Source organism: Haliotis rufescens, unplaced genomic scaffold, assembly GCF_023055435.1.
Source record: "Haliotis rufescens isolate VD_foot unplaced genomic scaffold, xgHalRufe1.0.p SCAF_2, whole genome shotgun sequence".
In the NCBI taxonomy this organism is placed as follows: Eukaryota; Metazoa; Mollusca; class Gastropoda; order Lepetellida; family Haliotidae; genus Haliotis; species Haliotis rufescens.
Window position 1 is genome coordinate 13,257,620 of NW_025963890.1, and position 234,164 is coordinate 13,491,783.

At 40.4% G+C, this 234,164-nt stretch overlaps 10 protein-coding genes across 19 annotated transcripts; 7 read left to right on the plus strand and 3 right to left on the minus strand.

Moving 5' to 3' along the window:
- The first annotated feature begins 1,910 nt into the window (after positions 1-1,910).
- Positions 1,911-21,035, plus strand: LOC124119881. Its single transcript, XM_046482544.2, has 28 exons — positions 1,911-2,067; positions 3,329-3,385; positions 3,521-3,681; positions 3,800-4,048; positions 4,157-4,508; positions 4,647-4,902; positions 5,039-5,204; positions 5,300-5,629; positions 5,742-6,263; positions 6,387-6,730; positions 6,837-7,019; positions 7,553-7,814; positions 8,004-8,151; positions 8,260-8,517; positions 8,631-8,903; positions 9,224-9,464; positions 9,594-9,807; positions 9,965-16,987; positions 17,138-17,476; positions 17,689-17,848; positions 17,965-18,149; positions 18,268-18,539; positions 18,720-18,867; positions 19,060-19,180; positions 19,465-19,691; positions 19,832-20,131; positions 20,333-20,395; positions 20,651-21,035. The coding sequence occupies exons 1-28, from the start codon at positions 2,013-2,015 to the stop codon at positions 20,708-20,710; spliced, it is 12,969 nt and encodes a 4,322-aa protein (XP_046338500.2). The 5' UTR covers positions 1,911-2,012; the 3' UTR covers positions 20,711-21,035.
- Positions 21,036-26,682: 5,647 nt separating this feature from the next.
- LOC125381872 (apolipophorins-like) lies at positions 26,683-35,584 on the plus strand. Its single transcript, XM_048399206.1, has 19 exons — positions 26,683-26,902; positions 27,830-27,886; positions 28,022-28,182; positions 28,309-28,557; positions 28,666-29,017; positions 29,156-29,411; positions 29,548-29,713; positions 29,809-30,138; positions 30,251-30,772; positions 30,906-31,249; positions 31,356-31,538; positions 32,075-32,336; positions 32,526-32,673; positions 32,782-33,039; positions 33,153-33,425; positions 33,746-33,986; positions 34,115-34,328; positions 34,486-35,523; positions 35,576-35,584. The coding sequence occupies exons 1-19, from the start codon at positions 26,848-26,850 to the stop codon at positions 35,582-35,584; spliced, it is 5,118 nt and encodes a 1,705-aa protein (XP_048255163.1). The 5' UTR covers positions 26,683-26,847.
- A 4-nt stretch (positions 35,585-35,588) lies between these two features.
- LOC125382030 lies at positions 35,589-45,558 on the plus strand. Of its 2 annotated transcripts, none has more exons than XM_048399649.1 (11): positions 35,589-41,508; positions 41,659-41,997; positions 42,210-42,369; positions 42,487-42,671; positions 42,790-43,061; positions 43,242-43,389; positions 43,582-43,702; positions 43,987-44,213; positions 44,354-44,653; positions 44,855-44,917; positions 45,174-45,558. In XM_048399649.1, the coding sequence occupies exons 1-11, from the start codon at positions 35,599-35,601 to the stop codon at positions 45,231-45,233; spliced, it is 7,785 nt and encodes a 2,594-aa protein (XP_048255606.1). In that variant the 5' UTR covers positions 35,589-35,598; the 3' UTR covers positions 45,234-45,558. The 2 variants fall into 2 exon arrangements, with proteins under 2 accessions (XP_048255606.1, XP_048255607.1); XM_048399650.1 differs by having other exon boundaries at positions 44,855-44,983; positions 45,082-45,260.
- A 5,132-nt stretch (positions 45,559-50,690) lies between these two features.
- Positions 50,691-69,812, plus strand: LOC124119882. The gene is made up of 28 exons (XM_048399648.1): positions 50,691-50,821; positions 52,094-52,150; positions 52,286-52,446; positions 52,573-52,821; positions 52,931-53,282; positions 53,422-53,677; positions 53,814-53,979; positions 54,075-54,404; positions 54,517-55,038; positions 55,172-55,515; positions 55,622-55,804; positions 56,328-56,589; positions 56,780-56,927; positions 57,036-57,293; positions 57,407-57,679; positions 58,000-58,240; positions 58,370-58,583; positions 58,741-65,763; positions 65,914-66,252; positions 66,461-66,620; positions 66,738-66,922; positions 67,043-67,314; positions 67,495-67,642; positions 67,837-67,957; positions 68,243-68,469; positions 68,609-68,908; positions 69,109-69,171; positions 69,428-69,812. The coding sequence occupies exons 1-28, from the start codon at positions 50,767-50,769 to the stop codon at positions 69,485-69,487; spliced, it is 12,969 nt and encodes a 4,322-aa protein (XP_048255605.1). The 5' UTR covers positions 50,691-50,766; the 3' UTR covers positions 69,488-69,812.
- A 4,155-nt stretch (positions 69,813-73,967) lies between these two features.
- On the minus strand, positions 73,968-81,000 carry LOC124119892 (DNA repair protein RAD51 homolog 3-like). Of its 4 annotated transcripts, none has more exons than XM_048399231.1 (4): positions 80,630-81,000; positions 76,487-76,666; positions 74,958-75,066; positions 73,968-74,817 (listed from the first exon to the last, which is right to left on the minus strand). In XM_048399231.1, the coding sequence occupies exons 1-4, from the start codon at positions 80,895-80,897 to the stop codon at positions 74,601-74,603; spliced, it is 774 nt and encodes a 257-aa protein (XP_048255188.1). In that variant the 5' UTR covers positions 80,898-81,000; the 3' UTR covers positions 73,968-74,600. The 4 variants fall into 4 exon arrangements, with proteins under 4 accessions (XP_048255188.1, XP_048255187.1, XP_046338517.2 ...); XM_048399230.1 differs by having other exon boundaries at positions 73,968-74,829; XM_046482561.2 differs by having other exon boundaries at positions 73,968-74,833; positions 74,955-75,066.
- A 9,533-nt stretch (positions 81,001-90,533) lies between these two features.
- On the minus strand, positions 90,534-107,544 carry LOC124119901 (guanine nucleotide exchange factor C9orf72-like). Of its 3 annotated transcripts, none has more exons than XM_046482570.2 (9): positions 107,410-107,544; positions 104,951-106,148; positions 104,316-104,417; positions 101,601-101,729; positions 100,841-100,957; positions 100,482-100,681; positions 100,042-100,096; positions 99,603-99,712; positions 90,534-97,005 (listed from the first exon to the last, which is right to left on the minus strand). In XM_046482570.2, exons 2-9 carry the CDS (start codon positions 105,500-105,502, stop codon positions 96,819-96,821), a joined length of 1,452 nt encoding a protein of 483 aa, XP_046338526.1. In that variant the 5' UTR covers positions 105,503-106,148; positions 107,410-107,544; the 3' UTR covers positions 90,534-96,818. The 3 variants fall into 3 exon arrangements, with proteins under 3 accessions (XP_046338526.1, XP_046338525.1, XP_046338527.1); XM_046482569.2 differs by having other exon boundaries at positions 107,403-107,544; XM_046482571.2 differs by lacking the exon at positions 107,410-107,544 and adding an exon at positions 107,060-107,382.
- A 648-nt stretch (positions 107,545-108,192) lies between these two features.
- On the plus strand, positions 108,193-128,061 carry LOC124119886 (E3 SUMO-protein ligase ZNF451-like). The gene is made up of 10 exons (XM_046482552.2): positions 108,193-108,261; positions 108,560-108,633; positions 109,011-109,136; positions 114,065-114,191; positions 114,648-114,961; positions 118,804-118,978; positions 120,972-121,189; positions 121,389-122,785; positions 124,798-124,897; positions 126,747-128,061. Exons 2-10 carry the CDS (start codon positions 108,580-108,582, stop codon positions 126,936-126,938), a joined length of 2,703 nt encoding a protein of 900 aa, XP_046338508.1. The 5' UTR covers positions 108,193-108,261; positions 108,560-108,579; the 3' UTR covers positions 126,939-128,061.
- Positions 128,062-133,168: 5,107 nt separating this feature from the next.
- LOC124119880 (glycine dehydrogenase (decarboxylating), mitochondrial-like) lies at positions 133,169-189,013 on the plus strand. 4 transcript variants are annotated; one of them, XM_048399652.1, is made up of 26 exons: positions 133,169-133,512; positions 156,156-156,234; positions 158,899-159,034; positions 162,546-162,630; positions 162,727-162,806; positions 163,827-163,904; positions 164,858-165,005; positions 165,465-165,661; positions 168,095-168,191; positions 168,583-168,688; positions 170,388-170,527; positions 171,905-171,985; positions 172,968-173,068; positions 175,299-175,425; positions 176,387-176,529; positions 177,460-177,535; positions 178,475-178,600; positions 179,756-179,835; positions 181,899-181,968; positions 182,992-183,104; positions 183,727-183,986; positions 185,224-185,319; positions 185,797-185,904; positions 186,877-186,941; positions 187,659-187,739; positions 188,335-189,013. In XM_048399652.1, exons 1-26 carry the CDS (start codon positions 133,294-133,296, stop codon positions 188,485-188,487), a joined length of 3,045 nt encoding a protein of 1,014 aa, XP_048255609.1. In that variant the 5' UTR covers positions 133,169-133,293; the 3' UTR covers positions 188,488-189,013. The 4 variants fall into 4 exon arrangements, with proteins under 4 accessions (XP_048255609.1, XP_048255608.1, XP_048255610.1 ...); XM_048399651.1 differs by lacking the exon at positions 162,727-162,806 and having other exon boundaries at positions 162,546-162,710; XM_048399653.1 differs by lacking the exons at positions 133,169-133,512; positions 156,156-156,234; positions 158,899-159,034; positions 162,546-162,630; positions 162,727-162,806 and adding an exon at positions 162,813-162,902.
- Positions 189,014-195,439: 6,426 nt separating this feature from the next.
- On the plus strand, positions 195,440-208,143 carry LOC124113733 (sialin-like). The gene is made up of 9 exons (XM_046474241.2): positions 195,440-195,586; positions 198,773-199,018; positions 200,087-200,246; positions 200,660-200,772; positions 202,776-202,910; positions 203,701-203,905; positions 204,548-204,692; positions 205,283-205,397; positions 207,173-208,143. Exons 2-9 carry the CDS (start codon positions 198,842-198,844, stop codon positions 207,326-207,328), a joined length of 1,206 nt encoding a protein of 401 aa, XP_046330197.1. The 5' UTR covers positions 195,440-195,586; positions 198,773-198,841; the 3' UTR covers positions 207,329-208,143.
- An 8,344-nt stretch (positions 208,144-216,487) lies between these two features.
- LOC124113732 (5'-AMP-activated protein kinase catalytic subunit alpha-2-like) lies at positions 216,488-232,782 on the minus strand. Its single transcript, XM_046474240.2, has 16 exons — positions 232,662-232,782; positions 230,043-230,184; positions 229,597-229,690; positions 228,850-228,994; positions 228,477-228,564; positions 227,526-227,595; positions 227,168-227,216; positions 225,711-225,816; positions 224,688-224,793; positions 224,179-224,293; positions 223,824-223,885; positions 223,274-223,313; positions 223,046-223,144; positions 221,693-221,763; positions 220,610-220,675; positions 216,488-220,256 (listed from the first exon to the last, which is right to left on the minus strand). The coding sequence occupies exons 1-16, from the start codon at positions 232,744-232,746 to the stop codon at positions 220,041-220,043; spliced, it is 1,554 nt and encodes a 517-aa protein (XP_046330196.1). The 5' UTR covers positions 232,747-232,782; the 3' UTR covers positions 216,488-220,040.
- Positions 232,783-234,164: the final 1,382 nt, after the last annotated feature.

Genomic DNA, 234,164 nt, shown 5'->3' on the forward strand with positions numbered 1-234,164 from the left:
TTATAGGTAAAGAGAAAGAGATGACTTAATTCCATAACAGTACTCAATAGAACACAGACAGAACAGATGGCTCATTTCATCAACAAAGATATGTGTCAACGCACCCTGAACGTCACAATCATATACACTGCTTACAACCGAATAGTATGCACACATTCCAACAAGCAGTAGAAAATTCTGTTTCTCGGCGTCTAATAATCGATACTGGACTAGACAAACCAGTTATTAATAGCATGAGCAAAGTCCCACACTGGGTACAATGACACCCAATGAAGCTAGTCATCGAGCTTGATCACCCAATCCATTTAGACGCCTCTTTACGACATCAACAGGTTACTATGAGCCGTTATAAACCGAATCCCTTTCGGGGATTGTGTAGAATATTACCAAATGGGATTAATTCCATACACATGAATAACATATATTAAATCAACGTTTAAAACAAATAGAAGACAATTATTATAGCCTCAAACAGCAACCCTCGCACATGACCAGATACATTAGGTATAAGCATGATATCTACATTCCGTATCTTATTATAGCGCTGACAAGGCTTAGTTGCAAAAGTTCAAAAGATACCAACACAGGTCTGTCAGGACGGTCACGTTTCAATCAATTACATTGTAAACTGTAAAACGTTTACGTGACTTAATTAAGACTTACTTAAGACCACTTTCACCTTTTATCAACATTTCAGTTGTTGAATTAAGTAACAGTGCCATTAGGCATGGTATCTAGATGCCTATTTTTTCATATTTAAATTAAAGCGACAATTAAAACCCTTTCAACAATCAAACAGAAATATCTGCTAAAAGTAGAGCCAGTGTATGATTCCGACTATTTCATAAGCATGTGTTTATGAATCACAATAAAATGGTGATGATAACAGGTTCAAAATATGTTTCATTACTTTCTAACTTCTGAACATCAAATATTCCGATAGTAGCAAATGCAATTAAATGAGATTTCATAAAGATTGTATCACGTTAGTTTCAATGAGATACACGATTACACAAATCAAATTGATGATACAAAATCCCGAAACCATCAGGCACCTAATTGGTCAGTGAGTGAGGTTTTATGCCGATTTTATCAATATTCCTGTACAATCACTGCTGGGGAAACTGGAAATGGACTTAACACATTGTACCCATGTTGGGACTCGACCTAGGGATTTCGGCGTGACAACGGAAAGATTTTACCACTAGGCAACCACAACGCCGAGACAAAAAATGAACTACACGATGGTCATTTTTGGGGGGTTTTTTTAAAGTAGTAGTAGTAGTAGTAGTAGTAGTAGTAGTAGTAGTAGTAGTAGTAGTAGTTACAGATTAAAATTAATAAAATATGCAGCAAAGAGAGTTTGGGTGACGCTGGTGCAGCCAGTGAGTCAAGTTTAGTGCAACTCAATATACAGTTTGCACACACAATTATGTTATATAGTCATGTATTTATATAATCAAGGGCATGCAGACGTAGTTCTCGAATGCATTATACAAACATGTCTTCTCTTCCATCCAGAGTAGATGCATCATTGCTGTTGAACTAATTGACTTTGCTACTGGTTCAATCTATCATGATAACATACTTCACCTTCTGGTGCAATCAACAAAGATAACATACACCAAAGTCCAGACCCCTTGCGCTGCGTATTAAATGCTAATTAATATCAGGGCCATGCTTTCGTGAACACATGCCCCAAACCTGTATTACAATAAGATGATATATGCGATGTTCATTTAGTAGAACGATGTATATGGGTGGCTGTATCGGCAATCTGTCAAGTTCAATATGGACAAAAGTCACTGATAACTCTGACCGACACCTGCAATAGATGTCACCTTTGCCCACCCCACTTCTGATACCTGTATATAAAACTCAACAGTGGGCATTGGCTTCAGAAACCACGACGAACGCTGTGACACACGTTCCATTACACTTCACGGTGTCAAGCAAGCAGCCAACATATAGACACACGACTGCGGGAAGGGTCTCCCCAAGAACCCAACACAATGTATTCAACAACAGCCTTTACGCTGTTAGCTCTGCTAGCAAGTGCACTGGCAGGTAAGTCTTCAGACTTTGAATGTGTACCTGCACTAGTGGAATGATATATTTCAGGTTTGGTTTTTTTTGACGGACCAGGTCGGATTAGGTCCCTTTTGGGGCCACATGATCTGCTTGATTTAAGAATTAAGAAAACTATTAGAGTTGTTATGAAAGTTATCAGGTGTGTTAATATATGCATTAGACTTTCTTCATTACATGTTTAGGAATTGTGACAACACTAGATGTACCAGGCCGATATTAGAGATGTTCAGGAAGCGTGTTTCTAATATTTGACCAAAGAGCAAATCTTTGATCCAAACTTTTTTTTATTGAATATATAGTTGGTTGGTTGCTTGGTTGTTTTACGCCGCCCTCAGCACTATTCTAGCTATATGACGGCGGTCTGTAAATAATCGAGTCTGGACCAGACAATCCAGTGATCCAGTGAGCATCAACCAAGTCAGCGAGCCTGACCACCCGATCCCGTTAGTCGCCTCTTACGACAAGCATAGTCGCCTTCTACGGCAAGCATGGGTTGCTGAAGACCTAGTCTAACCCCGGATCTTCACGGGTCTGGATAAATATACAGTGCACATACGTGCTACATAATTCATCTAAGGTCATAGTCTTAGTTAAACTTAGATCTACATTTTAAAACACAGTCCTTTTTCGCTTTTTTAGCCACACTTCTGTATTTGATCATGTGCGAAGTTCAAAATATGCACCGGTAACGATGAACAATAGCTATCTGTAAGCCAATTGAACTTTCTGATATTTTCACATCATTGATTCAAAGGTATCTGCAACATCAAAATTTGACATTTCCAGAGGACAAAAAACTCATCATTCTTGCTTATCCTTTTGAATGGTTACATGTTCGCTTTCCTCATCACCTATTTGTCGATTGGTATAAGCCTTAACGTGAGCTATAAATGTTGAAATTGATCACCTTAGATATTCAGTTATAGGCTACCTTTTTATATACCTTTAGTTCATTGTTAAATTCAAACAACGTTATGAGGTAACACTTAAAATATCGAGCTCTTAGGTTATTGGTGTTGTAGTTTCAAATGTTCCACGTGTGTGAGGTCATAGTACAACATGACACCACTTTGCAAATGTGACACACTGGAGGAAGGTGTTACAGTCTAACTCTTCATCAAAAGAATTTCTTTCCACCATACCAATCCTAACAAGGATTTCATAGTTTCACATAGCTAATTTTCGATACCATTCATTTCTCTATATATTGTTGATTAAACATGATATTTTATACTAGGGCCAATCACCTACCAGTCACGCGATGAAACGACATCCTGCGCCAGACGATGCCGAGGTAAGTAAAATAGCTTAGTTTGTAATGACTGCTGATCTTGTCTTAATCTACATATCTATAATAAAAACTGTTTGAAAAATACATATCGATGTTTGTGGACAGAACTGATATCAGTTGTTTTCATTTTTGTGTCAGACATGAACAAGTTCAACTACCTCCCAGGAACAACCTATGAATTCGATTATAATGTTCAGACACATACATCTATGGAAGGAGCTTCTGGTGATCAAGCGACTCTTGGTATCCGGGCAACTGCTGACATTGAGGTGCTGTCTAAGTGCGACATGGCTCTTAGGGTAGGTGCAAGTACACACATTCATTAGAGCAATGTCCAATACACCATAACATTGTGAGAAATATGCGCGATGTGTAAAAAAGGGCATCTCTCTTCTATTGTACAAACATGTGTTTCAGCTGCGAGATGTGAAGGTATATCAGTCTGATCCATCAACCTCTACACCAATGAAATACGCTGATGAGTCAGGCGAGTTCAGAAGGAATCTAGAGCGATTCCCCCTCCGCTTTTCCTTCCAAGATGGCATAGTAGAAGAACTGTGTCCAGCTGAGGGTGAAACCACATGGGCTCTCAACATCAAGAGAGGTCTTCTCACTGCTGTTCAGAACAGTATGGATAACCTGGAAAAGAACCAGATAGTACAAGAGGTAAAACAAACATGTTTTTCTTGTGTTTTAAAACTGTATTATGTATAATTTGTATAACATGCATGTATTGGGATACATATGCAAAAGTTCTATCCTTGATGTCCCCAGAGTGACGTCACAGGCGAGTGCAACACCAACTACACGGTGGCATCACATGGCTGGTACTCTACAACAATTAAGAAGACCAAGGATCTCCTAGGTTGCACTGATCGTAATGGTTATCACAGTTCCGTCCATGGCATGCAGTACAGAGTTCCTTCAGAGATCCAGTCTCTGCCCCTCATGAAGAGTACACACGAATGTGAACAAGAACTGGACAAGAATGGACTCCTCAAGAGTGCGCTCATCCGGGAGACCCACACATTCAGACCTTTCTCCAGGGCCACCAGCGGTGCCACCACCAAAATCCTTCAGAGACTCAACTACAAGACTCAGAGATCTGGTGTTACCACAAGACAAGGTGATCAGTCTATACATCTCATTGTGCTAGTTTCGCCGATGACACAATACTTAAAGATCATTAAATACATATAATCATCACCTTTAATAAATGTTCCTCAGGATCGTACATACTTAATTTATTATTTACACGTTCTAGATTACATTCGGAATCGGGTAGGAGTTGTGTTTGAACATGCCTATGGACCAGGAAACAAAGACCAACCAATGAGAGATGCTGAGAGTAAACTGCGAGAGATCTGTCAGAATACACGCGAGGATATCCGCCCCGACACTCCACGCTTGTTCTCTGAGCTTGTGTACATCATCAAAAATCTGGATGTTGATAACCTTAGAAGTGTCTACCAGCAAGTAAAGTCTGGAGCTACCTGCACTGACAACAGCGAGAGAGTCAAGTTAGTATAAACACTTGAAGTGACACAAACATATTGCATATCATATATACCATTCCTGAAAATCCTTTCAACAACAATCCTTGATAAACATCTGTACATCCTTTTTTATTAATCCTTCAATTTTGGTTGCTTCTAGGAAGTTTTTCCTGGACACTATCCCGATGGCCAGTACACGTGCATCTGTTACGTTCTTGAAAGAAATTCTGCTAAAAAGAGAAGTCACTGGTGCACAGGCAACCATGTGGATCACTTCCCTGTCTCTCATCCACTACCCAACACTGGAGATGTTGCAGGAAGTAAAGGTGAGCTGTTATTCACATCGCAGAAAAATCCCTAAAAGCAGTCAAAGAGACCTTCTTCCAAATCTAATATTCTCTCTGAATCTATTTATTTGTAGGCGCTTCTTGACACCCCACAGTACAGCAAGGCGGCCATGCTTCCGATCTCCACTATGGTCAACAACTATTGCAACCATCATGAAGCTTGTTCTGAGGAATCCACTATCACACGTATCATCTCTACCATGGAGAAGACCATTGGTTATGGCTGCTACATCAGAGATTCTAATCTGGAGACTAGTCTTGTTGCACTTCGTGCTCTCGGAAATGCAGGCCATGTGGACAGACTGACCACTACGCTTAGCAGCTGCTTCAACAAACAAGCCAACCCAATGGAGGTCCGAGTAGCTGCAATCCAGGCCTACAGAAGACTACCATGTACTGCCGATGTAAGTTATGGAACTGTATACGAAACTCACTCAGACATATGATATTTGCTACATTTAAATGTCAATAATTATTTAATAAAACCATAATGTCACAATATGTGTTTCATTCCAGAGAAGTGAAGTAATGACCATCTACCAAGATTCTGATGAGGACTCTGAGTTGAGAATTGCTGCCTACTTGGCTGTGATGCAGTGCCCATCTGAAGACGTCTTGAGTACAATCCAAGGAACTCTCGAATCTGAGAAAGCTAATCAAGTTGGAGCCTTTGTCTGGTCTCATCTTACCAACCTGATGGAAACATCCAGTCCACAGAAACAGACCATCAGACGAATCCTGGAGGACAAAACCCTCGGAAGGAATTTCGACCTCTCAACACTCAAGTATTCACGCAACTATGAAGGCTCTCTATTTCTGGAGAAGTTCAACACTGGTGCCATGCTGGAGAGTAATGTCATCTTTTCAGATAAATCCTTCATTCCTCGTTCTGCTATGCTCAACATGACAGTTGATCTCTTTGGGAACTCTCTCAATCTCTTTGAGCTGGGTGGACGCATGGAAGGAGTGGAGTATCTCATTGAGAACTACCTTGGCCCATACAGCTACTTTGGAGGAAAGGCAGCCAAGAAACCAAAGGTGCTTTTCTTATATATCCATCATTTAATTTCTCTTAAGTCTAAGAGCACACACAATACTTTTGCCATTCAAACATTTAGTACAGAACAATATACATGTATTTCAAATTGCTATTGGTTTCAGAGCAATGTCAACCTTGATCACCTCAGAGGAGACTTGTACATGAGGATCTTTGGCAATGAAATGTACTATGATCATTTCAAAGGCGTAGATCCATTGGCATCTATCAAGAACTTCAACTTTCTTGACTTCCTCATCAAGATGTCCAAGAAACAAGACTACTCTTTCACTCAGAGTATGATGATCCTGGACAGCAGCATGATCATCCCCACCAGCTCCGGTCTTCCCCTCAATCTCACCGTCAACGGAACAGCAACCATCGACCTTCAGGCCTCTGGTCAAGTCGATCTCCGAAAAATGACAACTTCACCAAGCAGTCTCCTCATTGAGGGACACATCAAGCCAAGGTTAATTTTAAGTTTTCAGTCCTTTTTAAGAAAATATTAAGTTTATCACATTTGCCATGCAACTGTCCATAAAATATAAGTCTGAAACCATTGCCTTCTTTTTTAGTGGAGCTATCAAGATTGTTGGCACGATGAGCATGGATGCCTTCGTCACCAAAACAGGTCTTAGAGTTGTCAACACCTGGCATTCCAGCACTGCCTTGAAAGGGCGTGTAGAACTCAGCCGAGGAAAGATTCTTAGTGCAGACATTGACTTTCCTCAACAGAAGATGGAAATCCTAGATGTCAAGTAAGCATTTCTAATATTCAGGCGCTTCTATATACAAAGAATTCCCTTTTTATACACAAGCAAATATTTTAAGATAACTGTTATGCCTTTGCTTAGGAAACAACACTTCATAATCAATCCACTACATTAAGTGATAGAAACTAAGAAATATTAATAATGATAATACGTCCACTTGTAACACGCTCAAACTCCTCAACAACGTGCTTGTGGGCATCTACACAAAACGGAAAGAGATTATGGGATGTTAGAATAAAGTTTGAAAATATATATCTTAGCTTTGAAATGTACCAAAGAGTCAGCATATCTCAAGAAGTCAAGCAGATTATTCAAGTTATAAGCAGCTGCTACTCCGAAAGAGTGATATCAAAATGTTTTTAAGTTTATAAGCGGGGATATGAATGAGTGAGCGGACAAGAGTAGTTGCTGCTTCCTCCGTGATCAGTGAGTGAATAGTGCCAAAATTGTTAATACAATCAATTAAAACATGATATTCAACATTTTTATGGACTAATATTTCCTTCCATATTCTACAGCACAGAGTTCTTCAGCATTCATGGTGATCAGGAGAAGAAACAAGACTTGGTCTCAGGCAACAGAAAGAAGCTGGAACTGTGCACAGGTGCCAGACTTGCCACCATTACCGGCCTTGAGCTCTGTAATGAGTTCCAGTGGCCTAATGCTTCTATGGTGGATAATGCTCCATACTTCCCCTTCACAGGGCCCTTCTCCCAAAGCCTAGTTCTTTACAAGAGGGACACACACACTGGCTACAAGCTCATGGCTAAACAATCAGTGGTGAGTTTGTAAATGAGTTCTTCTTTCAAAACAGTCACACGTTTCGGTGGTATGTGAATTTGTTACAGAAGAGACATTATGACATACATTTGTATGAAATAAGAAGTTCTCTGCTGAGAAATCATCTTTACTTAATTGAGCAACTAAGTTTTATTTTAATGGTAAAAAAGGTATATTTTTCTTTTTCAGAATCAGTATTCCTCTGTAGCTCAGATAGCTGTGAACACACCTGGATCCAGAACTGACCGATCTTTGGCTTTCGACTTTCTTCTAAATAAAAAAGATAAAGACCTTGAAATCAACCTAGCATCCCCATGGAAGAAGGCAGCATTCAAAGGTGTGTTGTTTGAATTGAGCCTCATTTACTGTCACATTTGAAGAAACATATAACTTTGTGATTTATTATGCTTAGATTGAAAGTAATACTATTCATGTCATACTACAGGGTCCATGGCATATGAAAGTAACAAGATAGGCACAAGGGGCAATCTGATTGTCGATGAATCTTCAGAATATGGTATCATCAGTGAAGTGGGTATCAAGAAAGTAAAGACATTTGTTACCTACATCCCCCGAGTGGAGATCAGACGTCCTGGAGCCAAAGTCATCCTACTCAGTGGCACAGTTGAGGCTGAAGCACTCAAGAGAGCCAGTGTTGAGTTAACCCTTGCTGGGGTAACACCAAATGCAATCAGCTTTAGATGTAAGTTCACTTTTCAAAACTAACAATTATTCAATAAAATCATAGCACGTCAACATAAAAACACAACTAAACACCATTTTTCATGTTTCTTTTATCTTACATTACTTTTGCAGCTGCCTTACTAAACTCTAAAATTGAGAAGAGTGTGATGGGTACCTTCAATCTTGCTCCAAAGCAGGACTACGTTCTCGAGGCTGGTTTGGTGTACCAGAACAGTGGCAGGAAGAAGTCCATCATCAAGGTCATCCCAACATTGACGGTGAAGACCCCAAAAGTTGAGGTCGTCTCACTCTCTGGTTCAGGAGACTACAAAGAGGGCAAATCACTCAAGGGCAGTCTGTCTCTAGATGTCCACAAGGTCTTGACCAAACCAATCACTCTCAAATGTAAGTGTTATGGAACGGAACATGCCTCAAAGAAACTAACTTAAGGAATATTTAGGGATGCAGACATATAGTTCACAATCACAATTTAGTATCAGATATTCACAAACCTGTGGATATTGATATTTAGTAATCTAATATTAATGAGTGGAGAAACATGTATATGTTAGTACTTAACTCCGTTAACCAGGTAAACTGAAATTTTCAATGGTTGATTACTTTGCTGTTGCAAATGATGATGAATAATTCCAAATAACAAACATTTAACCACAGTATCTAGTGAAGATTATGATTATTAATTTATGCATATATGTCCAAATCAGGTAACATCAAGAAGACAGGTGGTACCAAAAGCAAGTACACTGGAAGTGTAACGGTGTCCTCCCATTTTCTGGTCACCAAGGTTAGTGGCAACGTGCAGACCAAGATGAACACAGTCAGCTCCTTTATAACTCTCGACTACAACCTGCCTAAGATCCGAAGTATCAAGAAGGACAAGATCACATTCAGCTCTAAATACACTGATCGTAGCACCAAGTCCCTCTGGAACTACCAGCTCAACACGTAAGTTACATTTGTAAACATTGACATATCAACCTCTTATACATCAGGACAGTGTCACAACCTTAGTAATAGCAAAGTTGAATTGCAAACGTATGCATCATGTGTGTAGACATTATGATTTTTTTCCAGAAACTTCGAAGACAAGAGATTCCCTCAGGTGAACTTCTTCACAGATATGGACTTCTCTCACAACAAGAAACACACAGAAGCTGGTGCAGCTTTCAGATATGGACCCAAATCCAAGGACTCCTCCCGCCAGATCACAGGTTATGCTCTAGTCAACCATGACATGGGCTCCAAAGCCAAAGTTGACTACACAATGAAAACTACTCTGGGACCACTGGTAAGTCATTTGATTGTACATAGCATAACAATAAGGCCAAATATACAGCTAAAAATCAACTAAACATAATAAATAATAATATTATAGTTATATACCAAAGAAATTTATCATCTGTATAGCAGTTGTTACTAAATGGTTGCTTTGATTTTCATTTCAGGATGTAAAATTGAGCCTGAAAGGAAAGCACGCCCAAGACAGTCGCAATCTGAATTCCTCCATGACATTTGCCTATGGCAAAGGAAATACAATTGATGCTGCTCTCAATCTTAGAAACAGTGGAAAAAGGACACTTTATCTCTTGGGTGAAGCTAGCCTCTCCTATCCAGGCAAAGAACTACGCCTGAATACCGATCTAATCCAGTCAAAGAAAGACTACACACACTCCATGACCTTCTACATGGATAAAGAAAAGTCTACCATGGTAACAACCTACAAAAGACAGAAGGATACAGCCCACCAGGTGAAATCTAACATCAACCTACATAACATCCAGCCAATCCAACTCACTGCTTCCACTAACCTGGATAACAAAGACCTCAAGGTTTCTGCTCAGGCTGATTATGCTGGCGAGGTTTACGGAATCAACACAGGCTATAAATACTCCAAGACATCATCTGCCAAGTGGAGCATGGACATGACATACCCCACAAGACATGTCATTCTTCAGGTCGAAGGGGGAAAGCGAGGTGTCACATATGAGGGCTCTGCTGATGTTAAGTGGGATGCTGATAAGGACATTTCCAGGAGATTCCTCCTCACAGGAAAACTCAACCTCAAGTCACTTGGCAATTTCGCTTCCACTGTTGCAATGAAATACCCAACCAGAGATGTGGAGTTCAATATCAAACATGCTAGTGGTGAACAGTATACAACCCGTGCTGATTTCTCTTGGGACACTGACAAGAAGGTCAAAGTAGACACATCTTTCAAAAGGGTCCCAAGACGAAATGGGCAGTCACTTGATGGCTCTGTGAGAGTGAAGACACCATTTGAAGGATTTGAGGAACTAATGGCCCAGGCCAGCAGTGACAACGATGACAAAAAATATGGCTCTACCATGCAATTCTCCTGGGGTGGAAAGAAGAATCAGATCTCTTCTGCTGTCAGCATGAAGAAACCCTTCTCTGTAAGAAACATAGACCTCACTATCACAGGAACATCCCCTTTCAAGGGATACAGAAGGTTCAGCACCGAAGTAGCTCACAGAATGACAACTTCACTCACCACTATCATGAAGGGAAGCTTAGAGGGAAAGAATGCCAAGCTCATTATGACTGGAGAGAACCGATGCACTGACCAGAAAAGGGACATTGAGGGTACTGTGACTTTTAAGTCCAACTTCAAGGGAATGCGAGCTGTTAATCTCCGTCTTTCTCACAATGATGATTTAAGAAAGTTTGTGAGTGACATTGCACTGGATGTCAATGGTGATCAATACATCTATGACTTGGATATGAACCACGCAAGATCTGGATGGCAGTTCCAAAACACTGGCAAGCTCACACTCTCTTCTCCAAGCTACCAATTCACCAACAACTGGCAACACAGAAATACTCACAATGATGTGAAGAGTACAATGACAACAGAATGGGGCAGAGACAAACGTATATTTGTCAACATATTTGGAAACCATGCTTCAGCCACCAGAACAAAGGCCTTAGGAGGAGTGACAATTGAAACACCATGGGAACCAATCCGCAATATTGACATCAACCTTGACCATGAACATGGAAGAGGTTTTATCCGACACTCGTCTAACATGAAGCAGGGAGAGAATATGATTGGATCAGCGGGTATCAACTACATTAGATCCAATGGGCAAACAGAGTCTGATTTTACACTGGCATCACCCATGACCAACCTTAAAGGGAAGATAAATGCTCGCTATGTAACTTATCCACTCTCGGGTCATGCTGAATTAGAATGGTCTCCATATAACAAATTATCGCTCGATGGTTCCTTTGCTGCTCCATCTACCCAGGATATTGAAACAAGTCTGAGGATGACAAGTCCTTTTGAAAACTTCAGAGATATTGTCGTGAAGGCATCCCACAAGAAGGAAGGCTCTGATTTGATATCCAGAGGAAGCTTCAGCTATGACATAAGAAAGTCCTTTGAGTTTGAAGCACACATCACACCTGATAGTCTCAACAATTACCGGGCAACACTGAAGACTCCATTTGATGACTACAAATCTTTGGAAGCAGGACTTTCATTCAATGGTGACCATAGAAACTTCATGAGCAAAGCTAACTTTGCTATCACCCCAGTCCTGGGCAACTTTGCTGGAGTCTTAAACTGGAACCTAGATGATATGAATGGAAAAATGAGGATAGATACTCCCTTCCACGAGTATCAGTACTTGCAGGTGTTTGCCAGCAGTGAGAATACAAGCAAGGGAAGACGTTCACACATTGAAACTGAATACTACCCAAGGAAAACTATTAGCCTCGATGCTGTCTATGCCATTGGAACCCCCATTATTATTGACGTCACCATCAAGACTCCATTTGAAAGAATGGAACACATGAGTGCATCCCTGAAGCATGCACTGAGAAGACGTTCATTACAAACACATGCTGATCTTTCGTTTGCTTCAGACAACAACCTGGCTGGTGATCTGAAACTGAACTGGGCAAAGGGATATGATGGCAGTCTGGTTATCACCACACCTTTCTCTGGTTATGAAATGAACAAGCTATCGTTAAGACATGAGGGCAACTGGGATGACGTGAAGAGCCATGGAGAAATAGAAATGGCAAAGAAAACTGGGGAAGTGGACCTAGATTTTCATAATGGTTTTAGATCAACTGGGGTGTTCACACTGAAGACACCATTCAGTGGCATGACAGAAACTAAAGTTTCATTCAACAAGCGTGGCTCTTTGGATAACATACGAGGAGGTATAATTATCACCTATGGACAAGATCAAACCATTGACATCTCTGGCCAGAACAGATTTTCCAACGGACGCCTGGACACAACACTTCTTCTCAAATCCCCCTTTTCTGATAACATCAAGTTTGTCATTGATCATGATGGTCAATTAAGAAGTTTCTCCACTAAGGTATCTGGAGCAGTTGGTTCACGGCACTCCTTCAACTCAGAGTCAGCATTCACTTTCAGATATCCATTGATAGATCTATCTACCAACTTTGGCTACACAAAAGATTGGAGGGGCAGAAACATTGGACTCAAGCTTCACAAAGAAGGTTACATTAGTGACATGAACGCCAAAGCCAGTGGAATTCTGGACAATGAACAAGTTGATATTTCCCTTATGCTAAAGACAGATGGCAAAATTGAAGGATCTCTTACCATGCAAACACCATTTGACGACTACAAAGATGTTGGACTTTCTCTTCAACATTCTGGTAACATGCAGAGGTTTTCAAGTCAAGGCACTATCAGGTACATGGATGGCAAGTCTCTGGAAGGCACACTTACTTTGTGGCAATCTGGACTGGCTCATATTGATACCAAAGCAGAAATCAAGACTCCCTTCCTTGGATATGAATCTTCACTTCTCAAATACCGCCATTCTATCGATGACACCCAAATGACATCAAATGCTCTCATTCTCTATGGACGTGGACAACGAATTACATCTGATCTCAGTATCGAAACATCACCTAAGATCAGTTTTGATCTTACCATTCAAACACCCTTCAACAGATTCCAAAACAATAAACTTGTGTTTAGTCATTCCGGACCACTTATCAGCTGCACAAGTCATGCACAAATGGAAATCCTGGAGAAATCAATCTCTGCTGATTCATCATTTGATCACGGAACTACTACCGTGGCTAGTCTCTCCATCATCTCTAATATCGAGGGTATGGAAATGGTCAAAGCATCTTTCAACAAGGAGGGAAGCAGCGACAACTTTAGAGGTACTGCCTCAGCCTCCCTTAAGGATTCCACCATTGAAGCCGATATCACAGGTAAAATTGCTCAAGACATCAGAGGAACCTTTTCTCTTAGAACACCTTTCAGAGACTTTAGAGACACAGCCATTGTCATTGAACACACAGGCAACTGGAATGACTTTAATAGCGAAGGACTGCTCCGTTACATGGATGGCAAAACAATTGAGGGCAAAGTTAAGTTCTCCCATAATGGATACAGGCAGATGAAAACAAGTGCCGAGCTGAAGACACCCTTCACTGCATTTGAAATGATGACAGTTGAATATGGACATGATTCCAGGAGCAATTACTTTAAATCTAACTCAGCAGTCACCTATGGCAACGGACAGAGAATTACATCTGACATCTCTGCAGATACATCCAGAGATATCAATGTAAATGTTGTGCTCAAAACTCCTTTCAGGAACTTTGAACTTAGCAGAGCAATGTTTACTTCTACTGGTCCTCTCAGAAATCTGAAAAGCAATGCAGAACTTGAGTTTGCCAAGACCAGACTTACTGCACAGACCAACTTTGCAAACATGGAATCAACAAAAGGCAACCTCATTATCACAACAAACATTCCTTGTTATGAAAGCATGAAGGGTTCCATTGGTGTGGAGGGTGATCTCACTGACCTGAAAAGCACAGCCCTTCTTAACATTAAGGATTCTACACTAGAGGTAGATCTTAGTGCCAGTTTAAAGAACAGCATCATGGCATCTTTGACGATCAGGAGTCCTTTCCAGAACTTCAGAAATGTTGGAGGGTTTATCCAGCACTCAGGATCCCTATCCCGCTTCAATACTGAAGGAAATCTTCGCTACATGGATGGAAAGGTTGTTGAAGGCAAGGTCGTCTTCTTAACATCTGGACTGACACACATTCAAGCCAGCACTGAGATAAAAACACCTTTCCAAGGATATGAAAGCCAATCTGGGGAATACAAACATTCAGTAAAGAATGGCCGTCTTAGCTCCAACATGGATGTTACCTATGGTCAAGATCAAAAAGTACTTATGACTGTAAATGGCATGATGTCACCAGCAATTGACATAAGCGCTACACTCAAAACTCCTTTCACAAACTTTGACAACAGCAGAATCATCTTCACTCATGAGGGATCCATTGGCAACTGCAAGAGTCATCTGGAAGTACAAGCCATTGGAAAGTCATTCACTGCAGAGTCTGATGTCCAGACTGGAAGTTCTATGAGAGGTAACCTGAATATTGTCAGCAACATTCAAGGCCTGGAAAGCATGAGGGTATCTTACAGTAAAGAAGGGGATATCAATAATCTCAAAGCTAAAGGATCCATTGGAATCAGAGATGAAACATTAGAAGCATCTGTCAACAACGTCTTTAGTTCAAGACGACTCTTGACTGACTTATCCATCAGAAACCCATACACAGAAGATATTGATGTGCATCTAGATTTCAACGGGAGACCAACCAACTTCAAAAATCAGATGTCTGCCAGCATAGGCACTGGTGGTTCCATCTCAACTGACTCATCCTTCCGGGTTAGAAATGGTGATATTGACATCAGCTCAGGATTTACCTTCAATCTGGCAGGACTTGGGCAGACAGGAAACATCAAATTCCACAAAGAAGGGGAGCTGAGGAATATGAAGATGAGTATCAATGGTGACTACAACCAGAGGAAAGCAAGTATGAAGGCCGAATTCAGAGCAATGGATGATGTTCATGGTGAGGTCAAAATCTTAACACCATTCAGACCATACAGAAACATTGGCTTCTCTTTTGATCACTCTGGTACATGGAATCGTTTTACTTCTCAAAGTATGGTCAAATTCATGGACAGGAGACAGATCACCGCGAAAATCAACCATTTCAACCATGAGCTTGATCGTCTAGAAAGTAGCTTAGAAATCAATACACCTTTCCAAGGCTATGAATTCACCAAGGCTGAGATCGATCACACTGCAACAACTAATGGAATCAACTGTAATGCTGCTGTACAGTATGCACAAGGGCAGAAACTTACAGGAGAACTCCATGCAACAACCTCACCAAAGTATGACGTGGAAGTCAAACTGACTACACCGTTTAGAAAATATGAGGTTCTCTCTGCATCCACATCATTTGAGTATGGTATTGAAAGATACAATCTAGAGAGCAAACTGAATGCTGGAAACGGCAATCGCTTTGGTCTTGAGTCAACTATTGACATGTCTACCACGCCCTACACTGCTGTTGCACGAATCTCAACACCATTTGAAAACTTGGATTCTGCTGAGATCTCTTTAACACATGCTGGTGAACTGAGGAAGTTTAGGTCCACAGGCACCATACAAACTCCAATGACTGGTATTCTCACAGGTGAAGCATCTCTCGGCTACTCATCTCCATTAGAAATGGAAGGTTTAATATCTCTTTCCAATGATATCAAACTGGCTCTTCACAACACCATCAGAAACAAGAAATACCAATCTCACATTGAGGCGTCATGGAGCCCCAGGGACCAAATAGCTTTTGATGGATCCTACCAATTCCTTGAAATATACAATGAGAAACAACTGACAACAGATTTCACCCTTGTTACGCCATTTGAAACTGCAAAGGTGACTGCTCTTAGGTTTGAACATCATCAAGGATCAGACAAATATACAGAGAAGCTGGAAGCCGATTACAATGGTGACACTGTTCTGGATATGGACATGGAGATCTCCCGAGGCTCAAGGGAGCAGGGAACATTCACAATGAGGACACCAAGACCAATGCAGCTGACTCTTTCAGGGGAAATAGCTGATAAGAACATCGATGGAGAGATGTTTGTCAACTGGGACAGAGATGAACCCGAGAGCAACATCCGAATCCAGACCACACTGACAGATAGGAGCAGACAGTCTCTTTTGAACAAAGACCTGACACTAAAGTTTATCCATCCATCCCGCACTGTTGGTATCATTGGAAATGTCCTCACTTCACAGCTCCAGACAAAGAGTCGTGGAGAATTCATCTGGAATGAAGATGCAGGTCACAAACTATTCTATGATGTGGATGTAAAGGATCGTAGCCGTCGCTACAGCAAGATGTTTGATGGCTCCTTCAAAGTGGGATCCCCTCTGAGAAGTCTCCAAATGGATGGGTCTTACAGTCAGACAGGTGCAAGCCAAACTGTGGATGGAGCCTTCTCCTGGGATGCAGACAGAGATGACACAAAGAAGATTGGCATGAAAGCAGTCCTCACACCTGGTGACAAAAACAAGCAGGCAGACCTCTCTCTCAGACTTCCTTCTATTGGCAAGGTAGGAACACAACACATTACTTACACTGGACTTTTAATTTCAAATTGATGCTTTGATCTTATCATAGGAAAATGTCATGATGAATAGTAAACCTTAATGATATGTTACCATATTTAGAACACATTCGTATCTGTTGCAAATATTCTTCAGAACATCCAGATCGACACAGAAATGCTGCTGAATGATGGCAGGACTGTCTTCAATGGAAAAACACAAGTGTCCTACTCCAGTGACTCCCGAAAAACCCTCACCCTTACATCTCGAATGGATGACATTTCCTATGGCTATGGTAACACCAACTACAGCTTTGTGGTTGGCATTAGCCACCCATATACAGATGTGGACGTCAAACTAACATCCCATATTGGTAGCTCCAGTGAGAAAGTATCTGCTGGAACTGGAATGACCTACCTGACAGCCAGGAGGGAAAGAAAGAACTTTGCCCTCAGAGGAGAGATCAACAAACTAAGAAAGCAGATACAACTGCAGGTGACAATGACTATACTATAAAAACAAAAGTTAAAGTTATAATTAGAATCTTGAGATGAAAATGGTGTCTAAACATATTTGTGAATATATAATATTTATGTTTATCTTCATAACTTTAAAAGTTATTGTAAAGTTATAATTCAAGTCTCATGACAAAAATAGTGTCTAAGTATTGACGTGAACATAAGTAACATAGCTCCCGCTTTTTACAGATGGAGACCCCAATCAAGAACATGGAACTTTCTGGTGAGATGGAGGAGACCCCTTTCAAGCTGAAGATCAGGAATATGTATGGGGAAAAGATTGTCCAAGCCCACCTTACTGTTGATGCTGAAAGGAGAATGGTGGACTTCCAAACTAACTACGATCTGGGTAGGTTCTAAAATATTCATGTTCCCTTCATGTTTGATCCCGTTTCATCAAACGTATGGATTTATTTAGACCAAGCATTCAAACTATGACTGAATAACACACATTTTCTTTTACAGACAACCCTGGAAAAACACTGAACATGAATGCCAGATATGTCAACTCAAGTGCCATGCAGGCTGAGGTTTATCATCAGGAGAATTCCCGTCGAGTGTCTGATAGTCTAGTTGCACTCAGACTCAACACATCCCGTCTGCTCCATACCAGGATATCCTGGAGGCCACAAATGATCGCCGATGTTCAGGTAGTAAATGCTATTATATGTAATTGCTACACATGAAATTATGAAAATCTAAACATGCCATAAACATTCCAATATGTGAGGGTTGTTTTTATAAATGAGTACCCTTGCATTTTTAAAGGAATACTTGACCAAGAAGGTGGAGACATATGGGCAAAATACAAAGACCGCTTTCCACTCTGTGTACGAGTCTGTGGGACAGGAGTTGTCAGGCAAGTACCACCGGATTGCACAAGCCACCAAGGAGGAACTGTCTCCTTACCTAACCATGTTGGAATCAGAAATGGCTACCATAGAGAAACAGCTGGACTCTATCAGGAGGGATGTCAAGCGCATGTACGACCGTAATGACTTCTACATGGCAGCCATGGGAGATCACTTCAACCAGGCATTGTAAGTATATCAGTGATTTCATTGATGTAAAGTTGGGTATAAATTTATGGTAATAATAATAATAAGTATAACCTTGTCAGACACTACACAGGACACTGCACAGGATACACAGGATAACACATACCCACTGAAATAACTCGGAAACAAGTTGATAACCGAGTGGAAACTTCTTTGTTTCAGCCAAGCCTACAAGGATCTTGTGACTTCGACAAAGGAAGTGTTTGCTTCCACTAATCAGAAACTAGCTGAATATATGGAGGAGATGACAAACGTCCCCATTGGACAGAAATATCAGGCTATCGTTGCTGAAACACTCGTCAACTTTAAGGTTTGTTACCCTTCCATGCTTACCCTTTTCGCGAACACCTGGTGTCACCATTGTTTTCAGCGATCCACGTTATGATTTTCACCCTTATTTTGCCTTTTACGCCCAGTTGAATCTGTTTTGGTGGACAGCAAGTTATTCTCTGGTGTTGATATTATATATGTGATGTAGTTCTCCATTCATTTCTCAATGCAGCGTGGTGTGGACGAGCTTGTCATAAACACTGTTGAAATGATATCGGGGCTTGATGAACAGCTGCAGAGTTTGAGGAACACTTATCATCATCATTACAATAACCTGCGGACTTCTATTACAGGTAATTCTTTGGTACTTATTATTAGTGTGTGCTTTTGCTTCGAGGGGTGGTTGGGTAGCCAAGTAGTTAAAGCGCCTGCTGGTCACGCTGAATGCCCGGATTCGATTCCCCACTTGGGTACAATGTGTGAAGCCCATTTCTGGTGTCCCCCGCCTTGATATTGTTCGAATATTGCAAAAAGGGGTTTACAAACATACTCAATTACTCACTTTCCTTCGGCGATCAATGTAAAATTACCATTATCGTGAAAGTTCATTTTTACATTAGATTGCACCTTTTCTTAGACCTGAAGAACCATCCTCGATTGGCGACCATCAGGCTTCAGTTTGCTGACAACTACCAGAAATACCTCAACACCATCACCAACAAAGTACAGGATCTTAACATCCCTAGCAGATACAACACAATTGTAGAACACACACAGAAGATGCTGACCTCCCGCCTGGGAGACATCATGAAGAGGGACGACCTCCAGCATCTGCTTTCTCTTACTAATGATGCTTACCAAGAGGTCAGTCCTAACGTTGTCTGCTTGATGTAAAACTGTTATTGTGTTCGTATATTATAAGCCAATTTATCTTTTCAAGTTCTAAGTATGTTGGCGCAGACTGAAAGAAACTGTAACTTTAATGGCTTGTCAATGATTAACAGGGTGTGTGGGCATTTAACTACTGGCAAGTAGAGGAAAACCTCAAGCAGCACCTGCAGAGCATCTATGACATCCTCAAGGAGATGGTTGAGGAGGAGGTTCAGAAGTACAGGGAACAATTGGTGTTTCTGGAAAAGTCCAAGGTCACAGTTTGGGATCCTCAACATGGTGAAATTCAGATAGAATTATACTTGCCCATCCCAGTTCAATCTCTGGACACACTTCCAGAAATCCAGACGTATGTTCAAAAGGCAAAGACTGCAATCAGCACCTACATCCCAGACAGGGCAACATACCAGAGAGTAAGTAACTTAACGTAGATTACCACAGTGTGAAACAAGTCGAGCGGCTACCAGATTTGCAGAGTCAAGAGTTTTACTTATGTATTATTTATCATATACATCCCCGAGGATATACCTATGCCATTGACGTTTAAATTGATCTTGAACCTATTTATTATTTGAATATCCTGTTTTAACAAGAGTATTTTGTTCAATTTTCAGTACATTCCAAAGTCATTGTGGCAGACACCTAATGCTACAACCAGAATGAATGGTGAAATAAAAGTAAGTAGGACATGAGGTTTTTAGGGCACCGTGTACTTAACATCTCTTTTTAATATCTTAATTTACATTTGCAGTTAACCAAGTCATTTTGCTCATAATTGATATGCTCGTTCCTGATATGAGACAATGAACAATAAAAAACAATCATTCTGAAGTACGCATACGGTGGTAGAAATCAATTCATTCAAAGAATCGGATAGATCAACTTAAAATGAAACAGCTTACATATTTACATAACTTTTCACTCTTTTGCAGACCTTGCCAAACGCTTCTCAGAGACGTCCCTTGAGAAGGTACAACGCCATCCGTCTCTAGGACTACGACGTTCCAACGCCAACTTACCCCCTCACGGAAAAATGATCTAGGCATATTTATTGACTATTTATAATACCTAACGTTTTGTGTAAAGTGAATGTTACTTGTAAACTATACTGAACAGTTGATACCAACAGAATATCTGGTTGTCATACCAATCTTCAGAATGACAATAATAAAAACATATTATATTTGCTGGTTTATAAACAATTCCTTAACGTGGAATGTGCTATTAGTCCATTGTTCAGTAAAGGTTACAGTTAGTGTGACATAGCAGCATGTATTAATTCCCTTCCAAGTCCTAAAATAAATATTTGCATTCAAAGTGTGTCTCCGTATATTCTGTGGTGTTACATCTTTACTTTCTATCATGGAATAACCGGATTATTCAAGTATTTGCCATACTCATCACATACTATGTAATGGCATTGGTAAAGTATCTTCTTGTCATCTGTCATTGACATGACAGTTCAAACTGTATGGTGTCATTACAAATAACACTTTCTACTTTCAAGAGATGTCATAGTAGTTCAGTGTTGCAAGAGACATAAGAACACACTGTCTCACAAGAACACACTGTCTCACGAGACACAAGAACACACTGTCTCACAAGACACAAGAACACACTGTCTCACAAGACACGAGAACACAATGTCTCACAAGACACAAGAACACAATGTCTCACAAGACACAAGAACACAATGTCTCACGAGACACAAGAACACATTGTTTCACGAGACACAAGAACACACTGTCTCACAAGACACAAGAACACACTGTCTCACAAGACACAAGAACACACTGTCTCACGAGACACAAGAACACAATGTCTCACGAGACACAAGAACACACCGTCTCACAAGACACAAGAACACACAGTCTCACAAAACACAAGAACACTGGTCCAAATGTGGTTTCCATCATGTTGTACTGCTGTTCTCACCCTGAACTATGTATGTCTGTCATGGGGTAAATAAAACCTGAACCAGTGATGTTTAAATATGTTACACAATATTTAATTATTTTGGTAGTCTCGAATAGTATTTCTCCTCTGTCCCATCTATGGATTTCAATACCTCTACAGATGTAGTGTATAAATAATGGTTTTAGTCTGAAGACAATTGCTTCTGGTATTTAGCTAAAGAAAAGAGGTGAATTGGATGCTCTTTCGGAATGTTTAAGGTGATCGAACTTATTAATATATCGAAATTATGGGCAGAAGTCTTTGTGAGTTAATACGAACGACAAAACCCTTTCCATATTGGTGAGAAATCTTTGTAAAAACAGAGTCCATTGTACGATTCCGATTAAATCAGAAGCGTGTGTTTATGAATCACTATCAAATAGTGACGATGCTATGTATTCGCGAAACGTTCGCCAACAGTAGCACCCGTCACAAACACATGCAAAGGCAAAGTAATAGTTTGCCTGAAAATACACGGGAATATAAAAATTATGTTACAAGTCAAAATAGGGAATTGCATCGGATATCATTTTTTGTCACTGATGCGTCAAATTTGGAAATGTCCTCCTCATGTCTACAATAAAACTTTTTGAAAGCTTTATTCAGGCATTGACTGTTATGACCTTGATGAAACAGCTTTTGAGCAAGAATCGTATGAGGCTCTTGGAAATCTTGGTATAAAGAGCATGTTCGATTGTACCTCAAAAGTTGTGAAAAATAGACACCAATTGCAATGCTGGAGCTGTTGCAATATTGCTCGACAAAAATAGAAACTTGACCAGAAAGTTGAAGTTATCCCTTTTGTCATACAGCCTTGTGGGTAGCTTTTTGTCACTCTGAATCTTTATGCATAAGTTTAGATAAGAAACAGGTGAGACGGTCTCACTGGTTTTCTTTTATGTCGACTTCAGGTGGGTAAATCAGAGAAGAGAATGGGATATTTCACTTCTTTGGAACTATATCAGATCATCGATACACCTGAGCTAAAAGGGCAATTGGATTTTGCAGATTTAAATACTTTAGGGCATACTTAATCACAAATGCTGGACCAAAAGGAAATTAGAAAAAGCGAAATAGCGTAATACAGACGTAATACGTCAAAAAGACCACCCCTTACTGTGGCGGCCGGTGGTTTACTTGGGGTCTTCCTCACTTGTTACGGGCACAACTTCACATGATCGTGGTAAGACAATTGGGGATTAAGGGGAGCAACTCACATATGACACAACTAATTGGTGAACTATATTTACATAAACAATACTGAGTGAAAAAGTTTATATGGCCGCGCCCAGTCAACACGACCTGATCGATATTCGAGATCTATATTGTGATAAAACAGGTCTTACATCGCGAAGTGCATCAAATCACGTGAGCACCTTGATTAAAAACACGAAAAGATTAGGAAAATAGCACAAGTAAGAAGTCTCCGTAGTCTCTCTAGTTTTTGATAATCCACATGGTATTAATTCCACTTGTCTCAACACTTCGTATTTCTTTATTTGTATTAAGGATTAATTATTCTTTTAGTCAGGGATTTGGTGGTACATTTCTTGGACCCAGCAAATATATCTCTCTTTGTACGGACTTTTATGGAGCTTTAAAATCCAGTACACAAGATGAAAGGACATTTTTACAGCTTTCAGAACCAAGTGAAAAGTTGATAGTACTCGCCCAGGGTGTTGACATATTTCTTCCTCATTTGACCGCCTCCGTGGTCTTGTGGTAGAGCGTCCGCCCGGAGAGCGGAAGGTCCAGGGTTCGATCCCGGGCCGCGTCATACAAAAAGACGTTAAAAGATTGTACTTGTTGTTACCCTGTCTGGCGCTCGGCATTAAGGGGCTAAAACAAGGACTGGTCGGCTCGGAGTCAGTATACTGTGTCTGAGTGGGGTATTCATGTTAAACTGCGGCATGGTATCTCAGTGAGCTAGCACTATAAATCGGCATCAGTCCGGACTAGTACAAGCAGCCACACACACACATACACGTGCATGCACGTCGCTATATAAGTGCAATAATCTTGGACGCGACGTTAAACTCAATTTCACCTCACCTCTTCCTCATTTTACATACACTGGCCTTATATGTGGCATTATTTGAAATGAGAACACTTTTTATTGTATACTTAAGTGTGAAAGACTGAGTTTTCCGAAGTTGAGAAAAGTGATATTTTCATTGTAGTGAACATAATATTTGATATTTCACTGCACTGAACATGACAGTTGATATTTCACTGCAGTGAACTTGATATTTCACTGCTGTCTGTGAGCATATCACTAGTCATACAAGAGTGACCTCCCCTCAAAGTGTCTGGCACGTTCATAAACTGCTGACTTCCTTTTCACGTTAGTTCCACATTGACAGATGGTCATTTATGTAGTTAATATCGCTTTGTGGTGTTTGTTATGCTCTTGAAAATGGTCCGTTATAAACTGTAAATGTCTCACTTAACTTGTCAATCGAGACAAATCGCAATGCGCCATTTTTGTTACTTGACCAGAGTGTATTCTTTTGCTTCCAACAGAATATTTTCTTGTAAAAGTGGATTTTCTTTTATAATCATATCTACTGAATTTTCGCGACCCTAAATAATTTTTGTTACTTTTGTTTATATTTTATATGATTTTGTAATCACGCGGAAAAGGCGACACATGCAATATCTTCTATATGTTAACGACGGTAGGCAAAAACAAAGAACATATCAAGACATTCTGCCAAGTGAGGTGTTACACCCATCTCACAAATATTATACGTCATTTTAATCTCACGTTAATATGCTATGACATTCCATCTACGTCTCCATTTACTACAAATAGATTAATAAATGAGTCACCTTTAGATACCGTGTAAATACAAGTGTATTTCAATACGTTTTGAAATTGACCAGATGGTTGCCAAATTGAAAGAAGGAAATAACTCTAACTCCATGCTCTTATTCATGGAATGTGGACCATCCGTATTGTACCGAGTGACAGTGTAAGTCAAACCCATGCGATGTAAGATGTCTACGGTCAATAGCATTATTAGCAACATTAATCTAATGTATATAACACAGTACATTTTATCTGTGACTAAAGGCATGACAACATGTTTTGTTGTAGACATCAATATGTTCACGGGAAACTCGCCACTATCACCCCGCACAATATCAACAGGACTTGATAGTTTAACACCAATAAAATAGTTGCATGCCGACATTTGTATGTTTTCAATGTCTAAGTTTATATCACAATAGTTACCCGATGAAACGCACTCATTTGCCATATTCTTTTCAAATTTAGAAAGAACATCACGTTTATAAAATCAAGTTTTGATTTGTCTAAATTAACTATCAAATCAGATTTGAGTATACGAAAAAACGCTCGGTTCTTAAAAACGAAAATACGCTCAGTGAATGAAAAATGCGAACGTGTTATTTCTGGATGAAACTCTAAACTTGCGTGCGTGCGTGCGTGCGTGCGTGCGTGCGTGCGTGCGTGCGTGCGTGTGTGTGTGTGTTTCTGTGTGTTTCAACATCAACAAGTACCGCGCGTAATATCAAACATATGATGTGTTTGTAGTATTATTAATTTGAAGGAACTATTCATATATATTGTTAGACCATCCCCATGGTGTAAAGGATAGAGCGCTTGTCCGTTAGGGGTTCGATCCCATGGCCACGTCAAACCAAAAGACGTTAAAAGAGTATGCTAGCTGTTACCCACTCTGGCGTTCGGCCTCAAGGGGATAAAACAGGGACTGGTCGTCGACTCGTGGTCCGTGTACTGTGTCTGAGTGGGGTATTCATGCGGCATGATGCGATGTGCTGAGAAGAAACATGCCTATCCTGACGAGTGATAAGGTAGATCATTGTCACCCCTCAACGTTATGTACAGTGGGAAATGCAAGACTGACAGCAGACTGCTCGACACTCATCAACATTTGTTCAAGTCTCTCATTTCCTGCAAATGTTTGGCTACCAAACCATATTTTCGAACCATTATTTAAGAAAATATGTTTGTTTTAATTTATCTTATAAAACAAACTCTGAATAGAATAGAAGTTTATTTAGATGACAATATAGTTATTTTTTCCTTATAAGTATAACAACTGTGCTCTTTCATATAGACCTTAATTCATTCGTAGTGCATCTGTATCACTGATTACAGTATCTAACTGTAACAAAGATCATCTACAGATTAATAGAAGGTTAACCACAACAAATTCCGAAACGATAAGAAACGTTGGATAGTTTAATCTAACATCAGAATACACCAACTTCTTTGATTTTACCAATTCATACATTGAACATGAATTAGAAAGAATTGTATTATTTTCAACATTAATAGCGATTTAAAAGAGCTATGTAAAAGGAATGTTATGATACGTGTGCCTGGTGTATGAATATCCTGTTATCAGCTTTGACTCGTACATACCTTGACGGATTACATTGAAATGCTTGTTGTTGCGATTAAATGCACCAAGTGGGGTCAGGATCGGTGATATGGTTCATGGCATGTCAGTGTATCCGAACGGCACTGCAGATTGGCTTCCCAAGCACAGAACAGATTCTTTATTGACCACTGTCCCATAGCTGTAATACTTTTGAGTGCTGCAGTGTATCTGAACTCAAATGCCTTCAGCATGCAGACTTACTTTCCAAAAAGTATACAGATGCTTCCATGTTTACACCATTCTACTAAATTTAATCTTTGACAAAAATACAAACTGGCACCTCAACACTTTACCTGTAATGAAACGTAGTTCACAGTTTATAACATTGAAATACGGTCACAGAACAAAGTCTAAATCTAACTAACCTTTGCTACTCGTGACGTTGATACACATACATAATACTTCAGCATATGCTGATTGACATGCCCCAACTCAAGACGTGTAATCAGGAGTTAATCGCAATGCCCGTTGATCTACAATATTTATATATAGATTACTGTATCTCCATCTGACTACGCCGTGGTCAAAAGTCACTGATACAGCAAGTCAGCATGTGCAATAGGTGTCACCTTTGGCCACCCCACTTCTGATACCTGTATATAAAACTCAACAGTGGGCATTGGCTTCAGAAACCACGACGAACGCTGTGACACACGTTCCATTACACTTCACGGTGTCAAGCAAGCAGCCAACATATAGACACACGACTGCGGGAAGGGTCTCCCCAAGAACCCAACACAATGTATTCAACAACAGCCTTTACGCTGTTAGCTCTGCTAGCAAGTGCACTGGCAGGTAAGTCTTTAGACTTTGAATTTGTACCCGCACTAGTGGAATGATATATTTCAGGTTGTTGTTTTTTTGACGGACCAGGTCGAATAAGGTCCCTTTTGGGACCACATGATCTGCTTGATTTAAGAATTGAGAAAACTATTAGAGTTGTTATGAAAGTTATCAGGTGTGTTAATATATACATTAGACTTTCTTCATTACATTTTTGGGAATTGTGACAACACTAGATGAACCAGGTCCATTTTAGAGATGTTCAGGAAGCGTGTTTCTAATATTTGACCAAAGAGCAAATCTTTAATCCAAGCTTATTTTCATTGGATATATAGTTTGTTGGTTGGTTTGTTGTTTTATGCCGCACTCAGCAATATCAAGCTATTCTGTATTTGATCATGTGCGAAGTTCAAAACATGCACCGGTAAGGATGAACAATAGCTATCGGTAAGCCATTTGAACTTTCTGATATTTTCACATCAGTGATTCAAAGGTATCTGCAACATCATTTGACATTTCCAGAGGAGAAAAAACTCATCATTCTTGCTCATCATTTTGAATGGTTACATGTTCGCGTTCTTCATTACCTATTTGTCGATTGGTATAAGCCTTAACGTGAGCTATTAATGTTGAAATTTATCACCTAAGGTATTCAGTTATAGGCTCCCTTTTCATATACTTTTAGTTCATTGTTTAGTTCAAACAACGTTACAAGTTGACCCTTGAAATATCGAGCTCTTAGGTTATTGGTAACTAAGTGTTGTAGGTTCAAACGTTCCATGTGTGTGAGGTCATAGTACAACGTGTTACAACTCTTCATCAAAAGAATTTCTTTCCACCATACCAATCCTGACAAGGATTTCATAGTTTCGCATAACTACTTTTCTATACCATTCATTTCTCTATATATTGTTGATTAAACATGATATTTTATACTAGGGCCAATCACCTACCAGTCACGCGACGAAACGACATCCTGCGCCAGACGATGCCGAGGTAAGTAAAATAGCTTAGTTTCTAATGACTGATAATCTTGTCTTAATCTACATATCTATAATCAAAACTGTTTGAAAAAAACATATCGATGTTTGTGGATAGAACTAATATCAGTTGTTTTCATTTTTGTGTCAGACATGAACAAGTTCAACTACCTCCCAGGAACAACCTATGAATTCGACTATAATGTTCAGACACATACATCTATGGAAGGAGCTTCTGGTGATCAAGCGACTCTTGGTATCCGGGCAACTGCTGACATTGAGGTGCTGTCAAAGTGCGACATGGCTCTTAGGGTAGGTGGAAGTACAAACATTCATTAGAGCAATGTCCAATACACCATAACATTGTGAGAAATATGTGGGATGTGTAAAAAAAGGCATCTTTCTTTTATTGTAACATTTTACAAACATGTGTTTCAGCTGCGAGATGTGAAGGTATATCAGTCTGATCCATCAACCTCTACACCAATGAAATACGCTGATGGGTCAGGCGAGTTCAGAAGGAATCTAGAGCGATTCCCCCTCCGCTTTTCCTTCCAAGATGGCATAGTAGAAGAACTGTGTCCAGCTGAGGGTGAAACCACATGGGCTCTCAACATCAAGAGAGGTCTTCTCACTGCTGTCCAGAACAGTATGGATAACCTGGAAAAGAACCAGATAGTACAAGAGGTAAAACAAACATGTTTTTCTTGTGTTTTAAAACTGTATTATGTATAATTTGTATAACATGCATGTATTGGGATACATATGCATAAGTTCTATCCTTGATGTCCCCAGAGTGACGTCACAGGCGAGTGCAACACCAACTACACAGTGGCATCACATGGCTGGTACTCTACAACAATTAAGAAGACCAAGGATCTCCTAGGTTGCACTGATCGTAATGGTTATCACAGTTCCGTCCATGGCATGCAGTACAGAGTTCCTTCAGAGATCCAGTCTCTGCCCCTCATGAAGAGTACACACGAATGTGAACAAGAACTGGACAAGAATGGACTCCTCAAGAGTGCGCTCATCCGGGAGACTCACACATTCAGACCTTTCTCCAGGGCCACCAGCGGTGCCACCACCAAAATCCTTCAGAGACTCAACTACAAGACTCAGAGATCTGGTGTTACCACAAGACAAGGTGATCAGTCTATACATCTCATTGTGCTAGTTTCGCCGATGACACAATACTTAAAGAACATTAAATACATATAATCATCATCTTTAATAAATGTTCCTCATGGTCGTACATACTTAATTTATTATTTACACGTTCTAGATTACATTCGGAATCGGGTAGGAGTTGTGTTTGAACATGCCTATGGACCAGGAAACAAAGACCAACCAATGAGAGATGCTGAGAGTAAACTGCGAGAGATCTGTCAGAATACACGCGAGGATATCCGCCCCGACACTCCACGCTTGTTCTCTGAGCTTGTCTACATCATCAAAAATCTGGATGTTGATACTCTTAGAAGTGTCTACCAGCAAGTAAAGTCTGGAGCTATCTGCACTGACAACAGCGAGAGAGTCAAGTTAGTATAAACACTTGAAGTGACACAAACATATTGCATATCATATATACCATTCCTGAAAATCCTTTCAACAACAATCCTTGATAAACATCTGTACATCCTTTTTTATTAATCCTTCAATTTTGGTTGCTTCTAGGAAGTTTTTCCTGGACACTATCCCGATGGCCAGTACACGTGCATCTGTTACGTTCTTGAAAGAAATTCTGCTAAAACGAGAAGTCACTGGTGCACAGGCAACCATGTGGATCACTTCCCTGTCTCTCATCCACTACCCAACACTGGAGATGTTGCAGGAAGTAAAGGTGAGCTGTTATTCACATCTCAGAAAAATCCCTAAAAGCAGTCAAAGAGACCTTCTTCCAAATCTAATATTCTCTCTGAATCTATTTATTTGTAGGCGCTTCTTGACACCCCACAGTACAGCAAGGTGGCCATGCTTCCGATCTCCACTATGGTCAACAACTATTGCAACCATCATGAAGCTTGTTCTGAGGAATCCACTATCACACGTATCATCTCTACCATGGAGAAGACCATTGGTTATGGCTGCTACATCAGAGGTTCTAATCTGGAGACTAGTCTTGTTGCACTTCGTGCTCTCGGAAATGCAGGCCATGTGGACAGACTGACCACTACGCTTAGCAGCTGCTTCAACAAACAAGCAAACCCCATGGAGGTCCGAGTAGCTGCCATCCAGGCCTACAGAAGACTACAATGTACTGCTGATGTAAGTTATGGAACTGTATACGAAACTCACCAAGACATATGATATTTGCTACATTTAAATGTCAATAATTATTTAATAAAACCATAATGTCACAACATGTGTTTCATTCTAGAGAAGTGAAGTAATGACCATCTACCAAGATTCTGATGAGGACTCTGAGTTGAGAATTGCTGCCTACTTGGCTGTGATGCAGTGCCCATCTGAAGACATCTTGAGTACAATCCAAGGAACTCTCGAATCTGAGAAAGCTAATCAAGTTGGAGCCTTTGTCTGGTCTCATCTTACCAACCTGATGGAAACATCCAGTCCACAGAAACAGACCATCAGACGAATCCTGGAGGACAAAACCCTCGGAAGGAATTTCGACCTCTCAACACTCAAGTATTCACGCAACTATGAAGGCTCTCTATTTCTGGAGAAGTTCAACACTGGTGCCATGCTGGAAAGTAATGTCATCTTTTCAGATAAATCCTTCGTTCCTCGTTCTGCTATGCTCAACATGACAGTTGATCTCTTTGGGAATTCTCTCAATCTGTTTGAGCTGGGTGGACGCATGGAAGGAGTGGAGTATCTCATTGAGAACTACCTTGGCCCATACAGCTACTTTGGAGGAAAGGCAGCCAAGAAACCAAAGGTGCTTTTCTTATATATCCATCATTTAATTCTCTCTTAAGTCTAAGGGCACACACAATACTTTTGTGTTAAGAGCCATTCAAACATTTAGTACAGAACAATATACATGTATTTCAAATTGCTATTGGTTTCAGAGCAATGTCAACCTTGATCACCTCAGAGGAGACTTGTACATGAGGATCTTTGGCAACGAAATGTACTATGATCATTTCAAAGGCGTAGATCCATTGGCATCTATCAAGAACTTCAACTTTCTTGACTTCCTCATCAAGATGTCCAAGAAACAAGACTACTCTTTCACTCAGAGTATGATGATCCTTGACAGCAGCATGATCATCCCCACAAGCTCCGGTCTTCCCCTCAATCTCACCGTCAACGGAACAGCAACCATCGACCTTCAGGCCTCTGGTCAAGTCGACCTCCGAAAAATGACAACTTCACCAAGCAGTCTCCTCATTGATGGACACATCAAGCCAAGGTTAATTTTAAGTATTCAGTCCTTTTTAAGAAAATATTGATGTTATCACATTTGCCATGCAACTGTCCTTAAAATATAAGTCTGAAACCATTGCCCTCTTTTTCAGTGGAGCTATCAAGATTGTTGGCACGATGAGCATGGATGCCTTCGTTACCAAAACAGGTCTTAGAGTTGTCAACACCTGGCATTCCAGCACTGCCTTGAAAGCGCGTGTAGAACTCAGCCGAGGAAAGATTCTTAGTGCAGACATTGACTTTCCTCAACAGAAGATGGAAATCCTAGATGTCAAGTAAGCATTTCTAATATTCAGGCTCTTCTATATATAAAAAATTCCCTTTTTATACACAAGCAAATATATTAAGATAACTGTTATGCCTTTGCTTAGGAAACAACACTTCATAATCAATCTACTACTACATTAAGTGATAGAAACTAAGAAATATTAATAATGATAATACGTCCACTTGTAACACGCTCAAACTCCGCAACAACGTACTCATGGGCATCTACACAAAACGGAAAGAGATTATGGGATGTTAGAATAAAGTTTGAAAATATATATCTTAGCTCTGAATTGTACCAAAGAGTCAGCATATCTCAAGAAGTCAGGCATATTATGCAAGTTATAAGCAGCTGCTACTCCAAAAGAGTGATATCCAAATGTTTTAAAGTTTATAAGCGGGGATAGGAATGAGTGAGCGGACAAGAGTAGTTGCTGCTTCCTCCATGATCAGTGAGTGAATAGTGCCAAAATTATTAATACAATCAATCAAAACATGATATTCAACATTTTTATGGTCTAATATTTCCTTCCATATTCTACAGCACAGAGTTCTTCAGCATTCATGGTGATCAGGAGAAGAAACAAGACTTGGTCTCAGGCAACAGAAAGAAGCTGGAACTGTGCACAGGAGCCAGGCTTGCCACAATTACCGGCCTTGAGCTCTGTAATGAGTTCCAGTGGCCTAATGCTTCTATGGTGGATAATGCTCCATACTTCCCCTTCACAGGGCCCTTCTCCCAAAGCCTAGTTCTTTACAAGAGGGACACACACACTGGCTACAAGCTCATGGCTAAACAATCAGTGGTGAGTTTGTAAATGAGTTCTTCTTTCAAAACAGTCACACGTTTCGGTGGTATGTGAATTTGTTACAGAAGAGACATTATGACATACATTTGTATGAACTAAGAAGTTCTCTGCTGAGAAAGCATCTTTACCTAACTGAGCAACTAAGTTTTATTTTAATGGTAAAAAATGTATATTTTTCTTTTTCAGAATCAGTATTCCTCTGTAGCTCAGATAGCTGTGAACACACCTGGATCCAGAACTGACCGATCTTTGGCTTTCGACTTTCTTCTAAATAAAAAAGATAAAGACCTTGAAATCAACCTAGCATCCCCATGGAAGAAGGCAGCATTCAAAGGTGTGTTGTTTGAATTGAGCCTCATTTGCTGTCACATTTGAAGAAACATATAACTTTGTGATTTATTATGCTTAGATTGATAGTAATACTTTTCATGTCATACTACAGGGTCCATGGCATATGAAAGTAACAAGATAGGCACAAGGGGCAATCTGATTGTCGATGAATCTTCAGAATATGGTATCATCAGTGAAGTGGGTATCAAGAAAGTAAAGACATTTGTGACCTACATCCCCCGACTGGAGATCAGACGTCCTGGAGCCAAAGTCATCCTACTCAGTGGCACAGTTGAGGCTGAAGCACTCAAGAGAGCCAGTGTTGAGTTAACCCTTGCTGGGGTAACACCAAATGCAATCAGCTTTAGATGTAAGTTCACTTTTCAAAACTAACAATTATTCAATAAAACCATAGCACGTCAACATAAAAACACAACTAAACACCATTTTTCATGTTTCTTTTATCTTACTTTACTTTTGCAGCTGCCTTACTAAACTCTAAAATTGAGAAGAGTGTGATGGGTACCTTCAATCTTGCTCCAAAGCAGGACTACGTTCTCGAGGCTGGTTTGGTGTACCAGAACAGTGGCAGGAAGAAGTCCATCATCAAGGTCATCCCAACATTGACGGTGAAGACCCCAAAAGTTGAGGTCGTCTCACTCTCTGGTTCAGGAGACTACAAAGAGGGCAAATCACTCAAGGGCAGTCTGTCTCTAGATGTCCACAAGGTCTTGACCAAACCAATCACTCTCAAATGTAAGTGTTATGGAACGGAACATGCCTCAAAGAAACTAACTTAAGGAATATTTAGGGATGCAGACATATAGTTCACAATCACAATTTAGTATCAGATATTCACAAACCTGTGGATATTGATATTTAGTAATCTAATATTAATGAGTGGAGAAACATGTATATGTTAGTACTTAACTCCGTTAACCAGGTAAACTGAAATTTTCAATGGTTGATTACTTTGCTGTTGCAAATGATGATGAATAATTCCAAATAACAAACATTTAACCACAGTATCTAGTGAAGATTATGATTATTAATTTATGCATATATGTCCAAATCAGGTAACATCAAGAAGACAGGTGGTACCAAAAGCAAGTACACTGGAAGTGTAACGGTGTCCTCCCATTTTCTGGTCACCAAGGTTAGTGGCAACGTGCAGACCAAGATGAACACAGTCAGCTCCTTTATAACTCTCGACTACAACCTGCCTAAGATCCGAAGTATCAAGAAGGACAAGATCACATTCAGCTCTAAATACACTGATCGTAGCACCAAGTCCCTCTGGAACTACCAGCTCAACACGTAAGTTACATTTGTAAACATTGACATATCAACCTCTTATACACGAGGACAGTGTCACAACCTTAGTAATTGCAAAGTTGAATTGCAAACGTATGCATCATGTGTGTAGACATTATGATTTTTTCCAGAAACTTCGAAGACAAGAGATTCCCTCAGGTGAACTTCTTCACAGATATGGACTTCTCTCACAACAAGAAACACACAGAAGCTGGTGCAACCTTCAGATATGGACCCAAATCCAAGGACTCCTCCCGCCAGATCACAGGTTATGCTCTAGTCAACCATGACATGGGCTCCAAAGCCAAAGTTGACTACACAATGAAAACTACTCTGGGACCACTGGTAAGTCATTTGATTGTACATAGCATAACAATAAGGCCAAATATACAGCTAAAAATCAACTAAACATAATAAATAATAATATTATAGTTATATACCAAAGAAATTTATCATCTGTATAGCAGTTGTTACTAAATGGTTGCTTTGATTTTCATTTCAGGATGTAAAATTGAGCCTGAAAGGAAAGCACGCCCAAGACAGTCGCAATCTGAATTCCTCCATGACATTTGCCTATGGCAAAGGAAATACAATTGATGCTGCTCTCAATCTTAGAAACAGTGGAAAAAGGACACTTTATCTCTTGGGTGAAGCTAGCCTCTCCTATCCAGGCAAAGAACTACGTCTGAATACCGATCTAATCCAGTCAAAGAAAGACTACACACACTCCATGACCTTCTACATGGATAAAGAAAAGTCTACCATGGTAACAACCTACAAAAGACAGAAGGATGCAGCCCACCAGGTGAAATCTAACATCAACCTACATAACATCCAGCCAATCCAACTCACTGCTTCCACTAACCTGGATAACAAAGACCTCAAGGTTTCTGCTCAGGCTGATTATGCTGGCGAGGTTTACGGAATCAACACAGGCTATAAATACTCCAAGACATCATCTGCCAAGTGGAGCATGGACATGACATACCCCACAAGACATGTCATTCTTCAGGTCGAAGGGGGAAAGCGAGGTGTCACATATGAGGGCTCTGCTGATGTTAAGTGGGATGCTGATAAGGACATTTCCAGGAGATTCCTCCTCACAGGAAAACTCAACCTCAAGTCACTTGGCAATTTCGCTTCCACTGTTGCAATGAAATACCCAACCAGAGATGTGGAGTTCAATATCAAACATGCTAGTGGTGAACAGTATACAACCCGTGCTGATTTCTCTTGGGACACTGACAAGAAGGTCAAAGTGGACACATCTTTCAAAAGGGTCCCAAGACGAAATGGGCAGTCACTTGATGGCTCTGTGAGAGTGAAGACACCATTTGAAGGATTTGAGGAACTAATGGCCCAGGCCAGCAGTGACAACGATGACAAAAAATATGGCTCTTACATGCAATTCTCCTGGGGTGGAAAGAAGAATCAGATCTCTTCTGCTGTCAGCATGAAGAAACCCTTCTCTGTAAGAAACATAGACCTCACTATCACAGGAACATCCCCTTTCAAGGGATACAGAAGGTTCAGCACCGAAGTGGCTCACAGAATGACAACTTCACTCACCACTATCATGAAGGGAAGCTTAGAGGGAATGAATGCCAAGCTCATTATGACTGGAGAGAACCGATGCACTGACCAGAAAAGGGACATTGAGGGTACTGTGACTTTTAAGTCCAACTTCAAGGGAATGCGAGCTGTTAATCTCCGTCTTTCTCACAATGATGATTTAAGAAAGTTTGTGACTGACATTGCACTGGATGTCAATGGTGATCAATACATCTATGACTTGGATATGAACCTAGGAAGATCTGGATGGCAGTTCCAAAACACTGGCAAGCTCACACTCTCTTCTCCAAGCTACCAATTCACCAACAACTGGGAACACAGAAATACTCACAATGATGTGAAGAGTACAATGACAACAGAATGGGGCAGAGACAAACGTATATTTGTCAACATATTTGGAAACCATGCTTCAGCCACCAGAACAAAGGCCTTAGGGGGAGTGACAATTGAAACACCATGGGAACCAATCCGCAATATTGACATCAACCTTGACCATGAACATGGAAGAGGTTTTATCCGACACTCGTCTAACATGAAGCAGGGAGAGAATATGATTGGATCAGCGGGTATCAACTACATTAGATCCAATGGGCAAACAGAGTCTGATTTTACACTGGCATCACCCATGACCAACCTTAAAGGGAAGATAAATGCTCGCCATGTAACTTATCCACTCTCGGGTCATGCTGAATTAGAATGGTCTCCATATAACAAATTATCGCTCGATGGTTCCTTTGCTGCTCCATCTACCCAGGATATTGAAACAAGTCTGAGGATGACAAGTCCTTTTGAAAACTTCAGAGATATTGTCGTGAAGGCATCCCACAAGAAGGAAGGCTCTGATTTGATATCCAGAGGAAGCTTCAGCTATGACATAAGAAAGTCCTTTGAGTTTGAAGCACACATCACACCTGATAGTCTCAACAATTACCGGGCAACACTGAAGACTCCATTTGATGACTACAAATCTTTGGAAGCAGGACTTTCATTCAATGGTGACCATAGAAACTTCATGAGCAAAGCTAACTTTGCTATCACTCCAGTCCTGGGCAACTTTGCTGGAGTCTTAAACTGGAACCTAGATGATATGAATGGAAAAATGAGGATAGATACTCCCTTCCACGAGTATCAGTACTTGCAGGTGTTTGCCAGCAGTGAAAATACAGGCAAGGGAAGACGTTCACACATTGAAACTGAATACTACCCAAGGAAAACTATTAGCCTCGATGCTGTCTATGCCATTGGAACCCCCATTATTATTGACGTCACCATGAAGACTCCATTTGAAAGAATGGAACACATGAGTGCATCCCTGAAGCATGCACTGAGAAGACGTTCATTACAAACACATGTTGATGTTTCGTTTGCTTCAGACAACAACCTGGCTGGTGATCTGAAACTGAACTGGGCAAAGGGATATGATGGCAGTCTGGTTATCACCACACCTTTCTCTGGTTATGAAATGAACAAGCTATCGTTAAGACATGAGGGCAACTGGGATGCCGTGAAGAGCCATGGAGAAATAGAAATGGCAAAGAAAACTGGGGAAGTGGACCTAGATTTTCATAATGGTTTTAGATCAACTGGGGTGTTCACACTGAAGACACCATTCAGTGGCATGACAGAAACTAAAGTTTCATTCAACAAGCGTGGCTCTTTGGATAACATACGAGGAGGTATAATTATCACCTATGGACAAGATCAAACCATTGACATCTCTGGCCAGAACAGATTTTCCAACGGACGCCTGGACACAACACTTCTTCTCAAATCCCCCTTTTCTGATAACATCAAGTTTGTCATTGATCATGATGGTCAATTAAGAAGTTTCTCCACTAAGGTATCTGGAGCAGTTGGTTCACGGCACTCCTTCAACTCAGAGTCAGCATTCACTTTCAGATATCCATTGATAGATCTATCTACCAACTTTGGCTACACAAAAGATTGGAGGGGCAGAAACATTGGACTCAAGCTTCACAAAGAAGGCTACATTAGTGACATGAACGCCAAAGCCAGTGGAATTCTGGAAAATGAACAAGTTGATATTTCCCTTATGCTAAAGACAGATGGCAAAATTGAAGGATCTCTTACCATGCAAACACCATTTGAAGACTACAAAGATGTTGGACTTTCTCTTCAACATTCTGGTAACATGCAGAGGTTTTCAAGTCAAGGCACTATCAGGTACATGGATGGCAAGTCTCTGGAAGGCACACTTACTTTGTGGCAATCTGGACTGGCTCATATTGATACCAAAGCAGAAATCAAGACTCCCTTCCTTGGATATGAATCTTCACTTCTCAAATACCGCCATTCTATCGATGACACCCAAATGACATCAAATGCTCTCATTCTCTATGGACGTGGACAACGAATTACATCTGATCTCAGTATCGAAACATCACCTAAGATCAGTTTTGATCTTACCATTCAAACACCCTTCAACAGATTCCAAAACAATAAACTTGTGTTTAGACATTCCGGACCGCTTATCAGCTGCACAAGTCATGCACAAATGGAAATCCTAGAGAAATCAATCACTGCTGATTCATCATTTGAACACGGAACTACTACCATGGCTAGTCTCTCCATCATCTCTAATATCGAGGGTATGGAAATGGTCAAAGCATCTTTCAACAAGGAGGGAAGCAGCGACAACTTTAGAGGTACTGCCTCAGCCTCCCTTAAGGATTCCACCATTGAAGCCGATATCACAGGTAGAATTGCTCAAGACATCAGAGGAACCTTTTCTCTAAGAACACCTTTCAGAGACTTTAGAGACACAGCCATTGTCATTGAACACACAGGCAACTGGAATGACTTTAATAGCGAAGGACTGCTCCGTTACATGGATGGCAAAACAATTGAGGGCAAAGTTAAGTTCTCCCATAATGGATACAGGCAGATGAAAACAAGTGCCGAGCTGAAGACACCCTTCACTGCATTTGAAATGATGACAGCTGAATATGGACATGATTCCAGGAGCAATAACTTTAAATCTAACTCAGCAGTCACCTATGGCAACGGACAGAGAATTACATCAGACATCTCTGCAGATACATCCAGAGATATCAATGTAAATGTTGTGCTCAAAACTCCTTTCAGGAACTTTGAACTTAGCAGAGCAATGTTTACTTCTACTGGTCCTCTCAGAAATCTGAAAAGCAATGCAGAACTTGAGTTTGCCAAGACCATACTTACTGCACAGACCAACTTTGCAAACATGGAATCAACAAAAGGCAACCTCATTATCACAACAAACATTCCTGGTTATGAAAGCATGAAGGGTTCCATTGGTGTGGAGGGTGATCTCACTGACCTGAAAAGCACAGCCCTTCTTAACATTAAGGATTCTACACTAGAGGTAGATCTTAGTGCCAGTTTAAAGAACAGCATCATGGCATCTTTGACGATCAGGAGTCCTTTCCAGAACTTCAGAAATGTTGGAGGGTTTATCCAGCACTCAGGATCCCTATCCCGCTTCAATACTGAAGGAAATCTTCGCTACATGGATGGAAAGGTTGTTGAAAGCAAGGTCGTCTTCTTAACATCTGGACTGACACACATTCAAGCCAGCACTGAGCTAAAAACACCTTTCCAAGGATATGAAAGCCAATCTGGGGAATACAAACATTCAGTAAAGAATGGCCGTCTTAGCTCCAACATGGATATTACCTATGGTCAAGATCAAAAAGTACTTATGACTGTAAATGGCATGATGTCACCAGCAATTGACATAAGCGCTACACTCAAAACTCCTTTCACAAACTTTGACAACAGCAGAATCATCTTCACTCATGAGGGATCCATTGGCAACTGCAAGAGTCATCTGGAAGTACAAGCCATTGGAAAGTCATTTACTGCAGAGTCTGATGTCCAGACTGGAAGTTCTATGAGAGGTAACCTGAATATTGTCAGCAACATTCAAGGCCTGGAAAGCATGAGGGTATCTTACAGTAAAGAAGGGGATATCAATAATCTCAAAGCTAAAGGATCCATTGGAATCAGAGATGAAACATTAGAAGCATCTGTCAACAACGTCTTTAGTTCAAGACGACTCTTGACTGACTTATCCATCAGAAACCCATACACAGAAGATATTGATGTGCATCTAGATTTCAACGGGAGACCAACCAACTTCAAAAATCAGATGTCTGCCAGCATAGGCACTGGTGGTTCCATCTCAACTGGCTCATCCTTCCGGGTTAGAAATGGTGATATTGACATCAGCTCAGGATTTACCTTCAATCTGGCAGGACTTGGGCAGACAGGAAACATCAAATTCCACAAAGAAGGGGAGCTGAGGAATATGAAGATGAGTATCAATGGTGACTACAACCAGAGGAAAGCAAGTATGAAGGCCGAATTCAGAGCAATGGATGATGTTCATGGTGAGGTCCAAATCTTAACACCATTCAGACCATACAGAAACATTGGCTTCTCTTTTGATCACTCTGGTACATGGAATCGTTTTACTTCTCAAAGTATGGTCAAATTCATGGACAGGAGACAGATCACCGCGAAAATCAACCATTTCAACCATGACCTTGATCGTCTAGAAAGTAGCTTAGAAATCAATACACCTTTCCAAGGCTATGAATTCACCAAGGCTGAGATCGATCACACTGCAACAACTAATGGAATCAACTGTAATGCTGCTGTACAGTATGCACAAGGGCAGAAACTTACAGGAGAACTCCATGCAACAACCTCACCAAAGTATGACGTGGAAATCAAACTGACTACACCGTTTAGAAAATATGAGGTTCTCTCTGCATCCACATCATTTGAGCATGGTATTGAAAGATACAATCTAGAGAGCAAACTGAATGCTGGAAACGGCAATCGCTTTGGTCTTGAGTCAACTATTGACATGTCTACCACGCCCTACACTGCTGTTGCACGAATCTCAACACCATTTGAAAACTTGGATTCTGCTGAGATCTCTTTAACACATGCTGGTGAACTAAGGAAGTTTAGGTCCACAGGCACCATACAAACTCCAATGACTGGTATTCTCACAGGTGAAGCATCTCTCGGCTACTCATCTCCATTAGAAATGGAAGGTTTAATATCTCTTTCCAATGATATCAAACTGGCTCTTCACAACACCATCAGAAACAAGAAATACCAATCTCACATTGAGGCGTCATGGAGCCCCAGGGACCAAATAGCTTTTGATGGATCCTACCAATTCCTTGAAATATACAATGAGAAACAACTGACAACAGATTTCACCCTTGTTACGCCATTTGAAACTGCAAAGGTGACTGCTCTTAGGTTTGAACATCATCAAGGATCAGACAAATATACAGAGAAGCTGGAAGCCGATTACAATGGTGACACTGTTCTGGATATGGACATGGAGATCTCCCGAGGCTCAAGGGAGCAGGGAACATTCACAATGAGGACACCAAGACCAATGCAGCTGACTCTTTCAGGGGAAATAGCTGATAAGAACATCGATGGAGAGATGTTTGTCAACTGGGACAGAGATGAACCCGAGAGCAACATCCGAATCCAGACCACACTGACAGATAGGAGCAGACAGTCTCTTTTGAACAAAGACCTGACACTAAAGTTTATCCATCCATCCCGCACTGTTGGTATCATTGGAAATGTCCTCACTTCACAGCTCCAGACAAAGAGTCATGGCGAATTCATCTGGAATGAAGATGCAGGTCACAAACTGTTCTATGATGTGGATGTAAAGGATCGTAGCCGTCGCTACAGCAAGATGTTTGATGGCTCCTTCAAAGTGGGATCCCCTCTGAGAAGTCTCCAAATGGATGGGTCTTACAGTCAGACAGGTGCAAGCCAAACTGTGGATGGAGCCTTCTCCTGGGATGCAGACAGAGATGACACAAAGAAGATTGGCATGAAAGCAGTCCTCGCACCTGGTGACAAAAACAAGCAGGCAGACCTCTCTCTCAGACTTCCTTCTATTGGCAAGGTAGGAACACAACACATTACTTACACTGGACTTTTAATTTCAAATTGATGCTTTGATCTTATCATAGGAAAATGTCATGATGAATAGTAAACCTTAATGATATGTTACCATATTTAGAACACATTCGTATCTGTTGCAAATATTCTTCAGAACATCCAGATCGACACAGAAATGCTGCTGAATGATGGCAGGACTGTCTTCAATGGAAAAACACAAGTGTCCTACTCCAGTGACTCCCGAAAAACCCTCACCCTTACATCTCGAATGGATGACATTTCCTATGGCTATGGTAACACCAACTACAGCTTTGTGGTTGGCATTAGCCACCCATATACAGATGTGGACGTCAAACTAACATCCCATGTTGGTAGCTCCAGTGAGAAAGTATCTGCTGGAACTGGAATGACCTACCTGACAGCCAGGAGGGAAAGAAAGAACTTTGCCCTCAGAGGAGAGATCAACAAACTAAGAAAGCAGATACAACTGCAGGTGACAATGACTATACTATAAAAACAAAAGTTAAAGTTATAATTAGAATCTTGAGATGAAAATGGTGTCTAAACATATTTGTGAATATATAATATTTATGTTTATCTTCATAACTTTAAAAGTTATTGTAAAGTTATAATTCAAGTCTCATGACAAAAATAGTGTCTAAGTATTGACGTGAACATAAGCAACATAGCTCCCGCTTATTACAGATGGAGACCCCAATCAAAAACATGGAACTTTCTGGTGAGATGGAGGAGACCCCTTTCAAGCTGAAGATCAGGAATATGTATGGGGACAAGATTGTCCAAGCCCACCTTACTGTTGATGCTGAAAGGAGAATGGTGGACTTCCAAACTAACTACGATCTGGGTAGGTTCTAAAATATTCATGTTCCCTTCATGTTTGATCCACATTTCATCAAACGTATGGAATTTTTGAGACCAAGCATTCAAACTATGACTGAATAACACACATTTTCTTTTACAGACAACCCTGGAAAAACACAGAACATGAATGCCAGATATGTCAACTCAAGTGCCATGCAGGCTGAGGTTTATCATCAGGAGAATTCCCGTCGAGTGTCTGATAGTCTAGTTGCACTCAGACTCAACACATCCCGTCTGCTCCATACCAGGATATCCTGGAGGCCACAAATGATCGCCGATGTTCAGGTAGTAAATGCTATTATATGTAATTGCTACACATGAAATTATGAAAATCTAAACATGCCATAAACATTCCAATATGTGAGGGTTGTTTTTATAAATGAGTACCCTTGCATTTTTAAAGGGATACTTGACGAAGAAGGTGGAGACATATGGACAAAATACAAAAAGCGCTTTCCACTCTGTGTACGAGTCTGTGGGACAGGAGTTGTCAGGCAAGTACCACCGGATTGCACAAGCCACCAAGGAAGAACTGTCTCCTTACCTAACCATGTTGGAATCAGAAATGGCTACCATAGAGAAACAGCTGGACTCTATCAGGAGGGATGTCAAGCGCATGTACGACCGTAATGACTTCTACATGGCAGCCATGGGAGATCACTTCAACCAGGCATTGTAAGTATATCAGTGATTTCATTCATGTAAAGTTGGGTATAAATTTATGGTAATAATAATAATAAGTATAACCTTGTCAGACACTACACAGGACACTACACAGGATACACAGGATAACAGATACTCACTGAAATAACTCGGAAACAAGTTGATAACCGAGTGGAAACTTCTTTGTTTCAGCCAAGCCTACAAGGACCTTGTGACTTCGACAAAGGAAGTGTTTGCTTCCACTAATCAGAAATTAGCTGAATATATGGAGGAGATGACAAACTTCCCCATTGGACAGAAATATCAGGCTATCGTTGCTGAAACACTCGTCAACTTTAAGGTTTGTTACCCTTCCATGCTTACCCTTTTCGCGAACACCTGGTGTCACCATTGTTTTCAGCGATCCATGCTATGATTTTCACCCTTATTTTGCCTTTTACGCCCAGTTGAATCTGTTTTGGTGGACAGCTAGTTATTCTCTGGTGTTGATATTATATATGTGATGTAGTTCTCCATTCATTTCTCAATGCAGCGTGGTGTGGACGAGCTTGTCATAAACACTGTTGAAATGATATCGGGGCTTGATGAACAGCTGCAGAGTTTGAGGAACACTTATCATCATCATTACAATAACCTGCGGACTTCTATTACAGGTAATTCTTTGGTACTTATTATTAGTGTGTGCTTTTGCTTCGAGGGGTGGTTGGGTAGCCAAGCAGTTAAAGCGTCTGCTGGTCACGCTGAATGCCCGGATTCGATTCCCCACTTGGGTACAATGTGTGAAGCCCATTTCTGGTGTCCCCCGCCTTGATATTGTTGGAATATTGCAAAAAGGGGTTTACAAACATACTCAATTACTCACTTTCCTTCGGCGATCAATGTAAAATTACCATTATCGTGAAAGTTCATTTTTACATTAGATTGCACCTTTTCTTAGACCTGAAGAACCATCCTCGATTGGCGACCATCAGGCTTCAGTTTGCTGACAACTACCAGCAATACCTCAACACCATCACCAACAAAGTACAGGATCTTAACATCCCTAGCAGATACAACACAATTGTAGAACACACACAGAAGATGCTGACCTCCCGCCTAGGAGACATCATGAAGAGGGACGACCTCCAGCATCTGCTTTCTCTTACTAATGATGCTTACCAAGAGGTCAGTCCTAACGTTGTCTGCTTGATGTAAATCTGGAATTGTGTTCGTATATTATAAGCCAATTTATCTTTTCAAGTTCTAAGTATGTTGGCGCAGACTGAAAGAAACTGTAACTTTAATGGCTTGTCAATGATTAACAGGGTGTGTGGGCATTTAACTACTGGCAAGTAGAGGAAAACCTCAAGCAGCACCTGCAGAGCATCTATGACATCCTCAAGGAGATGGTTGAGGAGGAGGTTCAGAAGTATAGGGAACAATTGGTGTTTCTGGAAAAGTCCAAGGTCACAGTTTGGGATCCTCAACATGGTGAAATTCAGATAGAATTATACTTGCCCATCCCAGTTCAATCTCTGGACACACTTCCAGAAATCCAGACGTATGTTCAAAAGGCAAAGACTGCAATCAGCACCTACATCCCAGACAGGGCAACATACCAGAGAGTAAGTAACTTAACGTAGATTACCACAGTGTGAAACAAGTCGAGCGGCTACCAGATTTGCAGAGTCAAGAGTTTTACTTATGTATTATTTATCATATACATCCCCGAGGATATACCTATGCCATTGACGTTTAAATTGATCTTGAACCTATTTATTATTTGAATATCCTGTTTTAACAAGAGTATTTTGTCCAATTTTCAGTACATTCCAAAGTCATTGTGGCAGACACATAATGCTACAACCAGAATGAATGGTGAAATAAAAGTAAGTAGGACACGAGGTTTTTAGGGCACCGTGTACTTTACATCTCTTTTTAATATCTTAATTTACATTTGCAGTTAACCAAGTCATTTTGCTCATAATTGATATGCTCGTACCTGATATCAGACAATGAACAATAAAAACCAATCATTCTGAAGTACGCATACGGTGGTAGAAATCAATTCATTCAAAGAATACAAATAGATCAACTTAAAATGAAACAGCTTACATATTTACATAACTTTTCACTCTTTTGCAGACCTTGCCAAACGCTTCTCAGAGACGTCCCTTGAGAAGGTACAACGCCATCCGTCTCTAGGACTACGACGTTCCAACGCCAACTTACCCACACACGGAAAAATGATCTAGGCATATTTATTGACTATTTATAATACCTAACGTTTTGTGTAAAGTGAATGTTACTTGTAAACTATACTGAACAGTTGATACCAACAGAATATCTGGTTGTCATACCAATCTTCAGAATGACAATAACTAAAACATATTATATTTGCTGGTTTAATAACAATTCCTTAACGTGGAATGTGTTATTAGTCTATTGTTCAGTAAAGGTTACAGTTAGTGTGACATAGTAGCATGTATTAATTCCCTTCCCAGTCCTAAAATAAATATTTGCATTCAAAGTGTGTCTCCGTATATTCTGTGGTGTTACATCTTTACTTTCTATCATGGAATAACCGGATTGTTCAAGTATTTGCCATACTCATCACATACTATGTAATGGCATTAGTAAAGTATCTTCTTGTCATCTGTCATTGACATGACAGTTCAAACTGTATGGTGTCATTACAAATAACACTTTCTACTTTCAAGAGATGTCATAGTAGTTCAGTGTTGCAAGAGACATAAGAACACACTGTCTCACAAGAACACACTGTTTCACGAGACACAAGAACACACTGTCTCACAAGACACAAGAACACACTGTCTCACAAGACACGAGAACACAATGTTTCACGAGACACAAGAACACACTGTCTCACAAGACACAAGAACACAATGTCTCACAAGACACAAGAACACAATGTCTCACGAGACACAAGAACACAATGTCTCACGAGACACAAGAACACACCGTCTCACAAGACACAAGAACACACAGTCTCACAAAACACAAGAACACTGGTCCAAATGTTGTTTCCATCATGTTGTACTGCTGTTCTCACCCTGAACTATGTATGTCTGTCAAGGGGTAAATAAAACCTGAACCAGTGATGTTTAAATATGTTACACAATATTTAATTATTATGGTAGTCTCGAATAGTATTTCTCCTCTGTCCCATCTATGGATTTCAATACCTCTACAGATGTAGTGTCTAAATAATGGTTTTAGTCTGAAGACAATTGCTTCTGGTATTTAGCTAAAGAAAAGAGGTGAATTGGATGCTCTTTCGGAATTTTTAAGGTGATCGAACCAATTAATATATCGAAATTATGGGCAGAAGTCTTTGTGAGTTAATACGAACGACAAAACCCTTTCCATATTGGTGAGAAATCTTTGTAAAAACAGAGTCCATTGTACGATTCCGACTAAATCAGAAGCGTGTGTTTATGAATCACTATCAAATGTATTCGCGAAACGTTCGCCAACAGTAGCACCCGTCACAAACACATGCAAAGGCAAAGTAATAGTTTGCCTGAAAAAACACGGGAATATAAAAATTATGTTACAAGTCAAAATAGGGAATTGCATCGGATATCATTTTTTGTCACTGATGCGTCAAATTTGGAAATGTCCTCCTCATGTCTACAATACAACTTTTTGAAAGCTTTACTCAGGCATTGACTGTTATGACCTTGATGAAACAGCTTTTGAGCAAGAATCGTATGAGGCTCTTGGAAATCTTGGTATAAAGAGCATGTTCGATTGTACCTCAAAAGTTGTGAAAAATAGACACCAATTGCAATGCTGGAGCTGTTGCAATATTGCTCGACAAAAATAGAAACTTCACCAGAAAGTTGAAGTTATCCCTTTTGTCATACAGCCTTGTGGGTAGCTTTTTGTCACTCTGAATCTTTATGCATAAGTTTAGATAAGAAACAGGTGAGACGGTCTCACTGGTCTCCTTTATTTCGACTTCAGGTGGGTAAATCAGAGAAGAGAATGGGATATTTCACTGCTTTGGAACGATATCAGATCATCGATACGCCTGAGCTAAAAGGGCAATTGGATTTTGCAGATTTAAATACTTTAGGGCATACTCAATCACAAATGCTGGACCAAAAGGAAATTAGAAAAAGCGAAATAGCGTAATACAGACGTAATACGTCAAAAAGACCACCCCTTACTGTGGCGGCCGGTGGTTTACTTGGGGTCTTCCTCACTTGTTACGGGCACAACTTCACATGATCGTGGTAAGACAATTGGGGATTAAAGGGAGCAACTCACATATGACACAACTAATTGGTGAACTATATTTACATAAACAATACTGAGTGAAAAAGTTTATATGGCCGCGCCCAGTCAACACGACCTGATCGATATTCGAGATCTATATTGTGATAAAACAGGTCTTACATCGCGAAGTGCATCAAATCACGTGAGCACCTTGATTAAAAACACGAAAAGATTAGGAAAATAGCACAAGTAAGAAGTCTCCGTAGTCTCTCTAGTTTTTGATAATCCACATGGTATTAATTCCACTTGTCTCAACACTTCGTATTTCTTTATTTGTATTAAGGATTAATTATTCTTTTAGTCAGGGATTTGGTGGTACATTTCTTGGACCCAGCAAATATATCTCTCTTTGTACGGACTTTTATGGAGCTTTAAAATCCAGCACGCAAGATAAAAGGACATTTTTACAGCTTTCAACCAAGTCAAAAGTTGATAGTACTCGCCCAGGGTGTTGACATATTTCTTCCTCATTTTACATACACTGGCCTTATATGTGGCATTATTTGAAATGAGAACACGTTTTATTATATACTTAAGTGTGAAAGACTGAGTTTTCCGAAGTTGAGAAAAGTGATATTTTCATTGCAGTGAACATAATATTTGATATTTCACTGCACTGAACATGACAGTTGATATTTCACTGCAGTGAACATAACACTTGATATTTCACTGCTGTCTGTGAGCATAACACTAGTCACACAAGAGTGACCTCCCCTCAAAGTGTCTGGCACGTTCACAAACTGCTGACTTCCTTTTCACGTTAGTTCCACATTGACAGATGGTCATTTATGTAGTTAATATCGCTTTGTGGTGTTTGTTATGCTCTTGAAAATGGTCCGTTATAAACTGTAAATGTCTCACTTAACTTGTCAATCGAGACAAATCGCAATGCGCCATTTTTGTTACTTGACCAGAGTGTATTCTTTCGCTTCCAACAGCGGTTTCGAAGTTTCCAAGAATATTTTCTTGTAAAAGTGGAATTTCTTTTATAATCATATCTATCTGTTTGATACTGAATCTTCGCGACCCTAAATATTTTTGTGTTACTTTTGTTTATATTTTATATGATTTTGTAAACACGGGGAAAAGGCGATACATGCAATATCTTCTATATGTTAACGACGGTAGGCAAAAACAAAGAACATATCAAGACATTCTGCAAAGTGAGGTGTTACACCCATCTCACAAATATTATACGTCATTTTAATCTCACGTTAATATGCTATGACATTCCATCTACGTCTCTATTTACTACAAATAGATTAATAAATGAGTCACCTTTAGATACCGTGTAAATACAAGTGTATTTCAATACGTTTTGAAACTGACAAGATGGTTGCCAAATTGAAAGAAGGAAATAACTCTAACTCCATGCTCTTATTCATGGAATGTGGACCATCCATATTGTACCGAGTGACAGTGTAAGTCAAACCCATGCGATGTAAGATGTCTACAGTCAATAGCAATATTAGCAACATTAATCTAATGTATATAACACAGTACATTTTATCTGTGACTAAAGGCATGACAACATACGCTCAGTTAATGAAAAATGCGAACGTGTTATTTCTGGATGAAACTCTAAACTCGTAACGTGTTTGTGTGTGTGTGTGTGTGTGAGTTTTGTGTGTGTGTGAGTTTTGTGTGTGTGTGTGTGTGTGTGTGTGTGTGTGTGTGTGTGTGTGTGTGTGTGTGTGTGTGTGTGTGTGTGTGTGTGTGTGTGTGTGTGTGTCTGTGTGTGTCTGTGTCTGTGTGTGTCTGTGTGTGTCTGTGTCTGTGTGTTTTTCAACATCAACAAGTACCGCGCGTAAGATCAAACATATGATGTGTTTGTAGTATTATTAATTTGAAGAAAATATTCATATATATTATTAGACCATCAACATGGTGTAAAGGATAGAGCGCTTGTCCGTTAGAGGTTCGATCCCATGGCCACGTCAAACCAAAAGACGTTAAAAGATTATGCTAGCTGTTACCAACTCTGGCGTTCGGCCTCAAGGGGATAAAACAGGGACTGGTCGTCGACTCGTGGTCCGTGTACTGTGTCTGAGTGGGGTATTCATGCGGCATGATGCGATGTGCTGAGAAGAAACATGACGAGTGATAAGGTAGATCATTGTCACCCCTCAACGTTATGTACAGTGGGAAATGCAAGACTGACAGCGGACTGCTCAACACTCATTCAAGTCTCTCATTTCCTGCAAATATTTGGCTACCAAACCATATTTTCGAACCATTATTTAAGAAAATATGTTTGTTTTAATTTATCTTATAAAACAAACTCTGAATAGAATAGAAGTTTATTTAGATGACAATATAGTTATTTTTTCCTTAAAAGTATAACAACTGTGCTCTTTCATATAGACCTTAATTCATTCGTAGTGCATCTGTATCACTGATTACAGTATCTAACTGTAACAAAGATCATCTACAGATTAATAGAAGGTTAACCACAACAAATTCCGAAATGATAAGAAACGATGGATAGTTTAATCTTACATCAGAATACACCAACTTCTTTGATTTTACCAATTCATACTTTGAACATGAATTAGAAAGAATTGTATTATTTTCAACATTAATAGCGATTTAAAAGAGCTATGTAAACGGAATGTTATGATACGTGTGCCTGGTGTATGAATATCCTGTTATCAGCTTTGACTAGTACATACCTTGACGGATTACATTGAACTGCTTGTTGTTGCGATTAAATGCACCAAGTGGGGTCAGGATCGGGGTGATTTGGTTCATGGCATGTCAGTGTATCCGAACGACACTGCAGACTGGCTTCCCAAGCACAGAACAGATTCTTTATTGACCACTGTCCCATAGCTGTAATACTTTTGAGTGCTGCAGTGTATCTGAACTCAAATGCCTTCAGCATGCAGACTTACATTCCAAAAAGTATACAGATGCTTCCATGATTACACCATTCTACTAAATTTAATCTTTGACAAAAATATAAACTGGCACCTCAACACTTTACCTGTAATGAAACGTAGTTCACAGTTTATAATATTGAAATACGGTCACGGAACAAAGTCTAAATCTAACTAACCTTTGCTACTCGTGACGTTGATACACATACATAATACTTCAGCAGATGCTGATTGACATGCCCCAACTCAAGACGTGTAATCAGGAGTTAATCGCAATGCCCGTTGATCTACAATATTTATATATAGATTACTGTATCTCCATCTGACTACGCCGTGGTCAAAAGTCACTGTTACAGCAAGTCAGCATGTGCAATAGGTGTCACCTTTGGCCACCCCACTTCTGATACCTGTATATAAAACTCAACACTGGGCATTGGCTTCAGAAACCACGACGAACGCTGTGACACACGTTCCATTACACTTCACAGTGTCAAGCAAGCAGCCAACATATAGACACACGACTGCGGGAAGGGTCTCCCCAAGAACCCAACACAATGTATTCAACAACAGCCTTTACGCTGTTAGCTCTGCTAGCAAGTGCTCTGGCAGGTAAGTCTTCAGACTTTGAATTTGTACCCGCACTAGTGGAATGATATATTTCAGGTTATTTGCTTTTGACGGACCAGGTCGGATAAGGTCCCTTTTGGGGCCACATGATCTGCTTGATTTAAGAATTGAGAAAACTATTAGAGTTGTTATGAACGTTATCAGGTGTGTTAATATATACATTAGACTTTCTTCATTACATTTTTGGGAATTGTGACAACACTAGATGAACCAGGCCGATTTTAGAGATGTTCAGGAAGCGAGTTTCTAATATTTGACCAAAGAGCAAATCTTTGATCCAAGCTTATTTTCATTGGATATATAGTTGGTTGGTTGGTTTGTTGTTTTATGCCGCACTCAGCAATATTCCAGCTATATGACGGCGGTCTGTAAATAATCGAGTCTGGACCAGACAGTCCAGTGATTAATATCATGAGCATCGATCCACGCAATTGGGATCGATGACATGCTTCAACCAAGTCAGCGAGCCTGACCACCCGATCCCGTTAGTCGCCTCTTACGATAAGTATAGTCGCATTTTACGGAAAGCATGGGTTGCTGAAGACCTATCCTAACCCCGGATCTTCACGGGTCTGGATATATAGATAACAACAGTACACATACGTGCTACATAATTCATCTACATTTTCAAAACAGGCCTTTTTCGCTTTTTTAGCCACACTTCTGTATTTGATCAGGTGCGAAGTTCAAAACATGCACCGGTAAGGATGAACAATAGCTATCTGTAAGCCTTTTGAACTTTCTGATAATTTCACATCAGTGATTCAAAGGTATCTGCAACATCATTTGACATTTCCAGAGGAGAAAAAACTCATCATTCTTGCTCATCATTTTGAATGGTTACATGTTCGCTTTCTTCATCACCTATTTGTTGATTGGTATAAGCCTTAACGTGAGCTATAAATGTTGAAATTTATCACCTTAGGTATTCAGTTATAGGCTCCCTTTTCATATACTTTTAGTTCATTGTTTAGTTCAAACAACGTTACGAGTTGACCCTTGACATATCGAGCTCTTAGGTTATTGGTAAACTAAGTGTTGTAGGTTCAAACGTTCCATGTGTGTGAGGTCATAGTACAACATGACACCACTTTGCAAATGTGACACACTGGAGGAAGGTGTTACAACTCTTCATCAAAAGAATTTCTTTCCACCATACCAATCCTAACAAGGATTTCATAGTTTCGCATAACTACTTTTCTATACCATTCATTTCTCTATATATTGTTGATTAAACATGATATTTTATACTAGGGCCAATCACCTACCAGTCACGCGACGAAACGACATCCTGCGCCAGACGATGCCGAGGTAAGTCAAATAGCTTAGTTTGTAATGACTGATAATCTTGTCTTAATCTACATATCTATAATCAAAACTGTTTGCAAAATACATATCGATGTTTGTGGATAGAACTGATATCAGTTGTTTTCATTTTTGTGTCAGACATGAACAAGTTCAACTACCTCCCAGGAACAACCTATGAATTCGACTATAATGTTCAGACACATACATCTATGGAAGGAGCTTCTGGTGATCAAGCGACTCTTGGTATCCGGGCAACTGCTGACATTGAGGTGCTGTCAAAGTGCGACATGGCTCTTAGGGTAGGTGGAAGTACACACATTCATTAGAGCAATGTCCACTACACAATAACATTGTGAGAAATATGCGGGATGTGTAAAAAAGGGCATCTTTCTTCTATTGTAACATTTTACAAACATGTGTTTCAGCTGCGAGATGTGAAGGTATATCAGTCTGATCCATCAACCTCTACACCAATGAAATACGCTGATGAGTCAGGCGAGTTCAGAAGGAATCTAGAGCGATTCCCCCTCCGCTTTTCCTTCCAAGATGGCATAGTAGAAGAACTGTGTCCAGCTGAGGGTGAAACCACATGGGCTCTCAACATCAAGAGAGGTCTTCTCACTGCTGTCCAGAACAGTATGGATAACCTGGAAAAGAACCAGATAGTACAAGAGGTAAAACAAACATGTTTTTCTTGTGTTTTAATAACTTTATTATGTATAATTTGTATAACATGCATGTATTGGGATACATATGCATAAGTTCTATCCTTGATGTCCCCAGAGTGACGTCACAGGCGAGTGCAACACCAACTACACGGTGGCATCACATGGCTGGTACTCTACAACAATTAAGAAGACCAAGGATCTCCTAGGTTGCACTGATCGTAATGGTTATCACAGTTCAGTCCATGGCATGCAGTACAGAGTTCCTTCAGAGATCCAGTCTCTGCCCCTCATGAAGAGTACACACGAATGTGAACAAGAACTGGACAAGAATGGACTCCTCAAGAGTGCGCTCATCCGGGAGACCCACACATTCAGACCTTTCTCCAGGGCCACCAGCGGTGCCACCACCAAAATCCTTCAGAGACTCAACTACAAGACTCAGAGATCTGGTGTTACCACAAGACAAGGTGATCAGTCTATGCATCTCATGGTGCTAGTTTCGCCGATGACACAATACTTAAAGATCATTTAAATACATATAATCATCATCTTTAATAAATGTTCCTCATGGTCGTACATACTTAATTTATTATTTACACGTTCTAGATTACATTCGGAATCGGGCAGGAGTTGTGTTTGAACATGCCTATGGACCAGGAAACAAAGACCAACCGATGAGAGATGCTGAGAGTAAACTGCGAGAGATCTGTCAGAATACACGCGAGGATATCCGCCCCGACACTCCACGCTTGTTCTCTGAGCTTGTCTACATCATCAAAAATCTGGATTTTGATAACCTTAGAAGTATCTACCAGCAAGTAAAGTCTGGAGCTACCTGCACTGACAACAGCGAGAGAGTCAAGTTAGTATAAACACTTGAAGTGACACAAACATATTGCATATCATATATACCATTCCTGAAAATCCTTTCAACAACAATCTTTGATAAACATCTGTACATCCTTTTTTATTAATCCTTCAATTTTGGTTGCTTCTAGGAAGTTTTTCCTGGACACTATCCCGATGGCCAGTACACGTGCATCTGTTACGTTCTTGAAAGAAATTCTGCTAAAAAGAGAAGTCACTGGTGCACAGGCAACCATGTGGATCACTTCCCTGTCTCTCATCCACTACCCAACACTGGAGATGTTGCAGGAAGTAAAGGTGAGCTGTTATTCACATCGCAGAAAAATCCTTAAAAGCAGTCAAAGAGACCTTCTTCCAAATCTAATATTCTCTCTGAATCTATTTATTTGTAGGCGCTTCTTGACACCCCACAGTACAGCAAGGCGGCCATGCTTCCGATCTCCACTATGGTCAACAATTATTGCAACCATCATGAAGCTTGTTCTGAGGAATCCACTATAACACGTATCATCTCTACCATGGATAAGACCATTGGTTATGGCTGCTACATCAGAGATTCTAATCTGGAGACTAGTCTTGTGGCACTTCGTGCTCTCGGAAATGCAGGCCATGTGGACAGACTGACCACTACGCTTAGCAGCTGCTTCAACAAACAAGCCAACCCCATGGAGGTCCGAGTAGCTGCCATCCAGGCCTACAGAAGACTACAATGTACTGCTGATGTAAGTTATGGAACTGTATACGAAACTCACTCAGACATATGATATTTGCTACATTTTAATGTCAATAATTATTTAATAAAACCATAATGTCACAACATGTGTTTCATTCTAGAGAAGTGAAGTAATGACCATCTACCAAGATTCTGATGAGGACTCTGAGTTGAGAATTGCTGCCTACTTGGCTGTGATGCAGTGCCCATCTGAAGACGTCTTCAGTACAATCCAAGGAACTCTCGAATCTGAGAAAGCTAATCAAGTTGGAGCCTTTGTCTGGTCTCATCTTACCAACCTGATGGAAACATCCAGTCCACAGAAACAGACCATCAGACGAATCCTGGAGGACAAAACCCTCGGAAGGAATTTCGACCTCTCAACACTCAAGTATTCACGCAACTATGAAGGCTCTCTTTTTCTGGAGAAGTTCAACACTGGTGCCATGCTGGAGAGTAATGTCATCTTTTCAGATAAATCCTTTGTTCCTCGTTCTGCTATGCTCAACATGACAGTTGATCTCTTTGGGAATTCTCTTAATCTCTTTGAGCTGGGTGGACGCGTGGAAGGAGTGGAGTATCTCATTGAGAACTACCTTGGCCCATACAGCTACTTTGGAGGAAAGGCAGCTAAGAAACCAAAGGTGCTCTACTTTTGTATCCATCATTTAATTCTCTCTTAAGTCTAAGGGCACACACAATACTTTTGTGTTAAGGGCCATTCAAACATTTAGTACAGAACAATATACATGTATTTCAAATTGCTATTGGTTTCAGAGCAATGTCAACCTTGATCACCTCAGAGGAGACTTGTACATGAGGATCTTTGGCAATGAAATGTACTATGATCATTTCAAAGGCGTAGATCCATTGGCATCTATCAAGAACTTCAACTTTCTTGACTTCCTCATCAAGATGTCCAAGAAACAAGACTACTCTTTCACGCAGAGTATGATGATCCTGGACAGCAGCATGATCATCCCCACCAGCTCCGGTCTCCCCCTCAATCTCACCGTCAACGGAACAGCAACCATCGACCTTCAGGCCTCTGGTCAAGTCGACCTCCGAAAAATGACAACTTCACCAAGCAGTCTCCTCATTGATGGACACATCAAGCCAAGGTAAATTTTAAGTATTCAGTCCTTTTTAAGAAAATATTAATGTGATCACATTTGCCATGCAACTGTCCATAAAATATAAGTCTGAAACCATTACCTTCTTTTTCAGTGGAGCTATCAAGATTGTTGGCACGATGAGCATGGATGCCTTCGTCACCAAAACAGGTCTTAGAGTTGTCAACACCTGGCATTCCAGCACTGCCTTGAAAGGGCGTGTAGAGCTCAGCCGAGAAAAGATTATTAGTGCAGACATTGACTTTCCTCAACAGAAGATGGAAATCCTAGATGTCAAGTAAGCATTTCTAATTTTCAGGCTCTTCTATATACATAGAATTCCCTTTTTTATACACAAGCAAATATTTTAAAATTACTGTTATGCCTTTGCTTAAGAAACAATACTTCAAAATCAATCTACTACATTAAGTGATAGAAACTAAGAAATATTAATAATGATAATACGTCCACTTGTAACACGCTCAAACTCCGCAACAACGTGCTCATGGGAATCTACTCAAAACGGAAAGAGATTATGGGATGTTAGAATAAAGTTTGAAAATATATATCTTAGCTTTGAAATGTACCAAAGAGTCAGGAAGTCAGGCAGATTATGCAAGTTATAAGCAGTTGCTACTCCAAAAGAGTGATATCCAAATGTTTTAAGTTTATAAGCAGGGATAGGAATGAGTGAGCGGACAAGAGTAGTTGTTGCTTCCTCCGTGATCAGTGAGTGAATAGTGCCAATATTATTAATGCAATCAATCAAAACATGATATTCAACGTTTTTATGGACTAATATTTCCTTCCATTTTCTACAGCACAGAGTTCTTCAGCATTCATGGTGATCAGGAGAAGAAACAAGACTTGGTCTCAGGCAACAGGAAGAAGCTGGAACTGTGCACAGGTGCCAGACTTGCCACCATTACCGGCCTTGAGCTCTGTAATGAGTTCCAGTGGCCTAATGCTTCCATGGTGGATGATGCTCCATACTTCCCCTTCACAGGGCCCTTCTCTCAAAGCCTCGTTCTTTACAAAAGGGACACACACACTGGCTACAAGCTCATGGCTAAACAATCAGTGGTGAGTTTGTAAATGAGTTCTTCTTTCAAAACGATCACACGTTTCGGTGGTATGTGAATTTGTAAGAGAGGAACCATCATGACATACATTTGTATGAAATAAGAAGTTCTCTGCTGAGAAAGCATCTTTACTTAATTGAGCAACTAAGTTATATTTCAATGGTAAAAAATGTATATTTTTCTTTTTTCAGAATCAGTATTCCACTGTAGCTCAGATAGCTGTGAACACACCTGGATCTAGAACTGACCGATCTTTGGCTTTCGACTTTCTTCTAAATAAAAAAGATAAAGACCTTGAAATCAACCTAGCATCCCCATGGAAGAAGGCAGCATTCAAAGGTGTGTTGTTTGGATTGAGCCTTATTTGCTGTCACATTTGAAGAAACATATAACTTTGTGATTTATTATGCTTAGATTGAAAGTAATACTATTCATGTCATTCTACAGGGTCCATGGCATATGAAAGTAACAAGATAGGCACAAGGGGCAATCTGATTGTCGATGAATCTTCAGAATATGGTATTATCAGTGAAGTGGGTATCAAGAAAGTAAAGACATTTGTGACCTACATCCCCCGACTGGAGATCAGACGTCCTGGAGCCAAAGTCATCCTACTCAGTGGCACAGTTGAGGCTGAAGCACTCAAGAGAGCCAGTGTTGAGTTAACCCTTGCTGGGGTAACACCAAATGCAATCAGTTTTAGATGTAAGTTCACTTTTCAAAACTAACAATTATTCAATACAATCATAGCATGTCAACATAAAAACACAACTAAACACCATTGTTCATGTTTCTTTTATCTTACATTACTTTTGCAGCTGCCTTACTAAACTCTAAAATTGAGAAGAGTGTGATGGGTACCTTCAATCTTGCTCCAAAGCAGGACTACGTTCTCGAGGCTGGTTTGGTGTACCAGAACAGTGGCAGGAAGAAGTCCATCATCAAGGTCATCCCAACATTGACGGTGAAGACCCCAAAAGTTGAGGTCGTCTCACTCTCTGGTTCAGGAGACTACAAAGAGGGCAAATCACTCAAGGGCAGTCTGTCTCTGGATGTCCACAAGGTCTTGACCAAACCAATCACTCTCAAATGTAAGTGTTTTGGAACGGAACATGCCTCAAAGAAACTAACTTAAGGAATATTTAGGAATGCAGACATATAGTTCACAATCACAATTTAGTATCAGATATTCAGAAACTTGTGGATATTGATATTTAGTAATCTAATATTAATGAGTGGAGAAACACGTATATGTTAGTACTTAACTCCGTTAACCAGGTAAACTGAAATGTTCAATGGTTGGTTACTTTGCTGTTGCAAATGATGATGAATAATTCCAAATAACAAACATTTAACCACAGTAACTAGTGAAGATTATGATTATTAATTTATGCATACATGTCCAAATCAGGTAACATTAAGAAGACAGGTGGTACCAAAAGCAAGTACACTGGAAGTGTAACGGTGTCCTCCCATTTTCTGGTCACCAAGGTTAGTGGCAACGTGCAGACCAAGATGAACACAGTCAGCTCCTTTATAACTCTCGACTACAACCTGCCTAAGATCCGAAGTATCAAGAAGGACAAGATCACATTCAGCTCTAAATACACTGATCGTAGCACCAAGTCCCTCTGGAACTACCAGCTCAACACGTAAGTTACATTTGTAAACATTGACATATCAACCTCTTATACATGAGGACAGTGTCACAACCTTAGTAATAGCACAGTTGATTTGCAAACGTATGCATCATGTGTGTAGACATTATGATTTTTTTCCAGAAACTTCGAAGACAAGAGATTCCCTCAGGTGAACTTCTTCACAGATATGGACTTCTCTCACAACAAGAAACACACAGAAGCTGGTGCAACATTCAGATATGGACCCAAATCCAAGGACTCTTCCCGCCAGATCACAGGTTATGCTCTAGTCAACCATGACATGGGCTCCAAAGCCAAAGTTGACTACACAATGAAAACTACTCTGGGACCACTGGTAAGTCATATGATTGTACATAGCATAACAATAAGGCCAAATATACAGCTAATAATCAACTAAACATAATAAATAATAATATTATAGTTATATACCAAAGAAATTTATCATCTGTATAGCAGTTGTTACTAAATGGTTGCTTTGATTTTCATTTCAGGATGTAAAATTGAGCCTGAAAGGAAAGCACGCCCAAGACAGTCGCAATCTGAATTCCTCCATGACATTTGCCTATGGCAAAGGAAATACAATTGATGCTGCTCTCAATCTTAGAAACAGTGGAAAAAGGACACTTAATCTCTTGGGTGAAGCTAGCCTCTCCTATCCAGGCAAAGAACTACGTCTGAATACCGATCTAATCCAGTCAAAGAAAGACTACACACACTCCATGACCTTCTACATGGATAAAGAAAAGTCTACCATGGTAACAACCTACAAAAGACAGAAGGATGCAGCCCACCAGGTGAAATCTAACATCAACCTACATAACATCCAGCCAATCCAACTCACTGCTTCCACTAACCTGGATAACAAAGACCTCAAGGTTTCTGCTCAGGCTGATTATGCTGGCGAGGTTTACGGAATCAACACAGGGTATAAATACTCCAAGACATCATCTGCCAAGTGGAGCATGGACATGACATACCCCACAAGACATGTCATTCTTCAGGTCGAAGGGGGAAAGCGAGGTGTCACATATGAGGGCTCTGCTGATGTTAAGTGGGATGCTGATAAGGACATTTCCAGGAGATTCCTCCTCACAGGAAAACTCAACCTCAAGTCACTTGGCAATTTCGCTTCCACTGTTGCAATGAAATACCCAACCAGAGATGTGGAGTTCAATATCAAACATGCTGGTGGTGAACAGTATACAACTCGTGCTGATTTCTCTTGGGACACTGACAAGAAGGTCAAAGTAGACACATCTTTCAAAAGGGTCCAAAGACGAAATGGGCAGTCACTTGATGGCTCTGTGAGAGTGAAGACACCATTTGAAGGATTTGAGGAACTAATGGCCCAGGCCAGCAGTGACAACGATGACAAAAAATATGGCTCTTCCATGCAATTCTCCTGGGGTGGAAAGAAGAATCAGATCTCTTCTGCTGTCAGCATGAAGAAACCCTTCTCTGTAAGAAACATAGACCTCACTATCACAGGAACATCCCCTTTCAAGGGATACAGAAGGTTCAGCACCGAAGTAGCTCACAGAATGACAACTTCACTCAACACTATCATGAAGGGAAGCTTAGAGGGAAAGAATGCCAAGCTCATTATGACTGGAGAGAACCGATGCACTGACCAGAAAAGGGACATTGAGGGTACTGTGACTTTTAAGTCCAACTTCAAGGGAATGCGAGCTGTTAATCTCCGTCTTTCTCACAATGATGATTTAAGAAAGTTTGTGACTGACATTGCACTGGATGTCAATGGTGATCAATACATCTATGACTTGGATATGAACCACGCAAAATCTGGATGGCAGATCCAAAACACTGGCAAGCTCACACTCTCTTCTCCAAGCTACCAATTCACCAACAACTGGCAACACAGAAATACTCACAATGATGTGAAGAGCACAATGACAACAGAATGGGGCAGAGACAAACGTATATTTGTCAACATATTTGGAAACCATGCTTCAGCCACCAGAACAAAGGCCTTAGGAGGAGTGACAATTGAAACACCATGGGAACCAATCCGCAATATTGACATCAACCTTGACCATGAACATGGAAGAGGTTTTATCCGACACTCGTCTAACATGAAGCAGGGAGAGAATATGATTGGATCAGCGGGTATCAACTACATTAGATCCAATGGGCAAACAGAGTCTGATTTTACACTGGCATCACCCATGACCAACCTTAAAGGGAAGATAAATGCTCGCTATGTAACTTATCCACTCTCGGGTCATGCTGAATTAGAATGGTCTCCATATAACAAATTATCGCTCGATGGTTCCTTTGCTGCTCCATCTACCCAGGATATTGAAACAAGTCTGAGGATGACAAGTCCTTTTGAAAACTTCAGAGATATTGTCGTGAAGGCATCCCACAAGAAGGAAGGCTCTGATTTGATATCCAGAGGAAGCTTCAGCTATGACATCAGAAAGTCCTTTGAGTTTGAAGCACACATCACACCTGATAGTCTCAACAATTACCGGGCAACACTGAAGACTCCATTTGATGACTACAAATCTTTGGAAGCAGGACTTTCATTCAATGGTGACCATAGAAACTTCATGAGCAATGCTAACTTTGCTATCACTCCAGTCCTGGGCAACTTTGCTGGAGTCTTAAACTGGAACCTAGATGATATGAATGGAAAAATGAGGATAGATACTCCCTTCCACGAGTATCAGTACTTGCAGGTGTTTGCCAGCAGTGAAAATACAGGCAAGGGAAGACGCTCACACATTGAAACTGAATACTACCCAAAGAAAACTATTAGCCTCGATGCTGTCTATGCCATTGGAACCCCCATTATTATTGACGTCACCATCAAGACTCCATTTGAAAGAATGGAACACATGAGTGCATCCCTGAAGCATGCACTGAGAAGACGTTCACTACAAACACATGCTGATCTTTCGTTTGCTTCAGACAACAACCTGGCTGGTGATCTGAAACTGAACTGGGCAAAGGGATATGATGGCAGTCTGGTTATCACCACACCTTTCTCTGGTTATGAAATGAACAAGCTATCGTTCAGACATGAGGGCAACTGGGATGACGTGAAGAGCCATGGAGAAATAGAAATGGCAAGGAAAACTGGGGAAGTGGACCTAGATTTTCATAATGGTTTTAGATCAACTGGGGTGTTCACACTGAAGACACCATTCAGTGGCATGACAGAAACTAAAGTTTCATTCAACAAGCGTGGCTCTTTGGATAACATACGAGGAGGTATAATTATCACCTATGGACAAGATCAAACCATTGACATCTCTGGCCAGAACAGATTCTCCAACGGACGCCTGGACACAACCCTTCTTCTCAAATCCCCCTTTTCTGATAACATCAAGTTTGTCATTGATCATGATGGTCAATTAAGAAGTTTCTCCACTAAGGTATCTGGAGCAGTTGGTTCACGGCACTCCTTCAACTCAGAGTCAGCATTCAAGTTCAGATATCCATTGATAGATCTATCTACCAACTTTGGCTACACAAAAGATTGGAGGGGCAGAAACATTGGACTCAAGCTTCACAAAGAAGGCTACATTAGTGACATGAACGCCAAAGCCAGTGGAATTCTGGACAATGAACAAGTTGATATTTCCCTTATGCTAAAGACAGATGGCAAAATTGAAGGATCTCTTACCATGCAAACACCATTTGAAGACTACAAAGATGTTGGACTTTCTCTTCAACATTCTGGAAACATGCAGAGGTTTTCAAGTCAAGGCACTATCAGGTACATGGATGGCAAGTCTCTTGAGGGCACCCTTACTTTGTGGCAATCTGGACTGGCTCATGTTGATACCAAAGCAGAAATCAAGACCCCCTTCCTTGGATATGAATCTTCACTTCTCAAATACCGCCATTCTATCGATGACACCCAAATGACATCAAATGCTCTCATTCTCTTTGGACGTGGACAACGAATTACATCTGATCTCAGTATCGAAACATCACCTAAGATCAGTTTTGATCTTACCATTCAAACACCCTTCAACAAATTCCAAAACAATAAACTTGTGTTTAGTCATTCCGGACCACTTATCAGCTGCACAAGTCATGCACAAATGGAAATCCTAGAGAAATCAATCACTGCTGATTCATCATTTGAACACGGAACTACTACCATGGCTAGCCTCTCCATCATCTCTAATATCGAGGGTATGGAAATGGTCAAAGCATCTTTCAACAAGGAGGGAAGCAGCGACAACTTTAGAGGTACTGCCTCAGCCTCCCTTAAGGATTCCACCATTGAAGCCGATATCACAGGTAGAATTGCTCAAGACATCAGAGGAACCTTTTCTCTAAGAACACCTTTCAGAGACTTTAGAGACACAGCCATTGTCATTGAACACACAGGCAACTGGAATGACTTTAATAGCGAAGGACTGCTCCGTTACATGGATGGCAAAACAATTGAGGGCAAAGTTAAGTTCTCCCATAATGGATACAGGCAGATGAAAACAAGTGCCGAGCTGAAGACACCCTTCACTGCATTTGAAATGATGACAGTTGAATATGGACATGATTCCAGGAGCAACTACTTTAAATCTAACTCAGCAGTCACCTATGGCAACGGACAGAGAATTACATCAGACTTCTCTGCAGATACATCCAGAGATATCAATGTAAATGTTGTGCTCAAAACTCCTTTCAGGAACTTTGAACTTAGCAGAGCAATGTTTACTTCTACTGGTCCTCTCAGAAATCTGAAAAGCAATGCAGAACTTGAGTTTGCCAAGACCAGACTTACTGCACAGACCAACTTTGCAAACATGGAATCAACAAAAGGCAACCTCATTATCACAACAAACATTCCTGGTTATGAAAGCATGAAGGGTTCCATTGGCGTGGAGGGTGATCTCACTGATCTGAAAAGCACAGCCCTTCTTAACATTAAGGATTCTACACTAGAGGTAGATCTTAGTGCCAGTTTAAAGAACAGCATCATGGCATCTTTGACGATCAGGAGTCCTTTCCAGAACTTCAGAAATGTTGGAGGGTTTATCCAGCACTCAGGATCCCTATCCCGCTTCAATACTGAAGGAAATCTTCGCTACATGGATGGAAAGGTTGTTGAAGGCAAGGTCGTCTTCTTAACATCTGGACTGACACACATTCAAGCCAGCACTGAGCTAAAAACACCTTTCCAAGGATATGAAAGCCAATCTGGGGAATACAAACATTCAATAAAGAATGGCCGTCTTAGCTCCAACATGGATATTACCTATGGTCAAGATCAAAAAGTACTTATGACTGTAAATGGCATGATGTCATCAACAATTGACATAAGCGCTACACTCAAAACTCCTTTCAGAAACTTTGACAACAGCAGAATCATCTTCACTCATGAGGGATTCATTGGCAACTGCAAGAGTCATTTGGAAGTACAAGCCATTGGAAAGTCATTCACTGCAGACTCTGATGTCCAGACTGGAAGTTCTATGAGAGGTAACCTGAATATTGTCAGCAACATTCAAGGCCTGGAAAGCATGAGGGTATCTTACAGTAAAGAAGGGGATATCAATAATCTCAAAGCTAAAGGATCCATTGGAATCAGAGATGAAACATTAGAAGCATCTGTCAACAACGTCTTTAGTTCAAGACGCCTCTTGACTGACTTATCCATCAGAAACCCCTACACAGAAGATATTGATGTGCATCTAGATTTCAACGGGAGACCAACCAACTTCAAAAATCAGATGTCTGCCAGCATAGGCACTGGTGGTTCCATCTCAACTGACTCATCCTTCCGGGTTAGAAATGGTGATATTGACATCAGCTCAGGATTTACCTTCAATCTGGCAGGACTTGGGCAGACAGGAAACATCAAATTCCACAAAGAAGGTGAGCTGAGGAATATGAAGATGAGTATCAATGGTGACTACAACCAGAGGAAAGCAAGTATGAAGGCCGAATTCAGAGCAATGGATGATGTTCATGGTGAGGTCAAAATCTTAACACCATTCAGACCATACAGAAACATTGGCTTCTCTTTTGATCATTCTGGTACATGGAATCGTTTTACTTCTCAAAGTATGGTCAAATTCATGGACAGGAGACAGATCACCATGAAAACCAACCATTTCAACCATGAGCTTGATCGTCTAGAAAGTAGCTTAGAAATCAATACACCTTTCCAAGGCTATGAATTCACCAAGGTTGAGATCGATCACACTGCCACAACTAACGGAATCAACTGTAATGCTGCTGTACAGTATGCACAAGGGCAGAAACTTACAGGAGAACTTCATGCAACAACCTCACCAAAGTATGACGTGGAAGTCAAACTGACTACACCTTTCAGAAACTATGAGGTTCTCTCTGCATCCACATCATTTGAGAATGGTATTGAAAGATACAATCTAGAGAGCAAACTGAATACTGGAAGCGGCAATCGCTTTGGTCTTGAGTCAACTATTGACATGTCTACCACGCCCTACACTGCTGTTGCACGAATCTCAACACCATTTGAAAACTTGGATTCTGCTGAGATCTCTTTAACACATGCTGGTGAACTGAGGAAGTTTAGGTCCACAGGCACCATACAAACTCCAATGACTGGTATTCTCACAGGTGAAGCATCTCTCGGCTACTCATCTCCCTTAGAAATGGAAGGTTTAATATCTCTTTCCAATGATATCAAACTGGCTCTTCACAACACCATCAGAAACAAGAAATACCAATCTCACATTGAGGCTTCATGGAGCCCCAGGGACCAAATAGCTTTTGATGGATCCTACCAATTCCTTGAAATATACAATGAGAAACAACTGACAACAGATTTCACCCTTGTTACGCCATTTGAAACTGCAAAGGTGACTGCTCTTAGGTTTGAACATCATCAAGGATCAGACAAATATACAGAGAAGCTGGAAGCCGATTACAATGGTGACACTGTTCTGGATATGGACATGGAGATCTCCCGAGGCTCAAGGGAGCAGGGAACATTCACAATGAGGACACCAAGACCAATGCAGCTGACTCTTTCAGGGGAAATAGCTGATAAGAACATCGATGGAGAGATGTTTGTCAACTGGGACAGAGATGAACCCGAGAGCAACATCCGAATCCAGACCACACTGACAGATAGGAGCAGACAGTCTCTTTTGAACAAAGACCTGACACTAAAGTTTATCCATCCATCCCGCACTGTTGGTATCATTGGAAATATCCTCACTTCACAGCTCCAGACAAAGAGTCGTGGCGAATTCATCTGGAATGAAGATGCAGGTCACAAACTGTTCTATGATGTGGATGTAAAGGATCGTAGCCGTCGCTACAGCAAGATGTTTGATGGCTCCTTCAAAGTGGGATCCCCTCTGAGAAGTCTCCAAATGGATGGGTCTTACAGTCAGACAGGTGCAAGCCAAACTGTGGATGGAACCTTCTCCTGGGATGCAGACAGAGATGACACAAAGAAGATTGGCATGAAAGCAGTACTCACACCTGGTGACAAAAACAAGCAGGCAGATCTCTCTCTCAGACTTCCTTCTATTGGCAAGGTAGGAACACAACACATTACTTACACTGGACTTTTAATGTCAAATTGATGCTTTGATCTTATCATAGGAAAATGTCATGATGAATAGTAAACCTTAATGATATGTTACCATATTTAGAACACATTTTTATCTGTTGCCAATATTCTTCAGAACATCCAGATCGACACAGAAATGCTGCTGGATGATGGCAGGACTGTCTTCAATGGAAAAACACAAGTGTCCTACTCCAGTGACTCCCGAAAGACCCTCACCCTCACATCTCGAATGGATGACATTTCTTATGGCTATGGTAACACCAACTACAGCTTTGTGGTTGGCATTAGCCACCCATATACAGATGTGGACGTCAAACTAACATCCCATGTTGGTAGCTCCAGTGAGAAAGTATCTGCTGGAACTGGAATGACCTACCTGACAGCCAGGAGGGAAAGAAAGAACTTTGCCCTCAGAGGAGAGATCAACACACTAAGAAAGCAGATACAACTGCAGGCGAGAATGACTATACTATTAAAACAAAAGTTTAAGTTATAATTAGAATATTGAGATGAAAATGTTGTCTAAACACAATTGTGAATAATATTTATGTTTATCTTCATAACTTTAAAAGTTATTGTGAAGTTATAATTCCAGTCTCATGACAAAAATAGTGTCTAAGTATTGACGTGAACATAAGTAACATAGCTCCCGCTTTTTACAGATGGAGACCCCAATCAAGAACATGGAACTTTCTGGTGAGATGGAGGAGACCCCTTTCAAGCTGAAGATCAGGAATATGTATGGGGACAAGATTGTCCAAGCCCACCTTACTGTTGATGCTGAAAGGAGAATGGTGGACTTCCAAACTAACTACGATCTGGGTAGGTTCTAAAATATTCATGTTCCCTTCATGTTTGATCCACATTTAATCAAACGTATGGAATTTTTGAGACCATGTATTCAAACTATGACTGAATAACAAACATTTTCTATTACAGACAACCCTGGAAAAACACTGAACATGAATGCCAGATATGTCAACTCAAGTGCCATGCAGGCTGAGGTTTATCATCAGGAGAATTCCCGTCGAGTGTCTGATAGTCTAGTTGCACTCAGACTCAACACATCCCGTCTGCTCCATACCAGGATATCCTGGAGGCCACAGATGATCGCAGATGTTCAGGTAGTAAATGGAATTATATATAATTGCTACACATGAAATTATGAAAATCTAAACATGCCATAAGCATTTCAATATGTGAGGTTGTCTTTTTTATAAATGAGTACCCTTGCGTTTTTAAAGGGATACTTGACCAAGAAGGTGGAGACATATGGACAAAATACAAAGACCACTTTCCACTCTGTGTACGAGTCTGTGGGACAGGAGTTGTCAGGCAAGTACCACCGGATTGCACAAGCCACTAAGGAGGAACTGTCGCCTTACCTAACCATGTTGGAATCAGAAATGGCTACCATAGAGAAACAGCTGGACTCTATCAGGAGGGATGTCAAGCGCATGTACGACCGTAATGACTTCTACATGGCAGCCATGGGAGATCACTTCAACCAGGCATTGTAAGTATATCAGTGATTTCAATGATGTAAAGTTGGGTATACATTTATGGTAATAATAATAATAAGTATAACCTTGTCAGACACTACACAGGACACTACACAGAATACACAGGATAACACATACTCACTGAAATAACTCGGAAACAAGTTGATAACCGAGTGGAAACTTCTTTGTTTCAGCCAAGCCTACAAGGACCTTGTGACTTCGACAAAGGAAGTGTTTGCTTCCACTAATCAGAAACTAGCTGAATATATGGAGGAGATGACAAACTTCCCCATTGGACAGAAATATCAGGCTATCGTTGCTGATACACTCGTCAACTTTAAGGTTTGTTACCCTTCCATGCTTACCCTTTTCGCGAACACCTGGTGTCACCATTGTTTTCAGCAATCCATGCTATGATTTTCACCCTTATTTTACCTTTTACGCCCAGTTGAATCTGTTTTGGTTGACAGCTAGTTATTCTCTGGTGTTGATTTTAAATATATGTGATGTAGTTCTCCATTCATTTCTCAATGCAGCGTGGTGTGGACGAGCTTGTCATAAACACTGTTGAAATGATATCGGGGCTTGATGAACAGCTGCAGAGTTTGAGGAACACTTATCATCATCATTACAATAACCTGCGGACTTCTATTACAGGTAATTCTTTGGTACTTATTATTAGTGTGTGCTTTTGCTTCGAGGGGTGGTTGGGTAGCCAAGTAGTTAAGGCGTCTGCTGGTCACGCTGAATGCCCGGATTCGATTCCCCACTTGAGTACAATGTGTGAAGCCCATTTCTGGTGTCCCTCGCCTTGATATTGTTGGAATATTGCAAAAAAGGGGTTTACTAACATACTCAATTACTCACTTTCCTTCGGCGATCAATGTTAAATTACCATTATCGTGAAAGTTCACTCTTACATTAGATTGCACCTTTTCTTAGACCTGAAGAACCATCCTCGATTGGCGACCATCAGGCTTCAGTTTGCTGACAACTACCAGCAATACCTCAACACCATCACCAACAAAGTACAGGATCTTAACATTCCTAGCAGATACAACACAATTGTAGAGCACACACAGAAGATGCTGACCTCCCGCCTGGGAGACATCATGAAGAGGGACGACCTCCAGCATCTGCTTTCTCTTACTAATGATGCTTACCAAGAGGTCAGTCCTAACGTTGTCTGCTTGATGTAAAACTGTAATTGTGTTCGTATATTATAAGGCAATTTATCTTTTCAAGTTCTAAGTATGTTGGCGCAGACTGAAAGAATCTGTAACTTTAATGGCTTGTCAATGATTACAGGGTGTGTGGGCATTTAACTACTGGCAAGTAGAGGAAAACCTCAAGCAGCACCTGCAGAGCATCTATGACATCCTCAAGGAGATGGTTGAGGAGGAGGTTCAGAAGTACAGGGAACAATTGGTGTTTCTGGAAAAGTCCAAGGTCACAGTTTGGGATCCTCAACATGGTGAAATTCAGATAGAATTATACTTGCCCATCCCAGTTCAATCTCTGGACACACTTCCAGAAATCCAGACGTATGTTCAAAAGGCAAAGACTGCAATCAGCACCTACGTCCCAGACAGGGCAACATACCAGAGAGTAAGTAACCTAACTTATATTACCACAGTGTGAAACAAGTCGAGCGGCAATCAGTTTTGCAGAGTCAAAAGTTTTACTAATGTAATATTATCATATACATCCCCGAGGATATACCTATGCCATTGACGTTTAAATTGATCTTGAACCTATTTATTTTTTGAATATCCTGTTTTAACAAGAGTATTTTGTCCAATTTTCAGTACATTCCAAAGTCATTGTGGCAGACACCTAATGCTACAACCAGAATGAATGGTGAAATAAAAGTAAGTAGGACATGAGGTTTTTAGGGCACTGTGTACTTTACATCTCTTTTTAATGTCTTCATTTACATTTGCAGTTAACCAAGTCATTTTGCTCATAATTGATATGCTCGTACCTGAAATGAGACAATGAACAATAAAAAACAATCATTCTGAAGCACGCATACGGTGGTAGAAATCTATTCATTCAAAGAATACAAATAGATCAACTTAAAATGAAACAGCTTACATATTTACATAACTTTTCACTCTTTTGCAGACCTTGCCAAACGCTTCTCAGCGACGTCCCTTGAGAAGGTACAACGCCATCCGTCTCTAGGACTACGACGATCCAACGCCAACTTACCCCCACACCGAAAAATGATCTAGGCATGTTTATTAACTATTTATAATACCTAACGTTTTGTGTAAAGTGAATGTTACTTGTAAACTATACTGAACAGTTGATACCAATAGAATATCTGGTTGTCATACCAATCTTCAGAATGACAATAACTAAAACATATTATATTTGCTGGTTTATAAACAATTCCTTAACGTGGAATGTGTTATTAGTCTATTGTTCAGTATAGGTTACAGTTAGTGTGACATAGTAGCATGTATTAATTCCCTTCCCAGTCCAAAAATAAATATTTGCATTCAAAGTTTGTATCGGTGTCTTCTGTGGTGTTACATCTTTACTTTCCATCATGGAAGTGTCGGATCATTCAAGTATTTGCCATACTCATCACATACTATGTAATGGCATTAGTAAAGTATCTTCTTGTCATCTGTCATTGACATGACAGTTCAAACTGAATGGTGTCATTACAAATGACACTTTCTACTTTCAAGAGACTAGTAGTTTAGTGTTGCACGAGACACAAGAACACAATGTCTCATGAGACACAAGAACACAATGTCTCATGAGACACAAGAACACACCGTCTCACAAGAACACAATGTCTTACAAGACACGAGACAAAATGTCTCACATGACACAAGACAAAATGTCTCACAAGATACAAGAACACACTGTCTTACAAGACACAAGAACACAATATCTCACGAGAAACAAGAACACAGGTCCAAATGTGGTTCCCGCCATGTTGTACTGCTGTTCTCACCCTGAACTATGTCTGTCTGCCATGAGGTAAAATAAAACCTGAACCAGTGTTTTAAACTTTTAATGATGTTGAAATATGTTACACAATATTCAATTATGGAAGTCCGGAATAGTATTTCTCCTCTGTGCCAGCTATGGCAAATAATGGTTTCATTCTACAGAATAGAATTTGGTATTTTGTCAAAGAAATTAGGTAAATTGGATGCTTTTTCGGGGATATTTTAAGGTATTCGAGCCAATTAATAAATCACAATTATTGTCAGTTTTACAAGACGTTTTTGTGAGTTTAGAATTGTGTTACTAAAAACGATAAAATCCTTTCCATATTCGTAAGAAATTTCTTCCAAAAGCAGAGGAGATTGTACGATTCCGACTACATGTAAAGCATGTGCTTTTGAATAACTATCAAATAGTGATAATGCTAGGTATTCGCGTAAACTTCGCCACCAGAGCCGCCTGTCACAAACACTTGCAAAGGCAAAGCAATTGTTCACTTGAAACGAAACACGGAAACATATGGTACAAGTAAATAAAAGCAACAAATCCTTTCCATATTCATAAGATAGTTCTGTCAAAATCAGAGTTGATTGTACGATTCCATTTAAATCATATCGTGTTTATGAATCACTATAGTTTTTTAGTTTTTGAGAATCCACATGGTAATAATACCACTTGTCTCAAATACCTTCTGTAAATATAAAGAAGTGGCCCATTTTTTTAAGGCGCCGGATTTCGCTGTGCAGAGTTTCGTCCCTTGGGCACGTCAGAAACCTATGGTTGTGGGTTCGAATCTTGGTTCGCCCCGATTATGTTTCTTGGTTTGGCAGCACAATATCCGTGCTCCTGGGTTCCCCCCACAGGAAGCTGACACGCCGTGATATAACTGGAATACTGTTAAAAGCCGCGTTAAACCTAACTCAGAGCACAGCATTCGTAGTTACGAAGAAGATACAATATGATAGTCGCAGATAAAGAAACTAAAACATTCAAGTTTTCTGTTTTCCCTAAAATGTGTAGGGCACTTTTAGTCGATTTCTATAGTGCTTTCTGACCAAAATTTATTCCTACAAATAATTTGATAATTATTTGAACCTACACTATGCATTCTGTAACCGACAATGGTACAAAATCATAAGTTTAAAATGTTTACCGACAATGATTGAGAAAGAAGTATTTGCCTCTTAAAATTAGCTTTGACGGTGATGAAGGTTGTCAAGTCTGTTTCAAACAGAGGTTGTTAATGTGATTTGAAACCTCAGATTGAACGTTCAGAACGGCTATTTCTGGCATCGTTTTTTTTAATCGGACTCTTGAAACGGAGCTTTGATGGAGAATGGGTCCAGGTACTGTATCATAATAGAAAGGAGGTGTAATACTCTGGATTGTCGAGGATGATGTCTCCGAGAATAACTCCGAGACAGGCATTATTATAAAGCTCCACGGGTTTCTTGTGTATTGGTGAACGTGTAAAGCAGTTTAAAACAGTATTCAGCGATGTCACACCATGTGAGCTTTTACACAGAAGAAAGCTCAAAGTGAAGGGGTTCCAAATAGTTTTACCTCTTTGGGGAACCCACAATCACGCAGGTACGGTGCCGACAATAATCAGATGAAATCTGGGATGCAAATCCACGACAGTTGAATACAGGTACAGCTAGATGCGGTGTCTCAGACTGGGACAACTGTGACATTACAATGAGAAGATCCGAGTTAGAATTGATCTTCAGCAACCCATGCTTGTCGTTAGGGGCCACTAATGGGATCAGGTGCTCAGGCTTGGTTGACGCATGCCATTGTATACCAATTGCGGAGATCGATGTTCAAGATGTCAATCATTGGGCTGTTTGGTCAAGACTCGATTATTTACAGACCGCCGTCATTTTGGTGGAGTATTGCTGAGTGTGGAGTTAAACAACAAACAAAACAGGGTGTTGCATATTGTGAGTCATATACTTATCCAGAATAAGGCCGGTTTTTAGTGCTAGCCCATGGGGGTCGGTAATCAGCTTTAGTCTTCTCCGGACACTGAAGGTCTGCTTGCCTTTAGTCTTCTCCTGACCGGCATGGTCCTTTTTGTTTCTCTCCAATCTGGAACGGTCCTATTTGGTTTTCTACAGACTGGGACAGACCTGTGTAGTTTTCTCTAGACCTGGACGAACCTGTTTGGTTTTTCTCCCTGTGCGGTTTTCTCCAGACTGGGGCGGCCTGTGTGGTGTTCTCCAGACTGGGACGGACTTGTCTGTTTTTTTCTCCGTTTGTTTTACTTCAGACTGGGGCGGCCCTGTGTGGTTTTGTTCAGACTGGGGCGGCCCTGTGTGGTTTTTCTCCCAGTTTGGTTTTCTTCAGACTGGCACGGACCTGTGTGCTGTTCTCTAGACTGGGACGGACCTCTTTGGTTTTTCTCCCTGTTTGGTTTTCTCCAGACTGGAACGGCCCCATGTGATGTTTCTTCAGACTGGAACAGCCCTATGTGATTTTCTCCAGACTTGAACGGCCCTATGTGATTTTTTCTCCAGACTGGAACGGCCCTATGTGATTTTCTCCAGACTGGAACGGCCCTGTGTGATTTTTCTCCAGACTGGAACGGCCCTTTGTGATTTTTCTCCAGACTGGAATAGACCTGTTTGCTTTTTCTCAGCCTCGGGTTATCCCGGGACCCCCTTGGGTATTACCAAATCTGAGTGCATTATTTTCTCATGTTACGCTATGAAATAATCAAACGATTTTGATTGGTGCCTCAGCTATGTGTGAACAGTGTTGCATCGATATAACCATACTGGGCCGAATTCTTTGAAGTGTTGTATTTTCTGTTCAAATGTTTTGCAGATGTTCATATGTTGCATAAATGATGACACTGAATACACAATGGTATACGATTAATAATTTATTAACAGAGGAAAACGTCCTGCTATAGGCAAATCACGTGTATCTTCCTGTCTCCGTGTAGATCTTTAACGTTATGTAAGATCATACAAAGTTAACATTTAAACTTCTGAAACGGGACACCTCACTTACACCGGGGTTGACAATAAGTGTCAACCAAGAGTTGGTTTTAACGCCTCTTTTAACATTATTCCAGTTATATCACGGCGTTGCAGCTTAATGTGGGAGGAAAGCCCGAAGTGATGCAGGTCTCAGACGTTTACCACTTCGGTGCTTACAGACCTAGAAACATAATCGGGGCAAACCGTGACACAATCGTAAGTTTCTAGCGTGCCCAAGGGACGCAACTCTGCACAGCATTAGACGGGGACCCCACGTCATCTAAGACATAAACGCCAATTGAGTTGTATTTCCTTAAATAATTATTCCCCATCAAGCAAACTTAATGATAATCCCGTCTTAGCCCCAAACACAGTTTTACAAAATCCCATGTGAAGTACAATCAAATCCGAAGAATATGTGAGTGATAGGAATAAGGCCTTTCGACCAGTATCACGACATGTCAGCTAAATGTGGGAGTACAGTCGAAACTGTAGCAGACCGCCTCCGTGGTCTAGTGGTAGAGCGTCCGCCCGGAGAGCGCGGTTCCATCCCCGGCCGCGTCATACCAAAAGACGTTAAAAGATGGTACTTGTTGTTACTCTGTCTGGCGCTCGGCATTAAGGGGCTAAAACAAGGACTGGTCGGCTCGGAGTCAGTATACTGTGTCTGAGTAGGGTATTCATGTTAAACTGTGGCATAGTATATCAGTGGGCTAGCACTATAAATCGGCATCAGTCCGGACTAGTACAAGCAGCACGTCGCTATATAAGTGCAATAATCTTGGACGCGACGTTGAACCCAGTTTCACCTCACCTCACCGAAAATGTAGCAGGTCGCATGAATTTAGAAAAGGATCATAATCGGTGCAAATCTGAGACTTAAACCAACGACCAGCGAAGAAAGGACAAGGGAGGCAACTCTCCACTCTCTCTTGCATCCCCGTGGACGCTTTACCTCCCTTGACTTCCGAATGAAGGCAACGACGTGTCTCCAATAAACTGCAGATATGAGTTGGTTGGTTGATTTGTTGTTTTACGCAGCACTCAGCAATATCCAGATATATGACGGCGGTCTGTAAATAATCGAGTCTGAACCAGACAATCCAGTGATTGATATCATGAGCATCGATCCACGCAATTGGGATCGATGACGTGCCGATATGAGTGGCGTATGAGAACAAAAGCGATAGTTCCTTGAGTGCGATTTCATTTTTCAAAACGTTTTCATTTTTGTTTTCTGAGTAACGTATTCAATGATACGTTACAGACGGAACATCTATATGCATGAATTACAGTGCTCCCTTCGCTTCGTCCACGGCTATCTATGTAACACCATACACTACCTACACACGATAACAGATAAACACAATCACAAACGACAGAATCACAGTTTGTATGTTAAATGCCCCGTTGTTTCTAGAACCACTTCTTTCCGTCGTTGAAATCGTGACTGTCTCCATAGTAACCCTTTTCGTTATTTTTGGACCACCTTGCGTCGCCAGTTTGGTGCTTCCTTGAATTGATGAAGTCGTTGTTGTTGTTGTTGTTGTTGTTGTTGTTGTTGTTGTTGTTGTTCCTGGAAACAAAATCAACCAGGTCACACGTTGTTACGAAAGGCTCCTTATTTAAGTTACCACAGACTCTGGTGCAAGAATAAAACCATCCTGTAAAACCCACGTTGCTATGAAATGTATTACTTACGTGGTGGGGGATGTTTCGTCCGATGTGTTGGAACATACGGCGTCGTGGTGGGACATGGTGTGTTCTTGACATCCGGGCACTTGTGCTTTGCTGTTACGTCTGTGAGGCCTAGAACATGGTGGCAATGATTATGCTACGATCCCAGGATGTTTTGTTTGTTTATTTGTTGTTGTTTAACGCCGTATTCAGCAAGATCCCGGCTATATGACGGCTGCCTTTAAATAATCTAGTCTCAACCACCCAATCCCGTTAGTCGCCTTTCACGGCAAGCTTGGGTTGCTGAATACATATTCTAGCCCGGATCTTCACGGGTTTCAAACGATTAGAAATCGTGTACATGCAGCTCATCTCGACGGCCACGTCTTGTGTCGCCCTTTCCAAATCGTCATACTGCCAACAGACGTCAATGGTGTACACAACATCGAAACGGGGGTCTTCACGGGACTCCCAGCATGTGTATAATCACATCAGTGACAGGAGTCTTCACGGGTCTCCCAGCATGTGTACAGTCACATTAGTGACAGGAGTCTTCACGGGTCTCCCAGCATGTGTACAGTCACATTAGTGACAGGAGTCTTCACGGGTCTCCCAGCATGTGTATAGTCACATTAGTGACAGGAGTCTTCACGGGTCTCCCAGCATGTGTATAGTCACATTAGTGACAGGAGTCTTCACGGGTCTCCCAGCATGTGTATAATCACATTAGTGACAGGGGTCTTCACGGGTCTCCCAGCATGTGTATAATCACATTAGTGACAGGGGTCTTCACGGGTCTCCCAGCATGTGTATAATCACATTAGTGACAGGGGTCTTCACGGGTCTCCCAGCATGTGTATAGTCACATTAGTGACAGGGGTCTTCACGGGTCTCCCAGCATGTGTATAGTCACATTAGTGACAGGAGTCTTCACGGGTCTCCCAGCATGTGTATAGTCACATTAGTGACAGGAGTCTTCACGGGTCTCCCAGCATGTGTATAGTCACATTAGTGACAGGAGTCTTCACGGGTCTCCCAGCATGTGTATAGTCACATTAGTGACAGGAGCCTTCACCGAGTTGTTGATTGTTTTGTTATATCAGAGCATAGATTTATCATGGATCCAAATTAACTGCCCAGGCCATGCAAATTGGGGGGAATCGCTATCTTGTCCGAAATAGGGATGTTATTAATTTCCAGAATTTAGAGATATTTGACATTGTATTTTTACGTCGTGTTTTAACATGACATTCGTTGTAATAATGTCAAAGACGTTAAATGATGGTACTTGTTGTTACCCTGTCTAGCGCTCGGCATTAAGGGGCTAAAACAAGGACTGGTCGGCTCGGAGTCAGTATGCTGGGGTATTCATGTTAAACTGCGGCATGGTATATCAGTCCGGACTAATACAAGCAGCAGCACATACACACACACCCGCTTCATACTGCAATTGACTCAGCAATGTTCGAAAATACTTTGAAGGTCTGATTGAACATGCATTGGGTTACAATAACATCGAGCTCCTTAAAAGAAAATATAACGTATTAAAAACCTTCAGGGTATATTTCTGTAAACTTCATTCCGCACGCAGTCTTAACCTCACTGAACGCAGCGTCCGTGACCTTGACCTCCAATGTATGAGCTTCATAATGTGTCCCGGGGATGCGGAGGAATACAACATAATCCTCTCCAACGGTCAGGACAGAATTAAAACATTTCCCAGGATTAGACCCTGAAAATAAATATGTTATGATGCTTTATTCAATTAAACCCATTCAACAAACTAGCGCATGGCATCCTCTGTTATTTGTATAATTTAAATGAACTTCTTTTCTCATGTCAATTTTATAAATTCACGACAATCAGGAGAGGGTTTTGGATGGAAACTGGTTGGAGATAATATTTTACAGAAAATGCTTTAAAAAATAATCGCTCGTCATGCCGAAGACCCGGGTTCGATTCCCGACATGGGTGGTACAATGGTACAATATGTGAAGCCCATTTCTGTTGCCCCCCGCCGTGATATTGCTGGAATATTGCTAAAAGCGGCGTAAAAAATAATAACTGAATAACTCTTGGCGTGGGCGGGAGCGTGGGGAGGGAGGTGGTAGCAAAGTGATACAAGCGTTAGCTTGGTTGTTTCCCAAAACAACGACTTATCATAATCCCTACACGTCCAAATCACTATACTTAGATGAAGCAAGAAAGGCAAATTACCCATTGATGTAGTGGAATAGTCCAGAAGTTGGGATCAGATGGAGGGGAACAAACTTAGAGATTAAGCTGAGAAGGATGCCATCTTGCTGACCAGAAGTTGGTTTGTTCAAACACGTACATTCAAATAGTAACAACAACTTATATGATTGTTTTGAGTATCTTTGAAAAAGAATACAAACACACAAGACCATGGGTTTTTTTAATATGAGAGGTTAAAGTAGGTGAATTAACCAATTGGAAGTAAGAAAAAAAATAAAAAGATATTACAGTAGCAATTGTATGAGTATGCAAGATTCCCTTTGCCACTCTTAAAATAATTGCAGTTAGGCCAGTTGTCTATGGTAGATCTCCTAAAGCCATGAGATGTAATAGCGACGGCCAAACTAACTTAAACCTACCTGCCCCACCGGTGGCAAACGTCACAAATGCATGCAAAGGCAAGTCAATTGTTCACCTGATAAAAACACGGGAACATGCGATACAAGTCAAAATGGGGAATTGCGTCGAACATCATTCTTGTCACTGATGTGTCAAATATGGAAATGCCCTCCGCATGCCTACTATAAAACGTTTTGAAAGCTTCTCTGAGGCCTTGAATGTTGTAACCTTGATCAAACAACTTCTGAGCAGGAGTATGGCGCTCTTTGAAATCTTGCTAGAAAGAGCATGCTGGATTGTTCCTCAAATGAAGACACAGATAATTAATGTTGTAAAATTAGTCTCATGTGTATCAAGTTTGTTAATGATTCCTATTTTAGTTTTACCATCGCGCTGTTGTTTGCCGATAAAAAGAATTCATGTTCATGTAAAATCTTAATCATCCAGTGTTTTGTAACTGCATGTTATAAGACTAGTCCACTTTGGCATAAAGCGAACAGGGGACTGACTAGCTGCCCACTGGCTCATTAACTTTGTTGTATTAGACCGTTGTGATCTTGGCTTGTAGATATTCGGGGAGGACAGCGTTAGCTCGTCACGCGGAAAGCACGGGGTGGATTCCCCCTATACGTACACTGATTGTAGCCATTCTTTGTTATTATGAATTACATTAAAGTGGATATCACTAATTCTTTAATTGATAGATTTTTAACTAATTATGTTGTACGCCACACTCAACAATATTACTGCCATATGACGACGGTCTGTAGATATTAGTTCGCTGACCAGACAACCAGTGATTGATATTATGGGCAACATCCCACACTGTCTGGGTACGATGACACGCAATCAACCAAGTCCTGACCGCGCTATCCATTTACTCTCCACTTACGAGGGGCGGTGGGGTAGCCTGGTGGTTGAAGCGTTACGACGAGTAAAGGGGCACGACTTTAAATATAAACTGGCTACCGAGGACATATTGCAAACCGGAACCACTAGGGAACCAAGAAATGGTACTCCGTTGCTTAAGCACCATGGTATATAAACACACGATACACATATAAACGAATGCATGGTCAGTAATGATAATTGTAAACCAATAGAAAGTGTGTTCTGTGTTGTGATTGGATAATTTGGGTCACATGACCAAATGTCAAAGGGTGAAAATATGATTTGCATTCCCTGAAGCAAGCGAAAGCAAAGGGTGGGTAAGTACGAGGTGTTAAAGAGTGCGCATGTTTTTTTTCTAAATAAAACTATAGGTTTACCATATCGATAACGCTTTCGGGTCTCGAGAAGAATTTCCAAGATGCAAATACTCGATAAAATCCCGGAAATAGACACACACATAGTATTTATCTTCTAATTATTTATCAGTTGCGTTTAATATAGTATTGATAGTATATTATCACATACATGTTTATAGTGGATAGTTGGCTTTTCTTGTCAATTATGTTTATTGCATCGATACAACCGACACATGACCATATACAAGTCAATACATTTCCATTTTTCTGTTTTCTTATTTGATCGCCAGAGCAGAAACCACTATTTGAAAATAAGAATATGTTCAACTTCTTTTATTTGCCATACCACTCTCCTTATCGGGTGGTCAGGCTCGATGACTTGGTTGATACATATCACCGTATCCTATAAATGCGTAGATGGATGCTCCTGAAGTCATTCACTGAATTGTCTGATTGATTCGCTCATTTACAGACCGCCGTCATATAGCTGGAATATTGCTGAGTGCGGCGTTAAACAACAAAGAAACAAAGAAACAGAAGTACAATATGGCTTAAAATCAAATACAAATCTAACGTTTAAATAAGCCTAAATAAATTAAATGTCTTGTTACTTAGAAATATTAGTTTACTACTATTGTTATTATAGATATCGGGGGCACGGGTGGTCCAGTGGTCTAAGGCGCCGCGATTCGCTGTGCAGAGTTGCGTCCCTTGGACACGCAAGATACCTATGATTGTGGTATCGAATCCCGATTCGCCCCAATTATGTTTCTAGGTTTGTCAGCACCTTACCCTCGTGGGTTTCACCGAAGTGGTAAACGTCCGAGACCTGCATCACTTCGGACTTTCCTCCCACATTAAGCTGACACGCCGCGATATAACTGGAAAACTGTTAAAAGCGGCGTTAAACCCAACTCACTCACCCACTATTATAGATATCATTTGCCTATTAATGTTGGATGTCGAAAGTCACTATAAAACTGATTTACAGTATATTGTCCATATGCGATTTAATGTTTTGGTTTACAAACAGTGTGCACACAAGTTTTTACGTTTGTCCTCCCATCGACCATCTTTCCGAAGCGAGAGAGTTAACTGACTTTAAAAGTCCATGGTCAAATGTTTCATAAAAACACTACAAATAAGGTCATGTTAAAACCAATGAAGTCCACGCATACGAATTTACAAGAAAAGTTGGCTTCTTAGTGTAAAGATACATGCCCTTCCTCAATTACAATGGTGACCCTTAAATCTAAACATACGGATATAAATTAAGTAGATTCTTAATTCGGTTTTACAGCAAATACTCTGTATGAATGTAGATGTTGGCCGTGTGAAACTTCGGTGCGCCTGTGAATTTGTGATTTGGCTAATTGCTTGTCATCCTACAAAAACGACCGCCTCCGTGGTCTAATGGTAGAGCGTGCGCCTGCGTCATACCAAAAGACGTTAAAAGATGGTACTTGTTGTTACTCTGTCTGGCGCTCGGCATTAAGGGGCTAAAACAAGGACTGGTCGGCTCGGAGTCAGTATACTGTGTCTGAGTGGGGTATTCATGTTAAACTGCGGCATGGTATCTCAGTGAGCTAGCACTATAAATCGGCATCAGTCCGGACTAGTACAAGCTCCCACACATACATACACGTGCATGCACGTCGCTATATAAGTGCAATAATCTTGGACGCGACGTTAAACCCCATTTCACCTCACCTCACCTACAAAAACGTCATGGGTCAGTCACTGTCAGTCACTGGTCAGACATGCTGTCAGTGTCATGTTTGCCTAGATTATTAACAGGTCTTCGTGATATAGATGATGTATTTCTGTCTGCGACGTAAAACAACAACACATACCGCCATTGGTGATATTCAGCAATCCAGGTAGCCTCGTCCCCGTGTCTTTGAACACACACTGAACCTCCAGCTCTGCTACGAACTGCCCGGGGTTGGCCGTCGTGACTGGATAGTGTTTAACAATAGTTCCCTGTGCTACAACCTTAGAATACATCACTTTATCCTGCACTGACATCTGAAAGCTTGGGTCGCACCCCAGAGCCCCGGGGTGGGGGAGAAGAAACACTAGGGTGAGGATATGAGGTAACGATACCCTTGGATAACACATCTTTACACGACGGTGGGGAAGTATTAAACTGTCTGGGCGACGATCTTTGACAAAGGTTTGGTGTGCACAGAAAGGGGCCGGTTTGGTTGTAGCCAATGCGGGTTTAGTTAATTCTCATGTAAATTTACTGATGACAAATATCTGACGTTGCTTCAGAGTTGAAAGAAAGCTATGATTTGTTCGGCTGTTTATCGCAGGAGTGACAAGCCCGGCGGAGAGATTAGCTTCCACCGAGAACATACTTCGATCGTTAGACAAGTTACACATATGTCACTTTCCCACTGTATAGTTATCGGAGCTTTTCGTGTTTTTTACCGCTGTTGTTTATACAGGAAGCGTTTAAACACAATATTCTTGTGAAACACGTGATCGGGGATATATCAACACTTAACTGCTACGTCGAATGGCTGTCCCAAAATTCATTCGTAACTCCAAAGTTTCACCCATCGGCATCTGCTGAATGGCAGAAAGAGGGACCCTGGTTACATTACCTCATATAAGGAATAGAGCATAAGCATGAACCACTACTCTGTCGCATGTTGACATTTCTTTTTCAATTTCCCTTAAGGCAAGACTTTGTTTCTATTTTTTATGGTTTACGAACTTCAGTAGTGAAACATTCGGTCGGTCGGTCGATTTTTAAAATTATAAATACATTGAGCATGATTTTTTTTTAATCATCTTAGAGTTTTATTTCGATTGTAGGTGATGAAAAAACAATATTGGCCTGGTTTTGGTCCTTATACTAAAATCTAAAATCTGAATTGTAATTGCGATTTATCTTTGGACAAAATATGTTTTAGTCATTGATTTATTCCTTAGTTTATTGTTAAAGCGAGCTTTACCGTTGGCGTTATACGTTTTGTCTTCTTCTGATTTTTCGATTCTTATGGTCGGTGAGTCCGTAAACCAAGCAAATTTACTGCCTGTAGACTTCATTTGTGAATTGTAAAAGGACAAGGCATGGGACATGTACATGTACTCTTAAAATCTGTCTAATGGGCTCAGTTTCAGGTTTTTCCAGAAAGTATTTTCTAATATTTGAACATTGTCACGTCTTTGACGAAGTATATTTCTAGGAAATGTCGGAAAAGGCAGTAAAGAAATATGTTACATAATTCATTTGGGGGCAAAGAAAAGATATATTTTATATTTTTGCTCAAGGCAAACTTAAAACAGTCATTATTTTTGCATGTTCTGTTTGTTTGTTGTTGAACGCCGCACTCAGCAATATTCCAGCTATATGACGGCGGTATGTAAATAATCGAGTCTGGACGCAATTTGCATACGATGACATGCCAAACCAAGTCAGCGATCCCAGGATATTTTGTTTATTTGTTGTTGTTTAACGCCGTATTCAGCAATATTCCAGCTATATGACGGCGGTCTTTAAATAATCGAGTCTGAACCAGACAATTCCGTTAGTGGCCTCTTGCGACATGCAAATTCGCCTCTTACGACAGGCATGGGTTGATGAAGACCAATTCTAACCCGGATATTTGCGGGAAATGTTTCTCATCATATAAGTAAAAACATGTAGGTATTGGAAACGGAAAAGAGCAGGGTTAGTTGTCAGTCAAAGGACTTTTATCGACAATGCGAATAACAAGGTTCTCTGCAGCAATTGTCGATAATACTCTCTTTCTGTGTGGATATTCAGGCGGCAAGATGGTAGAATGAAGGGAAAAAGTAACAAATGTGTTCTTCAAACTTAAGTCTAATCATGGTACATATGTACATGTATATCACTGTATTACGTTGGAAGTGTATTATATCTCCATTGTGTTATGATAAATACCCTGTATTACGATGGAAGTGTATTATATCTCCATTCTGTTATGATAAATACCCTGCTGTACGATGGAAGTGTATTATATCTCCATTGTGTTATGATAAAAACCCTGGACCCATTCGCCATCATGGCTTCGTTTTGAATCTGGATTTGTAATGCAATACAATACAGTCGTCCAATCAAATTACAATCAGGGGGGGGGGGGGGGGGGGGGGGGGGGGGAGAATTTGTGCGATGTTTGGGGGGCACATTTAATGCCTTGATTTTTAAATTGTCATGATAAATATGCGAATATGCATGAAATCAAACTTTACTATATATACGACGATTGACTTAAGGTGAGGTGAAATGGGTTTAACATCGCGCCCAAGATTATTACACTTATATAGCCACGTGCATGCACGTGTGTGTGCGTGTGTGCGTGTGTGCGTGTGTGTGTGGCTGCTTGTACTAGTCCGGACTGATGCCGATTTATAGTGCTAGCCCACTTAGCTACCATGCCGCAGTTTAACATGAAATACACCACTCAGACACAGTAGCTGATCAGTCCTTGTTTTAGCCCCTTAATGCCGAGCGCCAGGCAGGGCAACAACAAGTACCATCTTTTAACGTATTTTGGTATGACGCTCTCCGGTCGGAAGCACTACCAATAGAACACGGAGGCGGTCGATTGACTTAAGGTAAATGTCAAAGAGAAATAATGTGAAGGTAATAACATTGCAATTATGACCTTACATTTGTTTTTGGTTTACGGATCGGCTGACTGCAAGAGGGGAGAGGTGAAAATAAGAACGACAAGGTTGTCGTTTATTGTTGTTGTTTTATACCGCCGACAATAAACGTTCCTGTCAGATTGTACATTTTTTATGGACCCGAACCAGGCCAAGATTAATATCTTATATTTTTATCGCCCACTGATCCAAATCAGACTTTAAGATGTACAGTGCATTCTATGTTTTAGACCTACTAACCATGTTTCACTATCAAAATCCGCAAGCCAAAAAAAGTCTGGCCTAGGGATGAATGTGAAAGCAAGAGTAGTTGAGATTTAAAGTTCTTTTGCTTTTCAACTTGGTTAAGTGTTCTTTTTGGATCAGTTGAAACCCCGTAAGGCAAATAATTCCTTGTTGAAGTTTCACTTCCTTGTCAACACGGAGACTTCGGTGTTGGCACGACGATGCAATCCTTCAGTGTTGACTGCGATGTAACTGCGGGTAAACAGTAGTTCGATGTCAATCGCAAGAATGTTTTGTTCTCACCAGTCAGCCTTTGTTATTTTTTTCCCTCTTCTGATGCAATCAATTTCGGGGTGGGAGTCAGGTAGTATTGATGTTTTAATACATAAACAAGCGCGGATATGGTGCTGACAAACCCAGAAACATAATCGACGAACCTGATTCGAAGCCTCAAGGTGCCAAAGGGACGCAACTCAGTGTACCGTGCTAGGCTGTGAGGGTAGTGTGCGAGTGTACCGTGCTAGGCTGTGAGTGTACCGTGGTAGTGTGCGAGTGTACAATGCTAGGCTGTGAGTGTACCGTGGTAGTGTGCGAGTGTACCGTTGCAGAGGAGCGGGGTAGTTCGATGTCAATCGCAAGCATGTTTAACTCTTACCGAAAGGCATACTTCAAGTCGTCTAAATAACATCCGTACAATTTGACCACAATCACAAAACTGAATTATCATTATGATCCTGTACTGTGGTAGTGTGCGAGTGTACCGTGCTAGGCTGTGAGTGTACCGTGGTAGTGTGCGAGTGTACCGTGCTAGGCTGTGAGTGTACCGTGGTAGTGTGCGAGTGTACCGTGCTAGGCTGTGAGTGTACCGTGGTAGTGTGCGAGTGTACCGTGCTAGGCTGTGAGTGTACTGTGGTAGTGTGCAAGTGTACCGTACTAGGCTGTGAGTGTACTGTGGTAGTGTGCGAGTGTACCGTGCTAGGCTGTGAGTGTACTGTGTGTGTGCGAGTATACCGTGCTAGGCTGTGAGTGTACCGTGGTAGTGTGCGAGTGTACCGTGCTAGGCTGTGAGTGTACTGTGGTAGTGTGCGAGTGTACCGTGCTAGGCTGTGAGTGTACTGTGGTAGTGTGCGAGTGTACCGTGCTAGGCTGTGAGTGTACTGTGGTAGTGTGCGAGTGTACCGTGCTAGGCTGTGAGTGTACCGTGGCAGTGTGCGAGTGTACCGTGCTAGGCTGTGGGTGTACTGTGGTAGTGTGCGAGTGTACCGTGCTAGGCTGTGAGTGTACTGTGTGTGTGCGAGTATACCGTGCTAGGCTGTGAGTGTACCGTGGTAGTGTGCGAGTGTACCGTGCTAGGCTGTGAGTGTACTGTGGTAGTGTGCGAGTGTACCGTGCTAGGCTGTGAGTGTACTGTGGTAGTGTGCGAGTGTACCGTGCTAGGCTGTGAGTGTACTGTGGTAGTGTGCGAGTGTACCGTGCTAGGCTGTGGGTGTACTGTGGTAGTGTGCGAGTGTACCGTGCTAGGCTGTGAGTGTACCGCGCTAGGCTGTGAGTGTACCGTGGTAGTGTGCGAGTGTACCGTGCTAGGCTGTGAGTGTACTGTGGTAGTGTGCGAGTGTACCGTGCTAGGCTGTGAGTGTACCGCGCTAGGCTGTGAGTGTACCGTGGTAGTGTGCGAGTGTACCGTGCTAGGCTTTTGGTGTACTGTGGTAGTGTGCGAGTGTACCGTGCTAGGCTGTGGGTGTACTGTGGTAGTGTGCGTGTGTACCGTGCTAGGCTGTGAGTGTACCGCGCTAGGCTGTGAGTGTACCGTGGTAGTGTGCGAGTGTACCGTGCTAGGCTTTTGGTGTACTGTGGTAGTGTGCGAGTGTACCGTGCTAGGCTGTGGGTGTACCGTGGTAGTGTGCGAGTGTACCGTGCTAGGCTGTGAGTGTACCGTGGTAGTGTGCGAGTGTACCGTGCTAGGCTGTGGGTGTACCGTGGTAGTGTGCGAGTGTACCGTGCTAGGCTGTGAGTGTACTGTGGTAGTGTGCGAGTGTACCGTGCTAGGCTGTGAGTGTACTGTGGTAGTGTGCGAGTGTACCGTGCTAGGCTGTGAGTGTACTGTGGCAGTGTGCGAGTGTACCGTGCTAGGCTGTGAGTGTACCGTGGTAGTTTGCGAGTGTACAATGCTAGGCTGTGAGTGTACCGTGGTAGTGTGCGAGTGTACCGTGCTAGGCTGTGAGTGTACTGTGGTAGTGTGCGAGTATACCGTTGCAGAGGAGCGGGGTAGCATGTTTTACTCTTACCGAAAGGCAAACTTCAAGTCGTCTTAATAACATCCGTACAATTTGACCACAATCACAAAACTGAAGTATCATTATGATCCTGAAATTGGTTTGATTGTAATCACAAAAGTAGAATGCTCGTATAATTTGACAAAACTTTGCCGACAAATGAAATCTGGGTGTCAGATAACGGCAATGATGTTTACTGCCTGAAAGTTGCCTTTCAGCGAAAAGATACCACTGCCGCTGATTAATAGACCAATATCGTATATTTGCCAGACATAATACTAGAATAGACTTAGGTAATCAGTACGTTTATACAGCACACCTGTATCACGTGACAGATATTTTACAAATCACCTGTGACGCAAGGCGGACACATATATAGCAATATCCCCTTGTCAGGTAGGGAATTTAAATGCTTCACGATAAGACAACCTAACTGCTGAGATTTATTTATGAGGAAGCAAACACCGCCTTCTGCTAATTTGTCACTCTGCCGATGATAAGAATGAATAACGCTGTTACTTCAGAGAGTTATAAATGACCTTGGTCTATAACGTAACCTGATTTTCCACAAAGAATATTACAAAGAAAGAAGATCAGGAGATGAGGATGACCAGAGGTGTGTTAAAGGAGAAGACGAGGAGAGAGGAAATGGCGAGGGAGAAGATGGAGAGAGAGGCAAGGGCGAGGGAGAAGAGGGGAGAGAGGCAAGTACAAGGGAGACGATTAGCAGCAGAGGTGTGTGTTAAAAGAGAAGACGAGGAGAGAGGAAATGGCGAGGGAGAAGATGGAGAGAGGGGCAAGGGCGAGGGAGAAGAGGGGAGAGAGGCAAGTACAAGGGAGACGATGAGTAGCCGAGTTGTGTGTTAAAAGAGAAGACGAGGAGAGGAAAGGGCGAGGGAGAAGATGGAGAGAGGGGCAAGGACGACGGAGCAGAGGGGAGAGAGGCAAGTACAGGGGAGACGATGAGTAGCCGAGTTCTGTGTTAAAAGGGAAGACGAGGAGAGAGGAAATGGCGAGGGAGAAGATGGAGAGAGGAAATGGCGAGGGAAGAGAAGGGGAGAGAGGCAAGTACAAGGGAGACGATGAGTAGCCGAGGTGTGTGTTAAAAGGGAAGACGAGGAGAAAGGAAATGGCGAGGGAGAAGATGGAGAGAGGGGCAAGGACGAGGGAGAAGAGGGGAGAGAGGCAAGTACAAGAGAGACGATGTGTAGCAGAGGTGTGTGTTAAAAGAGAAGACGAGGAGAGGAAAGGGCGAGGGAGAAGATGGGTAGAGAGGGAAGGGCAAAGGAAACGATAATTAGCAGAGATGTGTGTCAAAAGAGAAGACGAGGAGAGAGGAAAGGACAAGAGAGGAGAGGAGGTGCAAGGAAAAGGCGAGGGCGAAGATAGGGAGAGAGGCAAGGGCGAGGGAGAAGATGAGGAGAAGGGCGGGGACAAGGGAGACGATGATTAGTAGATGTGTGCGTCAAAAGAGAAGACGAGGAGAGAGGAAAGGGCGAGGGAGGAGACGAGGTGCAAGGAAAAGGCGAGGGGGAAGATGGGAGAGAGGCGGGGACAAGGGAGACGATGATTAGTAGATGGGTGCGTCAAAAGAGAAGACGAGGAGAGAGGAAACGGCGAGGGAGGAGACGAGGTGCAAAGAAAAGGCGAGGGGGAAGATAAGGAGACGGGCGGGGACAAGGGGTCGTTGAGAACATGGGAGGAGACGAGGCGAGAGGCGATGACAAGGGAGAAGATGAGGAGAGAGGCGGGTGTAAGAGAGGCAAGCACAATGAGGAGGACGAGGAGAGAGATGATGGGAGAGATTGACAGAGAGAAAGACGTGACAGCGAACCCGAGAGGGGTGGGAGTAGACAAAGACAAAGAGGAGAGTCGGGTCAAGAGAGTCTGAAGTAAATCTTAGGTGCTGCGTTTCTTGCTACAGCCAGACACTGAACACGTGTGTGTTCGTGAGACAATTTGTTCTTATTATGGTGCGCTGTTGTACATAACAATTTGTCAGTAGTGCTCATGTCGCAATTCCGGATGGCATTTGATGGATATATCTAAGGCAGTTTAACCTAAACAGACAATGCACCAGAGAGTTTAGATTGTCTCATTTGTTCGCTAACAAATCCACCTGTCCGTGGTGTATCGCAGCAGGAAAGTCCCCCCATTGTACACTGTCCATGACTCACTGTATGTACCCGTCAGGTTCAACCAGTAGGTTGATAAATCATTGTATTTATATCACGTTGAAATAAATGCCGCTGAAAGTTTCTTAAAAGAAAAAAATGAAATACTAAAACGTTCTATATTGGTGTAGCACGAATTACTTACTTTGTACAGCTCCCTTTCAAATAGTTTTTTTTAAGTGAGTTGGTTTTAACGCCGCTGTGAAAAGAATTTCAGTTATATATGACGATGTGTCAGCTTGATGTGACAGGAAAGCCCGAAGTGATGCAGGTCTCAGACGTTTATCACTTCGGTGAAACCCACGACCATACCCTATGGTGCTGACAAATCTAGAAACATAATCGGGGCGAACCGGGATTCAAACCCTCAATGATAGATTTCTGGCGCCTCCGACGACTGGGCCACCTGTGCCCACAAAATCTTTTGAAGCACGATTCCCAGATTTAGCTTATTTAATATTACTGTTGAAGTACGGATTTTCTACAAAACAAATACATCTAGAAACATTATATTCTAGATGTAACTTGTCACAGACCGTAGCAGAGCATATGTACATCTGTTATCTGCCCTCTTTAAATGGTGGGACGCCCCGTCTATAGTGTGTGAATCTGCCCACAAATACTCAAGCATTGTTTACCTGTGGTGATTCTGAGTAAGAATATAGGTCCCCAGCAACATATGCTGGCCGTAATATGCGACTAAATGGATCCGGTGGTCATTGTATCCCAATGACGTAGATTGATGTTCATGTCAATCACTGCATTGTCTGGTGGAAACTCCATTATTTACAGACCGCTGTCATATAGATGAAATATTGCACAGGGTTAAACAACAAACGACTAACATGTCTTTCGCAAACGGCCTAGAATCCAAGCCTCAATGGTTATGTCTTCTTTCATTTACAGTGCAGTTCGCAAGTCACTTTGCCATCAGAAATGGAAATGTATTTTGCCTGCACTCACATAATTACATCTCTTTGTTGGTAAAGGATCAGTCCAACATGGTGTATAGGTCGCTGTCCATACAGTGCTACTAACCTGTAATGTGAACAAAACTAAATTTGTTTGTTTGTTGTTTAACTCCGCACTTAGCAATATTCCAGCTATATGACGGCGGTCTGTAAATAATCGAGCTTGGACCAGGCAATCCAGTGATTGACAACAAGAGCATCGATCCACGCGATGACATGCATCAACCAAGTCAGCGAGTCTGACCATCCGATCCCGTTGATCGCCTCTTACAACAACCATAGTCGCCTTTTACGGCAAGCATGGGTTGCTGAAGACCTATTCTACCACGGATCTTCACGGGCCCAAAACTAAAGAATGAAAAGAAAAAATGAAATATATATCTTAACACTGAGAAGAGGGTAAGACACCATTCTTATTGATATAAATGCATGCAACTGATCTAGAATTAGAATAGTACTGATCTTAATTAAGCTTCCCCGACCCACCCCGACCATCAATAACATACATCGCTAGTGCACAAAGTTGATTTGATAACACTGTAGGCGAACTGCACTATAGGTGAAAGTAGACACCCACACAATCAGCCAGGTCAAACACAGTCACCACCATATCCACATAAGTCTACAAGAAGTAGGCCCCGCACATCTTTCTGAATTACAACCAAACCACAGGATTTAAGCCAGGTTTCTGAACACACTGGTTCTTCAGAACAGCATTGATTGGAGGTCTAAATTTTTCAACCTTTCTCCATAAATTCACAGCAAACAGTTCCCTGTCAAACAGATCAATAGATATGCTGGGACCCTCAGTGAGAAGCGAGGTGGCATGGGGTCTTACATCCGATTTCACTCACGCAGCCACTGCATGCAGGTGTGTGGCTGCCTTGTACTCTCACGACTGGCTACAAACTCACAGTTCTAACATTATTTTATCAATATCATGGCTGGGCACATGGGCTCTACACATTGCACCAATATGGAGAACTGAACGTAGGTTTTCAGTCTGACGAGACAATCATTTTCAAATTCATTATATGTTCATCAATCATGACAGTCTGTTCTCACACCAATAAAACCACGTTCCTGAGGTGGCACTACATGAGTGGGTGAGTGAGTGAGTGATTAAGACACTTTTAACAGTATTCCAGTTATATCACGGCGTGTCAGCTTAATGTGGGAGGAAAGCCCGATGTGATGCAGGGCTCAGACGTTTACCACTTCCATGAAACCTAAGAGCATGGGTATTGTGCTGACAAACCTAGAAACATAATCGGGGCGAACCGGGATTCGAACTCACAATCATAGGTTTCTGGCGTGCCCAAGGGACGCAACTCTGCACAGCGAATCGTGGCGCCTAAGACGACTGGGCCACCCGTGCCCCCCCCCCCCCCCCGGTGGCACTACGATCGAGACTGGAAATTCCAGCCTAGTGCCTGGGGAAGATGCAATTAAACACACAAAGGTAAAAAATGTAAATGATGGAATACTTTATTTCAGTTAAAATATGTGCAATATATGTTCTCTTTCACCATATAACAGCCATACACAGCATTGGCAGTCACTACAAGCAACTTATCACAGTCAGTATTGATACTGAAACACAGTCAGTACTGATACTGATACCACCAACACAGCGCCACAGGCTGGTACAAAACACATATGTCCAAATATCAACTTGATACAAACTTACCATTTTCAGTTGACTGGCAAAACTGTTTCCTCATAATAAATAAGTTGACATCCATAAATTTTCTTCCTTATGTGTATCATTTCTAAATGCCATTCAAAGACTTAAAACTTTCTTTCGACAAGTATGTAATTACAGATTGTACTTTCAATAATTATTTTCATTCTTACCAAATGCATTTTCTCTGGCTTAATTTAATAAGTCATTTTTCTTTTGTAGCTCGTGAGACCTTAATTGTACGACACATGCTTCTCAAAAACCTTTTGATTACCAACAGACTGTGTTAGACCACACTTTTCATATTTCATGGTTTACAGATGTTTTACAAACCAATTAGCTCCTTTTAGCTTGGGTAGTTCAAAATAAATATTAATGTAAATATGTGTAGCTCACGATTTCAAAAAAAACATTATTTGTCATAAAGTTGGTTGGGTCTGTTGGTATAAAGTGCAGGATGTCTTCTATTTTGACAGTCATCTTGGTAACATGTATTATTATATATGTACTTCATTCAGGGAGAGCTTTGTTCTCTCTAGTAGGTGTCTGCAGCGGCCAGACTATATTTAAAAATATATATATAGTTACTTTTTTGTATGAATTTATTAGTTGTAACTAATTGAAATAAAATAAAACTTATTGTATTCATAATTTTTGTTTTGATTTGTCTGGCTATGGTCAGTCAAATCTGTAAATTAAAAAATATAGTGTTACCTCATGCTATATAAACCTGAAGTGACCTACAAACATGTTGGATTTAACTCGTGGTGTTTACATTTAAAAAACAGAGCAAACCTTTATTTTAACATGGCAGATACAACCAAATTAGTGTTTGCATCCCAAGGTGACAGAACTGCCCTCATGTTGCTGGGAGTCCTAGTGTAGTGACATCTCTGAAACACTAACTATGTCACATCTACCTGGCACAGATTACATGAGGACTTCACCAGACATCTGGAATATGGGAGAATATTGTCACACTGTGGCAGACATTCCTGGAATGTGGTAGCGTGAATGTAGGCATCACCTTATTGATCTCAGTGTCATTTCACATCATCACTTTCTCAGCCATCAAATGTGAGAATGTTCACTGGCATTACATACTGATGTCAAGACTCTTGTCGACACACAAAAACTTGGGGCAAACAAACTGAAGCCCCTGATAGCTGTAGCCTGTACCCAGAATCAGCCCCAATTGACAGTACTTGGGTCACAGGTTTATTGAGGTGGCCACTACTTGGTATATATTATTCCTGGACATTATACATTTCAAACCATTTGAAAAGTATTCCATCTGACTCAGGCTTCCCATCCTTGTCTTCCATGAAAATCTTTACAAGTTTGCAGGACATGCATTTGAGCCACACAGTTACACATCTGAATGCTTTTTAATGAATGCCTCTAAGCACCAGCACCTCCTGAATCATGGCATCAACCAGCTTCTTGCTTTAGGCCATTTCACAAACCCCTAATAGTTTACACTGCTTCACCAAATGGCCCTAAATCTACAACAGTCTCAGGGCACTCTTACATTAACAAATAACTCGATATGAAACCAACAGACAGAGAGAGAAAGTAGAGGAGAGGTAAAACAAGACAGGAGTGAGAGGAAGAGGAGAGAAGAATGAGGGGAGAGTAGAGGAAAGGAAAACAAGACAACAGAGTGAGAGGAGAGAGTGAGAGAAGAGAGGAACAAGAAAAGATCATGAGTTTTATGAAAGTACCGGGTATCCCTATTTTGGGGGGTGCTTCATGATGAAAATGGACAGTGTTTTATAAGATATAAATATATTAATATGTTCTTTCATGCAAAATCCTTGCATTTGCATCCTTGAGAGGGATCATGTGACAAGTAGACTAGCACTTGAGGAGAGCTGCAGATAAAATGGCATCAACTTTGTACTTCTGGATGAAACCAACTGAACAAAATCTCCTCACAACCAATGACTGCCCCTAACTACATGCTACCTACCGGTTCCTGTCGCATCCCTGGTCTAGTGTACCGAACATGCGTCTGCCTGGAGAGCATAACATTAGGGGTTCAATCCCCGGCTGGGTTATACCAAAAAGACATTAAATGTTGGTACTTGTTGCTACCCTGCCTGGTGCTCGTCAATAAGGAGACAAAACAAGGACTGGTCAGCTCGGGGTTAGTATACTGTGTCAGACTAGTACAAGCTGACACATATGCATGCATGTAAACAGTAAGCCTGTCACCATATAAGTGGAATAGTCTTGACCATCACCTCCTGTCAGTTCAAATACTGACCAATAAACAACAAGCATGGTAAACATTCACTGGCGAAAGCTGTGAAAATATGTTAACCATGATCCTAATCAAAGTATAACTGTTTCCCACTTTTCAAGTTCCACACATACCACACCATTAGTCGAAGACACAGACAAACAAATAATTGTGTGCACTATGAACAAAGTGAGTTTTACTCTTTGAAAAAGAAATCAAATTTTAAAAAATGCAAAACAAACTTCTATTCATCACATCCAGTTTTGATGAACAAATATGGAAAACATGTACACAACAAACAAGTGACCGGGTTTTTACTTACCCTCTGGACCAACAATGTTTACAGGTCTTTAAGTGTTGTCTCTACCCCTAGTGTACAGCACATTCACCCAATGCACTCAAAGGAACCCACTCATCCGAGTGTATAGTCTGTAAGGTAATTTAAAGTACCGACGTTTACTACAATATCTGAAATACTATTGGACCTACTCCAGTCAAAGTTGGTATGAGATTCACGCACGCACGCACGCACGCACGCACGCACGAATACGGTGTTAGCGTTGTGCGTCTCAACGTGCGTGATTCCCGTGCACCCTTTCGAGTTGAGTTGATTGGTTCAACTGTGCCATATGGCCCTGCGACGCAGGGGTAGCATTATGCAGATGGCTGTTTCAATGAATGCTCGTTCCAACCGTGACGAACAGGTCTGGTTTTTGATGAAATATAGTGATAGCTAAATAGACAGATTTTTTATTCATGCACCGATTGTCTTTAAATGTAATATCCAGTTATGTATGACTGTTTAACAATCTCATACCAACTCTGACTGGAGTAGGTCCGATAGTTTTTCAGTTATTGTAGTAAACGTCGGTACCTTAAATTACCTTCCAGACTATAGATGACTAGATGGTGGAAACCTGATTATGTTCGTACACCTGAAGACAAGTGTCAAAACAGGTGGCGTCACCCTGGGCAAGAGACTTCGTTCAAATGTGCCACAGTAAACCCAGCAGGGAATGGGTACACGATATGTGGTGGATGAAAAATCACCCAAAGGCAGCTTGGGTTGTATACTCCCCAGGGAGTGGGGAAGGAGAGAAAGAAGGGTTAATGGTGTGTGACCACAACTGAGCATACACAAAAACTTCCTCCTTCTTGTCATTGTTGCAATATTTGTTTTGTGCGTATCATAAAGACACATTAAAGGTAGGACTTAAAAAATGTGAGACACCCTCTAACAACTTTTAGATCCACCCTTGAAAATATGAAAATTGGAAATATGCTGCAACCATCCACATGTGCAGGTATGTGATAGAACCAACCCCCATCACACCATATTAATTTTACTCGAATACAATACCTCAGAGTGAAAGATCTGATTTGAGTGAGATTGAATCACAGCTCTCCTCTCACAACACTGTAAACGTGGGAACATCTTAACCCAAATACAATTCTGATTGATACAATCGGCTGAGCATCATTTGATTATTTAGTATTTGAAATGAAGGGTTTCATTTCGAGGGATGTCAAAGAGCCATATTGTATACTACTCAAAAGAGGTTCAAGAACACCCAAGTTTTTCATATGATTTGGTTGGTTGATTTGTTGTTTAACGCCGCTCAGCAATATTCCAGCTATATGACGGCGGTCTGTAAATAATCGAGTCTGGAAAAGACAATCCAGTGATTGATATCATGAGCATCGATCCACGCAATTGGGATCGATGACATGTTTCAACCAAGTCAGCGAGCCTGACCACCCGATTCCGTTAGTCACCTCTTATGACAAGCAGTCACCTTTTATGATAAGCATGGGTTGCTGAAGACCTTTCATATGACTAAAGCTAATCTGCCTTGACAGATTAGGCATAGTCATATCAAAAAATCAGATCTTTAACTTCATTTGAGTAACATAGCATTAGATCAATTGTTGAATACATGACATTTTTTTTGTGGATAGCAACTTATATATTCTTTGTACGTTTCAGAGCTTCTTCTCGCTCCTTCAACGGGCAAATGAATGAATGTTCCTTCATCATTCACCTGATGACGGAGCAAGCAGTAGATCTAAAAGAAGAGAGAATAAAAGAAGTTGTTATCCATAAAAAAGTGTCATGTATTCATGGTCTCCCAACTTCGAAATGCCCATCAAAGACTTAGATCAGTGGTTGTAAAGTAAATTCAGATTGTGCGAGTCTATGTTGTCCCGGTTTGGAGGAAAAACTTAGAAGGAAAAAATAAATTAACAAAGTTTATTACAGCCAGCTAACTATCTAGACAAACAAAGACTAGAATACTAGGTAAGTTAGATGAGGTAGGATACCATTAAATGACTACTCTGTCACTGAGACTGGTTAGCAGAACTGTTTACACTGACACCGGCTATTACTGTTTACAAACTGAACATTTGTAAGAATGATTTTGGATGATAAATAGAATCCCGATCTTGTGTCTTTTGATATCAGATATATGAAAACTTATCAATGAAAGTTAAAAACTCTTCAGCAAGCCTCAGAGTTCTAACATTTTATCGACTTGTGTTGATATATTTGATATCAAAAAGCACTCGGAGGAGATTCTCTATTCATCTCACAAATGGAACAACATAATTTTAAGACAAAGAGCATGACACGTCAATGTGTGGCCTGCCTGCTGGAGAGATGATATACCCTCGTGGTTGGAGTGAGTGAGTGAGTTGGGTTTAACACTGCGTTGATATCACTCAGTGGAATGAGTGCGACATGAGTGGATTAACACAATAGAGGCAGATACGAGAGCCCATCCAGTCCATGCAGCAATATACAGTAGAAACTCCACTTCATATGATCAAGCAAGCAACAGTTATGAACATACAAACATCACATGTCAAGCTTTTGAAAGAACATACCGGTATGACTGGTTTGGAAACGATTAATCACAGATATTCTTAATGCTACATCACCTTTTACTGACTATCTGACTTATTTATGACAGAAATATTACAGTTGGATACATTCAGATATGGAACACTAAAATTCAAGACCTTTTCAAGGCTTCAACTGTCATTTTCAAGGGTTTTCTAGATAGGTTTTTAGCCTTAGTTGGTCTTTTTAAATCCAGCATACTATACATCAATCGCAATCTCAAAAACAGTATGAACATTAATACATGTCATTTTGTAAATATTCAAGGCTTTTCAAGCTACTTTGATGATTTTCAAGCTTGACACTAAAGATCAAGGCTTTTCAAGAGGGGCCTTAAAATTCAAGGTCTTTCCAAGCCTGTATGAACCTTGGGATTAAAGAAACAAGTACAGCTCTAATATCTGGTACTATGTATAATCTGTAACAATAGGTATCCACGGTAAGGGCTCCACATGTTAACAAGGCAACACAGCAAAGGATATGAAGCATCAGAGAGTTACATCACTTATCAAATGTTACAAGGGAGAATCATATCTTCTTCCAGTTTGTGATATAAAGACATGAGCCCTGATGGAGGATACATACTGTAACAGTCTCCAAAACGAAATTTTGATATCAGATATACTACTTCAGTAACATGCCTTGATCAGGAAAACTGATTCCAACTTTGCTATAAATATTGTTTGGAATCCTTGTTTGGGGCCAAGTGGAGATGTTACTCAGCCTTGGTGAAGCATAAACACTGCCAGGCTGGCGTGTCATCCCAATGGTTATGACAGTAGATCAAGGTAGATATGTTTCTATCTACGTTCATGAGTTGAGGCTTTATTATTCCTTGCTCTTGACACTCAGTTTGATATAAAAATGTGGAAGTATGGAAATACACAGTCTTCTTACTGAGGCTCATCGGACCTACAGCCCCAGCTACAAAATGTCTGTCATATTTGGAAGATGTTCTACGTCGTATTTTCTCTCCCCTAGAAGCAGGTGGTAAATTCCTGGCTTCAGTTTCTCAGCTGTTGCTAAGACTATTCTGAAATCACCCTCCAGGGTGAGGTTAAAGTCATTTTTAAGTTTCTTCAGTCCCCTTGGGTGGACTGCTCCCCTGTTACTGAAAGGGAAAGTTATTGAGTTACACTGAGAAAAGTACACAGGTAGAAGTTGGATAAATATCAGTCTTTATATAAATACTGGTATGGAATAACGAAATAAGCACAAAGTTGAGCACATGTCACAGTACAGGTACAGATCTATGCCTCTATGCACAACAATGTGTGTGTGTGTGTGTGTGTGTGTGTGTGTGTGTGTGTGTGTGTGTGTGTGTGTGTGTGTGTGTGTGTGTGTGTGTGTGTGTGTGTGTGTGTGTGTGTGTGTGTAACAACACTCTCAGCAATATTATAGCGATATGACCTTTATAGGTTTAAGCGCAATATCCACTCTATATCAAGGCTGAAGCACAACATCCACTCTATATCAAGGCTGAAGCTCAACATCCATCCTATATCAAGGTTTAAGCACAACATCCACTCTATATCAAGGTTTAAGCACAACATCCATTCTATATCAAGGTTAATGCACAACATCCACTCTATATCAAGGTTTATGCACAACATCCACCTTATATCAAAGTGTAAGTACAATATCCACTCCATATCAAGGTTTAAGCACAATACCCACTCCATATCAAGGTTTAAGCACAATACCCACCCTACATCAAGTTTTAAGCACAACATCCACCCAATATATCAAGGTTGAAGCAAAATGTCCACCCTATATCAAGGTTTAAGCACAACATCCACTCTATATTAAGGTTTAAGCACAACATCCATTCTATATCAAGGTTTATGCACAACATCCACTCTATATCAAGGTTTATGCACAACATCCACCTTATATCAAAGTGTAAGTACAATATCCACTCCATATCAACAACGCTCTCAGCAATATTATAGCGATATGACCTTTATAGGTTTAAGCGCAATATCCACTCTATATCAAGGCTGAAGCACAACATCCACTCTATATCAAGGCTGAAGCTCAACATCCACCCTATATCAAGGTTTATGCACAACATCCACTCTATATCAAGGTTTATGCACAACATCCACCTTATATCAAAGTGTAAGTACAATATCCACTCCATATCAAGGTTTAAGCACAATACCCACTCCATATCAAGGTTTAAGCACAATACCCACCCTACATCAAGTTTTAAGCACAACATCCACCCAATATATCAAGGTTGAAGCAAAATGTCCACCCTATATCAAGGTTTAAGCACAACATCCACTCTATATTAAGGTTTAAGCACAACATCCATTCTATATCAAGGTTTATGCACAACATCCACTCTATATCAAGGTTTATGCACAACATCCACCTTATATCAAAGTGTAAGTACAATATCCACTCCATATCAACAACGCTCTCAGCAATATTATAGCGATATGACCTTTATAGGTTTAAGCGCAATATCCACTCTATATCAAGGCTGAAGCACAACATCCACTCTATATCAAGGCTGAAGCTCAACATCCACCCTATATCAAGGTTTATGCACAACATCCACTCTATATCAAGGTTTATGCACAACATCCACCTTATATCAAAGTGTAAGTACAATATCCACTCCATATCACGGTTTTAGCACAATACCCACTCCATATCAAGGTTTAAGCACAATACCCACCCTACATCAAGTTTTAAGCACAACATCCACCCAATATATCAAGGTTGAAGCAAAATGTCCACCCATATCAAGGTTTAAGCACAATACTCACTCAATATCAAGGTTTAAGTACAACATCCATTCTATATCAAGGTTTAAGCACAACATCCATTCTATATCAAGGTTTAAGTACAACATCCATTCTATATCAAGGTTTAAGCACAACATCCATTCTATATCAAGGTTTAAGCACAACATCCATTCTATATCAAGGTTTAAGCACAATACTCACTCAATATCAAGGTTTAAGTACAACATCCATTCTATATCAAGGTTTGTTTCAGGCCTGCAGCTTCTAAAGTCTGTGGGTCCTAATGGCAGCTTGGCAACATATTTTATTTCAAACTCTGCATTCACTCTATATCAATTTAAAGCACAATATCCACCCTACATCAAGGTATAGGTACAATGTCCATCCAAGAGAGAAGAATTTATTGATGTCAACTTCTTTATCATGTGGAACACAACATTTCGGAGTGTATGCTTACTCCTCCATGGTCTAGTCGTAGAGTCGTAGAGTGTCTGCCCAGAGAGCTGAAGGTCATGGTTTTGATCCCTGGCAGCGTCATACCAAAAGATGTGATAACATTATACTTGTTGTTACCCTGCCTGGTGCTCGGCATTAAGGGGCTAAAAAAAGGACTTGTTGGCTCGGAGTCAGTTTACTGTGCCTGAGTCGGGTATTCATGTTAAATTGTGCCATGGTATCTCAGTGGGCTAGCACTATAAAATCAGCATTAGTCCAGACTAGTCCGACTAGTACAAGCAGCAACACACACACACGAGGAAGCACATCGCTATAATCTTGAACGCGATGTTAAACCCCACTTTACTTCATCACCTCACCTCATAATAAAGAAGTTGACTTCCACAAATTCTCTCTCATATGTGTATCACTTATAAATGCCATTCAAAGACCCAATGTCCATCCATTTTGTGGTGAACATCCAACCGATATCGAGACAAGTACATATACCCACGTCTCAGTTTCCACATATCTGATGAGGCTGAGTGCCTTCCGCTGCAGCAGCCTCATGAACTGGGCGATGTGAGCCTCCCTCACTCCACACACAGCAGGCAGCTTGGAGATCTGAAACACAGAATCAGAATAATCAGTGCAAAAGTGGTTAGAAGCCACTTTGAACTATAATGTTACATGACATCAGCTTAATGTGGGCATGGTTGGAGGAAAGCCCAAAGTGATGGAGTTTATAAATGTTTATTTCTTGATGAGTAATCAGTATAGAGTATGGAACTAATACTTGGAATTAACCCCCCATCAGTGGATCCTGGTATTGCTAACATGGCTAAGGGACAAACTCTGCACAGTGAATTTCAATGCCTTAGAAACATAGGCCAAGACTGAAAGCAATCTTGGACTAACTGTACGCTCACACCAATTAATAATGAAAATCTCACCTCATTTAAGAGATTTTGAACAATGGACTCTGGAAAGTCTGCTGTTTGTAGAACACTGGTAAAGACACAAGGATCATGATTATTATCACCAAACATCATCATCATAGTCGAGAATTGATATCACCATAGAAGCTGAGCATATCATCAGTTTAACCAAATCAATCCTACCTGTACAATGTAGTTTTGTCCTTAAGTCTTTGAAAGGCATTTAGAAGTGATACACATAAGGAAGAGAATTTATGGATGTCAACTTCTTTATTATTTATGACATGTTCCTCACAATAAAGAAGCTGACATCCATACATTCTATTCCTTAGTTTTGTCTTAATTGATAATTTCAGCATTCACAAAACATCATCTTGATCAGAACACAAAATAACCTAAAATATTATCAGATAGAAGATCAAGGTAAACTATGGAGAGAATCAGAATGTGCTTACCTTGCATTCAAGTCTTGACCATTGGAATGTTGATAATGAAGGCAGATGAGCTCATTCTTCATTGTCTCATAGTGTCGGATGATGTGCTCCTGGCAATGGGGGGACTGTTTGATGTCCCGGTTCTGGACATCAATGATGCTCGATGGGTACTGGCAACACAGCATCTCCCTCATGGGCAGATTGAACGATCCATTTGCAGACTGCAGCATAAACCAATTACCATAGTTACGCCACACAGTGTATTTCTTGGTTTCCACGGCCAACCTTTTTAAAATTGAACCAGCAACAACAACAAAATGTGTTGCTGAAATAATATAAGGTATGAGAAGAGAACAAAGGGAGATAACTCCTTGATCTACCTTGAGACTGCCCTGCAGTGCCAGGTCCTGGTGGTAAGGCCAGCGAATTGGGTAGATCACCCGCCGTGACACAGCTCTCTCACACTCACTGTTAAACATAGACAGGGTGTGGATCACCTGAAACACAAACACAAAAGCCTTGTTGACTCAAAGCGTGCAGTTTGAAACGGATATCCCTTTGTTTGCTTGTTGTTGTATGACAGTCAGCAGTATTGCAGTTAATCAAGTACAGGCCAGGAAAACCTGTGGTTACTATTACATGCTATCCCATGCTGTGTGGGAACGATGACACACAATCATCCAAATGAACCACTGAAACCAATGTAGCAGCCTCTAACAAGAAAAACTAAACAAAAGGTACGAAAACTAAAAATAGCCAGCCTCTGTACTGATTTGGCAAGACCAACCGAAGCACTTAACTCTCTCTGACAACATACATATCTTCACCAGTTTAACTCACTGGCAACATACATACACTCACTAAGTTAACTCTGGCAAAATACATACACTCATCAGGTTAACATTCTCTCTGACAACATACTTCACTAACATGACTAAGTTAACTCTGGCAAAATACATACACTCATCAGGTTAACATTCTCTCTGACAACATACATATCTTCACCAGTTTAACTCTCTGGCAACATACATACACTCACTAAGTTAACTCTGGCAAAATACATACACTCATCAGGTTAACATTCTCTCTCTCTGACAACAAATTTAACCAGGTTAACTCTGACAACATACATAAACTCACCAGGTTAACTCTCTCTGGCAACTTGCCTATGACTAGACTCCGCCCAAAGGTCATTAGATGGGACGCAATAGCTTGACGTAGGAATGATGGTTCGAGGTTGTGGGCGGGAGAAAACGCTGTATCAGTCAGCTGAAAGTCAAATCATACAATTAGAGCCATGGACAATGATGAGGCTCTGTGGCTCATGCAAATGTTTCATATTTACATTATTGTCATAATTATACTTATAGGTCAAATTCTCAAATATATATAAAATAAGGTCATGAAACAATGAAAATATAAGTGTCAAGTGCCAACACAAAGATACATGACCATGATGTAAAAATATCTTACTAATGGCAAAAATAATTATGTTATCATGGCCACATTTGCTACCATACCTAATAAACATACAGTCAAGTCTCGTTAATCTGACAATCGGCTTTATCCGACACTAATGATGAGAACCAATTAAATCAGTACTATTTAGACCTGTTAATCCGACAGTCTCGCACTGCGACTACGTCACACCTAATTTGCAATCAATTGCTGAAATCACTTATCAGTCTCATTAATCCGACACAGTGATCCGCATACTCCGTGGTCTTCTTGCCCGCGAGTACACAGACCCATGTTTTGATGCCAAACGAGTCAGCGAGCAGCTGCACATTTCAACGGCTCCAGAGATAAACTTGCTTAGCAATAAACATTTACTGCTTTAAATAAACAAAACAGGATTAATCATATGCCTAGATTACCTCAATCTCATTAAAATTGGTTACAAGTTCTCGCTACCGCTGAGGACATTCCATTACAGGTCACGTCAGAACGACCTTTCACAAACTTTGACCGACTAATGAAATGACTAACCATGCTAACGGGAAGTCGACATTAGCCACCAAGAAAGCAGATTTCTTGAGCATTGCGACACTAGTTTTAATTCGTGACTTTCATTCCAGATTATGCTTCAAAAAGTATTTTGAATCTGTAATTACAGTCCGTAACAGTAGTTTTGTGTTAAACTTTGGAGGTTGCATGATAGGAAAACATATTCCTCTAACAATGTAACATAATTTCATTTTTCATTTTTCTTATTACATGTTTGTATCATTATTTATCGTGTTGTTGTCCAATTTCGATCACGAACGTTGATGCTACCTAATTTTGTTTATCCGACATACTCGTTAATCCGACATAATCATATGCAACCAACCATGTCGGATTAATGGGACTTGACTGTATTTGGCTCCATATCGATATCCATGCCATCACTGGCATCATATAACATAACATACCAATATACAAGGCACACAGCAGATTTTGATAATGTGGTAGCACTAGGTTCAAAGGGCACCGGTATGTGAACAAGGTGAAGGTCATTTCAAAGGGTATAAACCACTCTCCTACACAGAGCTCCTTGTGGTCAACATAGCACTTCTGTCACAGGCCAGCATATCTTACTCAGTCCATCCAACAAATTGCAAATGCTGATCATCTATTTGATTTTCGTCTTCAAATTCAGATAAAAATGTCATGAAAAGGTTAACTTTCAAAGCAAAAATATCATAAAACTTGAAAAACTACTTCCATCTGCGTATGTATCCTTTGTTTTCATTGGTTGTTTGGAAAACAAAGGATACATACGCAGATCTGCGTATATATCCTTTGTTTTCATTGGTTATTTAGACCCGTGAAGATTCCGGGGTAGAATAGGTCTTCTGCAACCCATGCTTGTCGTAAGAGGTGACTAACGGGATCGGGTGGTCAGGCTCGCTGACTTGGTTGATGCATGTCATCGATCCCAATTGCGTGGATCCATACTCATGATATTAATCACTGGATTGTCTGGTCCAGACTCGATTATTTACAGACTGCCGTCATATAGCTGGAATATTGCTGAGTGCAGCGCAAAACAACAAACCAACCAATCATTGGTTTTTGGGTTCCATTTGCAGACATAAATGTTGGTAAGCTAGTACTATGGTCATTTTGATGTGTATACATATATCGTCATAATCCTCACTGTCGCAGTTGCAGCATAACATAATACTTGTGCAAAACAATCTGAAAATAGCACTGAAAGGCTTCCGCTGGAGCAGATCGCTCAGATTTTAGAACTAACGTGTTTGTTTACAATTAAGAGAAAAATCTGGTCATGTGATATGCAAATTAGCTGAGCCAGCTGGTGGTCATAACCAATGTATCAAATATCAAAATACAAAAAGGGTTAACAAAATTGAAGGTATCAGCATGATAAATGTTAATAGATTTCTTTCTTTAACCATTGATTTATTTTACAGGTTATATGATATGAGACCTCCTCGGGGTCAAGTAGACAGAGCATCTGCCCAGTGAGCAGAATGTCTGTGGTTCAACTCCCAGCTGCATCATACTACTACTAGAAGACTTTAAAAGATGGTACTTGTTATTACCCTGCCTGGTGTTTAGCATTAAGTGGATAAAACAAGAACCGAGTCAGTATACTGTGTCTGAGTCAAACTGTGGCATGGTATCTCAGTGGGCTAGCACTATAAAATTGGCATTAATCCGAAATAGGACAAGCAGCCACACACAGATATGTATAGGCATATCGCTATGTAACTGCAATAATCTCGCATAAATCCCATTTCACCTCACCTCTTGGTCTTAGAGAACATCATGTGGAACCTGAGCAAAGATCCTTAATGCATCATTACAAAATTCAGCCATGCTAACAATGTTATTTCCATAACAAACCTGGACAGTTGTTGGCAACCCAAATTCTTGAAGCGACGACAACATCTCCAGGAGGTTTTGAAGCCACAGTGTGAATTCATTCAGTCCATTGTCACACTGGTTCTGTTGGAAGAATAACCATAACAACAATGACATACCATGTGCAGAACATCATGTAGGTTAGACCAGGCAAGTTACGTATTTACAACTTCAAGGTTACGCGAATAAATAAGTCTTGTGTACATTGATTAATCGGAAGGGGTGCTAAATGGGATTGTTCCCAAGCCAATATATTAGCAAATATCGCAGTGGGCGCTTATTAGAGCTCGGCGCTTATTACGTCGAATACGGTAGTTGAATTTTTGAGTTAGCAGACATACAATACAAAGTGGCATGTGAACATGTTGAATGATTTACATCACATTCACTAGGACTGACAACTGAAACTGTTGACCAGAGCCTACGATATAAAAGAGCAATGATATAAGCATGTGGGTATAAATGCCATAATCTGAAAGACTACATGCTGGGGGCTGTTGTTATGCTTTTACTCAACTCATAAACTGTGTACCCAGGCACCAATGTAACCATGGTAACAACTAGTTCCTACATTGCTCATTGCACATAAAAATTAGGATATAAACACAATATCTTACTCTGTTCAGAAAAATCCTAAACTTGCCGATGAGTCTTGTCATCCAACACAGTATAAGCCCATGATGCTTCAAGTATATACTAAGTTCAGAGTTGGGCACCACAAATGCTATGGCATGCATCCCTAAGCCATGATCGGTCTGAGCAGAGAATATAAAAGCTGGCACAACTATAGACTTGTCAGGCATATCATAGAACTTATAGTCTATCTGGCTACAGGAGACATCTCGGCAGATTTCTCCGCTCAAAACCTGTGAACATATGTGACGTAGAGTGGTGTTATGGGGCTTGGAGCATCCGTCGACATACCAGACATGCTCAAGGCGCGGACCAAGAATATTGTCCCAGTGGCAAAGCAGCACAGTGTCAATGTAACTCTGAGATATATCGGAAATCTTTGATGTTGAGAAAGCTGAACTGGGACTCAGTGGAGTTGTAGGAGGCTCAAAATCACCACTCAGTCCAATATCTGTAGATGTCGGCACCTGCACAACTCCTGAATTCATGTTGCTTCCTGTCAACTTTAATTTGGGGGGACCTTTCCCTGTCGCCATGATTCACACTCAAGTGTCACTCTAAGGGAATTAAATTGTCTGTCTCAAAAGCAAATTTTTACAGGGACAAAGCAGATAAAGTAGTGACATCATTATGCTTTGCAGTCTTAAGAAGATAAGGCTTCAATGTTTTGCTACGGAGCATACACCATGTTATGTAGAGAACACATTTTCTCTTGATGAATTGTAGGTGCCATCATAACAAAAGCTTTATTTCCATATTCATCTGCATGGTATGCACAAGGAAATTGGCAACAATTAAATCTATCAGGATGAAGCAAGTGGTCATTATCGCAATTGACGTCAACAGGTCATCATCAGTGGAAGACGTGTGCGTGAGGACAATCATGAAGAGGACGAAGGTGAGGACCACCACTGAGAAGAATGCATAGTTGATACAGAGAAAAACAAGAGCCTCTCTGTTGACTACTTGTGAGCCCCAGTCTTCCCTCATTGGAAATGTGGACAGCTTTTTCAGAATGTGTTTGGTGCTCATCAGTCCTTATCAGTGCTAACTGAACATGCTGTGATGGATGAAGACTGAATTTCTTGAAGTAATTCCAGATATGAGTGCTGTTATGAGACGCATGGCATTTCAAACTGTGATGACTTTTAGGAGAGGTATCTTGTCAAAGCTGTGTTTCACCTGCAAATAGATACAACATTGACATTCAGTTATTATTCAGCTATCCGATTTGTGGCACAAATCAGCGACTACTACATCCAAATTTCTGAATGCCACAATAGCATTGAGTTTCCAGCTTTAAGCAGATAGTTTGGGTTTATTAAATGTTTATATGAAACTGTGCTGTAGTTTACAGGAAGGTCACAATATGATATGTATCATGATACACAGGTCACGATATGTATCGTGATATGCATCATGATGCATATGCACGTCAAATCATGCTGAAAGTTCTTGACCATAAACATTTTAGCGTAGGATCCAAAGGAAAAGTTAGCTGTAGACCCATGTTCATAGTGGCTATTCTTATCAGTGAACTTGAAATACTAATAACAAAACATTTTGCGATATTTGACTGACAAAAAAAACAGGGCAGGGAAGGGGTCAATAGTAAATAATATATTTTTGCAAGTGTATCATCTTGCATTGATATAGAAAATAACATATCATGTATCATATTGTCACATGAAAACTCATGATGCACCGGTATATCGTTTCACAATGTCCACACAGTTTATCATCAACATGAAAAGTGGTAGCCAGTTAATAGCAAGACTACCGCTTTAATTTGAGAAAAATCCTTACAGTTTTTATCAAGTTTCGTGTATCACCAGAGAAAACTGACAACTCAGCAAGTACATCAAAGAAACCATCAGCTGCTGATCACTTGGTAAACAAGCACAAATTATCTGTGATACTGTGGTAAAGTGTTGGTTAAAAAAAGTCATTAGCCTTGCTTATCTTCTAGCTGGCAACACAAGTTCTATCCTGTGCACGGCGCTACTTTAATATAAAAAAGTGCCTCCCGTAAAGTGCAGTATTCCCCAGTTAATATTTAAGAATCGATGATGTGGATAGAAAAAACAAACTACCTATAACATTGGGTTTGATGCTGATTAATTTCCTGCTAGAGGTATTGGTATGCGAAGCAGTTGAGTAGGTCCACATGAATTTAGGTTCATTGCCTGGGATTTCTGGTCAATGGTTGGTCAATATTACATTGTATTACATTAATCATTGACATAGGACTTGTTCAAAAGACAAATGAATCTCCAAATATATCCGTGCAAAGCTCCGCCTCTGGTGTGTGCAATTAGTTTTGTACGAGTGACTAGCGTATCTACTTCCTCGTGTTCCTAGGGCTTTGGTTAGGAAATTAGCCCAGTAATAATTTCAGACGGCACTCCACTGGGTGATCCTCATTGCATCAGTTACCTCGCACCTGCACAGTAGAACGTCTTCTTATGTCTGCACACTATGGCACCAAATTAGCACAACAACGTATACACCATTCGCTTAACCTGGTACGTGCAGATTGGACAGTTGCTGTTGCAGACACCCACTGGATTTTTCCGGAAGTAACTCTCCTCAAAGAAAAACAATATTTTAGACATCATTCGGACCAGTCCGGGTTAAAACCGAGGTTATATTAAAATACGAAATACTAGTGAATGTGGCATTAATTTCATGTAAAATGATTTTTAGATAATAGTCATATTTTAATCAACTTATGAATGATGTTATTCGTGTTTTTCCAGATATATTCTTTTCAAAAGTTGTTATAAAGAGAAAGGATATAATATTATATCCCGGGAAATGTATTTGACATATTTTCTCAAGAACTTTTTAGTTGAGAAACCACATATTGCCAGTCTCATATAAGCTCTCTATCAGTTTTACACTTTAAGAATATTTTAAGAATCGTTGGAATATTTTTGTTACACTCCGAGTTTCATGTATGGTGTCCTCTGTGTCGATTCCACATCTGACAAGGCCATCACCAAATGTAGATCTTACCTCTACACAGGCACATGGACGAACTCCACATTTCAGAGTGTTATCACGGTGCTATATTATTTCTTAGAAAAAGTTATGTTTCCTTGGATATAAAGAAAAACATGTAATTTAAACAGTGTTAACCAATTTACTTTGCTGCTGTTTGCAAAGTATTATTTTCAATATTCGTATTTCGTTTTAGATGTTTGTAATTTCTGAAAATTTCGCAGGAAGATTTTCCTGAATTTAGAGGAACCGGGAAAATTTGACGTCGTTTGGCCAGAACCGTAAGCAGATGGTAAGTAATCTATGTTAACATTGACTGAATATGCGACTTTAATGTATTTATTTAATTATGTCATTTAATTTGAATGACGTTACAGCGGGTGTTCATGTCTATCCTATGATTATGTCAAGAAACTTACTTGTCCAGATGATACACAAGCGAATAGATGTGTGTAATCATTACCAGATTACGATGCAAACTTTATTGGGATTGTGTCTTGTAATTTGTGTGGCTAAATATATTTAAATTTGATGTTGCTGTCTGCTGGTTTTCATCGGTAGGCATGCTTAAGTTATATTCCATATTTCAGATTGGCATAGGAATTGAAGAATGGCGTCATTTGACAGCTCTGTGGAGATCATTGATGTGACAGAGAGTGAGATGGTATGGAACATGTTTATCATGTTTTTGCATAAATAACTAAAATTTTAACATGCCTATCAACATGACACTTGCATACATATCATGACCATGCACTGACAGTATGTGTATCCATGTATCATAAGGATGTTTTGTCAAACATGATCTTGTGAAGGTAGCCTAGTCATTAAATATCGTTATTTCAAAGCATGTTGTGGCAGGTAGGCCTAATCAGGTAATTCCTGATATGGGTAGAATCTGTGAAATCCATTGTTAATGTCCCCCACTGTGTCATTCTTGTAATATTACTATAAACATGATAAACTCAGTCACTCCCCAGGGGTTTGTTTTGTCTGAATACAAAATGTCCAAACTAAATATTGTTCACATATTTGCTCCAGATTCAAAGCCCTATGAACAGAAAATCCCGAAAGGACGACAATGATGATGCACCATCGCCAAGATTTCCTCTGCTGGAATCTGTGTCTGGCAGGTTTGAGCAGAACAGGAGGGAAAGAGAGGAACGCGTAAGATATCAGATATCTACGGAATTCAAATTCAGATGATGTATCCTCGTGTCATGGAAGTTGGATCACTTATGAAAAGTCGCTGAATATTCATAGTAATATTCATATTATCTTTATTTTCAAATATCTTACCTGTAAAGTTGTTTATTTATGACAAAAAATTCTGAAATTCAGGTATTTCCACTGAAATTGACACTCGCGTTATGGCCGACCTCTCACTGTCAACAGAAGTGACCCAGAAAGCTATGTCTCACAAGTTTGATCATTTGATTGGCTGACTTGTCAGGATGACATGTATGGACGATTGCTTGAGTCAAAATCCGAATCAGAACAGTCCACAGTTGTTTTATGATATCTTTGTTGATCAAATGTTCAATTTATTCTTTTCCATATATTCTTGAGCAGGGGTCCGGAAACTGTCTTATGCACCGGACATGTCCGATTGGGAATCTCAAATGTCCGGTTTACAATATTGCTTACCGGGCATTTAAATTTTTCTGTCCGGACATTTTAAAAAGTATTGTCCAGACATTCTTAAATTTTGACCGGACATGATCAACAGTTAGGACTGAGCAGTTTCTGTCTGCAGTTGTAACACAATGAAGATTATCTACACTGACAAGCTTTGTTTGTTTTGATTGCTGTAAATACATCGTACCTACATGATAGTCCAATCGGTCAATCACTGTTGTAGGCACACAAAAAAATAAACTGAGTTGACACTGATTAATCGAGGATTAATTACTGAGAACATCTTGTTAATTTGAGTGAAAGGTGTTTACAACTGTACATAAATACCTTGCATCATCAATGTACCTCATTATCCTCACAATGCTACGATACGTAACCTCAAGACAAGAAGTGAAAGCGTGACGACAGCCAGTCGACCGATGCAGATCAGTCGAGCGGATCTGCCAAACGCTCAAAGCCTGGATGATCATTTGTAAGTCGTGGCTAACGACTTTCACTTGGTTGACATACAATGAGGATTTGCAGATTTTATTGTTTTCAGTAGCTAGTCGTATATTGAATCTTGATTGACCGCCATTTTGCTTTCTGTGATGATCGATATCATTTTTTTATGGTCAATAATTAAGTACAGATGAAAAAAGTATTCAAATAACTATTGCTATCAACGATATTTTAGTATTTGTGATTATATTATCTGTCTTGTTTTTAAATAATCTTTAGTTTTAAAAAAAACTTTTCCCGTGAGGTCACGTGATAACCAAATATGGGATAATAGTCTCGATCCAAATGTTACAACGCGTACACTTGAGCAGACTCATGAATGTAACTCATGAATATTAATTAGACCGTTCACTACGTTAACAGATCGTTATTATAACAGAAACAAACGTATGTTTTCCAATGATATTATTTGTTATTAATTGTCCGGTGAATTAAACAATTTAAATTGAAACAATTCATAATTCATCATATTATGAATACGTAACAACTTGTAATGTGTGTGAAAAGTCATCCTAAAATACGCTATTTGAAGGGGGCGTGGCCTAAATGCAAATGTCCGATTGGGATTTTAAATTTTCCGGACCCCTGTTCTTGAGTATAATGAAAATTGTTTCAGATACAATTTTTCCTGATCCATGCTTCAAATTCCTGTATAGTTATATCATTGGGTAAGTTTTAACTGAATCACCGATAGATTCCAAGAAAATGCATGCACAGCTGTTTGCTGTTTCCGGCTTAGTTTACTAGAAAATACACAAGGTAATCTTAATCCCTGGATTAAAACAATGCCTAGCAGAACAAAAAATACAATTTAAAAGGTAAATCAACATGTCTGGCTATTTTTTTTTATCTCAAATTTCAAATTTGTACTGACCAACTTTATTATCACCAGTTTGTTAACCAAAATTTGCTGAAGGGGTGCCGTGTAATTTTTTTCTGAGCATAATATTAAAAAAACAAAATATTCCAAAATACTGAATCCGCTAGAGGGCGGTGCGCATTATACATGGAAGCACACTATACTCAAGGAAATACAGTAATATTGAAAAAGACGATGAAAAGTCACAAAAATCCAACTTATTTACAAGGTTGATGCAGGGAGTTATTCTTCAGGCTCATTGTGACAGGTGCACCAAAACTCAGAATGTCGACGCACAACCCAAACTGGTGTGCAGAAACATAAATGAGTCAAGCGCTGACATGTAGGGTGTGTTCATTGCACCCAGGTTGTAATGATCAATGAGACACTAGCTCAAACCTCATCAGGTACAAATTAGTTACATTTGCAGCAGAGTTCGTAGATCAGACCATCGCTTTTTATAAACCCATAGAACCACTGAAGTGATAGGGGTTGTTCATCCTTTGACTTCTTTCCAACATATATTGCTACGCCTGTGGCAATAGTAGTAACCTCAGCCCTAGTATAGCCATACCCAAAATTTGCCATGGCATCAATATGTGAAACAAGTCCCTGTTCTTTTCCTATGGACAATAGTGGTTCTCTACCAGTGGTACTACATTCAATAGAAATTTTCCCACTAATCCTGTCATGAAGTGTAGCAAATGGAACAGGAAAGGTAATGGCAGCTTTTTAAATTGCCATTCCACCCAAAACAGCTTTATATGCCTTGTCTAGGGCTGCAGACAAATATTGCCTATATTTGCCTCTTCTGGTTGGTTCACCATTGGTCAAAACTGTAAAAATAAAGCTTAATTTTATATATCATCAAAACTACAGAGACAAGTTCTCAAAAAGCATAAAGTTTTCAATAAAAAATGACCTTTACTTTATTCCATAGTTTTAAATTTTGGCGAGCACATCACATGTCTGATCATGTGACATTTACACCATGAAAGTGAACAAGCAGACGATAGGTGTGTCATCGATTTACAATGTGTGAATTTATTACAATTGACATTTTATTTGAGCTGATAAAGTTACATTAGTGATCTCGGGTTAAAAAGTAGTTGTTTGCTGAATATGAGCTATAACTTACGTTAAGTAACTTGACACTAAGCATTTTCCGTTTCAAGCGAACAAAAGCGGTGTTGCCAGAAGATCAAAGCTGCATGTAACATAATTTCTCGTTACATATCGCGAGAAATATGATTCAAAATGGCCGATCGAAGTTACATGTCAATCAAACTTGTGTGACTTGGTGATACAAAGTGGACATGTCCTTGTGACTTATGACTGCTAAAATGACATTGGTGCCCATTGTAGGGCTGTGTACATGCATATTATATTTGACATGCCTTATGTTGGTGGGTGCATATGTAGCAGTCCACGGAGTCATCCCACATGTGACATCCTTACCTGGTCAGTTTTTGTTTTGTTTTAGATGCAATGAGGTATCACCATATTCCATGACGTATATACCACTCAAAAGAACTAAACAACCACCCAATTCTTTCATATTACCATATTCGACATAATAAGTGCCCCGCTATAATAAGCGCCCACGGCGAGATTTGCTAATATATTGCCTAGTGAACAATCCCAATTAGCACCCCGTCTGACCCCTATTCGCATATAATACGCCCTCGTGTGTTATATGCACCCTTTATTATTGGCAATTAAATTCTGGAAAAATATATCTGTTGAATATAAACATTTCAGGCTGTCCGCATAAACCACAAAATGTATCTTTCAACTCTGTTTTTTTTTCACCAAAATAATATTCTAATAAGAGCCCCCTATTTCTAGTTTTGAGAGCACCCTAGGCGCTTATTAGGTCGAATACGGTACTCTAGTATATCAGCCATGGCGTACTATATTACTGTAGCAATATGAAAGAATCGAATGGTCCTTAAATTCTTTTTGTAGTATATGTTAAGTATTATAAACTCTCTGATGAGTAAAGATAAACAAGTGTGGTTTGAGGACAAGTCGGTTTGGACAATACAGAGTGATTCTAACTTGCTGTTGGGATTAGATGACTTATATCTGTAAAGCTGTAAAAGGCTGGTGCTGTCTGTACACTACTAGGGTGTGTATAGACATGAGTGAGTGGGTTTTAACGTCACTTTTAGCAGTATTCCAGTTATATCATGTCAGCTTAATGTGGAAGGAAAGCCCAAAGTGATGCACGTCTCAAATGTTTACCACTTTGGTGAAACCTACAAGCATTGTATGGTGCTGACAGACCTAGAGACATAATCAGGGCGAACTGCGATTCAAACCCACAATCATAGGTTTCTGGTATGCCCAACTCAGCATAGCAATTTTGAGGAGCCTCAGACGACTGGGCCACCTGTACCCCTGTATAGTCATGATAAATCAGGAAGTAGACTCAACGCCGCTGAACAAATGCTGAAGCAACTGTGTCTTTATATGTTTAAACTGAGAATATTCGTATTGTAAACGTAATATCTAGTAGTATGAGAATTTAAACAAAGGCTACAAAGGGTAATAGGGGCGGTCGGGTAGCCTAGTGGCTAAAGTGTTCGCTCGTCACGCTGAAGACCCGGGTGCAATTCCCAACATGGGTACAATGTGTGAAGCCCATTTCTGGTGTCCCTCGCCATGATATTGCTGGAATATTGCTGAAAGCGGCGTAAAATCTAAAACTCACTCACTCACTCACTCACTCACTCACTCCAAAGGGTAATGAATGAATAACTAACTTCATATGGATTGCCAAATCATCTAAGGTACCACATTTCACTGTACAGAGTTCTCTCTTTGGTTTGGCAGAAACCTATGATCGTGGGATTTAATGACAGATTGACCCTAGATTTCTAGATTTGTGAGCACCATACCCCTTCTCGTGTTTCACTAAAGGAGTTAATGTCTATGACCTGCATTGCTTCAGACCTCTTTCCTCATCAAGCTGACTGCCGTGATATAACTGAAATACTATGCAAAGTGTCATTAACACTCTCTCATTCACTTTGATTAGCATGATCAGAGGTAAGCATATTATGTGATACAATCATTACATATTTTTTTACAGATTGAACGTTTGAGGAATAGACAAGAAGCTGAGAAAGCGCACTCTCTGTATCTAAAGCTCAATCTGTCATCTCCGTATGAGCTGCAACGAGCACGGCATGTGGCTGAATCCTGGGCCAAGAAAAATAGTGAGGTCTACTCACATTATTTTGTGTTATCAAAATATTTCTCAACCCTACATCAGAATTTAACAGACACTAACAAAATGTCTTTTTTTTGCCATTTGCATTTAGATGTTTTATCAAAGGCCCTGTTGTATCTTTTATACATAATTTGCTGCAGGCCAAGGCTCTGTTTTATAAAGCGATCATAGCCCTAAGGTGATTGTAACTCCCATACTTTAGCTTAAACTTACAACTGTCATAGCGCTAAGATCGCTTTGTGAAACGGGGCCCTGAAATCTATGTTTGTGAGTTTGAATCCCAGACTGACCTTGATTGTGTTATTTGGTTTGAAGACTTGCATCACTTCATGCTTTCCTCTCACATCAAGCTGACACGCCATGATATATGTGATATACTGTTGAAAGTGGTCCTAAACCATTACTCACTATTTTCAGTTTTCCATACTTTTCAATACTTCAGGTAGACAACGTCCACTGATGACTGAACGCCAGCGCCAAGTTTTGCGACAAATCGAAACTGTGGACAGAAGTAACACCCGTTCCCAACGAATCCTAGCACCTCCCAGGCTAAATGTCTCCAACAATGCCAATGACTACTCCGAGACCTGTCCGATCATTGGTTGTCAAGTCAAGTTCACGAGTCAACAAGATCATGAAATGCATGAACGCCATTTTGAACATTCCCCCTGCAACCCCCTGCTACACATGCCCAATGGCTGCCTGCCAGATCACCCTCTAAGTTTTGTGTGCCCAAAGTGTGGAGAAAGTTTCCAGGTGAATTTTTCCATTATAGCTCCAATAATCAGAAACTTGTAGGGATTAGAATTGCTCCTCAGCTGGTCTGGTCGTAAGAGGCGACTTTATTGATCAGGTGGTCAGGCTTGGTGACTTGGTTGAATTTCTGTCTTCGTACCCCAATCATATGGATTGTTGCTCTCAATATTGATCGTCTGGTCCAGAGACTTGATTAGTTACAGACTGCCGTCATATGGCTTGAATATTGCTGAGTATGTTGGTAATCAACAAACAAGTCATCAGAAAATCTTTGTCCTATGATTGTTGTAAAAAGAAAATGTTCAGTCACAAGAAAATGTTCCACCATCATAAAAGTCAAAAGAAATAGAGGAACATTTGAAAAAATCTGCTTCAAAGATTTCAGAAAAATATCAATGCAACAACCCTTAACTGTGTTTTTATTCTGCCAAATGTAAACTACCATTGACACAATGTATAAATAAAGCCTACAATACTTTGAACTGCAAGACCAATGTGACTTTCTTAACTGCACACCTGGCATCACCTGAAAACAAAAAATAGATCTTTTGTTAAAAAATATATCCGTAAACTAAACAATATAAAGCCATGCATAACTGAAAGTGAAAAGGATCACAAACATCGTTCCAAATGTTGAAATCCCAGTAGGTGGGAGACAAGGACGCCTATCCCCCTACTCAACAGCAGCTACTTAGCTCGAACATTGACATATCTATATATGCCTCGAATTGGACATTCTTCATGTGGAGGAAGAAGGCTATTGGCTTGGTAATGCGTGTAAATAGCAACAGAGCCGAGGAAATTCCAATGGGAGCACTGCCCCCTAATAGTGGACTCCCTTGATGTCCAGGCTGATGAGAGAGTCGTGAGCCTGTGTCCTGGACCGGAGAAGCCTGAGCGTGGTCATCCGCAAGTACTGTGGATGAGCCAAGTAGTGCTTGTTAAAGGTGGCGAGATTGTGGAACATTCGGAATTGGTCCGAGTCCTTCTTTGGGACAAAGAATATGGTGAATATAAGCCTGGTGTTATGGCTAAGGACTGTACAATCTCTATGGCCTCCTTGGCCAGCAAACATGGCCTCACTCCTTTGTCACACAACGTCTCCTACTCCAACTGGGATTGATGATCAATCTTCGTTCCGTCTCCAATTCATCGGAGGCCGCTTAAATCTGACCAAGACCTCCTCTCTGTACCCAGGGACAGGTGGCACCAAATACACCTGCTTCCTGCACTCCACCAATCACGCACTCTGTGCCAGTAGCAGGCACTCTTGGGTCTCCTCACATCAGCGCAGGACCTGACCTCTAGATGGAGGCGCCAACTGCGCCCGATACAGATGTTTCTTGTCCCCAAGATCAGGCGCCAACACCAGTTGGTGTCTATCATCCTCCCAGACCGCCTCAAACCTCATCTCTGTTAGTGGACGGTGAAATCGAATGCCTTAGACGGCATCTCCTTGACAGAGTTTACGACCTCATTACACCTATTCATCGACGCCTCTCTTCAAGAATGGGGAGCGCACCTGGAGGGTTAAGTCGCCTCGGGGCTGTGGTCAGACACTCAACAGCAATGGCATATCAACCACCTTGGAACTGGAGGCGCTCATACTGGCTCTCTCACACTGGAAGCAGACTCCAGCGCACACTGATCATCTAAACGGGCAACATCACCATCGTCTGGTGTCTCCAGATTCAGGGAACAATCCACTCCCACTCGCTTCTACAGCTAATTTTCGGATTCTTCAACCTGGTTGATCAATTGGAATTCCATTTCCGGGTCCAACACATCCCGGATTGTCGCAACATCCTGGCAGATGCCAACTCTAGGCCTGACAGAGTTGCACCCACTGAGTGGAAGAAGTCTTCACTCTTGTTTTTCTCTTGCCACAGACTTCCAAACATAGACCGATTTGCCACCAGACGCAGAGCCTTGATCTGACTTTGGACGTGTCCTGGTGGCCAGTGAGAGATAGTTTGTCATCTCTGAGAGATAGCCGCCAACGATCCTCTCCAACTCACAGACTGGCCGAATCTACTGATTCATCCGCACAGCAAACGGCCACACCCAGACCAGAAAGGTTACATCTACACGTGTGCTCCATCTACAAATAGCCTTAAGTGCCAAGGATTCCCTTGCTAGGACAGCGAGAGCTATTACATTGGCACATAGACCGTTTACCAGATGTCTGAATGACAGTAAGTGGCGCTCCTTTGAAAGTGTTTGCAAGGAAAAAACCCAACTCTTCACAGTTTCTTCTCTTCCTGCATCACAAGCATCGTCTGAAAGGAAGCATTATCACAACATACCTTGTGGCCCTCAACTCTGTTTTGGCAGTTCCGGCAGTTCCAGAAGATCAGAAAATGACGAAGAAACCGGAACTCCAAGTCCGACCTGGACCAGAAGGCTAAGTTTAGACCTCCAGCTTGGGATCTGAACGTAGCCCTCACCCTACTGAGAATACCGGTATAGACGACACCGCAGGCGAAACTCAGCCGCAACACCAGCGCCTGGCTTCATCATCCTTCAGACAACATCCTTCAGGTATTCGAGGCTGTGGGACTGGATCCTCCGAGAGCCATCAACCAACATGAGATCCGGGCAATCACTTGAGAGCAACTGCTCTAGACGCGCCATTATGGAGGGCTGTTTCTGGCATTCAGACACCATCTTTGCCAGCCACTATGTGGAAGGCGTTCACCCTTTAGGTCCAGCAGGTCACCGCTACTAAGCGCCATTGGTGCTTCCACATATCCAGAGCTGGCTTTGCGACCTCTCTGGTGAGTGTCACTTCTGACTAGAAGGCTACATGCTACACGCATTAGGCTGAGTACGTTTGTTTAAGATTTTAATCTCATTTATCTTCTATGACTGCATCGATTCCTGGATTTCACGTAAACCTAACTTTCTCCCTCCCTATCAACAGGAATGGTCGCTCAATGCCAGACATCACATTCGCTGATTGGCTGAGGGTTTTGGAAAGTTTTATCGAAGATCACTTCTGAAGTATGCCCTCCACCGATCCGTTTGATTCAGATGCAGTAAGGAGTAATGCAGGATAAGTTAAAGAATCTAGTAAATGGTTTTTAATTTTGGATACTTATCCTGCATTGCTACGTCTAAAGTGACCCGTCCCTCTCAGAGCTACCTCTCCACGATGCCTTCAGATGTTCCGGTTTTTAATCAGTAATGTGCTGATCCGTGACATCATCACTTCCGTGGTCACATGGGAGCTCAGTGATAGGGTTGGCCACTCATCTAGTTGAAACAACTTCTTCTTCTTCAGCAAGACCTCACACAGCTCTTTCTCTCTGTCCAGATCCAGCAATAGATGCATTATGGTTTGTTTGTTTCTTGTTCAACGCTGCACTCAGCAATATTCCAGCTACATGATGGTGGTCTGTAAATAATCGAGTCTGGACAAGACAATCAAGTGATTGACATCATGAGCATCAATCCATGCAATTGGGATACGGTGACATGCATCAACCAAGTCAGCTAGATCCCGATCCTGTTAGTTACCTCTTACGACAACTAAAGTCACTTTTTACAGCAAGGATGGGTTTAAGGAGTAATGCAGGCTAAGTATACAAATAAAAAAATATCTAGGATTTTATTAGGATTGTTGTTGCTAGCAATATTCTATTATTTACAAACAGCTGTACTATTGTTGAAACATTGCTGCCTGCATCAGAAATAACATTCATTCAACTCACTTCAAATGAAGGTTTTCTGGTATATTACTGTATTTGTGAACATAAAATAATCAGTGGTAAAGAGAAGCAGGTTTCGTGCCTGTGATGCAGTAACACTGACCACCTCATGAGGACCTCAGTATGTTTCAGCGAAGCATCGACTGTCAAGAGCACATGGTGATGTCGGACCACCTGAGTCTCTACCTCCCGCTGCCTGTGTGTGCCTACATGTGTCCTCAGTGCCTGCTCTTCTTCCCGGAGAAGATGCGCTGTCACAACCACATGGAGGAACTGCTCCACTTCCAGGTGGCCTACCCCTTCAGTGGTGAGATGATCTTGACGGTCAGGTTGTGGTCATTCTGGGATGAAAGTTTGGATGGATATTTAAGTGCCAGTCAGAAGTGGCATTTTAGTTGGTTATGCAAATAGCTATAAATATGCTGATGTTGCAGTAAGCATTAATATTTGCTCAATAAAAATGAGAACAAATCCTCTTGTCAAAACTAGCTAGCAATGTCATATGACTTTCCTGATCGTCTAGGTGCTGCAGTTTGCTGTGCAGAGTTGCACCTCTTGGGTTCGCCAGAAACCCATGATTTTACCTTATCCTGACTCATGCTCATTACTTATCTCCTTTCCGAAAGGTAGTGGAAACCTGAACAGTGTTCCCGGAGAACAGAAAAACAGCTCACCCAAACGCACTGCTAAGCCATGCATGCACACCAGCACATGAGCAATTCGTGTTATCCATGAATGGGTCAACGAAGCCAGCTGCTAAAGTACAGAACATGCAGCCGACAACATGAACTACCAGCCTAGCGCAGCCATATACCTGCATGCAGCCTCAGACCTTCACGCGTCCTTCAACGTTTACACAGCCTACGTTCTTCAAGCCTACTACATCATCTAGTTAATATTTAAAAGGTAGTATCACACAGCCCTCCACGCAGACCACCCCATCAACCAGACTTTCCGAAGAAAAATCTCAGAGTTTTGTTACGGCTCCAAACCCTGACGCCTTGTACCTATTACAGGACAAGGATATGATTGAGCCTGAGCCATACCTCCATCCATAAAGACCACGAGTTAATGACCTGGATCACAGACAGACTTCCCTTCTCTTCACCAGCCAGAGACTTGTCCCCTTCTGATACTTATTGTATCAAAGTAGACAATATCAACACTGCTGTTCTGCCAATTACACCCATTTCACAAGTGGCAAAGAACCTGAACGGTTCCTTTGCCAAGGCTACAAGAACACAGGGTCTACGTACTCCTCTGTTTCACCCCAGGATATTTCACCTGCTTGATGCCTTTCCTCTTGGCTCCGGACATAGATGAGGACTACATTCTGATGACCACAGACCAGAGAGAGAATGCTTCTGTCAGCAAAATGGTCTGTCAGAAGAAATATGAAGAATTTGTCTCGGACTTACTCTACTACAATGTTGAGGCCTAATAACCAATTCTCATTGGTCAGACCTTTACACGAAGCCCTCAATCCAGGGAATCTACATCCATCTTCGATCAGGAATATCAACAAAGAAGTAGTACAGGATTCAAAGGATCAGATGGACAAATCTTCTTCTTGGTCCTCACACAGATCAAAGTTCATCCAAGACCGGATCTCTACAAGCTTCATACATGGAACATGCAGTTCGGACGACTGCAGAATTTGCAAAGCATGTGTACCCAAACCTTAGCATCCACAGATAGTTTCCACATCTTTTAATGTTTTTAATCAAGGTGCTCACGTGATTTGATTCATTTAGAGAAGTAAGATCCGTTTTATTACAAATTCTCCGGGAACACTGTTCTGGAAGTTTCAACTTACTTTCGGAAATGAGATGAGATAAGCAATAAGTATAAGGCAGGGTAAGTATAAATGATATTTTTACGTTAAAAAATACATATCGTTGGTTCAAATACCAGTTCGCCCCAATTATATTTCTAGGTTTGTCAGCATCATACCCATGCTTGTGGGTTTCACCAAAGTAGTAAACATCCGACCTGCGTCACTTTGGGCTTCCTTCCCACATTAACCCGACAGACGCCATGATATAACTGGAATAGTGTTAAGTGTGGCATTAAAAAAACACACTCACTGGAGCTCATTATTGCCTCTAAGAGTGTCATAACAGATCTGACTCAACAACATCCCATTAGGATAGATCTATTATAAGAATGATTAAAAGATCTGACAGATTGTCTGTGACAAACTTAATGAAGTGAGTTCTATCAAAGTCTGGCTTTACTGATGTTAAAGTATCCTCTTCAATAATACCATCTGTGCTATAATAGAGACCTGATATTTTCAGATGACCTCAACAGTAATCCATCATCATGTCCAAGGACTGTGCCAGTGACATTAGAGTTGGCGCGTGACTTCATCCAGAAGGTGAAGGCCAGATGTCCAACCTTCACCTTGACCTGTGTGGAGTGTCAGGTGGTGGTAGGAAGTCAGCAGGAGTTGGATCAGCACCGGCGGGAGATGGAGGAGACGCACATGTTCACATCATCATCCACCTGTAACCTGGTAAGAGCATCAATATTAATCATATATCAAAAGGAGATATATTAGACAAAACCTCTTACAAATTTCTCACTCTCTTTCTCCTCTCTCTCTTTCTCATCTTTCTGTTTCTGTCTTTCTCTCTTCACTGACCCTCTTTCTCTTCAAGTTCACTCTATCAATCTGTTAATGCTATTGTGTATTCTCATCCAACCTTTTGCAGGTTGAAATATTTGCGGAGTACCTAGGAGACAAAACCTGTGATACCTGCCTACAGATCTTACACACCCCACCTTCTGATGGAATCCATAATTGTGTAACTGGCATGCAGGGAGTCAGCACCAACCTTAACTTTAACTCCTTCAATGAGTTTGTACTTCGCTGTGGGCATACACTCCATGTGAGTCCTAATGTACAAACATTGTATACAGAAGGACCAGGTAAAACTCAGCCTCTTAGCTTGGATCCTTCTCCCTGTCCAACAGAACCTTCTACTTCAGGATTGGCAGAAACTTCTCAAGGACATGTGGACCTTCATAGCCTTGCACCAGCATCAGCATCAGCATCAGCATCAGCATTAGCATCAGCATCAGCATTAGCATCGCCAGGTGTTGTGGAAATGCAGCATCTTGATTCAGCATCCACCACAGCAGATGTGGAAACTCATCTTAATATGTCAGCATCTTCTACTCCTGGAGGCACAGATACTCAACGTCTTGTATCCACATCTTCAGAAAGAAGTGATTCTTGTCAACTTGATAATGGGAGAAAGAGGTCCTATGTAATCGAAATATCCAGTTCCAGTGAAGATGAGATCTTAAACCTGACTTCATCGGCTTGTAAAAGACGTAAACTTAATGAAAAGTCATCATCAAGTGCTAAGAAATCAAAGAAGGGCAAAAAATCTAAGTCAAGGAAAGGAAAATCTTTGACCAGTGAATTTGAAGTTTCTGTCGATAATGATACAAGTTTCTGCAAAGACAACAATGGGAACGATAAAAATCGAGCCAATGAGGAACTGGTTTGTTTATCAAAAGCAGAGCATCTTCAATCCTCTCATCAGGTTGCTTTGAAAGAAAAGCTTTCATCCGATTACATCACCTCATTGGCCCGTAAAGAACACTTGTCCAGCAGAACCTCTGATACTTCCCCAATATGGGCCTCTTCTTTCAAATGTAACTTGCCAAAGTCCCATGTCACGGGTCCTTTGAAAGAAGGTCACTCCAGCTCTTCATCAACATCTTCATCATCATCTGCCCATCGTGTCAAGATTGACCCCGTTCATCTGTCAACATTTTGTGTCCAAGGGGGAAAAGATTGTGCTCAGTCATCAGCCCAGCACTTGGCTCTTGGTCACACACTGATGTCTTCTACAGATGCATCCAGATCTCAGGCAGCATCGGATGCTGAGAGAGCATCAACATCGAACAGACCTAACTCTATCAGCTCTTCCAGGTCCTTTGAAGCATACCCTCACAACTTGGATGAGATGAAACTTGTTCTGTTTGTGGATCTGGACAACTGGGGTGGCTTCTTCAAGAAACTTCCACGCAATCTGCCAGAGAAGAGCTTTGTGTGGGGTTTCTATGGAGGAAAGCAACGATGGGTTCCACCAAACAAGTAAGTTTCAGCTTGATGGATTTTTATATTTTCAGTTCTATTTGTAGTGTATCAAAACAACCCTTGCACAATAAGCTTCAAAAAGTATCCTTAAGATACAAAAATATATTCTTTATGTGGACTTGGTTGTTAGGATGCTCCTGGGCTATGTCATCATCAGTGCTTCACAGGTCTTTATGATGTGTAGTAGTCATGAATGTGTGTTTTGAGTACGCTAATGAAATGAGGCCATTTGTGACTCATAGAAGATAAATGAACCCTTTTCTCTGCCTTGTATTAAAGCAATGTGTGGTACTAGGGTACCAAGCACCCAAGCCCCTATTACCCAAACCTACACGGGTACCCTGCAGTAGGTCTCAAGAGATTGGTATAAAATGTCCAATAGGGAATTGTTTGATTAGAGCCCTGACAAAAAGTATTTAGGTACACTATAAAACAATCTGGTTATGCATGACTGAAGTTGACTGAAGCTGACTGAAGCTTTATCTTTATTCAAAAATAAAGTCAGAAGGAATGCGTGAATAGTCCGAAAGAAATGTGAACATTCATGACCTGTTGTGTATTCACAGAGTTGATGATAATTTTTGTCTTTAAACTATACCGGGTATATCAAGTGACTAACCCCAGGTCCAGGTTGTCCTGTGGGTACCCAGGTCCTAGTTTTGAATGGTAAATGCAGAACACCTACTTTCTGTTCAAACATGGTGTTCAAATCAAATTTTCTGAAAAAACATAGTAGTTGAACTTGTTCGCTCCCAACTTTCAATACAGCTGGGGGGTTTTCAGCATCCTGTTACTGAGATCCATCCACTTTCACTCTGTACCTGTTGCATTGAGACGAAAGATGCTTGTATGAAGAGAGTACAAAATTGGTGGATCAGTAGTTACAGTGTATGACTATGACCTAGATTCAGCGTTAGAAATTGGCTCTAGTCCTATAGTCCTTGCCAAACTGCCCAATAGTAAAGGGACCCGTGAAGATCCAGGATAGAATAAGTGTTCAGCAACCCATGCTTGCCGAAAAAGGCGACTATGCTTGTTGTAAGGGCGACTAACAGGATCGGGTGGTCAGGCTCGCTGACATGGTTGATGCATGTCATCGATCCCAAATGCGTGGATCGATGCTCAGGATGTCAATCACTTGATTGTCTGGTCCAGACTTGATTATTTACAGACCGCCGTCATATAGCTGGAATATTGCAGTGTGCAGCATTAAACAACAAACAAACAATAGTTAGGTATCATAAGGACCAGTAGAAATTTGCCCTATGTAAGAGTTTTGCTATGTGTTAATTTTTATAATTATTAGGACTAGTGGGCTAAAACCGTTAGTTTCTATCGCTGTAGATGTTTGTGTATTATCATACACTAATGGCAGTGGTAAGTGCTAATACTCTCCAAATCCTCAACCACAGCTGTCTGGAGTAGACTTGATTATTTACACACCTGTAGGGATTCCTGTTTGGAATAGGTACCCACCAACCTATGCTGGTTGTAGGAGGCAACCAAATGGAATAGTTGTCAGGCTTGGTGACTCCGTTCATTAGCTTGTCATTGTACCCCGACTGCATGGATCGTTGTTCACAATAAGAATCACTGGATTGTCTGGTCCAGACTTGATTATTTACAAGAAAGTAGACACAATTTATGGATAACAACTTCTTTAATACATGCACCAATGCTATATCTTACTTGTGACCCGTGAAGACCCAGGGCAGAATAGGTCTTCAGCAACCCATGCTTGCCGTAAAAGGCGTTTATGCTTGTCGTAAGAGGTGACTAACGGGATCGGGTGGTCGGGCTCGCTGACTTGGTTGATGCATGTCATCGATCCAAATTGCGTGGATCCATGCTCATGATATCAATCACTGGATTATCTGGTGCAGACTCGATTTTTTACAGACCGCCGTCATATAGTTGGAATATTGCTGAGTGTGGCGTTAACAACAAACCAAATCAAACCAATATCTTACTTGATGTTGATTGCTCATTCACTGTCTCTGTCTCTACAGGAATGTGATATACCAGAGGTTGGTTGAAAACAACTGTCTGCACATCCATGACCAGTGTGGTACCAGTAAGGATGCTGCAGACTTCGCAATATGTCTGACAGTGAGTATCTTATGTTGCTTATGTTACTTATGCAATTTTAACATATATTACAATTCTACCATGAATTTGGAAATTACTTGATTCTTATTGGTCAATCAGAGGTTGTTAAATCGCAATATTCAAATAATTATATCTACAATTACAGGTTTCAAAATGTAAAGTTGTAGTTACTACAATATTGAAAGGATGTGTGGCAATACATTTCATGCAGAAAGCACGATAGAAATCGACAAAGAGAATGTATTTTAAGTTTTGGGGACAAGAGAGAGGTTGGAATTTGGTGCTTCTATGTACAACTGTAACGTCATGTCTCTATGAGCGATATGATGTCATAATGGTGACGTGTGGTGTAGAATGAGAGCTTTGCAAAGCTTGCTTACTTTTCTTTGGGGTGCCCACCTCATTTTTGCTTACCATGTTTATATGCTTTCAATGCCTGTCATATGTTGGAGTGAAGTATTATGGTGCAAACAAACTGCTTGAGCATATACAGCGCCACATCTTATTTAAAGGCTGTTGTCGGTGATTCAGTAACTCAGATCAACAACACACTCAAAACACTGGACTCAAACCAGGCCGCTTCATTCAATATATTTGCTAACACCAAGGAGCTCGTGTTTTCTTTACCCATGGGAGAATGGCAATAAACATACTCTGTTTTCAATGTAGAGCTAGATTTAAAATTTAAAACCTCACGCTGCATGTTCGGTTCCAAATCCAATTTAGCACGGTTAAATCTACAGGTAACCTAGCTCTACATTGAAAACACACCAATTTATCTCCTAATTAGATTTTTTCTCTGTGGTCCCTTGTGCAGCAGAATGTTAGTTTTCATCTTTTGAATTTACTTTCTTAGCAAACATATTACATTGTTGAAATGTAGATTTAAGTATAATTAATCCCTCATCATGCTGTTACAGTCATGACCCGTTTATAGGGACTTCAGATATCCGGAAACCTCGGTTCCCGGACGATTTTCATTCAAAACGAAATAATTACTATATAAATTTACCCGTATATACGGAAATTCAGTTTCCGGAACCGGATGGTCATTTTCATACACAAAACACTGAAATGCACACAAAATCGTCTCACTTACCCGGACAATACACTTCCGCTGGTGGTAATCCTTTGATTCGTGAGAAGTCAATTAACCGAGTGACACTGAGTTGCATTTGAGACGAGCTTGTTTATTGTACATGTAATCCCATTCGATAAATATGGCGTCTGTGGAGGTCAGAGACAGATTTTTTGAAACGTGTATATCTTGAATAAAGATTGAGTGGATGTATCTGTTTGCTCTGTCATCTGTCATGAGTTGCATAATTGAAGGGAAGTAACTCTTCCAGTAAGAAGCTGGTTTCAGTTATACGGAAATTCGTTTATACGGACGAATTGTGAAATGACGCAAGTGTCCGTATAAACGAGGCACGACTGTATATGACAACATATCAAATTTGTACGTCCTTCATAAGCTTTTCTTATTGTAATTGCTTCTGGAAGGAATCAAACTATTACTATTTGGTAGCTTGGTCCTTACTTGGCTTTCAGGATAACTGTTACTTTTTATGCCTATATTGATGAATTTTGGTACACATTCCGAGTAAAATCAGAGAGGAATTCTGGTTTGTGTGTTGTCCTATCCTGCCGCTAGAAAATGCTTACACTATCAACCTCTAGTTTGCCTGTTGATGGCCTGATTGCATTTTTTAAGCAACCACGATATGAGTGTAAAAGATCTTGTTTTGCAAAGCTGTGCAGAAAGGTGGCCTCAGGACATTTATTTTCAAAGTTAATTAGCATTGCTTAAATTACAATTAAGTTGCTCTTTGATTCTGTCAATATACAGGTTGGGAAGATGGACGAGCGGCTGCCTAAGCACATCCCCTTCACAATACTGTCGGGAGATAAGGGCTTCCTTGAGGTGGAGAGACAAATGAAGATGTCATCACGCAAGATGGTTGTCATCGACCCTCACAACGCTGAACAGCATGACAACGAAGTGCTGTACACCATGATTATCAGTGTGGCCAATCACTAACCATGCCTGAGGAACAACATGGTTAACAAGTGTGTAATACTGAACACACTGATCAGTGTTCGAAACTAAGCATGAAAGTCAGGAGGTCCTTGTCATTAAAAGCCAAAGATTTAGGGGTCCAGATACTCTCTAGATTCGAAAACTATCGAAAACCTCAAGGACTCATGGACCACACGTGGGATCATTTAGATAATGCTGCTATGTGATCTAAGAATGGATTCACTTCCACAATCATTGTGCTAGAGCTGTCTATGGTTGATTTGTGTCCCTTATCAGGATCAGTTTTTTTGTGGGTTTTCAATCTTAAATTCTCTCTATATATTTATCCTTGGTCAGCAATCCGGTTCCTTTAAGGATTAAGGACTATGGCCTGTGTCACTGTGATGGTCTTTGTTTTAAGAACACTTTGTGCAGATGGCACCAATTCGGTTTTTTTGTTTTACAAATTGTTTTATGCCTGTTGATCATAAGGCTCTCTTGAAAACACTTACACTTCCCACTTTGCTGTATAAGTGCAATAATCTTGTATGAAATATTCAACCCTATTTCACCTCATGTAAAACTTCCACCATTCAGATCTTTCAATCATCATGCAAATATCTATCATACAGTTGTTTGGGACTAACTGGGATTTTCTCTCAGTATTTCTCCTAAGTAATGTTGGCATCTATGATTTTGAGAAAAAATTGGTCTGTTTCTGTCTGTTTCTGTCATTATAGGTCTTTGAAAAAAGGTTAGAAACAAAAACTTAAAAGAAGTTAAAGAACACCCAATTCTTTCATACTATTTGGTGAAATAGTATCTAGTATCTAGTAATATGAAATAATCAGGTTTCTTTAAATTCTTAGTAGTCCATAAATTTTCATGAGATACTTTGGTTTTCTATTGACAATACACAATGTAGGGCAGAGGGGGAATTTATTCATATTTAGAGTCAGAACATGCAGAATTGGATCGCATTTGACGCGAGATGTTCCTTTTCAGCTATGTATCTATTTGTTCACAGACAGACAAATAAAGTGAACATGTTCTACGTTGCCATACTGTCCTGTGACCATCAGGATCCTCAGTTCCTTCACATGTTACTAAAAAAGAAACATTAAAAATTTTAATTTTTGTTGTATATTTCTCTTGTGTCTATGTATAGTTTCCTGCTCTCAGTACAGATTTCTGAGAGAGACCCAATGAGGATTTCAGGGCCGCAGAATAGGTCACCAGCACCCCATGTCTGTTGTAAGAGGAGATTAATGGGAATCCGTGGACCATCAAAGAAGTTGTGTTTTTTTAATTTCCATCTGTCCATCTCTGATGGATTGAAAAACATTAATAGATGCAACTACAAAATCTTCAGCATTATACGAGCTGTATCCCAGCATCCTGTACATAATCGAGTTTCGACCAGGCGAAGCATCCAAGTCACTCAACCTGACCTGATTCTCTTTAGTCAGCTCTTCCCACAAGCAAGGGATATTTGGGACTTCTTATCTTACTCCACCCTATATGGCTTGCCGAGCCCCTGTGGATCCTCTATACTTTGTAAATCTTAGATGAAGCAACTTTAACAGGATTGGGGGATTGCATTGAATGTGTGTCGACATATCCTAAAGGTATGGACAATCACGCTTTCATCTGTTGATGTTTGTTGAGTGTGGCGTTAAACAACAAACAAACAATAATGTGGTGAGGTGATGTGAAATTGGGTTTAACGTCGCGTCCAAGATTATTGCACTTATATAGCGACGTGCATGCACGTGTATGTGTGTGTGTGGCTGCTTGTACTAGTCCGGACTGATGCCGATTTATAGTGCTAGCTCACTGAGATACCATGCCGCAGTTTACCATGAATACCCCACTCAGACACAGTATACTGACTCCGAGCCGACCAGTCCTTGTTTTAGCCCCTTAATGCCGAGCGCCAGACAGGGTAACAACAAGTACAATCTTTTAACGTCTTTTTGTATGACGCGGCCCGGGATCGAACCCTGGACCTTCCGCTCCCCGGGCGGACGCTCTACCACAAGACCACGGAGGCGGTCTCAATAATGTGGGAAACCTGCATCACCTCAGACTTTCCCCTCACATTAAGCTGATGAGCTGTGCATTGTACTACTGAAGAGCTGTTCAAAATTACCTTAAATCCACACAAAGTCTCAACCTATTGCAGGACAGAGTGATGGACCTCGTTTTGGTGCTGACAAACCTAGAAACATAACCAGGACGAACCGGGATTCGAACCCACAAGGTGCCGAAAGGGATGCAACTGCGCAGTGATTTACAGTTACTTAGACGACTGGGCCTCCCGTGCCCTTTATTAAGTATAGTTTTGTTTGTCTGTTTGTTGTTTAACGCTGCACTCAGCAATATGACAGCAGTCTGAAAATAATCGAGTCTGGACCAGACAATCCAGTGAATGACATGAGCATGGATCCACCCAATTGGGATGGATGACATGCATCAACTAAATCACTGAGCCTGACCACCCAATCTCCTTAGTTGCCTCTTACAACAAGTGTAGTCGCCTTTTACAGCACGCATGGGTTGCTGAAGACCTATTCTGACCCAGATCTTCACAGGTTGATGAGCCTTATTTACCTGGAGGCCGGTCAGAACAGCAGCTGCATGTGTTCAAACAAAGATGCTGTTAGTCCAGCTGCACCTGAAAATAATCCTTGTTCATTATCTAGGAGCATAAAAAGTCAGATAAGACAAAATTTATGTAATGAATAATCTCTCTCAAACATTTGTATCAGGCTAATACCTTATTCAATACAGTACAGATATGTTTCCAGTGCTTACTAAGTTATCATGGGTTCAAATCAAATCCCTATTAAAACACAGTGTTGGGATTTCTGGAAAGTTTAAGAGATGATAATCTTTAGTATTGTATATTCAACATTTAATATTTAACGCATTGTTGTTGTTTTCTTGATTAAAATATATCTTATAGCGGTATGGTTGTATATACACACACGGGCACGTTGTCAATTAAGTGAAATTATCTGGACCGCGATGTTAAACGACATTTCACCTCACCTCACTGAACTATGTTTACACTCAGGTCGCTAGCAGCAACATTACGGTAGAAATAGAGCTCATGTATTGATTATACAAATGTACACATCAGTGCCGTAGCCAGCCGGGGGGCGGGGGGGCGGGGGTGGGTGGGGTAATCAAGTTGGGTACAAGTGATACTTTAACAAATATCACCCCCCCCACCCCCCACCCCACCCCACCACCACCACCACCACCACCACCACCACCCCACCCCTGTCAAAAGAAGTTAACTACGGCCTTGCACATGTACATCAAACCAATATTACATTTTCATAAACATCTTTTCCGAGCAGTTGGATCAGGTAAAAAAACACAAACTGTGTATATGTTTAACATCAGCAGGATAAACATTCCTTGACCACGGAACGTATACAACGTCCAGGGTGTTTTCCCTAAATAGGTGAGAGTAAAACGCTGCTGAAAAAACTAGGCAGAGATATAATAAAAGAGTATATGTTTAAAAAATATACAGCTTCCTTCATATGCACGCGATATAAAACTGTCATAAATGTAATGGTTTATTGTTGTGATTTATTATCTATTATTCTCCTGTCCGAATCGAGTATTCTTCAACGCCGGGTACATGGGCATTAGACTAACATCTAGTCTCTACAATGGACATATTTTACAGGTAAAACAGTTGTTAAATTATAGCTATAAAAATTATAATAAAAAGGAGCCCAGAGATTTTCATTTTCATACGAAACTGCAGTGATCTAGAATTGCCAAATATAGACTTGAAATGGCTGTATTTGGATATATGTTCCAGGGTCTTTATGACAGACTGCATGGAAATGTACATGTTTATCAACCTAAACACAAAAGTGGTCTGCAGTTATGAAGTACACACGTGAATTGAACAGGTCAGATAAAACAAAGCTATAAATTAGATTCGTTCTTTCTCATCATTTATAGTCTTCAAGTGACTTATGACTAACTTATTTATTCCATCAGTATGCATGTTCCCGAGGCAAGGGAGTTTACTGACCATAAAAGTCCAGTTTCCACCTTATAGACTGGTTGGAACACCAGCCGCTGCCCGATCTCAACCACCCTAGTGTCCTTGTCATGGATAACGCCCGGGAACTAGGAACTGTCGCGCCAACCATGAGCAATCTGAAGGCGACCATGCAGGAATAGATGACATCTTGCTATGTCGACTTCAGACCACCTGGAAACGTAAGTTCTGAATAAGAAACCAGGAAATTACAAGACAGACGTCCTGGCGGCACAATACGGTCACGTTGTATTATGTACGCCAGTCAGCCATTGTGAATCCCCTCTATTGAACTTATCTGGGCTAACTGTAATACAAAGGGTTCGTGGCAAGACATAACAGAGCATTGAATCCCACACATGTCAAAGGGTTTATCAACGCAGCCTTGGCTAGAGTCACACCAGAGGTATTGCAAAAGACTGAAGATCATGTTCTTGAAATAGAACGTCAGTGCCGCCAATCACGTATATATATCAGCCTTGTTGCACCAGTTATCATACCTTTGGGTGATAGTACTGATTCAGATACGTCACTAGCTGAGTAAGACGAAGAAATCATATGTAGATTAAACATAAAAAACCTTCCGATACTCATCCGGTTTCATAGCTTTTAACTCTTCCACCATGCCATCATTTTTTGTGAAGATGCACGGGCCGGTGTGAGGTCATCACCTCGGGACGGGTGTCAGGTCATTACTTCAGGCTATAGGCTGTTTCATACATGCATGACAACACACGAGTATTTTCTTATTTTAACACCATTTTACTTGTAAAAGTACCTCTTTAGGCTATTCACAGCATCAGTTTGGATAGGCTAGATTAGGTAGATTTGCGTTATTTTGATATATGCTATTTTCATTTCCCCATGATTCGTATTCATTAAATGATGCCATAAAAGCATTTTTTCTAACATTTCCGGCAACACTTTTTGTTCCTGTTTCCTTGACATTGTCAGACCCACACGCCATTCAAAACATTTGACGTTTCACTCATTATTCTGGCTATGAACAGGAAACATACGTGTGTTATCAATGAAGAGCTATCTTACCCGTGTATTTGAGGGTGCTTAAAGCATTATTTGAAACATCATGCGCATATATGTTCTAATTATACTTGCGTTTTGCTTCATACTTGTTGCCACATAATTATGTTATTAAGGAAATTATGTATTATTGCTCCTAATTATGAATCACGCATTGCGTTAGTCACAATAATCCGGCGCACCGCCTCACCATTTTTTAACAACCGCCTCCGTGGTCTAGAGGTAGAGCGTCCGCCCCGAGAGCGGAAGCTCCGGGGTCCGATCCCCGGCCGCATCATACCAAAAGACGTTAAAAGATGGTGCTTAATTTTGTTGTTACCCTGTCTGGCGCTCGGCATTAAGGGGCTAAAACAAGGACTGGTCGGCTCGGAGTCAGTATACTGTGTCTGAGTTGGATATTCATGTTAAACTGCGGCATTGTATCTCAGTGGGCTTGCACTATAAATCGGCATCAGTCCGGACTAGTACACGCAGCCACACACACACACACACGTGCATGCACGTCGCTATCTAAGTGCAATAATTTGGGCTCGACGTCAAACCCAATTTCACCTCACCTCACCTATTATAACAGGTCTATCACTCATTCCGAGTCGGTAAGCAGTGTGCTGGAATCGTGGTTATCACGTGATTGTCGAAATGGATGTGGAAAGAAACTGTTGATAAACAAACTCAGTTTTTATTTGAAGTAAAATAATCTGTGTATATCCTGCCGTTCGGAAATGTCGCAATTCTTTTTTCCTGTAGATGATGCGACACTCTCAGCAGATACTGAATGGTTCGACTTGTAAACAATAGCACGTGGTGTTGAAACCTCGCAAGGGGTGTTCAATACATACCTGTAGCCGACATGCTACTGTCAGCTTCCAAGATATAACTTTGAACTTCTAATACAACTGAACACACAAAAAACATGCGTGTAGTATTGTTACAAAAGCTCTAAATTGTGCTAATGTGTCCTTTTGTGAAAAACCAGAGTCGGAAATGTTCTACAAAATATGCACCCCTGTCGATTCTCACCTTATGAATATTCAACACTTTCCGAATATGGACGGTAAGACCATCCTTGGATTACCAAAAGGGGCAGAGCTCTATCGAGGGTGTTGATTGGCTGGAATTCGGAACAAAACATTCGCGTGTGCTCTGTCAAGACCATTTGCTTACTAGCGTGATTGTCGCGTACACCTCCAACCTTCAGTCAAAGCTAGTATCAAGTTTACTCAGCCAGCGAAACGATTTCTTTCAGCTCTAGATTCTGGCACGATGTATCGAGCGGGTCGTGTTGTGAGTGCCATCTCCAGCTTGACACGACAACAAGCAAGCAATAATAACAGAAGCGTGATTCTCGCAATTCAAAAAAGCTACTCATCAGATACAACACATTTTGATAAACTTTTTCCAAAACATGACACTTTTGCTGAACGCCACATTGGACCCGTCGAGGCGGAAAAGGAAGCAATGTTGGATGCCGTGGGTGTACAAGTAAGTGTTTATATATTTTTAAATACATACGATTGAACAGTTGTGTTATGCAAACATTATCACCAGTGATCAATACGTTGGTGTAGAAAACTAAACAACGCGTCATAAAATCATGATATATTTTTTCTTATCGTCCAGGTATAAGCGTGGTATCAAATGCCGCCCCCACCCTGTCTAAGCGTGGTATCAAAAGCCGCCCCCACCCTGTGTATGACAATGTTCGCATTGATGAGCAGACTTACAGCAATGTCATACATAGTGATAAGACGCAATAACCAGTTTCCACCGGTTTTTCAGAGCTCTGGTTGTGCCTAATGCTGCAACGAGTAGTGTTTACCACAGTGCCGGGCCGGCGCGGAGTTACCCTATTATGCTTGGCGTTGTGTAATTTAAGCGAGAACCACTTGAGCTGACCGAATTATCGAAACAAGCTTTTCAGCTGATCAACCTCAGGCGTAGGACACTGAATGACACAGGCACTTTTTTTGTTTGGTGACGTAAAGCTTTCATGCACCAGTGACTTTAACTTGTAAACATTTTCGTCTCTACCAGAATGGAGTGTAGACGTTTTTTTACTGTTAGCAATATATTACGCCTGTAACCTCACGGAGAGACTTCCGCACGTATTCCCGCTCCAAAACTTATCAATGTATGCATTCTCACTTAAACCTTTTTATTATATATATTTTATTATTTATTTTTGGGGGGAGGGGAGGTTATGGGCGGAAATCTTACCAACCTCTTCTCTGCAACAACATGTAGAATATATATGCGATCAGAGGTAATATACTGTCCAACTTTTTATAGGGATAATCAGATATGTCATTCTAGTTAACTATACACTCGACATATGAGAATCTGTTTTGTGTATAATGGAAAGATACAAATATCCCCATCAAAAGCGGAGTAGTTTATTTTATTTTTTTTGGTAACACCACACTCAGCAATATTCTAGCTATATGACGGTTGTCTGTTAATAATCGAGTCTGGACTAAACAATCTAGTGGTTAATATCATTAGCATCAATACATGGGATACAAGTCAGCGAGCCTGACCACTGATCCTGTTAGTCACCCTTACGACAAGAATGGGTTGCTGAAGACCGATTCTAACCCGTATCTTTGTGGGTCGGAGTAGTTAATGTACCTAATGCAGCCCTTCGGAAGAGCCGAAATATTTTGTACAAAGTGCTGACTTCGTTGATGCACATCATCGTATCCCAATTGTGTAGATCGATCCTCATGATGTCTATCGCTGTATTGTCTGGTCGCCTAAAGACATGGATCATTGCTCACCGTCTGGCTTTAAGGGGTTGCTAAATTGGATCGGGTCCAGTGCCCTCATGGAGTTTGTTTTCTCCATACAGGACTCAATTTAGCGATTTAAAACATACACCAGTCAACCTATAAATGAATAATGCAACCTAATATTTATGTCTACATGCACCAAATGCATGTAAAAAAAATTTATTCAAATTTGTTTCTGACTAACCCTTAATGCTTGTCCACACAACATCTCTCTTTGAACATGCTCAATATCTCTAAGCTATATTCACTATACAATATCACTAATCCCTGTGTTATGTGTAATTCATGATACTTGACACAAACATCAGAGATCTGAGATTTTACTTAATTAAACCAGTTTAGGCATCTGTGTTTCAACTTTGATAAATTGATGGGAACGAGGTCAACCTGGTTTAGTCTGGTGCAAATAACTTTTCATGTCAACCTGCACCTTGTGCAGGTTAAATCAAGTTTCTTAAATCAAGCCCTGCAATACTGACATGCAATCAGATGTTTAAAAAATTTCTTTGGGAGGGGGACCCCCCCCCCCCCCGACTTTTCCTCTTTTTTTCTGGGAAAACCTGAAAACATATCCCTGCATACTTGATTATGATCCAGTTGCTGTGTTGTGGCCGCAATATTTCTTGCTATGGTGTAAAACCACTTTATTACTCGTCCGTGAAGAGATCACCCATCCCCAGTCTTTGACAGCCCTGTAGGTTCGTGGGTAGCTTTTGGCATATTTGAATCACCTTAAAAAACCCATCCGTTGTCAACATGCTGTGCTACAGATTCCGCCTCAATCTGACTGCAGACCCACTGTTGACCGCGGACCAACCGTTGACCATGGCACCTCAAAGATGGCTCTACCCCGAGAAGCAGCATCCACTTCTTGTCGCAAACAAAGATATTCTGCTTCAGAAAAGAGCCATAGAGATTGTGCACGCTCCAGCAGTAACACCAGGCTTCTATTTGCCAATATTCCTTGTCCCAAAGAAGGACTTTGACCAATTCTGAATGATCCACAATCTCATCACCTTCAACAAGCACTACCTGGCCAAGCACACCTGTGGGACATCTGGTTCAAGTCATACATAGACGACTGTCTACAGAACCATCCGGACTCTGCGACTCTGATCCTACACAGTGATTTCACCAGGTGCCTGCTACATCAGCTGGGATGGATGAAAAACGAGACAAAGTCGAAACTCATTTCTTCTTATCATCTCCAGTTCATAGGAGGCCTATTGTAGACAGACCTAGATCTCCTCACAGTAGCACGGGACAGATGGATCAAGATGCTGCCCCATCTTTCTCCTGCTCTCCATCAACCCCTCACACTTCGTTAGTGGCACACTTATGTCTCTCCAATCCCAGACCCCTAGACTTGGGCAGTTGACACTTGGGAGGGACTGAGAGAGTACACTTTTCTGCCACCAGTACTTCTTCCCAGGGTGATGCAGAAGGTCAAGGCAACCAAGAGCCTCGCTCTGATTTTGATCATGCCTTTGTATCCGACGAGAGGGGGGGTCGTCAACCTCAGAAGTCTTGCAGGAAGTGATCAGCTAGCTCTACCGGGATCGCCAAACCTACTACACACAGCAGGTTACCAAGCAGGTTTCATGTGTACACCTGGCTCATCTTAACATCTTAAGAGAGCTCTAGGTGATAAAGGTTATTCATATTCAGTGCGGGCATGCAAGGAGTTGTTCACCTCGGGTTGTGCTGGGATTTCATTGCCAAGAAACAACTAACAAGACAGCTCGACAGGCCCTTCTCTATCCCACCTTTATCATTGATTGTGGGAGCGGGAGATGAAGAGGACAAGGTGTTATATCCGTTGCTCCAAGACTCTGTGTGGTGCCCTGAAACACCTGTTTCTTCCCATCCCCCAGGCCTCCACGAATAAAGTCAGCCACAACACCATATCATTATGGTTGCACGCCATCATCCTTCAGGCCTATAAGATTACCAACCTTGAGCCACCGAGAGCTAACAATCCTCGTGAGATCCAGGCAGATGCCTCTAAAATGGCTCTACACAGTAATTGCTCTATTAGAGCCATCATGGAACAATGTTGTTGAAGGTCTGACACTGTCTGTGCAAGCCATTACATGATGAACATGTCGAAGGCTTCATAGTTTTGGCCATTTGGTCATAGCCCAGCAGGTCACCAATCTTCATCACCATTAGAAAGCTCCTTCTGTCCAGAGCCAGCCTTATCCAACTCGTGCAGTGTTCACACGCCCGACATTTGAAGCATGTCATTGTATCCCAATTGCATAGATTGAAGCTCTTGATGTTAATCACTGCATTGTCTGTTCCAAATTCGATTATTTACAGACCGCCATCATATGGCTGGAATATATCTGAGAGTAACAAACAAACAAACACAATGTTTGTTGGATACACCAAAGACATATACACTATATCCCAGTGCTGGCAAGTGTCACACTTACCCTTAGCAATATGCCAGAGAGATCCTTTATGAGGGTGCCTGCCATCCACCACCCTCTAGGCATCCGGTGTACCACTTTGGTATTTTGTATTGGCATCCAATTTAATAGCCCTAGTGTTCTTGAGTGTACACAGCCAGCTGGTACAGGGAAATAGGAAATTTTCACATTCACTCTATTCCCAAGTGTTCTACTTCTGAACACTACACAGAGCACATGGAAGTAACACTTTTAGAACGTGTCCTGAAATGTGTGTCCTGAAAATGTTCTGAATACTGATATTCTCCATCAAGAAAAGTAAGACAATTGCAGTCACTGGATCACCATCTTCCAGAGGCAAGAGAGTTAACTGACTATGAAAGTCCAGTTTCCACCCTTGCCGAACTAGGCTGGTATTATGGAATCGAAATCCGGTTCGTAATCTGTCATGCAGAGTTCGGTCGATTGCAAGATTTGCACAGCATGTTAACTCTCTTACCTCGGGAAGATGCTTGATCACAGGTTTCCAGATGTTCATCACTGGTTGAGCACTGAAAGGTACAGTTACATTTGCTGTCGACCTGTCTGCAACCAGAACTCTCAAGTTTGGAGCTGATCATACCGATGTGACAGAATCAGTGTGCACTTCTTCAATCGACAAAATGCACTAATAAATCACTATCTAATACCTATAAGCTTTGCTTGCACACTCCAAGGAATTACTCATATAAGTTTATTGCCCAAACACACTTCGGGTGACACACAGCGCAAACGTTTTCGTAATCCATGGATTGGTAAGTTTCTTAAATTATGCATGACGTGTGCACAAGTACCTACATTAATGATCTGCAAAACTTTGTTTCTTTCCTCTTTGGGGTAGCCGTGTACGGTGGTCTAAAATTTCTATGATCCCGAAAATCTGCAATGCAGCCTGTAATAGAAACAGCAAAACAGCATGAGTTTCGCATAAAAAAGAGACAAATGCGCCTGTGAAGGTTTAGTGCTACTTACACTACTCTCTGCCTATTTTTATGCTTTGTCATCGCTTTGTCGTGACATCCCAAATTAAGATTTTCTCAGAATTGTTGCAGCCCTGTTCGCAGGTTCATATCTGAACAGCAGTCCACACTCATACAGAACATGAAATATATTCGTCATTTCAGAAACTTTCAAATAGTTACAGGTGCAAATAGAGATTTGGTATGTCATCTCACAATTGCAAATAATGCATATGTGACAATGACAGAGATGACTGTTCAAATGGCGAGGAATATGTCACCTGCTATGCATTTCTTGTGAGGCAGTACTCTGTGCTTGATCATCATGTGGTTTTATCAGCTTTGAATGCTAATTGGGAAAACAGAACACCACTGTTCCAGCCTGTAACATTAGTGTGCTGCTGATCATTTTATATTCATTATAGAACACAGCGGAACAAAATGTACTGGGGGAGAATGCATGTGTTCAGCAAACAGACCGTATATGTTCAGTAGCATACGTAAATAAAAGTTAGCCAATGGAATTTCAGTGGTCTGATTCATGTAAATATCCCATATGCAGGCGTGTTCTTTCCATGTATTACCAATGAACTGCATTTCAATAATGTTTCTTGTTATGTTTAGTCAGGTTATATATGATTTTTTATTAAAACAAAGTATATGCATGGTTTATGAATTATTTATTATTTATCCAACACAACATGTCGCTCTTGTTATTGATTCACATATTGTTTGAATTGGCAATCTATCAGCCACACTTCTCAAAAATATGTTTGTTAAAACACAAATATATGTTCACATTTAAATTTGTCTATCAATTTTTAGCACAAGATCTTTGCTAGTGTGCATGGACTTCTCTGCAGGAAGTAACACACAGGTTCGATAACAGAGCACAGGAGTTCAGCAATAGAAAATTCGCAGACGGTGTGGATTGTCCAGTGTTCGACATTAGAACACATAGATTTAGAGTGTAGAATGCATGACCACCCATTCTCATAAGCTTAGGGCTCAATATTTTATTGATTTGTAACACTTTGCAAGAAAAAAGACGAAAAATATATTTCAACATTGTAATATTGGCATACCACTTAACGGGGCTTAGCATCCGGCATATCAAAAGGGGGTTGCCACTAGGGCTGGGACGGGTAACTCGGGTACCCAGGTCGGGTGGGTACTGAGTAGGACCCAGGTACCCACAGGACTACCCGGACCCATGGTTAGTCACGTGATATATAGTTTCATGACAAAAATTATCTAGAACTCTAAGGTTACACTGCAAGTCACTAATGTTCACATTTCTTTCTGACTATGCACCCATTCCTTCAGACTTTTCATATGGTTGAATAAAGATATAACTTAAGTCAACTTCAGTGTATGCATGACCAGATCGTTTAATACATGTATCTGAATACATTTTGCAAGTGCTGTGGTAAACAAAATTCCAAATTGGACATTTTGTATCTCTTGAGACCTACAGTGGGTACCCGGGTAGGGTCGGGTAATAGGGGGGTGGGTACCTGTGTAGCAAATTTGGACTTGTCCCATCCTTAGTTGCCACCCTCCTTTATGTTAATAGCAAGTGAGTCAGTTTGGTGGAACACGGCTTTTAGCAGTATGTCAGTTGGATCCTAGCATGTCAGCTTGATATGAGGAGAGGAAAGCCCAATGTGATGCAGATCTCAAACATCTTCCGCTTGAGTGAAAACCACCAGCTCGAGAATGATGCTGACGTACCCAGAACATAATGTGGGTGAATATGAGATTCAAACCCACGATCATAGGTTTCCGTCCTCTGAACTGTGGTGCCTAAATAACTTGACCATCTTCCGCCCCCTTCCCTATCCCCCTCATCCTACTAGAGTCAGACATTGATGTAGATTATGAAGACTAGTGAAAAATGTATGTATGTCAAAAAACAGTACAACCTGAGAAATATATGTGGAAATTGTTTTTACAGGTTGGGTCTAAAATATACTCTTTTGTCTATGATCTACATAATGAACGTAACACTTGGCCATACTTGTTTAGACCAGTGAAGATCCCGGGTAGAATAGGTCTTCAGCAACCCATGCTTGCTGTAAAAGAAGCCTATGCTTGTCGTAAGAGGCGAATAACGGGATCGGGTGGTCAGGCTCGCTGACTTGGTTTGATGCATGTCATCGATCCCAATTGCATGGATCGGTGCTCATGATATCAATCACTGGATTGTCTGGTCCAGACTCGATTACAGACTGCCATCATATAGCTGTAACATATTGATGAGTGCGGCGTTAAACAACAAACCAATCATACTTCTTTAAATAGTCAACAATAATTAAGAGGTGACTATATATAGTCCAACACTCAGCAGGTTTAAATTATGCAACTGCAGTTTTCATGAACAAAAGATTGGTCCTGGATAAAAAAATAGAGGAACTTTGTCAAGAGACTGGTGGAACTGAAATCAGTTAAATTGTTTGGGTTGTTTGTCAAAGGACACCTATTTGCTCTATTTCATTGATGTCAATTCACTACATTAAATGTCATGAACCTGTTCACTTGACATTTGAAGTTTAGCATGTCAACAGTGATGTGTCACTGTAATATGACACACTGCTGTTATGTGTAATTCTAAACACAGATGTAGCTGCACATAGATAGCGAATACTAAGCTCATTCTTGTTGGATACATTAAAATGTTATTAAAAATAGTATTGTGACCTCTATGAGTGTGGAATTTTATCTATTACCCACTTTAAATACAGTATGTATTGGATTGTTAATAATTGTTGTTCATTTAATGTTTAACTGGTTGCAAAGCCTGAATAGTGATAGATGTTTGTGCCCAGACGTGAATATTGTTAACGTGTTCCTGCTATTATGTATGTTAACATGACAGCAATAATAATCAGTATCTTTATTTAAAAATGTCTTCAACTAATGGTGATTCAAGTGCATAGTTTTTAATGTGCAGAACAGCTATAGGAAATCTTAAGAAGCCAAACAGTTCCACACTTTGAATCCCAGACACCTATAACGGGTCACCTGCGGCGCCGGTATATCCCCCGCTGTGCTATCAGCTGTTAGCGTCCTGTTCGTGCCCATTTGGTACCTTTTTGGAACAGGAAAAGTTCATGTAAACTTTAACCCCACACAGGAAAAGTGAAAATCAACAAACTCGAGTCTGCTTGGATATTGTGTAAGTGACGGCTTCAATGAAGGGCAAGGTCATCTTCAGAGTAAGAAAAGACAACCATGATCTACACACAAAGTTTTACCTGAGACATAAGTATGTATTTTGTTATTGTTCATATTTTGGATGTATGACTACATTGCACACATTACCAACAACATAGAACAACTACACTAAACCACAACAACCAGTTGACAATACAAATAAAACAAAACTCCTAAATCTATAAACACTCAGAACCACACAAACTCCCCCAGTCCCCCCACCTTTAGGTATGGCATATTTTAAAATTCCAAAATTTCCACCAAATATAATTATGCAACCCTAAAGCCCCAAAAGCCTAAATAAATACATTTAGTTTTGGAAGTTTCATTTTCATTTTATTTCGGTACACCTATACTAACCCCTTGACCCATCCCCGTCATGACTTGATTTTCATTAACATTTTACCGACCAATCAAACGTCAAGATAAGGAAAAAGAAAATTGGTAATTGAGGTAACTCATATTTGCCTTGAAACCAAAGCCACCGCCAGTTTAGATAGACATAGAGACATCCTTTCTATCAAAAGATTTTTTAGGGCTTTGTTTTGCGTGTCAGTCAGTTTTTCAACGTTGAATTTCTTGCAAACACTATCGTAATAAGTGGGACAGGCCACGATATTGTTGATATTGCCAACCTAACACTGAGTCTGGTTTGTAACTCATATTCAGATTGGTTTGTTTAATGAAACCTCACATTTATGTCTCCAAGACGACTATCAACAATAAGACGGCCTCACTGCACACTTTGGATAGCTGAAATACCAACTTGAAAAGACACAAACACAGTTTAGTGAGCAGCAGTTGTAACAAAGAAGTATATAACAATGTCATTCAAAGAATAGGAATTACATAATAGGCATCCCATGAGTTATCACTGCTGGGGTGAAGAGTTCGACCTTCTCATGTCAAACTATCATTGATCATCATCCTGCAGTCCAGACAGATGCCTCTCACGCAACACTTCGTCACAGGCAAACAGTCACCGATAGGCTTCACCACACTCCTCACATTTACAGCCTTTTTCTTGTCGTCTGCCTTCAAGTTTGTTGGCACCTTCTCTGCATACCAATCAGTGAACTGTTGTTGGTTCAATTAATTTATTGCCTTTGAACTTTCTTAATGCCAGTCAACAGAATAAACATATATACTGTGTGTTGTTTTTAGGAAACCACTGTTTATTGTTTTTACGGAAGTGCTCTATTCAGCGCTAATAAGCGGTGCTATTTGTTGTTTGATCAGATGAAGGTTAGGTTGGATTAAGTTGGTTGGTTGGTTTGTTGTTTAACTCCCCTCTCCATTCTTTATTCCAGCTATATGACGGCGGTCTGTAAATAATCGAGTCTGGACCAGACTATCCAGTGATCAAGTGATCAATACCAAGTCAGCGAACCTAACCACCTGATCCAGCTTAGGCCAAAACATTAGTATAGTAATAAAAAAAAAAAAGGCCAAGCAATATATCTGAACTTAACTGTAGACTACTCGATATTCCATGTATACTGTAAATCTTGAAATTAATGCATCTCCAAATTAATATGCAACTACCCTCACCCCATCCCCCGTGGAATGATACATTTCCTTACCTTAATCCAGTCACGACTATCCTTGTCATAAGAGGCGACTAATGGGATCGGGTGGTCAGGCTTGCTCACTTGGTTGATGCACATCATCGTATCCCAATTGTAAGGATCGATGCCCATGATGTCAATGACTGGATTGTCTGATCCAGAGATTTGATTGTTTATACAGACTGGCGTCATATACTGATATAGCTGGGATATTGCTTTTTTTTTCATTGCTTTTAATTTATATTTTTTACATATTTTAATGTCATTTCTTATTTTTGATGTTTTAGTGCTAATGTGCCAACTGTGCAATATGAATTTCTTTGGGATAATAAAGTTTTGTCTTATTTTATCCTCTTATCTTAAACAAACTAAGCTTCATCCCAGGTCTTACAAGGAAAGAGTAAAACTTCATCCCAGGTCTTACTAGGGAAGAGTAAAACTTCATCCCAGGTCTCACTAGGAAAGAGTTAAACTTCATCCCAGGTCTTACTAGGAAAGAGTAAAACTTCATCCCAGGTCTTACTAGGAAAGAGTAAAACTTCATCCAAGGTCTCACTAGGAAAGAGTTAAACTTCATCCCAGGTCTTACTAGGAAAGAGTAAAACTTCATCCCAGGTCTTACTAGGGAAGAGTAAAACTTCATCCCAGGTCTCACTAGGAAAGAGTTAAACTTCATCCCAGGTCTTACTAGGAAAGAGTAAAACTTCATCCCAGGTCTTACTAGGAAAGAGTAAAACTTCATCCAAGGTCTCATCAGGAAAGAGTAAAACTTCATCCCAGGTCTCACTAGGAAAGAGTAAAACTTCATCCAAGGTCTCACTAGGAAAGAGTAAAACTTCATCCCAGGTCTTACTAGGAAAGAGTAAAACTTCATCCCAGGTCTCACTTGGAAAGAGTAAAACATCATCCCAGGTCTTACCAGGAAAGAGTAAAACTTCATCCCACGTCTTACCAGGAAAGAGTAAAACTTCATCCCAGGTCTCACTAGGAAAGAGTCAAAATTCATCCCAGGTCTCACCAGGAAAGAGTAAAACTTCATCCCAGGTCTCACTAGCAAAGAGTAAAACTTCATCCCAGGTCTTACTAGGAAAGAGTAAAACTTCATCCCAGGTCTCACTTGGAAAGAGTAAAACATCCCAGGTCTTACCAGGAAAGAGTAAAACTTCATCCCAGGTCTCACTTGGAAAGAGTGTGTGATTGGCTGCTTGGGGATGGTGTCATACTAATAGTATCCCATATTGCCATGCAACTGAAGCATGCTCATCTTTGTTTTAAGTTTATTCTTCCCCGCCCTTAAGGCGGGGAAGTATACGGGAGAGGTTAATTTTGGAGCATGTAAGTCGACATGTTGGTTTCTTTGAAATTTCAAGCTACACAGTTACCGAAACGAAACATACAAATCATGTGAAATGTGCGTGAAATGTTGATGTTTATCTTTTCCAGCCATAAGAGATACTTCAAAATCATCTTGCTATTCTGAGACTTAGTCACTTTTCGTAATGCTGATAACCCATGAAATTTGTTCATTTTGTTTTTAAAAGAGCTAAAAATGATCCCATTTTGCTAAAGTTAACCGGTCTATATCTTGTAAGAATAAACTATTGCGCATTGAGCGATTATCTCCTTTAGCTATAGGCGTAGTATAGAAGTGATAAATTCACGCACTGACCTTGCGTACTGACCGTACATCGTATCTTATTCAAGCTGTATCACTGAGAGTGAGTGATTATCTCCCTTACCCGAACAGTTCAATTGCGCACTACCTTTGCAATGTATCGTATGTTATTCAGGCAGCCATCGAGACACGTTCCAGGAAGGAATTTAGGCCAAGCCTGTCACGCGCACTCAATTTTCACACTGCTATTGCAACATATTGTTCAACACGATTAAATAACAGGCTTCTATAAAGTATGACTTTCTTCAATAAACAACACATGTAAAACAACGGGTTTGATATGAGAAATTTTTTATTAGTTGTCTTCATAATCACATGTATGGCGCTTGCTGTGCATAGTTGAGCACAGCATTGTTTTAAATACTTCACTGTATGTAATGTATGGAACATGCGGCGGTTTACGTTTCTGCATTGATCATTGCTCTGACAAGAAAATTTAACTTCCAGCAGAGATCATACACCCGTATATGTTCTTTGCTTCTGGATACATAGGAAATCAACAGGTTGGTCTGTAGTTTGCAATTATTTTCCAAAAAGATAATACGGTTGCATGATATCTTCACGATGTTTAGGTTGAACATAGTAACATTCTTCTAAACAAATTTCCAATCTAAGCCGGAAGCAATCACATCACAAACCCAATTAACCAAACGGAACCATACACAAGAGTGAGTGAGGTAGTTGGGTTTAACGCCGTCTTGAATAGTATTCCGTGTCAGCTGAAGTGGGATGAAAGTCTGAAGTGATGCAGGTCTTAGACGTTCACCACTTTGGTGAAACCAACGTGCAAGGGTTTTGTGCTGACAACAAAATCGGGGCGAACCGAGATTCAAACACACTGTCATAGGTTTCTGGCGTGCCCAAGGGACACAACTCTGCATAGCGAATTGCAGCGCCTTCGGGATGCCCCCGTAAACAACTGTAAGAAACTATTATACAACAAAGATGTTTTAGATGAGATATGTATTGCGGAACATTCCATGAAGAAACAGTGGTGATATTGCACAATCACAAACTACAAAATACATGCACAATAAACGACAATTAAAAAACACAGGAACATTCAACATTCAAAAGAGGTAGAATTTAATTTCTAAAACAAGTGTTTTATAATGATATGGAAACAATATGCGAATTGAGCAAAACTATGGTAATGTAGTACATACATGTACAAGGAATTTGTTTGTAATTGTTGATATGTTAACAGATCTTGGAAGTTGTTTCTGGATAACTGTTGGTAAACTTATTAAGAATCTTCTCCTTTTAACAGAGTGTACCAAATTCTTTATCATGATTGGGGATTATTTGTGATTCTCTTTCTTGGTTGTATTATGTAAGATGTTGATCATTTTCAAGGGACATCACATGTTTCACAGAGACGTTGTTCAAATGGGGTTGGTGTTTTTGTATATCTACAATTTTTTCAATTTTTAGTTTGTGATTACTTAAACGAAGTTTTGAGAAAAGTGACCTATAGCCTTGGTTTTTACAATATGTAAGATAATTCTCAATATTTATAGATAACGTGACCAAACTGTATGTTCCTAACTTGCTGCTAGATAAATGGGAATCCATTAATGATTGCGTGAATTTTTACATTTGAACTGAAGTATATTTAGAGTGTATTCATTACATTTTTTGTGTTTACTATTTTAAAAGTTTGCTTTATATAAACCAACCAACATTTTGACCAGAAATATTGATATTTGCTGCAAAAGCATGCTTTAGAGTGACATTTGTTGTGTTATCTATATAGGATTTTTTTTATTGGTACATGTACTAATAGTTTGTATACATCAAGTTTTGCCTGACAGGCCCAGTTTTCTTGCCTGGGTTTTCTTTGTGCTGACCAATTAAAGACACTGTTTCTTTTATTGTGCTTTCCAAAGATAAGTACATTAATAACAACCAATTTGTACTTAACACAAATTCTCTCCTCCCATAGCTTACACTTCCTTCCTCTGCACATAACATTATATGGCGGGGAGCTATTGATGCTCTGCAGCAATCTCTACTTGTTAAAGTACACAATTCAATATGGGAAAACGCAGATGGTACAATGTCATATACAATGTTAAACATGTTTAATCATGTTTGCAAGACTAATCTTTGATAGTGTTGTTAGTTTCTATCAGAGCATGAACATAATACAACACTGTTCAGGCATGAATACACCCTTCAAAAGCAATACATTAGAGCATGTAGATTATGCAACTATTCATCATGTTCATTGGCAGATGAATTATGCTATTTTATTTTTACATTATTTATTTTTCAACAATATGTTCAGAATCCAATTATCATGACCATCATTCTGACATTCACTTACATAATCTGGATGTATTTTGTACACAAGTGAATATACAATATAATATATATAGTGTGTAAAGGAGAGCTTGACCTACAGCACTCCAAGCATACAGATATACCCCAGCCCTCCAAGCATACAGATATACTACAGCACTCCAAGCATACAGATATACTCCAGCACTCCAAGCATACAGATATACTCCAGCACTCCAAGCGTACATATACTCCAGCACTCCAAACATAGATATACTACAGCACTCCAAGCATACAGATATACTCCAGCACTCAAAGTGTACATATACTCCAGCACTCCAAGCATACAGATATACTACAGCACTCCAAGCATACAGATATACTCCAGCACTCCAAGTGTACATATATTCCAGCACTCCAAGCATACAGATATACTACAGCACTCCAAGCATACAGATATACTCCAGCACTCCAAGCATACACGGATTAAATGGCCGAGGGTGTGCAGGTACTAGAGGGCCACTAAGCTGCTTGTTGGCTATACGAAAATGCTACCGTTGCCATGGTCACTAGCATGGCCAAAGGAGATAAGCAGCTACTGCTGCTGGCCTGGGACAGCTACCGCTGTCCGTCCCCCACGGTAGCATATTTAAACGCTACCATTGCTCGGAAACTACCATGCTGCCAAAAGCAGCTACTGCCGCTGACCTAAGTCAGCTACCGCTGCACAGCCCCAGGTAGCCAGCCAAAGCAGCTACTACTGCCTGGCCCAATTAGCAAAACCATTGTAGCGACTACAACCGCCGGCCCAACTTGACAAGATGACAAGATGGCCAACATGCATGGCAATTGTGTGCCCAACATAAGCTATTTTAGGATTCCACAGCTGAAAAGTCAGCAACGACCAGGTTCCAACGTGAAGCCCAGACCCCAGAAAGGTTCCTGCTGAAAAGCAAGCAGCCTTAAGCGCGAGTATTAATTTGGAAGCAAGTTAATTTGTTACTAGCAGTGTAGCCCACAAGAACCCCGCACACCTCGACATAGTTTATTGTTGAGATAGGTATTCACATATATACAGCTATTTATAAGGTATGTTTGTTTACATATATCAGAGTCGTTTAAAAGGTACAAGCTCCCTATTATTTACATAGATACAAGCATTGTTGAACCATTTTGCATATATACAGTCTGCTCTGCTGGTACCTGAAATAGATGCTCGCTGAAGAAAAGAAGTGATAAGGATTTAAGGTGAAAAGACAAATACCGGCTGAAAAGGAGTGGTAAGCTGGGTGGGCAGGAAAGCGATTAGTTTCAGCAAAACGTGTGTACTTGAAGAAAGACGGTGCGCAAATGGGTAAATGGTGGACTATAGAGATGGAACAAAGGAGGGATGACGCTTGCGCAGGATCTAGTGCCCCGGACACAGTGCACGGTTCTGACCCAGGATTGATTCGGTTACAAGGGGTGATTAAGTTACGGACGTAATTAGCCAATGGTTTGGATACACCCTAGGGCTGGGATGAGTCCAAATTTACTACCCAGGTACCCACACCCCTATTACCAGACCTTACCTGGGTACCCGCTGTTGGTGTCAAGAGATAGGTACAAAATGTCCGATTGGTAATAGTTTGACAGTAGCCCTGGCAGAATGTTTTTATATACACGTATAAAACGATGTGGTCATGCATACACTGAAGTTGACTGAAGTTTTAGCTTTGTTCAAACATATTTAAGTCGGATGAACGTGTTCATAGTCATGAAGAAATGTGAACATTAGAGACTTAAAATTGTCATGTAACCATGTAGTTATATAGTCATTATTTTTGTCATGAAACAATATATCACGTGACTAACCACAGGTCCGGGTAGTCCTGTGGGTACCCGGGTCCTTCTCAGTACCCATCCGACCCGGGTACCAGAGTTACCCGTCCCAGCCCTAATACGCGCGATAAAGTCATTTAGTAGTTAGTACTAAATGCAAATACACTACAACATTCAAGCATACAGATATACTCCAGTACTCCTAGCATACACACACACCATAGTACTCTAAGCATATAACAACGAGGCGTACTACATTATCACCATCTCTTTGTGTTGTATAGCCACACCTGTCTGCACCTGTCTGTCTCCTGTCTGCATGCGATGTTTGAGGCCAGTCCCCCATTGTTAACACACACTGACAGGTCTTTGAAAGGCATTTAGAAGTGATTCACATAAGGAAGAGAATATATGGATGTCAACTGCTTTATTATGAGGAACACAACGTTTCGGAGTATATGCTTACTCCTTCATCAGGTGCTGTTGGATTCTGTGTTACACACTCACACACTGGCACACTCTAAAAGCCACTAGAATTCTCAGATTGCTGTTGGGGTGGTGATCAGACAAACATGGGGAATGTCGGAGTGTAAGCACTCAAACGTATTTGTTTTTGTTTTTTACAGCAAGGTTATTTGATGCTTAATGCATCTATCCTCAATCATTGGCTTGCTTCTGCAAATGGCATGTTTTTTTTGCCTTTCCCAAAGACTGATCAGTTGAAACTATCAAGGCTTGTGGTTATGGATAATATCTCCATCTCCATAAAACAAATAATAAAAAGTGTCAACAAACTAAATGAAATAATGACAAACCCTGATATCACCCATTTCTGTTATGAAATATTGTAGTTTTCTTTGCAAACATCTGGCATGTAATATCCTATTCATCAAGTTAACAAATGGTTAAAGATCATATGTATGCCATAGCAATCTATTTCATCTAAACAGCTTGTGAACAGCCCTCAAAATATGTCATATACAGAACCAACCATTATCAAAATAGTCCTAAAATGTTGAGAAAATGCCAAAATGCCAAAATGCCATACACATGTGCATGCATGTCACTATATGAGGGAAATAATGGTGAATGGAACGTTGAATACCATTTCACCATTTCACCTTACAAAACTAAACACTTTGGGAAATCAATACTAAAATGCTGAATCCTTATGCAGGTGAGCTTCACTACCTGTACTCAGGACATTATGTGTCCAATGTTCCATGTAAATAATGTACGAATAAAGTGAGTGAGTTACGCTTAACGCTGCTATGAACAGTATTCCATCACTGCTTGTCAGCTTAATGTGGGAGGAAAGTCTGAAGTGATGCAGATCTCAGAAGTTTACCAATTTGGTGAGACCAGTGGAGATCCTGGGGTAGAATAGATCATGCTTGCCGTAAAAGGTGACCATGCTTGTCGTAAGAGGCAACGGGATCAGATGGGTAGGCTCGCTGACTTGGTTGATGCACGTCATCTATCCCAATTGCATGGATCGATGCTCATGATATTAATCACTGGATTGTCTGGTCCAGGCTCGATTATATACAGACCGCGGTCATATAGCTGGAATTTTGCTGAGTGCGGCATTAACCAACCAACCAACAACAACAGCCAATTTGGTGAAACCCACAAGCATGGGTATGGTGGTGACAAACCTAGAAACATAATCAGGGTGAACTGAGATTCAAACCCACAATCATAGGTTTCTGACCTGCCCGAGGGATGCAACTCTTTGCAGCAAATTCTGCACCTTAGCCAAGTGAGCCACCCATCCCCCCTATACCAATAGAGCATGGGGGGCGGTCGGGCAGCCTAGTGGTTAAAGCGTTCACTCGTCACGCCGAAGACCCGGGTTCAATTCCCGACATGGGTACAATGTGTTAAGCCCATATCTGGTGTCCCCCGCCGTGATATTGCTGGAATATTGCTAAAAGCGGCGTAAAACCATACTCACTCACCCCATACACGTGAGCAGAAAGAGAATTGCCTTCACTGTAATATTGGGATTCCCAGACATTCCGTTGTAATAAAAATAGTCAACTTCTATGGGCTTGTGAATTTTTAGTTTTTTACATATTGTCGTGATATTGCTGGAATATTGCTAAAAGCGGCGTAAAACCATACTCACTCACTCACTCAATAGAGCATGGCCAATTTGGGATCCCACCTCATAGTTATAAGGGGCGGTCGGGTAGCCTAGTGTGCATCAGAACGCGACATTTAATCACAATAAAATTTCACATCATGCATGAACTGTTCATGTGCATCAGAACGCAACATTTAATCACAATGAAATTTCACTTCATGCTGACTGTTCATGATTCACATCCATCCATACAGAAGCCATTGGGTGTGCCAAGAGGGGACACAATCACAAATGCAATTGAGTTAAGCACATCCACTAAATGCCTCGGAGAACAGGCGTAATTGTGGGTACGATAGTGTGAGGATGTCAATACCCCAAGTTGCCTTAAAAGTGACACATGGACAAGATCATCTCATAGCATTATTTTGTACAATGCAATAGATTCAAATCTGCTCAAATTTGAATTTTTACACCTACTTGCATTTTATAACATCGACTTAACTCTACCTTATCAACATGATGGGGAACATGATAATAATAAATGTTAATGTGATATTAGAATATACAGTAAGCTGCTTTGGATAATATCAGTGTTCATTACAAGGCCCCAGTGACAGCATAAGTGAGAGCCATTCTGAGGAAAGGTGTTTAATGCTGCAGTCAGCAATATTCCAGCTGTATCGTGCCAATCCTTCAGAGAATCTGATGTGTCTTCATTGATAAGCAGATTTCCATGTGATTTTGAGTTTCCTGCATAGAAATACTCATGATAAATTTTAAAAACCCAATAGTGTGTGTAATTACTCAATGTTGCCTTTTCAGGTTATGAATTTGTTTGTCTTCAGAGATCTTTATTTACTGATTGAATGCAGGCATCACTTATGCAGATTCATAATGAACCGGAAGAAATATGTCCAGAAGGCGGTTGTTTCAAATGACCTGGTCAGTTCCCGCCAGATTCAACATTGGTTCCCTGAGAATGGGAAGACACAGTTGGGAAAATGCGGGTTAGAAATGAAACTCGAAGACATAAAATTTGTGGAACCCAGGCGAGCGAACGAGCCTGCACGTTTGCTGTTTCATTCCTTCTCAGCCTTAAATCTCAAAGGGTAGTTTGGACAATGAATATGCATGTCTTTCACTAAATATCCTGTGCATGACCATACACGTGAGGGGCGGTCGGGTAGCCTAGTTGTTAAAGCGTTCGCTCGTCACACAGAAGACCCGGGTTCGATTCCCGACATGGGTACAATGTGTGAAGCCCATTTCTGGTGTCCCCCGCCGTGATATTGCTGGAATATTGCTAAAAGCGGCGTAAAACCATACTCACTCACCCCATACACGTGAGCAGAAAGAGAATTGCCTTCACTGTAATATTGGGATTCCCAGACATTCCGTTGTAATAAAAAAAGTCAACTTCTATGGGCGTGTGAATTTTTAGTTTTTTACATTCATTGGGAAATGAATGCAATAATGTGACAAATTCAGCTAATCAGAATGCAGAAATTACAATGAACACAATGAAAATGTAATCATACAGTATGTACATTAACTCCATTTCAAAGACACAGAAGTGCTACATCTCGAACACTGGACTTGTATTGCTGATGTTAGCTGATGCGAAATGGGTCCTTCTTGGTGCAGCACACAAACACAAAGCCACCTGAAACAGTTTTTTAAGCAGAATACTTTTTAAAAAAGGTCTACCCATTAGTTTAAATAATCCCAATAGTCTGGGCCCAAAGGAGGAAATATATATTGAATACCCAGTGTGAATTACAACATGATTGAATACTCAATAGCTCTATGTTAGAATGCCCCAGAATTAACCTATTCCAACTGGGATATATATATTCTGTGCCATGTGTCACATGTTCTGATGGAAAGACTGTTTAATCTCCATAGCCGTCATGTCAGTGTGGTGGTGTGACCTCCGACTTTATCTGTGTCACACTATATTGTCTACATCTGCAGATGTATTGAATTATTATTGGAAATATATCAAATGCTTGTGCTGAAAGTTGGCAAGGTAGCCTATAGGTTAGCGCAGTAACCCATGCAGAGATGTCTGGTGTCATTCCTAACATGCATGCAATGAAGGTGTAAGTGAATCCTGTTTTCGCAGTTTTTCGCAGTCCCAATATTTTACTGTCGTAACTGCGAATAAATCTGTGCCAGATAAAACAAGTCACTGAAAGCATGAACACCTATCTATGTCAGCGTGGCACAATAACACAGCCAAGACACTGTCTTTTCAGTCCTTCCATCGAATTTTCATGGTGTTTGCTTAGTCATGGAGTCAAAGATAAGGATTATCTGAGAGCCATGATCCATGCAATATGGGTCACAATTTAGCCGAGTCAAGAGCCTGACCTACCTGTCCCTATTGAAGTCGATGGCCTACGATATAAGAGACAGAAAACTCCAAATTTGTACAAATATGTTGACATATACAGATAATAAGCTCTTATATCTGTCAGTGATGTAGGCCTACCTGCAAAATTGCTTAAAAGGTCAAGTAAAGTCTGCATAGCAATTTTGCAGATTTTTAAACTTTAGGGTATACTTAATCACAAATGCTTGACCAACGTTATATTTGAAACACGGAAAAAGCGTAAAAAATGACTGTCGGAATTGTGCCCCAAACGAAAAATTCTGCCACAGAGGGGATTCCTCTTTCTGGGGTTAAAATGGGTTCTCGGTGTTTGATGTCCTGCGCAGTTTCAAAGATTATGACGATTGGGATGACGCTCAGTCTGCCTGCTTCTGCTTCGGATTGTTTAGTATTGACTTTTTTCTGTCTGCTCATCCATTTCATTACTGTGTCCACAACTTATGTCACCATAGTAACAACACCAAAGATGCCTTCAGTTGTTTACTCATGGGATTAATCCCTGACGGGCATTTATTGTGTGGAATAGGGCAGCTGGTGTTTTACTACCCAAACAGGATGTTAATAATAAAACTCTAGTTTCCATTTATTGCTATTTTAATTATTCGCATTGCATATAACAATGTATGCAATGTTGTTATTTTTGTAGGAATAACAGAAATAAATGTATAAGGGCTAAGAATCACAAGATAGATAAGACAAGGCAAACATATCAGACAATGAAAACAGTTGTCACTGCTGTGCCGGTAGCTTTAAACCACGCCCCCAAATACAGGGTTCGATCTAACTATATTAAACTTGAAAAATGCAAATTAAGATTTATGTCTACATGCACCAACATGACCAAGTGCATGTCAAATCAAATTTATTCTGACTAGGCCTTTACTTTTCTACACAACAACCTGATTTTGCCTTGCACAACTAATTTCATATTAACATGCACTTGTTGCAAGTCATTTGAAGTTCCTGAAATAGGTTTGTTTTGGAAGCCGATTTCAGAGCGTGTGATTTCAGCATTTTCACGAATATTATGAATTTTTCTCTCTCAGAAATTGGCTAAATTTATCTAGGAAGATTGATATTCGCAACAAAATTGCAATCAGATTTTTTCCTTTACTTGCCCTTTAAGAAATATTTTAATGGGCTGAATTTGACTTGTCACACTCGATTATGAAACCTCTCAGGGATTTCTAGGACATTTCAGGGATCTCATATCATGAATATCTCCATTAATGCCTTGGGCCCTGTACCACAAAGTGCTCATACTTTAACATAGGTTTACAATAGTCATAGTACTACAGTCCCTTTGTGGAACGGGGCCCTGGGAATATATTTTTTTCACTCATTGATATGATATGTCAAGGGTCAAGGTTGTCCTCAAGGTCATCACCTGAATTAAAGGTTTACTGCCGAGCTGTAGGTCAAGGAAATGTTGTACATGTCTTCATTAGGCCTTGATCAAGTCTGGAACATGTTAGTGACCTCCATGTAAGGTCAAGGTGAAAGTGAAGGTTATTTATAAAGTACGTTTGCTTCCTTTTTCTGCATTTTTTTTTTTTCAAGTCACATGTCATAGCACCCAAAATGTTTGCTTATCACCTAATTTGAGAAGGCTATACTGTACATGCTGTAGGTCAATGAAACTTGTTGTATATGTCTTCCTTAGACATGTTAGGGCTTGGCTGAGATTGTAAAAAGTCCATGAATTACCTTTGTGAGTGGGTGAGTATGGTTTTACGCCGCTTTTAGCAATATTCCAGCAATATCACGGCGGGGGACACCAGAAATGGGCTTCACACAATGTACCCATGTCGGGAATCGAACCCGGGTCTTCGACGTGACAAGCGAACGTATTAACCACTAGACTACCCGACCGCCCCGAATTACCTTTGTATTAAAGGTCATAGTGAATGTATGTTTGACATGTATGTAGTTGTTATATTATGTGAAAACTATGTACGAAAGTGAAGAAAGGTCTCAGTGACCTACTTCCAATGAGTAGCATATGCCATATTTCCGTTGTTACTCAATATTTGGGACATGATATGTGGTTATATGACGAATAACCCGGTGAAATGTTCTTCGAACACTCACAAATGATATTGAAGGTCAAATTCACAGTAACTCAAGAATTGTATATTTTAGTACATTTTGTACATATCATCCTTAAGCTGGAGCATTCAAGTGGAAATGTTTTCAGTTACCTTCACAGAAGGTCAAAGTCACTGGAATGATAAGTCATTCGGTAGTTCTGCTTCTTTTGTGTACTGAACCAACCTACATGTGACTATTTTGAGAGAGCTTATACCCATGTTTTCTCCCAGAACAATTTTTAAATCATGTGATTGGTTGAAATTGAGAGTCAAGGTCATTCTGTTTTGAAGTTGTATCTTTTTTGTATTTTTTATTCAATGTAACTTACAGATCTGTCTTGATGGGTGCTTATTTGGGCAGGGCACTTAATGCACCAAATTCAGTGATCATTTTGTTCCAAACCTGACAGTTGATAATGGTTACTTGACTTACACAATGCTTCAGCAACATATAGTGGTAATTAATCCCTTAAACTCACATCACCCTGGCCAAAAGGGATGCCAGATTAGGATTTGTTCCCAGCACACCATACTGGTCCTAAGAGGCAATGTGGTTCTGGTGGTCAGGCTTGCTGGCTTGACTGATAGTCTGTTCTTGTACCCCAGCAACGTAGATTGTTGCTCATAATATTGATCACTTGTTTGTCTGGTCCAGACTCAATTATTTTTACCGGCTGTCGTCATAAGCTTGAATATTGCTAAGTGCTGCGTTAAACAACAAACAAACAAACATATAACTTAAAACTTCATTGTCTCCTTGGAATGAATGAATGTCTGTTAATTTCAGTCAATGGCTGAGCTTATCACCAAGACAGTTCAAGCCAATATCCGCCTCAATAGAGACCTGAGGCTTGAGGAGGAACTAGGTATGTATGTTCATTTTTAGGATAGAGAAAGTATCAGATAAAGCTAAAGATGTTTGTTTTATGAAATTACAGGACAACCTCATGTTTTCAGCTGAGGGATAGTGTGATGTTCTTTAGAGCTCTGCATAACTATTGATTATGATAATAATTTGTCCAATATACATGTATTTCATGTGTGATATTCAGTATTCTACCATATCTAGATCATGTAGATATGACATGTGAGTTTTTCATGTTAATTATTTTCATCTCCCAACTAGCATGACTAAGGACTATCAGTCAATGTAAAAATATGTCATAAATATTCATGAATTCTCTGATAAGGTTGAGTATAACATTAATAAAAATAAAAGTTTTATGACAGACAAGGTTTCAAGGCCTGATACAAGCTTTTCTAGAGTATGTGTTTGCCAGGATGAGTACAGAGACACATGCTAAGACTTTCGTAAAATCAGAGAAAACAGGCTTTAGGCCAGACTGCACGAATGATTGCCAATGATTTTCATGTCCACGTGAGAAGCATCTACAGATTACAGCAACGATGCCAGCATGCAGTCATCATCAAGCCTGGTTTCTCTGATTCTTTATAAGTCTTGGCATGACACTAGTATTGATACAAGAATGTTGTATCCTCGTATCGGGGTGCCGTTTATCAGAAAAGGCACAAGGAAACGTATGTGAATTTTTATATTCTTGGAAAGCATTCATGACTTTTTAGCATGGTCGTTTGTTAAGCTGTGTTTTGGCAACCCATTATATCCATAGTTGTGTCCTTTTTTGGCCTTTAACATGGAATTTGGATACAGACTAATGTCAAGAAAACAAGATACCGCCAAAAAATGCATTGCTATTTCAATCAGAAACGTTCATGAACTATTTTTATGAAATGATGTTTCTTCTGCAGTTCAGTATACATGCTTCAATGTGTCAAGGCATCCTGCTTATCAAGGAAGTTAGAAAATCGTTAGTTAAACTGTCCCAATACCTCTGCTTTCATATAGCATATGTTAGATTTTATTGTCCTCCATGATTCCCCAAATAAGTTCCATTGGGTTCAGGTCCAGACATTAGCTGGGCCATTCCAGGTGTGTAATTGTTGCATGTCAAACCATAAGTGAGAATGCTTCCTCTCTATGTTTTGGATCATTGTCTTGCTTGAATACCTACTGATCACCATACAAGACCTGTGCTTTTGGAAGGATATTTACCTGTAGAATGTCAGTGTACACAGCACTAGTCACGTTACCTTCAAATACACATAATGGTGTGGCCCCTAACTAGGGCTGGGGCTGGAAACTCTGGTACTCGGGTGCTCAGGTCGGGGGGGTTCTGATTAGAATCCGGGTACTCACAGGACTACCCGGCCCTGTGGTTATAGTCACGTGATATATTCTTTCATGACAAAAGACCCGTGAAGATTCCGGGGTAGAATAGGTCTTCAGCAACCCATGCTTGCCGTAAAAAGCGACTATGCTTGTCGTAAAAGGCGACTAACGGGATCGGGTGGTCAGGCTCGCTGGCTTGGTTGATGCATGTCATCGATCCCAATTGCCTGGATCAATGCTCATGATATCAATCACTGGATTGTCTGGTCCAGACTCGATTATTTACAGACTGCCGTCATATAGCTGGAATATTGCTGAGTGCGGCATTAAACAACAAATCAAACAACCAACCAATCATGACAAAAATTATCTGGAACTCCATATCGTTACACTACAAGTCGCTAATGACAATACATGCATTCCTTCTGACTTTTATATGTTTGAATAAAGAAAAATACTTTTTGCCAGGGCTCCATTCAAACAATTCTCAATCAGACATTTTGTACCCATCTCTTGAGACCTACAGCGGATACCTGGGTAGGGTCAGGTAATGGGGGTTTGGGTACCCGGTAGTAAATGTGGACTCGTCCTAGCACTACACCCAACACAGACACCCAACCCGACACATAAAATTTAGGACTACTTTGGACACCGGTAAATTGTTTTTTTTCTGTACCTTTGGTGCACATTTTACAGTTTGGATATTGAACATATAGTAAACATTGAACTTTCATCTGAGAACGTAACATTGTTCCAATTGAAATTTCTTTGTTCCAAACACCAGTTCAAACATCATTCTTGCTGTTCAGGTTTTAGGAGTGGTGATGGAATTCCTCATGATTTCTTCCAATCCACTGCATGCAAATGCTTTCTTATTGTCTCTTTAGAAACATGAACTGTTCTTCTATTAACCATTTCATGCCTAATATTTGTGAGCAATTCCATCTCCACTCTCAATATTTTTTTAAACACAGTACACAGTTGATAGTAAAATGTCTGTCCTCTCAGTAATGACCTGTCCTAATCTGTTCCTTAACTGTATAATTCAGAAATAATCTTTCTTTCTTTCCAAAGCTGCCATTTCCACAATGGCCTTGTTTGCCGTCTGCTAGTTTGTTTACCAAGGAAGACAACTCTGGTCATACTTTACAAATATGATGCACAGAGTTGTTTCCCTTAAATCAAAGTTAGAATAAGTTCTATGTAAGTTCTACATGCACCTTCTATATGGCAAATATTGAGGGCCAAAATGGCAAGACAAATTCCCAACAATTTCTGGTCAAACTATATATAGGTAACTAACTGTTGCTGACCCATCTCCATGCCCTTACCCCGACAGGTGAGCATGAGCTGATTGTGAGACTGACTGAGATGGCGGAGAAGAACCAAGTGTGGCGCAGCTACATTGGCATTGGCTACTACAACACCTACACACCCTACACCATACTGAGGAACATCTTCGAGAACCCAGGATGGTCAGTGGTATTCATTTCAATATAAATACCTGCAGGCAGTTATTTCCAGTCTCATTAAAATCAGGGGGGGCGGTCGGGTAGCCTAGTGGTTCAAGCGTTAGCTCGTCACGCCGAAGACCCGGGTTCGATTCCCGACATGGGTACAATGTGTGAAGCCCATTTCTGGTGTCCCCCGCCGTGATATTGCTGGAATATTGCTAAAAGCGGCGTAAAACCATACTCACTCACTCACTCATTAAAATCAGATCTTAGTTCTTGGGGGTCACGTCAGAACGACCTTTCATCCGACCAATCAGAGCGTCGCTTACCAGATCATGAAAGTGACAGTCGGAATGTGATTCCTTATCATGCAGCCTCGAAAACGTTAAAACAGGGTATTCTGAACGATAGTTATGGGCTTAACGACTGAATCTATACAATCTAGACCATATATTAGCCATTCAGGAACGTTCTTTTGTTCAGGTTTCAAATTTGTAAGCGAGAATTTGTATCCTGCTTATGAATTGTTAAGCGCAAAGCTGTTTACATGACATTTGAAACTCTCTTTTTTTAAGTCTTGCTTATCTCAACATTTGCTCTAGGCAGACATGGCAGGCTGCAGGTTTGAATGTTCAGTGATGCCATTTGCAACACTGCTTTCATTTGAAACACTGCTACAATCTGGAACACTGCTTCCATACGGAACACTGCTACAATCTGGAACACTGCTTCCATATGGAACACTGCTAGGATCTGGAACACTGCTTCCATATGGAACACTGCTACGATCTGGAACACTGCTTCCATTTTCTTGCGTTACATACTTACTTGGCTGACTTAATTACCTGTCAGTAATGAGGAGCAAAGATTAATAAAAATATTGATTAGTGTTTAATAAACACTCTTGAAATACAAATCCTAACTGAATTACAAAGTTTTGTTTGAAACATTGTTTTTATTTGGCCAAGGGTAAATGAGAGTCGTCACAAATGGCAATTTGACATTTGCTCTCGTCTTATGCCATACCGGTATACATCTTTATGTATGATATGCCTACATTATAAGATTGACTTGGCTGCACAAGAAGTGTTGCTCTTCCTTTCTTGTATGTCCTAAATGAGATTTAAAGTAGTTATTGCATGTATGTTACCTGTAGATATTTTCACATTAACATGGTGAACAGTTTTTTACCTTTGACTTCTAGACCTTATCTTGACTGGTAGATAAGCTCCCTCCAGTGAGAGAAAGGTCACTCAGTATGTCCTTATTGTAGGTCTGTGTCTTCTCTACTTGATACAACCATACTTTCATAAGTATGCATGTTCGTGGGACTCAATACAGAAGGAAACTGAATCTTAGACTTTTTTACATATTCTTGTTTGGTTGGTTGGTAACAGGTTGGTTGTTTGACGCCCCACTCAGCAATATTCCAGCTATGTGACAGCAGTCTGTAAATAATCGAGTCTGGACCAGACAATCCAGTGATTGATATCATGAGCATCGATCCACATAATTGGAATCGATGACATGCATCAAGCAAGTCAGCGAGTATGACCACCCGATCCTGTTATTCGCCTCTTAAGACAAGCAAAGTCACATTTTACGGCAAGCATGAGATGCCGAAGACCTATTCTACGCCGGATCTTCACGGGTCTTTTTACATATTCACCTTAGTTTACAATAAAAACTCGAATTCATAAATATGTTCATCTCATAACAATGCCATCTTTGGTTTTAACAATGATTAAAACAAATCTCTTAAGCAGTGCCAGTTATGTTTTTCGCAGCATTTTCAAATATTGTTGTTGTTTATGAAAGAATCACAAGTCCCCACCGAAGAACATCAAACGCTCAAATGGCTAGTCCTTTGCTGGTCAAGGCATTATGATCAGATAGCTATTTTTAACAATACTTTCATGAAAATTCAGATGATGCAAGTAAAAAAAACTGTTCAAATTTTGATAGCTTTAAGCTTTAATTCATGTCCATTGCAGTAGAACTATCAACATGATGTCACATTTGCAATGAGATATCACTTTCTCAACACTGAAGAGTCACTGTTATGGAGAAATCTCAGTCTGGGAAATGTTAAATATGGTTAATCTGTGGTACTACATGTCTGGTTATCTCTCACAGTTTACATTTGGTCTATTCAAGCAATTCATAATTTTTTCAGATTCTCTGTCCTGTCTTCAGGCTATTAAAAATAATTCGTGTCAGCATCCACTTTTACTTGACATCATTGAATTGTATAATAACCTTGCTACAGGCCAATATGACATTGTCTTTTGCTGGTAACCCAGCCATGTTGGAATCATTGGTAACACAATGGCTGATGCTGCAGCTAAAGCAGCACTCAACAAATGTGACACCACTTCTAATTCCATACAGTGATCATAAACCTGTGATCAGATGTTACGTCTGAGATCTAATGCAAAAGAAGTGGGACACCCAAGTAGGTTTCAATAAATTACACAAATTAAACCAACTATCGGTTACACCTACTTGGGTTGTCCGTCCAGATGTGAAGAGGTCGTAATGCATATTGGCCACAGCAGATACACTCATTTATTGTAAGGTGAGGATCCTCCATTTTGTATCCCTTGAGATGAGAGAATCACGGTCAAGCATGTACTGCTTGACTGTTGATTTTGCCATCACAAGCGAAAAATATTTCAAATCATCATCAGTCAAGGATCTTTTTATTGTATTAATTCCAATTTAATTATTGTGGTTTTTTAAAGAAATAGAATGATTAAATAAATTTTTAAACATATGTTTTGTAAATAATAAATTATCTGTTTAGACTTGGTAGAAAGAAATTAGTTAATTTACCGTAGATTGTTAGTGGCTGTACCCTTGATGGGGGTTGAAGTAGTGTAAAATGATTGTCCCCCAAAGAGGGCATGTAAGACCACGTCATTTATGGAATTTTTTTTCTGCCACATTTTTAATCGTAGAATATATGTTCATTTCACTTTGGCTAAATTTGACCATATTTGCCAACACCTGAAGGGATGATGTAAATCCGGCTGGGGATCATGCAGGTAGCAGAGGTACGGCAAGTCCCCATGGACACTAGCGCGGTGATCTACCTTCAGCTGCTGGCTATCCATAGCCCTTTTTTATTATGTATTGTTACATCAAGTGATTTCTTTTTATAGTTGTATGCTAGTTTTAAATATTTATCACTGATATGGGGGCAGACGTGTAGCCTAGCGGTTAAAGCATTCCCTCGTCACGCCGAAGATCCGGGTTCGATTCCCGACATGGGTACAATGTGTGAAGCTTATTTCTGGTGTCCCCCGCCGTGATATTGCTGGAATATTGCTAAAAGTGGCGTAAAACCATATTCACTCACTCACTAATCTGTGATATTCTAGTTATTTTACTGTCCATGGATGACAGGTGTATTCTTAATGTATAACTTTTCGTCAGGATATGGCTAAAATATTGCTGAAGTGATGTTAAATATTAACTCACTCACTCACCTACCCATTCAAGTCATGCTCTTTCCTCCAACACCCCACAGGGTGACCCAGTACACACCTTACCAGGCAGAGCTAGCCCAGGGCCGCCTGGAGAGTCTCCTCAACTACCAGACAATGGTGTGTGACATGACAGCACTCCCCATCTCCAACGCTTCACTCCTGGATGAGGCTACAGCCGCAGCTGAAGCCATGTCTGTGTGCTACAGGTAAGTTGTGTGCGACATGACAGCACTCCCCATCTCCAACGCTTCACTCCTGGATGAGGCCACAGCCGCAGCTGAAGCCATGTCTGTGTGCTACAGGTAAGTTGTGTGTGACATGACAGCACTCCCCATCTCCAACACTTCACCCCTGGATGAGGCCACAGCCGCAGCTGAAGCCATGTCTGTGTGCTACAGGTAAGTTGTGTGTGACATGACAGCACTCCCCATCTCCAACACTTCACCCCTGGATGAGGCCACAGAGGCCGCAGAAGCCATGTCCGTGTGCTACAGGTAAGTTGTGTGTGACATGACAGCACTCCCCATCTCCAACACTTCACCCCTGGATGAGGCCACAGCGGCCGCTGAAGCCATGTCCGTGTGCTACAGGTAAGTTGTGTGCGACATGACAGCACTCTCATTCTCGAATGCTTCTCTCCTGGATGAGGCCACAGCGGCCGCAGAAGCCATGTCCGTGTGCTACAGGTAAGTTGTGTGTGACATGACAGTACTCTCCTTGTTAAATGCATAACGCGTGGATGAGGTCATTGCCACAGCTGAAGCCATGTTCGTGTGCTACAGGTAAGTTGTGTGTGACATGACAGTACTCTCCTTGTTAAATGCATAACGCGTGGATGAGGTCACAGCCACAGCTGAAGCCATGTCCGTGTGCTACAGGTAAGTTGTGTGTGACATGACAGTACTCTCCTTGTTAAATGCATAACGCGTGGATGAGGTCACAGCCACAGCTGAAGCCATGTTCGTGTGCTACAGGTAAGTTGTGTGTGACATGACAGTACTCTCCTTGTTAAATGCATAACGCGTGGATGAGGTCACAGCCACAGCTGAAGCCATGTTCGTGTGCTACAGGTAAGTTGTGTGTACCTCTACATCCGCAACCATCCAAATAACGTCTCTTGTCTTAATTTCAAGTTTCACTATTACTCACTATTAGGATAGGCGCGCCCTGCCTAATGGAGTTATGTTCTTATATAATCCTATTAAAGTCTAAGTCTATGAAATAAGAGTAGTTAGACTGCTAAACTGGATCACGTTGATGAATAGGGCCTGTTATTGTCAAGCTGAATCATGAAACATTTTCAAATAATAAGTGTTTTTCAGACAAAACAAGAGGAGGCGATTCTACATTGACAACAAATGTCACCCCCAAAATATTGCAGTTGTGGAAACCAGGGCACAGTAAGTACAGTCAAGTCCCGTTAATCCGACATGGTCGGATGCATATGATTCACGAGTATGTCGGATAAACGACATAAAGTAGTATCAAGGTTCGTGATCGAAAATTAGACAACTACACGATAGATAACGATACAAACACGTAATAAAAAAATAAAAATGAAATATTCGTATTGTTATGTTACATTGTTAGCGGAACATGTTTTCTTATCATGCAACCTCTAAAGCTCAACCCAAAACAACTGTTACGGACTGTATGACTGTATGACACGGGCTGTGTACTTGCGGGCAGATGACCACGGAGTATGCTGATCACTGTGTCGGATTAATGATTGATTTTGGTAATTCGTTGCAAATTAGGTGTGTCGGAGTCGGAGTGCGAGACTGTCGGATTAACGGGTGGAGATAGCACTGATTTAATCAGTTCCCATCATTATAAAGCTGATCGTCGGATAAACAAGTGTCGGATTAACGAGACTTGACTGTAGTTTGTTGTAAGACGTGTATCAGTTATATTGTGAGTGAGTGAGCTGGCTTAAGTGCATGTTGAACATTATTACAGTCGTATCATGGTTTATGAGATTAATGGAGGAGCATAGCTCAATATGCGAGTGTCTTTGTGAAACCCATAAGTACGGGTATTATTCTGTTACACCAATGATTTTAACCAAATCTTGACACGACTAATGCAGTCAACCGACTTCGTGGTTTAGTGGATAGAGTGTCTGCCTGGAGAGTAGAAGGTGGTTTATTTCCCAGCTGCGTCATTCCAAAAGATAGTACTTGCTGTTATCCTGCCTGAGCTTCGGCAATCACACACTCCACGCCAAACCACTTCTTATACAGACCCCAATAGTTGAACATTACCACTGGTGTCAATACTGTCACGCCATCTGTTTGATTAATAACTGCCAAACTATTCTATAATCACATTGTAATTTCTACATCTCTGACAGTGCATTGGGAATTGACATTGTACGAAGCAACTGGCAAGAGATGGACTTCAGTGGGCAGGATTTCAGTGGTGTCCTCATCCAATATCCCAACACAGACGGCAGCATCGAGGACTATGCTCAGCTTGTTGCAACTGCTCATGCTCACGGGGTATGCCCTTCCTCCTTGTAGAATTAGGCTACATTCACTACTCACGTAAACATGGCAATATAAACATAGTTCATGGGAACAATGTATGAACCCGCAAAGATCCGGGTCACAATAGGTCTTCAGCAACCCATGTTTGCCATAAAAGGTGACTATGCTTGTCGTAACAGGAGACTAACGAGATCGGATGGTCAGGCTCGCTGACTTGGATTTAATCATGTCATCGATCCCAATTGCGTAGATCGATGCTCATGATATCAATCACTGGATTGTCTGATCCAGACTCGATTATTTACAGACCACCGTCATTTAGCTGGAATATTGCTGAGTGCAGCGCAAAACAACAAACCAACCAAGCAACAATAATGTGTGAAGTCCATTTCTGGTGTCCCCCACCGTGATATTGCTAGAATATTGCTGTAATTGGTGAAAACCCAACTCACTCACTCACTCTGTTGTCAGACCCTGGTGGTGTGTGCTACCGACCTTCTGGCCCTCACTATACTCCGACCCCCGGGGGAGCTGGAGATGGACATTGCTGTGGGAACCACCCAGAGGTTCGGCATCCCCCTGGGGTATGGTGGGCCCCACGCTGGCTTCTTTGCCTGTAAGGGATCCTTCATGAGGATGATGCCTGGCCGGATGATTGGAGTTACCAGGTGAGCTTAAAAAACACAAGACTAATGCTTAGTTTCTTAAATAGAAACAAGCAGCTACATTAAAAATGAAAAGGAGCTCCAGTTAGAACCAGAAACTTGAAAATCTAACTTGCTTTGTTCTGTGCCATAGCATTACAGTAAGGGCTTGGTGAAAGGGAAAATCATATGGTTCAGGGACTGTGAGACAGACTGGGAAAACATATACCAAGTGCCTTGTGGGTCCTGACTTTGCAGGAAGCAAATATTACTGTTTCTATCTGTACACATTGCAATAAAGACATGTCATCGAAGTATCTCCTACAGTCGAACCTTGTTGTGTCGAACTCGTGGCAACCTGGAAAAAAGTTCCAGTTATCCATAGTTCGAGACAACCATCAAAGTGAATTTTCTAAATTCAAACATCATGTTTTGAGAGATAATTACCAGGTCCAGACGCAACATTTTATTACAAGGTGTATTTCAATGCCGAGGCTGGCGACATCTAAGGTGTATCTTTAATTTTACTGTTGCCATCTGGATCGGCAGTGTTAAAAAATTCATAGCTCGAATAATAGATTCACTAACATAATAATTTTCCTCATGCCTCAATTTTCACATGTTAACAGCAGAAATGTGCTACCGATGTGCAAACAGTAATCATCTTGCACCTTGATGCAAGGTGTGCTTGTTAATGTGCTTGTTAGTTAGGCTTGAGACCCGTGAAGATCGGGTGGTCAGGCTCGCTGACTTGGTTGATGCATGTCATCGATCCCAATTGTATGGATCGATGCCTACGATGTCAGTCACTGAATTGTCCATCTTCCCGAGGCAAGAGAGTTAACTGACTTTAAAAGTCCAGTTTCCACCCTTGTCGAACTAGGCTGGAATTCCTCGGCTCAATCGTAGCGCCACCAGTGGCTATTACGAGTTATGTCCTTTCTATGCCTCTCCTATTGACCAATCAGATTCAACCTCTCGTATCGCTTGCATTTGCTTCAAACAAAACGGTCGCGCCCAGTCAAGATGATCTGATCGATAATCAAGATCTATATTGTGATAAAACGAGTCTTCCATCGCGAAGTGCATCAAATCGCGCAAGCACCTTGATTAAAAACATGAAAAGATTTAGAAAATATCTGTTGACAACAAGTTAGTGGTGCACATGCTTTGCAAATCCTGCAGTCGACCGAAATCTGCATGACACTTTACGAACCGGATTTCGATTTCGGTTTGCGATTTTGATTGGACTATGCATAGACTTGTTAGTCCAGCCAAAATGTAACTCCATAATACCAGCCTAGTTCGGCAAGGGTGGAAACTGGACTTTTATAGTCAGTTAACTCACTTGCCTCGGGAAGATGTGAATTGTCTGGTCCAGGCTGGATTATTTACAGACTGACGTCATTTACCTGGAATATTGCGGCGTGAAACAACAAACAAACCAAACCAAACCAATTAGGCTTGATTGGGTATAGGCATATTGTCAGAAAGCATCCTGGCTGTAATTGCAGCAATTGCAGCGAGGTTAATCAATTGTGTGTGAAGTGAGTTGAAAGTTAAAAGTTTGGCAATTGTTGGTGTGTAGACTTTTTTTTTTAAACTGGTCGAGTATTAGGGAAATTATATGCTTAATTGGGACTCCCAAATCAGTTTGATGCAACCAGTTCGACAGATTCAAAATATAAATGATGATAAATATAGAAGGAAGTCACAAGCACCGAAAGGTGTGTTCATGACTACAGGGAATTTGACATATCCAAGTTCAACACAACAAGGTTCGACAGTATTCTTAATTTGAAGCATATTATTTTTCGGAATTTAGGCACTTATTAATTCATTAGTTCTACATAGCTTTTGACAGAAAACTAATGGTAGGTTGATCAAATAGCTAGCTATGGATGGAGATTGAAATATTCTTGTGGACAGATCTGTTTTCCTAATTACTGTCTTTGTCGTATTAAGCGCTCTGCTCCACGAACTTCCCCCTGACGTATCTGATCTTCTGGTCCAATCTGAAAGTAATCTTATAAGTGCCCATACTAAGACCATTAACATGACAGTCCCCCTTTTTCTGTGTTTATTCCAGATTTGTTTTACAGAGTACAGCAGAGTAGAAGGGGCATATAATTGCCAAGTAATAAGATATTAAAAAGCTTTAGTTTCATCAACATTTGAACCAAGTTTGTTTGCTACTACTCGGTCTCTGAAAACAAGTCAAACTTGTTGTGAATGGTTTTAATAGGTGCCCCCTTTGTCAATTTTCTTAGCATTGGTTCTCTTGTCGAGCAACTCTCTATCTTGAATTCTATCCAACTATGTTGAGCAATCCATAGTTTGACAATGTTGAGTGACAATATTAGAAATAATATAATCTCAAATGGATTGAGTCAACCAGGTTTTACTGTATGCCTTATTATGATATGTACAGAGTTTAGTGGTTCCTTCCTCCCCCAGAGACTCAAGTGGCCGTGATGCTCTGAGACTCGCCCTGCAGACGCGGGAACAGCACATCAGGAGGGACAAGGCCACCAGCAACATCTGCACAGCACAGGTTGGGTACACTACTGCCAGGCATTGCCAGTCTAGAGAACCAAGCTGCTTATGATGCACTGAAACTTGATCTGAAGAGTTGCTTCCCTTTTTTTGTGCCAGGATCTGCAGGTCATGGGTTTGAATCTAAGATTCTCGGAATGATGTTTAGTTTCCCATGCCTTTTCACAAAAGAGGTAAACATCTACAACCTTCTTCACATGTTGCTTCTTTGATTTATAGTATTGCCATCCATTTGATACGCATTTAGGAATGCAGGTGAATGCACTCACCAGTGTACTACCCATTCAGAGTGTTTGTGAAGTGGACAAAATACATTAGTAAACAATGAAAAAAGAATTGTTTTCATGAACAGCAAATAGTTTCCTCAGTGTATTCTTTGTAATCTGCAGGCTCTGTTGGCCAACATGTCTGCCATGTATGCTGTTTACCATGGAGCTGATGGACTGCGCCACATTGGAAGCCGAGTGCATCATGGTTCACTCATACTGGCTGAAGGTAGGCCTGCATCCTCAGTATTTCACCGAGATGCTGCTGCACGACCCTTTGGGATTTCGATTAGAATTGGTGTCCCAGCATACTATGTTTCTCATATGACTTTTGGATCGGTGTCCAGGCTTAGTGATTTGATGATAGCATGTCAACAACCCCCTTGGCATAGATTGTTGAGCTTAATATCAATCACTGCTTTGTCTGGTCCAGACATTAGCATGGGGATGTTATATAGCTGGAATATTGCTGAGTGTGGAAAAAACAAAACAAGGCATGGTCCGTTATGTGTCATTCTTGTTGTAAGAGTTTGGGGAGATCACAATTTTAGTTTGAATGGTATACATATCTGAATGGATGATTCACAAGGAAAGATGACATTTCAGCTGTACTTTTGTGTACATGCGCAGTTATTTAGTATATTATGTCTCAATACTGTTATGATAAATATCATTGCATCTTCCCGTGGCAAGGAAGTTAGCTGACAATAAAAGTCCAGTTTCCACTCTTGCTGAAATAGGCTTGAATTTCATAGTTGGATCGTAGCATTGGATCATAGTTGGCAAGGGTGGAAACTGGCCGTTTCTGGTCAGTTAACTCCCTTGCATCAGGAAGATGATATCATTGCTACCATAGTTTCGTTTTGAGTCTGGTTCGAATGACAAGATGCTGAAAGTAAAGTTCCAATCAAATTACATTGTTCTTTCATGATTGAAACAGGCGATGTCACATGTTATTGCATACTGTCTCAACTACCACTTGGAACACCTGATGTCATAAGGAACCGCTCCTCCTATGTTTATACTCGGGTAGACACCTCTTCTAGCTAAAAGTTAATTTATAACCATCTTTTGATTTGACTCAATATATTGAAAGTTCACTCATACACAGTTCGCCCCATCTATGTGTCTAAATCTGTCAGCAACATACCCATTCTTGTGGGTTTCGCCAAATTTTAAACGTCTGAAACCTGCATTACTTAGGGTTTTTCTTCCATATTAAGCTTGACAACTTTGAATAAGAATCTATGCCAAACTCTCTTCCAGAAGAGGCATTTTGATTGGTTGTTAATTTCATGCTCGAGCAAGATAATTCAATGATAAGAGTTGTGTGAATGGTGACATGACTTTCAAAATGAAGCTATGGAAGTAACTGGTTCCAGGGTATTTATCATAACCAATGGGGATATATTACCCTGGATAACTGATTGTTGAATGATGGCTAATGGAAAGGATAATATCGCCAGCTGCCACAATATATGGGGTTATTGCTGGGGGGCACGGGTGGCCCTGTCTTCTAATGCCCCCATTTCACTACGACCACGAATATCCCGAATCACCCCGAATAGGAAATTTTTCATGTTCGTAGATAAATGTCAATCATTTCTTGAAATCATTAAATGATTCTTGTTTGATTCCCGGGATATTCAGGGTCGTAGTGAAAGAGGGGGTAAAGTGGTAAACGTCTAAGACCTGCATCACATCAGGGTTTCCTCCCACATTAAGCTGACACGCCTTGATATAACTGGAATAATGTTTAAAGCAGCGCTAAACCCAACTCACTCACTCAATCACTCCCTCATACAATATGGATGCCAAGGAGTGAGACTGAATCCTAATGGGATTGATCAGTTTGAAATTTTGTTTGTGTTGCTATGTTTTTCTTCTTCCCATCCTGCCCTGCTCTAAACTACGACCATGTAATTCAGGTATCAAGCTGGCAGATCATGCTCTTTCCTCTGAAGCCTTTTTTGACACTGTCAAATTTCTACCTTCGCGGGGCCAGGATCTGATTCGTGAGAAAGCTGAAGCGAAACAGATCAATCTTCGATACTACAGTGACGGCCATGTATGTTGTATAGCAGAATCTCAAACATTCACAAACATGCATGTGCACTGATTTGAAATTTACAATTTAAGAAAATGTTTTTTGTGTATAAAACAATATGACTCAAAGACATCTTTCTAATATGTAATGTTTTCATCATGCAATATGTCACTTTTGCACTATACAGTGAGACCCTGTTAATCAGGACAATGGCGATCTGAATGAAATCATTCCGATAGCAAATGAAATCATTCCGATAGCAAATGAAATTATTCCGATAGCAAATGAAATCATTCCGATAGCAAATTTCTAAAATAACGATCAGTTATGTTCCTGCTACTAAATCATGCTGTTCCCACCAGTAATCGTCTGAGAGGCAGGGTTTCCAGATTAACAGGGTCTGGACTTACAAGGTTTTGCTGTATATAGGGTTAGAAAGATTATTTGGTGACAGATGTAAATGTAGTGACATTTCGGTGAAGATTTATCGCTTGTATTATTCCAGCGACTGTCACACTGGCTATGACTGCAATGTTGATGTGTATGATAGTGTCGGCATATGGTCCTGTGCACAGCACACAGGTTACAAATCAGGCAAAGTTAAGCTATGGTGGGCATGGAGGGTCCTTGAATGGGTGACCACGTTTGGCAGCCTGGCTCAAGAGGGTTTCTAGGCTTTCTGCCCCACACTGAAGCACATGTAACACATGTGGTGTCTCCTTGGGCAAGTGACTTTGTTTGCAAGATGCCTCCGTTCACCCAGCAGTGAATGGGTACCCGGTCGGATGAGATGGCAATGTGGCTGTTAACCTTCTAGCACCTCACAGGTAGCTTGGGTTGTATACTCCCCATGGAGCTGAGAATGATTGTTGAGTACACACGGATCCATTGACTGGGGTAACAAGTGTGCTTTGGGCAACCACATAGTGGATGGAAAACAGTGCCTAATAAATGCTCACTTATGCATGTCTCAATATGAGTGAAATAATCTTGAATGTGATGTTAAACCCAAAGTTAAGCAATGTTGGTCACAGAGAGTTCTTGGATGGGTGACCATGTTCGGCAGCTTGGCTCCTAAAAGTTTCTAGGGGTTCGGTCCTGCCCCACACTGAAGCACATGTAACACATGTGGTGTCTCCGTGGGCAAGTGACTTTGTTTGCAAGATGCCTCTGTTCACCCAGCAGTGGATGGGTACCCGGTAGGATGAGTTGGCTAAGTTAACTTTCTAACACCTCACAGGCAGATTTGGTTGTACACTCCCCAGGGAGCTGAGAATGAAAACCGAGGGCACACTGATCCATTGGCCGGGGTAATAAAATGCTTTGAGCATGATATCCAGCATGGAAAAAGCGCAATACAAATGGATTATTATTATTGTTATTGTTGTTGTGTTCTAGGTTGGGATATCCTTAGATGAGACTGTGGAGAGAGATGATCTGTCTGACATGCTGCAAGTTGTTGGGTCGCCAAAGTCAGCGGTAGGCAAACTTCCTCATATGAACTGTCAGAAAAGTTTGTGATGAAGATTAAACATGAGGTTAATTCAAAGAGAAGTCCCTCGAATTTATGTAAACTGGCTTCAATTATCCAATGTTCCTGTCTGAATATTATTGTGTAATACAATACAAAAATTCCAGTTGATTCCATGGTATTTGATTGGCTAAAAAAGCAATTTTTGGGCAGACATAAACCAGATTTCTAAGAAGTGATTTCAACATCTTTTTGCATTTATGGAGTTAAACCAGAGTGCACAATTTATGTAAATCTACTGCACGCCAATTTTTCTTTTATATTTGAATAAATGCAAAAATATTTTGAAGTCAGTTCTTATAAATGTATATCATCAGATTATATAATTTCTGACATCATACAGGTAGCCCAGTCGTCTAAGGTGCCGTGATTCGCTGTGCAGAGTTGCGTCCCTTGGGCATTCCAGAAACCTATGATTGTGGGTTCGAATCCCGGTTCACCCCAATTATGTTTCTAGGTTTGTCAGCACCATACCCGTGCTTGTGGGTTTCACCGAAGTGGTAAATGTCTTAGACTTACATCACTTCGGGCTTTCCCCCCACATTAAGCTGACACATCGTGATATAACTGGAATACTGTTAAAAGCGGTGTTAAACCAAACTCACTCACTCACTTACTCACTCACTCACTCACTCACTCACTCACTCACTCACTCACTCACTCACTCACTCACTCACTCACTCACATTGACAATAAACATTTTCAGACAACCTTGTTTATTGCAATGACTCAAACTATGACATGGTGTCTGGCATAACACAAACATTGTAAATGCATGTACATGAATGATGGCTTAGATCAAGTTGTCTTTCATGAGTGAGTCAGGATTTTTATAGTCGTTAATATGATTAGCGAGAAAACTGTAAATGTTTCTTAAGCGTCCATACACCCATAATACGAGGATACTTTCCATGTTGTCCATGACACCAGGAGGAGATAAGTGACCTGCTCGGCACCAACCCCAACACCAGCCTCCACAACAGCCATCATCGGAGGACGAGCGACTTCCTCACTCACTCCGTCTTCAAGAGGTTATACACATGTCATTACCATCTGTCCTAGGGCTGGGACGAGTCCAAATGTATTACCCGGGTACCCGGCCCCCTATTACCCGACCCTACCCGGACACCCGCTGGAGGTCTCAAGCAGGCTACAAAATTTAAAATTAAGTATTGTTTAACAGGAGCCCTGTCAAAAACTGCTTTATTACCCACGTGGTGAAGATACAGGTGGTAAGATACTAAATCAATACGTCACACGTGTGTCGTACAAGGTTGACCTTGTTTTATTCGTTTTGATTGGATAACCGTGACCTCTGTCACACCGGGACTACTTTTTTCATTCATAAAAAATCGCGAGACGTCATTCATTTTGCGATTACAAGGCAGAACTGAAGAAATTCATGAGAACGAGAGATATTTACAAACACTTTATTAAACCAAACAAGATAGTCACACGCATCAAATTCGGTTTGCATTCTATATAAGTTATGCATAGAGGTGCTACAGACATATAATCGAGCTAGATCTATAAATCGATTTACAATGTACGACCGCCGATCGAGCGCGTCCCTTGAGCGTGACGCACCCGACCATTTTCGCAACTTTCAATTTGATTTAACGTAAAAGGATAGGCGTGGTGAAATGAAGTCTGTTTAAACTATCTGTACAGATATCTAGACTTACTTGGGATGATCCAGTTGTGCCATCGGTGTCCCCCTTGAAGCGTATTTTGTGGCGCTGTTTCGGGAGGTGTTGTTCATGAATGAACGAACACGACAGCACGACCAGATCACTTAAAGTTCACAGTTCCGATACAAATCATTCGAAAACTCCATGGAAGTGTGCTTGACTTCTTATTTTGTGGCCCCAAACATCCCAAATGTGAACAGTAACATTCCCTATATCTAGCGTAAAACGCTGTGAGTGGATCGCGGTTGTCTTTTCTTATTCTGGTGGCGACCTTGCCCTTCGATCGTTCGAAGCTGTCACTGACATGCAAACAGATTTGAGTTTGTTCAGTTAACATGATTGTCTTTGGTGAACAGTCTGATTTCCCTCTTCCAAAATGGTACGGACATGATATAAATTCAGCTGATAGATCACCATTTTGATTGCACAGAAGGGACCCCGGCAGTGTGATGCGTGTGACTGTTGGTCCGATATTCAAAGCGCGGCGCTAATGTGACATTCAATTTTCTTATCGGTGTCCTGCGTACTAACAACATGGCGCTTGAATTACCTAAAGTTGAAGACTTTCTTCCAAAAGGATCTTGAGCGTCGGTGCTGGTTTGTTTGCAAACAGAACAGCAGGCGCATGTTGTTAATGCGTATGCATAAACATGTCAACAATGCCCATATTTGGTCATATATCAATATTCATGCGCAACCAGATTTTGCAACCGGTTTCAGTTTGGTCTGTCAACGAACGAAAGTTGTTATGTATTTACACTTAAATATATATTTAACGTGGGTAATAAATAAAATACCACACTCATTCTCGTAAGATACCATTTTTACGAAACTCGTGAACTTTCTATGGTATCTGACCTCGCTTTCGCTCAGTCAGATACCATAGAAAGTCCACTCGTTTCGTAAAAATGGTATCTAACGAGAATGAGTATAGTATTCTCTATTTATCTTTACTCAAACATGTAATTGTCAGAAGGAATGCAGCGCAGTCAGAAAGAAATAAGAACATTTAGCGACTTGTAGTATAACCATGGAGTTTTATTGTTATTGTCATGAAGCAATTTATCAAGTGACTAACCACGGGTCTGGGTAGTCCTGTGGGTACCCGGGTCCTACTCAGGACCCACCCAACCTGAGTACCTGAGTTACCTGTCCCAGCCTTAATCTGTTCCCCTAGCTCTTTCCAATGTATCACCAGGTGTGGCAGTTAACACTCACTTGTATGTGAGTGCAGGGCTAGCTTAGTGGCTAGTGTTGGATCGTCACACTTAAGAGCCAGGTCTGGTTCCCCCTGGGTAGAATGTAAGACCTCTTCTTGGTGTCCCCTATAGTGCAAAGCTTGGACTATTGCTGAAACTTCTGTAATCACACCCACTGGATCAGGTTAAACAATAATACTCATATATACCGGTAATTAGTTTTCCAGAGCAACAAGATAATACCATATCATAACAACATAATTTTTGGTGTGTTCATTTATTCCAATGTATGTTACTTCCATTTATTGTCTAGAAGTGCCTTATTATGTAGTTTAGTTCCCAAATCTGAACTGACTACCTCCTTGTGGCAGGTACCAATCTGAGACGAACATCGTGCGCTACATGAAGCAGCTGGAGAACAAAGACCTGTCCCTCGTCCACTCCATGATCCCCCTTGGGTCCTGCACCATGAAGCTCAACAGCACCACTGAGATGATGGTCAGTGTAGGGAGCAGCACATAGAAACTGATATGTATATTACTCAAATTAAGTTAAAGAACACCCAATCTTTTCAAATGACTAAAGTCAATGTGTCATGGTCAATTGTTTCATGTGACTATTGTCAGTCTGTCATGGCCGTGACAGATTAACTGTTGTCATATGAAAACAAAATCGGGGGTTCTTAACTTCTTTTTGAGTATTATTATTATATATCGGAGTATGCATGTCAGTGTGAAATTAGCATTTGACACATGTTGCAATAATTCTTGTATACAAACTGGTTGTGGGATGGAGAAATAAGGTGCTTTGCTCACTGTCTCAGAATCCACAGACAGTTGCTGTTCACGTTGTTCAACTGCATCTGGTGCCTCTGTTTTCATGTCACGTTCCTCTATTGCAGCCTGGTTCATGTCACGTTGTTCCTCAATTGCAGCCCTGTTCATGTCACATTGTTCCTCTATTGCAACCCTGTTCATGTCACGTTGTTCCTCTATTGCAACCCTGTTCATGTCACGTTGTTCCTCTATTGCAGCCCTGTTCATGTTCCATTGTTCCTCTATATCAGCCCTGTTCATGTCACGTTGTTCCTCTATTGCAACCCTGTTCATGTCACGTTGTTCCTCTATTGCAGCCCTGTTCATGTCACGTTGTTCCTCTATTGCAACCCTGTTCATGTCACGTTGTTCCTCTATTGCAGCCCTGTTCATGTCACGTTGTTCCTCTATTGCAGCCCTGTTCATGTCACGTTGTTCCTCTATTGCAGCCCTGTTCATGTCACGTTGTTCCTCTATTGCAGCCCTGTTCATGTCACGTTGTTCTGCTGTTGCAGCCTCTTCATGTCACATTGTTCCTCTATTGCAGCCTCTGCATGTCACATTGTTCCTCTATTGCAGCCCTGTTCATGTCACGTTGTTCTGCTGTTGCAGCCTCTTCATGTCACATTGTTCCTCTATTGCAGCCCTGTTCATGGAAGGAGTTTGCCTGCATCCACCCATTTGTCCCTCAAGAGCAGACACTCGGCTACCAGCAGATGTTCGAAGAACTTGAGGCTGACTTGTGTGAGATCACAGGCTATGACAAGATTTCATTTCAGCCAAACAGGTACTACCCCAGGGATTATTCTACTTTTGATAAATTTATGAATATACTTATGGTCAAACTTGTCTCATTCTTTGATAAATGAAGTAACCTTCCATATATCGTGATGACTTATGTGTAGCCCTGTGGTTAGTGTGTTCACCAATCATGCACAACCTGTTTGATTCCCCTAATGTCGTTGGGCCCTAAGGTGGTATAGAACTGGAATATGATAAAAGCGGCATAATACTCATTGTAGTATCCTAGAGAGTATATTAAATAATGAATCCGGCTCAAGTCTAGATTGCCTCAATTGTGCATTGTTCTGGGCTATACTTTGGATTTTATTGTTTATTTTGTAGATATATATTTTTAAATACCAACTATTTGTGGGGACTAAATGTAAGTCTACAGGCTATGTTTGGTCATAGGAGTGAGTGAGTTGGATTTAACACCGCTTTCAACGGTATTCCAGTTATATCGCGATGTGTCAGCTTAATGTAGGAGGAAAGCCCAAAGCGATGCAGGTCTCAGACGTTTACCGCTTCAGTGAAACCCACGAGCATGGGTATGGTGCTGACAAACCTAGAAACATAATCGGGGCGAACTGGGATTTGAACCCACAATCATAGGTTTCTGGAATGCTCAAGGGACACAACTCCGCACAGCGAATTGCGTTGCCTTAGACGACTGGGCCACCTGTGCCTCACTTTGTCATAGGAAGATAGTCAACACATTTAAACTGAAGTCAGCAATATCACAGCCACTTGTATGATAATTAAGTTTGGGAATCAAACTTGGACCAGGCAAACCAGGTGTTGATAATGTGAACAGCCATCCACACAATCAGCAAGGTTTACTCATTGATAATGTGAGTCTGTTAGATAATAAATCTTGACCTTTTTGAGTGATTTTATCTGAATACAATTGTATTTTTTTGGGTGTATTTTGCAGTGGAGCACAAGGAGAGTATGCAGGTCTCAGGGCTATCATGGCTTACTTGAAGGACCAGGGAGAAGTTCAGAGAAATGTGAGTGTGCTGCTGTAATACTGTAAAAAAGGCAGAATATATCTATCATTTCCAAAACTGCCTCTGTGGTCTATTGGTTAGAGCACCTGCCCGGAGAGAAGGAGGTTAGTGGTTCAATCCCCAGCAGCCGTATCATACCAAAAGACATTAAAAGGTGGTACTTGTTACACTGCCTGGCGCTCAGCAATAATAGGATGAAACAAGGACTGGTTGGCTCAGAGTATTGGGTTTTCATATTAAACTTTGGCATAGTATCTCAGTGGGCTAGCACTGAAGAACCGGCATGATTCTGGACTAGTACAAACAGATGCACTCACACGCACACACATGTGCATGCACATAACTATAATAATAATTTAGTTTAATATCTTGAACGTGATGTTAAACCCCATTTCACCTCATTTCAAAAAATAAAAATTCTATCCTTCATCCTTAAGATGGATATTTACAGATACCTGGTACACAGGTTGTTCACTGGCCAAGTGGCTAGTGCATTTGTAGTGCCATTCAGACTGCCAGAATTAAAGTTTCATTGTGGGTACAGCAAGGTATACATGTTCAAAGTTGAAGAACGCTACAGGGATTCTTGGCAAGAATAGAGGACCCCAGCAACCTATGCTTGTAAGAGGCTACTAAATTGGGTGGTCAGGCTCAGTAACTGGGTTGATGCCATGTCATTGTAACCAATTGTGCTCATGATGCCTGGTCCAGAGTTATTTACAGACTGCTGGAATATTACCGATTGAGGCATTGAACTACAAACATGTAACGGAAGATGAAGAGGTACAAATGGCTAGCCTAGCAGTTAAGGTAATGGGTTGTCTCACTGAAAGTCAAGAGTTTGATTCCCCAACCTTGTTTAGGTTGAGGATGTGACAATAAACTCCTTCCTCTCTGACTCACAGGCAATCACCTATCGTGTGTGATGTATGTTTGCAGGTTTGTCTGATCCCAGTGTCGGCCCATGGCACCAACCCTGCCAGTGCCCAGATGGCCGGCATGAAGATCCAGCCCATCAACGTGGACAAGGACGGACATGTGGACATGAAGCACTTGGATGATATGGTGTGTATTGTCAGGAGCATATTGTTCCACATCGTGTCACTTTAGTGCATACTGGTTAGCATCCCCTGAGTGCATTCTGGGTAGCCTCCCCTGAGTGCATACTGGTTAGCATCCCCTGAGTGCATTCTGGGTAGCATCCCCTGAGTGCATTCTGGGTAGCAGCACCTTAGTGCATACTGGTTAGCATCCCCTGAGTGCATTCTGGGTAGCAGCACCTTAGTGCATACTGGTTAGCATCCCCTGAGTGCATTCTGGGTAGCAGCACCTTAGTGCATACTGGTTAGCATCCCCTGAGTGCATTCTGGGTAGCAGCACCTTAGTGCATACTGGTTAGCATCTCCTGAGTGCATTCTGGGTAGCAGCACCTTAGTGCATACTGGTTAGCATCCCCGGAGTGCATTCTGGGTAGCCTCCCCTGAGTGCATACTGGTTAGCATCCCCGGAGTGCATTCTGGGTAGCCTCCCCTGAGTGCATACTGGTTAGCATCCCCGGAGTGCATTCTGGGTAGCAGCACCTTAGTGCATACTGGTTAGCATCTCCTGAGTGCATTCTGGGTAGCAGCACCTTAGTGCATACTGGTTAGCATCCCCGGAGTGCATTCTGGGTAGCCTCCCCTGAGTGCATACTGGTTAGCATCCCCTGAGTGCATTCTGGGTAGCAGCACCTTAGTGCATACTGGTTAGCATCTCCTGAGTGCATTCTGGGTAGCAGCACCTTAATAGCACTCTGGGTAGCAGCACCTAAGTGCATTCTGGATACCATCACATAAGTGCATTCTGGGTAGCAGCACCTAAGTGCATTCTGGGTAGTAGCACCTAAGTGTATACTGGTTAACTTCACCTTAGTGTATGCTGTTTAACATCATCCAAGAGCTTACTGTTTAACATCATCAACATCATCTTGGAGTACACTGTCAATAGCATCTAAGAGCATTCCAACATACTTTTCCAACATACTCAATTATTATATAAATAAATACACATAACAAACTGCATTCGTTTGGCACTTATGTGCAAGAAAAGGGAACAATATTTTATTCCAACAATAGGAGACATATGTAAAAATACTTTAAGTAAACCAGGGGCTTGATTATATTTTTAGAAAAAATCCTGCCCCCACCCCTTGAAAATCAAATAGTTGCTTCCTAACTTCAGATTGCGAAGCACAGTGACAGCCTTGCCTGCCTGATGATCACCTACCCCTCAACACATGGAGTCTTCGACAAGGACATCAGGTAACAACTCACAACAAGTAGGGCCACTCATGTACTTTGTGTTTGCTTGTTGATGATGAAAGATTAATTAAAAATTCCAACTGACTGTAGTCTGAAATAGATTACCCATGTACATATGAGATGAAAATGGTATTTGCATGATCTAAGTACATGCCTTCACAGTCCAGTCTCATAAACAATACCAACTAATGTTGAAGAGTGAAACTCTTTTTCGTGACAGAATCAAGTCCCCTATTATCTGTGTGACAAGTTGCCTATGACGGGGCACCTGTTTATCTGTATGACAAGTTGCCTATGACAGGGCACCTGTTTATCTGTGTGACAAGTTGCCTATGACAGGTCACCCGTTTATCTGAATGACAAGTTGCCTATGACGGGGCACCTGTTTATCTGAATGACAAGTTGCCTATGATAGGGCACCTGTTTATCTGTATGACAAGTTGCCTATGATGGGACACCTTTTTATCTGTATGACAAGTTGCCTATGACGGGGCACCTGTTTATCTGAATGACAAGTTGCCTATGACGGGACACCTGTTTATCTGTATGACAAGTTGCCTATGACAGGGCACCTGTTTATCTGTGTGACAAGTTGCCTATGACAGGTCACCCGTTTATCTGAATGACAAGTTGCCTATGACGGGGCACCTGTTTATCTGAATGACAAGTTGCCTATGATAGGGCACCTGTTTATCTGTATGACAAGTTGCCTATGATGGGACACCTTTTTATCTGTATGACAAGTTGCCTATGACGGGACACCTGTTTATCTGTATGACAAGTTGCCTATGATAGGGCACCTGTTTATCTGTGTGACAAGTTGCCTATGACAGGTCACCCGTTTATCTGAATGACAAGTTGCCTATGACGGGGCACCTGTTTATCTGAATGACAAGTTGCCTATAATAGGGCACCTGTTTATCTGTATGACAAGTTGCCTATGATGGGACACCTTTTTATCTGTATGACAAGTTGCCTATGACGGGACACCTGTTTATCTGTATGACAAGTTGCCTATGACAGGGCACCTGTTTATCTGTGTGACAAGTTGCCTATGACAGGTCACCCGTTTATCTGAATGACAAGTTGCCTATGACGGGGCACCTGTTTATCTGAATGACAAGTTGCCTATGATGGGACACCTTTTTATCTGTATGACAAGTTGCCTATGACGGGGCACCTGTTTATCTGAATGACAAGTTGCCTATGATAGGGCACCTGTTTATCTGTATGACAAGTTGCCTATGATGGGACACCTTTTTATCTGTATGACAAGTTGCCTATGACGGGGCACCTGTTTATCTGAATGACAAGTTGCCTATGACGGGACACCTGTTTATCTGTATGACAAGTTGCCTATGACAGGGCACCTGTTTATCTGTGTGACAAGTTGCCTATGACAGGTCACCCGTTTATCTGAATGACAAGTTGCCTATGACGGGGCACCTGTTTATCTGAATGACAAGTTGCCTATGATAGGGCACCTGTTTATCTGTATGACAAGTTGCCTATGATGGGACACCTTTTTATCTGTATGACAAGTTGCCTATGACGGGACACCTGTTTATCTGAATGACAAGTTGCCTATGACGGGACACCTGTTTATCTGTATGACAAGTTGCCTATGATGGGGCACCTGTTTATCTGTATGACAAGTTGCCTATGATTGGGCACCTGTTTATCTGTATGACAAGTTGCCTATGACGGGGCACCTGTTTATCTGTATGACAAGTTGCCTATGACGGGGCACCTGTTTATCTGAATGACAAGTTGCCTATGACGGGACACCTGTTTATCTGTATGACAAGTTGCCTATGACGGGGCACCTGTTTATCTGTATGACAAGTTGCCTATGATAGGGCACCTGTTTATCTGTATGACAAGTTGCCTATGACGGGGCACCTGTTTATCTGTATGACAAGTTGCCTATGATAGGGCACCTGTTTATCTGTATGACAAGTTGCCTATGACGGGGCACCTGTTTATCTGTTGTTGTTATTGCTGGCTGCAATATTGCTGATGCAGTGTTATGTTTTAACTATATTAATACGTTGTTGTTCCAGAGTGATCTGTGACATGATCCACCACTACGGGGGCCAGGTGTATCTGGATGGAGCCAACATGAATGCACAGGTAACTCCTCTGTCTTCTATGCTGCTTGTTGGGAAGGAAACGGTTCTCTAGGTATTCATGATGGGCTTCTGGATTAGATCCCAACTACTTGATGGTTGTCTCCCAGTGGGAACTCCATAGACCAATAGGTCACTACTTTTCCATGCTTGTTTCCCTGTGGATATTCCATGCTTGTCTCCCTGTGGGGATTCAGTTGACCAACAGGTCACCTCTACTCCATGCTTGTCTCCCTGTGGGGATTCCAGCGACCAAGAGGTCACCTCTTCTCCATGCTTGTCTCCCTGTGGGGATTCCAGCGACCAAGAGGTCACCTCTACTCCATGCTTGTCTCCCTGTGGGGATTCCATCGACCAAGAGGTCACCTCTACTCCATGCTTGTCTCCCTGTGGGGATTCCATCGACCAAGAGGTCACCTCTACTCCATGCTTGTCTCCCTGTGGGGATTCCAGCGACCAAGAGGTCACCTCTACTCCATGCTTGTCTCCCTGTGGGGATTCCATCGACCAAGAGGTCACCTCTACTCCATGCCTGTCTCCCTGTGGGGATTCCATGGACCAATAGGTGCCAAGTACTCCATGCTTGTCTCCCTGTGGGGATTCCAGCGACCAAGAGGTCACCTCTACTCCATGCCTGTCTCCCTGTGGGGATTCCATGGACCAATAGGTGCCAAGTACTCCATGCTTGTCTCCCTGAGTTGATTCCATTGACAAATAGGTCCCCAGTACTCCATGCTTGTCTCCCTGTAGGGATTCCATGGACCAATAGGTCCCCAGTACTCCATGACTTCTGAGGATGTCAACATTCCCATTATGTTTCTTACTCATGTTATCAAACATTGGTTTACTTGGCCAAATTTTGAATATTTACAGGCTGCTTGGAGATAGCTGTGATATTGTTGACTGCAGTGTAAAAAAGCATTAATTCACAATAAAAATATTTCTTTACCATGTATGTAACAGTTATGAAATGCAATATGTATGTCGTGGTACTTGCTATCAATCAACCCTTGGGAACATGTTCCAGGTTGGTATCTGTCGTCCTGGTGACTATGGCTCTGATGTGTCCCATCTGAACCTTCACAAGACCTTCTGCATCCCCCACGGAGGAGGGGGACCAGGAATGGGACCTATCGGAGTGTCAGTACAACCCTTCTACATCTGTGTTAGTGACCTGAAGTCTGTGTCACTGTTAATGCACTCTTGATTATCCAGTGAATAATATCTCCTTTCTGTTTTGATAAATACCCAACACCCATTCGCTATACTAATACAGTTTTTATGAACTCAAAAGGACTCTAATAACCATAGTTCATTATAAGCATATATATGGCATTTATACAGCAAATAGCCGGGACCAAAAAAACAGTTTGTAATATCCATCAGTTTGTTATGAACATGTTTGTTATGAACATGGTTTACTGTACTGTGGTTGAGAAGTGATGTCACAACCTCCATCACTTTTACCTCTAGATTAGTTCAGCATTTCTCTTGCTCATGAGAATAATTTGATTGGACGCCTATTCTAAACGTTATATGAATATGGCACAAAATGAAGCTATGGTACCAAATATGTCCAGGGTATTTATCCTAATAGAATGAAGACATAATACCTTGTATAATTGAGGATGGTGCAAGGGCCAGCACACACTTTGATTTAATTAAGTATTCATGTTAATTCGCATTAATAATATTGTGATTGTCAGTTATGTTCATACATATTTTGTCCACCTTTACATTATATCATAATTCTTATTTCCAGGAAGAAGCACCTTGCCCCATACCTACCTACACATCCCATAATACCTCCTTATGGCACTACCGGTCCAGAGGCGCAGTCATTTGGCGTGGTATCAGCAGCCCCCTTTGGCTCCAGTGCAATCCTCCCCATCTCCTGGGCCTACATCAAGATGATGGGGGCGGAGGGCCTGCGCCATGCTTCAGAGGTTGCCATCCTCAACGCCAACTACATGAGCCGGAGATTAAATGGCCATTATAAGACTCTGTATACAAATGATGAAGGTGAGGGTTTATTTGCCAGATACAGGGATACTGAAAATGTTATTTGCATTTCCTGCTGTGGCCAGACAAATTAAATTTCTTGTTTTAAGGATTTCTTGATCAAAATGTCTACTCCATAGGGATTCAGGGAAAACGTAGATCCCAAGTATTGCATGATTGTGGTTGATGAGAGTGAGTGAGTAAGTTGTGTTTAACACCACTTTAAACGTTATTCCAGTTATATCATGGCACGTCAGCTAAATGTGTTTAAAGATATCTACCACTTGATTGAAACAGATGAGTACAGGTATGATTCTGACAAACCTAGAAACTGGGATTTGAACCCATGATCACAGGTTTCTGTGTGCCCAGGGGATGCAACTCTGTACAGCAAATTACTGCACCTTCAATGAATGGGCCACCCATAAGAGCCAAATACAGAGGTTGGATGGCTAGACCCTGTGACTAAGTTGATTGCGTATCATTGAGCCAAATAAGGTGTGGATAATTGCTAGTGCTCTCAGTCACTAATTTGTCTAGTCCTGACAGGGTGACTGCAGCAATAAGCACATCTTCCTGAGGCAAGGGAGTTAACTTACTATCAAAGTCCAGTTTCCACCCTTGCCGAACTAGACTTGAATTATGGAGTCATATTTTGGCTGGACTACCTAGTCTATGCATTGTCCAATCAAAATCATGTAACGAAATCAACATCCGGTTTGTAAACTGCCATGCAGATTTCAGTCAATTGCAGGATTTGCAAAACATGGGCACCGTTTACTTAGCACCAGCAGATGTTTTCCAAATCTTTTCATGTTTTTAATCAAGGTGCTCACATGATTTGATGCACTTCATGAAGTTAGACTTCATGTTACGATATAGATCTTGATTATGGATCGTGTTCACGGGCGCCGCCATTTTGTTTGAAGCAAATGCATGTGATATCAGAGGTGGAATCTGATAGGTCAATAGCTAGGTGGCGCTACATTCAAACCCAGAAATTCCATCCCGGTTTAGCAAGGGTGGAAACTGAACTTTTATAGCAATTTAACGCCCTTGCCTCGGGAAGATGCATAAAACAAGATTCACTCACTCAGACATGTCAGAGGCATTGGGTTTGAATGCAATACAAACAATTGTTGTAAGTTAAATATATGTTACACTACATTACGTTACAATAACATTAATTATTACTCTTAACACCTATGATAGTAAAATTCAATGTAGTTCTATGTTAAGATTTAAATTTTGACTCCAGGCTATGTTGCCCATGAATTCATCATTGACTGTCGAGAGTTCAAGAAGAATTCCAACATAGAAGTGGTGGACATAGCCAAGAGACTACAGGACTATGGTGTGTATCTGAAGGGGTCACTCGCGATAATCTTTGGGATATATTTAGGATTGTTAAGACATTTACTTTTCAAAATAAACAAATCATATTTTTGGTGAGGAACAATTTTAGGACCATCTGACATTTCTTTTCAAGCAATAATTCCTGGTGCTTTGTGTGAATTTCTGATTACACTATTTGTGGAAATATCAAAATTAACCAAATATTCTGTTTATTTTAATCTTCATTTTGATAAACCCATCAGATTCAGTTAAAATAATTCAATTCTTCCATCCCCCTCAGCATCTTGGCAGCAGCACTGGTTTTGTTCATTTATGTCATGCTATGGTCCCATGATATATGGAACAGTTAAAAAGCCTCATTGTACTCGGCAATCTCTGTATTTCACTGTAAAGTGTTGAGATGATGAAGTTAACCACAAAGTTGATGTATTTGTTTTGTAAGATTATCTAGTAATACTGCTACTACTACCCCCAGGCTTCCACTCTCCGACCATGTCATGGCCGGTTGCTGGGACGCTGATGATTGAGCCAACAGAGTCCGAAGACAAGGGCGAGCTAGACCGACTATGTGACGCTCTCATTGGTCAGTACCATGTACTCTTTATGGCATACACACTTAGGTGGATCCAGGGACATGAAAATAGAGGGGGCATACTACCCAAATCAGGAAGTGAACATCAAATGATCTAGGGACTCACATACCGTATTCGACGTAATAAGCGCCCCATTCTAATAAGCGCCCACAGCGATATTTGCCGATATATTGGCTTGTGAACAATCCCAATTAGCACCCTTTCCGATTGATCAATGTACACAAGACTTATTTATTCATGTATAATACGCACTTGTGTGAGATATGCACCCTTAATTATGGGCAATTAAATTCTCGAAAATATATCTATCGTGTATAATACGCACAGAATCTTCTTTTATATCATTTCAGGCTGTCAGCATAAACCACAAAATTAAAAATCTTTCAACACTGTTTTTTATCTCACTAATATTATAATTCTAATAAGAGCTCCATATTTCTAATTTTGAGAGCGCCCTGGGTGCTTATTATGTCGAGAGGTAGTTTGGATGACACATGAGGGGTCTGAAGAAAAATAGGGGTGCAGGAAGTCCTTTCTAGATCTGCCATTTTTTATGTAGAAATATGCCATATCATTATGTGTGTACATTAAAAAAGAAATAGACCTCAGAAAGAAATGGAACCGCATTAATTGTCAAAATTTTGGAGAATGCTAATTTTAGCCTTCATGTCATGCTGGGGCCCAAAGTTGCAAGTTATTGGATGGAGTAATACATGGGTGTCCTTTCACCAAAAAAGCAGCAATAAATTTTGTGAACTTGACTAAATATTTTATTATAAAGTATCTTTATGAATGCTGGTCCATTGAAACTCCTAAACAGGTCTAAGGTGAACTTGTTCTAAAAGCCTATCAAGACTTATTTATGGCTGAAAGCCAAGGGAAGGTAACTCCAGACTTACAATTGTAGTCTGCCCAATGACAAGCATACTTGACAATAATGGTTTACTTCTTTCTGTTTTTAGCAATCAGGATGGAAATTCATGACATCGAGACTGGCAAACTAGACATGAAAGTCAACCCACTGAAGGTATTTAACCTGATCTACGAACATTATAGATGGTATAGTTTTACATTGTGTACTTCGAGCAGTCTGACATAAAGACAGCATACACTTGACTCCCTTATAAATACTTGTTGTCTTTTTTGTTTTCTTAGCTGATTAAAAAAATATGATAAATATTTAAATGTACCATGAATTGTGCTAGTTACACTGAAATGGGACAGCAGGACAATAAAATATTTAATAAATATTTGAAAGTTACCATGCATTATATTTGTTATGCTGAAATAGGATAGCGGGACAACCAATACTGTCCAGGTATATGTATGGTTTATCGTCAATACTTTGCGGTTATCATATGGAATACGTTCCTCCATCACTCGTAAATAAACAATCAGACGATATGCAGTGTAGTCGCTATTTTTAATGAAGGAATCAAGCCACAGTCTGGTTCTAGCAAGAGGGAAACCAACCGGTGCTCTGACCAAGGACCATTTACATTGCACAAATGGTGATATGTCTCATGCAACATATGCTACAATCAAATCAACACATTGCTTCAATATTGGGCACAATATTCGTGCACAGTACTGCCACATTTCATTGCTTGACTTCAAAGTCACCCATTGTCACTACACCATTTACGTCCTATTTATTCAAGGGTGATGGAAGAATATAAGAATACATGAATCTGTGAAGTATTGATGAGGAGTTATGCTACTACAAATGTACTGTCTACTTCAGATGTCCCCCCACACCCAGGCCGATGTGATGTCCTCCAACTGGGACCGCCCCTACACCCGGGAACAGGCAGCCTTCCCTGCAGTAAGTCCACCCTCATACACCCATCTTTGAAGGGATTTATTTCTGTCAGTCTTGTGACCAACTGCAGACAACTCAGATATCTTCCTGCTGTAACCCCATGGAGATTCCAGGGGAGAATAGACCCCAGTGTCACATGCTGGTCAGACCGCCTCCATGGTCTAGTAATAGAGCATCAGCCGGAGAGCGGAAGGTCCGGGGTTCGATCCCCGGCCATGTCATACCAAAAGACATTAAAAGATGGTACTTGTTGTTACCTTGTCTGGTGCTTGGCTAGAACCAGGACTGATCGGCTCGGAGCTAGTATACTGTGTCTGAGTGGGGTATTCAAAAACCTGTTATCCCAAGACTAGTTTTAAAAAAAGATGACCAGTAGAAATGTTCAGATGTTTACTGTGTTGAAAACAGCTGAAATTATTTCACAATTTACAAGTTGTCGATTTCTTCTGAAATAACATATTCTTGATAACCCTGAGTAAGTTAAATGCAGTGTCTTAATCATGTTCACGCATTTCATCTTCAAATTCAACTTTAGAAGACTGTATGGTAACTAAATTATTTCCAGTTGAAACTTTAGTTTCAAAATATCTCATTGCAGCAATTTGTTCGTCCGGAGACCAAGTTCTGGCCCACTGTTGGCCGCATCGACGACATATATGGCGACCAAAACGTGGTCTGCACATGTCCACCCATGGAAGCATATGAGTCACCATTTGCAGACACAAAGAGCGTGCAAAGGAGTTCAAACTGAACTAAACTGATCTGTTAAGACTCCACACTGTTATGCCACGCCATTTCTTGTTTTCTGGGATAAGCTGCCCTTAAGTAATAAGAAAAAAACTATAAATATTGTGATTGAAAATATACATTCTCTTGTAGAACATTTATATTTCAAAATTATCAACATTTGAATGAAATTCACCTGACAAAAAATAAAATAATGTTGTCTCCATCTTGGAAAGAATATTCATAAAACAAGATGGTGGTACAAGCAGTGTATAAACTATAGACGTTCTTACTCAGTGTTTGGTGGCAATACACTGACTAGAGATGTAGCGGACATAATGAATTCAGCAGTTAACACAAAATGACAATTTCATTTTATTACATAGCTGCCATGTTTATTGTAGAACAGTAATACCTCCTGTAGATGAGGGGCACGGGTGGCCAAGTCGTCTAAGGCGCTGCAATTCGCTGTGCAGAGTTGCGTCCCTCGGGTACGCCAGAATCCCGGTTCGCCCCGATTATGTTTCTAGGTTTGTCGGCACCATACCCGTGCTCTTGGGTTTCACCGAAGTGGTAAACATCTGAGACCTGCATCTCTTGGGGCTTTCATGCCACATTAAGCTGACATGCCGTGATATAACTGGAATACTGTTAAAAGCGGCGTTAAACCCAACTCACTCACTCCTGTAGATGAAAGTAACAGGGATAATTTTATTTTCTGTTTTATTAAGTGCTCAATCATGTTATCATTTCCATTTTGTGGAATTGAGAAACCATTCCATTTACATTATTATGATTATCAGTAGTCCTCTACAACATATTTCGCCAAGTATTTCTCTATTTTCCATCATGTTTTTGAATCCCCAACCTTTTGTAAACTCCATATTTTTGATAAACATGGATAGTTAAAACTACTGGATGTAACAAACTATAAAAAAACATTGTTTACTTCTCTGTTTTATGTATCAAAGAAATTGCATGCCAGAATTATGTCTGCATTTATTTCGGTTAATTGGTACTTGTCTCTTTATTTATAGACCAGAAGCAAAACATTGAAATTCAAAAAATGTTTTACAGTTATTTGAAAGCAGCTATATATACCGGTAATAAAGCTGACAACATGTTGAATGCTTCACTTAATTTCCAAGATGTCGTATTGGACATGCTCAGAAATATTCAGTCTATTGTTGATGGGATTCAGATTGCTGAAAGCCTACCACTGACACTCTGAACTTTGCGTGTATTTCTTACCAGAATAGAAATATCGAAGTTAGATGTAACATGCAATCTAGTATCATTTGATTCCAACAATGAAACTGTTTTGCATCCCTCAGCCCAGTCTCTCACTGTAAATTATTTGCATTCATTCATAATTTGTATCAATATTGGACGCAACATTTTATGTCAGTAAAACCCTGACAGTCATCTGAGCAAGTACTGTTCACAGCTGCAGAGTGACACAGCTGGTATATGTCATGTATCGCTGTGATTCAGTGATTACGCTGTCATGGAGCAACTAACCATCTGATAGTGTTCAGTATGACTTCGACTAACAGGATCGGGTGGTTAGGCTCCTGACTTGGTTGATGCATGTCATCGATCCCCATTGCGTGGATCAATGCTCATGATGTCAATCACTAGATTGTCTGGTCCAGACTCGATTATTTACAGACCGCCATCATATAGCTGGAATATTGCTGAGTGCGGCGTTAAAGAACAAACAAACAAACCAACGGTATGACTGCATACATTGTCATGTATAGATAACATTACTGCAGACAATTATCTATCACAGTCTGTGAGCTGTCGAAGAAGGATCTTACGAATTATGCAGTCTACAGATAGAGAGTATTTCCATAGGTAATCGCCTCAGATGAACCATGAGTGAACTCAGACCACCCAATCCAAATGAAAGAAGCATAGGTTCTTGAGCCAATCACAATTCGTCTTCATTTCTGTACCACCTTGATTCACAAATGTTGTCCTCACCAAAGGAAAACCACCACAGAAAGCACATATACCCTTGATAGTACATCCTTTTGGGTGTAGAGGCCATGGCGCTCTGAAACTGCAGATAATAGCTTGGCTGTAGTTCTTTGCAATCAGAACTCCCCAATGATATTTGTTTACAAGATACAAAAATCAGATATGCTTTTTGGCATATACTGAGACATTAAAAGCTCTGGTGCTGATTAGTGTTCCAATGGAGGTGGATCTTTAAGCGGAGAGGTATCGTATCAGAACAAAATATCTGATTTTAATAACATTATATATTTAGTTATAAACAGATCATTATGATCTGTTTATGAGTAAAATGTGATTTCACACTTACCTCACAATAACATGTGTGTCAAAACATTTTTTATCTTGTTATACAAATCTTCTACTCATCTAATATTCATGTTGCTATTCATTGTGACAAATACTATATTTTTAATCACAAGTGATTTGTGCTAATGATCCTGGTTAGATATTGTTACAGACAGCTTTAGGTAGTATAGTTGTTTTTGTGTAAAGTTTGTTGCAGTAAGTAACTAGAGTTTACTTTCTCTATCCGGTGAATGTTATAGAGAATGGATTACATCATGGAGAGATATTGACAAACCTTCTTGTTGTTTTCTTTAGACCATGTACCATGTCATATCTAAAGGTATACTTATGCTTTTGTACTCATGGGAAATATTAATCCATTTGTTGATTTTTACTCTATTATTTGTAATTCCATACTAGATACTGACATGTTAATATTAACAACATTCACATTTAGCCTTTTTGCCTTTATTTGGCAATTTATTTCATAATGCTAAGAACCACAATGACTTTGGGACAGATGGCATTATGGCTGTTTTTTTGGGTGGAATTATGAAGTGTGTGTTTAACAGTATCAGTGTAATCTTATACAGTTCATGATAATATATGCAAGCATGAAAACATTTTGTGTAATTAGTAAATATTTTTTTCTAAATATGACTTATATGCCTCTTTCATATCTAACATGCATGCATTATACTGGCGTAACCAAATATATCAGTACATACACAGATGTACAGTTAAGTTCTTACAATTGTTGGACTCCAGCACAAGGAAGCTGAATATAGAAGTTGACACAGGTAATGAAATGTCTTTTTGAACAGTTTTCAGGGTTTGTTTTTTGGGTAGTTTTTTTAATGTGTGTAATTAAAATATACAATATTAATTAGCAAGAGTTTACGAGTCTTCAATTATTTTTTTGTTCAGTTGAACGTCTTGGATCCTATTCGCACAAAACTGTCCATTACGCACAATAATTGTTGAAGAGCCTTATCCGAATGTAGCACTAATTCTCCATTGCCCAATCAAAGATTCCCTTCTGTTTTGGGGTTCCTTCAAATGGGTTTATGGTTTACGTTTAGAAGAATAATTTTATGAATGACATTTGTATTTTTCAGGTGATCATCAAAGGCCATTACAAAAAGTTGATCATTGTACATTTGTTGGTGTAAGATTTGATACTGTATATGCATAAATGAAATATGTTTTAGCAGTTTACAGTTTGTGTTACAGTAGTGATGAAAGGCCAGATGGTTTGAGGCCCTGTTGACTATTACAGTCATACAGTATCCTTGGGGATATATAATATAAGTATAAGAATATAAGCTTGAGTACATTTTCTTCGGATTTGAAGTTATTCAAGATGAGAAATTTGTCATGATAAGTTATTTCTGGGACTGGATTCTCTGTAAGATGAATTTTTTAAATGCATTGTTGGGATACTTATTGGAAATTATTTTCATCTCAAATGTTAGATGAACAATCGGTGTTGTAGATAGATATATAATATTGTCTTACTGGCTTAAGATATTGGTAGTCATGATATGTGGCATTGAGATAAGATTTTGACTGTGTGTTGTATCAAGTGACTGCCAACTGTGACAACCCCCTTACTTCATTTGAACTGTAGATAATTGTTGTTATGATGCAGGGATGTGTATATGATATAGATGTAGCATTGTCCTGTCAGGTTTATACGATGCATTGGTGATTATGCTGTTTTGAATATGTTATATTCAGTATATTTACTAGCACAGTGTAGTGTTTACATGGTAAAATACCTCCTTTTACAATGATTGTTCTTTTGTATATATATATATGATCATTGTACAAAGTCAAAAATATATGGGACTTTGTGGATTTAGAAAAAAAAGAAGTTACAATTTCTCTGAAATAGTTATGTTGTTTTTTTCGATACCTTTTCAATCAACACCCATCTTCCCTAGGCAAGGGAGTTAACTTTGCCAAACTGGGCTGGAATGTCTGGGCACGATCGTAGCACCAGTCAAGACGATCTGATCCATTATCAAGATCTTTATTGTAATTAAAGGGGTTTTAAATTCCATCCAAAATATAACTCCATAATTCCAGCCTAGTTCCGCAATGGTGGAAACTGGACTTTCATAGTCAGTTAACTCCCTTGCCTTGGGAAGATGGTCAACATCAACCATTCATCTGATCAGATTTCTATATGCTGGTGGCAATTTTACTCACCTGGATCAAAGATCCTATGGTGCAATGGCTTTTCTCTGAAACAGTTGACTGATGAAGCTGAAACTTAAAGCAGAACAATAAGGTTCAGGTGGTAAGACATTGTGTGAATGATAATGGCACTACACAGCCTTCAAGTTTGTTGCCTCTGTGGTCTTGTGGTAGAGCATCTGCCCGGAGAGCAGAAGGTCGGAGGCTTGATCCCTGGCAACGTTATACCAAAAATGTTAAAAGATGGTACTTGTTGTTACACTGCCTGGCGCTTGGCATTAAGGGGCTAAAACAAGGACTTGTCTGAGTGGGGTATTCATGTTAATCTGCAGCGTGGTATCTCAGTGGGCTAGCACTATATAATCAACATTAGTCCGGACACACACACACACACACACACACATATTGCTATATAAGTGCAACAATCTCGATTGTGTTAAACCTCATTTCACCTCACCTCACCAAGTTTGTTCAAACTGTCTCAGTGGATAGAGCCTCAGTCATGTTATAACGAAAGGCATACAAGGGTGGTAATTGTTGTTACCCTGCCTGACGCTTGACACTGAAGGGATAAAACAAGGACTGGTTGGCTCAGGGTCAGTTTGTGTCTCAGTGGGGTATCCACGTCAAACTGTGGCATGTCATTGGACTGGCACTGTAAATTGGCAGAAGTTCAGACTAGTAGAAGACCCCATTTTGCCAGGGGTGGCTGAAAAGAGCATAAATATGACAGACTGCATTGACGGAGCTGGTTGCAAATTATTTTCAACATAATCCCCAGCTTGGTCCATACACTTCTGCCAACAATGCTGGAGTCCCTGGATCCCACTGGTGTAGAAGGCTTCCTCCTGGTGGTGTAAAAGGTCCTCTACACATGAAATGACCTCATCATTGCATATGCTTGCCAGACAATTTGAACAAGTATCCTGTCATCAGGAGTTTATACTTATGCCACAGGTTGTGTATTGTGAAATTACCTTCATTATTCACATAAAATTCACTGTCATAGTTGATTGCAGTCATAACAAAATAGAGCCACTAAGTTGAAATCAGATCAGGATTATTTGAGCACTTTTAAAAAACACCATAGCTGGAATTATTCATAAATAGTTACAGTTCCATGGCCTTGTAATTTCATATAAGATTTTGTTATAACACTAGAAAAACAGGGATGTGCAAAGGTCGCAGCTTGATCATTCTTTTTATTAAAATATGACAAAAATAGGTACATATGTCATTCAGCATGCCATAGACTTTCTGCATGGCTGAGTATGTGCATACATGTATCCATGTCTCTCTCCTTCACTATTTCAAAACAACAGCTAAGTTATGGGAGAGATGACATTTCCAATATGGCCACCATATGGTGTCCATGTTTAAAATCAGATCGGAATTCTGTGAGGACTCTTTTTAGAGAAGCCTGGGATGATGGGATGAGACATACAAAGTTTCAGCTTGAAAGGCCTACTTGTTTCAGAGGATATGCCGAATATGTAAGGTTAATGACAGATGGATGACCAACAGACAACATACAGCTAATCATGGAAAAGTCTAGGACTGTCACTGTACCAGGTTTATTGATCATCAACGTTCAATTGTTGCCCTCGGAGATTGTGATTAAAATGTTGGTGGTTTCTTGACTTGGTTGTGTGCAGAGCAATATGATAAATTATTAATAAATAACATAACTGAATTTCACATCATCATTCACTATAGTAACAAATATATTATTTTGCCCCCCCCCCCCCCCGCCCCCCAGAAAAAAATAAAATAAATAAATAACGGTTACAAAACTATAGGGATAAGATAAATCTAAGATCAACTATGTGAATCCCTGAATTACATCTCACAGCTATAAATATTCTTGATAGCAACCAAATAGAAAGAAGTTGTGGAGGCCGTTAACCTACAGTTGATTGGTTTAAGTGTACATTGGACGGAGCTTATGTGATCACGTGACACTAGTTGACGTCCAACGAAAACATCTCCGTCGATGTCTTTGCGTGATATTTAAAGATGTCTCAACATTTGCACATGATATATATAAATATATATAACCCAAAACCTTATTTTCCACCTTTGTTTTCATATGTACAGTCAGTAGCTTATCTGTTGAAAGAGATCCCTTACAGGGAGTCCTTATAAGATCGGAAGGAAGTGGAGATATCATTATAATGGGCAAATAGATCCAGAACAGACCTTTAATCATTAAAAGAAATACAAACATCGCAGGTCCAGCAAGTGCTTGCCTTGTGACCTTTGACCTTTCGGTAGCAAATATTATTGGTTCACACGGTTCCCAGTCATCCAATAATATAGCGTGTACGAAGCTTCATCGCCTACAACATGAACAAACCGAAATAGAAGTGAAATATTATCAACTGCGTGCTAAATTCACCTTTTATGCCTTTTTTTTACCGAAAGAAACTGATATGCGATGGTACACTGGGTTTGTTTCTGGAATCCAATAGTTAATCAATATTTATTGATGTAAGCGGCCATTGTAACAACATGGCAGTGAAGTTTGGCAGATGCCACGTCGAAATATTTATGCATCTTTCCTATTGTTGCGTGTAATATTGTCTTGATCAACTTGATGTAACGAGTACACGGTAATACATAGACGTCATTAATTATGCACTTTGAACATTGTAATTATGTTTTTGTTACAGGGGAGGGTTTTTTTATCGATAAGGTAGACACATGTCCCTCTGTCACGTCAGAATTTGGGTCTGATTTTTGACAGTTGTAGGGCAACAGCTGACGTGAGTGTTGCAATGACTTGATCAGTGTAAATCCCACATCTCACAACTGCTACACCTATTGTCAGCTGTCACATATCACCTGCTGGGATGTTATTTCCTCAGTACAAGTAAAATTAGTTTTTGAGTATCATATCTGTCAATATCACAATAAGTGATTAAAGTTATGCCAAGGCTGCATTAAGGTTTTGTGCAACCAGTCTCTACCACATCTATGACATATATCAAACAGCAATCACCTTTTTTTTAAAGCTTCATTATTTATTCACTCAGCAAAAGTGCACAGGAATTTGTCCCTCATTTCTTAACATTGTTGAAAATAAGAGCAGTGTTGTTGTAAAATTAACCACTTGGCTTTAATGATAACATTGCCTCTACAAAAAGCCAAACAAGACAAGCTAGAAATATTTGGAATAGGATTTAACCAAAATTAACACCATCAAAATTGATATTACTAAAAAGTTATGGGGTGTATCTCGCTAGCGGTACCATCGAAAACTTATGGGATCTATCTCATCAGTGGTACCATTGAAATTTACCAAGGGTAGTATGTCTGCATCGTTATGTACCATGTTTCCATCTCTTTATACCATGAGTTTCTCTAGCTGAGGTGTCATATTTTTAGAATAGTCAACACTTTGTGTCAGGATTCGTATGAACGTATGGATACACAATTTCAGTTAAAATTATGGTATCCAAAAGATGTTGCTATTAAACTAGTTTCATAAAATTTGTTCGTCACAACATGCACAAGATTATGGTTTTTCCCTTTAAAACTTTTCCAGCAGTATGTAAACGGTGATCCATGACACATTAGCAGAGTTGGACATTCCCACAAGAAAGGACCTTGAGGTTTGCCCCTGGAGTAGTTGAATCTACGGACCCCAGAGTCTGTAATGTTTTACATTAGAGTAATGACAGGGACCCTTTAAGTTTCATTTTTAATTTAGAAGACTGATTAGAAGTCTATATTTGTAGAATTAAGTAATGAATGTACTCAATAAAATGAAGTTATTCTACATATTTGTGTGGGAAAAGATAATTTTACCATTTGAAGGATTGCGTTTTCAGTCCACTGTGTACATGCCACATGATACATCAAATATCAAATATATTGGATATAGCCAGTAATTACTTGTCTCTGAAGTACTTACTCCTACGTAACAAGATCATTGGGTAAAGAGTTTCAGTATCCTATTAATATTTTTACATTTGGTGGTGAAATTGTTATTTGAACCGTCCATTATTCATTCGTGGTTAATTTGGATCCTGTTAAGATTAGTGCTGGAGTAATAGAAGGAACTAATTTGTCAATAATATGTTCTGGACAGTTGGAAAGAATTACTATCATGTATAATTGAAATAGATTGAAATGTTCAGGAATGTGAAAATATGGGCATGATGGGATTTTTATTAGGGGTGTCACGATAAATCAAAATATCGATATATTGCTATTGGTGAGCACTTAAAGTCAATAAATCAATTGTTAAATCTGTTTCCGATCAATAGTATCGGTTTCACTTAGGAATATCAAAAGTTTTGACTGTATTTACCATATCAATAAAATACATGCAATGCTGTTCAAATTTGTTTTCTTTTGATCATGAGTGGTAGTAATTTACACATGGTAATGTGGAAGTTTCTTTTTCTGAAATTATTAAGGTAAAGAAAAAACAAATCAGTCATATCGGAAACGTTACTTTTTATTTGTTGTTATGGTTATCACATATCAAAGGAAACTTCAGTTTCAAGGTTTAATTCAACTCTAAAATCCACCTAAAATGATACACTGAAAACTATCGATATTTATCGCAATAGTTGCTTGCAATATCAATAGTTATCGCAGTAGTTTCTTTCAATATCAATAGTTATCGCAATAGTGATTTCCAGACCAATAGTCACCCCTAATCTATATCATGTTATATATATTCTCTTGCAGTGTTTGAACTTTAGGCATTGAGTCAGGCTTCTGTTACAGATCCTTCACATCTTAACATTAGGTATATGACAAGGACTCCCAGAATCATGTGCTTAATATCAGTCACTGTTTTGTAATGTAATTCACTAAACATAATGATAGATAATTGTGGCTGCTGTACTCAACTTGCTTCATTATGAAGTTGAAATTGATGATGATGATGATTATTATTATTATTATTATTATTATTATTATTATTATTATTATTCACCTGAGCTAGGTATCTTGATATCAGCCTAATGTCGCTGTGCCAAACCTCACTTCTTCAGTAGTCATAGTTGTGATATGTAATGTAATTTTTCACAGCACTATAGTACAATAAGGTCAACTCAACATGCTCAAATAGAAGTGAAAGTTATCATAAATCAATATGTCAAATTTAAGCCTTTAACATGTCAAAGGTTTACTATAAAAATAACTTTAGTATGTTGGTGTAGCCTTGGAACTTGAACATAATTTAGTGGGTTTTTGACATGTTGAACTGAATGATTGTGAACAAATCCTCAACACATGAGCATACAGTGTTTGAAATAATTTCAACACCCCAAAATACAGTTGGGCAGGTGACCCATAAGTGTTACCTTCCCTACTTCAAAGTTACCTGCCCACATTCAGACATTATAAATGTCATAAAATCGCGTTGTGATATAATAGTTGAAATGATGCAAACAATTACTTGTGAATCTTCAAAATCTTTAAAACTGAATGTAAGAATTCTTAAAATTAGCTGCCAGACAGTCGGCCAGGTAGAAGAAAATTTCATGCAGCCCGACAGAAAAGTTACCAGCCACGGGCAGGTGGGCAGGCAGTTATTTCGGACACTGTGAGCATGTGTTGTGGAGTACATTTATATCCTTATAACATAACTGAACTGCAGACTGTACATTTCATAGATCCGTGTGCTACACATATCATTATACAATGTACACGTATTCAAAATGACTTATGTTGTCCTGTCTTAAAAATACCCCAAGATTCTGTGAAGTATAATTAATAGGGTTATTATTATACTGCCACATTCAGTAAGTACTCATCAGGATGAACTGTCTTATTTTCAGCACATGTTGAAGTAAGTTTGTGCCATCAATGTAAGGAGAACCACCATCAGTCCACGAACCCTGGGGAAAATGTTGTCCAAAACATCGAAGACAATCGCCCTGTGCTCTCTAGCCAACTTTATCAATTCAGCAGACAGGGTGATTATGCCCATTGCTATCGTGCCGATGACGGACAAGTTCAAGTGGGATTTGCATGGACAAGGATGGGTTCTTAGTTCATTTGCTGTTGGTTATATGAGCAGCCAGGTAAATATGCTTCAATCCACAAAGAGGTGTGTGTGTGTGTGTGTGTGTGTGTGTGTGTGTGTGTGTGTGTGAGTGTGAGTGTGTGTGTGTGTGAGAGAGAGAGAGAGAGATATTATTTTCCATTTCCATGCTTCATATCAGATTGTTCTCTCCAGATATTCAGAATGTATACAAAAAAGTCAGATAACTGTAGCAGTAAACATGTTTTCTTCTCGCATAAAACAGCCCAGTGGGGATTTTGGGTTAGAAACCAATGTTTGTTGTCATCTTCCTGAGGCAGAGGAGTTAACCATGTTAACTGACTTTAGAAGTCCAGTTTCCACCTTTGCTTGACTACGCTGGAATTTATGGGCTCGATCTTAACGCCACCTGTGGCTATTACGAGTTATGTTCCTTCTATGTCACTCCTACTGATCAATCAGATTCCACCTCTTGAATCACTTGCATTTGCTTCAATCAAAATGGTGGCACCCAGTCAAGACGATTTCATCGATAATTAAGATCTTTATTGTAATAAAACAGGTTTAACTTCGGAAAGTGCATCAAATCTTGAGCATCTATGTTAAAAACATGAAAGGATTGGAAAAAAATATCTGTCAATGCCCAGTCGACGGTACACATGCTCTACAAATCCTGCAATCAAACAAATTCAGCACGGCCATTGCCATGTTATTTATGAACCGGATGTTAATTTTGTAACAGGACTTTTATTGGACTATGCATAGACTCATTATATAACTCCTTCATTCCAGCCTAGTTCAGCAAGGCTGGAAACTGGACTTTTAAAGTCAGTTAACTCCTTTGCCTTGGGATGATGGCTTGTTGTAAGCGGCAACCAATTAGATCAGTAGGTCAGACTCGGTGACTTGGTTGATGGTGTGCTATCATACCTTGACAGTGGGGGTCATTGCTCAAAATATCGATCCCTGGATTGACTGGCCCAGACTATATATCTGGAGATTGCAGAGTGTGGCTTTTATTTGAGTGCGGTGTTAAACAACAAACAGACTCTTACGTAAAGTGAAAACATGAAGTCATCCAACTGACTGTGATAGCTCTTCCCTGCAGGTAGTGGGAGGCAGTGCAGCCAAGAAGTATGGCGGCAAGACGATCCTGGTTGTCTCAGTGCTACTGTGGTCAATGTCAACGTTCATGGTTCCATTTTTTGCTCACTCAATATATGCTCTGATTTTGTCCCGAGTGATACTGGGTTTAGGAGAAGGATTAGGTAAGTCAACAGTGATTATAGTCATACCTGTTATTAGCATTTTCTCTTTGTTTTGTTTTTTACTTAGTATAATCATGATAATACTTCACAGAAAACAGTTGGTTTTTTAGCCATTCTAGATTATATAAGATATATTTATGAAATCACACTACTATCATATTTCAACATCATGGTGACAAATAGTGTCTTATGATCTCTGGGGGAGGGGAAAGTAGCTTATTACCTAACTGTAGCAAGTTTTTCATTTAAACATATTTTTTTTACACTTCCCCACTCAGCATAAACAATGGATTGTTCTCAACCCCCTAAAAGTTTGCCAAAATGCTTTTCATGTTCATGTAGTTATTTAAAGCTGGGTACTTTCATTGAGGATATTAGTGGCAACATTGTCTAAATGCATTAATATTTTTCAGGTTTACCAACTATTTTCCATATCTTTGCCCATGCAATACCTTGCGAGGAGAGGTCGAGGGCATTCGGCTATCTTGTAGCATGTGGATCCATAGGCGGGACTATTGCAGCAGTGGTGAGTGTTTCAGTGTGTCCTTGCAAGGCAATTATGTCTGGTTATAGTAAAATGTTCAAGCAACTTCAACACAACTGACTCATTTACCATTGTGGACTCTTATCACTTCTTCAGATTTCCCACACCTGTGTGTGATTCTGATGTCAGTAAGTCCCCAGTACCCCTTGCTTGTTATAAGAGGTGATGACATGGGTATCTGGTGGATATAATGTGTGACCTGACTGATTGTGTATCATGAGTGACCTGGCTGATTGTGTGTCATCAGTGACCTGGATGGTTGTATGTCATCAGTGACCTGGCTGATTGTGTGTCATCAATGACCTGACTGACCGTGTATCATCAGTGACCTGACTGACCGTGTGTCATCAGTGACCTGGTTGACTCATGACTGTGTTGTTAGTGACCTGGCTGGTTGTGTGTTCAGTGACCTGGATGATTGTGTATCATCAGTGACCTGGCTGGTTGTGTGTGTCATCAGTGACCTGGCTAGTTGTGTGTGTTATCAGTGACCTGGCTGGTTGTGTGTGTCATCAGTGACCTGGCTGGTTGTGAGTGTCATCAGTGACCTGGCTGGTTGCGTGTCGTCAGTGACCTGACTGACTGTGTGTATCATCAGTGACCTGGCTGGTTGTGTGTCATCAGTGACCTGGCTGGTTGTGAGTGTCATCAGTGACCTGGCTGGTTGTGTGTCGTCAGTGACCTGGCTGATTGTGTGTTGTCAGTGACCTGGCTGATTGTGTGTCGTCAGTGACCTGGCTGTTTGTGTGTCATCTGTGACCTGCCTGGTTGTGTGTCATCAGTGACCTGACTGACTGACTGTGTGTTCAGTGACCTGGATGATTGTGTATCATCAGTGACCTGGCTGGTTGTGTGTGTCATCAGCGATCTGGCTAGTTGTGTGTGTTATCAGTGACCTGGCTGGTTGTGTGTCATCAGTGACCTGGCTGGTTGTGTGTTCAGTGACCTGGATGATTGTGTATCATCAGTGACCTGGCTGGTTGTGTGTGTCATCAGCGATCTGGCTAGTTGTGTGTGTTATCAGTGACCTGGCTGGTTGTGTGTGTCATCAGTGACCTGGCTGGTTGTGTGTCATCAGTGACCTGGATGGTTGTGTGTCATCAGTGACCTGGCTGATTGTGTTGTCAGTGACCTGGCTGATTGTGTGTTGTCAGTGACCTGACTGACTGTGTGTCATCAGTGACCTGGCTGTTTGTGTGTCATCAGTGACCTGGCTGGTTGTGTGTCATTAGTGACCTGGCTGATTGTGTTGTCAGTGACCTGGCTGATTGTGTGTTGTCAGTGACCTGGCTGATTGTGTGTTGTCAGTGACCTGGCTGATTGTGTTGTCAGTGACCTGGCTGATTGTGTGTTGTCAGTGACCTGGCTGATTGTGTGTTGTCAGTGACCTGGCTGATTGTGTTGTCAGTGACCTGGCTGATTGTGTGTTGTCAGTGACCTGGCTGATTGTGTGTTGTCAGTGACCTGGCTGATTGTGTTGTCAGTGACCTGGCTGATTGTGTGTTGTCAGTGACCTGGTTGGTTGTGAGTGTCATCAGTGACCTGGATGATTGTGTGATCAGTGACCTGGTTGGTTGTGTGTTGTCAGTGACCTGGCTGGTTGTGAGTGTCATCAGTGACCTGGCTGGTTGTGTGTGTCATCAGTGACCTGGATGATTGTGTCATCAGTGACCTGGTTGGTTGTGTGTTGTCAGTGACCTGGTTGGTTGTGTGTTGTCAGTGACCTGGTTGGTTGTGTGTTGTCAGTGACCTGGCTGGTTGTGAGTGTCATCAGTGACCTGGTTGGTTGTGTGTTGTCAGTGACCTGGCTGGTTGTGAGTGTCATCAGTGACCTGGATGATTGTGTCATCAGTGACCTGGTTGGTTGTGTGTTGTCAGTGACCTGGTTGGTTGTGTGTTGTCAGTGACCTGACTGACTGTGTGTCATCAGTCACTCACTCGATTTCTTACTTCTGTCCTAATGAGTCTCTGTTTTCTCCCTGCAGGTGTGTCCTCATCTGACCTGGCCCTGGATGTTTTACTTATTTGGGTTTTTAGGTTTCATCTGGGCCTTCATCTGGCTGTTACTTTATAAAGAGGCCAGAGGTTCATCAGACGAGGAGTTTGTAGAGCCACCTAAGGTGAGATCAAAAACATTTGTGTCTATTGGCACAAACTGGTTAGTTAGCATCACATTTTATCTTATCCTGATTTATACACATGAGTAATAAGTATGAGTCAGGATAAGTATAAATGATATTTTTACTCTAAAAAATACATTTTTAGTACATATTAGTGTCATTTTGTATTTTATTAGCTGATCTTGCTGGACCTAACAGAATTGTACTAGAGGCGAGCTTCGAACTAGTGGCTAATGTCATAGACTGGACGACCAGTGATTTTGCAAGAGGACGTTTTCATGAATTTGACAATTTTTTGATTGGATGTTCTTCTGTATCATGTCCAAAATTTAAAAATATCTTTTAAGGCATTTTCGATGACAATCAGTCCAGGAAATGAACTGGTCTGAATCCCTGGAGACATTTCTGTTTGACTTAATTCAGTGATGAAACCATGTTATGTATTTTCTCCCACATGTGTCTATCTCAAATTAGTAAAAATCTAGAGGAATCTAATTGTTTTGTCCCAAAATCAAGTTACATTTCATGTACGACTTATCTGAAATGAGCTGTGGACTAGCAGGGCACCAGTGGTGTCTTTCCCTGTCTCCTTCTGACATGTTGTAATTGATGCCCATGAACCGGCTGGCAATGCTGAGTGTATGCCTATGGCCCAATAGCTTAGGTCGTTGCTAGTCCCTAATAATATGAGTATCGCTGTATGCAGTACATAGTATGAAATATTTTAGTATCCCTACAGCAAAACTCATCCATGATCGACTGAATGAATGTGTTCCATGGTATGTTTCAGGTCAACAACACGAACGTGCGGTGGATGGAGTTTATCTGTCACTGGCCCATGTGGTCGATCTACATCGCTCACTTCAGCATGAACTGGTCCAACTACATCATCATGCAGTGGCTGCCCACCTACATGACCCGCAACCTGGGAGCCAACCAGAGCCACATCATGTTCACGGCAGTGCCTTACATCATGAACTCTTTAGTAGGAGTAGGTGGGTAGCCCATGCTGTCACCTGGGGTCTTCCAGGGCAGACCGTCTCCGAAGTCTAGTGGTAGAGCGTCTACTCAGAGAGAGGGGGTCGATCCTGGGCCGTGTCATACCAAAAGATGTTAAAAGATAGTACTTGTTGTTACCCTGTTACCCTGCACAGCGTTAAGGGGCTAAAACAAGGACTGATTTGCTTGGAGTCAGTATACTGTGTCTGAGTGGGGTATTCATGTTAAACTGCAACATGGTATCTCGGTGGGCTAGCATGATAAAATCGGCATTAGTCCGAACTACAAGCAGCCACACACACACCAGTATGCACGTCGCAATATAAGTGCTATAATCTTGAACGCGACGTTATACACAATTTCACCTCACCTCTTCCAGGACAGAATAGGTTCCATACTTGTCCCCTACAGGGGTGTACAGGGCAAAATAGGTTCTCAGTAAGCCATGGTAGTAAGTAGTGGTACTTCCAGGGTGGAATAGGTTCTCAGTGAGCCATGTTGATCTCATCGTGGTACTTCCAGGGTGGAATAGGTTCTCTGTAAGCCATGCTTGTCCTCTAGTAGGATCGTCAAGGTGACGGTGGGAGTGGTGCAGTGGACTCATTGTGCTTGTCTCATGTGGTCTCATTTTGTTGCAGCGGCTGGACATTTCGCTGATGCTCTCATTGCCCACAAGTGGACAGTGTTGTCCGTGCGGCGCCTGATGACCAGCATCGGGTTACTTGGACCCGGCTTATTTATCCTGTTTTTCAGTGCTGTGAATAACCTTCCCTTAGCTGTGTTGTGAGTAGCTCTTAATAACATTCCTCTTTTCTGTGATTGATACCAGAAGTGCCAATTACATTGAAACAAATTTATGCGATGAAACATCATAACATACACACCTGTTCCGAAATATTTTTAATTATGGCTACCAAACAGGAATGTGGCACTGAATGTCTATTGAACATAATAACTATACAGTTAGACTCATCTTGCTCACTGCTCTATGAATCTCATGCCAACCTATAAGGAATGTAGCATTAGACAGAAATTTGTTCTTTAATAACAATGTTCAGTCTCACTGTTTCGCCTGTTTAATATTCAAGGAACAGAAAATTAACCAAATGTGATTCCAAACAGGAATGTGGCACTGAATGTCTATTGAACATAATAACTATACAGTTAGACTCATCTTGCTCACTGCTCTATGAATCTCATGCCAACCTATAAGGAATGTAGCATTAGACAGAAATTTGTTCTTTTATAACAATGTTCAGTCTCACTGTTTCGCCTGTTTAATATTCAAGGAACAGAAATTTAACCAAATGTGAAATATTATATATTTTTTATTAACTGGTGTCAAAGTGAGTTGTCTCTGCTTTTTCTTTCAGTTTTGTCTCCATATCTTTAGGCCTGAGTGCATGCAATTCTTCTGGTCACCTCAGCAACCATGCTGAAGTGGCTCCCAATCATGCGGGCATCACATTCGCTATATCCAACACACTTGTAAGTAAATGTAGTATGTTGTCATTCTTCCTTGGCCATGGTTGGCCCAGTGGTCTAAGGCACCCTTATTTGATGTGCAGAGTTGAGTCCCTTGGGCATGCCAAAAACCTATGGTTGTGGGTTCGAATCCCGGTTTGCCCTGATTATGTTTCTAGGTTTGTCAGCACCATACCCAAGCTCGTGGGTTTCACCAAAGTGGTAAATGCCTGAGACATGCATCACTTTGGGCTTTCCTCCCACATTAAGCTGACACGCCGTGATATAACTGTAAAGCAGCGGTAAACCCAACTTACTCACTATCATTCTTCATCATTATGAACCATTATACCTCACTCAATAAAAAAACTTCAGTGCACCCCTGTTGGGTGTCTAGGTCAATGTAGTCCCATGTACCCCACGTTTGTTACATGAGCCAGCTTACGTGGGGGTCACATTCTGTGACATGGCAGATTGGGTCATCGTACACAGACAGCATGAGATGTTGGTCATGCTATCAACCACCTGGCCCAGAAAGGTATATCTGCAGGACACACTGAAAATTAGAATATTGCTAAAAACATATTTATTTGTTTGAAGTTTAACACCATTCTCAGCAATATTCCAGCTATATATAATCAAGACTTGATCAGACATGTCAGTTGTTGATATTATGGGCAATGTCCAACACCACTGGGTGCGATGACATGTGATGAACCAAATCAACGATCCTGACTACCCGATCCATTTGACCGCCTCCGTGGTCTAGTGGTAGAGCGTCCGCCCGGAGAGCGGAAGGTCCGGGGTTCGATCTCCGGCTGCGTCATACCAAAAGACGTTAAAAGATGGTACTTGTTGTTACCCTGTCTAGCGCTCGGCATTAAGGGGCTAAAAGAAGGACTGGTCGGCTCGGAGTCAGTATACTGTGTCTGAGGGGGATATTCATGTTAAACTGCGGCATGGTATCTCAGTGGGCTAGCACTATAAATCGGCATCAGTCCGGACTAGTACAAACACTACGTCGCTATATAAGTACAATAATCTTGGACGCAACGTTAAAACCCAATTTCACCTCACCTCACCCGATCCATTTTGTCACCTCTTACGATAGGCATAGGCTGCTTAGGACCAATTATGACCCAGAATTCCTATGGGGTTAAATGATCAATGCAACTACTTTCATACCACGTTCAATGTTTAAAATGTAATCATGTTATATGTCATATATGTAGAGATTGATCCTGATGGGGATATGGTGGCAAAGTCAACTAAGGCACTGCAGTTCGCTCTGCAGAGTTGCGCCCTTTATACATGCCAGAAACGTATGATTGGAGCTTGAATTCTTAGACCACCTAGATTATAGTTCAAGGTCTGTCAGCACCATACCTGTTGGTTGTTGGTTTGTTGTTTTACGCTGCACTTAGCAATATTCCAGCTATATGATGGCGGTCTGTAAATAATCGAGTCTGGACCAGACAATCCAGTGATTGATATCATGAGCATCGATCCGGGCAATTGGGATCGATCATACGTTTCAATCAAGTCAGTGAGCCTGACCACCCGATCCAGTTAGTCGCCTCTTACGGCAAGTGTGGGTTGCTGAAGACCTATTCTACCCCGGATCTTCATGGGTCCCTGTACTGTTATGTTGACCAATGTGGTAAACATCTAAGACCTGCATCAAATTTCGGGCTTTCCCACCAGACTTGCTGTGTGATAACTGATAAGCCGAAAGCAGCATTAAACCCCTGTCACTCACTCACTCACTCACTCATCTAGATTCCTTCTCTAATTTTCAGGCCACAATTCCCGGGATCACCTGTGGTCCTCTCACTGCGGAGCTGGTGACTCAGTCCCACGGACGGTGGTTCCCCGTCTTCATCATTGCCGCGGGGGTCAACTTTGTAGGGGCTATTATTTATCTAAGTCAGAGTGCTGCAAGTCAGGTGTTATGAGAGGAAGAGAGTATTGAGAGCGAGAGAAAGACACACAGAATGAATGTGAGGAGGAGCGATTGTGTGGGAGGCAGATGTGTGTATGTAAGCGACAGTTTTTGTGTGAGCGATAATGTATTCCTGGGGTTAAATCACCGATTTCAGTAAACGTTTTGACTCACCACTACACCAAGCCATGTTCTAGTACCTAACATGCTGTCACATAATCAAATGTTTTCTAAATATCAACTGGGAAGATGACACCCATATTACCATGGTAATGAATACCACTGCACTGAGAACTTTTTTTACCTATTTTACCAGATCCTTTAAAGAATGAAAATGGGTTAAAAAAGGTTATAATGAATTAAATCAAATACATATATCATTGATGGGGTATATTTTACAGTATAATAACTGGTTTGGGTATGGAAGCTGACATGTCGTGTTATAACAGAAATACTGTTAAAAGCAGTGAATGTCACATTAAGACAGATAATTAGAAGCCTTTAGTGTTTTCCAGGTGATGAAAATACCTTTAAGGCTAATACTTATAGGCTAGGGCTCTGTTTCACAAGGTGATAACAGAGCTATGACTGGCATTACTACGTCTCACATGTATTACAGTAATTGTAGCACTGAGATCCCTGTACAGACCAGTGCCATGGAGTGTACACTGAAAGATTCTATGTGGAGATCTGGGTTTGAATACCGGTAGGTCTTCAGCAACCCATGCTTGCTGTGAATTGCGACTTTGCTTGTCGTAAGAGGCGACTTACAGGATCGGGTGGTCAGGCTCACTGACATGGCTGATGCATGTCATCATATCCCAATTTGTGGGGATCAATGCTCATAATGTCAATCACTGGATTGTCTGGTCCAGGCTCAATTATTTACAGACCATTGTCATATAGCTGGAATATTGCTGAGGGCAGCGTTAAACAATATTAAACAAACAAACAAACAAACTCTATACTCTATGTCCCCTTGATCACCATGTAGTGTCATATAACATGTACCTACCTCACATCATTTGTTTTTGTTAAAACAGTTATTGCAAAAATATTAATTATGTAAAGTTTACTAAGTTTTCCTGAGTTATGCTTTATCTTACGCACAACTATATTATAACCTTGCAACAAAACACATGGCAATGGAGATGAAATCTGTAAAAGAACATGAGCATTAAGATTGGGTTTAGGTATTTATTGAAATACCAATGCACTTTATGGGTCTTTTAGTATATCCAAATAAAGTGAGATTACCAATGCACTATCTATTACTACTGGAGTACAATAAGTATTGTTGAGTGAGAGTGTTGATTGGTGTTTTAGCTGTGGGATTGACGTGTAACTGTGTAAATACGATGGTGGTTTTACTTGATCAAAGTCTTCTCCCCAATAGCTTCATATTTTGCAATCATGAAATGTGTGATTTATCTATCTGATACTGTAGTTACGTCATGACATGAGATGTGTATATTGTTAATATTTTGGGCTTCCCTTTGCCCATAGGTATTATATTAATTCTATATATGTTTGTTTTAGAAAAGGCATGGCAAGCATGCATCTTGTGTTATGTATAAGTGTTTATGGAGGCAATTTGATAGGGTATTTGTTGATTAAGGAAAAGCATGGGTTATCATGCATTTTCTGATTGATACTGATCGATATAAGTGTCCTGGTCGTAAGGATCTGGGTTAGAATTGATCTTCATCAGCCCATGCTTGTAAGAGGCGATTTATGCAATCTGGTGATCTGACTTAGTGACTTGGTTGATGAATGTCATTATACCCTGTAAGTGTCCATTAGGACGAGTTGGAAGTTATTGCAATGATTTGATATAAGAGAAAAGTAATTGTTGCTACTTGTTTGTGTCAATAGAGAAAGACTGTCAGAACATAACCTGTTTGTATAGAAGTTCCGGATGATTCTGTTAGGAACATTCACATGTACAAACGATGTGAATCTTTGATCAGGAAGTTTGCATGTCTAGATGATAATGGTATGATCAAGATTCATAAGGTAGCACTTTACTAAGAAACAATTTTTTTGGGTGTGTATTTTATTTTACTCTTTTTTTTCTCTGTCTTTGCCCAATTTACAAACACGTAGGCTTACTGAAACATTAAGTCTTGGCCATTTTGGCAATGGTCGCCATGATGTCCAAGGTTTACCCTTTGAGAAAAAGAAAACTCTTCAAATTATGGACATCCTTTCTGATGCATAAGACATATGCCAGCTAATATATAATTTGGTATTACCAGGGTCACTGATCCTACTGGCACCGCCAACCCCTCACACCTTGACCTTGACATTCCCACTGATATTTTTGCTGACCTCCATACTGTCAAATATGCTCATGCTAGCAATATTTCCAAGAAGGATTGGGGCGGTCGGGTAGCCTAGTGGTTAAAGCGTTCGCTCGTCACGCCGAAGACCCGGGTTCGATTCCCGACATGGGTACAATGTGTGAAGCCCATTTCTGGTGTCCCCCGCCGTGATATTGCTGGAATATTGCTAAAAGCGGCGTAAAACAAAACTCACTCACTCACTCCAAGAAGGATTGGTTTTAAATGTGTTGTCTCCTCACACAACTAATCTTGAAAACAATATTACCACTGGTATGTTATGAGCACGGAGTGTACACGTAGGTAATCTTTTATGAAGATCTATTACCAGACATTTAAATAATACAGAAAGATCAAAAAAAGGAATTAGTTTCCAATATGGGTATATGCAGAAAGACGTCAGAATATACTTTGTAATGAAAGTAATTGTTAATCTGTCAAGTTTGTTGCTTTAAATATTTATTTTCATTAAAAAAGCTGATAGGTCTACAAGAGATAAAGGATAGTCTTATTACATATATAAAATTGATAACGTAACATTGTTATATTATGTACAATTGGGTTTTTTTAAGATTATTTTTAAGAAATCATGTAAACTTTTCTGTGATCTGTGAATTATTATTTTTATTTTTTTTTAAATGTGGTTCTGGGGTCCCAAGAAATAATATAAATTGTGGCCTTAATTGTAATCTGATAAAAAGACATGATGTGGTAAGTTGTTTTATCATTTATTATTAGGTATGATAATTCTGTTGTATGTATGATTTAGTAAATGGTGAAGCCCTTTTTTGGTGTCCCCAGCTGTGATATTGCTGGAATATTGCTAAAAAGCAGTGTAAAACCAAACTCACTCACTCACTGCAGTAAATGGCTTCTCTGTTATGGCATTTTTTCCGTAATAGGTTCACCAGCATATTTGTTGCTGTATAGATGTTATTGATGTTGTTTACATTGTTTACATTTCATTAAAATAAATAGTTTTACCATGCTTGCCAATATTAGTGATCGTGAAACTGTTTTGTGCTTGTAAATATAGTCCCATACAATGTTAGAACTTAGCACTAGCCCGCTATCCCGGGGCTAGTACAAATTCCTGCAGGCTAGTTTAAATGTCCAATTTCACCATTGTTTTAACATTACAAGGGCATTTTGTCTTCACCCGGGCTAGTTCTGAGTTACGTTTCAACCTTGCACTAGTGGGCCCTCTGTGATACACTTCCTGCTGCCAAACACTGAAAAAGCAAATACTCAGAAGCCTATTTTGCCTTTGTGGTGAGCATGGTGAGGCATTAAACTTTTGGGTGTCAGGGTCAAATAGGAAGCAGCTGGATAGGATCAATAGCTCACCCTGGTTATCTCGAGATATTGTTTGTCATACATTTATAGACAATTCCAATTGCATTTCTTGCTTATATAAACACAGTTGTCCATAGATTTTGATGTAGTGGCCTAGTACCCAAAACAAACAAAAATATCCCAAACATTTCCAAGCAAGACTTTGGACTCCAACTTTGGGGGTTAATGCACTCGGTTCCAAATCAAAATAAGAGGTTGCTATTCTACAGTTAGACTCCCTCAAATTTTTAAACACAGGTTTTATGTTCTATTTAATAGATAATTCACAAATAAAAATCTTTAAAATATTTCAGAAATCAAATGTTAGTGTATTGATCTAGTGGTTAAAGCGTTTGCCTGTTTTGCCAAACACTAAGGTTTAGTTCCCAACATGGGTACAGTGAGTGAAACCTAGGTATCCCTGCTATATATGGCAACAACTGTGCTCACCTCTATCTTACAGCTTCAGTTAACTCAAACATGTTGGGAGGTGGGGTAGCCTAGTGGTTAAAGCGTTCGCTCGTCACGCCGAAGACCCGGGTTCGATTCCCGACATGGGTACAATGTGTGAAGCCTATTTCTGGTGTCCCCCGCCGTGATATTGCTGGAATATTGCTAAAAGCGGCGTAAAATCATACTCACTCACTCACTCAAACATGTTGGGAGGTGGGGTAGCCTAGTAGTTAAAGCATCCGCTTGTCATGCCGAAGACCCGAGTTAGATTCCCCACATGGGTACAATGTGTGAATCAAATTCTGGTGTCCCCCGCTGTGATATTGCTGGAATATTGCTAAAACCGGCTTAAAACCATACTCACTCAAGGATCACGTCAGTGTGGTAAGACTTGCTGTCGGGTAGCCAAGTGTCACACTCACTCATCCAAGAGATAAGTCCCTATACCACACAGGACTTGCATTGAGTCTACATCTAGATCGTCACCTTGACTATGTAATATATAAAACAGATAAGCCTTTTTGATAGACAAGTTACGTTTTATGTTTGTTTAAGATCTTCAAAATGTATGTTGTGATTCCAATGACAGGACTCCAAGGAAATAGTAGACACTATGTTGTCTTTGTTTTTGCAAAAATAAGGTAGGTACTAGTGGGCAATATTTCATGCATCTCTGTTTATGTATAATATCCACCTGAATCAGTGACGGTGATATTTGAAAAGAGCGCAATGAAATTGGAAAGGTAGACACATGGAAATCGCCAGTTCTTTTGGGGAGATTTAATTTAAGTTTTTAGGGACAGATGACCCATGATGGTAGCAAGGTGGGGTAAGAAAATAAGGGTATTTGGAACTACTCTATATTTATACGCCTCTTTTGTCTTCTAATAGCTCCGTGTGTAGCCAGTGAGATTCTGATATTATGTCTGCATGAGTGTTACTATAGTTCCAGTGTGAGTGTAGATTCTTTCTGTACATTTCATACAACTCAACTGTACATATGATGTAACATACATTCACTTCTCCACATATATCAGAACAAAATAATGAACATTGGGGAGAGTTTACAATGTGATATTTTATAACCATGATGTTTGGATCAGGATTTGTCTACCAGCTGGATCACAGTTGTACAGCTTGTCCAAAGGAAGTTAATGACCAGATAGGATAGGCACAGTTCCAGACTTCACTCCTGGTATTACTAGATCTCGGGTTAGAATAGGTCCCCAGGACTCTGTTGCGTGTAGCAAGAGGCAACCAAACTGGAATGGCTGGTCAGCTTAGTGGCTTTGTTGATTGTGTGTCAACATCCAGACAGTATCATCAGGCCCAGACTCAATTATTTACAGGTCGCTGTCATATAGCTGGAATATTGCTGGCGTGAAAACAATGAAACAAATATTAACTGAAGTAGCTAATTTTTTCATTCAGTTTTCATTCAATGAAATTGCTGCGAGTAATAAAGTGTGAACATTTGCACACCAATGGTTTGGGTCCAGATCCCCACCTTGTTCAAGTCAGTGGCTCTTGCCTTGAGGGGGCACGGGTGGCCCAGTCGTCTAAGGCGCCGCGATTCGCTGTGCAGAGTTGCGTCCCTTGGGCATGCCAGAAACCTATGATTGTGGGTTCGAATCCCAGTTCGCCCCAATTATGTTTCTAGGTTTGTCAGCACCATACCCGTGCTCGTGGGTTTCACCGAAGTGGTAAACGTCTGAGACCTGCATCACTTCGGGCTTTCCTCCCACATTAAGCTGACACGCCGTGATATAACTGGAATACTGTTAAAAGCGGCGTTAAACCCAACTCACTCACTCACTCACTCTTGCCTTGATGTCTGTATGTGCTGTACCCTACTGTACATGATAACCCTACTAATGCTTTCCTGCATAAATTTGAACTTGGGAAATATTCCTGAGCGTTTCAGTGATCCAGTTGATAGATTAACCCTGGTGTAACAATGTCCATTTTGCTTATAATTTTTACAATAATATGACATGAAGGTGCAAACAGTATGTAAAGGTTTATTTTTGACAAAGTGACGACAAAATAAACAATTTTTACATGGATTTTACGTTTCTATTTCTATTTCTTTAAAGATATCTGCTTGATGTCTTTGTTCTCTGTACTTCATGAACTGTTGTGCTCTACCAAGGGCTAGCCATGGCCACTTTTGGCCACATGGTTTTCCTTCAAAATAGCTGTAGAATCAGGGAGATATAGCTCCTTATTTTCCAGTGTATTATATCTCCCTTATATATATGATAAAAAAACTGGACTCAAATCTCATTAATATCAGATCTTAGTTTTAGCTACCGCTAAACAAAGATCTGAGGATATCCCATTACAGGTGACGTCAGAAGGACCTTTCGCAAATTTTGACCGACCAATGAAATGACTGACAAGAAAACAACATTAGCCAATCAGAAGGCAGCTTTCTCAAGCTTTACGACACTAGTTTCAAACTGGCGACTACGCTACGAAACATATTTTGACGTATTCTTGATTAAAATAATTAAACTGATAAGAAGAACATTCTGGAATGGCTATAGATGGCCTAGATTGTATTGATACAATCATAAAACCCGTAACTGTCGTTCGGAATACCCCGTGTTAAATATTTCGTGGTTGCATGATTAGAAAACACATTCCGACTGTCAATTTCATGATCTGGTAAGCGACGCTCTGATTGGTTGGATGAAAGTCGTTCTGACGTGACCTGTAATGGGATGTCCTCAGATCTTTATTCAGCAATGAGCGAGAACTAAGATCTGATTTTAATGAGATTGAACTGGACTCATTTGCCACAATAGCTTCATTATGAGTTTGGTTCGAAAGACTTAACATAAAAAATAGCCATCCAATCAAGGTGCAGATTGAAACAAGTGTCTGTATCACTGAAATACTGCACTCATCGTGTCTCCATTATAACTGGGAATGGACCGCCTCCGTGGTCTTGTGGTAGAGCGTCCGCCCGGAGAGCGGAAGGTCCAGGGTTCGATCCCGGGCCGCGTCATACAAAAAGACGTTAAAAGATTGTACTTGTTGTTACTCTGTCTGGCGCTCGGCATTAAGGGGCTAAAACAAGGACTGGTCGGCTCTGAGTGGGGTATTCATGTTAAACTGCGGCATGGTATCTCAGTGAGCTAGCACTATAAATCGGCATCAGTCCGGGCTAGTACAAGCAGCCACACATACACGTGCATGCATGTCGCTATATAAATGTAATAATCTTGGACGCGACGTTAAACCCAATTTCACCTCACCTCACCTCACCTATAACTGGGAATGTCTACAAATGTTGACTGGTTGTTGATTTCAAGATGAGAGACATTCTGTGCCAAGTTGGTGATAAGAGAGATGGGCACATCGCTTCCAAAACAATGCGTGGTTTCAAACAGGTCCAAAGTATTTATAAAAATAGAATGGAAATTTAATACATTGAATAATCACATCTTCCTGAGGCAAGGGAGTTTCCACACTTGTCGAACAAGGCTGGAATTATGGAGTTTTTTGGGGGGGCTGGACTAATGAGTCGATGCATAGTCCAATCAAAGTCGCGTAATGAAATCAACATTGCATTCATAAACAACTTGGCAGATTTTGGTCGATTCCAGGATTTGCAGAGCATGTGCACTGTTAACTGGGCGTCAACAAATGTTTTCCAAATCTTTTTATATTGTCAATCAAAGAGTTCAAGTGATTTTACTTTGTGAGGTAACATTACGAGGTTCTATTACAAAAAAGATCTTGATTATCGTAATCGCCATTGGTGGCACTACGATCAATCCCAGAAATTCCAACCTAGTTCGGCAAGGGTGGAAACTGGACTTTTACAGTCAGTTAACTCCCTTCACTCAGACATGAAGTGATGCAGCTCACATTTCAGACTATCAACTGGTATTTCACATTGACTGAAGGTACATAATTCTGTATCCATGATTCAGGCTATGTGCTGATCTGGAAGATTTTACATGGAACAGCACTGTCCAGCTTGACTGTCAACCAATCCATGCTCAACAACAGCTACAATCAAGCTCTAATATTGTTGACTTAAGAGTCTTTACTTGGTCATGTCATACTGAAAGACATTATAGATGGTACTTCCTGTTACCTTGCTTGGCACTGTGGGGGTAGGTGAAATGGGGTTTAAATGTTGCGTCCAAGGTTATTGCAATTATATAATAGCGACGTGCATGTACGTTTGCGTGGCTGCTTGTACTAGTCCGAACTGATGCCGATTTATAGTGCTAACTCACTGAGCTACCATGCTGCAGTTTGGACATGAATATCCCACTCAATATACTGACTCCGAGCCGACCAGTCCTTGTTTAGCCCCTTAATGCTAAGCGCCAGATGGGTAACAACAAGTACCATCTTTTAAAGTCTTTTAATATGACGCGGCCGGGGATCAAACCCCGGACCTTCCGCTCTCCGGATGGATGCTCTACCACAAGACCACGGATGCGGATGTAGAAGGGGATAAGGCATGGCCTGACTGGCTTGGAGTCAGTGTAAAGTGTCTGAATGGGGTATGGCCTCTCAATGAGCTAGCACTAAATATTTATTTGTTTGTTTGTTGTTTAACGCCTCACTCAGCAATATTTCAGCTATATGACAGCGGTCTGCAAATAATTGATAGACACTCCAGTGAATGGCATAATGAGCATTGATCTACGCAGTTGGGTCATGATGTCATGCATCAACCATGTCAGCAAGCCTGACCACCTGATCCCGTTGATTGCCTCTTACAGCAAGCTGAAGCCCTATTTTCTACCCGGATCTTCACGGAGCTACCACTAAAACCGGAATTAGTCCAGACTAGTAAAAGCAGCAACACACACACACATCTGCATGCACGTGGCTATGTAGGTGAAATAATCTTGAAAGTGATGTTATACCCCATTTTTACCATACCTCACTTAAGAGTCAAACACACAGGTTAGTGGTTAGAACAAATCTTTCCCTCGCAATGAGTGACATTCTGTGTTTGAAAGTACTGTTGATGTTAGACTGCTGTGACTATTTACAACAGACGATAGAACTCAACTTCAGACTTTATTTGGTTATCCTATCTAGCACTTGATATCAAAGCATTTATACATTCCAGTGATTCCACACAAGAAAGCATTTACAATATTATAACCAGTGTATCAAATACAAATATAGAACCCAGCAAGTCCTGAAAGAATGAGCTCTTCCAACTAGGAACATGATGATTCCCACAGCAGTGACTGTCAATAACAGATTTGCATCAACAGATAACAGGCAAACTATGACCCAAATGATATACTAAACATAACGGCAGAAAAAGGACAAGTTAACAAAAACAGTAAACTTATCTTGCTTCTTTATGATAAATTATATTAACTTTATAAATATGCAAAAGAAAGTTTAAGGATGTCTAACAACAATGAACACTACCGTATTTATGCAGAATTCATTCCTAACAATTTGATCACAATTATTTGCTACCTTCATGGCCCGAACCACACATTTGGGCAAACTGAAGTCATGAAGAGGTACATATTACACTCCATGCTAAAACTGGAAATTAATTCACTTTAGCAAAAAGGTCTCATAAGATAATCAATGTCACATATTTGTTTACTCTGAGATTATGCTTGAACTCAATCTTCAACTCACCCTTTAAAAATACATGAAAAGGCACTAACTTTGCAGGGAGATCACATTCTTCTTTTGTGAATGCAAATTGACAGGTCTGATCATATATCTATATATTTCACATCAAACCTGCACATGATGACTCCAGCGTGAAAAGAATTCCTATTTAACAAAAGCATATCAGGGATATTGGATTTACGAATTGGCAGATGACACATTGACTATATTCCATATAAAAACATTATCATACAAACAACATGATACATGGATGCCATTTATGAAAGTTCCAATCACAGCCCTGTTCACCTTCACACATGTACACCCTAGGATGTAGAACATTTCCACCTCACATCTTATACTGATTAAGATGTTCTGACTTGCCATAAAATGACCTACCGGTACTCTTATTTCAATTTTTTCAGATATAACTAATATTGCCAGTGATATTTTTATCACACATGGCCGATATGACTTCAACATGTTTTAGAGGGGGACTATACCCGATAGACATTGGAAGTTTGAAATTGAGACATGGTTGCTGTGTAATTACTGTCAAAACTCAACTTTCTGATTCAAATACATATCCAAACTTGAATTGACAAACAACCAAAATGTTTGAACGACTTGAATCCAAACTTGCAGGGACTGGCAATGTCTACAAGTCTATGTCGACCATACAACCAGATCAATGGGTTTTTCTCCTTACAGACAAGTCTATCCAACATTTTGTACAATCCCAAACAGAAACAAATTGAAAATGACAAATACAGTTGAAAATATGCTTTAAAAAACATATCTTGTCCAATATTTTGTTTCAACACTTTTAGCATGTTCAGTTTAGGGAATCAGTCTGAAACCAACTCAGATGATGTTTTCAAGTTGTGTCTCCTGCCTTTTGGTCTAGTTATAACAAAAGGAATCAGGCACACTTAGTTTTCTCAAAGCTTATATAAGCATTTCCGATGTGTTGTTCTGTTCTTGAAGACATAAAGAAATTAAAAAACTTTCATCTTTGCAGCAGCATTTTAATATGCAGTAACAAAACATCAGAAACAAACATGGTTATACTGAACAAAATATATTCTTCATAAATAAAACAATAGGCATGTATTAAAGAATAGCATTGGCTTATGTTGCATAAATAGCAGAAGCGAAATTGCAGATATCTGTCCAATGAAACATGCATACATATACACAACTTTCTGGTATTAATACAGTTGTGTATGTAATGTTACCTTCAATATTTTTTTATAAGTTATAATGGTTAGTAACAAATTCTTTATACCCAATGAAAACCCCTCAACATCTGACCTGTCACTTCAACACAAAAAAGGAGGTTTAAGATCTCTCCTGAATATATACAGTTGAAGGAAGACTCAACTATGACAAATGCCTAACAAGCTGCTTCAGACACAGAGCTTACCTACTTTTTTAAGTGACACAAAAATCACTTTCAGATGACCATGTACAAAAAGGCACTACATTTTAACAACAGCGGTTTCGCTGCCTGTTCAAAGACAGTGAGATCATTTTAAGTACCTACATTAAATCTGTACATATTTTCAGGATGATAACAAATTACAACTTCTTCTGCAGCAAACATTGCACTACAATATGAACACAATCAGCCAGATCAGTATTGTAATTTTTTTCTGTTCAAAACAAACTTTGGAGCTTATTTCAGGAAAATGTTCAAATGTGAAATGTACAAGCAAACATTTTGTAAAGTTGTGTTCAAGATAACAAACATTCAGTCAACTCCCTCGTTCGTCATCCTCAATCAAGAGTCCTACTTCAATGGAGTTTTTCATCATCTTATGCAGACTTCAAATTTTCAAAAACACGATAAATATCTCAAAACAAATCTACAACAAACAATGGTTGTCTTCAGACAGGGTTTTATCAGATGCAAAATTGAGAATAGATGCAAATAATTAACATTCCATGTCCTCCTGGAAACCAAAAATATGGCTGTTTGAACCATTAAGTCTAATTAATATTGTGGATTGCATGCTGCAACTGATATTTCTATTCTTGTCTGAAATACACACAAGTTCAGAGTGTCAGTAGCTGATTTCCATGAATCTAATAGGGAAATCCCCATCTATAAATATGCTTAAGACTTCTTAGCATGTGCAATAATATGTCATCACTGCATCAGTAAAATGGGACCCCCAAAAGAAATTACCTCGAGTCCCTGGCCTTGAAACTAGATAGACCCAGTTGAATCCCTGCTTCAGGTATATTCAGTATTTGTAAAATGCATCATGCTCTTTATGAGAATAATGATCATTTCTGATTATGCTTTGTGATTTTCATACAACTGAGTACACAACTTGTCAATACTATACAGTCAACACCTCATCTTTCTGACAAACTAGCAACTCTGTTTTCATTTGTTTCCTTCTCACACTCTCGTCCCAATCGGCCTACTATGATGCGAATATTATACAAGCATACATACAGTCATATGTTGAACATAATCATATTATTTGTGCGAGAACATTTCTGAGTATAACCATCAATTCTGTACACATGTATCTGACCATTCTTCATTTCAACACCTACTGAGCAACTCACAGCCTGAGCTTATCCATTCCCAGTGCACCATGCCAATTGTTCTGCATCGTCAATCAGACATAGACACAAAGTCCCTCCGTCAACCAGGAATACATATAGACGCTATGCAGTGGAGTGGTGATATGTCTATCGTTGGAAAACTAACGAAATGAGGCTGCTTATTAAAGCAACACGTAGAGCAGATGCCACACCTCTATGGCACTTGTCAAACAAGAAACAATACTGTTTTGGTTGTATTTGTCTACACACAGGCTGGCTTCCTTGTGGCTGGAATCTGGCCATTGCTTGATTAGTTGGTTAAATATAGCAAGTACACCTCATAGCAGCCATATGTATTCATGGATGATGAAGGAACGCGGTGTATACAATCCCGTGAAGTGATTAGTCTGTGACTCATCGAGCAAGTGCTGTGATGAGATTGGCACACATCTCGAAAAACTCTAGGGTCTGGTGACACTGTCCATCTCCCTCCTCATCCACATCCATCCTCTCGTCTGTTATCTGTTCCAGAGCTTCAATGGCATCCATTGTCTGTACGGTAGAAAGACTCTTGAAGTCCAGCAGAAAGCTCTTCTGGTCAACCTGATACAGCTGGAGACTCATCTTGGTCTGAAATGGACATACATGGTCTTAATACTCCAATAGACTTGTCCAATTCTGTTTGGTCAATTATATCACTTCATGCTCTTCCAAACACTCTTGCACCCCTCAGTCTCCATATCTAGCCCAAGTCAAGACACTCGGTACTTTTTTTGTTTTGTATGTTGCTTAACAATGTACTCAGCAATATTCCTGTAACATGATTCCAGCCTTAAAATATTTCTGTCTTGACGGGATAATCTGGTGATTGCCTAGTAACTATATCCTCTGTCACTCTCATCTTACAAACATATCCACACCAAACTTTCAGTCCGATCATTTCCATTGCAAATGTTCATCTGTAACTTAAATATTTGACTTACAAACTTTCCAGAGATTTCATTCTTCTTTCTAACTCGGACATGATAATTGTTGACTATTTTCCATTCCTGTTGAACAATAGAAATGACACGATGTTATGATATAATTGTATTATTTCAAAGGCAATAACATATGATTTCAAAGCAGAACAGAGATTGGACATAATAAAACACAAAAAAACATATCAATCAGCTCACAGAACTGACACATAAAAAGTAAGATTTCCCATGGAAATGTTTTTTCAATAAGTGATAGTGAGTGAGTGAGTATGGTTTAACGCCGCTTTTAGCAATATTCCAGCAATATCACGGCGGGGGACACCAGAAATGGACTTCACACATTGTACCCATGTCGGGAATCGAACGCTTTAACCACTAGACTACCTGACCGCCCCTCAATTAGTGATAAGTGAACATGAACACGGCAACCAGTAACAAAGGCATGAGCAATGATCTATGGCATCACGGCATGATGGCACACAATCAACATACCATGTCTATCAAGTCAAGCATGGGATACTATGTGTTTAAATCCCCACAGAGTGTTTTGGGTTGGTTGGTTTATTTGTTGTTTAACTCCGCACTCAGCAATATTCCAGCTATATGACGGCGGTCTGTAAATAATCAAGTCTGGACCAGACAATCCAGTGATTAATGTCATGAGCACCGATCCACACAATTGGGATCGATGACATGTATCAGCCAAGTCAGCGACCCTGACCACCCGATCCCGTGAGTCGCCTCTTACGACAAGCATAGTCGCCTTTTACGGCAAGGATGGGTTGCTGAAGACCTATTCTACACCGGATCTTCACAGGTTTGGATGCTTTGGGAATAAGGAGGTGCCAAAATAATGGCAATCACAGTATAATCACAATGCTATTGATGCTAAATAAGTTGATAATACTGAGTATAGCAGAGATTCATGTTAGACACATATCTTTTTGTCCTCCTATAGACACAGTGATTATCCGGCACATTGTATGATGAGATATTATTAAGATGATCATGATTCTACTTCCACAATGTCCACAGAGAGGGGACACACATTACAGTAGACATGTAAAATGGAGGAATAAGACTCACAAAATTCAATGACTTCATAGCTCTAAAGACTTCATGCATAATATCTTGTGGCTTGCTTTGTGATCGAATACCTGAAAGAAAACCAATGGACACAATTACCATGGTGATAAAATATATCTAATTACTCATGCTGTAATTTTTCACTTCTTATTTGTGCCAGTTTCAACATTATGTGCATGTGTTGTTTAATGATGTACTCAGCAACATCCAAGCTATACAAGAACATCCTGTAAACAAGTATTTGTCACAGAAGTGACGAAATGTCCCCCGCCTGTATATACACCATAGTACCAAATATGAAGACAATCCAGCGATTAGTTCTTGAGATATCGCGGCAACACCGTTTTCCAACTCCAAAAGCAGATTTGCCTGCTGTGACCATGAAAATGGGGTCAAGGTCACCAAAACCGACTGGTGTCTGCGGTGCCTGTATATACACCATAGTTCCAAATATTAAGACAATCCTGCGATTAGTTCTTGAGATATCGCGGCAACACCGTTTTCCAACTCCAAAAGCAGGTTTGCCGGCTGTGACCTTGAAAATGGGGTCAAGGTCACCAAAACCGACTGGTGTCTGCGGAGTCTGTATATACACCATAGTTCCAAATATGAAAACAATCCAGAGATTAGTTCTTGAGATATCGCGGCAACACTGTTTTCAAACTCCAAAAGCAGATTTGCCTGCTGTGACCTTGAAAATGGGATCAAGGTCACCAAAACCGACTGGTGTCTGCAGTGTTTGTATATACATCATAGTTCCAAACATGAAGACAATCCTGCAATTAGTTCTTGAGATATCGTGGCAACACCGTTTTCCAACTCCAAAAGCAGATTTACCTGCTGTGACCTTGAAAATGGGGTCAAGGTCACCAAAACCGACTGGTGTCTGCGGAGTCTGTATATACACCATAGTTCCAAATATGAAGACAATCCAGTGTTTAGTTCTTGAGATACCGCGGCAACAAACAGGTGGGACGTACGGACGTACGTACGGACGGTCGTGAATACTATATCCCCCGCTTCGCGCTTTCGCGCGGCGGGGGACAATAATCGAGTTTGGACCGGACAATCCAGTAATTGACATAATTAGCCTGACCACCCGAGCCATCAAGTCTCATCTTACGACCAGCATAGGTTATTAGGAACCAATTCTAACCGAGAATCACCACAGGTTCCCAATTTAGTCACCTCTTACAGCTAGCAATCGGGCGCTGGGGACACATTCTACCCTGGATTTTCGACAGTAAAAGAATTAACAATATACACATTCATTAAATCTACAGAGGTTTTAGGTTTATTTCATGATGCTTTGATCTTTCCAGCATGAATGAACATGTGAAGCATCCGACGTACCCAGATGCCACTTGGCTTTCTTTGGTGCAGGCTGAACAGGCCTCTGTCCTGACGGGGGACTTTTGATAGGATCTAACGTGTGTGTCACATCCTTTATTTCTGAAATAGGTACAAAGTGATGTACAGTACAAAGCACACATACCTGTTAAGAACTTTAAAACTATTCATCATGCTCACTTATTTAATTTTCACACACAGTTTGACAAGTAAAAAACAAGGGTAACCTACCTGGCATTCGCTCTGGGTGAGGTTTCATAGGACTAGATGCCTGGAAATGAAGAATAAACATGTCTATATTTCAGTTCTCAGATGACAATTACTCACACAGCTGCTGCATCTTGCTGTTTAATGTTTATGTTACATCAGGATGGATTGAGGGACTAATGTTGTATACTGCAGTCAGCAATGTTACCATGGTTACTCAAGACTGAACAATAGCCAGACGAGTGGCATGACACATGCTGTCAGACTCTCGACCGACCAGGGACTTATCTAGGATACAAAACTAACTGCTCCAAATGAAATTGTTGTTTAATTTTCCTAAATTCATAGGTATTTTAACATCAAATTTTCAACACTGCATTCAATGCAGAAATGGTCTATATTAGTCCTGTTAACAGTGAAAATATAAGTCACCTTACAAACCCATAACATTAGTTATAAATATAACAGCATGAATTGGAAAATGTTTAATAATTGCAATTGGGGAATTTTTACAGGCATTTGCTGCAGACTTAAGAGCCAAATATCTCAGTGAGAGTATCATTTAACAACTCACCAGGAATGATTCTGGAGGCGGGGAGGAGGCAAGGTAGAATTCTTTCAACTCTGTCTTGGAAGCTGTGGAGTGACAATGTGAAGAATAAATTAATCATGATAGCAGGTTAAAACCAGTCAATAATCTGGCAAATACACTTACCTGATTGTCGCTCTTTCAATAATACAAGAGGCATGTATCATATGAGATCATATTTTCTTTACTTTAACTCTTAAAAAAACCTCAAGCAGCTTAACAGTGCTCATTATACTTCAATGTCTTCATCAAAATAACCTGTAAGTCATCTTGATAACATATCTGAATGCATCTGACTTTAGTGACTATAGTATCTTAAATGCATGCTTCAGTGACTTACTTTCATCAGCAAACCTCTGGTTGTCTATGATGAGGTTGTAGGCTATAGCCAGTTGGTCATGGGGATCCCCACTCAGGATGGCTCTCTGCACATCGAGCTCATCTACGTTGAATTTCTATCAAATGATAGATTACATTTTTTTTTAAATCATTACCAAGAGAGAGCTATGGATAAAAGGACTTGTAAGAAAATTGACTAAAAACATTATTTCAGGTGTGGGTTGGATTGTGTAATACAAAGTTACCCTTCTGATTTTAGAACTATTGTTCAAATTATTATACTAACATTAGGTCTTAAAAGTAATGCCAATAAATTAAAACACAATAAGAAGAACACTTTTTGAAGAAAGCCTAAGTTTTCTTCCAAACAATCCAGATTCACAGTTTCAGGACTTGAGAAGTGAAAGAGAATGAACAAACTGTTTCAAAAACCAATATTGATAAATCTGAACATGACTGCAGTTGCCTACTAAACTGTGTTGAGAGTAGTGTCGTTACTCCTGTACTTACATCACAAACTTCTCGGATGACATCCAGGTCCACTATAGACGCGTCCTGGTCGTTGGGAGATGGAAACAGGTACCCTGCCAGGTCTTTCTTGAACCACTCATGATCCCTGAGTTCATTTCAAATATCATAGACATACAAACATACAAATTATCACCTGAACACAGACCTATAAGCCAGCAATGCTAGAGAGAAGAAGAAAACGCCAGAGTATTTATGCATTCTGCCGGGATCAAGATTTACTGCTGGATAATATGAAATCAATGATAATGAATGCTGATAGCTTGGAGTGCACTGGCCTGGAAGCTAGGTATCAGGGCATGATTCTTCTAATTGTGTTGTTCAAGTTACAGCAGCAGCTAATTATAAAATTGAAGCCTGTTTTTTTAAACTTGACAATTCATAATATTGCCTACATGTTTAGAAATGATTATATGACAAACAAATTCTGGAAGCAAATGTTAGCACCATCAATAAACAAGCATGAAAAACTCATATGCCCAATGTGCTCTGCTGAGCTCAACAGCTGCCCAGGACTTATTCTCAAGAGTCTGTGACACTTAATTAAAACCTGATTGGTATGCTGCAAGCTGACTGGTACCTTTCACCATCTAAGCAGGATGATGTTACCATGACAAGATCACTGGGAAAGTGTTAATCACTTAATAAAATGGGTTTTTTTCATTTGTTTTGATGGAATTAAACAAATTCCAAAAACATAATGGTAAACAGTTGATTATTACATTGATAAGTCAGGAAATACAAAGGATTCAGCAATGGTTCAATGATTGGAATTTCTGGTCCTTAACCCCCCCCCAATCTTTACATGTCAGTAATAAAAATTTACTGACATGAACTTAACGTTTTAGTTAACACAGTGTACATTATCTTAATAACCTACTTATCAGCTAACAAGAGTTATGTCCCTTCATTAGACTTCTACTTAATCAGTTATCTGTAAGCCATGTATAGATAGGCCTACACAAACTGTCTCAGCCTGTATTCCTGTGAGAGATGCACACTCACCTGATATCTTGTATTGTTGCTCTCTTGAGAGGGTCTACTTGCAGCATATGGCACAGTAACGACACAACATCCTTGTTGAGATACTCAGGGATGGCAAATAGGCCAGCTGAAAATTATACATGTGAGCGAGTTACCGATAGGTGTTAAATGCTTTGAACAGTACTTTAGTTATACAGACAAACAGGGGGCACAGGTGGCACAGTCGTCTAAGGCGCAGCAATTTGCTGTGCAGAGTTGCGTCCCTTGGGCATGCCAGAAACCTATGATTGTGGGTTCGAATCCTGGTTCGCCCCGATTATGTTTCTAGGTTTGTCAGCACTATACCCGTGCTCGTGGGTTTCATCGAAGTGGTAAACATCTGAGACCTGCATCACTTCGGGCTTTCCTCCCACATTAAGCTGACACGCCGTGACATAACTGGAATACTGTCAAAAGCGGTGTTAAACCCAACTCACTCACTCACTACAGACAAACCCTGTTATCTTGAACCTAGCGTGACCGTGTTGTAACTTCGAGATATACGGATGCTCAAGATAACAAGGCATGAACATTCGGACAGATCAAATGACAGAAAAACAAATTATAGATACAACGCAATACGATTGCATACACAAGAAATCAAAAACACAACGTGTATGGGATGACAAATTAAAATGTATTTTGATGGCTATGATTAATAACAACTGTACGTTAATGTAGTAGGCATGGCAGTAATCACAATTCGATCCACTTGGATCGTGTGAATAGCGTCACACATCTTTAATTCCTTTAATCCCAATTTGATCAGCACATTTCGATGTAAGGTGGAAATATCGCCATGTTTTTACTCAAGTGTATGTACTTACGATATCTTATTTGTCAATAAAGATTACAATTACAATTGAATTAAAAGATAAGTACGTAATAATTGGTGGACCAATTGGTTCAAATTGCTCTGTACCTTTACAGTGATGCAAGATGTGTGGGGAAAGGCACTAAATATACTTACGCTTCTCAAAACTGTTTGTGTGTCAATGCCAACTTCCGAGATAAAGGTATAAAATTCTACAGTAAAGTCAAAGTTGGGACCCAGTCCCAAGGTTTGAGATAGTGCAATTTATTTTTATCTCGAAATTGATATAAGCAGGTAACTTTATATGTATTTATATAGTGAGGCGGTTGCGACTCGAGAATAGGCTCGAGAGATCGGTACATTTGAGATAACGCAGTTCGACTGTATGATGGTGTGTCAGCTGTATGTAGGATGAAAGCCCAAGTGATACATGTTTTAGAAGCTTACCACAGTAAGCTCTTTTGAGGATACTTACATTAACACAATATGTTAAAAAACACCACAGTTTCTATCAAACTTTCAATTACTGTGTATCAATCAATAGGCAAATGAAAGTATTTCTTGTGTTTTCATCTAGCAATCAACTCCATAAGATGCTTAGCTCAAAGAAACATTCTCTACTTACATTTGATCTTCCTGAATAATGTAGGGACGTGTTCATCATCAAACGGTAACTGAAACAAACCAGATTAATTACTCAAATGGCACAGTCATCAAATTATCCTTTCAACATGTTCAAAACTGGCATTGATAAAAACAACTCAAGACATAACAAAGTCAGATACAGTTAATTACTTGCAGTAACAATCCCCAACCATCAGCGGTGTAATATATGTAATGTTTATTGTTTAAGCTGATTATCCATTGACACTTGAATATCCTCCTCAACATAGCAATGATACTGTACTGTCATTGAAATACATTCATGGTAGGTACTCCAACATGTGTTTCTTCACATGTCACATACACATCAGTCCACGTACCGTCCCACACAGCAAGGCATACAGGATAACACCACAGCTCCAGATATCCACCTCCGGACCCGCGTACAGCCTGGAAACAGTGTTAAATACAGAGGAATGTTCAGGATCTTGATATATCTATATACAATGACTAACCCAAGCCTAGTGAACAATAACACATGAAAGTGTCTGAAAAAACAGGTGTGTGCAATAGGAGTGGGACGAGTCAAAATTTACTACCCGGGTACCCATCCCCCTATTACCCGACCCTACCCAGGTACTTGCTGTAGGTCTTAAGAGATGGGGAAAAAAGGTCCAATTGGGAATAGTTTGACTGTACACATATAAAACGATCTGGTCATGCATACACTGAAGAAATGCGAACATTAGTGACTTGTAGTGTAACCATAGCGTTCTAGATAATTTAACAATATATCATGGTACTAGCTATGGGTCTAGGTAGTCCTGTGGGTACCCGGGTCCTACTCAGTTCCCACCAAACCCGTCCCAGCCCTTGCGTGCAAGCATGACCCAATCCCCACCCCTACCATCATAACCTCTGGATTCACAAGTGCATATCCAACACACAGTGGCAATGTCATCATGAGTATCATACACTACACCTAATGGTATCAGTTAGAAACAACATTAAACTTCAATTCAAAGCAAGACACTTCATGGTGTGCATGGCGGTTTCATACTTAGGGAAGGGCTACACTTGGGACAAGCAGCAGTTTTATCAGGCCATTCAAACATTTCTGTACTTGTTTGCTTCCTCAAAATGTTATGATAGAGACAATGTATCAGTTTCATTTAAAGTTTTAATTACAGTCAGTGAGTGAGTGAGTGAGTGAGTGAGTGAGTGAGTGAGTGAGTGAGTGAGTGAGTGAGTGAGTGAGTGAGTGAATAGATTCACATTTTCCTTTATTCAAATAACTGTAGGTAATTATTAGTGAGGATCTTGTGACTTACTTTCCTGATATAACTTCAGGAGCAGCGTAATTCGGGGAGCCGCAACTTGTCCGCAGGAATTCTCCATCATGCATCATGTTAGACAAACCTGAATGATAAGATCCATTTAATGAAAAATACCATAATACCACAATCGTTGGTCCTTTTTCAAACTGTCAATCTATTCTATTCATAATTTCGCAATCAAGGATAACATAGCATCAGGACCATCATTTTAACAAGTTTAAAACCTGCATACAAAACTTTATTTGCATTAGCATTTGACATGGCATCTACAATGTCTACCAAATTTCAAGTGAAATCAGCAGGATCAGAAATGCTGGAAAATGATTGAAAACCTTATATGCTGCCTCTCTGACATAATGGTACCTACCAAAGTCAGCTATTTTAACGTTAGTGTTCTGATCTAGCAGCAAGTTTTCAGGTTTGAGATCCCTGTGCACCACCATGTGTCGATGACAGTAGTCCACCCCAGAAATAATCTGCTGGAAGAACCTCCTTGCCTCCACATCCTTCAGCTGAAACAAAACAACAGATGTAAAATATCTTCTATTTATATCTAGTAAAGCAGTCATTAGCAGTGAGATAAAAACTACCCAGGTTCTAGACATTTAGTGATGTGCCACTTTGCTGAAACCCAAGAGCAAAGGCCCAGTGCTGTCATAGGCTGTAAGAGATCTTGAACCAGTACCAGCAGAACAGTAGGTAAAACAACAGCACAGTTGTTGAGTCAAAATCATAATTACACGGATATGGTTATAGCACCAGCGCCCCCCCCACCCCCCCCCACCCCCCCCACCCCCCACCCCCTCTCTCTGTCTCCTGAGATCCTTATTATCACATTGACTTATTTAGCCCACTGAAACTTAATATATTGTAAGGAGGAAAGAAAGTCTTCAGACCTTTCTACATTGTTATGATTGATGGTTATGTCCTTTGCTTTCGTGATCACAACTACAGTGAGCGAGAATACATGACACTTTTTTGATGGACAACAACTTCATTACTGTTTGTAACAATGTTTCGGGGTGACTTCTGCCCTCTAATCAGGTGGCTACTGAGTAAGTGTACATTGGGTATGTTCACAACTCAATCCAAACACTGAAACTGTGTTACTTACCCTGCCATGCTTGACGATGTAATCAAAGAGTTCACCGCCAGCCACATATTCCATGACCATGAAGATGTCTGTTGGGGTGCTCATCACCTGGTATCTGGGCAATCACAAATAAATTCTAACTGATCTTATACTGATACTCACTTCCCCACTGCAAAAAGTCAAATCAGCAATTGGTTGAGTTCATCAGAAATTGGGTCTGTTTCTTGCAACTTAATTTTAATATGTTTACGCTGTCAAGAACATCAATGCATGTCAACATGGTTACAGTACCAGTGATTAAGTTGGGGACAAACAGCATTAATACATATTCATGATTTAACAACTGTCTTTAATATCAATTCATTAACAAGTTGAAATCAATCTTTAGGACAATTGTCAACATAGTCAATGTCCTAGAAGATGAAGCCATCTGAAACTATGCAGTACATCACTTTTTGTGGACTTACAGTTTGATGATATGAGGATGTCTGAAGAGTTTGAGATTCTGAATCTCTCTCCTGATTTTCCCGACAACATCGAGACTTTTAATTTTCTGCCTGTTTAAAATCTTCACAGCTACCTTGTGACCTGTTAGGTGATGTGTGGCAACTGAAACACAAAAAGACCAGTGTGACTAGCTGTGTACTCCACGACAATCTGGAAATAATCCACGTACTTTATTCAAATTATTGTCTCGGATCCACACTATTGGGTTTTGTAAACTTTTTAGAAAATACTTTATGTGCATCAAATACTTTAAATACATCAGTGCATCATTCACTGAAGCAGAGTTCATGAACATGTGATGCCTGCATTCAGTCAGTAAGGAAAGATCTGTAGACATTCTTGTAGCTACATTGGGTAATCACTAACATTTGTTATACTATGAGGCTGTCAGATTTCTTCATGCAATTGGAATAGAAGCAACTCAAACTTAACAGGGTTATGATTATTTAGATTGCATATTTTACACAAATGGTCAGCTTATCATGCTTATTTGGAGCTCCGTAATTATGTATCCCTTGATCACCAATTGATCATTTAATGTAATCATAGTAATTTATTTTTCATTTTTCAATGAATAAAAAACAACAACCCCAAAACCCATTATAATTCAAAGGAGACCCCAAACTTCTATTCAACATGGAATTCCTCTGTTATGAATGTATATGTCAATCATGTTTAGGTACTTGTGTACATATTATGAAATGCTGTCCTGTAGACATGTTACATTGGGATGTACTGTCACAACAAAGCCTTGTACAATTATATTAGGCATACAACTACAGGCATTGCCTTATTATTCCTGGACAATACAAACAGTCCCATAGTTTTTCATAAAACCAATAACTTCACCTTGTGCTCCGAACTTGTTGACAAGAGCATTGGTAAATAAAACATGTAATATGTCAACATAATATAGATGTTAAATAGAAATGCCTTGGCATTTAAATGCAACCATGAATGATAACAAATGACCCATAATCATGATGATAATGGCCATCACACATATAATGATTGTGTCACACACCACTCAAGCCATAGTTGGGGTGAGGTAATACAAGGTTTACCGTTGTATTCAATTTTCTTGCACTTATGTAACATCCGTATCACCCCACAGGTGTGTGTGGGGCTGCTTGTACTAGTTTAGACTAATGCTGGCTTTATTGTGCTAGCTCAATGAGACACCACGTTGAGGTTTAACATGGATACCAGACTCACACACAGTATACTAACTCAGAGCCAACCAATCCTTGTTTTATCTCCGTAATGCTGAGCACAAAGTAGGAAAACAACAAGTTCAACCTTTTAACATCATTAGGTATGACCCAGCCTGGGATCGAACCCATGATTCAGAAGATTGCAATAATACCATGTTACCTACCATGTGACTACCTTAAACTAATCAGCCAGAGTTCATTTTTTATTATTACACTGCTGTAGTTATCCACACATGAACACATTATATAGAGACTAAATTGTTAAAATTCAATGATGGGTTAGAGGTATTATTCAGACAGATTCACACTGTAGCAATAATATCAATAGAGTCTGATGCTACAATTAATTCAAATTATGGACATATTCTTTATTGCATCAACATTCCCAGGTCTGTAATCAAAGGTTCTAATGACTTTCTACTCTATCATGTCTATTACACAGAAACTTTTTGCACCACAAGAAAACTTGGTTGAAATCATATTTTCATAAATTTTGTAAAGTAGTTTTATATTTACTTTGAGAAATGTTGAACTGCAAGCTTAAAACTTAATTTCAAATAAACATTACAGTTTTATGGTTAACATTAGGCATATATTCCCATTAGCAATATTAGACTGGAAACGTTATGGTGCTAGACATATAGGCCTTGTTTCTAAATTGTCACTGAATCACTTAAAGAAACCACTAAACTAAAGTAAGGAAATTTGGAATTTCCTAATGGTAGAAAATGTGATGTACTAAATACACATCAACATGATCAATGTACACAATCGCTTTATAATGCATTGCATTTCAATGTTCAGTTCTACTTGGGAAAGAACATGTCTGCATTAGGAATATTAGTGGCCTATATTATGCAGTGATGACATTAGGCTCTTTGCGCTAACAGTTATATTAATACAATACAGTTTGTGGATATTATCATGCTACACCGTGTACACTGAAATAATACAATAGCTACGTGTTTTCTCGTCTTGTCGACTTTTTCTCCCATGTCACACCTAGATGTAAACATGTTTTTCTCAAAACAAGCCAGTTTACTACCCTACATATTTGCACAAAATAAATTAACACGTCACAAATTTTCTTCTGCTATTATACCATGACATTCAACAGAGTTTCTATATCATTGCAGTAAATGCTTAAAATGTCGACATTTGATTCCATCGTCAATATGCGTCCCACGTGAAACCGTATACATGTTCTCGACATTGTAACCGCAAGGTTATTGATCGACAGAACTGGCGAGTCAAGGCTGTTTACAAAATCTAGGCGCACGCGACTTGTTCCACTAAGGCTATCGAGGCACGACATTGTCAGATGATTTATTGGTTAAAATTGCAAAGTTTGCATCAAATACTCACTTTTTACTTTGCCAAAGGTGCCAACACCAAGTGTTTCACCTAATATATAATGCCCAATCTTCACTTGTGGACCCTTCTCCGCCATGTTGGAGAGCTTGTCATAAACATGACGTCATACAGTGATTGAAGCTTGTCATTGGTCCATCTCGATAAGGACCCGGATATTAAAACGTCAACATCAACAACACGTGCTTGTTATGGTGTGTACACTAACGGTATATTATTGACTTGTTAAAATCTTCATCAAACCCTCATCAAGTAATATATTGCACAAAAAATAATAGTCTAAGCTACCCCATATTAAATAATATTTTTCAGCTTATTTATTTGTTGATTATGTGAAATAAATAGACACATTGTGTTTTGTTGTGTTTAACTTAATATAAATTAGTTATTATATTAATATTAATACATAAGTTATTAGATTTCGATCCAAATTTTACAATGCAAGGTGATAAGTAATTGTTTACTGCATGAACTGTCGACGGGTGTGACTTACATAAAGGCATGAATGTCTGGTTTGACTGGCCATATACTGATCTGGACTAGGTAAAGAAAAGAGATAGCTATACCTGTCTTTAAATTAGACCCGTGAAGATTCCGGGGTAGAATAGGTCTTCAGCAACCCATACTTGTCGTAAAAGGCGACTATGCTTGTCGTAAAAGGCGACTAACGGGATCGGGTGGTCAGGCTCGCTGACTTGGTTGATACATGTCATCGATCCCAATTACGTTGATCGATGCTCACGAAGTCAATCACTGGATTGTCTGGTCCAGACTCGATTATTTTACAGACCGCCGTTATATAGCTTGAATATTGCTGAGTGCGGCGTTAAACAACAAACAATCAAACAAAATTCTATACTTGAGTGAGTGCGAGATTTGCGCTGTTTTGGCAATGTTATAGGCATACCTTATAGCGGGGAAACCAGGAATAGCCTCACACATCGTACGTGACCACTTGACTACCTAATAGTCCTATACTTGAAATGGAATGTTATAAAGTGGTTCCACCAGTCGTGCTCATAATATCAACCCCTGTTTTGTCTGTCCCAGTTTTGATTATATATGCAAGACTTCATCTGGAACATCGCTGACAATAGCGTCAACTTTCATTCACTCACTCATCAAATTAGTCTATCCGGGTAAACAATTGAAAACTAACCATGCGATTTCACTCACGCCACTGATCCTGACGGCACAAGTTCACGCTCCAAACACTGATATATAGGCCTCTTTATCGAGAGCCACACAAAAACATTTTTTGCTTACAAGCAAACGGTTTACACTTGACAAAGTTCATACTCAAATATGTCAGAGTTGGCCCCCGCCAACTCCCCTCAACCAGAGGCCATATAATAGATCTAGTGCCTCAACACACACACACACACACACACACACACACACTTAGAAACACCGCCTCTGCCTTCCTATGCACTAAAAAATATCATTATGCTAAAATGAGTCAGTATTGTATTGATTAATTATATGATACATGTATAC

What these genes read in the sequence shown, in the direction of transcription:
- LOC124119881 (XM_046482544.2), top strand. Translation starts at nt 2,013, where the DNA reads ATGTATTCAACAACAGCCTTTACGCTGTTAGCTCTGCTAGCAAGTGCA. An exon ending in GAAGAAGGCAGCATTCAAAG is followed by an intron (nt 8,152 to 8,259) that starts GTGTGTTGTTTG and finishes GTCATACTACAG; the next exon opens with GGTCCATGGCATATGAAAGT. An exon ending in AAATGCAATCAGCTTTAGAT is followed by an intron (nt 8,518 to 8,630) that starts GTAAGTTCACTT and finishes TTACTTTTGCAG; the next exon opens with CTGCCTTACTAAACTCTAAA.
- LOC125381872 (XM_048399206.1), top strand. Translation starts at nt 26,848, where the DNA reads ATGTATTCAACAACAGCCTTTACGCTGTTAGCTCTGCTAGCAAGTGCA. An exon ending in TGGTGTTACCACAAGACAAG is followed by an intron (nt 29,018 to 29,155) that starts GTGATCAGTCTA and finishes TACACGTTCTAG; the next exon opens with ATTACATTCGGAATCGGGTA. An exon ending in AAATGCAATCAGCTTTAGAT is followed by an intron (nt 33,040 to 33,152) that starts GTAAGTTCACTT and finishes TTACTTTTGCAG; the next exon opens with CTGCCTTACTAAACTCTAAA.
- LOC125382030 (XM_048399649.1), top strand. Translation starts at nt 35,599, where the DNA reads ATGACTGGAGAGAACCGATGCACTGACCAGAAAAGGGACATTGAGGGT. An exon ending in CCAAACTAACTACGATCTGG is followed by an intron (nt 42,370 to 42,486) that starts GTAGGTTCTAAA and finishes TTTCTTTTACAG; the next exon opens with ACAACCCTGGAAAAACACAG. An exon ending in AAATGATCGCCGATGTTCAG is followed by an intron (nt 42,672 to 42,789) that starts GTAGTAAATGCT and finishes GCATTTTTAAAG; the next exon opens with GGATACTTGACGAAGAAGGT.
- LOC124119882 (XM_048399648.1), top strand. Translation starts at nt 50,767, where the DNA reads ATGTATTCAACAACAGCCTTTACGCTGTTAGCTCTGCTAGCAAGTGCT. An exon ending in TGGTGTTACCACAAGACAAG is followed by an intron (nt 53,283 to 53,421) that starts GTGATCAGTCTA and finishes TACACGTTCTAG; the next exon opens with ATTACATTCGGAATCGGGCA. An exon ending in ATGGAAATCCTAGATGTCAA is followed by an intron (nt 55,805 to 56,327) that starts GTAAGCATTTCT and finishes CATTTTCTACAG; the next exon opens with CACAGAGTTCTTCAGCATTC.
- LOC124119892 (XM_046482559.2), bottom strand. Translation starts at nt 80,897, where the DNA reads ATGTGTTATCCAAGGGTATCGTTACCTCATATCCTCACCCTAGTGTTT. An exon ending in GCTGAATATCACCAATGGCG is followed by an intron (nt 76,667 to 80,629) that starts GTATGTGTTGTT and finishes ATTTATTTTCAG; the next exon opens with GGTCTAATCCTGGGAAATGT. An exon ending in TACAGAAATATACCCTGAAG is followed by an intron (nt 75,067 to 76,486) that starts GTTTTTAATACG and finishes ACCATGTTCTAG; the next exon opens with GCCTCACAGACGTAACAGCA.
- LOC124119901 (XM_046482570.2), bottom strand. Translation starts at nt 105,502, where the DNA reads ATGGCGACAGGGAAAGGTCCCCCCAAATTAAAGTTGACAGGAAGCAAC. An exon ending in CACTGCAGGGCAGTCTCAAG is followed by an intron (nt 100,682 to 100,840) that starts GTAGATCAAGGA and finishes TTTATGCTGCAG; the next exon opens with TCTGCAAATGGATCGTTCAA. An exon ending in TTCAAAATCTCTTAAATGAG is followed by an intron (nt 99,713 to 100,041) that starts GTGAGATTTTCA and finishes TCTGTGTTTCAG; the next exon opens with ATCTCCAAGCTGCCTGCTGT.
- LOC124119886 (XM_046482552.2), top strand. Translation starts at nt 108,580, where the DNA reads ATGGCGTCATTTGACAGCTCTGTGGAGATCATTGATGTGACAGAGAGT. An exon ending in ATGTGACAGAGAGTGAGATG is followed by an intron (nt 108,634 to 109,010) that starts GTATGGAACATG and finishes TATTTGCTCCAG; the next exon opens with ATTCAAAGCCCTATGAACAG. An exon ending in ACTTCGCAATATGTCTGACA is followed by an intron (nt 124,898 to 126,746) that starts GTGAGTATCTTA and finishes GTCAATATACAG; the next exon opens with GTTGGGAAGATGGACGAGCG.
- LOC124119880 (XM_048399651.1), top strand. Translation starts at nt 133,294, where the DNA reads ATGTATCGAGCGGGTCGTGTTGTGAGTGCCATCTCCAGCTTGACACGA. An exon ending in ATCTTCGAGAACCCAGGATG is followed by an intron (nt 159,035 to 162,545) that starts GTCAGTGGTATT and finishes AACACCCCACAG; the next exon opens with GGTGACCCAGTACACACCTT. An exon ending in GAGCCAACATGAATGCACAG is followed by an intron (nt 181,969 to 182,991) that starts GTAACTCCTCTG and finishes AACATGTTCCAG; the next exon opens with GTTGGTATCTGTCGTCCTGG.
- LOC124113733 (XM_046474241.2), top strand. Translation starts at nt 198,842, where the DNA reads ATGTTGTCCAAAACATCGAAGACAATCGCCCTGTGCTCTCTAGCCAAC. An exon ending in GCGGGACTATTGCAGCAGTG is followed by an intron (nt 200,773 to 202,775) that starts GTGAGTGTTTCA and finishes TTCTCCCTGCAG; the next exon opens with GTGTGTCCTCATCTGACCTG. An exon ending in TCGCTATATCCAACACACTT is followed by an intron (nt 205,398 to 207,172) that starts GTAAGTAAATGT and finishes TCTAATTTTCAG; the next exon opens with GCCACAATTCCCGGGATCAC.
- LOC124113732 (XM_046474240.2), bottom strand. Translation starts at nt 232,746, where the DNA reads ATGGCGGAGAAGGGTCCACAAGTGAAGATTGGGCATTATATATTAGGT. An exon ending in CCAGAGGTTTGCTGATGAAA is followed by an intron (nt 223,886 to 224,178) that starts GTAAGTCACTGA and finishes GTCACTCCACAG; the next exon opens with CTTCCAAGACAGAGTTGAAA. An exon ending in CTATGAAGTCATTGAATTTT is followed by an intron (nt 220,676 to 221,692) that starts GTGAGTCTTATT and finishes ATTGTTCAACAG; the next exon opens with GAATGGAAAATAGTCAACAA.